General features: G+C 42.2%; 3 protein-coding genes across 3 annotated transcripts; 1 reads left to right on the forward strand and 2 right to left on the reverse strand.

Moving 5' to 3' along the window:
* Window positions 1–32,609: 32,609 nt before the first annotated feature.
* LOC147903233 (exocyst complex component SEC5C-like) lies at window positions 32,610–148,071 on the reverse strand. Its single transcript, XM_087373001.1, has 22 exons — window positions 147,907–148,071; window positions 147,399–147,800; window positions 141,356–141,501; window positions 140,987–141,117; window positions 132,267–132,461; window positions 132,051–132,178; window positions 124,827–124,985; window positions 124,483–124,587; window positions 124,276–124,350; window positions 124,020–124,157; window positions 123,312–123,500; window positions 112,546–112,719; window positions 112,028–112,154; window positions 89,817–90,027; window positions 89,556–89,671; window positions 89,121–89,349; window positions 68,169–68,274; window positions 67,980–68,057; window positions 67,827–67,883; window positions 67,315–67,464; window positions 33,323–33,535; window positions 32,610–33,180 (listed from the first exon to the last, which is right to left on the reverse strand). The coding sequence occupies exons 2-22, from the start codon at window positions 147,792–147,794 to the stop codon at window positions 32,725–32,727; spliced, it is 3,579 nt and encodes a 1,192-aa protein (XP_087229127.1). The 5' UTR covers window positions 147,795–147,800; window positions 147,907–148,071; the 3' UTR covers window positions 32,610–32,724.
* Window positions 148,072–161,878: 13,807 nt separating this feature from the next.
* On the forward strand, window positions 161,879–165,323 carry LOC147903234 (very-long-chain aldehyde decarbonylase CER3-like). The gene is made up of 11 exons (XM_087372413.1): window positions 161,879–161,966; window positions 162,106–162,314; window positions 162,412–162,644; window positions 162,732–162,951; window positions 163,065–163,186; window positions 163,407–163,663; window positions 163,776–163,883; window positions 163,973–164,179; window positions 164,272–164,382; window positions 164,495–164,668; window positions 164,797–165,323. The coding sequence occupies exons 1-11, from the start codon at window positions 161,907–161,909 to the stop codon at window positions 164,950–164,952; spliced, it is 1,857 nt and encodes a 618-aa protein (XP_087228539.1). The 5' UTR covers window positions 161,879–161,906; the 3' UTR covers window positions 164,953–165,323.
* A 50,069-nt stretch (window positions 165,324–215,392) lies between these two features.
* On the reverse strand, window positions 215,393–234,213 carry LOC147903235 (Sas10/Utp3/C1D family). Its single transcript, XM_087372737.1, has 5 exons — window positions 233,878–234,213; window positions 216,428–216,483; window positions 216,044–216,098; window positions 215,867–215,947; window positions 215,393–215,778 (listed from the first exon to the last, which is right to left on the reverse strand). The coding sequence occupies exons 1-5, from the start codon at window positions 234,080–234,082 to the stop codon at window positions 215,579–215,581; spliced, it is 597 nt and encodes a 198-aa protein (XP_087228863.1). The 5' UTR covers window positions 234,083–234,213; the 3' UTR covers window positions 215,393–215,578.
* Between the last annotated feature and the right edge of the window lie 54,145 nt (window positions 234,214–288,358).

Below are 288,358 nucleotides of genomic sequence, written 5' to 3' on the forward strand. Positions count from 1 at the left end.
CGGCTTTCTACGCTGGATCAAAGAAAGGTAAGGGTAAGCTCTTGTAACCCATCTTCTTCTAATGATAAAAAGAGAAAGAAGAAGATCAAGTACTTCTATTGCAACAAGGCAGGGCACAAGCAGAATGAGTGCCGAAAGAAGATTGTAGATGAGAAGAACGGAGTAAAGAAAGAGTCCAGCAATAGCACGCAGGCAACACCAGTAGAGCTATTCATAGCAATTGAGGAGATTTGCATGGAGGCAGCTCATGTACATGCGGATGAACCTTGGATCATTGACAGTGGTGCATCACGCCACATGACCAATCGGAAGGATTGGTATACCTCTCTACAGCCGGTAGGGAATGACATCCTGGTAGCAGTCGGCAATGATGCGAAATGTCCAGCAAAAGGAAAAGGTATGATTGCTCTCAAGTCAGATGGAGTTGTAAAACAGTTGTCCGATGTTCTTTATGTGCCAGATATCAAGAGGAACTTGTTGTCCGTTTCTATGATCACGGATCAGGACCTCAAAGTTCAATTCGATAAGAATGGTGCACAGATACTGGATCTTCGAGGAAAGGTCATTGGTAAAGGTACACTATGCAACAACATCTACAAACTCTCAGCTTTCAGTTCTCGAGCCGATGTGAAGAACACTAAGCTGTGGCATGAGAGGTTTGGTCATCTAAACCTTAGTTCTTTGAAGGAGATGCATAAAAGTGGAATGATTGTAGACCTACCAGAAATTTTAGATCTGCCCGATGTATGTGAAGCTTGCATGATGGGCAAGCAGCATCAGTAGCCCTTTCCTAAAGAGGCGAGTAGGGTAAAGGCTCCTCTAGAGCTCATTCAAATGAACCTCTATGGAAAGATGGAGACGGAAGCCTTGGGTGGTTCTTACTACTTCATGATGCTGATCCACGACTACAGTAGAAGGATATGGATATACTTCCTGAAGACTAAGGATGAGGCTTTTAGTAAGTTCAAGGAATGGCATGTAATGGTCGAGAAAGAAACGGGGAAGAAGGTGAAGAAATTGAGATCAGACAGAGGTGGAGAGTTCGCATCAACTAAATTCGAGAGTTACTGCAAAAGTCATGGGATCAAGAGGCAGAAACCCTCGCCACATACATCATAGCAAAATGGAGTAGCAGAATGCAAGATGCGTGTCATCTGTGCAATGGGCAGGAGTATGATGAAAGGGAAAGATTTGCCAAAGACTTTCTGGGTAAAGCATGTAACACGTATTTTCTTGGGCTACAGTGAAGAGGCTAAGGGTTACCATGTCTATAACCCTGTTACCAAGAAGGTAATAGTAAGTTGCGATGTGGTCTTCTCAGAATAGCTGCATCAATTGGAGGAGGATGCTTCCTTCCCAAACAACTAGGACCAGGATATCCATCCAGTACCACCAACAGCAGACCGAACTCCCCCAACGGTGCTTGGGAGGATTCAAGATAAAGAAGATGAAGAAGAGTCTACAGAACCACAACAGCAAAAGCCATTCCTGAAATGGGTAAAGCAGCTTTTGGATGGCAGAGAACCTCCAGCCATTGAGGAACCATCTGAACACCGTCAGTCCAAGAGATTAGAGGAGCAAAGAAGAGCGCAGGACCACTTGGTCAACTATGCTTTGATGACAGAAGTGATCTGTGCTTATGAACCCAAGTGTCTTGAAGAGGCACAGGGTGATGATAGGTGGATGGAGGCTATGCAGTCGGAGTATGGCTCCATAATGAGAACAACACTTGGGACCTTGTGGATCGTCCACCAAAATGCAAGGTAATCGGCATCAAGTGGGTGTACAAGACCAAGTACAAGTCCGACGACACGTTGGATAAGTATAAGGATCGTCGACTCATGGCAAAAGGATTTGCACAGGTACAAGGTTTTGATTATCAGGATACTTTTCCTCCCATAGCTCGACTAACCACAATTTGCAGTGTTTTGGTTTTAGCTGCCCAGGGAAGTTGGCCCGTGTTTCAGATGGATGTAAAATCTGCCTTTCTGAATGGGGATCTTAAGGAGGAGGTATACGTGGAACAACCACCAAGTTTTGTGATCCCCGGTTCAGAAGGTAAAGTCTGTAAACTAAAGAAGGCACTTTATGGGCTGAAACAGGCCCCACGAGCATGGTACCAGTAAATTGATGCCTACTTTCTACAAAACGGGTTTAGGAGGAGCCCATGTGATGCAAATTTGTATATCTTCAGAGAAGGAGGCAGGTGTATGATCATGGTCCTTTATGTGGATGACCTTGTCATAACAAGGAACCATGAAGAGAAGATCTCGCAGACAAAGCATTTGCTAGGAAGAGAGTTTGAAATGACACCTCGGACTAATGCATTTCTGTTTGGGGATTGAATTTTGGCAAGAGCCAAAACAGATCTTCATTTCACAGCTGAAGTATGCCAGAGAGATACTGAAGGCATTTGGCATGGCTGAGTGCAAGACAGTTGGTACCCCTATGGAGGTTGACGTGAAGCTCATAAACGAGGATTCATCACCATTAGTGGATGAAGAGAAGTACAGAAGGCTTGTAGGCAGTTTGATTTACTTGTACAACACAAGGCCGGACATCAGCTTTGGGACTAGTGTACTAAGCAAGTTTTCCAATAAGCCCCGGGAGAACCATTGGAGGGTAGGGATGCGAGTGCTGAAATACATCAAAGGCACACTTGGTTATGGCATCACCTATACCAAGGGCAACATCTTGACCAGATTTTGTGACTCAAATTAGGCAGGAGACATGGATAGTAGGAGATCAGTGACATGTTACTGTTTCTCACTTGGATCTAGAGTTGTGTCATGGGTCAGCAAGAAGCAACCCATAGTTGCTCTTTCTTCTACCAAGGCTAAGTACAAATCAACATGCTTTGCTTCTTGCAAGGCAATGTGGTTGAGAAGGATTCTGGGGGACATGGGTGCAGTGTAGAACAAGCCTACGCAGTTATCATGTGACAATCAGAGTTGCATGGTGATTGCAAAGAACCCTGTGTTCCAGACTCACACAAAACACATTGAGATTCAATATCACTCTGTATGCAATCTCATCATGGATGGAGAGGTTGACTTGGTGTACTGTCTGACTATAGAGAATGCTGCAGACATCTTCACAAAGGCTCTTGGAAGAGACTTGATGGAGAGGCATCTTCATCGACTTGGCATTGGACCGAAAAAGTAAGTTCACTTGTGGGTGGACACTGAGGGGGGGTGTTAGATATCAATGCTCCACTCTCATGTAACTATGCGGGAACCAGCTAACTCTACTAGTAAGCCCCCCATATGAGGAGAAGGCATTTGAGTAGCTCGGTTATCCGGTAGGTCCTAATTTGGACACCAGATGGGGGCCATGTGTGGCCTGATGGCTGGAGTTGGCACACTACCAACTAGGCTACATGCAAGTGCGGGAAGGCATGCTCACTCAGTCGTTGTAAGCTATAAGACCGCATGCTGGAAAAAACTTTTATAACATGAGATATAAGCCCATAGACTTATAGCTTAGCTAGATCGACTGACCTAGGCAAGTGACTACATAATATCCATTCATTCTTTGAATCTGTAAATGGTTCTAACTATGTAGGCTTCACTCGTCCTGCTAAGAACGAGATAGGTAAAGGCAGCAAGTCACGCGCCTTCTCTATTTGCATATGGATCTAGTGTTCCACCAACAACTAGGACCAGAGTACACATAGTTAATAGAATCTATGATTTCTTCCTAGATGCAAAGATGAAAGGAAGCCAGGCGAGAGAATAATGACTTGGCGTTCATCCACTATCATGAGCTAGACTGAAGCAAACCTCATTCATATCGTTAGCCATTTACTCCAATCCACAGTTTGTCTCGAGCCCCATCTCACCGACACTATGGAAGAAGATAGGAATTCGCTTTTCATGTTCCTCCCTCAAGGTGTGGTTGTAGTCTCGCATTGTGGAGAGGTGGTTGGAGGCAAGTAAGGAGAAGGTAGGAGAGGAGTGAAAGGGGTTGGAGGCACTGAGGAGGTGAGGCTCAAGCCTCAAATGGAGCAAGACACTTGAGAGTGTGATGGAGAGCATGAAGGAGAGAGCCGATGCTTAGCGTGTAATGGAGAGTGTGATGGTTAGCAAGTATAGCTCGAGATTATTATTGCTCACTCAATCATCATAAGCTATAAGGCCGCATGCTAGAAAATACTTTTATGACATGAGATATAAGCCCATAGACTTATAGCTTAGCTAGATCGACCGGCCTAGGCAAGTGACTACGTAATATCCATTCATTCTTTGAATCTATAAATGGTTCTAAATGTGTAGGCTTCGCTCCTCCTGCTAAGAATTAGATAGGTAATGGCAGCAAGTCGCACGCCTTCTCTATTTGCATATGGATCTAGTGTTCCACCAACAACTAGGACCAGAGTACACACAGTTAATAAAATTTGTGATTTTTTCCTAGATGCAAAGATGAAAGGAAGCCAGGCGAGAGAATAATGACCTGGTGTTCATCCATTATTGTGAGCTAGACTGAAGCAAGCCTCATTCATATCGTTATCCATTTACTCCACTCCACAATTTTTCTCAACCGACACTATGGAAGAAGATAGGAATTCGCTTTTCATGTTCCTCCCTCAAGGTGTGGTTGTAGTCTCACATTATGGAGAGGTGGTTGAAGGCAAGTAAGGAGAAGGTGATCCAAATGCTCTAAAAGGTAACATTTTGAGGAATCGTAGCATGAGTTCCCCATATGACATTACACCGGGTGATGGTTGTGGGAGTAGTGGGGCAAGAGGATTCTTCTCCAAATTCTTAACCACCACTAACAAGACCAACTCCCTCATATAGTGGAATGTGAGGGAAGCCTTGCAAAAAGTCAAGCTTAACTAGTCCCATCAACCTCATGGATTGTCTTATCTCAAACATGACAATGAATAAAGAATAATAACAATCAATAATAAGACTTGCCTTCATAAATAATAGGAAGGAGTTGAAGGCATCTTTTAATGGTCTATTAGGGAAGAACACTGGTAGGTTGTGTAGCATATACCAAATGCCATGATCAAACCATAGTAGTTGTGCCCTGCAATCAATCTTCTCTTCTAGACATCTGCATTTTATGTATGGTCTGCCCACATTAAATATATCATTCAGGTACTTGGGAGTCCTCCTTTTTGTTTCTGATATCTGGCTCTTACATCTCCCAAACACTCCCACGGGGGAAGGGCACCTGCCTGTAGCAAAGGCTGACAGGGCAAAAGTTGGAGAGGGGGTGGTTATGTGTAATGCTAATATTAAAGCCTTGTGCTTGCCTTTTTGCTTCTGCTTTGAGTGTTTTTTATGACTCAAGCAGATCTGCTAATGGCATCCACATATCTGGTGCAAATGGTGCCAATAAGTTCATATTATATAGTTCCCAAACTTTATTATCATATGCCAATAATTCAGCTTCCAACACTCATGGGGGAAAAAAGGATTAGTATACGTGTGTGTGGAACTCTTCTTTGGGGTAGCTATTGTTGACAAAAGTTGATCTGAAAAAATTGTTTCTTGGACATCTTCTGACAATTCTTCAAGGTCACAAAAACTATGATGTGTAGTACTAGATGTAGATCCTTCAGGCAGGGAAAGGCATTTCAAACCCAAATTCTCTGGGGACAAGGGCCCAGCTGGGGAGGAAGATTTGAATATATGAAAAGGTTCGTCATAGTATCAGGAGATTTCTTAGCAAATTCCACTAAGGAAACATTGTCCTCTTCCATTATTTGTTCTAAAGACATAGACACTTGATTGATAACCTCCAAGATTTTTTTTGTATTTCCTTTATCGAGACAAGAATTATGCACCAATCATTGATGAAAAGTTGCATAACCAGTAACTTATTAGATTCAGGGTGTTCCTTGATTTCCTACATGTCTAGGGCAATGATTCTGTCATGGACTCTTTTATTCAGCATAGTCATTATGGCTTGGCAACCAAGTGATGGAGCCGGCAGTGGATCCACATACCCGAGGGTCATCAGATCTTTGTGCCACAAAGAGGCCTATTAATCAATGCCAAGCACAACCATTAGTCATGAGATTTTTCTTATCTCACAATGGTTACACTAGTGTGTGTTCAACCTATAGCACTACTACCATTCAAATCCATCCCATCCACTTATATTTGGAAAAGTTTTCAGAATCCTTTTACTTTGAATCACTATATGCCCTCAACCATGCCTTTAATCAAAATTATATAATCCATTCAAATCTACCCTTCATATTTCCCATAGTCATCTCAATTTCTTTATGTGACTTCAAACCCGAAACTTGCATTACGACTTCAATATCCACCCCAACATTGAAGAGCCTAACTGTATTTCACAAAATAGCAACCTTAGCTTTATATATAATTCATAGTATTAGTGGAGTAAGCATCCATATATCCATTGGTAATGAAGTATAATATGTCCCAATATTATTGCCTTCCTTTCTTATATTCAAAAACCCTCTAGTATCTAGTTTTTTGGGGGCTAAACATTCAAACCAAAGGGAATACATGTTTTTCAAACATCTCCCTAAACTCATCTACAACTGGGGATTACTGACTTTTACCAAAATGGGTATGGATATGGTACATCCATACATCAAAGTGTCCTATGACTAAACATTCACTGCCAATTTCAGTTTTCATAAAAAGGACCCACTAAAACTATAGTAGGTATTGGATGTGGTCCTCCATTCCACCAGTAGTATCTAGTGTGCCAGTGTGGTAATCAAACTCATTTGTCTGCAAACCTAGTTGAGAAGCAAGTCAACTCACCTACATCCATCCACAAAAAGGACAAGCTAGAACTAGGGCCCTTTTATGTGGGACTACAAGCTTCGATGCTGCCACGCAGTTGCTATCCATGTCACCCAACTTGATTTGCATTCTTTCTCTTTTTGGCACTTCAATTCTCAACATATTTAGTGGATGTTAACACAAATAACTAATAAATGGCAGTAAAGATATTCCGTGAATGACCCAAAAAAATTTCCAGCAAGCAACAATATCAACTCTTAATGATCAAGATTATAACCAACATCGATTTCTGCAAAAACCTATTGTGACATTTGAGCTTCCAAGCATATTCAATAACTATTAGTAAACAGCTTCATTAAGTGGTATTGAATATTCCTAGTAATACAAAGTAGAAGTAATAGTGGTTCCTGTCTACTTTCTTGTTTCAGATCCACCAGTCCATATTCACTACTAGAACCATTCTTTGCCCAAGTCTACCTCATAATATTTAGTCACAGGGAGAGCTACTCTCTATTTTCTTTTCACTACCACACAGACGTGGTTGATGTATTCCTCTGTCCATCACTCTTATCTCTCTGAGTCTACATAAATCTTGGAGAATTCTATATATGGTAGTATACCCATAATCTCTACCAAGGTCCTGTATGGGGTGGCTATAGACGGAGGGCTTCATGATGGTAGGAAAGCATTAACAAATACTCTGCCATATTAGAATCTGGCCTAACTATCGAAGAAAAAGGACCTTACTATGGTATTAATGGAAACAATGGGTATTTTCCCCTCTCTCCAAGCCCGAGATACTAGTAGGGACATAGAGACGCAATGGGTGAGCTTCATGCATGGGCAACACTCTCATCCTCATCCTCTCTGTTCATTCCTATATACCAGACAACCGAACCATCCATAGTCAATGCGAAACGACAGGGATACGGGGGATCTGCCTTGACCAGCAGTGCATGGCTTGCATTAGAAGGACTATTCATTTTCAATCGGTTGTTCAAATAATGCTCTATGTTCTTCGTTTGTGCCTTGATTCAGATGGTCACTTATGCTCTAGGTCATCCTTGGGCTGGTGTCACCCTCGACCATCATAGAGTTCATTCTGGCATATCTCAGCAGTTTGTCTTCAAACAAGCCTAATGCCCATCCGTAGGTTATGATATATGAAGTCATCAATCGCCCGTTGCTCCTTCCAATCAGCAAACAATGGCCTTGATGTATCGATTAAAGGACTACATTGGGGACTCGATGATCATCTTTGAAGTATGGTCGGCTGCTCTGGAAGTATTCTTGTATTAGAGCAGCCATGGATGATCCCTTCTAAGATGACAATCCTAGAATACCAAAAAATAGTCTGATATGGAGAAGCATAGTGCTAGTGCTAACATTTAAGCTACTGCGTTCAAATCTCTCACGTTCTCTATAGTTCATTGAAACGAAAGACATCAGAATCGTTCTAATTGAGGGACATAAGCTTGTCTATAATGCATGGCTCTTCCATTCATATAAGGAGCTCACTACCTATATTATAGTATATCCCAGCTCCTTAATGCAAGTTGAGTAATGGATAACAGCCCTGAAGGGGAACACAGGCGAACCGTGGTGAATCTTGAATACTGTAAGCTCACACTAAGCATGCTCCGTGTGTGGAGTTTACCATCTATGATCACTATTATCTCTACTCTAGTGTTCTCCTAACTCTGAGGGTATATACGTCTGAGCAACAAAAAGCTCGCTACTCCTATATTTCCTATCCTTTTCGAGCCAGTGGTCGTGAAGAAGGCCTCCTTGCTCAGCCTCGAGCTTTTTATAATGTGCCTCCGTAATCAAGTGGGAAAACTATGTCTAAGCATATCTTCTCTAATCATGCACTCCCAGGTAAACACTTACTTGTGGGACATCCATGGTCTACTCTCTGTCTGGGGTGTCTTATTGCCTTCCACTTCAACGTGTGAGCCCAACGTCCTGGGTAAGGTCCCCAGGTCTTGTTCAGAGTTCATGCGGCGATGTTCCTTCCCGCCTCTTCTTCTCAATCAAGAACTTGGATAATGTGTTGTCATTTCTTGCGGTCACGAAACGATGCAACTCCTTTAGATACTTTGATTTTGGGTCTCAAGGAGGTTCGGACCCTTTTAGACAATCATGCAGGTAGTTTTCGTCCATTAAAGAGAGCCATTGTTCGGCCACCTTCTCCACTATCCCAGTGCTTTGGGTGCAATTTCCTTAGTGGTCATATCGATCCTCTTTATTAATTTGGTGCCATTCATTAGTACCCTTTTTGAGTCTAAGAGTAGAGTGGCCAATTAGAGTGCTGCCACCTCTCTGACTAGTATACATGCCTTATGTCCCGTGTATATCTCCTTGCATTGAAGAATATCCACTAGATATTATAGGAGCCCTGTAATAGGTCCTAACCAACTCCATAATATTCCCCCTTAATTTATTAATGTATTTTGCGGGCTTCATCATTTGTTATAGCATATCCCCCTCGAGGTTATCTCAAATCTCATGTAATATTACACCGAAATCGGATTTATAGGGGTACTTACTCCATATGAGACTTCCCGTATTATTCCAAAAATCCAATATTTCCATTTATCCAATCAAATATGGGGTATTATTTACCGCTTATTCTAGTGATTCATGGTATGTTCGAAATTGTATAACCCATTATATCATTGCTAATAAATGATCTAGTGATCCCTATGTTGTAAAAATCCATAACATAATATCCCATAGAAATTGAGGTTCTAGTTTCATTACCAATCTCATTTCTTGGCACCCTTGTCAATGGTGGAAATGTGTGTGTGTGTGTGTGTGTGTTTAGATTTAATAATCCCGTGAATAAATGAATCATACAATTAGTTCAATCATTTGAATAATTATATATATTTATGTATGAAAAAAAGTTTAAGACAAGGAACCGTCATGGCAGGAATAGCCGAGGCACAGAGATGCACATAGTGCGCTAGGAAGGAAGTGGAAACCATGCAGAGTGCATGAATGTGATGCAAGGTCACAACCAAAGCCTACAATTATGAAAGTGTAGGTAGAGCCAGAAAGTGAGTAAAGAAGCAGAGAATGAGGCTACGTAAAACACATGAAGTCAGTAGGGAAGATTTTGAAATACATCCTGCATGAGCTTATTAACACGAGGTGTAGAGAGAGAAAAGGAGACTTGAGATCTCCAAAGGACTTGTTGGACATGTTGTTGTCAGTAGCCGTAAAAGGTCGTAAAAGGGCTAGATCAACCAAGTCATTGGGTCAAATAGCTTGAGCGAAAGTGTAGATAACCATAGCCACCCAAACTTGCAACTCCCAATTGCTTTAATCTCAAAGAAAAGGGTCATCAAGGCGAGGAAGAAGAGGCAAAATAACAAGACTGGAGGCCCCAAGAGACTACAAGTGCCCGAAAGAAGTGATAGAGCAGAAAAGGTTTGTAAGTGTGTAAAAACACAAAGCAGCCAAGGTGAGACCAGAGAGAAATGAAACGATATGTTGAAGTGCCATATAGAGTTAGGGCCGAGCTCTTGAGCACCGGGAGATGGAGTACATCGTCTCATAGGTACTTGACCAAGGCAAGGAGTAGGAGCGGGATACAATGTGCGAGTTCCAAATTCTGAAACATCAATAAGGATCTTAGGCCAGCAAAGGCAGAACACGCTAGGTAGCGAAGCTTAGTGACAGAATACAAAAAGGTGGCTCAAGAAAATAAAAGGGAATAAGGCTCATAGATGGAAGTAGTGAGTGGAGGAATGCGCAGGGTGATGAACAGATATAAGGGAGCCAAGGGAGCGGTGTGTAACGGTCAGCTAATGAGTGGGTAGTGGCCATTGCTGTTTAGATAGGAAGGGTAGTTTGGCCCAATGACAAAAGGGGTAAGGTGGTCACCTACAACTTAGGTAGATAATTAATATGAGAGTGCGGTGGGGGTTTTGGGCCCTAGGTTTTAAGAGAGTCATAGGGGACTAGAATAAATGGAATTAAATAAGACAAGGGGGGTACAAAAGTTAAGACGAAAAATAAATTTAAACAAAATGAAGTTTTTAAAAAAAAGAAGATGGGGGAGTTTATGTGCTTGATTAAGAAGATTTTAGCGGAGAAAAAGTGTGTGTGTTTAACAAATATTCTAAATGATTTTTGAGGGGAAACACTAGGGCACTTTGTGTAGCCACCAAGAGTGTAAGCAAATAAGAGACCTCTATGTGTGTGTGTGTGTGTGTGTGTGTGTGTGTGTGTGTGTGTGTGTGTGTGTGTGTGTGTGTGTGTAGATTTAAGAATCCCATCAATAAATGAACCATACAATTCATTCAATCATTTGGATAACTATAAAAACATGCATATGAGAAATGGATTGAAATTCTTTAAGAAAACTAAATTGAAATAACTTATAAAAAAATTGTAATCCAAAAAATTGGTATGGAAAACAAGAGGAATGGTAATAGAATTTTTCTTCATACTGAGTTTGCAAACTTAAGCAAAGAATCAGTACAATAGTGTCAAATCCATCAGGTAGTCCAAGCTCCGAGGTCTTACCTGCCACCATCCAAACCAACCATTTGTTAGAATAATAAAGTTGAGCTTGGGTAGACATGTAATGCCTATATTCCTTGGCTTTAATGCTTTACCTAAGAACTTGACCTAACCTTTCAAATCCTATAAGAAAGATGAATCAACTAGATCAATTTAAGGCTAATACAAAATAGGTTAGAGTAATAAAATGTACATGAATTGCTTCAATGGGAAATTATAAATTAGAGAAAAAAATCCAAGGGGGGTAGTCCACACACTTAACAAAATGCAATGGGGGTAATCCACATCTTTAGTCAATAAGATTGGCACACATATTATCAAGATGAAAATAAGACAATAGTAAAAGGGATAAGGGCCAAGCAGGTTAGACAAAATTAAAAAATAATGAGGCCCTAAAAGGTGGGAGGGAATAAAGTGAATAAAGTACTAAAAAAGTAAAAATGACAACAAAAATGAATAAAATAAAAAGAGCAAATGAATGAATTCAATAAATACAGCACTTGTGGTTATGAGCAAAAAGGTTACAAGCAGACAACCACAAACTAGAAAAGAAGAAATGATTTAAGAGATAAGGGGTTACACACAAGAATTAGAACAAATGAAAGAAACAAGGCCTCTGCCTTGAAGATAAAACTAAAATAATTATTTAACTAAGAGAGGATTAATGAGAACATAATTAATAAATTTTTAATAACTAAAAGAATAAATTCCTTTGCATAAAGCAATTAATAACAAAACTTTAAATAAATTCATTACTTAAATGGAAAAAAAGGACCATTTACTAATTTTAACAATGGATAATTGAAACACTATTAAGAAAAACATGAAAGTAAGTTAAGTTAAAGCATCCATATATATATATATAGAGAGAGAGAGAGAGAATAGAAAAAAAATAATTAAAAGAGTGTAAAAAATGGAGAAAATTAAACGAACAAAGGAAAAAATAGAATAGCAAAAAAGAAAGCCACCTTGAAAAGGAAATAAGAATAAATAAAGGAATAAACAATAAAAGTAAATAAATATATATATACATAAGTAAACTTACACATACAAACAAACGTGTACCTACACATACAAATAAATAAATTTATATTAATATATACATAGATAAATAAGAAAAACAAATAAACAAAAGAAAAGAGCAAAAACATGACAAAAAGGAGCGGCTTGAGACAACAACAAAGCAAAGGCACAACCACGCACACAACAGAGACCATACGACAAGATGAAGGGTAGCTACCAACAACACAAACAGGAAAACTTGTGCAACGAATAAGGAAAGGGTGGCAGTGAGCGTAGAGGCAAGCAAACGAGAGCTTCAAAGAAGGGAACCAAAGCTACAAAAAAATATTAATTGTCAATCCAGACGATTACGAAAAAAATGAAACGTAGAAACTATGGCTCCACAACTTGAAACAATCTAAACTAAGTATATGATAGCTCAGAACAGAGCAAGCAAGACTATAAATGACCCAAAAACTGAGCTATGAAGGGTCAAGCCATGTGAGCTTGTAGTGAACTTGTAGTGTCGACCACCCACAATGGAGGAGATGAACTGAGAGGAAAATCACAAAAAGCCAGGAACAAGTTGAGCAATGCATTGCATAGGCCGAGGCAGGGAAGTAATAATAAATTAAAGGTGGTGTTCAATGGAGTACATAGACACAGTTGCATGGCGAACCATCAAGATCAAGGCAAGGATATCATGCCAAACACGACCTGCAAGAAAGAGTACCTAAGATATGACAAAGGTCAAAGGGAATCAATTGGTAGAGAGCACAAAAGATGAAGTCGAAAGCATGGGTGTTGAGGCCATGACAAGAGCTAGCAAGATGATGAGTTCGTGGACCAAGTGAGAGACAAAAGTTGAGCACATAAGCTTAGCTAAGAAGGTCTTTGCAAAGGGGAGTTTAGTGTAAGCTGAAGGCCAAAAGAGAATCAAAGGAGCAAGAAAGGGAGCTGAGAAGGACTAACCGCACTGAGGGTAGATGGAGCATTTCTTAGGGCAGCCCACTCTCGAGCTGTAGGCCCGTTTGGAGCCCCAGATTATCCCGGTGGCCTATTTTGAGACCAACCTCCAATCGGCCATTTTGGGACGACTGGGTCGGTCTTCCAATTGGGTCTAACCCAACTACAAGTGGTGGCTATATAAGAGCAAGCCCGTGAAGCCCATCATCTTCAATGGCTATAGCAACCCTGATTCCTTAGCATCCAGCCTCTGTCCTCTACTATTTCTAGCATGCCATCGAAGCTTCTCACATAGGAGTGCATGGCTGGGAGGCAGCGCCATCTATTGTATCAGTTTTACAGTAATTAAATTTTTGATTCTCCATACTATCTGCTTGTCTCTCTTGCATACGAGATCATGTTATCTGTTGAGCACAGACATTGTATTGTTTTCTTATAGGTATGGGACGATTAGTGGGCTCGGTATGTGGGGTGGTTAAAAAGAAAGTGTAAAGGGAAGATTTCACGAGGGTACATAAAAGAATAATTCATAGTTAGGGAAGTATTCATGTGTGTGTGTGTGTGTGTGTAAAGAAATAAGTGTATGTGTGTGTGAGATACATTTACTAATTAAATTTATTTATTTATTGTGTGTGTGTGTGTGTGTGTGTGTTTCCCACCGAACGCATTCCCGCATGTCTGACACACAATCCAAGTGAGGGCAAAAGCCTGCCCATCACAACGGATTGGGTTGGACTACTGCACTAGTCAAAGTTACATTCATTACAAAACATAGAAGGATATAATATTAATCGAATTCACATTTAACTCATATTTGGATGGAAATAAATGGGCCTTGGGAGTACCCTTTAAATAAGATAGAAGGATGTAATATTAATCAAATTCACATTTACCTCGCATTTGGATGGAAATAAATAGGCCTTGGGAGTACCCTTCAAATAAAATATTGAAATATTATGGGTTATTACAACACCCATTCCACATGGTAGTGGATCTAAATCCATAATTGAAGAATAAGTAGAAGTAGTAAACTCTCCAACCAGTCAGTGGGAGGTAGCCTAGTCCCCATATTCATGGAGAATCCTTCGACCAATCGGTCAAGGACTAGTTTAGAATCTAATAAGTAAACATCCTTCAACGAATTAGTCGAGGTCATCCATAAAAGTCACAAAAGAAATTTTATAATTTCCCACGTAATATTAAAACTTCGAGAATATACAAAGATTATCCATATTAATTGGAGACTTTTACTTACAAATCAAGGAGAGGAGTAAAAGTTTTCACCATCAATTGGTCTCGTTAGCATGCTAACTCCATAGTAGAAGGGTGAAAATAATATATATATTAAATCCCTACATAACTTACACCTACCAAGGGAAATATATTAATTTGATGTCGATCCAAACATCAAGGTCTAGCAACCAAGGAAGAGAGATAGCCTCTAGTCGTGGTGCTAAAATTAGGCTTGAAACAACCCCATCACATCAAATCAAGTATACCAAATAGTCGTAAGATTTTTGTTATCGTACAATGGATATACATGTGTGTGTTTGTCCTATCAATTACACTACTGGATCAAGTTTCAATGTACAAGTAAATCAAATGCAACCATATACCATTTCCCTTAACACCACTCAAATGAGAATCATTCATTCCTATACCATCCCTTCTAACATAGTGTTAAAGTCAACGTAGAAGTCCATTTACATGTTCACATTCATATCTGTAAACTGTAAAAGGTACAACAATACTCATGACTAGTCTCCAATTATCTGTAGTTGGGGGTAATTTGCCATAGAGTACTCCCCAAAGTTGCCAACTCCATGTCCTTATGTCTTAGATTTATCAATGCAAAACTGATGAGAGGTATGTCGACTCACCTAGCGCCATCACAATGAAATGAAAGTTAGCACAATTCATTCAAGTTGTGGAAGCCAGGCTTTAATGATGGCACACAGTTGTTATCCATGTCACTCTATCTAGATCAACATTTGTCAAATCTCTGCATTCTTACAAAACTATGGTTCACATCTAATTTAAAGAAGTACAAAAGTCTAATAAACTATAATAAGTAAAAGGGCACTCCCTTAATGGTGGAATTATCGACAAGGGATTCTCCCTTGGTAAAAAGTTATATTCCAAGTCACACCATCAATAGGATATAACAAAATGCTTGAAAGACTAGCGAAATTCCTTGGGCCGAAAGCTCTGTAGAATCATATTATAATTTAATATAACATGTTCTAATGTAACACATTGGAGGGGAGGATGTTTGTATTTGAAAATAAGCGAAGTACTTAGACACTATGGGCAACTCCCGTATCACACAAGCAATGTCAATGTGCCAAGCACTAGCTTGTGATGGTTCCACGCAGCCAGTCTCATGATGGACTCGTTGCAGAAGTAGAGGAACGCTAATTCAAGGAGTGTTGAGGTGTTTAAGACTAAATAGAGAATCCATAGATGGACTTTTTACTACTCGATCATTGTATGTGAATGCCCAGTCTACTCAAGAGCATGTCCCTTCTCTACATTGAAGAGATGAGGTTCCTGTTAGATATCAATGCTCCACTCTCAGGTAACTATGCGGGAACCAAGTAACTCTACTTGTAAGCCCCCCATATGAGGAGAAGGCATTTGAGTAGCTCGGTTATCCGGTAGGTCCTGGTTTGAACACTAGATGGGAGCCATGTGTGGCCTGATGGCTGGACGGAGTTGGCACACTGTCAACTAGGCTACATGCAAGTGCAGGAAGGCATACAATGATTGACCACATTGAGGGTGGACGGAGCATTTCTTCGGGCAGTCCACTCTTGGGTTGTAGGGCCTGCTTGGAGCCCTAGACGATCCCGGATGGCTCTAGGCTGAATGGGATCCATAGGTCAGTTGCTCTATTTTACGCCATGGTTCTATCATGTGGTCGGTGGCCTCCGACCCCCAGTCGACCATTTTGGGCGGACTGGGTCAGTCACCCAATTGGGTCCAACTAAGTACGAGTAGTGGCTATATAAGAGCAAGCCCATCAAGCCCATTTCATCACTAGCTATAGCAACCCTCATTCCTTAGCATTCAGCCTCCGTCCTCTACTATTTCTAGCTCGCCATCGAAGCTTCTTTCACAGGAGCGCACGGCTGGGAGGCAGCACCATCTATTGTATCAGTTCTACAGTAATCAAATTTTTTATTCTCCATACTATCTGTTTTTCTCTCTCACGTACAAGATCCTATTATCTATTGAGCACAGACGTTGTATTGTTTTCTTACATGGTATCAGAGCCTGGACTCTATCAAGAAGATTTGGTAGTGTGTTTCTATTTACGAGCAGATTGTGAGAGATGGCCCAGCCCGCAAGACTACGAATCCCACCGTTTGATGAAAGTGGAAAGTTGGATGGCTCTAACTATCCACTCTAGAAGTTCAAGATGAAGACCATCCTAAGTGCATACGAGCTTTGGGATACTGCTACTGGGTGGATGTGAGGCCGGTTGCAACATCGGATCTAGCCAATGTAAGACAACAGATACTACCAACTCCGAATGAGATTCTCGCATGGACAAGAAGAAATGCAGATGCGCTGTGTTCTATTGTCTGCAGTGTAAGTGATTCCGTCATGGCGTTAATTCAACATGTCACCACAGTAGAGAAGGCATGGAGGTCTTGAAAAATTAAGTACGAGACCACGAATCAGATGCGGATTCAGAATCTGGACACTCAACTCCCGAACGAGAAATTGCATGAGTCTGAGGTGGCAGAGAAGTTCATGACCAGGGTGAAGAATGTGTGCGATCAAATGACTACGATTGGCATCACCATCACCAGCGAGAATCTAGCATGAAGGTGCATATGGATTCTCCCACCAAAGTACGATGGTGTTGAATACGTAGAATAGAAATCTACCCCTTAACTTTGAGGATTTCAGCGTGATGCTTTTGGAGGAGGAGATGCGTCAAAAGATGAGGACTGGAGAAGATTCGGCTTTCTATGCTGGATCAAAGAAAGGTAAGGGTCAGGACTCTAGTAACCCATCTTCTTCTTATGATAAAAAGAGAAAGAAGAAGATCAAGTGCTTCTATTGCAACAAGGTAGGGCACAAGCAAAATGAGTGCGAGAAGAAGATTACAGATGAGAAGAACAGAGTAAAGAAAGAGTCTAGCAACTGTGCGCAGGCAGTACCAATAGAGCTATTTGTAGCAATTGAGGAGATTTGCACGGAGGCAGTTCATGTACTTGCAGATGAACCTTGGATTATTGACATTGGTGCATCACACCACATGACCAGTCGAAAGGATTGGTATACCTCTCTACAGCCGGTAGGGAATGACATTCTGGTAGCAGTCGACAATGATGCAAAATGTGTCCAGCAAAAGGAAAAGGTACGATTGCTCTCAAGTCAGATGGAGTTGTAAAACAGTTGTCTGATGTTCTTTATGTGCCAGATATCAAGAGGAACTTATTGTCCATTTTTGCGATCATGGATCAGGACCTCAAAATTCGATAAGAATGGTGCACAGATCTTGGATCTTCAAGGGAAGGTCATTGGTAAAGGTACACGACGCAACAACATCTATGAACTCTTAACTTTCAGTGCTCGAGCCGATGTGAAGAACACTAAGCTGTAGCATGAGAGGTTTGGTCATCTAAACCTTAGTTCTTTGAAGGAGATACATAAAAGTGGAATGATTGCAGACCTACCAAAAATTACAGATCTGCCCGATGTATGTGAAGCTTGCATGATGGGCAAGGAGCATCAGCAACCCTTTCCTAAAGAGGCTAGTAGGGCAAAGGCTCCTCTAGAGCTCATTCATACGGACCTCTGCCGAAAGATGGAGATGGAAGCTTTGGGTGGTTCCTACTACTTCATGATGCTGGTTGACAACTACAGTAGAAGGATATGGATATACTTCTTGAAGACTAAAGATGAGGCTTTTAGTAAGTTCAAGGAATGGCATGTAATGGTCGAGAAAGAAACAAGGAGGAAGGTGAAGAAATTGAGATCAGACACAGGTGGAGAGTTCACATCAACTGAATTCTAAAGTTACTGCAAAAGTCACGGGATCAAGAGGCAGAAACCCCCACCACATACATCACACCAAAATGGAGTAGCAGAATGCAAGATGCGCATCATCTGCGAAATGGGCAGGAGTATGATGAAAGGGAAAGATTTGCCATAGGCTTTCTCGGCTGAAGCATATAACACTGCAGTTTACATTCTGAATCGTAGCTACACGAAGGCTGTGAATGGGATGACTCCACTGCAAGCCTTTTCTAGTAAGAAACCTTCAACTGCACATTTCAGAGTTTTTGGATGTGACTGTTTTGTGCATGTCCCTGATGCTAACAGGACCAAATGGGAACCGAAGAGTCAAAAGTGTATTTTCTTGGGCTACAGTGAAGAGGCGAAGGGTTACCGTACCCTGTTACCAAGAAGGTAATAGTAACTCGCAATGTGGTCTTCTCAGAATAGCCGCATCAATTGGAGGAGGATGCTTCCTTCCCAAACAACCAGGACCAGGATATCCATCCAGTACCACCACCAACAGCAGACCAAACTCCCCCAATGGTGCTTGGGAGGATTCAAGATAAAGAAGATCAAGAAGACCCTATAGAACCACAACGGCAACGGTTAATCCCGAAGTGCGTAAAGTAGCTTTTGGACAACAGAGAACCTCTAGCCATTGAGGAGGAACCATCTGAACACCGCCAGTCCAAGAGATTAGAGGAGCAAAGAAGGGTGCAGGAACACTTGGTCAACTATGCTTTGATGACAAAAGTGATCCGTGCTTATGAACCCAAGTGTCTTGAAGAGGCACAGGGTGATGATAGGTGGATGGAGGCTATGCAATCAGAGTATGGCTCCATAATAAAGAACAACACTTGGGACCTTGTGGATCGACCACCAACACGCAAGATAATCGACACCAAGTGGGTGTACAAGACCCAGTACAAGTTCGACGGCACGTTGGATAAGTACAAGGCTTGGCTCATGGCAAAAGGATTCGCACAAGTACATGGTTTTGATTATTAGGATACTTTTGCTCCCATAGCTCAACTAACCACAATTCGCAGTGTTTTGGCTTTAGCAGCCTAGGGAAGTTGGCCCGTGTTTCAAATGGATGTAAAATCCACCTTTTTGAATGGAGATCTCAAGGAAGAGGTATACGTGGAACAACCACCAGGTTTTGTGATCCCCGGTTCAGAAGGTAAAGTCTGTAAACTGAAGAAGGCACTTTACGAGCTGAAACAGGCCCACAAGCATGGTACCAATGGATTGATGCCTACTTTTTGCAAAACGGGTTCAGGAGGAGCCCATCTGATGCAAATTTGTATATCTTCAGAGAAGGAGGCAAGTGTATGATCGTGGTCCTTTATGTGGACAACCTTGTCATAACAGGGAACCATGAAGAGAAGATCTCACAGAAAAAGCATTTGCTAGGAAGAGAGTTTGAAATGACAAACCTCGGACTGATGCATTTCTGTTTGGGGATTGAAGTTTGGCAAGAGCTGAAATAGATCTTCATTTCACATCTGAAGTATGGTGGAGAGATACTTAAGGCATTTGGCATGGCTGAGTGCAAGACAGTTGGTACCCCTATGGAGGTTGACGTGAAGATCTCAAACGAGGATTCATCACCACTGGTGGATGAAGCAAAGTATAGAAGGCTTGTGGGCAGTTTGATTTACTTGTGCAACACATGGCCGAACATCAGTTTTGTGACTAGTGTACTAAACGGGTTTTCCAATAAGCCCCGGGAGAACCATTGGAGGGCAGGGATGCAGGTGCTGAAATACATCAAAGGCACACTTGAGTATGGCATCACCTATACCAAGGGCAACATCTTGACCAGATTCTATGACTCGGATTGGGCAGGAGACATGGATAGCAGGAGATCAGTGACAGGTTACTGTTTCTCACTTAGATCTGGAGCTGTGTCATGGGTCAGCAAGAAGCAACCCACAGTTGCTCTTTCTTCTACCGAGGCTGACTACAAATCAGCATGCTTTGCTTCTTGTGAGGCAGTGTGGTTGAGGAGGATTTTAGGGGACATGGGTGCAGTGCAGAACAAGCCTACACAGTTATCATGTGACAATCAAAGCTGTATGGCAATTGCAAAGAACCCTGTGTTCCACACTCGTACAAAACACATTGAGATTCAATATCACTTTGTATGTGAGCTCATCATGGATGGAGAGGTTGACTTGGTGTATTGTCTAACTACAGAGAATGCTCCGGACATCTTCACGAAGGCTCTTGGAAGAGACTTGCTGGAGAGGCATCTTCATCGACTTGGCATTGGGCCGAAAATGTAAGTTCACTTGCGGGTGGACATTGGGGGGGGTGTTAGATATCAATGCTCCACTCTCAAATAGCTACACGGGAGCCAGCTAACTCTACTTGTAAGCCCCCCATATGAGGAGAAGGCATTTGAGTAGCTCGGTTATCCGGTAGGTCTTGGTTTGAACACCAGATGGGGGCCATGTGTGGCTTGATGGCTGGACGGAGTTGGCACATTGTCAACTAGGCTACATGCAAGTGCGTGAAGGCATCCCATGACTGACCGCATTGAGGGTAGATGGAACATTTCCCAGGGTAGCCCACTCTCGAGTTGCGGGCCTGTTTGGAGCCTTAAATGATCTCGGATGGGGCTCTGGGCTAAACGGAAACCGTAGGTTAGTTGCTCTATTTTATGCCATGGTTCTATCGTGTGGTCGGTGGCCGACCCCCAATCGACCGTTTTGGGCGGACTGGGTTGGTCACCCAATTGGGTCCAACCGACTACGACTAGTGTGGCTATATAAGAGCAAGCCCGTGAAGCCCATTAAGTTGGGATAGTAGTATGTGGAGACCACTACACCAGTGAATGTAAACTATAAGACCTGTAGTAGCAGTAAGCCTTATATGGCATCATGTTTGTGTAGCAAAAGAGGAGCTTGATGAAGCTTCGTAGCCAAGAAGTTAAGTACAACGTAAAGAGAATAGTGAAGAACGTCAAACACATTCTGTAGAGTGAACTACGTATGAGAAAACACATAGAGTCGTGTAATATACACTTGCAACCCACGCTTTTGCTTGGCATTTCCATTCGGTGGCAACTACCAAGAGTGTTTTGGTGCCAAATAAGAATGTTGAGGTGCTCAGGGTCTCCAGCTTGTGAGGCACACTATTTTGTAAGGGTGAAGGTCTGTCGTGAGGGAGCCTGGGGTCGACCTTCGAGGAGCTTAGAGGGCCTCCCCGCACAAGCTAGTGGCTCTAGGGGAGCCCTACTCAAAGGATTTATTTGTAGCCCCATGGAGCTAGAGAGTTGGCTCAGTGGGGCTCCTTGGCAGTCCATGCCAGCCAGAGAGCTTGAAATCTGAGATTCCAGCCTAGCATTGGACTGCTGGGAGGAAAGATCCTCTCCCATTGGTGGACAGGTGGCAACATGCAGCTCACCATGGCTTGCAAGAGAAGGAGACAGAGGTTGTGAGACAGGAACTTGGGTCATGGCATTCCATTTATTACTCAAAAGCACGTTTTATAACCATCTTTTGATGTTTCTAACATCCATTTCCACCACTTTCAATTAATAAATCCACTCCTTAGATGCCTTCCACCCCCTCCACCATCAACCCATTCCATGAAGGTGCAATTATTATGCCTCAGTAGTGTATGGTATATAATTATGTATGGCACATATATAATTTAAGGTTCCCAATCCAAAATGTCATGGCATTCCATACATTAGAAAGAAGCAATTACCATGACCATCTTTAGAAGTTTTCTATATTAATTTCCTCCTCTTATCCTCTAGTGAATCCACTCTCCTTGGATGTCTACTATTTCCCTAACTTGAAACTCATTCCATGTAGGGATGGTATGATGATGGCAGTTCACAAATCAAGTCTCCAAAAGACAAGGCCTTATTCAAAGTCATATAGGTCCTTGGGATGCACTCGTATTATAGGGAGGTCACTATATTGGCATGTCATGCCATCAAAAACCTAATACAAAGGATCAATACAATACTAATAGCCCCTATTTAGAAGTCCAATCTCTTCAAGTAGGGGACAAATGCCAATAATGTACCCCAAGTCCTTCATGTAAGGGGCTCTTACACATAAATAGTACAAAGTTTCCACAGGCGGATGAGTATGCATACCCAAAAATCACAAGGGAACCCAAGGGAGAGAGAGAGAGAGAGAGAGTACACACACACATGCTTGCATGTGTACATGTGTGTGTGTGTGTGTGTGTGTGTGTGTGTGTGTGCGTGTGTGTGTGTGTGTGTGTGTGTGAAGACTTGACAAACCCTATTTCATAGTAGTGAAATGAAAACAATTTCGGTAATGAACACAAAAGAGAACACTACTTTGAAACATTACAACAAAATTAAGAGGTGCACAATTTGCAAAATGTTTGTAGAATGCTAGAAATTACAAACAAGTTTTGCTTTGATAAGTCATAGCAAGCGTCACTTTTATTGAAGACGCGAGTCTGTTGTGAGAACCAACTTGAGCATAGTTGGGAAGACAGGTGTCATAAACACCCCTCCCTTGTTATCAGGGGGTCAAATAAAATTTACCACTTAACTATATACTGTAAAGCTATAATGATTGTAAGGAGTGGGTTTATTTATAAAAAATCAAGACAATTGGTGTTAAAATAGAGGGACATTTGTACAAAATTTTGGAAAGAAGAAAGAGGGAAAAAAGGTAGAGTTAATTTATGCAAATAAATTTAATGTGGAGGGAAATTTCCAAAGGGAAGGAACAATGATTAAGAATAATGGACTTAGAACTGTAATTATAAGGGCAGAGAGGGATTTAAGAGGAGAAAAAAAATAAAGCAAAACCGGTTATTACTCTAAGAAAGAAGAATGAATATAAGCATGTCAAAAGGATTGAAAGAAATAATTTTAAGAATTTAAAGAAGGAGATTTAAGAATTATTAAAGAAAGGACATTTAAAAAGAGAAATTTAAAGAAAGAATTTCAAAGAAAGAGGAAATAATTTTAAATAAATACAAACTTAAAAAACGAAAAAGAGGGGGGAGGGTGTGTTAAAAAAAATTTTAAAGATGGGAGAATTGGAAAATGTAAAGAAACGTGTGTTTGTGGGGGGGGCATAAGTAAAGGGAGTAGAAATATAAAAGAAGGGTTAAAAAAGAGAAAAGAGGGGTGGGGGGGTGTATTGTGGTTATGTGAGGAAATAATCAATATAAAGGCAAATCCAAACGTATCCTATAAATCAAATAATTTGGAAGGGTATCAACAGTGAAAGCATGGGCAACACAGTGATTTGCATGGTGAGGAGTGACAATTAAGGAGCTACAGCTACATAGTGGGCACGCAATGAGACTATCTAACTATAGGCAGAGGGCGAATAAGGCACTGCATTCGAGGAGACAATAAGACAACGTAGTCAAGGCATTGAGGCATGAAACATAATTAGAGGTAAGGAGTAATGAGCGCGGCAATCTAGCATGTGCTGCGATAGTCGAGGCAAAGAGCAACGAACTAGGAGGGGGTAAGAGCCAGAATTGGTGCCGAGGTAGTGGCCCAACATGGAACAGATAGCTAACGGTGGGCAAAGTTCCAACTGAGACAAAACGAGCTCGTTGAGGAGTTTGGAGAAGCATAGGCAATAGGTACAGTAGCCAGAAGGGCAGCAAGGGACTCTATACAGCAAGAGGGGAACGGCTTAGAGAAAAATGGCTTAGAGCAAGATCAAGTGGTGAGTAGAGGCATGGAAGGAGGCCTTTTAAAGGCTTTGTAATGAAAGTCAAGGGGAAGAGGAGCAGTCAGGGGGCGCCCGAGGGGGGGGGAGTTAGCAAGAGTTAGGTTTAGTTTAGGACAAGGGGTTTGGGGTAGTTGAGTATAATTAGGGGGAGGTGTAGTAAGGGAGAGTAGTCAAGTAGAGGGTACGTTTAGTTTTAAAAGTTTTATTAAAAAAATTAGGGGAAAGCAAGTGAAAATTAGGGGAGAAACTAGGGAAAATTAGGGGGAAGAGGGGGAGAAATAAGGGGAGAAGATAAGGGAAAAGGTTTGGGGGGTTGATTTGGAGAAATGTAGGAGAAAGTAAAAATAAAAACTAGAGCTTTAAGAAAAAATAGAGAAAAATTAAGGGGAATTAGGAAAAACTAGGGAGTGCTAGTGAGAAAGAAACTCTAAAGTCTAGTTGACTATTTCCATCTGACCATCCATTTCTGGATGATCCCCACTACTCATTCCCAACTCAGCCTTTAGTGTCTCAAACACTGCAATCCAAAAATGACTGGTAAATTTAACATCCCTGTCTGACACTATGGATTTTTTTTTCAAGAACAACACCATGGATTTGGGTAATCCAAGCAGATGAAAAATATGTTTAATAAAACAAATCCACCACTTGCAAGGCACTAACAGACTCTCTAGTTGAAATGAATTGAGCCATCTTGGTAAGACGATCAACTACCACAAGGATAGAATCATATCCCCCTTGTGTCGTAGGTAGACCTACAACAAAGTCCATGGAAATGCTCTCCCACCTACCTAGTGGTATTTGCAATGTAATTAACTCCAAGCTCGTAAAGCTGTTGAAACTAACAACTCGTCCATCTGACTATGCATATACAGTCAGAATGACAAATGGAAGTTCTATTGAATTATGGGACCAATAGGTTACCCAATTAGAGCTTTGGATTTGGAACTATGTGGACAAGCTAGATTTTGACATGACCAGGCTTGCTCATGGAAATCTAACCCTTGAAAAGGCATGGCATTCTAAGAAGAATATAGCCATTGATTTGAAAAAGCACATTTATCAATTCAAAATGAATGATGTGCTATATGTCTTAAGAGGTAAAAAGGATTTTCCTCAAGGATCATTAGTTTCTGGAAGAGTTTTTGTTTCTTTGTACAACATTGGTAGAGTCGATTGGCGGTCTAATGACTAGCATTGATGCTACCCAAGATAGGGAGTTAGCCAAGTTGGATGATCAAATCGCAGAGTTCTCTGATTGTCTTAGGAATGAGTTGCCTTATGGTTTATGATACAAAATCATGTAATCATAAAGACTGAAAGCAAATTTGTTAACTAGAGGTCATAGGTGAAGGCATGCAAGTATTTCCACCCATCCTTTCTTTGAGGTAGCAAGCCCACATCAACTAATCCACGTTGAAGTTTTTGCATGCTTAGTCCACAGAGCCCACAATTCCCTAGAGGGATCTATTTGCTACATGTCATCATTCTAGGGTGCCTCTTAAATGCATCATTATACCCCTCTCTTGGGATATCAGTTAATTCACTTGCCCCTAGGCACATTTACACACTTAATGCATTTAAGACCCATAGCCTTAGACCCATCTAGTCCGTGCCCTATCACCCTCATCAAGGACCTTGACACTGATTCCTTTGACCATTTACATGAAGCCCAATAAAATATAATAGAAACATTGATCCACTAAAGAAAAATGTCCACTAACCCTTCCGAGGTCACGTTTCCTCAACTTGAGCGTAACATTCCTTCCAAGGTCACGTTACCTCAACTTGAGCGTAACATTTTTTCCCTCTTCAAGCATCAGCATCCTTGATGATGAAGTATGGGAACGCTTTTCGAAAATTGTATACGGATTCCAAGTAGCTTCCAATAGAGGTAAACCATGCCATGCAGCCAACATCATGGATATCTTCCGATTGCGTACTTGCATTGTTCCTCGGTCTGGGATTCTTGTTGGTTTGTGCCTTGCATTATCCTCTATCTCCTGAAACAAAACAACACTTGAGCGTAACATTCCTTCCAAGGTCACGTTACCTCAACTTGAGCGTAACATTTTTTCCCTCTTCAAGCATCAGCGTCCTTGATGATGAAGTATGGGAACGCTCTCCGAAAATTGTATATGGATTCCAAGTAGCTTCCAATAGAGGTAAACCACACCATGCAGCCGACATCGCGGATATCTTCCGATTGCGTACTTGCATTGTTCCTCGGTCCACGATTCTTGTTGGTTTGTGCCTTGCATTATCCTCTATCTCTTGAAACAAAATAACACTTGATTCGTGAGTCACCTGCGTGGCAAAATTTCTTTAAATGAGAAACATGAAACACTGGGTCCACCTTACAACCCTGTGGTAATTCTAATTTATAGGCCACCTTGCCTATTCTTTTTAGAATTAACCACGGCCCACAATATCGGGGTGATAACTTAGCACATTCTCCTGCAATCAAAGACTTGAAGTGAGAAGGAACTCTGAGAAAAACTTTTTCTCCTTCCTTAAATTCCCTAATGGATCTGTTTTCATCTGCTTACGCCTTAGCTCTATCCATAGCTTGGCAGATGTTAGCTTTATCCATAGCCTGGCAGATGTTAGCTCTCGCAAGTGCTAGCTTCTCTTGCATCTGAACCACAAAGTTCGAGACACTAGGCACTTTCTGAGGTATTCGAACTATAGTTGGATTTGCTAGTCTATAGCCATAGTTCAGCTCGAACGGACTGATTCTTGTAGAGGAATGTTTTCTATCATTGTAGAAAAAATGCAAAATGGTAGTACTAAGTACTAAGTACAACAGAGCCATGTCACTGGTCGACTACATATCAATCTCATCATCGACATCCGGGTGGATGAGGCAATGGATGCATGAACGCAGGGATAGAGTGTTGTCCACCACTCATAAGTGTGGCCCTGTGACGTCTCCTGGTCACAACTCTGCACCTAACAAGGGCTACTGTAACCCCTGTCGAGATTGGGCTCCGACTCTAAAGAGAGAGGGGATATCCCCAAGTGTAATATGTTATAGGCAGAGTGGAGCTCCTTTGATTTATGGAAGTTGTCAAATTTAATATACCTTGGCAATGCAAGATTGTCCCATCAAGTTGTGTATGAACCATACTTTGTCTTGTCTATTCTTTGCTTCATTGGTGTTTGTGTATTTTTTGTGGAAAAAATAGTGAGGTATGTCAATAGTCTTGCAACACACACACACACACACACAATCCTTTCTTCCCTTTTGCGGTTATGCAGTTAAATTCCTTTACCTTCTTGAAAAACATGTTTTCTGGCCTCTTTCCTATCCTTTCTTCTATTTCCTCTCTCTACTTTAAACCTCCCGAATTTCCCTCTCTCCCAATCTTTCCCTAACTTCTAAACTAATTGTTTCTTAAATTTTTCCTAATTCTCTCTTAATTTATAGTAATATTCCCATTCTTTCCCAAACTTCCCTTAATCCCCAATCTCTTATTTCACCCTAATTAGTTCCTACTTCTCCCTATTCCTCCTAATTTTTTTCCTAATTATTCTAATTTCTCTCTGTCTTTTCCAATTTGTTTCAAAATTTCCCTAAAATTTTCTTCATTTTCCCTATTTTTCATTTTTCCTCCTTTCCTAATTCTCCCTGTTTTCTGTTAATTTCTCCTAATCACCTCCTATTTTTCACTAATTTACCTAATTTTTTCTAAATTATTCCTAAGTTAATCCTAATTTCATCTTAAATTTATCCTAACCTTGTCCTTAAAGTTTTTTTTAAAAGATTTCCTAAAATCTTCTCCTAATTTTTTGTTCTCTACTCCTCTACCCCCCCCCCCCCCCCTCTCTCTCTCCTTCTCTTTCAACCCCCTCGCTGTCTCCTTCTCCCACTTGCTCTCTCCAGTACAATATGGACGCTCTATTTTCTCCCCTCTTGTCACATGAGGTCAACCAGATCATCTGCGATGATCTCTTACAGCTACACACATTCTAGACCTGGCTGGGACCTGGCAAGCTTCCAATGAAGCTCAAGTTCTACAGGGATCATTGCTTTGCATATCACAGAGGAGGGGTTCATTGACCCACGAGGATACACGCAGATCCACTTACCCCACTCACTGAGGATCTCTATTGGGTAGTTTCGGGTCTCTTCACATAGCCTTTGTATTGAGAGTGGCAGATCAGAGGGCCTACCCAAGGAGAGGCACATATGCACATTGTGTGACATACATGAGGTTGAGATGGAGGAGCATTAATATGAGATCCGAGGGTGTTTCTACTTCCTCTTTAGAGATAGCTCTGGGGTTTTGTTCCAATTCCTCTTTTGATTTAGACCAGAGATGCTTGGCGTCTATCATTCATAAGGCAGTCAGGCATCGCGAGGGGCTACTTCAATCACGGAGATAGGAGCAGACTTCTTCCTTGGCAGATCCCTCTCAGAGCTCCATCATAAATTTCTTCCTGCCAGAAATAATATCCACAGGTCTCTTAGGGGACTTAACAATATTAAATTTCAAATCCTTTACCATTGGAGGGGATACGAAATAATGTTTTCCGTGGTGGATCATTCCTTTCACCCTAATGGCTTTAGGCTTTTCTTGAATCTGGTGCATCAAAAATTTACATACATAGACATGGAGATGTGCCTTTTGAAAGGTCTCAATTGTTGCAACCTTCACCTCCGCCTTAGGCCTTGTTGGTGCACTCAAACATTCTATGTCCTTGCTCCCCGTATTTGACCTCCATCCTTCTAGCCCACTCCAAGAACTTAGGATCCAAAATTCTCCAATCCAAAATTTATAAGGGATGTGGTAACCATAGTAAGTTGGTCACGCTCTTCCATATTAAGAAGAAGGTATTCATTAGGGGCCACTCCAGGTGATTGTAGAGATTGGGACTAGTAATTAAGAATAGATGTGAGTTATTTCAAGATAGGGGTCAGCTCCTAGAAAGGTGGGCCAATAGAGAGAATTAAGATGATGACATGGCACTTAAAGTAAGGCTCAAGGACTTCTACTTAAAAGACCAGCCTCTTCCCATGATGAAAACTACTCAAGGAGGTCAAGCATACATACTCAATGAATAATCATGATTGACAATGGATATGGACCTCAATAAGGCCTAATACTATTTTCTACCCTTGATTTTGTGTGCTATCACGGTTAAGAAAATGTGCGTCCGTGCGTGCTAGAGAGAGAGAGAGAGAGAGTGAGAGAGAGAGAGAGAGAAAGAGAGAGATTTTGTTAAAGGCTTCAAAAGACCAATGGGTCTATGAGACTATGAGAAACCTAATACAAATACATTGAAAGGTGGGGCTACTACATGAGCATCATCACCCATGCTAAAACTGACTACATAGTCATAATCAAAACGCCATCATCGTCATCATCATCCTCCTCAAATCCAAAAGATTAGATACATCAGATAAATGAGTGAAGGCCCCAAAAGGGGGAGTGGGAAATGAAGATGGCTTAGTGGTGAATGGGGCTGTGTTGGTATGCCGTTAGAGACAGAATGTTGGCGGGTATCTGTGGATGTGGTTTGTCGTGTCCTCTTGGCGATGGCTCCACGTTAAGCAAGGGCCACTGTAACCCATATCGATCATGCCCCGATCCTAAACATCGATTGGATGTCCCCAAGCATGATCTGTGCACACATAGAGAGAGAGAGAGAGAGAGAGAGAGAGAGAGAGAGAGAGAGAGAGCTGTGCACGCGCTCAAGCACAAGTGCAAGACTAAGAGTATGTCAATGTGTATGAATGTGTGAGTGTATTTGTGTGCGGATGAGATACAATAGGGGAGCGGAGAGCAATAGGATGGTAAAGATCACTAATGTGCAGAAGAGCTACTACCATGGCAAGGGAGAATCATGCAAATAAATTTTCCAAATCTTGATAATCCATTCAGTGAGGCCCCTTTTTGCATAAAGAGACTCTCGAATCCTAACATTGATTAAGCGTGACGAGACGTGTCTCAAAGAGAGTGACAATAACTAGACAAAGATTAGAGGGTGGAGACCCATAAGGTCATGCTACCTCTGCTCAAGGCCTAATCATTACCATAAAATCTATCATACAAGCATTGATGACCTCATATTCCACTAAGAAAAAAGAAGCGAAGAGAGTAAAGCATGAAAGGCATCATCAATCGAACAATCCATGCCTTTGAAGAACGCATCACACGAAGCTCTCTCTAGCAGATGAATGTCTCCTGCTCTATCCCCTCTTTTATCATTAGGCATCTCCAACACATTCAAGGCACCCCAATATCCAAGAATCCACCTCTGGAATCCACACGGTGCTTCCTTCCAAAACCAAATACACTCCCCTAATGTTGTGTGCGTATAAATTAAGAAAACCAATAGAAAAAACCCATCAGTTAACCGACTCACCTCTAGAAGGGATAATAACACCATGTTGCACAACTAGAGGGACTTGAGAGAGCATAAGTTGAAACTAAAATGCACATCCTTCCTTTACTACCAATCCTACCAAATTAAAAGCATGATAAAAAAGAAGTTTGACAAATCTCTTGCAAGCTTCCTCATCCAATTTATTTAAAAAAAGCCTCTGGATGTGATTATGGATCAATTCTCTATGACAATAATGAGGAACACACTATCTATACCCTAAATGTTCCAACTAACAAACCTCATTTGCAAGTTGCATGAGACTGGAACTACTTCCTTGACCTATTAGTAGAAGCACCTATCCTTGTACATAATCTCCTAGCATAAGCGATAGACAAAAATTCCAATATAAATTGAAGATCAACCTATTGAAGACATCCAATAACTAGAGAAGTAGCATCTAAAGGTGAATGATTGTGGGCTTGCCTAACAGCAAAGGTGGATGAAATAGACTCCACAAAATCACCACCATCAACCAAAGGAGAATGCATTACTTTGCACAAGATGAAAAAGGATGCCCACCAGTCATGGATATAGCCATAGTGGAAAAAGTATCAACCAAAGTGAAAAACTTTGCAAGGACTAACCTCTACATAAATGGTGAGAGACTGAGGCTCTTAGTGTACACGATCTAGAACTCAAATCCTTCCATCTGAAACTACTACTCATCTCTGACATGGAGGCAGAGGAGCTTATAGATTTGAAGAGCAAGACTTTTCTTATTTTCTTTTGGGACACTTGGACATGCCCCAAAGACTTCAAAAATTCTTTGTTTCGTCAAGCCAACTTTTCCCTGAATTTTTGTTTCGTCAAGCCAACTTTTCCCTATTCTCTCACAAAACCTTTTAACATTAGGACCAACTCATTGAAAAGTAGTTTTATCTTTAGAACAACGTGTCACAGTGCTTAACTATGCCCCCTAATCCTTGCTTGCCTTGTGGCATGGTGGACTTGCACGACGATCCTTGAGCCTCTCGTCGAATCCTTCATCACCACCCCAAAGGGTTTTGCTAGGATAGAGGTACCTCATATGGTTGATGGTCCAAGAGACTAGACATAGGCCTACTTCCCCTATCTAGTCCATCTATGTGCAAAAGATTGGGGTGCATGACCACACAAATGTGGGCTGACGTGCCACATGGCATCTTGACCAACTAGGTAACCACTCCCCAAGCGAATCATACAAGTTGCACCATTGCCAAGATGACTCACTGCAAGCTGCCACCCCCAATACCACCTTTAAACTAGCTATTGCACTCACACTTATGTCCCCTAGCGAGGACTTAGCTCTAATACCTAGAGTCGTGCAACCCATTAAAAGGGTCCCCTCTCACTTTGTGCCATATGGAATGATGAAGCCACTTGGAAGTGCTTGAGCAAACCAGCAAGACACTCGCTCGGTCCCTTACACCCGTAGAAGCATCCTTTCAGCTCATATATCAGGATCCTTATTGACAAAATTTGCATGTGGATAAACCCACTTGCTTAGGATGCCACACCCCAGTCTCGCATGCATCTCATATTCTAATCCCCATGTATATGGTTATCTACCCATATTTGTAGCATATACGTGGACCTCTTAGAGCCCCATATTTTGCAACCCAAGAGGGAGAGTCTTGTTAGCTCCAACATTATGCATAGCACAAAATTTTGTCTGAACAAATTCTATTCTTAATTATTGGTCTTTTCATGTGCATTCTTCACATGGTGTTTCCATATATGACACTATAACTTTGTTAGTCTCATGCAATTACAAAATGACCTGAGTACTAACCCCTGTTTCAAAAAGCAGAAAAATTAACAATTACACTACTAATGGCCTATTGTTACAATATCAGTTAGGAACATTGCATCGTTTTGGAAAATAAAAAGGCAAATCAAGGAAAGGAAACTATGTCTCACTCAAAAACAGAATTTTTACCGTCATATGCCAAATAAAAAGTTACTGCCTCAAAACTAGAACTGCAACCGCATTGCAGTCTCAACACAGAATGATTGTTCCAGGCAGACTTTTGCAAGACAAAAAGAACAAAGGACAACCCCACACAGTCCAACAAATCACAATGAATCTAGCATGAGGTAAGAAAGAGTTGTCAGAAGGAGATTTTGGATGCCAAGGACAGAAATGAAAACATCCGGCGATACCTGTGTGCCTAAAGCCAGCCATACAGTTTTGTTGTATGATGGGCCTTCTCAAGTCACGACAAATCTAAAAAGTACACCCATGTTTAAAATATATTAAACTTCCCTCCACAAACATAAGAAATCTAGTAGAAAATAATTAATGTGGACAACTTGCAACAACAGGCCAGGAGAAAGAGAACACGGTGGAGAGGGGGAACAAAACTTCAAAATGCCCCCTTTATAACAACGTGAACTTTTCATCTCAAATCATCATCTGTTGTTCCAAATACTGTTCTCCTGGATGGTCTTCTTGCCTCCCCTTGAGCCTTGATGTATCTCTCAGTGTTTGCTGCATTTCTCAACCGGATTTCACCACCACCGGTTTCACTTCCCACATCTGAGCTAGCATAACCAGACTGACTAAGAGGTGAGTGTGGAGGAAGGCCAAGTGATGGTTTTCCAGAATCTGAATCAGAGAGACTCGAACCTGAGAGCCTCCTTCTATGCCTTGACATATTAGCTGCTACAGTTACATTGGTCCTGTGATTCAGAGTAGAACCTGCCATGGACGTAGACCTTGCGGAAGCATATTGGGAACCAGCCTCTGACTCTGGTCGCTGCAGGTCCCGCCCATCTGTAAAGCACACTGTATTCAATCTGGTTCTCCTTAATTCAGATTGCAAGAAGTCTGCAGATATTTGTAGCTCCAGGACCTGCATGAACATAAAGTTTAAACCCTGTGGAACTTGGATGGCCTCTAATAATCCAATAAAAAGGACTTGGACAGACAGTGCAACTCCCCCGTACGACATCATGATGGCAAAGGTCATTGTTGAAAAGTAAATTGACGCATACATGTAGATCCTCGGCTGACATTGTAGGATTCTGTAGCCTTTCCTCCAATGCTGACCCATCTTCAATCCCTCTACTTGATCGTCTGTGACCCAAAGTTTCTGCTTCTTTAAGGGTTTCAAGTGCTTTCTCCTTCAGCTGATCCCGAAGCAAGCTTAAAGCATCGTGAGCAGCTGTTGTGAAATGTGACTGGAGAACAGCTTCAAAATAGTAAAGCTGCAAAAGCAGGTTAGATAAGGAGTTCCGTTTCAGTTTTCTTCTGGCACCAAGGAGGAAACCCCCACTAGGAAGTAGAATATTATGAGTAAATTGACAACTTTGTAGTATTTTCATCTTGTGCACCCCAGTGGGTAGATTCTGATGCAACAACCCCCATAATGCATATTAAAGTAAATCTGACCTAGCATATGCATGGCAGTCAAAACAAATGTGATGACTTTCAATAAGCCTTACTGTGCTTTACAAAACGTATAACATGACTGGATGATAACTGTAAACCTTTATAAAGTACATGTGTGATGACTTTTAGTGGCTGTAAACTGGAAGCCTCATCTCTGTATATACAAAAGATTACCGTGTTGTGTTCAAGAATTACCAGCTCCCAAAAAACCTTGTAGAACTCTATTGGAAATCCATCCTCTGCAAAAGTCGTTCTATCATCCATAACATCTCCAAGACACTCTCTTGCCAGATTAACAAAAGATAAGGCCCCAGGATGGCACGTGGAATACTAGAGCTCGAGTGGCATGGCAGACAATGATCATGCCATAGGCACGAGGAGGTTTCGATATCACTGATCTGGAGATGCAGAGTAGAGCCCACTTGAGCAAGCTAGTGGTACATGTCTCACCCAAAGTGTGGATCCCTAAAAGCTTCTCCTCTAGCGGGGGCTCCTTGGGAACACTCCTCGCACAGATAGACAGTGGCAACAGCCCTATACGTGGATTTGTTCAGAGGCTCCCCCCTTATGAGGAGCCTTAAGATCATGTCAAAGCTAGAATAAACATAAGAATTAAAAGACGTCAAAACAGAGTATGCAGGCAACTAAAACAACGTTGCATTTGGCAATTGCCAGCAGGCTATCCAAGCTAATTAGATAGATATCGATAAAGAAAGTAGAAGAGAGAGAATCAAAATTCGATGCAAACTCGACTGTTGTAATCATCAAATCCAAGATCTCTCAAAGCAACCGAGGCTGCTTCTTTGCAATCAGCATAATCTGCTTTTGCCTGCCTAATCAGTTGTTCTAAACCCTTGTCCCAAATAGCTAATCTGTATATCCTTTAAAAACCTCTCAATAGATGTTGTGACAAGTTACAATTTGATAATTGAATCCATGCTTATTTAAATTTACTTATTCCAAGTTTCTTTGTCGTCCATGCAAATTATTCTTTTGCTATGTATTAATAACGTACACATATAAACATGTTTTCATCTTTATTTTGTCTTACCATTAGAATTTAGAAAACATGTTGAATCTGCTTACAGTATTTAACTATATTTGATTACTTTATGATTAGACAATCCTTTGGAAACTGCATGATTTTGCCAAAATTGAAAGTGCTTGAGAATACAGCAGAATAGTAGGCACAATATTATTAATGGGGTTAGTAAGCAATTATAAAACCATAGGATTGATAAATTTACAGGCCTAGATATTCTTAACCATCATTGAGGTAAAACAAATTAAGGATTTGTAAATTGTTGATCTCGTTTTGTAATTGAGAGAAATAAGCATGATTGGTAACTTCCAAACTCGTAATTTCTAAGAACGAGCCCATTCATGCATCCAGACCTGTCTCTCTATATATATGCCCAAACTCATTCTCTAAAAACAAAACACATAGAGCAGTTTCAATCTCATGATAGTCACTCATAAGGTTGAAAACCATAAACTCTATCACGCATATAGTAGGGACTAGCTACTACAACATCCCCACTGATGTCATCAGCGCCCAACAGTGGGTGTAGAACGTAGTATAGCCATATGCTCTCACACATACAAATCCACACACCAGACATACTTGAGCATCTATTTATACAAAGGTATTCGTATTGAGTTTCTGTCGGCACTCCGCAGGTGAAGGGCAGACTCAGTCGTGACAAAGGCTAGCACTAAAGGAGAAGGCTAATCAAAAAGTAGTCCACATTCTCTTCATTCAAGCTAGAGCTGCTTGTGAAGACTATGATTTCATTTTAGTCTCTCCCAGATGAGCATCTAAGCAAATAAATACTTAGACAATCTAGCTGATATATATATATATGCCTATGCTTGAGAGACTGCTTCATTGCAAGATCTGATCAGTTTAAATGATAATCTACTATTATTATTATTAGTAGTAATACTTTAATGGGTTTGCTATAGAAAATTGAACTGAGTGTGATTTGGAGATGAAGAATGAGAAAAATAAAATAAAAAATGTATGATTTATTACAATCATCTGATGTCATTCTTACTAAGCAAGAGGGAGAAACATGACTAATGGCTAGAAATATAACGTTCAGTTTTGATAACGTCCTTACAATATAGCAGATATCCATTAAACATTGATTACTTCCTTATGATATAGCATATATAGATATTGTCGATTCACCTTCTAGAATATCTTTGAAGGTGGTATGCTACTAAATGGCTTGTATGTATCTTTTAGTCTAGGAAGAGAAAAATATATAGGATCATTAGTAGCTACCAAGGCATTATGTTAAAACTATGTTAAAAGATTTGTGAAATCACAATCCTAAAGTGCAGTTAGATAATAGAATGCATGTATTTTTCTGATTCCCATAGATTAATATATGATCTTATTGCTACTCACATCATTAGAAAAGGATGCAATAAATTCAATCATGTTATTGTTTCCTTTTATATCCATGGATGATGTCAACAATATGTCACCTATAAATAAATCGAAATATTGTGAAATCCCAATATTCTTACTAGTTTTTCCATAATCTTTCAATATGGATACCTCAGCATGCTTGCTATCATTTAAATGTGTTGATTGTGAAAAGTTGAAAATCTGTTGAAGTACTTTTGACCATCCTAATGATGATGCTCGGGGGATATTTGAGCAGCTTTTCACATCTTTTAGACTTATGAGCTCAAAAAGTTAAACATACAACTAAAGTCAAATGCAACCTCAGCAAGAGGGATGGTACAGAATTGTATTTCCACATTATTTTCTTCTTAGGATATTGATATTTATATATTCTTGCTTATATAAGACCTACAGTGAGAGACTATGGCCAAGTGGTCCATAAAGGATGCATTTTGTGAGATGAAGGAACACTTCATTAAATCTATGTTTTACAGGCTAGCTTATTCGGTATTATGCAATTAATATTCACGTGCTAGTATGACTCGTGTTACTATACAACTAGGTATATGGCCAAATCACTTACGTGGTATTTCAGTTAATACTACCGAGAGATGATGAAGATGTTCCTCCACCATCCCTAAACATTTTCCACTACAGTTCTGTTCCAAGTCCTTGTGCAGACTTCCCTCTCCCTTCCTCTCTAGGTGAACATTCTCCTACTACAACACTAAATATACTACGTCGCTGATCCATCCCCTTTCCCTTCTCTCTTCGTTTCATGCATTGCTTGTATAGTGCATTGCAATAGTTGTTGGCACCCGCTTCCAGGTTACCACAGATATTGAGCCAAGGCCTGGCGATGCAGGCTGCAAGGCAACCAGCTTTTTCCTATCAATAGTTGGATTTGCTCGTCTTCAAAGCATGTAATAGAAGATACTATTTTCTTGTAGAAAAATTAACAGTGGCATTGCCCAAGTATCCCATAGCACTATACTAGACCAAATTTCTGGACACTGAAAGATATGCTTCCACAAGACTTGGCAAAGGACACATAACACTCGCCATGCTTAAAACCTAGTGTACTTAAAACTTGGACAAATGTATAGAATAATTCCTTATATTGAACATCATATTAATCATTCTGTGCACTTTGCAGATTAACACTCTGCAGAGATGCGATTTCCTGAACAGTACGAATGTATAGAATAATTCCTTATGCTGAATATCATATTAATCATTCTTTGCACTTAGCAAATTGATGCCTTTCAGAGATGGAATTTCCTCAGCATACCCAACAAATGGTTCGAAAAATTTAGACACTTGAAGCAGGACTTATTCAATGCAAACACTCATGCTCTCCACGCTTATCACAAGCAACCTCTCTATTCCAACTTCCTCATTCAAATACTACGTGTGTTGTGTGCATTGCAAGGTTTGAAGGAGATTATTTGAAATTGAATGGTGTTAACAATTGCCCAAGTCCATTTGATTAAGAAAACCGATGTACTAGAAGAACACTAGAAACGTGTTGTTAGAGTTGAGGTCTTACTGAACAAATAACCCTACGCAGTGGCATGAATTCAAACTCACTCACCCTATACATGCACGCACATGCTCAATCCATACTGGAAAAAGAAGAAGAAAGACTCTTGTTGTTCACAGCTCAGGGAAGAGCAAGAAACACCCAGCAAGGTGCTAGGTAAAACAACATTCAGAGCTGACTGTTATGCTGACATCTACAGGAACCAAGTATGCCCATGCACTCCTCCTGCATTGCCTTGGATAGGATTCAGTGGGACTGATGGAGTTTTCCAAAACTCCCCCTATGTATAGGGGGAGGGGCTAGAAGCATCCAGCATGGTCCTGGGTAAAACAACAGTCAGAAGTGACTGTAATGCTGAGATCTGTAGGGACCAAGAATAAGCCTACACCTATCCTGGTCTACTGAACCCTTCTCCTCATATGGGGGGTCACAGATGGATTAGTGACCTTTTCTAACACCCCCTCTCAATGACTCAATTGGGGGCCAATACCCATGTGTCAATGAGATGGTCCAAGTCTCTGGGAGGAGCCTTTGTGAAGATGTTGGAGTTGTTATCTTCTGACAGGCAATAAAGCAGCTCCACGATCTCAACTCTGGATGAAATGGTACTGAACCGCGATATGCTTCATATAAGCATGAAATACTGGGTTCTTTGCAGTTGCTATGCAACTCCTATTGTCGCACATGATCACTATCACCTTTTCCTGCAGTCCTTGAGTATCTCTCTAAGCAAAATGGACTCACAGGCTGCCAGTCATGCCACTCTATATTTTACCCCCTTAGGAGAGAGTGCTACTGTTGGTTGCTTTTTGCAGAGCTATGATACGGCACCTGATGCAAGTATGAAGCAATAGCCTGACGTTGAGCCCCACGTATCATGATCCCGTAACTGCATGTACCTCTCAGATACCTCAAAAGCCTGAATCCTGCCTTCATGTGACCCTCCCTTGTCTTTAACGAGAATTGACAAAGTAACCCAACTGCAAAAGCTACATCTGGTTAGGTATTGGTCAAACACAGCAAGCTTCCAAGGGACCTTCAATACAATGCTGCATCAATCAACTGAGACATGTCCTCGTTGCTCAGCTTCTCCCAACCTCCATTGGGGTTGGTGCCTCCTTACATTCCTCCATCTAGACACCTGTCAATACTTCTCTTGGCAAATGAATGCTATCATTTTCCTACCAGACTTCTATTCCAAAAAATTAGTGAACAAGTCCTAAAAGTGTCATCTTGAAATCCTGCATCAAGAGTCCTTTGACTACCTGGATCTTTCTCTTGAGATCACTTGTGACAATTAAGTCATCAACATAAAGGATTATAATTATGGTCTTACCTCCTGTGAAGAGGCATAGGTTTGCATCAAATGCACTACAACATAAATCATAAGCCTATTTCAAAGAAGTAGCCATCTCCTCTGGTACCATACTTGGTTATTTCAGCCCGTAAAGTGCAGCCTAAGTGCCTTCTTCCCTTCTCCTCGATGTCAGAAGCCCTCTGGCAACTCAACATAAAAAACCTCCAGAAGCTCTCCATTTAGATAGGAAGACTTCATGTCTATCTAAATGATTGAACACTGATGGTCCGCAGCCAAAGCTATAGCCATGCATATGGTAGTAGGAGCAAATGTCTCCCTGTAATCAAGGCCCTTGGCCAATGCATAGCCTTGATGACTAGTCTCGCTTTGTACTTATCCAAAGTCCCATTAGAGTTGTACTTGGGAAGCTTCTTCTCCTTAGCAATACATAGCCCCATCTTTGTGATTACTCAATTATTTCTGTAATGAAGGGGAAAAAAGGGCTAATTTAGAGGCCCTTTAGAGGCCTTTTAGGTGGAAAATGTGGAAGGACTATGTAAGTCCCCATCCACCCCCTATTGTACACTTTTGATGTGACATGTAGTCCCCATCCACCCCCTATAGTACACTTTTGATATGACATCTAATCCTATCTACTTCCCCTCCTCCTTCCTACTACCTACTGCCTACGCTCACTCACTCTCTTGCCCCTACTCTCTCTCTCTCTCTCTCTCTCTCTCTCTCTCGTCCCCTTTGCTCCCTTCTTCCCCTCTCTCTCTCCCTTCTGCTATTCTATCCGCCTTCCTCTAAATCTGCCCCTACCCCCTTTTCCACATTGGTATCAGAGCTCTGACCCTGGCACCTTTGCTTTCTCACTTTTGGGCACCTTTCTTGCCCCCTCTATTCCCGTGCGACACTCAAAAGCAAGGCTCAGCTAGACTGCAGTACCTAGTGCACAACAAGCAGCAGCAGTCACAAGCATACCCGATTAACAGCGCAAACTAGACATTGATCAACGCACAGCAGCTCCAACGCCAACAGATTGTAGCTGCCCAAGGAAGTACCGCAACAAAGGATATCACAGGCAGTACGTACGATCCAGCTGATGGCACCTGAGCACTTCAATTATGTCGTCCATCTTGGACAGACGCTCCAACATGCGACTGCTCAACGAACAGGCAGCAATTAAAATCTCCTGACGAACCGTTACAAATGACGAACAGATACTAGGGGAAGCAGCGCCAATCCGGCCAACCACCGCATCACTGTGAAATTTCCCCGCCTACTTCCCGCCTATGACTATCGATGCACGCGCCTCGTCATCATCAAGCGTCTCCATTCCCGTTGTCGTCAGTCTTCACGCCACCGTCCGTGCGAAGCCGCTTGTGGTTAAGGCCCTCACGCTTGCCCGTGCTGAAGCCGCCCTCTTCGCCGCTAACGTTTAGTTCCTAAGGTTATTCTAACTCTAGGTTAGTTAGGTCTAGTTCAATTAAGTTAGGTTGGGTTAGGTTTAGGGTTGGTTAGGTTGGTTGGGTGAAGCTAGCTAGGGTTAGGTTAAGTACTAGGTTAGGTTATGTTAGATTAGTTAAGTTCACCCAACCAAGGTCTAGTAAATCTTACCTTGGGTCAAGTCAATTAATCAGGGTGCCCTAACAGTCCTAGAGGTCCTAGGATTAAAGGACTAACAGTCCTAGAGGTCTTAGGATTAAAGTACTGACTGTCCTAGGTGTCTTCGGGAACCCCCCCCCCCCCCCCCCCCCCCCCCCAAAAAAAAGGGCAAAAAAGAAGAATTTCCAGCCTCTTTTAAGGGGCCTTTCACAGCCCCGTTTGGAGCCATTTGGACTCCATTTTGAAGCCTCTTCATCGATTGTCGTCTCGAGCTTCGCCATCGGCCTTTTTTTTAGTGGTTCTACACACTGTATCAGGTACTCATTACAATAGTGTTTTGCTGTCTATTCATTTCCTTGCCTGCATTTGAGCTCATCTCCCGGATAGCTACCATGGCACCCAAGCATGCTCCTCTCAATACATTGCATGACAGTGATGAGGCTGCTCAAGATGAGCAATTGCCTTCCACAGTGGGTGCATCCACTGGTGATACAGAGATCCCTACAACTCACCCTCTCTCTCCTGCATCTCGAGAAGCGCAGGTAATGCAAACACAGTTTTTGGATACCCTTGCTTCTATGCTCCAAGGTGCTTTCTGCCAGATGGAACAAGAGTTCAGCCAGCAGCTTACCACGACCATGGCTATGCAGGATATGGCTCTTGCCCATAAGAAACACCAGCTCAAGAAGCACATTGGCCAGGCTATGCAGGACAAGGGCAAGCAGCCCACCCCAGCAAGGGGACCACTCAGACAGTCAGGATGTTTTTTCTACTCCACGTACAGGTTTTATGGCAAATGCCCACTGTGCCTATGAGCACAGTCTTCTGGCCCCTTGCATGTACCCCAACACGGGGATTATTTGGACTTGGATGATGCATTCTCTGTGCAACAGAGCACCTTCTTGCAGCATGTCAGGCCATCTTTTGGCTCACTCTTTTCTGCATCCTTGCAAGCCGAGCCATCTTTTTTGGGCTGACCTGTTGGCATTCATCTGGTTAGTGCTCCTTTCACCGCACCAGCAAGTCTTCTCCACACATGGGTTTTATGGTAGATGCCCGCCTTGCCTATGAGCATCAGTCTTGTGTTGAGAGGAAGAGAAAGAGGAGAGAGACCGACACAAGAGATGCTCCCAAGAAAGTGATTCTATTCATAGATCATAGGCATATATATAGTTGAGGACTAGGCTGAGTTAGGGCAAGCTATATATAGCTCTAACACGGCCACTCAAACTAGGCTCTCTAGCTACAGATGAAAGACCCTTGGGGAGTACGAGGGAAAAACCGGAGTCACTATATATATCTATGTGAAAATATATATACAAGGATGGCCATATGCCAATTTGAATGATACAGTGTAATGCAGGATGATACAGTGCAAATTGCATGTGGATAGTACAAGGGCATAAGACAAGCACTTGTTCATAGTACAGTGCAAAGTAAAGGCACTATGTTTGGTGCATGATACAGTGCAAAGTATGTGTGAAAAATAGAAAAATCTTCCTGGCCCGTTGCATGTACCCTAGCATGGGTGTCACGGGGACGTGAAACGTGATTTAAAGTTTATTGTAACTCAACCCGAGGTTAACTATGGTTAAGTATAGTAATGGTTTGGCCGAGAAGGACTGGCTAGAGGAAGTGCAGAATTCCTGAAGTCCCTAGGGGCAATTTCTAATTGCACCCACTAGGTCCTAGGGGCAAGGAAAAGGCATCTTAGAGGGGTTTTAAAGTTAGGCCCAAGGACAACCAATGTTGTCCTTGGTATGGTGGTTAGGACTTTAATGAAGGGCCAAGTGGCATGCATGCAAATGCATGCGCTTCCCCCAACCTACCATCTCTCTCCCTCGCCCTCCTAGAGCATCCTCAGTTTGCAGAAGCTCTTGGAGCAGTTTTGGTTCCTTGTTCTTGCTCTCCCTGCTGGTTTCTGCTGCTTTTACACCTGCATGTTGCTGCTTTTACACCTGCTCCAGCTCTTGCTCTCAACAAGGCTGTTGTACGGCCCTTTGGTGCGGTTTTCGAGGTAGCTAAGGCTGTTGTACGGATGTACAAACATTTCGTACAGCTGTATGGACACTTTTGGTGCGGGATTCGAGGAGGTCAAGTTCTCCAAGGAGCCCTTGGCGAGGAATTCAAGGCAAGCACGCTTCCGAGGAGGCTTTCCCCCACACAGATCCTGAAGCAGAGACTTCAGGGCAGATCTGGCAGCTTTTTGTCCTCTACAACTCTTAGCTTGCCCTCCTTCCGCCTTCTATCTGTTCTTTCTCTCTTCTCCCGGAGGCTGGAAGACACCATGATTATTGAGATATCGGATGATGAGGATTTAATGGATGCTTCTAAGACCTTGGATGCCACTCGTGAAGATTCAAAGAGTACTCAGGACGTAGAAGAAGCTCCAGATACAGGACCACTAGGACACTGAGATTCTTCCTCACCCCACCAAATTGGTCATATAAGCAGAAGAGGTGGTTGGCTGCAGTCCAATCCTATGATTTTGACATTGAGTACAGAAGAGGGAAGGAAAATGTGGTTACAGATGCCTTGTCCAAGATGTGGGCTTGCAATTTGTCTGCTATTTCTACCATATATCAGGAATGGATTCATGCCATTCAGGAAGAGTATATGCAGAATTCTAAGGCAGCTCACATATTTCAGATTTGCACAAGCCTTCTAGTCAGGGTCATCCGGAATTCAATTTGCATAATGGGCTGTTGTGGTGCCAGGACAGGATTTATTTAGTGCCAGACTCAAAATATAGACAGTCAGTTTTGCAAGAAATGCACTCCTCTCCCTTGGCTAGACATGCGAGTATCACTAAAACATATGAAAGAATCAAGCACAGCTTTACCTGGGAAGGCATGTGGAGAGATGTGGTTAAATACATGGCTGAATGCTTGCCTTGCCAACAGAATAAAGAGAACAGTAAATTACCCACAGATCTCTTGCAGCCATTACCCATTCCAGAGGGCAAATGGACGCACATAGCAATGGATTTCATCATAGGATTCCTTCTATATAGAGGGGATGGGGCAACATCTTTGTTATGGTGGATAGAATGAATGACAAAACCGGCCCATTTCATACCCACTAAGCCCCGGTATTCAGCATCACAAGTTACTTGGCAATTCATTGAGCATGTTTTTAAGCATCATGTTTTCCCTCAGGAAATTGTCAGTGACACAGATGCAAAATTTATGGGTCACTTTTGGCAAGAGATATTTACAGCAATGGGTACTTTACTCACACCTAGCACTGCTTACCATCCTGAGACTGGTGGACACTCGAAAAGGATGAACAAATGGGTGGAGGAATATTTGAGGCACTTTTGTCGTGATACTCAAAAGTTTTGGGATAAATGGTTGGCACTTTGCTGAATTTTGCTACAACATCTCTCCATTGGCATGAGCCCATTTGAGGCACTGTACAGATGCAAGGTCGGGATGCCTTCTTCAATTGCTGACATGGCTGTAAAAAATCAGCAAGCACAGAATGACTTGGAGAGGATGGATGCCCTTCTACAGTTGGCAAAAAAGAATATGCAGGATGCCCAAGCCAAGCAGAAGAAATATGCGGATGAACGCAGGAGATATTTGTCTTTCAAAGAGGGAGATTATCGTCTCCATAAGAACCGTTATGCCTCGCCGAAAGGTAATACCAACACAAAGCTTACTCATAGGTATTACGGTCCTTACAGGATCATCCGCAAGGTTGGAGAGGTAGCATATCAGTTGGAGCTACCCAGTACCTCCAAGATCTATGATGTTTTCCATGTGTCTTAGCTGAAACCACATGTGGGACAGCATGTCCATGTTCTTCCTGAGTTGCCACCTATGGATGAGTAGGGCCACATCCTCTTTGTTCCGGAGCGCATCATGGGTTTCAGAGACCATGTACTCCGAAACAAGGCCTACAGTATCTTATCAAGTGGCGGAGACTCCCTGAGGATGAAAATTCGTGGCAGCCAGAAAGCATTGTCCAGGACCACCCCTATCCTACCAAGCTGATTAGTAGTTAATGTTTGCTGCACTTTTTGGACCACCATGCTATGAAATTTTGAGGGAAATTTTCTATGGGAAGGGATGGCTGTAATGAAGGGGAAAAAAGGGCCAATTTAGAGGCCCTTTAGAGGCCTTTTAGGTGGAAAATGTGGAAGGACTATATGAGTCCCCATCCACCCCTATTATACACTTTTGATGTGACATCTAATCCTATCTACTTCCCCTCTTCCTTCCTGCTACCTGCTGCCTACGTGCGCTCTCTCTCTCTCTCTCTCTCTCTCTCTCTCTCTCTCTCTCTCTCCCCCCCTTCCCCTTCTGCTCCCTTCTTCCCCTCTCTCTCTCTCTTCTGCTATTCTATCCCCCTTCCTCTAAATCTGCCCCTACCCCCTTTTCTACAATTTCTCTCTACTACCTTCTTTTGCTCGGATTGTGTGCACTAGTCAAAATATCTCTTGATCCCTTTCTTTTTACAGTAGGCATCGAAAGCCTCTGAAGTTACTCCCCCCTTTGTCGGCTTGGAATGGTTTGACTTTCTTTCTCAACTTTAGCCTTCAAATTCTTGAATGCTTGCGATTTCTTTGCAATGCAATAGACCCATGTCATCCTACTGAGATCATCAATAAAAGTAAGATGATATCCAGCTCTGGAGAATAATGTGGTGGACATCTTTCTGCATATGTGGAATGAACCAACTCCAAGAAAACCTTGGCTCTCTGTGTAGCCTCCTTCGAGAATGCCTCCCGGTGTTCCTTGCCCTCCATGAAAACTAATCACACCTATACTCTATCCGCAATGTGTGGAAGTCCATCTGAAACCCGCCTCTAATCACTCAGAGGGCAGTGGAACTAAACCTTTAATCACTTCAACACTTATTTACAGCTCACAAAGCATATATCACAACCATTAACCATTGCATGATCGCCATTTGGCATTTACCTATTTGTTCACAAACAAAACCACTGAAAAAGGAATGGAGGCTAGAATATAGAATGCCCTTGCTCAACAAACATAGACAAGTGCACCCGATTGGCCCCAAACACCGTGGCGCCCCTTTCGGTATTTCTTTATATTTCACACTGAAATGATTACAAGTTGCATCTGGAAGACCTTCCCTGCAACTGAGCACGCAGCCCCAATTCATTGAGCCTTCGCAAGGCTTTCAAGCATAGAAAACATAACATAAGTGCACTTAACCCATAGGCTCAATCCAAAGGCATTCTCTTTTCCGAGTGCAATTCCATTGGCTGTAAGGTGCAATCACATTGCACCCCAGCTGCACTCTCTTTGAGTGGTTTCCAGATGGCATTCACAAAGCTTTCCAAAGCTCCAAAATAAAATCAGCAAAGTACCCAACCAAAGAATGACTCATTTAGCAGTGCCTGGGCACCTATGAACCAAGAAAGAGGCGGCACACGAGGCCAACCAATAGCTTATGGCAAAAAGAAATTGTAGTAGCAAAATCACAACTCGCCAAGCTCTGACAACTCGAACCAAGTCCTGCATCTCCATGATATTGCTTTAACAAGCTCACATGAAAGGCATTATGTATCTTCCAATGCAGAGGCAACTTCAACTTGTAAGCTACCTCGTTTATCTTTTCAGAAACCTGGAAAGGACCATAGTAACGCATGTTCAGCTTTGTGTACAACCTTTCCTTGCCTTTCTTGTTTTTCAACCTTGCCTTCTGAAAACGCAGCAAGACCCAATCACCTTCTATGAATACCAATTCCCTGCGGTGCTTATCTGCTGCTCTTTTCTGCTTGTCCTGACTTCTTTGTAAGGTATATTTGATCTTCTTGCAAGCCTCTTCAAGGCTTTCCACAATACGATCAGCTTCGAAGATTTTCTCTTTTGAATGCAAAATGGGAGGTATCTTCCTGGCACCTTCCACTATTTCAAAAGATGCTTTACCTGTGGATGTGTGCACCGTATTATTGCAAGCATATTCCAACAAAGGCAAATAATGCTCCCATTTGCTTTTGTGGTCTGAGACATAGCATTTAAACATATCCAGGATGGTAGAGTTTTCCTGCTCCGATTGTCCATCAGATTGAGGATGAAAAGATGACGAAAAATTCAGCATAGTGCCCATATTTTCAAACAGCCCTCTCCAAAAGAGGCTGGTCATCCTCGGATCTCTATCACTAATTATGGATTCAGGCATCCCATGATACTTGAAGACATGCTGCAGAAACAATTTGGCCATTTGATCTGCTATAATTTTCTAACCTGCAAATTATTATCCACAATCCATCATGTCCAATAGAAGTACGTGGAAGATCAAACACAAAATCCATAGCTATGCTTTGCCATGGTCTATCCGGAATTGGCAAAGGGTGTAATAACCCAGGTGCCTTCTGCCTGTCAAACTTTGCTTTCTGACAAACCATGCATGTTCTCACATATTCTTCCACATCTTTCCCCAAAGATGGCCAATAAAAGTATTGCTCCACTGATGTAATTGTTGCTGTAATTCCCCTATGTCCTGCATATGGAGGAGCACGACTTTCTGTCGCATCTAATCACTGACACAGAGTCGTCCATGCATCAAAATGAAACCCTCTTTCAACATATAGTGATCATGCCTTTGACCATCAAAAAGCTGATCATAAATAGTTGAAAAATCAGCATCATTAACATACTGATCTTTCATCACATCTAACACATTGTTGTAAGCAATGCTCACTGCTGAAACACTGGGTTTCTTGTAGACTGCTTCAGGTTGTGGTTTCCTGGAAAGTGCATCAGCCACGACATTTTTGTCACCCGGCACATGTACAATTTGAAAATGAAACATTGAGAGGAAGTTAGCCCATCTCATGTGCTTTTCAAATAATTTTCTCTGCGTGAGAAAATATCTAAGTGACTGATGATCTCTCTGTACATAAAAATCAGCTCCAAGAAAGTAATGTTTCCATGTGGTCAAAGCATGTATCATTGCTAACATTTCCTTCTAGTATGTCTACAAGTACAATTCAGCATCTTTGAGAACTCTACTCTCATATGCAACCACTCTGCCGTCCTGCATCAAAGTGCCTCCTATGCTGTTCCCACATGCATCACAAGTTACAGCAAAGGGTTTTGCAAGATCTGGCAAGATAATAACGGGTTCATACACAACTTTTGCTTCAGCTCTTCAAAAGCTGCATTTTGCTTTGGTCCCCACCGAAACGGTACAGCTTTCTTCTGTAAAGCATGCAAGGGAGAAGCAATTTCTACAAAATACTTTATAAACCTCCGATAGTATGAACACAACCCAAGGAAGCTTCTGACTTCATGCAGATTTTCCAGTATTGGCCAACTCCTTATGGCCTCAACGTGGGAGTTCTTGGGCTCAAAAGAAGCGTGCTTCAGAGAGGAATGCATTGAGAAGGTTTTCGAGAAGTTTCATCGCCGGAAAGTCCTCCACAACACTGAGAAAAACCAGTCAACCAGCGCATGGGACCACTCGAAATTCAACAGAAAGCTATAGCTTTGCAAAAGGAGAGACCCAGGAGGCTCTAGAAGAAAAAAGGTCCAGAAAAAGCCACTTTTGCAAATTCGACCAGCAAAAGAAGTACTCAGCTCTGCCTGTTCTACCAAACGCACGGACGGAAAGCATATCACTACGAAGGAGAGGCAGAGGGAAAGCCATCAAGCCAAACGAAAGTCGAGGAATCCAAACGGGTGAGAAGTTATGAAGAAAAACGGAATTCAGCTGAAGGAGGCCGAAAAACCAGTCCCATATCTCAACAAAGGGAGAAGATGAGAGAGAAAACCACACATGTGAAGTTTAGAAGGCCCAGGAAGGTCCAGGAATGGAAAAGGAGCATGTAGAAGGAACTAGAGACACCTGGAACTCTAGGGGGGCCACTGAAGGTACATGGCCCTCTAGGGGGCCCATTAAAAATGCCACGTCATCATTTTCCAACAACCACTCTTTTAATTCCTTGGAATGCCTTTGGGCCTAGGGATTAATTACGCTTATGTGCTAGGCACCATGCCACATTTAACTACACATTATTAAGCCCACGCTTGGACTTTTAAAACCAAAGTTGTCACAGTCTTGTAGTACATTAAAGTACTTAGAATTTCACGCCCCCGTGACATACTCCTCCCTTGAAACAGCAAACCATAGTTTGCTGCCCCAAAACACAGGAGCGAGCATGAAATATACCATGAAAGAGTAAACAAGAAAGCTGCAGCTACAGTATACAGAGACAATGAAAATATGGCTAGAAGAGGCATGCATCCATCCATATACACTGCTTAAAATCTATGTGATCCTCGACGATCAATAGTCAAGATGCATCAATATCATCAAGTCTCACAGCAAAAATACTGTTAGCTCAGTATCTCGAATGAAACATACAGTGTCATCAAGCGACCTCATGAAATCACGATGAGCCCGTCTCTACTAAGGGAGTGGAGGTGCTAACCCCCCTCTCGAACACCAGGTAATGCTCCAAACGCTCGCTCTGCTGAACTACTTGTAGGAGCCCGGACCGGCTCTAACTGGAAAGCATCAAGGTAAGGCTGCAATATCCCAGGTGAATCTACCAGTTCACCTTCCTCCATCCATTTTGCATCGAGTGATGGGTAATTTTGAAATTTTACCAAGTAGCGACGGATAACTTTACCCTTGAGATTTCTATCTTTGTGTGCTAGAATCTGCTCTGGGACCAAAAGTTCATCCTATTCTTCCACTTCAGGATGTACCTCATCAGGTAAATCCTCGGGAACATCTCCATGATATTGCTTTAACAAGCCCACATGAAAGGCATTATATATCTTCCAATGCAGAGGCAACTTCAACCTGTAAGCTACCTCGTTTATCTTTCAGAAACCAGAAAAGGACCATAGTAACACATGTTCAGCTTTGTGTACAACCTTTCCTTGCCTTTCTTATTTTTCAGCCTTGCCTTCTGAAAACGCAGCAAAACCCAATCACCTTCTGTGAATACCAATTCCCTGCGGTGCTTATCTGCTGCTCTTTTCTGCTTGTCCTGACTTCTTTGCAAGGCATATTTGATCCTCTTGTAAGCCTCTTCAAGGCTTTCCACAATACGATCAGCTTCGAAGATTTGCTCTTTTGTATGCAAAATGGGAGGTAGAGGGGAAGCCATCGGGCCAAACGTAAGTCGAGGAATCCAAAGGGGTGAGGAGTTAGGAAGAAAAACGGAATTCAGCTGAAGGAGGCTAAAAAACCAGTCCCAAATCTCAACAAAGGGAGAAGATGGGAGAGAAAACCACACATGTGAAGTTTAGAAGGCCCAGGAAGGTCCAGGAATGGCAAACGAGCATGTAGAAGGAACTAGAGCCACCTGGAACTCTAGGGAGGCCACTGAAGGTACATGGCCCTCTAGGGGGCCCATTAAAAATGCCACGTCATCATTTTCCAACAACCACTCTTTTAATTCCTTGGAATGCCTTTGGGCCTAGGGATTAATTACGCTTATGTGCTAGGTACCATGCCGCATTTAATTACACATTATTAAGCCCACGCTGGGACTTTTAAAACCAAAGTTGTCACAGTCTTGTAGTACATTAAAGTACTTAGAATTTCACGCCCCCGTGACACCATCCAATCCTCTGCATCTCAAAGAGAATCTTGTAGCTGATGTACCCAAATCTCATGCCACAACTTAGATGTGTCTATGTCCACAATGTCTTGATCTTGTACAGCCCGTGTTCCTCCGTTCCTCTTGCCACGATCTTTCCCGTATCGAAGTCTTCCTTCATCCTATCCTTGTGATCTGGCTAATAAAAAGTAGATTCTTGCATAGATCAAGAACATAGAGAACCTGAATCCATGGTGACTAAAGCTCCCAATCCCTTCTAGTGAGCACTTCCTTCTGTCTCCAACAGACACTGATGAATCCTTATGTGCGGGTTGTAATACCTTATTGGACATGTGTCTCGACGCGCCGCTATCGGCATATCAACCATCACTGTCCTCCATGAGTTGAGTAGTGCTCTATGACTAAAAATAGCTCCTCTTTTGCAACATCTAATTAATTTATCTCGACTCTTCTTTGGAGTTGTCGCCTTCCTTCCTCTTTTAGTCTACATTCTTTACCAATGTGGCTTGGCTTGTCGTAAAGTAGAAACTCTTAATTACTCTTTTTCTTGTCTTCCCTATCTTCTAACTTGTTTCCCTTCAAGTCGTTGTCATCCTTGGGCTTACCTTCTCTAGGCTTACCCCTGCCACCTTTCCCTCTTGAAAGGAAACCTTTTCACCACCGCATGTGTCATATTGCTTCTCTCAACCTTCTTCCTAGAGCAATAAAGGCCCAAGCTCCTCAAACATCATCAGAGTATACTGTTGTCCTATTGTCACTATCATGAGAAACCCCCTGAAGCTTCTGGGAAGACATCCAAGTACAAGCATGGCTAGCTAACTTGTGACCAATTGTAGCCAACTGGTCCCTCAAAAACTTACCTTTTCAGGTAGACAAGACCAGTGCAGGATTTGCAGGACCCTTGGGCACTTTGCTAGAGGCTGCCCAAGGAAGAGAAAAAGACCCAAGAGGTCTTCTGGTGCGGCTCCTTCACGTACTACCCCGACTGCACCTCCCAGCACCCTGTATCACGCAATCCAGGACCACCAAGAGCAACAGGGCGCCCTGCTTCGCGCACCCCAGGATCACTAGGGACAGCAGGGCGCCCAATGCCCGCAGCACATCCAGTACCACAATGGAGAGCTATCAGAGCGGCTCCCTTACCTCAGGAGGAGACCTTTGATCCTGTTCAGACAAACACCTTCCAGACTCCGGAGGTGGATGTTGCTGCACCCCAGACACTACAGCTCCACATCAGGAGGGGCCTTTAGATGCACCAGTCCCAGTCACCTTGGTTTCTGACCACGAGGGGGCTACAGGTACTTCTTTCCCGCAAATTGTTCCTGCCACAGTCAGGACAACAGAGAAAGTACAAGCGCAGATGAGGACTCTAGATTCCTCTTCAACCCATCCACAGGCCTCCTCAGCCCCCAGCTTCAGTTCTGCTGATAGAGGCCTCGCAAGTCCTTCTCCTCCATCTTCCACGAGTGCAGGTCTTCTTCGCACTCCTCAACTAGACTTGTTTATCAGGAACTCTTTTTCGGCACTGGCAGATTCGGCTACTTTCATGGATGATGAGGAGTTTGTGCCCTCCACCTTAGGGGTCCCGATCATTGGGACTCCTTTTGATAGGGCCTCCCCTTCAGCAGGTGTGGGGATTCTTTCACCTGTTGAGTTTCCTACCCTCAGCAGGAGTGTTTCGGCCAAGGGGAAGCTGGTCTCCTCTACTAGGTCGGGTAAGCCTTTCCATCCAGCATCCTCCTGTCGATGAGGATAGTCAGTTGGAACATACAGGGCCTAGGCAGAGTTCCACACCGTCGCTGTAGGCAGCTGATCCGGAATCAGCTTCATCCAGGTGTCACTAGAGGTGCTATTGATATCCTTTTTATCCAGGAATACAAGTTGGATGCCAGTGATTGCTCTAAGTCTGGCAAACTGCTTTCAAGACATACCTTCTGGTCGCCTGCTATGGGCACAAGGGGAGGTACTTGCATTTCGGTTTCTCCTTCTATTCTCCCCTTGGTTGCTGGTCATGGTATTATCTCCCCCTCTAGAGCTCAATGGATCATTATTTTGATTGGAGGGCATAAGATTGGTCTTCTCAATCTTTATGCTCCCAACAACACAGGGAAGCGGATCTCCTTTTGGACGGAGTTACTCCCTTAGGCCCCATTGCAGATTCTCGAAACATTGGTGGCGACTTCAACATGGTTGAGTTGCCTTCAGACAAAAAGGGAGGCAGACAGGGTGGAATTCATTCTTTGGAGAGGGCAGCCTGGGATGCCTTTCTCTTTCAGTACAGTGGCAGGGACACTTGTTGGATGATGCCTTTCATGTTATGCCACAGTTACTCCTATCAAACAGGAGAATACACATGCCCATCCATGCACGTATTGACAGATTTTATGTAGACGATTGGGCACTTGACAGAGGAGGATCTGTATGCATTTCCACTGGGGTTTCCACCTCAGATCATTTTCCAATGGTGTTGCAGATTCTTGAGCCTCATCGGAGAGAACGCTCTGCCAGTGTTAGGATTCCGGATGCTTTTTATGCAAAGGAGAGCCTCACAGAGAATATTTTACAGATTTGGGTTTCTCACATACAAGGTGGAGCTGTCCGCCCATCTTAGGTAGCTGCAGCCTTATCCGGAATTAGTGGACTACATGAGACGTGAGATTGGTATACACCAACAGTTAGCGTCCCTTCAGAGGGAAGAGCAGAAGAGGCCCACAGATGTTTCGATTCAGGAGCGCCTTGCTGCAGCAAGGGCTTATATACAAACATTGTTGGATCAGAGAGCAGAATATGCCTTTCATGCTCGAGAATCCTTTTGGATTCAGATGGGTGGCAGGGTCAACAAACACTTTTTCTCTACTCATGGGTCCAGACATAGTAGAGATAGTGTCTCGTAGCTTGTTGACTCAGACGGGGTGTTACACTCAGATCCTCATGTTGTCATGCATGTAGCTTCAGATTTTTTTGCATCCCTTCTTACTGCAGATCCGGGCACACCACGCGCAGAGCCGCCAGAGATTGGCCATTCTACTCTTGGACTTTGAGAAAGCTTACGACAGAGTAGACTGGGATTTTTTAGAGGATACTCTATCTCGCTTTGGTTTTTCAGATGCATGGATTAGAGGAGTATCCTCTCTCTACAAATCAGCCCATAGCCAGGTGCTCATTGGGGGGATAAGAGGGGACAGGTTTCAGATTTCCAGATCAGTCCGCCAGGGATGTCCTCTTGCCCCTTTTCTTTTTCTGTTTGTGGCGGAAGCTATGAGTATCTACATTAGATCTCAAGCTGATATTTATGGCTTGAGCTTCCTATCCGCCGGGAAGAAGAGCTCTTGGATAGTGAGTTGGCAGATGACACGGCTGTTTTTTTGGATGCCTCCCCTAGGACGCTCACTTCCTTCCAGACAGCCTTGGATTTATTTTGCACACCTGCAGGTGCACACATTAATTGGCATAAATCCAATGGTTTTTGGATTTGCGATGATGACACCCCGGATTGTGGTAATGATTTTGGCTTCACTTGGGTACAGAAGGGCGTCTCCGTCAGATATTTGGGCTGCCAGGTTGGGGTGGGTATCTCTCCTTCACAACAGTTTGCTCCGGTGTTGGAGAGCATCAAAAGAAAACTCCTTTTTTGGAGCTCAGCCAAACTTGACTTGGCTTCCAGGATGGTGGTGGTTAACCAAGTTCTTCTAGCCACAGCATGGTTTGTATGCTCTTGTTGGTGCCACTCTAGGGATTGTATCACTCAGCTTAAGAGGCCTGTACAAAACTTTTTATGGAGTGGTCTAGATGGCACATCTAATATTACAGCCAGGGTGGCTTGGGAGACCTTGATTCTTCCTTCAAGAGAACGGGGTTTGAATATCATCGACCCGGATCTACAGTGCAGAGCTTTACTGTGCAGAGCTTTACTCTGCAAGGTCATTGTGAGAGGACTTATGCCAAGGCAAGAGCCTTGGAAGGATTTCTTTATCAGATGCATACAGTCTCGCACGCCCACTTCAGGAGAGGATTGGACACACAGTACCAGATGGGATTTCACCACAGTCCACCTTAGATCTCCCTCTTCCCCTCTTATGGTTGCTTTCCTAAAAGCATGGGCCAGCTTCAGGAGTACTCTTCGCAGGATTCCCCCATCCACCCGTGAAGAGATTGAAAGGCAGCCTATCATGTGGAATGACAAGATTTTGGATGAGCATGGCAGACCACTTGGAGCTTCTCCTTACATGCAGTGGCCAAGATGGGAGAGGGGCCCTGCATCTACTGTGGGAGCATGGCAAGCCTTCAAGAAGCTTCCTGCAGACCGACAGGCCCAGATGGTTCTTAACCTCAGAGGGAGTGCAGGCAGAGTCCGACAGATTGATGCAGCCTTGCCCTTGGATTGGGTGGACACAGATGACATGCCTATTACTTGCTCCACCTGGATGGGGGCATTTTCCAGACTGGGAGTTCCTTTACTTCTTTTCATGACATACATGAGGATGCCTTAGTCTTTGATGTTTCTTCGGGGGGCAGGCTGTCCAGATCCACAGACGATATCTTGTTGGAGGTACCGTTTCAGCCAGTCAGGATAGTGGGCTTCATGGAGCATGGCTCTCTTTCACAGTGGTACTTGGATCCTGACCCGCTTCTCATCGCCCTGGGCTCATGGAGGCTGTGGCTCTATTAAGGTGTCCCAATTAAGTTTTTGCAGTGGGACCCTGGGAAATGGGAATGGATAGATGAAGGGCACCGAGAGAAGAACATCCCCTTCTTTCGTTACACGGTTAGTAATGCCAGGAAATTCCAGCTCAGCTGTAGGGGTTGGAGGCCTACCAGAGCTCATCATTGGGAGAACTTTCAGATTTCTGCTGACTTGCAGAAATTTTTTTTGCAGAGGCTCTGGAAATCCCACAGAAATAGAAAAATCACTCTCTTCTTTTGGCTTTCTACTCATGGTGGGATAGCAGTAAACCAATGGAGATCCAGGTTCGGAGCTGACCCTTCTTGCCCTCGTTGCCTTTTTGCTTTGGAGACAATACAGCACTGCCTTTGGGATTGCAGACAGGCGAGAATCATATGGAAGGGGATTGCAAGACTTTTCAGCACTTTTGTTCGCCTACCTTTCTATATGACCTGAGGATCAGTGGCTTGGCTTACTCTTTCAAGGCCCCAGGTCTTTTTTGAGAGACTTGACTCCTCTTCGGCTCTTCACGTCCGACGACACCTTGTGGAGTCCTGCTCTCTAGAGGATGTTCCGGCCACTCTCTTCAAGGCTGCTCATTCCTCGGTCAACTCTCCATGGGAGGTCTTAGCTAGCATTGCAGCATGTCACATTTGGAGAGCCAGATGCGCTAAGGCTTTGGAGGGTTCTCAGGTTCACCCTTCTCAGATCTTGGCCAGTACTTGGACAGATACGGTACACACTCTGATGGCCATTTGGGCAACCATGCAGGGATCATCTAACCATCTCTCTGTACGTGCATACCAACACCTCTGGTCTCCTCCTGCTGCAAGTGCAATAGAAGAGGATAGAGCTATCCATGGTAGCCTGCTACGCCCCGAGGTATAATCCCCATATTCCCTAACTTGGTACAAATATGTGATGACCTGAAATGCAGCATCTAGCTGTAAAGGGGGTGACCCAAACTCAGCCTGAATGATCTGGTGAGGAACGGATGACTCACCACAAATCATCCGTGATAACATGAGAACCTGTAACCGCTCCACACGGGCCCACTCTGTATCCAACAAGTCTGGCCCCCAACAAGGGCTGCCATACATCCCCGCTAGGCGAGCCAAGGAGTCAAAAAGCAACCCCTTGGTGCGTAGATCCTGAAAGTGCGAGCGGAAGCACTACCTCTCTAGTCTGGCCAATGAAGCATACCCTCTACTCAAGCGTGCCTGCATTGCGGGTCTCATAGTGAAGCTGGGTCTGGAGAAGATAACCCCAAGATAAGTGTATGATAAAACTATCTCAACAGATGACCCCGCAAATGTGAACTGCTCCTGACGCATGATGGCTCGAGATGTATTGAAGATCATGACCTTGGTTTTACCCAGGTTGACCTTCAAATCATGAGACTCACAAAAGGACTATAGTGCGTCTAGGTGTCTCTGAAGCCCCTCTACTGAGGAAGACAAGAGAGCCACATTATCTGCATAGAGCAAAATCTGGATCAGCGTGCCCGCAAGAGAGCAACCTACACCCCCATGTGTCTACATCACTGTCTGAAGCTCATCAATGTAGAGGCCAAAAAAGGTAGGCGACAAAGGACACCCTTGTTTGACCCCGATGGTGCTCATGATCTCGTCTGTCCACCCGGATCCTGCTCGAACTCTGCCAGAAACTCTCTCGTAAAGTGCCATGACAGCCCAAATGATATCCTGGTCATAACCTTAGTCCTGTAGGCACCGTATGAGATGGGCTCTTGGAACCGTGTCAAATGCCTTGCGGAAATCCACAAAGCAACAATAAACCCTCTGCTTCCGTGACCTTGTCTCCTCGATGATACATCTGAGCGTGAGAATGTCATCCATGGTTCCATGATCACGCCAAAATCCGGCCTGTCCTGCTGCTCTAAGTCCTCGACACTCTGCAAGTCTGCTAACCTCGGAGTCAAGTACTGATGCATAAATCTTGGGCATGACATGTCCAATCATAATGGTCCTGTAGTTCTCCGGGCTCATAAAATCCCCTGCCTTGTGGATGGGTGAGATAGTGTTAATGGTCCAAGTGTGTGGAAATCCCAAACAAACAGCTTCATTAAAAAGCTTTGCTAAGATCAGGGCTAGGAGGTTAATCCCATATGCAATGAACTCAGTGCATAGCCTCTCATGATCCTTCGCTCGGCAATTATGAAGTTTCATTACGGCATCCTTTACCCCTCCTCTAGTGAAGAGGGTGCAGGATGTGGGACGAGGCATGTGTGAGAGGTTAGGGACTGGCTGATTTGGGATGTCATAAAGTGTGTGTGCATAATCAAACCAGATCTGAGTGTCAGTGAGTGACGGAGGGGACCGTCCTTCTAGAAATCTCCGCCTGAAGTCCTTAGAGTTATTACTAAACAAAATGTTCAGTAGCTCCTCCTCGTTCCGACGAACGAAGTCTAGTTTCTTCCTCTGTACCACTCTACTGTATTCACGTAGCATATCTGGTGCGCTCGGAAGACTGTTTTTGGTTTCAAATCTGAGTTGACGGCGTAAAGCCTTACACTCACCATCGTACCAACTATTATAGGGTACGGTTCCAGGGGGGGTGGACGGGTGGAGTGGGTGGTGTGGGGGAAAGCGTGAATGGCAACCTCGTGTAGTGAGCGGGTGACAAGGACAACATGTTGGGGTAAAGGCACATTGCCAACCCTTCATTAAAAGATAGGACACCTATGACTGTCTTAGGACAGTCATAGGGTAAACCTAATCCTAATAAAACACAAGTGAGTTTGTGGTGTGGCTCATCATTTCTTCACACCCGCACTTGAGTGTCACTCTCTCTCACTCTCACTCTCTTGCTCTTCTTCCTCCTTCTCCCCCCCCTTCAACTGGTATCAGAGCCTACCTAGCCATTCCCCTCCACTCCCTAGTCTACCCATTCCCTGAACTCCTAGTCTACCCCTTCCGTACGGACGTACGGACAGCGCCGTACGACCGTACGTCGTCCGTACAGTCGTACGGACGGACTGCAGGGCGGCGCATTTTCGCCTGCAGGGCGGCAGATCAGTGCGCAGGCAGCGCAGCAGATCAGGGCGACAGCGCGGGCGTGGGCTAGAGCGTGGTCGCGGGCGGCGACGCAGGCCTCCTTGCACAGCAGCTGCTAGCTGCAGCTCGAGGCGCCGCATCTAGCAAGCAACCAGCAACTGCTACTAGCTGCTAAGCCTCTCGAGGCATTGCGCAGCTGGATCTCCTTTGACGTGCGTGTGTGCGCGTAGGGAGCCACGCAAAGACTCGACCTTTTTTTTTTTGGAAGCGTGCCTACTGCAGGGACAGAAAGTACAGCAGGTACTCTGCAGGTACAGAAAAGTACAGCAGGCACACAATTTTTTTTTGAAAGAGGAATAGTGCTGAAGCACTCTGTTTTGTGCGTGGTACATGCATGTACGCGCAGTACATGAAGCATTCCTGCTGCTTTCTTGAAGCATTTTAGCTGTATACTGTTCATTTGTTGAGGTACAGCAGGTACTCTCGTGTCACTCACGCTTGAGGTGACTTGTGCCACAGTGGTGGTGTTTGAGCAGTTACTTGTCTTTCAGGAAGGTCAGATGCTTGTTTTGCAGAAGCTTCTATACATTTACTGAGTGCAATTCTCAGTTTTGGGTGACCATTTCAAAGGGCTTTTGCCTGGATGTGTTTGCAGTGTATGCCTTGAGGCAGTGTGTAGCCAGGGAGCACACATTTGCTTTGTTTCCGCAGTGCATTTGGCGACATTTGTTGCAGGTCACATTCTTTGTACGCACTTTGAAAATCTCAGTTGAGCCACGCTTGGTCAGGGCGCATCGAGTTTACTCGGTCCCTAACTGCCCATCGTTGACAGTGCTCAAAAGATTTTCTTCTTGGTGTTTGTACTTTGTGATTTGTGTTGTTACTGAGTACACAGGGGCAGTCTATGCATTGCACATTGTCAGGTAAAAGTGTCAGAGAGATTTTCATATTGCATGCTACCTCAGTGTTGAGATGTTCTCCACTCGATTCAGGTGTCAGATCAAGGGGCTTTTGCCCAGACTTTGTTTGATAGCACTTGGGTTACCGACAGAGATCTTCAGATGCATTTTCTCCCCTTGGTATAAGGGTGATTGCTTGGGATTTATCCCATTTACTGTTGCAGGTTTTGTGACAGGCTGAAGGGTCATTTACTGTTTTTTGGGTGTTTGTCAAGTGGTTTCTGCAATTTAACTCAGTGCAATACCTCATCTGAGGTGGGAGAAGTGATCAGTACAGTCAGTACAGCAGTGTTTACAGCAGTGTTGGTGGTTTTGTCAGATGATTGTGCACTGTTAAGCACCTGTTGAGCAGCTGCAGCAGTCTGAAATTACTGTTTTTATGCCTCTTTGAGCTCAGTACAGTGTGTCAGAAGGTACAGTATTTGCAGGGTCATTTACTGTTTTGCTGCAGATTTTACTGACAGTAAAAACAGCACCATTGAGAGTGCTTCTAGCTCTTGAATAGAGCAGGTTTTTCTGAGAAATCAGAATTTTTATTCAGTCTTTTTACTTCCAGTGAGTCAGGTATTTTCCTCATCTGATATGGCATCAGGGGGAAGTGATTCTTCAATTCTGAACATAAAGAAACTGGAAGGAGCACACAACTATGCATTATGGGCAGAACAGTGCTTGAATGTACTTCTGTTAAGGAAGATTGCTAAGCCCATAAGGGTGAAGGGTGTCAAGCCATCTGACATGGCAGCTAATGACTGGGAAGAGCTTGATTTGTCTGCGAGGGCAGCTATCATGCTCACTATTTCAGACACTCTTGTGTTCAATGTACAGGCTGAAAAGACCTCTTATGGTCTATGGCAAAGACTAGAAGAATTGTATGCCCAAAAGAGCTCAGCCAGTAAGGTTTATTGGCTGAAGAAGCTGGTCGATCTTCGCATGAAGGAAGGTACAGCTATGACCTCACACTTGAGTGAGTTCAATGCCATTTTTACACAGCTGATTGCACAGGGGTTGAACCTTGATGAGGAGTTCAAGGCTACTTTCTTGCTGTGTACCCTCCCCGAGAGTTGGGACACTTTCAAGACCACCCTGTCAAACTCGAATGCCACTCTTATTTATGCTGATGTAGAGAGCTCTCTCCTTATGGAGGAGATGAGCAGGAAGAATAATGCGGGCAGCAAGTCTTCAAATGCTTTGCAGGTACAGGACAGAGGCAGGACTCAGCAGAAGGGGAGATCTGCTAGTAAGTCCAAATCCCGCAGTCAGTCCCGTGGCAAAAAGGACATTGAATGCTTTTATTGTGGCAAGAAGAGACATGTGAAGTCGAAGTGCTTCAAGTTCATACGGGATCAGAAAGCCAAGAAGGCTGAAACAAAGGATGCAGGAAATGCAAGCAAAGGCAAAGGCAAGACCAAGGCAGATGACTTGGATGCAGTGAATGTTGCAGCAGAGGACAGTGACAGTGACATACATGATGTTTTATGCTCTTCTGCTGTAATAGCACATGCTTTAGTTATTGATGGCCATGACATGCACACCTGGCTCTTGGATTCAGGTGCCTCTTTTCATGTTACTCCTCATAGGGAGTGGTTTACTTCCTACACAGGTACTCATGGAGTTGTTCATCTTGGGAACAACTATGCATGTCAGATTGCAGGGATTGGCAGTATACAGATAGTATTTCCTGATGGACAGTCATTTATGCTTGATGGTGTTCGCCATGTGCCGCAAATCAAGAAAAATCTGATTAGCACTGGCTTATTGGATGACAGTGGTTACCACACCACATTTGGGGATTCCAAATGGGTGATTACTGATGGCCAGACTGTAGTGGCTGAGGGTTTTAAGAGTGATACCTTGTACCCTCTTTATGTTTCCAGTGTGGGTAATCATGTTGTTGCCATAACCGAGCTGCCAAAGGTTTCATTGTGGCATAGCCGGTTGGGACACATGTCTGTTAAAGGAATGCAAGAACTGTCACGTTTGGGTTATCTGCCGCCTCTTTCTTTTTCAGATTTGCCTACTTGTGATCATTGTATATTTGGCAAGCACTCTGTCACTCCTCATAAGAGGAGAACTCCCCAGAATAGAGCACCACTTGATCTAGTGCACACTGATTTGTGTGAGATGCCACAGTTATCACTAGGGGGTGCAAAATATTTTATTACTTTCATTGATGATGCCACACGTAAGGTGTGGGTCTATTTCTTGAAGCATAAGGGAGATGCCTTAGATGCTTTCAAGAAGTTTGTAGCTCAGGTAGAGAATCGGACAGGTCGTAGGCTGAAATGCCTCAGATCCGATAATGGGGGTGAGTATGTGTCACATGCTTTTGTGCAGTTTTGCCAAGCTAAGGGCATCAAACAGGAACTCACAGCCCCTCATAATGCATCTCAAAATGGTGCAAGTGAGCGTATGAATCAAACTATTCAGGAGAAGGTTCGATGTATGTTGTCTTATGCTGCATTACCCCATGGCTTTTGGGCAGAAGCCATGCAAACAGCAGTTCACATTATTAACAGGTCGCCAAACAAGGCTTTGGAGTTGAAAGTGCCAGAGGAGGTGTGGTCTGGCAAGCCACCCTCATATAAGCACTTACGTGTATTTGGCTGCGAGTGCTTTGCTCATGTACGCAAAGAACTACGCACCAAACTGGATCCAAAGTCTATCAGATGCATCTTTATGGGTTATGGTGACGAAGGTGAAATGGGGTACAGGTTATGGGATCCCGTTAAACGGAAGATTATACACAGCAATGATGTCATCTTTAAAGAAGATAGTGTACACAAAGAACCCGTGCAACCTGTGGAATACAGGAGGGTTATTTATGATGATGTTGGACAGCAAAGAATGCCCATTTATATGCAGCAGCAGGCTGCTGCAGATAACCCTGTTCAAGAGGGTATACAGGCTGAAAATCAGCCAGATAATTTTGCCAATGATGTACCACTGGATATGCCAACAGATGGGGCTGTAGATCAGCCAAATATGGTGGTACAGCCACCCGTCATGCATGAAGAACAGGCTGGACAGCAGCCTAATCCGGAACATTTTGTTAGGAGGAGCACCCGTGCACAACGGCCTCCTGCCAGGTTTGTTCCAGGAGCCAATAATGTGGCTGATTTTATCATGCTGACAGATTGTGGTGAGCCTTCCAGCTTCAAGGAAGCTATGGGAAGAACAGAGAAAAAGAAGTGGGAGAAAGCCATGCAGTCAGAAATGGACTCTCTACTTCAGAATGATACATGGGACTTGGTGCAGTTACCTGCAGGCAGAAAGGTTTTGCCATGCAAGTGGGTTTACAAAGTCAAAGTGGATTCAAATGCTTTACCTCGGTATAAGGCCAGATTGGTTGCCAAGGGATTTAAGCAGGAAAAGGGCATTGACTTTGATGAGATCTTTTCCCCTGTAGTCAAGATGACTACTTTGAGAGCAGTGTTAGCTCTTGTTGCTCATGACGACATGGATTTATGTCAGATGGATGTGAAGACAGCCTTTCTTCACGGAGATCTTCATGATGAGATCTATATGAGTCAGCCAGAGGGATATGCTGTTAAAGGGAAAGAGCAGCTTGTGTGTAAGCTCAAGAGGAGCTTGTATGGACTCAAGCAGGCGCCAAGGGAATGGTACAAGAAGTTTGATGCCTTCATGCAGTCCCAAGGGCATCATCGGTGTGAGACCGATCATTGCTTGTACACCAAACGGGCAAAGGATGGCAGTTTGATGCTACTCATTCTATATGTGGATGACATGCTTATTGCCAGTAAATCTCAGCATGAGATTAGTGCTTTGAAGAAACACCTGCATAAGTCTTTTGACATGAAAGACTTGGGTGATGCAAATCATATTCTTGGCATGCGTATTACTCGTGACAGGTCCAAGGGACTTTTGTTTCTGTCACAGAAAGAGTATATTGACAAAGTACTGCAGAGGTTTAAAATGGAGGGGGGGAAGTCCATTAGTACCCCGTTGCCTCCACATTTAAAACTCAGCAGTAAGGACAGCCCCAGATCAGATGATGATAAGGCTGAAATGGCCAAGGTTCCGTATGCATCTGCAGTTGGATCTTTGATGTATGCCATGGTTGCCACTCGTCCGGATATTGCTTTTGCGGTGGGAGTCATCAGCAGGTATATGGCAAATCCAGGCAAGCGGCATTGGGAAGCAGTGAAAGGTGTCTTGAGGTATCTCAAGGGTACCAAAGACTTGTGCATATGCTATGGTAGGCAAGATGCATTGGTGCATGGTTTTACAGATTCAGACTATGCAGGGAATGCAGATAACCGGAAGTCTACTACCGGTTATATTTTCACATTTGCAAGAGGTGCTATATCATGGGTGTCTCGGTTGCAGAAATGCGTTGCACTGTCAACCACAGAAGCTGAATATGTTGCAGCCACTGAGGCCTGCAAGGAAGCAATATGGCTTACTCGGCTGGTGGGAGATTTGGGCATTACAGGAGATATGCCAATTTTGCATTGTGATAGTCAGAGTGCTATCATGTTGGCAAAGAATCCGGTCTTTCATCAGAAGACCAAGCACATAGAAGTGAAATATCATTTCATCAGGGAGGTACTGGAAGACAAGCGACTTGAGCTTGTGAAAGTGCATACTCATGATAATCCTGCAGATTTGCTCACTAAGAGCTTGTCTACAGAGCGGTTTGCACATTGCCGCCACATCATGGGATTAGGATGAGACCATTCTTACTTTATGGTCTTGTATACAGTAACTGTATATTGCTGTAATTTTTATTCTTTTCTCCCCTTTAGGCACATTGGCCTTTAGGTGGGAGGTTGTTGGGGTAAAGGCACATTGCCAACCCTTCATTAAAAGATAGGACACCTATGACTGTCTTAAGACAGTCATAGGGTAAACCTAATCCTAATAAAACACAAGTGAGTTTGTGGTATGGCTCATCATTTCTTCACACCCGCACTTGAGTGTCACTCTCTCTCACTCTCACTCTCTTGCTCTTCTTCCTCCTTCTCCCCCCCCTTCACAACACGATCCTCTAAAAGGAGAATGAAGTCAATATAAGCGAGAAGTATGTACAGACGGCCAAAGTAAGAAGGTAAGTGATCCCGATCAAAGCGTATATCGTGCTAGGTGGAGTAAGCATTGAGTGGGGTGGAAGGTGCTGTGCGAAGAGAGGTTGAGATGCTAAAGAAAAGGTATGTATGATCTGAGTTGACGGCGTAAAGCCTTGCACTCACCATCATACCAACTATTATAGGGTACGGTTCCAGGGGGGGTGGACGGGTGGAGTGGGTGGTGTGGGGGAAAGCGTGAATGGCAGCCTCGTGTAGTGAACGGGTGACAAGGACAACACGATCCTCTAAAAGGAGAATGAAGTCAATATAAGCGAGAAGTATGTACAGACGGCCAAAGTAAGAAGGTAAGTGATCCTGATCAAAGCATATATCGTGCTAGGTGGAGTAAGCATTGAGTGGGGTGGAAGGTGCTGTGCGAAGAGAGGTTGAGATGCTAAAGAAAAGGTATGTATGATCAGCCCCTGGGGGGGAGAGGTGCTACAGTGAAGTTAGTAATGTGAAATGTGAAGGGATCCCATGATGTAATCAACAACATTGGATCCCCCCCCATGTGGAAAGCACCTGAAACCACCTGAAGCGGGCCATCTGTCAAGACCATTATAGATAATGAGATCATGTATCCTGCCGAGGTCTAATAGGGCCTGCCCATAAGATGAGAATGGACCTCACCTGTCAGCTGAAACCCGTAGCATACCTGCCTCCTCAAGGTCAATATCTGGCAGTAGAATGGAATCATCTCTGAAGTCAAGAAGTGGTACTTGACGGGCCCTTGTCCTTGCATTGAAGTCCCCCACTAGAAGGACTTCTCCGCGGCTAGAGAAGTCAACGATGGACTGATAAAGGGCAGCAAATGGGGATGTCTCATCATCACCTCGGATATCTCTGGCAAAGTGGGAGGTCTCAAGGGGGAAGTAGCAAACTATGACAAACAGATCCCGGCTATCCATGTGTCGAATCTAGATCCAAAGAAATCTGGAATGTGTATCTCTTTGCTCTACTGAAATGGTCCCCCGAAGTGTGGATCTGAAAAGGACTGCAACTCCACCTGAACCTCGAACTCCTCCTGTACCCCTCGTCTCATCTCTGTCATGGCCTGTATAGGATTCCAAGGGCAAACAAGGCCAAGTTGAGACATCGACAGAACACGAGAAGTTGGCCCAATGCATTGTTTAATGAGTGCAAGAGAAGGAAGAGCAGACAGAAGCCAAGAAAAAAAGGCAGAAGGCGAATTGTAGAACAAAGTCTGACTGCAGTCCCTCTACTAACACCTCATACCCGTCCTCGAAATCTTCCATTCCGTGCCCACACACCAACATCAAACTTCTATCAACTGAAATGATGTTGCTTCCAATGATCTAAACACCAAAGGATAATCATTATCTATCATCATCGGTGAAGACTAAGTAAGATGCCATTGCCCCTATGTAAGCGTAAAATGTCATCTTTTAAATTACAAAAATTGGCATAGCTCCCATGGGTAGCACGATGGAAGAATTTGCCATTGGGGTTAGAACTTGTTTGCAGGAATTCCCCTTCAAAAAAAAAAAAAAAGCGCTTTGGGGCATGAAAGTGTTAATACCAAGAGGTTTGAATGCCCAGTTGGAGAAGTGTGGCTGCATTTGAGCACTTGAATTAAGGTCTTACTAGTAAATTTGTGTTGGAGGATGCATATGTGGGTGTGAATGCCGAGAATTGGAAGTGTTTGATGCCTTAAAAAGAAGGGTGGATTTTTGTTTTGCAAGCTATTGCAAGTGCAAGTTTGGGATGTGATTTAGGGCCGTTTGATGCCCTAATATATGCATTTTTTTAGTGTGGAAATTGCAATGAATGCAACGCTAATGCATGAGTTGATGCCCAAAACTGGCTTGTTGGATGCCCAAAATTGATCCCTTTGTATGCAAACAAAAATAGAGCAAGTTTATGCACTTGTGACAAAGGGCAAATTTCAGAGTTGGATGCTATATGCTTCAAATGAATTGAGTGGAAATTGCTGTGCAAAATTTTCAGAATAGTGCCAACACTTTGGGTGTTGTTGACTTGCATTTGGAAGCAATTATATGCATAAAGCTTAAGCAAATGTATGGTACAACCACCGAAGCAAAAAAAATTCAGCTTAAGCAAAGGTTCCATGGAATGTCGAAAGGTAATATAAGTATTACATATTTTGTTGCAGAAATTAGGCAAATCACGAGGGATTTGGCTTCTATTAATGGCAATGTGGAGGAGGATGGCTTGGTGTCCATCACTTGAATGGCTTGGAGCCTCAATATAAGTCTTTAGACACATCTATCGCTGTGAGAGGTTCTATGCCCCATTTTGAAGAGCTGGTTTCTTTATGCATGACGAAAGAATTGAAGGTTGGATTAAAAGGGTCAAGTAGTAGTGAAAGAGATAATCTATTCTACCATAGGGAAGGTAGAAGTGATGTTAGAGGGAGGAGTGGACCCTCAAAGGCCGTGGGAGAAATGAATATATGCCAAGAGGCCGTGGTTACATGCAAAGAGGAAGGGGCAGAGCCCCAAGTCGTGGTAGAGGTAGGGCAAGCTATGTGCAATAAGCTGGAAATTGCTATTTTTGTGAAAAATATAGTCATTATGAGAGAGATTGCTATGCCACACAAAATTCTGGCCGTAGACGTTGTGGTGGACGGCATCAATATAACAATTATGTTGGCCAAAGGGAGTTTGATTATGAGCATACACCTAGAGCTCGTTTATTTAGCATGGAGGCGTTATGGGGGCAGTATGTCAACCCCATCACAAAGTGATGGTGAGTTTGTGGCCACGGTTGATGATATGCATAAAATCACCCACATTGGAAAAATTCCATTGGTTGATAGAGATAGTGTTGAGAACACTTTGGGGGATGCATTATATGTTCCCACCATCACTAAGAATCTTCACATGAGATATAATCATTTGGATGCTTTGTGGAGGACTTTTACATGGTAGAGTTAGAAGAGTGGTTGCAAGAGGCCATAAGAGAGGAAGACTATTTACTTTTGATGCAAGAACACTTTCTTTACAGCAAGGTATGTTTGCACAAGGTGGCCGCAACAAGACCAAGAGGCTGAATTATGGCATAAAACACTTGGCCATATCAATTATAGAAGATTGAAGGAGATGCAAACAAAAGAGCTTGTAAAAGGGTTGCCTATTTTGGACATTTGGACTTCAACTGCGTACGTCCAACATGTCAGTTTGCCAAGCAAACAAGCTTGCCTACACCCTATCCTGGTCTCGTGAACCCTTGACCTCATATGGGGGGTTCACATATGGGTTAGTGACCTTTTCCAACACCTATAGAATGACTCCTCATACTAAATTTCATATCAATCGTTATGTGCACTTAAACTCCCTAGATATCAAAATGAGCTCATCAATGCAGTCATTCTTTATGCTGGTGCACATAGTTCAAAATCAAGGCACTTATAGCGATTCAAAAAAATCATCCTGTAAACATAATCAAATTGTTTTTGAAATCATAGTTACCTCAAGTGTGATCTGACTAAAACCATTAAGATCGAGAACCCTCAATGCTTTGACCTTGTTTTGGTTGAAAACATTTAATAAAGCATCTGTAAATCCCTCAACCAAGATGCTGATGGCCCTGTCCAAATAAGGCTTTGCTCCAGCATACAACTGAAAATTGGAATTCATATATCATCAGACAGAGGGTTAAAGAGGATACTGCTTATAGCAAGGATGATAAATCCTAGCTCTTTTGCAACATTCAGGCATACTTCCCATCTTGCACCAATAAAGGAACCTAAATGACATGTCTACAAGTTTTCCATGCGCATCTTGCAGGAGTATTCAAGCCTCAATAATAAGAAGGAAGGTTTAAAAACATAGGAAATCAGCCAAAGATACGTGAACTTCAGGATCAGGGCATCCAGACTCCAGAGCATTGTAAAACAAAATAACAAAACATTTATGATCAGCAGCATCTTCACAACAGCCCATATGAGACTGACATCCGTTTGAAAGGAAAATGCCCTCACCTCTGCATGCACAGCGATGAGGGGATGCAATAATTCGACAGCAGCATCCCGAATGCCCTGATCCAACATTGCTTAAAATACTTCAATTCCAAAACTCGTATTCCAGAACATCAAGGACAATGATGACTGAATTGAAAAAAAATCTGTGATGACCTTCACGGGTGGAGCAGCTCCCCATTGAATGCTATCTTCCAACAGGTAAGCAGCTGCAGCAGTTCCAATCAGTGTTGCCTGCAGAAGTAGCCAATTCCACAGAAGAGTGCATAATATCAAATTGAATGCTCAGTTCTAGTCTGGTCTGTGCTTGAGCTAAAGGTGGCATATGATGAGCAGTCATCTTACCTTGATACGAGTGTACTGGCCCAGAATGCTTTCTTCTGATGCAGAAAAAGCATCCACCACTTTATCTGCCATACTGGAGCCCCCATCTTCAACTGTCTTGCCTTTGCTGAACAGTACAACAAAAAAATATTTAATGATGCTAGGATTTGATTTAAAACTTGGTCTAGACCAACTCCTAGATTTTCAAGTATAGAAATCAGATCTATAAACCCATCAAGAATGAAACCCCACATGCCTTCTACCTCATCCCCCACCCCTTTTTTTTTTTAAGTATTAGCAGATGAAAGTGTTTGTCCTAAATGCTGCCCATAGTTTCCAGGAAAATGTATGCATGCAGGCAGTCCTAATCTCAATCAATCATTCAACAATATATACCATTCCATTCCCAGATGGGAGTTAAGGTATTATACCATGTACCATATAACTTAATACTCAAAACGTTAACTTGGTAATTATTCCATATGGTATTTTCCATTCATTATTGATCCGTATATGATTTTGATTATGCCAACAATACAATTACCTTGCTGAAGGCTCTCGACTTTCCAAGCTATGCTGGATCATCTAATATAAAGCCTACCACAAATTCAGCAAGAACTACAATATAGACGAAAAACCTTAGCATCTCTGCAAAGCTTCAAACCAATAGCTTTGTTGTACAAATTAAAAAAATTCTAGGAACTGATGATGTGTCTTAGACTCTTAGACACGTAATCACTTCCTAAAAGTCGGGAATGGGTGCATAAACACATATCCACTCTAACAATAACATTGCATATACATTTACAGAATGAACATTACCTTCCCTTCATCTGTTTTTACAAAGAGGAACATCAACATGTATTTTCCTATTATATCAACCCGAAACGTCTGAGGAATGTTATATTTGACGAAGCTTCATGGAGATTCCTTCATTGTCAAACAAACTTGACTTTTTCATGCATGGACACAGCAGTTAACATCAGTCCCCTTTCTGTTTTAAAGAGATCCTTAATCCAGCAACCATCACTACTTTTTCTGCTCACTATGGAAGATCATTCTCAAATTTTGCCTCTTGAAATGCACACTGCGGACAGGTTATTCAAGGATGCTGAATCAAGGAGACAGATTTTGTTATTGAACCTCAGGGGCAGATGCTGAGCCAAGGAGGATTTGGCATTTACTTCTTGCTTATGAAGCATGGTATGGGATGGCATTACACATGTCCTATTTGGTTGGTTCAGGAATTCAACGTCAGGCAGTGGCTTGCCTTTCTATATCGATTCATGTATAGTCTCTACAGAGTGTCACTAGAAATCTTTGACAAGGGGCCACTCCTTTGACCCATAGATTTTTCTTGATTTCGGCCCCCAGAGGACGGTAATACATTCTTTTTCATCTCTCAGGTAGCAAATGAGGACCTGAAAAGGAAAATTGAGGGCCTAGCATCAAGCCTAGAGGCCCTTCAGCTGAAGGACAGGATCTAAGGGCAGACCCAATCCTACTAGATCACAAAACCATGGAGTTGCTGAAGGATGAGAATTCAGCACTTAAAAGTTTGCTTGCAAGAAATCAGAACCAACCATGGACAAGCCTTGCAGGAATCAAAGAAAATGGAGGCCAAAATGCAGTTCTCTTCCACTCCAATCCGTAGGCGCACATCATGGTCACAGGTACAAATGAGCATGCCCGATATATGTGCATCTGACTCAAGAAACCCCCGATCAGGGATGCACATACGGAGGAGTACATGGATCAGGAGTAGTGGCAGTTCTCTTCCAGTCCCATCTATTAGCGCACATCGTGGTCACAGGTACAAATGAGCATGCCTGATATATGTGGATCCGACTCAAGAGTTCCCCGATCAAGGATGTATATTTTGTAGCATGCTACTTGCCTCCACAGAGATCAGATTATGCTAGGACTGCCTCAGGAAGAGGACAGACATCCCCTTTCCTAGTACTGTATCTGGACATTCAGAGATACAGACAGTTGGGGGGAAGGTCCTACTTGTCAGGGACTTCAATGCCAGGACCAAAGATACACAAGTAGAGATCCTAGACTTTCAGGGAGATGCCATAGCACTATGTATATTTAGGAAATTTTCGTCCCAAGGGGACACGATCGGCTTCTTATACTACGAGGTTTCAAGTTTAGTTACCAAGCTTTGACTGGCAGCAATGGACATGAAAGTTCAAGAAATGGAAAGAGCTAGTGATGTAAAAAAGGTACTGCAAAAATACAAGACATATCCTGTCAGAGTCGTGCTTACATGGTCCAGGTGAATAACTTAATAAACTTGGAATTTTAGAGCTTTCATAATTCCGCATAAAAATACCAGAACTTTAGATGCATTCATACCACATACATCCACATAGCAACACAAGATAAAAGAGATAGAGACAGTGCACCGGCACCCAACTAGGTGAGAATGAGGCCGCTCCCCCAACTGGGTAAACCCAATTGTATTTTTTTTAATTCAATGATGCTTAGCCTCACTACAATGGTAGTACAGATCTTCGGACAAAACCCTATCTGGGAAATCCAGAGTTCTAGACCAAGACTCAAATATAGAACTATCACAATCATCTTCCTTTCCAAACTGTGACTCAGATATACACATGATTGAGTATCATCCAAGAAAGTAACCACGGGCAGCCTCTGACCGGGTACCAAGTGGACAAAGCCACAGAAATGGTCTTGGTCTCCTCCTTATCGCCTAAACACAGGAAACTCATGTTCTACCCGTTAGGGTTAGTATAGAAACCTTAGACTCTGGAAATGTCAATCTTTCAACACAAGCAAAACCCTGAGTGTCTAAAAATAGAGATAAAATCAAGCACCTTCAAGATCAACCAAAAGCGAAAAAAGATTTTGAAACAAGGGAAAAAGAAATAGCTCAGCCATCAATCACATCTTATAGAATAAAGGTTGGCTGCTAGAGAGAGAAGGTGCTGCTAGAGAGAGAAGGCACCTAGAGAGAAAAACGTCTGGAGAGTTATCTAGAGAGAGAAAGTATCTAGAGAGAAGACGTTTAGAGAGAGAAAGAACCTAGAGAGGAGGCGTCTAGACAGAGAAAGCTGATTGGGAGGCTGATCGGGTGGCTTGGCAAAGAGGGCTGATGGAGCAAGGCTAGGAAGCAAAGGGAGGAACAAGCAAGGATGATCTAGAAGTAAGGCAAGGCCCTTAATTTATAAAAGAGCTAGGGGAGAAAAAGCAAACTCAAAAGCTAGGGGTAGGAATACAAAAAGCTCTTACAAGAATAGGGAAAGCTTGGAGAAAAAGCCAAAAGTAGAAATTTGACTTTTTAATTTATACCACTTTAGCCATACACAATAATTAATTCATCAAGGGACCAAGCACTCAATCAAACTTAAACCGCTTAAATGTAGCTCTAAACAACTCACAATTCTATCAAACTGGAACCATCTTTTACCTCTTGGAAAGCCCTAGAAACTAGTTATTCGGAGACTAGGTTTTGAGATCACTTCCAACTCACAAGACTGTAATCTAGATCTGTCCTCATTGACTAAGCATCATAGCCTAACATACCAAGGCTCACCCCCAAAGCCATTCAAGGTGTTAGGAGTAGAACAATCGGATATGGAGAACCCTTGTGGATGTGCGAAGTGGCATCTATCTCGTATGGCATGTTGGTAATTAAGTACCAGGTGGAGGGTCATCCGGTAAGATAGTTGTTCGACTCGTATGGACCATGTTGAAGATAAAGAGAGAGACCGTAGTGGGAGATGGTAGGACCATGGTGACTTTGTTATCGATGCAATATAAAACAAAATCTACCAATATTGTTTAAGGGTCTATGAGACTGAAGTAAGCCAGATACAATAAAGCTAAGGGGTGGGCCACTAAAGCGGATAACCACACATAAGGCTGAAGTCTGAGAAGAGATAGAGAAAATACACCACGTTGCCTCTGCATGAGAGTACACAAATAATTGTCTGTATGCGAACACCAAACAAGTAGTTAGAGGGAGATCCCTATCAGTGGGCCAGTTTTTGGTCATCTGATCATCAAAGTGATAGAACCTATGTATGCTATTTGAGGAACCAACTCCACTAATTGCCTGAGAATCGAAGATATTTATCGGCGAACAATTGCTCTAGTGAGGGCTGGCTCCATCGTGGAGGGAACTTAGTAATAAGTGCTTCTATTGCTGAACCTAATTAGCTTATCTACGCCCCTCTCTCCTCCTATGATCTCCACGAGGTAGCTCATCGTCTAGCAAGTGCCACCATCACTCTAGCAATCTGTCACCCCAAGTCAATAATAAAGAGGAGATATATGTGATCCTCATGTGTAAGTCAACTCAAGGGCATCTGCCGTGTCATGCTCTGTAGGTCTCAACTGTGTTGTGTCCTGTAATGCCTCTAGACCAAGTCACCGGGGTGAAAGAAGTCTGTGATCGTCTTCCAGCTAGGCGCTAACAGATTCTCTTGGTCTTGGCTCTACAATCAAAGGAGTCGGATCTCTATGTCGCTGGGCCTCGAGTACAAAAGTCGCCACACACATCGTGAATCAGGATAGACCAAGAATGCAAGACTGGTGCAAAATAGACAATAATGCTGTCCACAAATCTCATAGTATGTAGGGCATATAAATGCAAGTGCTCCTACATCATGTCCCATAGAGTGCATATGCCTAGATGAATCCAAGAACATTCCCAAACTCATCCTCTAAAAACACAACATAGTGCAGTTTCAATCTCACGATAGTCAATCATAAGATTTAAAACCATAAACTCCATCATGCATGGCAAGGACTAGCTACTGTGACATCCCCACTGACGTCATTAGCGCCCAATAGTGGGTGTAGACTTTAGTATAAAAATATGCTCTCACACATACAAATCCACACACCCACACATACTTGAGCATCTTTTTATACAAAGTCTTCGTACTAAGTTTCTGTCGGCACTCCGGAGATAAAGGGCAAACTCAGCCATGACGAAGGCTAGCACTAAAGGAGAAGGCTAATCAAAAAGTAGTCCAAAATCTCTTCATTCAAGCTACAACTACTTGTGAAGTCTAAACAATTTCATTTTAGTCTCTCCCAAACGAGCATCTAAATCTAGCTGATAGGGCAACGCACCATTTAAGATGGAAAGCATTATCACAATACCAGCAAGGACGAAAACTTCACAAGGTGAAATTTACATGTCCGCTAATACGGCAGAAGCATATACCTAGATGAATCCAGAAACATTACCAAACTCATCCTCTAAAAACACAACATAGTGCGGTTTCAATCTCACGATAGTCACTCATAAGATTGAAAACCATAAACTCCATCACGCATAGCAGGGACTAGCTACTATGACATCCCCACTGACGTCATCAGCGCCCAACAATGGGTGTAGACTATAGTATAAAATTAAGCTCTCACACATACAAATCCACACACCCACACATACTTGAGAATCCTTTTATACGAAGTCTTCATACTGAGTTTCTATCGGCACTCCGAAGGTGAAGGGCAAACTCAACCATGACGAAGGCTAGTACTAAAGGAGAAGGCTAATTAAAAAGTAGTCCAAAATCTCTTCATTGAAGCTACAACTGCTTGTGAAGTCTAAACGATTTCATTTTAGTCTCTCCCAAACGAGCATCTAAATTTAGTTGTATCTCACGTGGGGTACCCTCTGCTCGTCTTGTCTCAACACATAGCCTGTGAGAGGATACTCGAAATTGCCCAATCAAAATCCTCAAGGCATGTGAGAGATAGATCCCATAGAGTGCATATATGTATCTCACGTGGGGAACCCTCTGTTCGTCTTGTCTCAACACATAGCCGGTAAGAGGATTTTCGAAATTGCCCAATCAAAACCCTCAAGGTATGTGAGAGATGGATCCGAGTATGGCCATGGGAATGGATAAAACCCTCCTCCAAGATCTGCAAGCAGTTTTGCCAAAAGCTCGTCCGGTGCTAGCCAGGTCTTGTACGTGTGGAGCTATAGGAGGTCCTCTCTAATGACCTGGTTCACCTCATGAGAGGTGAGCCGAATGGATGAGGTCTCAACGGTAACTGAAATGGTGGAGTCGTAGGCATGTGAACCATTTGTGTGTCCAAGCGTACCACTCCTCTGCTCTTCCTCTACCTCTAATGCCATAGATGAGCTCAGGGCCAGCCAAGGTAGCCTGCACTGTATTGATGTAGTGATGCCGAAGTTCCTAACTTGTGAAGGTATGTGACGACTTAGAAGGATGCATCAGCCGTAGAGGGGTAGCTGCAAAATTTGCTAGTAGGATAGGGTGTGAGAGTGATGGCTTGCTACTAATCATCCATGCATAATGTAGAACATGTACTCTCTTGATACGAGACCGGTCCGCCTCAAATAGATCTGCCCTCTAGAAGGGACTACCACACATCTCAACTCGATGGACAAGAGAGTCAAATAGGAGAGACTTGGTACTGGGATTTTGAAAATGGGACTCAAAGCATCGATTCTTGAGTTTCGCAAGTGTGGCATATCCTCTTCTTAATTGCGCCTATATAGCTTCTCTCATCGTGAAGATCGGGCCTGAAAAGAGAACTCCCAAGTACGTATAAGATGCAACAATCTCAACTGCTGGTGCCCCATCTAAGGTTGGACTGCTCTTGATGGGCAGCTACCTGAGATGTGTTGAATATATCATAACCTTGGTTTTCCCAAGGTTGACCTTTCAGACCATGTGTCTCACAGAAAGTCTGAAGTGCCATTGGAGACCATCGGCTAAGGAGGCGAGTCAAACCACATCATGTGCATACACTAGAATCAAGATGAAAGATCCAACTGAGGGCGGGCCCACTACTCTACCTAGGTCATAATGAATAACTCAAGCTCATCAATGTATAGGCCAAACAAGGTTGATGATAAAGGAAAACCTTGTTTGACCCCAATCCCGCTCATGATAAATGATGTCCCGACCTTATCCTGACTCATGTAGTCAATCAATGAGAGCTCTCAAATTGAAAATGTGGTTTACCGTCATGTGGTCTGTTGAAAAGCCTACCCACCCAATAACCATGAATCCCCGCGCTCTGCACACTAATTGATCTAATTATAGATCTTGGACATGACATGCCCAATCATAATGGTCTTGCAGTTTTCCGAACTCATGCAACATTGCAATCCCCTACCTTACGGATCGGGATGATGGTGTTACAGGTCTAAGTGTGAGAAACCAATGCAAACCACTTTGTTAAATAGCTTTGCTAAGATCGGGTCTAGGGTACTAGGTTGGGGGGAGGAAAGTCATAGAGTGTGTGTGTCATATATATGCCACATGTTGGGTCAATAAAAAGATGGGAACCTCCAATCAAGAAACTTTTGCTAGAAATCCTTGAGGAGTTATGGATTGAGGTTTGTGAGAGGCCAAAAAGAGAGATATCTAAAGGTTTGCGACAGGCTAAAATTTTCGTATGAGACCAACAGAGAGTGTGCCCCTAAAGGTATAGCAAATTCCTATCATCTAGTGCTCAAATGGAGTAGCAAAACAGCATAGATACTAGAATTCCAAGGTGCATACATCCATTTTAGACTGAGTGCCTATTAAAACCTCTGATAGTACTTTTTCACACACACACACTGAAGGGCCTGAAGGGGGAAGAAGAGCAAGAGGGAGAGAGTGTGAGAGAGAGAGAGAAGACTCAAGTGTGCGGGTGTGAAGTGATGAGCCACACCACAAACTCATTAGTTTTATTAGGATTAGGTTTTACCCTATGACTGTCTTAAGACAGTCATAGATGTCTTATCTTTAATAAAGGGGTGGCAATGTGCCTTTACCCCAACAACCTCCCACCTAAAGGCCAATGTGCCTAAAGGGGAGAAAAGAATAAAAATTACAGCAATATACAGTTACTGTATACAAGACCATAAAATAAGAATGGTCTTATCCTAATCCCATGATGTGGCGGCAATGTGCAAACCGCTCTGTAGGCAAGCTCTTAGTGAGCGCAATATCCGGACGAGTGGCAACCATGGCATACATCAAAGATCCAACTGCAGATGCACACGGAACCTTGGCCATTTCAGCCTTATCATCATCTGATCTGGGGCTGTCCTTACTGCTGAGTTTTAAATGTGGAGGCAACGGGGTACTAATAGACTTCCCCCCCTCCATTTTAAAGCGCTGCAGTACTTTGTCAATGTACTCTTTCTGTGACAGAAACAAAAGTCCCTTGGACCTGTCACGAGTAATCCGCATGCCAAGAATATGATTTGCATCACCCAAGTCTTTCATGTCAAAAGACTTATGCAGTTGTTTCTTCAAAGCACTAATCTCATGCTGAGATTTACTGGCAATAAGCATGTCATCCACATATAGAATGAGTAGCATCAAACTGCCATCCTTTGCCCGTTTGGTGTACAAGCAATGATCGGTCTCACACCTATGATACCCTTGGGACTGCATGAAGGCATCAAACTTCTTGTACCATTCTCTTGGCGCTTGCTTGAGTCCATACAAGCTCCTCTTGAGCTTACACACAAGCTGCTCTTTCCCTTTAACAGCATATCCCTCTGGCTGACTCATATAGATCTCATCATGGAGATCTCCGTGAAGAAAGGCTGTCTTCACATCCATCTGACATAAATCCATGTCGTCATGAGCAACAAGAGCTAACACTGCTCTCAAAGTAGTCATCTTGACTACAGGGGAAAAGATCTCATCAAAGTCAATGCCCTTCTCCTGCTTAAATCCCTTGGCAACCAATCTGGCCTTATACCTCGGTAAAGCATTTGAATCCACTTTCACTTTATAAACCCACTTGCATGGCAAAACCTTTCTGCCTGCAGGTAGCTGCACCAAGTCCTATGTATCATTTTGAAGTAGGGAGTCCATTTCTGACTGCATGGCTTTCTCCCACTTCTTTTTCTCTGTTCTTCCCATAGCTTCCTTGAAGCTGGAAGGCTCACCACAATCTGTCAGCATGATAAAATCAGCCACATTATTGGCTCCTGGAACAAACCTGGCAGGAGACCATTGTACACGGGTGCTCCTCCTAACAAAATGTTCCGGATTAGGCTGCTGTCCAGCCTGTTCTTCATGCATGACGGGTGGCTGTACCACCATATCTGGATGTTCTACAGCCCCATCTGCTGGAATATCCAGTGGCGCATCATTGGCAAAATTATCTGGCTGATTTTCAGCCTGTATACCCTCTTGAACAGGGTTATCTGCAGCAGCCTGCTGCTGCAGATAAATGGGCATTCTTTGCTGTCCAACATCATCATAAATAACCCTCCTGTAATCCACAGGTTGCACGGGTTCCTTGTGTACACTATCCTCTTTAAAGATGACATCATTGCTGCGTATAATCTTCCGTTTAACGGGATCCCATAACATGTACCCCATTTCACCTTCGTCACCATAACCCATAAAGATGCATCTGATAGACTTTGGATCAAGTTTGGTGCGCAGTTCTTTGCGTACATGAGCAAAGCACTCGCAGCCAAATACACGTAAGTGCTTATATGAAGGTGGCTTGCCAGACCACACCTCCTCTGGCACTTTCAACTCCAAAGCCTTGTTTGGCGACCTGTTAATAATGTGAACTGCTGTTTGCACGGCTTCTGCCCAAAAGCCATGGGGTAATGCAGCATAAGACAACATACATCGAACCTTCTCCTGAATAGTTCGATTCATCCGCTCACTTACACCATTTTGAGATGCATTATGAGGGGCTGTGAGTTCCTGTTTGATGCCCTTAGCTTGGCAAAACTGCACAAAAGCATGTGACACATACTCACCCCCATTATCGGATCTGAGGCATTTCAGCCTACGACCTGTCCGATTCTCAACCTGAGCGACAAACTTCTTGAAAGCATCTAAGGCATCGCCCTTATGCTTCAAGAAATAGACCCACACTTTGTGTGTGGCATCATCAATGAAAGTAATAAAATATTTTGCACCCCCTAGTGATAACTGTGGCATCTCACACAAATCACTAGATCAAGCGGTGCTCTATTCTGGGGAGTTCTCCTCTTATGAGGAGTCACAGAATGCTTGCCAAATATGCAATGATCACAAGTAGGCAAATCTGAAAAAGAAAGAGACGGCAGATAACCCAAACGTGACAGTTCTTGCATTCCTTTAACAGACATGTGTCCCAACCGGCTATGTCACAATGAAACCTTTGGCAGCTCGGTTATGGCAACAACCTGATTACCCACACTGGAAACATACAGAGGGTACAAGGTATCACTCTTAAAACCCTCAACCACTACAGCCTGGCCATCAGTAATCACCCATTTGGAATCCCCAAATGTGGTGTGGTAACCACTGTCATCCAACAAGCCAGTGCTAATCAGATTTTTCTTGATTTGCGGCACATGGCGGACACCATCAAGCATGAATATGCGTCCATCAGGAAATACTATCTGTATACTGCCAATCCCTGCAATCTGACATGCATAGTTGTTCCCAAGATGAACAACTCCAGAAGTACCTGTGTAGGAAGTAAACCACTCCCTATGAGGAGTAACATGAAAAGAAGCACCTGAGTCCAAGAGCCAGGTGTGCATGTCATGGCCATCAATAACCAAAGCATGTGCTATTACAGCAGAAGAGCATAAAACATCATGTATGTCACTGTCACTGTCCTCTGCTGCAACATTCACTGCATCCAAGTCATCTGCCGTGGCCTTGCCTTTGCCTTTGCTTGCATTGCCTGCATCCTTTGTTTCAGCCTTCTTGACTTTCTGATCCCGTATGAACTTGAAGCACTTAGACTTCACATGTCCCTTCTTGCCACAATAAAAGCATTCAATATCCTTTTTGCCACGGGACTGACTGCGGGATTTGGACTTACTAGCAGATCTCCCCTTCTGCTGAGTCCTGCCTCTATCCTGTAGCTGCAAGGCATTTGAAGACTTGCTGCTCGCATTATTCTTCCTGCTCATCTCCTCCATAAGGAGAGAGCTCTCTACATCAGCATAAATAAGAGTGACATTCGAATTTGACAGGGTGGTCTTGAAAGTGTCCCAACTCTCAGGGAGGGTACACAGCAAGAAAGTAGCCTTGAACTCCTCATCAAGATTCAATCCCTGTGCAATCAGCTGTGTAAAGATGGCATTGAACTCACTCAAGTGTGAGGTCATAGCTGTACCTTCCTTCATGCGAAGATCAACCAGCTTCTTCAACCTTACTGGCTGAGCTCTTTTGGGCATACAATTCTTCTAGCCTTTGCCATAGACCATAAGAGGTCTTTTCAGCCTGAACATTGAACACAAGAGTGTCAGAAATAGTGAGCATGATGGCTGCCCTTGCGGACAAATCAAGCTCTTCCCAGTCATCAGCTACCATGTCAGATGGCTTGACACCCTTCACCCTTATGGGCTTAGAAATCTTCTTTAACAGAAGTACATTCAAGCACTGTTCTGCCCATAATGCATAATTGTGTGCTCCTTCCAGTTTCTTTATGTTCAGAATTGAAGATTCACTTCCCCCTGATGCCATATCAGATAGGGAAAGTACCTAACTCCCTGGAAGTTAAAAAAAAGACAGAATAAAAATTCTGATTTCTCAGAAAAAACTTGCTCTATCAAGAGCCAGGAGCACTCACAATAGTGCTGTTTTTTACTGTCAGGAAAATCTGCAGCAAAACAGTAAATGTCCCTGCAAATACTGTACCTTCTGACACACTGTACCGTGCTCAAATAGGCATAAACAGTAATTTCAGAATGCTGCAGCTGCTCCACAAGTGCTTTAACAGTGCATCATCAGCTGACAAAGCACAAACACTGCTGTAAACACTGCTGTACTGGCTGTGCTGATCACTTCTCCCACCTCAGATGAGGTATTGCACTGAGTTAATATGCATAAACCACTTGGCAAACACCCAAAAAAAAATGACACTTCAACCTGTCACAAAACCTGCAACAGAAAATGGGATAAATCCCAAGCAATCACCCTTCTGCCAAGGGGATAAAATGCATATGAAGATCTCTGTTGGTAACCCAAGTGCTATCAAACAAAATCTGGGCAAAAGCCCCTTGACTGACACCTGAACCAAGTGAAGAACACCTCAACACTGAGGTAGCATGCAATATGAAAATCTCTCTGACAAAATCATCCAACAGTGTAATGCATATACTGCCCTGTGTAGAAATGACATACACAGATCCCAACGTACAAACACTCAATGAGGAACCTTTTGAGCACTGTCAACGATGGACAGTTAGGGACCGAGTAAACTCGATGCGCCCTGGCCAAGCGTGGCTCAACTGAGGTTCTCTGAGTGTTGCACAAGAAATGTGACCTGCAAGAAAATGTCACCTCCACACTGCGGAAATCGAGGCAAATGTGTGCTCTCTGGCACCACACTACCTCAAGGCATACAAAGCATCAACTGCCAGGCAAAAGCCCTATGATCTGCTCACCCGGAAACTGAGATTCAAGCCCAGTAAAAGCATAAAAGTTCTCTGCAAAATCAAGGCATTTCCTTCACGAAAAACAGATAACTGTGCAATCAACCACACACTGTGGTTCTCTTCACCTCAAGCACGAGGTAAATGAAGGTACTTGCTGTACTTTCAAGAAAAACACAGTTTTGTGAACTGAAAGATGATCCTTAATCAAGAGCAGAGAGCTCTTTCTCCTTCTTTTTCTTCCCAAAAAAAAAATCTGCACCTGCTGTACTTCCTGTACCTGCGCAGTCCTGCTGTACTTTCTGTACCTGCGCAGGGTACGGAATCCCAGAAGAGGGAAAGAAAAAAAAAATTTCGGAAGTTCTTCCCTTGATGCAGCTCCCTGCAGGTACGGCGGCTTCGTCCGTACTGTACGAACGCCCGTACGGAGTCCGTACGACGGTACGGACGGCCGTACGGTCGTGTACCTTGCAATAGCCTGTGCGACGCCCGAGGGCTTAACAGCTAGCAGCTGCTATGCAGCTGCTGGCGTGACGCGGCGCCGCCCTACTGCAGCTAGCAGCTGCTATACAGCCCGCGCCCAGCTCTATGCCCGCGCCCGCGCCCGTGCCCTGCTCGATGCCCGCGCCGCTGCTCGATGCCCGCGCCCGCGCCCGCGCCGCTGCTCGATGACCTGCGACGCCCGTCCGTACGGATGTACGGACGACGTACGTCCGTACGGCGCTGTCACCTGCTGACCAGGTAGAGGTCGAGGGGGGTGGGTAGGCAAGGTTAGAGGAAGAAGTGGCTCTGATACCAGTTGAAGGGCCTGAAGGGGGAAGAAGAGCAAGGTGTGAGAGAGAGAGAGAAGACTCAAGTGTGCGGGTGTGAAGTGATGAGCCACACCACAAACTCATTAGTTTTATTAGGATTAGGTTTTACCCTGTGACTGTCTTAAGACAGTCATAGACGTCTTATCTTTAATAAAGGGGTGGCAATGTGCCTTTACCCCAACACACACACACAGAGAAAGTTTATTTAAGTCTTCGGAAGACTGATGGGTCTATGAGATCATGAGAAACCCGATACAAGCAAGCTAAAAGGGTGGAGCTACCAACGAGAATCAACACCCATGCAGAAAACAAAATATAAATGCTAAATAGTCATAATAGTCATCTCCATCGTCACTATCATCATAATCATCATCAGATAGTCTGTCATCTAAATACAAAGTGAAATATGATCCAATGTTACAATTGTGGTAGGCTCTATGTCCCCTCATCAAGAGTGGGGGAGTGAGCATAAAACTAGAAATAAAATGTTGTCGACTGCCTGTGGGCGTAGTCTTGCGCCATCTCCTGGTCACAACTCTACGTCCAACAAGGGTGACCGTGATCCCTATCGGTCGCGCCCCCACTCTGAACAAGGAGGGAATATCCCCAAGCACAATCTGTGTGTCAACCTCTGATTGAGTTGTCGTGTCACTGGAACTAGAACTCCATCGAATCTAGGGCCTGTGGAGTGGGAGCCTGTATGGTCCGGCTGAAAGAACTTCGTGATCATGCTCTGAGAAGAGTCTACCATAGCATGCTCCATGATTGAAGTAGATGCTCACGATGCCTGACTGCCTCATGGATGGACGCGACCAAGCATCTCTGATTTGGAAAGGAGACGAACAGGAATAACAACTCTGAATAGACAATCGAAGCGCCCCCAGATCTCATAGTAAACTAGCATCTGAAAATGAAATGCTCCTCATACTCAATCACATGTAGACTACATAATGTGCATATACGTCTCTCCCTGTGTAAACCCTCTGCTCGACCACTCTCAATATGAAAATGAAATGCCCCTCACACTCAATCACCTGTAGACTACATAATGTGCATATACGTCTCTCGCTGTGTAAACCCTCTGCTCGACCACTCTCAATACGGAGTCTATGTGAAGAGACCCGAAACTACCCAATAAATATCCTAAGCGAATGGGGTAAATGAATCAGCGTATATCCCGGTGGGTCAATAAACCCCTCATTTGAGATATGTAGGCAATGATCTCAGTAGAAGCTGAGCTTCACTGGGAGCTCACTCGGTTCCAACCAGGTCCAGAATATGTGTAGCTGCATGTTATCACGGATGATTCGCAGTAAGCCGCCAGCTCCTCACCAAATCATCCGGGCTGAGTTTGGTTCATCTCTGTTGCAGCTCGACACAACATTTTAGGTCATCACCTACCTATATCGGGTCAGGGCATATGGGGATCGCATCTTGGGACGCAACAAACTACTCCTGTGGCTAGCATCATCCTCTTCTATGGCTCTATCAAATGCAAGTAATCAAAGGTGCTGGTTTGCACACATAGTGAGGTGGTTTAAGCGATTCGGTCTCCACATGGACAAACTTCCGCACTTCCAGTACAACATTGATGCACCATTCTCGCCACTATAGTATCACGAGGTCAACTAGGTCAAACGTGAGGATCTTCTACCCAGTTCCAACAATGCCTAGCCATAAGATGTAATCGGGGCAGCCTATCAGCTAAAAGTCGCATCAAACCTACATCCTCTAGGTCAATGTCTGGTAGCATAATAGAATCGTCCCTGAAGTCGAGGAGTGGTGCTTGAAGCACCCCTGTCCTTGCGTTGAAGTCCCCAACCAGGAGGACTTCCCCGCAGCTCGAGAACTCAACGTTGTCCTGATATAGAGCTGTGTATGGTGATGTCTCAATCTCCTCCCAAATATCTCGGGCAAAGTGTGAGGTAAAGTACCATAGTGCTATGAACAAATCTTGGTTGTCCATGTGTCGAATCCGGATCCTGAGAAAACTAGAGTGTGAAACTCTCTTCTCTACTGAGATGGCCCCCAAAATAGAAGACCTGTAGATAATTGTTACTCCTCCGGACCCTCGTACTCCACCTGTGTCCCTCGTCTCATCTCTGTAAGCAGCGTCCCGAGTATAACCGCTGACGACGACTAGTAAGAGGACGCTCTGGACTCTGATGTGTCTCTGTATAGAAGATTATGTCACGACTTGCATATGATTCCGAGAAGTTCCTTGGTTCTTAGCATAAGATACCATTGCAGTTCCACATGATACAGGACAGGGTCTCAGATGTCTGAGTCCAATAGACTCCGCCCCCTATGTGGGGGCAAGGTCATGTGCCTAATGGGGACTTATAAGGAGTCGCCCATCTCATACTACCGCCCAATTCCCGTCCTTGCAGTGGGCCTAATACCGCTGCTGCATCAGAGAGTGTCTTCCTCTACTTATAGGAGGTAAGATCCTCGTCCATGGAGATCGATGGATGGTCTCGTAGAACTTATCTACATTATGGAGCTGCAAGTCAAGCATGTGCATCATGAAATCATATGATGAGGGGCTGCTCTCAATTCACGTCTCTCCCCACTCGCCAGGCCCTCTCGATAGCGTGCTCTACTACCCCTAGAGTAGTGTCCCCAAAAGTAGCCGCATCACTCATCGGTGTGCTCTCGACGCGTGGGATGCCACGAACTCTGATGTTGAAAGCCTTACTGGCTCTTTGTTGCTGCTCCATGAGGGATGCGTCAATTTTACGAGCAAAAACCTATGAGCAGGTTTATCCGAGCGTGTTTTTCAAGAGATTTAAAAAATTGCATTTCTTTAGGAAACATGGTTTTTACACTTTTATTTTCACTAGAACTAGATCCCTTTATCTTAAAAATATAAAGAATTATCACTCATTTAATTTTACATAACATAAATTTTCTTATTGATAGACATCCTTTGTACCCCTGTTATTACCTAAGAAAAGTGTTGAAAAATAATTCCTTTAAGAAACATCCCTAATAATCACTCTCAATGTAATAATATTTCACATACATAATTACTTATTAAACACATTTATTTCAATATGATAAGAGCTTTCTAGTGTTTTAAAGAAGTTTAAATTACTATAAATAAGTATTAATTTGGGCTTATATATCACTCTCATACAAAACATGTAATATTTAATACTACATATGCAAGATTTTCCAAAATATAACTCCATAGATGTGCTCAAATGGGGTTTCCCAATCAATTTGAGTGGCTGAATGACTATATTTGGACATTGGATGTGAAAGTTATGCCACTTTTAAAAGTGTTTTCCAAGGTAGTTGTCTACTCTATATGTGGGCTTCTTCAAAAGCCATCCCATTATGTTACCATTCCCAAAGATTCATGTAAAGATTTGTGTATAAAATAGGCATTGCTATAATACTTTGCATATTTCTAAGTGAAACTATGTTTTGTTCCGATCTATTTTTGCCATATTTTTACATGGTTGGAAGCTCTTTTTTTTCCTTCACTCGAACGCTCAGAAGATTTCGCTCGGAAAATGCTCATCCCCCTCCATGAGAGTGGCCGAAATAGTTGCCTTCGCGGGTTCCCGCCACATCCACCCACATGGATGTCTCCTCAATGACAGATTGCATGCTCGCAATCTTTGCCTCAACAACTGGTGTACTCTCTGGGACTGTACGGATGGTAGTGAACTCCTCCCGGAGCTGTGAAACGTCCTGTCTGAGCCCCTAAATGAGGCCAGCATGCTCCTGAATAGCACACGTCTGCTCCTGTACAACACGAGCCAACTACTAAGTGTAGCAGGCTTGCTCCTGTGCGAAGAGAGTCAACACCACCTCTCATGCTCGTATATTGTGTACCTCTATGAGTAGGGCCTCCATGTGTATGGTGGTTAGCTAGTCCATGCCCCATTTGAAACTAAAAAGGCTGGGATATACAAGTAGGAGGATGGGACAGGATGGTGGGCAGTGACTGGGCAAGTTGGGTAAGATATGATGATGGCTGAGGCATCAATGAGATGATCCCAGTAGGGTACAGAAGAGATAGCTGAGGCATGGATGAGATGATCCCAGTAGGATCTGGGAGAGATGGCTGGCTGAGAGGGAGGGGTGAAAACTTCAAAGAAGGTCGAGTAATGTGGACCTCTGTGTGTCGCCTCCAATGATGGTCACATAAGCAATAAGTTAGATAGAGAATCTTTAGCAAAAGAGGAAGGAAAGATCGATGACAAACCAACCGTCGTGGGTGTAGCTGTAACTGTTGATGTAACTGTAAATGTAGCAGTGGTAGCTGAGGTCGATTCCGTCAATGTAGATGTAGCTGATTGGGAAGTAGATATCGTCAATGTAGATGTAGATGTAGCTGTAACTGAGGCTGAAGTAGATCCTGTCGATGTGGAGCTCTTATGGACCGCCCTGCTATCCACTCCAAGACCGCTCCGATTGAAGCACTTATTGACATTCTCGAGTTTTAACAATGTACCTATTGAGGTTTGTCTTCTTTCTTGATTTTATATGTGTCTTTGTCATTGTCTTTTGCTCTCCGTTTTCCCCATTGCGACTATAGACCCCTTGTCGTTTGCTTCGCAGGTGATATGAGCCCCTATGTGGGCCAAGCCATATGAGGGAGCCCCCCCAAATGACAGCCTAGGGTGGCTGGATGGGTGCAGTAGGGCCTGCAAGAGGGCCTGCAAGGTGGGGAGGGTGGTGGATGGACGAGCTGGAGCGACAGGGTGCTGCAGCAAACAGGAAGCTGCAGCGGGAAGTTTGTGCAGGTGAAGAAGCAGCAGCAGCAAACGGGCAAAGGTGGGGCAGCAGCGGACGGGCTAGGCGGGCAGGTCGCAAGGCAGCGGTCGACGGGCTAGGCGGGCAGGGCAGACGGGCTAGCCGGGCAGGGCAGACGGGGTAGACGGCGCCACGAGAAGGGCAGAAGGTGCAACAAGCAGCGCGAGTAGGAAGGAGGGTGGGCATGAGCAGACATGAGGGTGAGGCGAGACGGGCAGGAGGGTGAGCCGAGGCAGAGCAGGAGGGTGAGGAGGCGGAGCACCAAGGTGAGAGAGATTGTCATGTGAAAAGGCTATCATGAGAGAGAGAGAGAGAGAGAGAGAGAGAGAGCGATGATATGTTATGATCTTATTAAAGTTCTCTGAAGACCCTATGGGACTGGTGACCACTATCAAAATGATAGTGGTTCGTTACATCCAAAAATCTGAGAAAACTTGCTATGCTATGCTGCAAGCATATATTTAGCTAATTGTTGTGCCTTGTTGACTTTGTTGTTGTGGTGTTCTAGGATGATGTTTATGTAGGCGCCTAGCGCTGTGCTGGCAGCTCAAGGAGGGTTTTTAGGCTGGTGGCATTGCTGCTGTGTTTCGCCTTAATACGCGCGTATGCTCGGCAATGGAGGAGCATATGTTCATCATTTTCGATCTCCCCTATGGGACAAATTTTACGAAGTCTTGCATTCCCGAGGGGTTCTATGTCTTGTCCACTTGCCCTTCTCCACCTCTAGTTCATGAGAGCTGGTCCTTACTTTACACATTAAATGCCGTTTGTACCATGATATGTCCTCCCCAAGATAGTCTTGCATTCCATACCTGTCCATTTATTGATTTCTCATTCATAGCAGTCCACGTCTTTTGCCATAGTTTCCAGCATTTACCAGTATTCCATCCATTTAGCTCCTCCTTTGTGCCACCCTGTGGTCCTTGTGGCCTTTCATTGCCTTGTGTAGGATCTTGCTTGCATCCATCTTTCCGTGCTTGTTGAGGTAGGCCATGTACCGGCATAATGCCGCCTCCTCAAGAGGTAACATCCATGTCTCTGCAAATAGGATGGGGTAGGAAGTTTGGGCTTTGACCCCACTCACCGATGAGATAACGTTTGTGGATGGTCTCTATCCTTTTCCAATATGCCCCGGATAGTCTCGGTGCCCAGGCTGGGCAACCATAGAGCATTGTTGTTTGTACAAGCATGGTGTACAACACTTCAGCCTTCCTCATGGAAAGTAGTCCGTTCTGACAGGGCAGGACACCATACAGCAGCAACCAAGTTTTAGTCCGTCTTCCATACCAGGACGACATCTCTAGCATCATCGACTTACCAGCGGAAGGCACCCATCAAAGTGTATAGCTTCCATATCCCACCCACATTGGGCCAAATGTAAAGTAAATATTCTTCCATCTTCGAAAAGCAAGGAAGGTGTGTGTGTATGTTGTGTGTTGGGGGGGGGGGCATATCCAACCCAATCTTGCACGTCGGCTCTTTTTCACATCGTCTTTTGATATCTCTCTCTCTCAATATTTGTCTTTCAACTACTCTTAACGCTTCCGCAACTAGACAAGAACATGCTTCCACTTAGACAATTGGTCAACATACCTCCAAACATATTTCGGACATTGGTGGCTAGAGTCTTATTGAGGAGATCTCACGAGTGGAAGAATTTTCTGAGGTCGTTGAGGCAAAGAGTTGCAAGGACGATCATTCAGAACATCCCCTTTCTTCTCCATTTGTCACCCTTTCTACCATGAACAACGTTAAGTGCCACTTCACTAGTGCTTCCCTAGTTTATGGTTGCACTTGAATTGGACAATCTTCTTCTCCAAGCCGACCAGAAGACACTTACCATCAAGTTCAGAATGCCGAAGCTGATATTCCAAAGACTCGATTCTAACACCAAAAAGGCACATTACAAGTTCAGATCATGCCGTACGGGACTGCCCATTGACCTTCAACGAAATGACACTGGGTTTTCAAAGCATTGACTGGGAAGTGTATATTTGTGTTTCTAGATGATAAGCAACACCTCCGCCAAACGATGAAGCTACTCAAGGCTAGCCACCTCTACTTAAGAACCAAAGAAGTTCATTACCAGGGGTATACTATCAATGCCTCAAGAATCTAGCTAGATCCAACCAAGGTCAAAGAGATCATAGAGTGGGGAATTCTGACGAATATGCAAGAATTGCATATGTTTATGGGCATATGTCTTGCATAGCACAAATTCATCAAGAATCTTTCAAAGATTGCATACCCTTGATGATCTTGCTCAAAGGCATCAAGAAAAGAAGCAGATCACAACGAATCTCACAGCTCTTTTTGCCTTCACTAAACTAAAGGAGGTAATGAATATGGAGCACCTTTAATCAAAAAGGCCATGCAAGAAACACAAACAAGCTAGAGGTCATGCATAAATCCATTGTAAGGATATTTTGAAGCATGATAGCCGCTTCTTAGATCCGTCTTGCTGCTCTTTTTCAGCTTGTCAAAGTTATCATCTATGTGTGGAGTCATCAAGTAATACAGTAATCCACATACGTATGTATAGATCCCTCCGTCATTAGTTGCACATGTGATTCAAAAGGTAAGCTTGTTGTGCTTGTCTCCGAATCACCTCACCATGAGCCAGGGAACTTCAATAAGGTGCTTTACAAGGCGGAGAGCATTTTAGAATGAGGTTGATTAAGTTCCTAAACACACCTTCGAGAGATGATCCATCAACCAATGAGAGTAGTCTTGTAGCAAGATCTTTCTTTCCTTGGTCATTCATTCATAAACCTGATCTCGGATAGAGGTCTCAATGCTATGAATAGGAACAAGATATAACGGCAGTAATTTTATTTTTGCCAAAAAACGTTTTTTGCAAAAAGTCAAATTTATTATAAATAACTAGCAAAATGCAATAGGAGAAGCTCCTGTGCAGATCAAACAACCGTGAATGCATATGCAGAATTGAAAGAACAGCCAATGGAAAGGATCACATAATCTTTCCTACTCCCGTGGATGGCTCTTCAGCAGAATGAGCCTTACCTATATTGTGACCAGATATGTTTGTACTTTTGCAACAAATCGGCAAGAAGTGAACTCTTGCAATACCCAACGTTGCTTAGGACCATCAGTAGTCTCTGGTGTGGGTTCACAACTTCAACACCTGCTTGAAGCCCCACAAAGTGATCTTCTATGGCAGCCTGTCCAAGCATTTCACTTTCTAAAAGCTGACAATCCTGTGCAAGGACATTGGCAAGTCTATCCAGATGATCTGATCATGACAAGAATCCTTAAATTACAACCCAAGGTTCTATTAAAATAAAGAGACTGATCAGCTTTAATAGAGAAAGAATGAAAAGTTTGCACTACTAGAAAGGCATAGCTGCTTGACTAAATCAAATTAATAATATCAAGTCCATTGACAAATGAAATTCAGCACTGACAAAGATGAAAGACTAGATCCAGGAGCACACGTACCCTGAAAAGACAAAAAACATTCAAAAAAAGTTGACTTGACTGTGTCCTGCATCTGGCGAACCTGTATAGTCGTGTCATGCGCCTCAAAGGCCTCCAATTTGAGCTTCTCGGTCAATCTACTCATTATGATGTAAGAGCAATTCATACCAATGTGATGTTGAAGAGATTAATACCATTGCGATGCAATAGCTCACATATTACAAAATATCAGATGTGTGAGGAAGCCTTTCTTTAAAACATGTATTTAATTTCACTACTCACTGTTTGATCTGATCCATAGCTGATATCAGCAAGTCTTGAAACCGGAGTGGAAGTGCCGAAATTGCAAAATGTGAGCCAGCACGATCAATAGTAGAAACTGGTACCCAGTCCTCTTCACTGCTGATTTTTAAGGTTGCACCACGCAGGAACGTACAAAGCCGTAGTATGAAGTGTCGTGTGACTTGTGTTTTTAACACATACAGCACTTGGACTGCAAAGGACACAATGCATCACAAAATATACACATACAAAACAACACAGCATGTACAATAGTGCTGCACACGCTGGTAGATTCTCTTCACAATTCTAAAAAACAACCGTTTGATTAGAGACAGGCCATTTACTGCAAGAAAACTAAACAAAGTAAGGTGCACCATCAAAAACAAGGCATAGTACTGCAGGTATACACTGGTATATTCTCTTCAGAAATCTTAAAAACAACCCTTTCCAGCAGGAGATTTACTGAAAGAAAAGAACACAAAGTAAGATGCATCAGAACAAGAATCGGACAAAAAGAAAGCTAGAAGCTTCAAATTAATTGCTGACATTCACTTCTAGCAATTAATAATGTTGATCTGGCATCTCCAAGAAAGACGTTGGAACTAATCACTGAAGAATTGAATAAAAACTCAGGAATCGTTGCACAATTGAGCACTTGAAAAGCACCACACACAGTATCTTGATTTGCAAAATGGCACCCACAAAGACAATGCAAATACAGATTTAAAAGACTAGCAAAAACGAAAGCTGCTAAATAATACACCATGACAAACCAGATGTGTGTGTTCCCCAATCGGTGACAGGTACAATCAAATGGATAGTAACAGAGACGTCTCTCGTGCTTCCATATATGAACCTACATCCATGTATTTATCAAGGGCGGCCAATACTTGATGTGGTTCTTTAAAAAGTAACCATATTAAACTTATTTCTCCTGCAAATACGGTAGGAACACATTGCAAATCTGTGCTAAGAATTGATCAAGGCCAAATCTCAGGCATGCAGGCCCACAATCACTCTGATACTCTACAGCAGCTCGTGTATGATGGAAAGCAAGTGGATGAATATGGTCATCTACAAACACTCCCAAAACGCTGGAGCTCCAATGTCTGTAGAGAGCTCTAATAGCCTAGGAGAATGACGATCTGCCAAGCAATATGGCATTAATATTAGAAGATCAATATGACTATTTGTACTCCATGAGATCGTATCATAATAGGGCAGTGTTACATCAATAATAACATTACCCCTGGGGAAGGGGATGCCTTGGGTCAGGAAGTTAAGACAATGGTCACTAATTTTTGTCTTCCAGCATGCAATCCTCTCATGCACTTGTGCTGAATGGGCTTATAATGAAGTGCGCCATATGTTAGATGCTGAACAAAATCCATCAATGACCCAATCTCGAGCCCATAGTCCTGAACTTTTGCAAGAAGAGCTTGAGCCTAGTGATGAGATCTATGGCATTCCCTATAGTGAATTCCCGAATCCTGAATTCAAAATTCAGTCTCTAGAGAATTCAATTAGTAATTTGGTTAGCCGAAAAAGCTTTCTTTTAAATGAAATGCAAACTTTACATCCTTAGGTCCTCAGAAATTGTACAATGATTCTATAGGTAAGAGGTTTTTGTTCCCTCCTGACCAGTATAGGAAGGCTATGAAAGATTGGCTATGTTTCGAATCTTCTGCAAAGATCATATAGCCAATTGCCCTAATCAGCCTCAGGGTGATAATACCCCTTTTGATCAGGGAAGACAACTAATGAAGCAAGTCCATACTGTACAAGTCTTGTCAATTTCTCAATATTATGAATATGAGCAAGTTGAAGTCTTCCATAAGTGATGTGTGGATTCTTGCTTCATTACTTCATCCATGTAGCAATCCGGTGTCATGATCTAGTAAGGATGTATGGACTCCTTAATGGGAAGAGGGTTGAGTATGGTAAATGATAGTGCCATATAAAGATACCCTTAATTTTTAATACGCATTTTCACAAGACTAACGCAGTGTTGAGTATGGAATGGCTCTATGGGTTGCCATACTACATACTTACAAAGGAGTTATTTAAATAACTCTATGACCTTCCAAAAAGATGAACAGTATCTTTGGACTGAGCATGATATCCCCCATGCTCTTTTCCTTAATAATATGCAATTGGATCAGTTGTCTCAGTACCTTAGAAACGGCAGATTCAGCACAGTGGTTCTCCTTGGACTGCACCAAGTCTTTTTATTAAAAAGAAAGATGGGCCTATGTGCTTATATGGAATGGCTCTATGGGTTGGGCCATACTACATACTTACAAAGGAGTTATTTAAATAACTCTATGACCTTCCAAAAAGATGAACAGTATCTTTGGACTGAGCATGATATCCCCCATGCTCTTTTCCTTAATAATATGCAATTGGAGCATTTTGTGAGCACAATGAACTCCAAGTATTCCTTTGTGATTTTGTTTTTCTTAATGAAAGTTCTTTGTATTCAGTTGAAAAGAAACATGAAAAGGTTGAATTTTTATTGCATTAGTTTGTTTATGTGTTTCTTAGGATCTTCCTAATGGTTTATCTCTAGAAAGAGTAATAAATCATAGGATAGAGATAGTGGAGCAAGAGCTTCTTCTATTTCAAAATACCCTACCGTTTAAGTAAAGAGTAGTAGTTGTCTCAGTACCTTAGAAACGGCAGATTCAGCACATTGGTTCTCCTTGGACTGCACCAAGTCTTTTTATTAAAAAGAAAGATGGGCATATGTGCTTATATGCATAGATTATCGTGCCTTGAATAAGGTCAATACTGAAAACAAAGTATTTTATGCATGCATTGATGAGCTCTTTGATCATATACAATGAGCGTAGTACTTTAACAAGATGACTATGTTATGGGTATCATCAAGGTGGATTCATCCTAATGACGAATCCAACACAAGGTTTACAACTCAAAAAGGTCAATATCAGTTTTTCGTAATGCCCTTTGGCTTAAATAATTTTTTTGCTATGTTCATAAATTGCATGCTAAGAAGACCAAGTGTGACTTCTTTTGTAAGGGACTCAATAACGTGAGTCATATTATGCATATTCAGAGGGGATTGCCCAACCAGAGGGGTCAATATCGATGTGGCCCGCCGGATACATAGATCACGTAGACTACGGCCCCCACTGCCGAGAGAGACGACCTGGTAGACACAGATACGAGATATCTTCGCAACTTGTAGGAGAGCCACCCTAGCACTGGGCTATGTATTTTGACCTAGAGTTTGAGTACTATTTTATGTTGTATTTGTTTTAGCTTGCTTAGTACGCAGCAAAGGAACTTAGCGAGCCCTTCGCTTCAGCCCACAATGGCTTGTATGGGTTACTTTTGTGATTGTAATTTGTCTCATAGGCTCGCAAGGCCTCCAGAAGATGGTAACACAACTCTCTCTCTCTCTCTCTCTCTCTCTCTCTCTCTCTCCCCCCCGCAAATTTTGGGCTTTACCCCACTGGAGATTTAGAAAAGGGGTAGGAGACAAATTAGAGAAAGGGAGATAGAAGAGAGAGAGAGAGAGAGAGAGAGAGAGAGAGAGAGAGATTGCAGCAAGTAGGAGGGAGGAAGGAGGAGAGTAGATAGGATTAGATGTCACATCAAAAGTACATTGCACATGAGGGGAGGGTACTTATATAGTACTCCTTATCCCCTTTGACCTCTCTAACTTTCTTTTTTTCCCAAAGGAAGGAACCTTCTATTAATGCTTGAAAGATTTCATACAAGACAACAGCCCTGAAGGCGCTGAGTATGAAAAAACCAGAAAAGGCTGAAAGAAAGAAAACTGGCCTATTCCAGAGAAGCCCAGCTCACTACCTAGGGGATCTCTGGAACTGGGGCTAACAACCAAGTGGGGGGACTATACAGCCAGCGAATCCCTCGCGGAGTGAAGATGTAGAAAACACCTGCAGGCCAAGCCTTGCAAAAACGAGCACGCCTCTCAATAGTCGCCCTGGAGCCTGGAGTCCCACGCTCCCAGGTGGACAGTAGAGTGTAAATGATATCCTGCCACATGGCAACCAAGGTAGCCGAGGGTGGAACCGGGTGCTCTCCCATCACAAGACTGCAGCGAGCCACCCAAATGTTCCAAGCCGTGATGCTAGCTACCACCTCCCAAACACTGTCCTCCCTAGGAGGAGGAGGAGCTAGGGTGTTAGGGGGGACTGCCTCGTGGAGTGCGATCCTCTGAATGCTTTGACCCTGTATCCGGTAGGCTGGGGAAGTCTCATCAATCTGAAACGCGTGTCCTCCCTCTATCGACCAAGCCACCATCCCCCAGGTGTAGTCTCTGTGAAGGCTCTGCATACGTGTCATGATCCTGAGGGCTCTCATCCAGATCCTCGATGCGCTACGACAGCTCCATAGGCAGTGCGGGATAGTCTCCAGGACACCATCTGAGCAACAATGGCACTGCCCCTCCACTCGCATCTGCTCCAACCACGGGCCGATGGGCAAGCCTCTGTGGGCTACCAACCAGAAGAAGTATGAAATCTTCCTCGACCGCAAGCTGGACCACAACCTCGTCCACAACCTGGAGCGAATATCTCGAGGCACTCTCTGGGTCACCTAGTGTCTCTCCCTCGAGGGAGTCCACCTCGATGAGTCCATCTGCAGTCTCCTGCCAATCCGTGTAGGAAAAGGACACCTCATCTATCGTCTCAGCTAGGCCACCCCTAGAGGGCCAGAACCACTCCCCCGAGTCCCACTGGACCTCCCTCAAGGGTCTACCCTCCCACAACTAGAGGTGCCATCTAGAGGCGTCCTCCTCTGAGATACTAGGAGAATCAATGTGCCACTCCTTCCCCAAACGTCCTACCACTCTGATCATCTGCTAGTGTATCCCATCAAGACTCCCATCCATCTCAAGGTCGCTCCCAGTGAGGGGCTAAAGTAGGCCTCCAGGTCCTACATGGAAGAAGCTGGGGTGCGCGCTGCCGCGCTGTGAGGTCATTCAACCTCTTGTAAGGATTTATTCAAGTTTAGGGTCATTGTGTTGTAGCTTCTCATTCATTGGTGTCAACATGTTACTCATGTGCTAAGAGATTTGTGCATCTTTAAGGCTCATCGCCTTGTTGTTATTGCGTTGTAGCTACTCAGTCTCACTAGTGTCAACATCATATTTGCTCAGAGGTCTTAAAAGGTCCCTCAGTGTGTCTTTGAGGCTCATTGCCTTGTAGTTGTACATTCATCATGCAATAAAGCTCATATTCAAAGTTCATTATTGTGTATCGATTAAATTTCAATTGAGATTTGTACTAAAAGATGAGGGAGAGGAGGGGTCACATCAGATGCTCAAAATACTACCATAGCCTTAAACCAAAATGGAGGAGCTAAGGTAAGCATTTTAATAGATATCTATAATTGGGATTGAACCCATTTATATATATGTATGTATGAATGTATGTGTATGTATGTATGTGTGTGTGCACATGCATGTATGTATGTATGTATGTATGTATGTATAACTGGGATTGAACATCTCATGTGAAGGGAGCTTGGCATGTTATGATGAGTTCTTGGCAGGTTGCCTCCTCAAACTCAAATTTTCTCACCTTCTTGGTTTTGTGGTGGATTCTCAAAGAGGGGGATTCAGTTTTGGACTCATATTTCAAACTTTAGATTCTAGTTAATCTTCAACAAATCTCTCAGATCTTGTCTTCATATTTACTGAATTTATTTCCAATTAGAAACTATGCATATTTCAAATCTGTCCCAACATTCATTCCTAATTCTCTTGGCATAGATCGGAGTGAGTGATTTCATACGCCTAGATTTTTGGTGGCTTTCAAATTCATATTTGCTCAAAGGTCTTAATAGGCCCCTTAGTGTGTCTTTGAGGCTCATTATACAACTTTGGCTCTCTCCACCGGTCTCTGCCACTGATCGTGAAAATGAACTGCTCCCAGATACTACGCTCTGCTATTGGCATCTCAGAGAACGAGGCGCCGCCCTGCTTGTTTTCCCCAAACTCCAGGTTGTTGAAGTCACCTCCAACAATCTAGGAGTCAACATCCGGAAGACACTCTGACAGCCTTGTCTTCTCCTCTGTCCAAAGGAGAAGAGAAGGCTGCCAGGAGTCCTACTAAACACTGGCTCTCTCCACGGGTCTCTGCCACTGATCATGAAAACAAACTGCTCCCAGGTACTACGCTATGCTACTGGCATCTCAGAGAACGAGGCGCCGCCCTGCTTGTCTTCCCCAAACCCCAGGTTGTTGAAGTCCCCTCCAACAATCCAAGAGTCAACATCCGGAAGACACTCTGACAGCCTTTTCCAAAAAGTCGGGCGGTGTTGTCTACACGCTGGGGCATACACGTTCAAGATTCCAATCTTGGACTCTCCCGTCCGAACTCCCATCCAAACTGCCCATCCTGGAATGAGCTCACCCTGATCGTAGACCTTTGAAGCCAAAGTCTGTGAGACTAAGATGCAAACCCCTCCGCTCTGTCTTACTGCGGGAGACCACTCCTCTGGACCTCTCCCTGGGAGAAGGTGATGGCATCGTCTGATGTCTGCTGCTGAAAACATGTGCTCCTGAATCATAAGGATGTCCATTGCCCGCCCTACCACTGCCCTCTGCAACTCCTGCCAGAGCATCAGGTACTGCAGCTGGCTACGAACACGGTCGTGGAGCGTTCCAACTCACTATGGTCCAGCTCATGAGGACAGGGGAGTCGGGAACAAGGCTCTCCTATGAGTGGGTGCCTGTCCTAGAAAGACTGTCTTGTGTGATTTTGTCGGGGGTTTGGAGGGCGAGTAGTCAGTGTCTGTGCGGCGTCGTACTAGGGTGGATACCGACTCAATACCGATATTCCGTGCCCACTTTATCATGAAGGAGGCTTCCACTCCGAAAAACTCCGCGCATGTCTAGAGGGGCCAGAAGTGTGCTTGCTCCACCTTTGCCTCCATCGGCAATCTAATAACTCCTATCGCCAAACCACACACCAGCTCCTCGCGCGTGAAGCTCAGCAGAAAGTTCACCTCCATGCCATGGGCGTACCAAAGATCTAGTCCCTGTGGTCCCATCCACTCGTCCATCACGAGCATAATCTGATTACTCAAAATAGCATCAAATACCTCTGGGGACCACTTCTCCAACCCTGTGGAGGCAAACAAAAATCTCCAAACGGGGTGTGTCTGAGATCCCACTGCACTGATCAAACCCCCCTGTCGGGATTGAAGGACCATGAGCGTGACCTCCAATGGTAGAGGGTATGAGTCTGGAATCTCCATATAGTTCCAACGTCCTAACCTCCAGAAGTCCCGCGGTAAGGGACGCCCAGGCTGGAGATTGGAAGCTGCTAGCTGGGAGGACGAGCCTCGTCCCTCAGGATCCCTCTCTGAGCGGACCTGGTGCTGCGATGAGGAAGCAAAAGGGGGTGTCGTCATTCCCTTGCTTGATGGCAGGGGTGTCGAAGCAAAAGAAGCTGCTACTGAAGCAGAGAGGAGGGCGACGGGGGAGGGAGAGATAGGGACGCGGGAGACAGGAGGACGGGGGACGGGTGGTGAGAGTGACCATAGAAGGGGGGACTGAGGGGGGGGACGGGGGTGGGAGGAACCCTGGAGGGGGAGGGGGAAGTGAAGAGGAGGAAGGGAGGCCCCTGCTGTTCCTCTTTCGAGGCCTCTCGGTCAACCCTGTCCCACTCCCTGCAGTTGGCCCTCTGTCTGCGGCGTTTGTGGGCATGCTTGCTTAGTTTCTTTTTCTTTTTAACCTGTGTCGAGTTCCCTTCCAAGGGGGTAATCCATGGGTTCTGAGACTCCTAATGCTCCTGCCTGAGAGGGCGCTGAACTCGGGCCTACTAACTCTGCCTACTCTGTGGAGGAAGGGGGGGAGACACACAAGGGAGGCCACGGGGGCAATCTCTGGTGAGGTGACCCATCTGTCTGCATCGATGACACTAGCTTGGTAACCCGGAGATCTCCACCCTCTGGCGAAGTGTGCCCCCTTCCAAGGTCTCGAGAAGGATCAACTCTGGGAGGGACTCCACGCTCTCCACCACCAGTCTGATCCTGGGGTCTCCATCATCTACTAGAACAGAGGCGGTCGTCTCTGGTGGGGACTCAAGCACTGTGCCAAATGCCCGACCAATGGAACGGAGGATGGCTCGATACTCCTTGGGGAGCCCTAGGAAGCGGAGTGTAACCGAAAACCGTGGAACATGGTGTGTTGTATCCATGTCCTCCACTGTGAACCAATGATACCAAGGGAAGAGGTAGACAAGGTGCGGGCCAAAGAGTATGGGGCTCTGCTCCACAAGTGTCGAGGCGGTGACAGGGAAGCTCAGCTGGATGAGGAAAACGCCTCATCCATAGATGGTGACCTCCTGGATCTGGTTGCCCTCTTATGTCAAGCTCGCCTGGATCCACTCTCGCACCTGTCTTCGTGTAGGCGAGAGGCCCATTATTCTGCCCACAAGCGCCTTGTCCTGGAGGGAATGAACTGCCTGCTGTACCTGTTGCTTGTCAGCTAGGGAAAGAAGAACTTTAATGGCTGTGGGAGTCGAGGGTGCTGCCATAGAGCCCCTCTGGCCAAACCAAAGGTCACCACCAACATTTTCTTTCACAGTAACAAGCACGAATGCTCCCGCTGCAGGGAGGCAAATGAAAAAAGGAAGAGAAAGAAGGACGGCAGGGAAAGTAGAGGGGAGGAGAGGAAGAAGGGAGCAAGGGGAGGAGGAGGAGGAAGGAATGAAAAAGAGGAAGGAGGGCAGGAGAGGCGGGAGAAGAGGAGAAGGAGGTGGGGGGGAGGTGGAATGGCGAGGGGGGGCACGCTGGCGGGAGGGCAAAAGAGCGGGAGGAGGTGCGAGGCGGCAAGGAGGGGGTTGGGAGGCAAGGAGGCGGAAGAGGGAGGGGTGGACAGGGCGGGGGGCGGAGGTGGAGCGGGGAAGGCAAGGCGGAGCGGAGAGGGAGGAGGGGCGAGGTGGAGCGTGGGCGAGGGCAAGGCAAGGAGGAAGGGCGGCAAGGAGGAGGGGGCAGCAGGCGGAACAAACAGGGGCAGCGGGCAGCCTACAGGCCGACCTCTCTAACTTGCAAACACCCCCAAGTACTAATAATCCTAACCTTCTCCTCAAAATTGCAAGTGATGGTGCTTGAACTCCAAAACTTTCTGCTGTAGAATAAATACAGGCCACCTGCTGGTCAAAAGGAAAAGTAGGAAATTTCTTTGCCCTAAATGTTGTGGCATCTCATGGGTCATGTAAGCGTTGATCCCACCTAGCATGCTCATATCAAGAACCTCCACAATCACATAGCCATTGCTTGTCTCCATGGAGACTACTTTGCACACCTCTTTATGCCTTGCTGTCCCCTTTTGCCTACATTGGGAGCATTCATTGCTATGCCATATATTCACTGCATCTCTGGCTATGTTGTCTTGCCCAAATGCAATAAATTGTTCATTACAGATGCTATATTCAGGCTCAAACAGTTCCAGAAGTTCTTGTGCTTCCTCAACATTCCAGGGATCTTCAGTCCTCGCATGTAAGGCCTTCAACCTTGAGCTGTACTGCTGTACTTTCCTTCTGACCATGACACCTATGAGGTCTTTAAAAGCTGCCCATGTATAAGGCCTCCAAGATGAAATCCTCATCTTCATCCAGGTGTGATGGTGCATGCCATCATAAAGAAAATTGCCCTCGTCATCCATCGGATATAATTTGAAATATCCCTCCAAGGCTGAGAGCCATTCTTCCTTCTTAGAAGGATTCTTGGTTTTTCCTGTGAATTTGTGGTCCATCAGACTATCTTTTAAGTGTCTACCACACACTTGTCCAACCAAGCTCCTGCCATAATATAAGAAAGACAAATTATCTCTGACCTCAGATCATAGGCCCATGTAAGCATGGTGCAGATTTGACAATGCAGCATCAAGGTCCCACTCACCCTGCAAACCCATGTGTACATTGGGCATATGGTGTCCTTCCACATAAATCTGCCCATGCTGCATTTGAGGTGGTCTAGACTCTATGTAAAGCCTCCTATCTAATTGAGATTGAGGCCAACTTCTCTCATAAGCATTGTGCTGAAACAGAGCTGAGAATTAAATGCTAGAGGAACAGGCGTTCCCAAAAGCATCACACAAGGATGGGATGTGCCAAATGGCAATAGTGAAGACCAGCATCTATCCCATGCACGTAATTCAAGGATATCACCCCTTGGAAGAGTCTCTGGCTGAAATCTCCCTTGGCCAAGATCCTAGTGGACTGCTCCCTTATAGGCTTCCCACAGATGGAAGGATCTGGCTGGTTGTGTAATAAATACTTTGCTTGTTGCCTAAAATGCATGTTGTGTGGGGTTGTAGTAAAAACCCCATGCATTAGTGTACCTTGGTGCTCTACTGACAAGGATGTAGCATTATCATGCCCTATGAGATCACGACCCTCGGAAAGAAGCTGATTGCCTTTGTCCTTCACAATCCTCAACTTCTGTTGTGGCAAGTTTGCCTTATCCCCAACTATAGACTTACCTTGGTCTCCTGCAATAGCACTTCCATGTGCACCTTTTCCATCAAGTTGCATATCTGCATTATCTTGCTGTGCACCAATGTACTCCTGGAGACAATAACTACTTAGACCTATGTGGTTGTGCAAGGAATGCTCACTATCATGCCCCTTTTCTATAGTGTCATAACAGCCATCTTCCTTCTGCCGTCGACTGTCATACTCCTGAATGTATTGTGATGCAGCTTCTGGATTAAACTATCATGCATATCTTCTTCTTGCTGCACAAGCTGCTCCTCGTCATTGTGTGTAAGTTCACTTTGGCATCCTTTCCTATCACTTGTGTGGTCTTCGATATTTTCTTCCTTTACGGAGACCATACAATGCTAGATACTCACCTCCGCCTCAAAAACTGTCCTAAAAGTTTGCATGCCTAAAAGTATCAAGTGTAAGCGCATCCAAGTCCTTACCTTGCTGGTCAAAATATCCATCTTGATTTCTATCACATATTCGCTCATCATTGCTTGGCTCATCATCTATCTTTTCATCCATTATGCTTCATTAGAGCGGTTATGTAGGCTTGTTCCATCACCCTGCATATAGGTGTGTCTTCCATTAGTATGCCGAACTCCAGGGCATCATCTGGAGCAATGTATTGCTTCTGCAAACTGATATAACAGCCCTTTTCTTGCTGTCCATTTCTGTTTCCATTGTGTGGGCTGCTGTTTGTATTTGAGCAGCTATCCCCACAAAAACCTCTTGTATTTACAGCCTGAAAACCACCAAATTTATGTCTTGCATACGGAAGCATCGTCAACCGCTTTAAAACACGATTTGGCTGTGTACTAAGGATGCATAGCATGGCTGGGCTGCGCTGACTGCATTCTCCTCATATGTAGGGTGTTGCATAGCCTTTGGCATCACTCCCCTCGGCATCATAGCTCCAACAACTGGCTGCTCTATGGCATCTGTCTCTCCACATTTAGTATAGAAAGACAACGCTATCAAATCTAACAGCTGAATGTGTAAGGTACAACAGTCATATATATCCCCACCTTGCAATGTGTTTCATGCTTGCCATGCACTAGCTTGTGATGCAAATTGTATTTCAGCTTGAAGACCACCTGAAATCTGATGCATGACTATCTTCTCAATAAGCCCAAAAGGAGAAAATACTTGATGCAACACATCCAATATAATGAGGTACAACGGATTGTCAATGGTAATCAAAAGGATTCCATTGGGCTGTGAAACTTCCTCACATTGAAGCTGCCTTGAGCTTTTTGCTCGCTGCTCAAAGCCCTGCATAAGCTGCCCAAAACTAGAGGCATTTGATTGTCCCATTGTGTGTAATAAAGCTTTGTTGCTGTACCACTCTGTCAAATGCATGCACATGTGCTGGATTGCTGTCAATTCCTGCCTATCTCAAAGCCTGAAATATGATGGAGAGGCGTGGAAGAAGGTGGCTGAAAACAGCCTTGTAGGGGCTGGTAAGGATGGGCTGTAAAGGCCTGAAACTCTGGTTCCAATTTGACAGGTATGGCTGCCCAAAATATCGATGGAGAGGCTCAAGATAATGGCCGAAGACGAGGCTGTAAAGGGGCTGTAAAGGGCCTCTTTTTTTGTTTTTTTGGAAGGGGGTTCCCTAAGTCACCTAGGACACTTAGGACACTAACCCAAGACCTCTAGGGCAGGGCAGTTAGGATGCTGAGTTAGGCTTACTTGACCAAACCTATTATCTAACCTAGCTAAGGTTAGATTAGCCCTAACTAATCCTAACCCAAGCTAACTAGCCTAACTAAACCTACTCACCTAACCTAACTCTATCGATATAACCCGCCCAAACTAGCTTAAGATTTAATAAAGCTTAATGTCGATGGAGCGGAGTCAAGGATAGTGAGACTCTTAGAAGATGCTGAGAGGATATGGACGACACCTGCTTGAGTAAGGGGCATTACCCGACCTAATCATATACAATAGTTTTCATAGACAACCGTTATCTAAAGGGTTCACTTGTTTCCCAATGGAGGTGGGACGACTACCGTGGGCTACTGATGGGCTCCCCAACCTTTGTATCACAAGTACATGACCTTACTATCCCCACCCCAACCCCCCAAACTCACATTTGACCACTCCTATATAGCATTCAGCATCTCGAGCACCATACCAACCACAGGGCAAGATACTCACGCCACCCTCCGCATCCAGATACACTTTGATCGTGCCCTTGATGTAGTCCATGTGAGCCACTTATTTCATGGGCTATGGACCTCCCTTGGAGATGATCGCCCATGCCTCAAACACCGTTGTATCAATGATTCAGGATGCCACGACTCACTCTGCAGTATGCCCCCCAGCTTGGGAAGATGCCCCAAAATCCATGGTTTGATGATGAGTGCCGAGAGAAGAGATATCACCTCATATGTGAGCGAGCGTTGGGACACCTGACAATGCCCAAGGCACATCGAATTTCACATCGCCTGGATGCCGTAAAATGCGAGGTGATCTGATCTCTCTGAGGAGGGGAGACTCCTCTCTGAGGGAAGCCACCGAGCTATGGACTGAGCACTTTGCACATATATCTAGATGAAATTGATGAATCCAGGAACATGCCCAAACTCATCCTCTAAAATTACAACACAATGTGCAGTTTCAATCACATGAAAGTCACTCATAAGGTTGAAAACCATAAACTCCATCACGCATGGCAAGGACTAGCTACAATGACATCCCCACTAATGTTATCAACGCCCAACAATGGGTGTAGACCATAGTATAAACATATGCTCTCACACGTACAAATCCACATACCCATACATACTTGAGACTTCGTACTGTATTTTCGTCGGCATGCTAGAGGTGAAGGGAAAGCTTATTTGTGACGAAGGCTAGCACTAAAAGTGGCCCACATTCTTTCAGTCAAGCTACAATTGCTTGTGAAGACTATATCATTTCATTTTAGTCTCTCCAAAATGAGCATCCAAGCAAAAAAAAAAAAAAGATTAGAACATCTAGCTGATAGAGCAACTAAAGATAGAAAGAATTTATCACAATATCAATAGGCCGCCACATGGAGAAAACTTCACAAGGTGAAATTTGTATGCCTGCTAATACGGCAGAAGCATATATCTAGATGAATCCAATAGCATGCCCAAACTCATCCCCTAGAATTACAACACATAGTGCAGCTTCAATCTCATGATAGTCACTCATAAGGTTGAAAACCATAAACTCCATCATGCATAGCAAGGACTAGCTTCTATGACATCCCCCTGTTTTGAGTACCACCACCATTGTGCCAATACAGAAAGGGGATCCCATAGACACTGGGTACCCTCATGATTGATCATACATTTGGCCAAGATCTACGCATCGGTACTAGAGAGAGGGATCAATTCATACACAAAGGCATAGGGCCAGCAGGCTTTTGGGACATGTTGTACCTCCCCTAATGCCCAAGGCAAGAGACCAAAAAGGATGACCTGAATTTGCACAATCTTTAACATCCACCTTGTGTTTCTGAATTAAGAGAATGTTAATAGGACCAAAAATGACACCTGGATGAAGCTGATTATAAATCAGCTGCCTTCGGCAGCGATGAGGTACACCACCATGACCCTGTAGATTCCAACTAACAATCCTCATCGATGAGAGGAACTAGACTAGAAAACCTTACCAGACCTCGTGGCAAAAACACCTCCCTCTTGGGACGAAGATCTCCTAGAGTAGTGGAGAGGAAGAAGTCCACAAGGGAAAGGACCCCCACACTTGTGAAAGTGGATGCTCTATTGATAGGAAGTGGAAGAACACAGCATTATCGCCAAAAATGGAGGACACTTGACCAATGGGGTCCTAGCCTGGTGGTTGAGGCGGGTGGGTGTGTGTGAGTATGCGTGAGTTCAACCCTTGGCTAGGCCTTGTCGGCATTGCAATACCCCCAAAAAAAATGGAGGACACGAGCTCGCATAGCAGGGACTAGCTACTATGACATCCCCACTGACGTCATCAGCGCCCAACAGTGGGTGTAGACCATAGTATAAAAGTATGCTCTCACACATACAAATCCACACACCCACACATACTTGAGCATCCATTTATACAAAGTCTTCATACTGAGTTTCTGTCGGCACTCCGGAGGTGAAGGGCAAACTCAGCCATGACGAAGGCTAGCACTAAAGAAGAAGGCTAATCAAAAAGCAGTCCAAATCTCTTCATTCAAGCTACAACTGATTGTGAAGTCTAAACGATTTCATTTGAGTCTCTCCCAAACAAGCATCTAAATCCAAATCTAGCTGATAGGGCAACGCACCATTTAAGATAGAAAGAATTATCGCAATACCAGCAGGCCACAACTCAATCAGCTATTGTTCTAACTATCCCTCCATAGATTTAGACAATCAATATGGCAACTTACTGAGAGGGATAGAGTTTGGTACTAGCTCGATGTGATGATCCTCGAGTCTGTGACGCAAAAGCTGTGGTGGTAGATCATCCTAGAGCATGATATCTTGATACTCCTAGATAAGATCGGCCATGGTGTGCCCAAAATGAGAGCTGGCTGCATTAAATTCAGCTCGCAGCGGACATACACCAGTGCATACACCGCGCCTTTGCGAACAGCTCGCGCTACTTGGATGTGAAAAATCAAAGGAATGCCAGGGATGCTTCTATCCCTGTAGATACTTGTCGGCTCAAATAGTCCTTCAACATTTGTGAAGGAATCATGCCGCCAATCAGGCAGAGAAGAGTACTCTTGGAACCACTGGATCCCCAGTATCATGTCGCATGAAGTCCTGCTAAAAAGATATCGCCTGAACCGTGAAATGAAATTTTTTGGCCTTGTGTATGATTTGAGTGCATAGCCCGTGTATGAACCCGTCCACCGCAAGCTCATGAGGCACTAAAATGCACCCCATCTTCTTGGCTAGCTGAGGGAGATAGCATCTTCTGAACTCCCCATATCAAATAAGACAACAAACCATTGCCCTTTAGCTCTGCCATAGGCTCTGATGAGGGTCTTCTTCTGCTCGTCAAGCATGCCCTCCTTATCTTCAAAGACCACCGATGGGATGGCATTTTTGTAGCTAGGGTAGGCAAGGCTGGGAGAGCCAAAGCAATGGTGACGGTAGAAGCCAACGCTTTTGCAGCCTTCTTGACCAACCACTTAGGGCAGTCTTTCTTTCCATGCCTTGCAATATGGAGGTAATGGAACCAACGATGCTCTACGTGGTACCGCTTCTGTTCGTCTGGCTATAAGTAACCTCTCGTGATGCTCGCTTGAGCTTTTTCATCCGAAGTTATTTTTGGCTTAGACTCCTAACCACCAGACGACTGCTGGTACTTTTCCTAAAAGCCTTTACCCGCTGGGGTTGAAAATTGTTCTTGCAGGGCTTTAGCCCGTGGTTGGACTTGCTTAGGCTTTCCCCCATTCAGCATCATTTCTTGATTTTGAACCAGGGTAAGCGTACGCTCGTAGGTAAGTGGGCCAAAGTCCTGGACAGGGAAATGAATATTGAAGTACAACCCCCTAATGAACTAATTCAACTTGTTGGTCTTAGACATGCCTAACTGCTAAGACAGTGTGATAACCTTACTGCTGTAGGTCGACACCAACAAATCAATCTTTCAGATTCAGCATCTAACATTTCCTGAGTACTAAGCGGTAGCGGACTTTCTTTCTCTTCTTAGTGGTCGAACTCTTGCTCTTCATCTCTCCTCTGTTGCTCCATGATGCTAGTTTGTGTATCCTTTCCAAATCTCAGCAAAACCAAGCACTCGCGGTAGTTAAGCTGAATTAAAGACCGAAGCTCTGATACCAATGTAACATGCAACAGTCAATGATCGTGTAATCACAACGAGACCTCCACCCTTATTGCGAGGCATATGCGTACGCACCACAAAGAGGAAAACAGAGAGTTTTAGGGTTAGAGAAATGTAGACGACACCAAATTGGGTTCTTGTACCCACTGAGGTCCCCCTTCCCCAAATAGGAGAGAAATCACTTTATATTTGGAGAATTGTCACAAGGGCTCACGTGAGTTTTGATACTCGCTTGTGGCCTCGACCCCGGGAATCAAGTGGCGAGGTCACGGGATGAGGGTGTGCAAGTTTACCCCTAGGGAATTGTGCCTTGGGTGTGCAAGTTCTAGGGCCAAGAGGGGCCCAAAGAACCTTAGAACTAAGGTTGGTCATTGGTGGGTTCTTAAAAAGGCCCCACTAGAGGGGGCCTAGGGGCAAATGAAGGCATGGACTGCCACGTGGCAAGCCCATGCAGGCCCTTTTTTTTTTTTTTCAAGAAAGAGACTTCTATTAAGTAAGAGAAAAAACCCGCAAGAGCAAGCTCAAAGCGGAATACATCATGATGCAGGCCCATTTTGGCAAGGAAGTCTTGGAAGGCCTTAGAGCAAGAAAGGGGCGACGGGATCTTCACGTGAAGAAAGGTGGACGCTGAAAACGAGAGCGGGCTGGAGTCAGGAGAAGGTACGGAAGCTTTCATGGAGCCGGGTGCAGCCGTGAGCACGGAAGAGCCTTGAAGGGGCTGGCAGACTTGCAGGGAGCAGTAAAGGCAGCTGCTGATGTACGGACTGTACGGACAGTCTGTACGGGATTATTGAAGGCGGTCGTACGGTACAGGTATGTATGAACTGTACGGAAGCAATGATGGTAGGCTGTACGGTCTCCTGCGAGTGTACGGGGTCATTAATGATGGCAGTACATATACGTACAGAACAGTAAGGACGACCAACGTGGGCTGTACGGTTCTAAAAGGCAGCTTTTGCACAAGAATTACGGGGGATTCGGGCTGCTTAACGGCCATAGATTTCTAAGTGCTGGCTTCGTGGTTGTATGGGCTGTACAACAGCCACTCTTTTGCCCTTTGAATATGGGCTGTGGGTGAGTGCCTGAATGGAAGCACATTTCAGCTTGACAGGGCATGCTCTGGGTTCATGTGGGTGTGCAAATAGCTCATGAATGAGCTTGGTTGAGCTGTTGGTTGGTGGTTTCATTGCATTTATCCTTTTTAGAGAATGTCTGTAAGCATTGGGCTGGTTTTTGAAGAGACTTGCTTGGCAGGGAGATCACAATGTATGCTTGCAGATATTGTTTGTGCTTTTGAGCACCAGGGACAGCTCAGTTATGCTTTCACCCATTGTTTGGGTATCCCAGGGGATCAGTGAACACTTGTGAATGACTCGGGAGCGTGTGGCCTTGCTTGGGCTGTAGATAATGGCTCCCATGTTAAATGCAGGTGTTTGCACTGAGTATGGATTCCTATGGTCACATGGGTGTGATAGCAGAGCCCCACAGGGCTAATGTGTTGTGATATTGATGCCTACTGAGTGAGGGAAGAGCATTGAATGTGAGTGAGTTGGTACTCACAGTGTAATCTCCTTGTCGCACTCTTCAATTAATAAAGAAATACCGAAAGGGGCGCCAAGGCTTTGGGGTCAGTTTGGGTCTTTGTACTTGAGCAGGAGCGCTCTAGCTCCCCCTTTCTCTCTGTGAGTGTTTGCTGAGTATTAATTGTGACGGCTTTTGTTTGGTTAGTGTTCTACCACCCTCTTGTTAGCCTTGAGGCTGGTTTCAAGAACTGTGAAATATAAACGACACTTCTTCAGAGAGCACCGAATGTAACTCCAACCCTTCAAACACTGAGAGCTGAACCACGAATTCCTGGAAACAGACCAGCCTGAGAGCTGACCCACAACAGACCAGCCATGACCAAGGCCCAATGCTGCCCCCACACCGTCAATGTAGACCACTGTACAAGGCTATCAAAGAGGCTTGTCTCCACGGGCATGCAGCAAAGCTATGTGAATGAGACGTGTGAAGAGAGGACGGAAACTGCTTGAGAAAACTGTGTGAAAGCTGAGCACGTGGAGCTAAGAGAGAGCTGAGAAAAGAGCTAAGAAAGAGCTGAAATTTGGAAAAGTAAAGCACCCCAAACCTCTACTCAGTGCCTGGCTACCGTGCTGCGTGGACACCCTCTCAATCACACTGGGGACTCCTGGAATTGCTGCTGTCCTGTAGTGACTTTTGGACGGGCTGCTCTGGGCTGGAGAGGAAGGCTGATTGCTGAAGGAATAGGATGAGGAGTTAGGGCTGCAAGCCCCCCTTTAAATAGGGGGCTGGAAGGGCCTGGTTTGGCCAGCCTAAATCAGCCCACCAGCTAGTTGGCTGGTTGGCTGGCTGGTTGTCTTTGAAAGCCGCTACCTAGGGAGGGGCAAAGGGAAGCCTATAGAAGGCGCTTCCCCAAACCCTTTTCCCTTGCTTTGGAGCTACCTTTGGGGCTCCTACCTTGCCTGCTCCTGCCCTCTTCACTTAGGCCAGCCCTTGGGGGTCCTTCTGGGCTCCTACCCTAGGCTGAGATCTAGACTAACTAAACCCTAATATAGAAACACTAACCTATTGAGTTCTCCAATGGGTACAAATAAACAAGGACTGATCTACCGCTTGAGAGACTACCTAGATTAGGGATCTACTAGCACTTGTCCATGTAGCCAGGTGGGGGTGCATGTGACACATGGCCTGATATGCACGCATATCCAGATGGTTTGCCAGTCAAAGTATTCAGTCGTCTCCCCCCTTTCCAGTACAGCTTGGATGCCCCTGATCCCGTGGTGCCGTATGATAAGATCAGCTGTATCATACAGTACGATCTACTCCAGCTATATGTTCAAGACTTGGAAGGGGGACCAGGAGTTTCCCATCAAGATACACTTCTACCACGACCACTTCTTGAGAGTATCCTCCAATTAGAGTTATAATAGACCCCAACATCAGGAGGACAGACGAGTCTCACACTCCCTGAAAATTGCCATCAGACACATGCGGGTCTTGTCCCATCAGGTGAGGATCGAGGAACGAAGAGCCACAGGCACACCTAGAGAGCAATAAATCTGCAAGTTATGCATGCTAGCCGAGGTGGAGACAGAGAAGCATTTCCTATGTCTCTGCCCAGCTTACTATGAGATCCGAGGACGGTACAATTATCTCTTTCAAGAGGGTCACAATTTTGGGCCTCCCTCCCAACTGATTCACTTTCATGACCAGGTGTGCATTGGTCTCTATCTGATGGAGATGCAACAACACTGAGAGACTCTATTGCATCAAATCAAACAGCAAGAGGTGACTATGCACGAGAGACAAGGCTGGACCGAGCCCAGCAACATGTCACACATTTCTACGCATTCGAGATTGCCCCGGGACATAGTGGTATAGACGAGGAGATAGCCAAACAAGTGGGCAGCAAGGATTAGTGGGAATAGATGACGAGGAGTGGTGGATCTAGAGATACAGGGACCTCTCTCTCTCTCTCTCTCTCTCTCTCTCTCTCTCTCTCTCTCTCGTGGACAATAATACACTTTCTTTCTCTCTCTCTCTCTCACACACACACAAAACAAGATCCAGTTCTACCACGACCACTTCCTGAGAATATCAGACGAGGGATTCATCATCAAACCCCAGTATCTCGAGGACAGAGGAGTCTCACATGCACTGAGGATTGCTATTGGATAGATGCGGGTTTTGTCCCATCAGTTGAGGATCGAGGCAGGGACAGCTGCAGGTATACCCCAAGAGCAAAGGATATGGATGCTATGTACGTTGGGGGTGGTTGAGACAGAGGAGAATTTTCTTTGTGCTTGCCCAGCCTACTATGAGATCCGGGGACGCTACCACTATCTCTACCTGGAGGGGAGTGGCTTCGGTCCACTATCACAACTAATCCATTTCCATGACCAGGTCTGCATTGGGCTCTATTTGATGGAGATGCGCCAGCACAGGGAGACACTATGCGACAGATTAGAAAACAGCAAGAGGCGGCTAGACCACAGGACATAGAGGCTGACCGGGCACAACGACACGTCACAGACTCTTATACATTTTCAGTCAGCTCCAAGGCACAGCGGAATAGAGGAGGAGGAGCTAGCTGAAATGAGGGCAGCCTGGATCAGCAGAGAGAGCCGACACTGTGCCGCCGAGAGAGGAACGCAAAGACCACGCGCAAGACAGAGAGTGCCCAGAGCACATCCTATTGAGGTCTGACCTATCACAAGCTTTCCTCAGGGGGGACCGACAGAGACGAAGTTCAATAACTGTATCAATAACTGTAATAACCCCCTTATAAGGGAAGCATCAAAGAAATTCAATTTGAAGTTCTCAATCTAATAACTACTACTATTTCATTAACTGCTTCACTACTAGGATAGAGCATGGCGGGCCATGATTGTTGCTAGTAGATAGAGCATGCATCATCATGAACATAATGAATATGATCTCATTCATAGAGCTAAATTGGTACCTTTGGAGCAGAAAATGCATGAGCTGAGAGGAGAGCCTTTGCAAGCTTGTCTCATGGACTGCAGACATGAAAGGGACAGGCCCCATTGCAAAGCACAATCTAGTGGGACACACTATGGAGGATAGCTTGAATTAATAATGTTAAAATTTCAATGGTAAGCAACAGATTCAAGCTACGTTGTGCATGTATAATCTTCATTGCATGTTGCAAGCTTTGTCTTTGACAGGGCATGTGGACAATAAGGTGCTGAGAGTCAAACCTCAAAGCACATCTCGGTTGATAACAAATATTAGTTTCATGTGCCTACCCAAGATTCAACATGAAAAAAATTGAAGCTACAAAATCATAAGTCAAAGCCACCAGTCTTTACAGCCGTACCCATGCATTCACAAACACACCCTTGTCATGATTCACCCTTGTCACATGCCTTTCATCACTCATATTAGCATCTGCTACAGCCTTGGGAAAGATTATCACAATGATATACACTTCCATAATTGAGAGGACTTCTTTTTTTTCCCCCTAATATCACTGGAGCCTTTCAGCTTTGTTGTCTGTCATTTGCCTGTGCGGCGATTCTCTTTTTTAGCTATGGCCTCCTCTGTCATCCACATGTCGGTAACTACATAGTTCCTCGGAACCTCCACATCTTGTGCTACAATTGGTATGAATTTCCAAAAATAGGATGTATCCCAACATCAAGCACATCTTGTGCTTTGAAAGCATGGAAAATCTATGTGCACTCAACTCACCTCTCTTTCAGTGTCATGTGCACTCAACTAGAGTGATCGCCAAATGTTGACCGTTAATTTCTCTCCCTCCCTAAGATTCACTTTCCAGCCATACCCAGGCATTCACGAACACACCCTTGTCACATGCCTTCCATCACTCACATACCGCTACAGCCACCTAAGATTCACTTCAAAACCAAGCAACTCTAGAGTCGTTTGGTTATTCTTCTATTTGCTTGTACTCAACTGACCCCTAATTCTAAAATTCATTTACCATAATTGGCCCTTGCCTAAAGTCCTTTAAGCCTCCCCACATCCAGATGGCCTATACTTAATGACAAGCTCAGTTCGCTACAGATGTGGTGCCTTACTACCATCAGTAGCCTAGCATCCTATGACCTCCATTCAATGCATTTGCACAGCAAATTGATGCCTACTCCAAGTCTCATCGGCTTCCTACTTTGACCTATGGTCTACAACCCACGCTTCACACTGAAGTTCATTTTTATTTTATCCACAAGTATTGTAGCAAATATGTGCTATGTGAGACATTGTGCCCTCTTCTAGATGAGATACACAGATGAAGCTCACTCACAACATGGGTTCTTCCCACCTACCCATGGCATCAATAAAGCATGGCAGCGTATCTGTTTAAAAACGTGACTGTTCTGTTGCACAGTAAGCTGCTCAGGAGCAAGCAAAAAGATTCAAAGAATATACCTGCACTAGAAGGGGCAGCATCTTGACTTTCAAGGGACAGGCATGCCTTAGCAACCTCTTGCACTGCCTTTTGCATGTAAGGTCTCAACAGATTCGACTCTGCCAAGGCTAGGAATGAGTTCAGGACCTGATTTGTAGCATACACAGTGCATCAGTTGCATATTTTCTGAACATATGAGCAGTCCAGGAAGACAATACATTGACATCCTTAAAACACCATCTCCAACTTTGCCACAGTATTCACACTATCAAGCACAGCAAACACATGGACCTATTAATGGCATACAAAAGAGAATAACAAAAAAACTCTACAACCTTCACCAATTTGGACTTTGAATAATCACCTCAACAAGAAAAATGGTGGAAAGTAACATTTTCCAAAGAGCTTATAAGCATCATCGATCAACTACTACTTTTACAACGAGCTCCCTCGGACAGTATCCCATGCAGAACACACCAAGGCTAGAACACATCCTTTCCACATCATAAGACAAGAAAATTTTCTAAGAGGAACTCACCTTTGTTTCATACAGAGTCAGTATGTCGATAACCATTGTAACAACTTCATCCAACGAGTGCCTAGTACAGTTTATCTCTGTTTTTTTGTTTACAGCAACATGCTGTCCTGATACAGTACGCTTATATTTGCTTTCAGCTTCAAGCTTTCCATTCGATGAGCCTCCTTGGGACATCTGTGGCAAAAAGTGCAACAATTGCCTTAGGAATCTCTCTCTCTCTCTCTCTCTCTCTCTCTCTCGTGAAACCTTACAATTATCTAGGACAAGATTTCTAGGACAATTACAAATGCATTCAATTTCAAGATTATTCACAAACCAGGGAAAACCCATGCTGGGGTGGATTTCATGTCTCATTGCATTTCAGGTCATGACGTATCTGTACCGAGTCAGGGTCAGGGAGTATGGGGATTACACCTCCGGGCGTAGCAGGATACCATGGCTAGCAATGTCCTCTTCTATGGCACTTGCAGCAAGGGGAGACCAGATGTGCTAATGCACGCACAGAGAGAGAATTTGCGGGACTAGGGCTCCACATGGACAGACTACCTCCATTCTAGTACAGCATGGATGCTCCGTTCTCTCCCCTCTTATCACACGAGGTCAGCTAGGTTATCCTTGAGGATCTACTACAGCTACACACATTCCGGACTTGGTTGGGCCCGAGTGATCTTCCAGAGGTGCTGGTATGCACGCACACAGAGAGAATTTGCGGGACTAGGGCTCCACATGGACAGACTACCTCCATTCTAGTACAGCATGGATGCTCCGTTCTCTCCCCTCCTATCACACGAGGTCAACCAGGCTATCCGTGAGGATCTACTATAGCTAAACACATTCCGGACTTGGTTGGGCCCGAGTGATCTTCCAATGAAGCTAGGCTTCTACAGCGATCACTTCTTACATATCACAGCGGAGGGTTGTTAGAATTATAGATATAATTCAGCAGTGACCAATGTAATATAATAAGCTAGTTAGGGGAACTTTTCCCTCTTTAAGAGGTTTTTCCCCCTAATCGCAGTTAGTTCACTAACTATGGTTAGTGACTACTAAGGTTTTGTCACTAGGACAAAACCTTATCTCTCACTCTTTCAGTTGTACTCTCACACTCTTCTATTACAACTAAGCTTTCAAGCTTTCAGCTCTCAGCTCACTCTCTCTTGCTCTCTCTCTCTCTCTCCCCAAAACTCACATTTGGTATCAGAGCCTCGTTGAGCTCCTGCTCCCAGCCCAAACTCCTCCTGCCCGGATAGTTCGTGCTCCTCCTCCTGTTGCATTCCGTCTGTACGCTGCATTCCCATTGGAGCACGCCATCCGTACAATCGTCGTCCGTACAGATCGTCCGTACAAAACCTTGGAGGAAAAAAGTAAGGTGTCTCCACTAAGCTTCTTGATGCATAGTTATTTGCTCTTAGATTTGTGGATATTGAGCATGATGAATTGATGCGATAACTATCTCAGGGAACTTTTATCTATGTGTAGAAAAGAGGATACTTGGAGGCTTAAAAGCTTTGTTCTGCTTACAGTTAAAATGAGGGAATTCAAATATCAGAAGCTTTGTTCTGCTTACAGTTAAAATGAGGGAATTCAAATATCAGGAATTGGAGTAAGTTTTTTTTCCAAACTCCAGTGCAGCCAGTGGTCTTGTATGGATGTCAAGTACAGGGCACAAACCTAGCAAAAGAACTGTGGAAAAGAATAGAGAGAAAGAAGAGCTAGGGATAAGTGTGCAAACTCCCTATCCCATGATTAAGGCAGAAACCGGAACGCTACCTCTTGAGTCTAGAGTCCCCTTTTGGATCTAACCTACACACACTCCAAAACAGCAATCAACAAACAAAAGAATAAACAATAGGCGACTCACCCCCAGCCACCCCGAGCGCGTGGGCTAATGATCAGACTCCCCATGGCCGCGCCTATAGCTCTGGCATCCCATACCACCAAAACCCGTTCCAAGGAACCTTTGGCACAACATCTCCTGATCTGTCATCTAAAAGGAGTGAGTCTAGGCTCATGATCCAGACCAGACCATCCAATGGTGTGTGCACACTAAATGCACTCACAATACCTTGGCCACTCTTACATATAAGAGCATCCTGCTTTATGGAAAGTGTCCTGGCTAAAATTAGCCAATTGGCCCTTTGCTAGTGTTTAACACCTCAAGCACCACGTTAGCTTGCTTCCCTTAATCTCAGGGCCCCCTAACCCTACTGAATTAAGTCTACTTATCCGAGGATTAGCATCTAGGTACATAACATTCTTCCTTCTTGTGAACGTTTACTCTTAAACGAAATTAAGAAAGTTCTTCTACACTAGCAATTGACTCCCAAGTCGAGTCTTCCTCAGTGCTCAAGATAGAGCATGATTTTATGCTGATAGACAGCGTTTGCCTACAGAGTTTTCTAAGGAAATGGCCGTATATTTGCAAATACCCAATGATTCAAAGACGTTACAGACGGGGTTGGTAGAAAAGCTATCAGGTATTGTCGACCCTTCTTAATCTTGAAAAAGATTTATGAGGTTGCATATAAACTAAAATTGCTTGCACATCTAAAAGTTCACCCGGTCTTTTATGTCAATGGACTGAAAGATGTATTGGGGGCTGGAGACAATCTTGTTGCGCCCGACGAACTTGTGGAAGTTGAAGAGTAGACCTGTGTTCCACATGAACCTGAAAGCGTCATCGATTCCTGGGAAAGAAAACTTAGAGATAAGATAATTCCGGAAAGAAAACTTAGAAATAAGATAATTCCAGAATTCAAATTTAAGTGATGACAAATTCTTCAATGCTGATATCCGTACATAAGCATAAACAAATTGTAGCCAATAGCCAGATGCTTAGCACAATTGTAGGCAAATTCCACGATTACGATATACTTCTCCAATCAGATGGCCTCTTGGAAACGTATGCCTTGTTATAGAAATATTTATATTTCCTGATACAGTGGCCAATGTGTTAGGGGTTGGAGGCACTTTTTCCCTTTATAAGGTTTTTCTCCCTCACCTCAATTAGAGGTTGAGTCTGTGGGTAAATTAGTCACCACTCATGTTTTGACCCTAGTGAGGATCCATCTTAGGGTTTTGTCTCTCTGACTACCCTAGCTTTCTAGTTCACTGTTGTTGCTGCAATTTCATTTTAGCTTCCTTCAGCTCCAACATTTGGTGTCAGAGCCGATTTCCCTTGCCTCCTAACACCTTCCCCACACCCGTGCGAGAACCTTCAATTTTGAAGCGAAAACTTTCAGCCTCCATTTCCAGCTGCATTCGGGAGCTATCTAGGGCAAGGCAACCTGACCAGAAGGCATTCCAGGCTCTACGACTTTGTTACAGTAGATTTCAGCTGATTTTGAAGTAGTTCTGGTGCATCTCAACCTGTTTCCAGCCTGAGAATGCTGTGCGCCTGTTTCTGAAGTCATCTGGAGCTGTTTTGGAGCTGTGCAGCTGCTTCTGGAGCTGTTTTTCTGTCTCAGCATCCATTTTCTCTGCTGGTCGACCTGTTTTTCTGTTGTTTGTACCTGTTTTTGCTGTCCAGAGCAGGCGCCTTTCCAGGTGGCTTGACCTCTAGCGCTGTCACAGCCTTCCGGAGCAGGTTTTGACTGCATTTTGGGGAATCTTGAATCTGTTTTTTTGTCTTGGAACAGGTTGAACTGTTGTTTTGCAGATTTTTGACCTCAGCAAGTCTGACTCTTTCTGGAGGAGTTTTGCTTGCTGTCTTGACAGTTTTGGATCTGAAGCATCAGTTCCAAGGCTGGTTGAACCTGTTTTTCACACACAGCACGTGTTTGGGGTCATTTTTGGGACTTTTCTGCTGTTTTTGGGCTTTTTCACACGCAGCATAGGTTCGTGTTCTTTTTCGGGACTGTTTGGCTGTTTTGGGGCTTCTAAAAGTGGACACCTGGACAAATGGTAGAACCATACATCCAAAAAACACTCCCACCCTACTTCATCGCTCATTGGGTCGGCTCCACTCTTCACCCATCACGCATTTATTTTCTTGAATGGGCTCTGCAATTTGCTATTTAGTTCAAAGCAGAGGTGATTTTCAGAGGCCTTATGCCTTGTTGTGCCAAGCATTGCAAAAATCAAGGCTGCATTGCAGAAGGCATTGAAATGACTGACTTGGGGCTGCTTCATTATTATTTGGTCACTCAATTTGTGCAGGATGACAAAGGCATTGGCTTGTTGCAATCCAAATACCTTGGGAAGCCGCTTGAACAGTTTAGATTTCAGAATTTGCAAGCCCATCTCAACTCCTATGGAGCCAGGGCTTAAGTTGTCCATGCATGATGCTAGTGAACCATTTGATGCCACTATGTATAGGCAGGCCATAGGATGCCTTACTCGTGTAATACACGGCCATAAATTCAGTATGCAGTATCCCAGTTGGATAGGGGCAGATTTATGCACAGCCCTAAGACTTCACATTGGCAGCCTATGAAGAGTGTGTTCAGGTGCCTACAAGGTACTTGGTCTCTTGATTTGCTATTTCCCAAAGGGGTAACTTGCATTTACATACTTACAGCGATTCGGAATGAGCCGGTGACTTTCACATGAGGCAGTCAACCAATGATAAGTTTTCTTTCTCGGACACTATGCATTTCTTGATTGAGCAAGATACAACCGATGGTTGCTACCTCATCCTATGAGGCTGAGCAGAGGGAAGCTTTCACAACTACAGTGGAGTGTGTTTGGTTGAGGTGTTTGTGGGCTGATTTACATGTGTCATTGGAGGAATCTGCCATTGCAGTGACACAAGATTCTATGTTTCACGCACGTACGAAACACATAGAGATACATCATCACCATGTCATGGAGCGGCTGCATGCAAGCGAGATTAGCTTGGTCTTCTGCCCTAAACAACAAAATGTGGCGGATCTTTTCACCAAAGCATTACCTTATCCAAAGTTTGAGGCTTTCTACAAAGCTTTGAACTTATATCCATATGGAGATTGTCACACTATAAGGGGGTGTTGGAAATATTATGTCCCACATCAGGCGCAAATGTGACAAGGGGCTAGTGGCAAATGTGATAGCAGACCACACATGCTGACATCTTCCAAACGCTCCATCACAGGTTTTATGCTACCACAACAGCCTCGCACATCAAATACCCCCCCCCCTTAGAGTTGATGCCCCCACCAACTTCAATCCTGTCCATGAGCTCGGAGAGTTTTCTCCCTATGTATCGATTTCGTTATGATCGTGATTATGGGTTTTCTTTTGTATTCGTCATGGGTGTTGATGCTCACTTAGTGGCTCCACCCCTCAGGTCACTGTATCAATTTCTTTTAGTCTCATAGACCCTTTGATTTTCCGAAAACTTTTAATAATTTTTTTTCTTTCTTTTGCCCTCTCTCTCTCTCTCTCTGGTTGGTACCATTTGATGTTGATTGGCGGCAGGACACCTTCACGATTGTGGAAGGTTTACTTGAGCCTGCCGTGATACGTGGTGCTGTTTACGTACAATTTCGTACCTCGTCCGTACCTGCCCGTACTCGTCCGTACTTGCCAGTACTCTACCGTACCTGCACGTATCGTACCTGCTACTTTCGTACCTGTCGCACCTGCAATCTCTTCTGTACTGTACCGTACAGCTTCTCGCCATACGCCTGTACTTTGCCGTACTGTTTTGCAAATCCGTACGTCCGTACGGCAGATCTCCTCGTCCGTACAGCAAATCTACTCGTCCGTACCGCACGTGTATTTCCGTACGACCGTACAGTCCACGACTATACAGTCCAGTTGCAAAAATCTGTACCTGCAGATCCGTACAGGGTTTCCTTCATCTGCAAGTGATCTTTGGCAGGCACATTTTGTAGACAGCCATTGTTTGGCTCAGTTTTTGGGAGTACATTTGGGACATCTTGTTTGTTGCAGACATACAATCAATTTGCAGAATCTGCTTCAAAAATTTGGGGCTTTTTTGGTTCTGCTTGCAATCTTGCAGACAAAATTTGGGACTTTGCAGATAATTTCAAGCTTGAAATTTGGGGCTTTCAATTCTGCAGTACAATTTCTTGAAGAAATTTGGGGATTTTGTAATTACACTGCAATTTTGCAGTGAAACTTGGGGCTTTTGCAAACAGAGTGCAATTCTTGCAACATTTGGGGCTTTTGATCAATTTGCCCCTTTCTGGTTGCAATTTCGGGCCTATTTTGGGGCTTTTGTGTTGGGAGAGCAATTTTGGAGATTTCAGTTCATACTGCCTTTCTTGAAGTGTTTTGCAGCACTTTTGGCAGATTCTGGAGAGTTTTTTGATGCTTGGACAGATTTCTGACAGTGCAAGTGCAAAAATCTGAGTTGCATTTACAGCCAGTACTTGGCTGTGTTTTTTTAAAGTTGTGCATTTCATTCCCAGTAAGGGAATTCAGTCTTGTATCTGCTAAAATCTCTTTCTCAGATATGGCCCAGCAAAATCAGCATGATTTCCAGTTCGGTGGTCTCTCACAGGAAGACAAGTTGGATGCTACCAACTACTCCCTCTGGAGTTTTATGGTACGCAATATTCTGATTTCTCGCAATTTATGGGATTATGTGAATGGGGGTGAGATGCGACCAGCAGGTATGGCACCTAATACCCCTCCTCAGCAAGGAGGTGGAAGAGGTCGTGCACAGGGTGCAGCTGCAGAACAAGTTGTTGGTGTAGCTATAGCCACTACTCCAGAGCAGAAGAGATGGGATTCACGGGATGCTTTAGCTTTGTCATGCATCTCTCTTTCAGTGAAAAGATTTATCATTCCGCATATCCGGTCGTGTAAGACCTCGAAGGCAGCGTGGGATATCTTAGAAAGCATGTATGCAGCCTGGAATGATGCAAGGGTATCTTTCTTGAAAAGAGAGTTAAGTAATACACATATGGAAGAGGGTGACTCCATGTCAGTCCACCTCACAAAGCTACAGGATCTCAGAGAACAATTATTGAACATAGATGAGATTATTCCTGATTCAGAGATGATTACTACCACTCTGAATTCTCTTCCCGAGTCTTATCTCAGCTTTCATACCTCGCTGAACTTATCATTGAGGGGAGGTGCAAATCCTCTCACTTTTCATGAGTTCATAGGACTTCTGCTTCAGGAAGAGCAGACCAGGAAAAACTTCAAGTGCAGGTAAACAAGCTATGCTCTCAAAGTTCAAGTCAAAAACAAAGGGACAGGCAAAGACATCAGTAAATCAGCCTTCCAGTGGGTCAGGACAGCCTTCACAAAAGGCTAAAAATGATGCAAGTAAGCCCAAGAAGAAGGGTTTTTGTCATTACTGCAAAAAGCCAGGTCATCACATTGCAGAATGCAAGAAAAGACTTGGGTATGGCTGTTTCAGATTCAGCTCCTCATGCATCTAACAGTGGGGATGCTGCAGCCAACTTTGTTGGCTGCACAATAGTCCTACTGAGAGCACCCTCTACATCAAGATGGATGGGGGGGAAACTTTAGTCATCCTTCTTTATGTCGATGACTTACTGCTCACAGGGTCCAATGAAGATAATATTGCAGATTTCAAAGCTGATTTGCAGACCACTTTTGACATGTCAGATTTGGGGCTGCTTCACTTTTATTTGGGGATCCAGTTCTCTCAAGAGAGATGTGGCACTGTTATGTCGCAGTCCAAGTATGTGCAGAAACTCTTGGACAGATTTAACATGCATGATTGTAAGCCCATAGCCACTCCCATGGAGCCAGGGCTGAAACTCTCAATGCATGATGTAGGAGAATCAGTTGATGCCACATCTTACTGTCAAGCTGTTGGATGCCTCATATATCTCTGCAACACTAGACCTGATATTCAGTTTGCAGTATCTCAGGTGAGCAGGTATATGCACAGCCCAAAAACTATGCATTGGCAGGCAGTTAAGCGCATCTTCCGTTATTTGCAGGGCACGAAGTCTTTTGGCTTGTTATTTCCCAAGGGGGGTGACTTGCAGATGCATGCCTACAGTGATTCAGATTGGGCTGGTGATTATGACACTAGGCAGTCCACTAGTGGCAATTGTTTCTTTTTGGGTAAATCTTGCATTTCCTGGCTGAGCAAGAAACAATCTACAGTGGCTACCTCATCATGTGAAGCTGAGTACAGGGCAGCTTTCACAGCAACAGTTGAATGTGTCTGGCTGCGACGTCTATTTGCTGATCTTCATCTGTCATTGGAGGGTCCTTCTCCAATTCTCACTAATAGTCAGAGTGCCATTGCAGTGGCAAAGAATCCAGTGTTTCATGCTCGCACGAAGCACATTGAGGTTCACTATCACTACGTCAGAGAGAAGTTGCATGCAGGAGAGATCAGTATGATCTTTGTGTCCACACATGACAACATTGCAGATATTTTCACCAAAGCACTACCACGTGAAAAGTTTGAGGCATTTCGCAGTGCCCCGAACTTATATCCGTTTGGTGATTGATCAGCCTTGTACATGACATTGGCACTGCAGGGGGGTGTTAGGTATAGATATAATTCAGCAATGACCAATGTAATATAATAAGCTAGTTAGGGACACTTTTCCCTCTTTAAGAGCTTTTTCCTCCTAACCGCAATTAGTTCACTAACTATGGTTAGTGACTACTAAGGTTTTGTCACTAGGACAAAACCTTATCTCTCACTCTTTCAGTTGTACTCTCACACTCTTCTATTACAACTAAGCTTTCAAGCTTTCAGCTCTCAGCTCACTCTCTCTTGCTCTCTCTCTCTCCCCAAAACTCACAAGGGTTTCATTGATCCACCAGGATACACGCAGACTCACCTACCCCTCTCGCTAAGGATCTCTCTTGGGCAGTTCCTAGTCTCTTCACACAGACTTCGTATCGAGAGCAACAGAGCAGAGCGGTTACCCACGGAGAGGCGGATATGCACACTGTGTGACATGCAGGAGATTGAGACAAAGGAGCATTTCATCTTCAAGTGTCTTGTTTACCATGAGATCCGAGGGCATTTCTACTACCTCTTCAGAGATAGTTATGGGATTTTGGCCCGTTTCCTCTCCTACCCAGACCAATGGTGTTTGGCTGGATTCATTCATGAGGTGCTTAGACACCGCGAGAGGATACTCCGAGCACGGAGACAGGAACAGACTTCTTCCTCGACTGATACCTCTCAAAGCTCTATCACGGAGTTCTTTCAGCCAGATCACATAGACCCCCACGAGATGAGACCTCGACATGACCGTGACCCGGAGCCTATGACCCGACAGCTCAGACAAAGGGTTGACACACAAATCATACTTGGGGTTGATACACAAATCATACTTGGGGACATCCCCTCCTTGTTTAGGGTCGGAGCCCCGACCGATGGGGTTCACAGTGGCCCTGGTTAGACGCAGAGCTACGACCATCAAACATACCAGGACTGCACCCTTGAGGGGCCGACAGCGCTCTATTGCTGACCTCATGCCTCCACTTCCACTGCCTCATCCATCCTAATGTCCTGCTGCTGATGATGATGATGATTATGATGATGTCGACGATGATGCTGAGATTGATATATATAGTCAACTATCCACATGACTATGTTGTACTTAGGAATTAGTACTGCCATTTTGCATTCTGCATTGGTGTGGATGCTCGTTTAGTAGCTCCACTACCACAGCTCATTGTATCAGGTTTTTCACAGTCTCATAGACCCATCGGTCTTCCGAAGACTTTAATAAACTCTCTCTCTCTCTCTCTCTCTCTCTCTCTCTCTCTCTCCGCCAACACCAACACTTGTTTCTACAGTCAAAGAGATGATCAATACTCAGGTTAGCTCAGCCAAGGAAGAGATGGCTATTGTGGCCAGCAATAAAATAAATAGAGCAGATCTCTATGCCGAAGTTAAAGAGCACGAAGCAGTAGTAAATAACAAGAAAATATTACGCATTGGGGGGCTGCCCAAGGATTGCTTTGGCTGCTCTAGTGAGGATGTAGATTTCACAGAAAATGAGAAGATAATATGCCTCAAGAAGAATATACCACAAATTGAATGGGATGAAACCCACATTAGCTACATCGCTCGAAAGGGAACACAAGTGCAGGTTTACTTCAATGAAAGGACAGAGAGAGTCAATATCCTCCAACAAATAAGTTGAAGGGTACAAAGATATGGATATCCGAGGGGCTCACCTTGACTCAACTCAAACAAAGGAATAGTGAACTCACGTCAAGGATGCACGAAAAGCTGGAAAATGGGCAGTCTACCGAGACGGAATTTTGATAGCATTAATTCAAGATTTCAAATCTAAATCTAAATACCCTCAGTCTTAAACTGATGTAATGAAGGCCATTTTGATATAGGACTACAACTTAGATGTGTGCTAAAATAAGCTCGAGCTGAGTTGCCATGTGCACTCCTCGACCCTCTCTGGTTTATCCAGATGATGTAAGGGTTTTGTTTTGTACTTGGTACTTTGTCCCATAATCCCGTGAGGCTTTCTGCAGACATTAATCTCTCTCTCTCTCTCTCTCTCATTGTATTGCGTAGCACTTAGATGATATTCGACGATGCCTCTTCTTTGTGGCACGTTGATTTTGTGCTATCTTGTATGCAGAGTTCTTGATGTCCCATGGGCCCATTTTGGCCTTTAGTGGACAATAATACACTTTCTTTCTTTCTTTCTTTCTCTGTGCAAATGGGTGGGCGTGGGCATGTGCGAGTGGCCATGAGTGTGGATGCGCATGTGTGCGTGTTACACATATGCATACATGGCAACTTTGCGTTGTTCTACATGCGTTAATAATCACTGTTCCTAGTATTGTTAACTTTTTGACAAAAGCTGCTAGCAGTATATAGGGAGTTAATTTACTTTTGCAAACTTGCCATTGAAAATGGCCAACGCCAAACGCCAAAAGGTGGGCACATGTTGAACCACAACCATGGTGAGCCGACGAATCAGCCTGCTTAACAGAACATCCGACTGTTCAGCCATAGACTCTCTAGTGCTCCCATCTGATTCTTCTTGTTCACCTAGCAGCAACGAGTAGTCCACCTCTGACTGCACCATACAAGAAATAAATGGATTGGCATTAATAGAAGGTTCCTTTCTTTTGCAAAAAAAATAAATAAATGGATTAGCTATCCTTTCATATGCAACAGTTGTCCCAAAAGTTTAATTCTTTGCCGCCGTTAGATACACAAACTGTTTTTAAATTAACAATGCATTCAAAGTGAAGTAAATAGCAGCGAGTAATAAGAGTTTTGAACAAAATTGGTTTGATATGATCTTTCAATGGCAAAATTTCTGAGTCAAATTCCAGTTTGCTGGCATCCAATTAGCACAATGCCTTTCCACTGACAAAGCTGGAGTAACGATGCCATTTTTACGAGTTTTACTTCTGTACGAGCATCATTTGTCAATGTATTAGGCTCAAGCTTCATATATTTAAAGTATTCACAGTATGTGCTTCACTTTCTGGTATGGATAAGTTCCTAATTCAATTCAACTGAGCTTCATTGCACAACCAAACGAACCTTGAAAAGGTAAGGCATGGGAATCGTTAAAGGGCTCACATACAGCCTTGTTTGATTCTCGTTGAAGCTGCTTCCACCGAGCATCAGATTGAACTTTCGCCCTTAAATGCCTGTGCAATTCATCCATTCGTGCATCATGTTCCACTGAACAACCCTCCAAAAGGGTTTGAATTCGAGAATACTACAGAAGCCATCACCCAACTCTGTAAGGAACCAATCCACGCTTTGGCTGACACACACGTCATGAGAATATGCTAACATAACAAAACTTGTCATAAAGAGGACTGTTTAGGAATTACCTGGACACTAAGATAATGCCAAACTGGGTCAGAATCTGGCTCCAGCTCCCATAGTAACCGGATAGTGCTCTCCAGCTGTTCAGCACAGAAAAGAACACTGACTTACAAACACCACCATGTAACAACCCATACACTAGAACATGGATGCTTATAGTTTTTCCCTGCATCCACATACAAGTTCAATTTACTCTGAGAATTATATATTACATGAGAAAACTCCATTTGGGGATCTTCCATAGACTTATACATCTTGTCTTTGAACTCCGAGATTACTTTATCCACCTCTTCAAGCACCCTTTTCAATATTTTCACCTGTGCATCCACCCTACAGGTCAGTTAAGTTTACAAACACCAACATGTTTGCAATATATATATCCATTTCTATTGAAAGAAAACACTTTTGTCTCACCTTTTCCATTCATTTCCTAGAGGGTTATCTGCCTTGTCAACTGCGAATTGGGTCTTCTATCCACCATATGAAATCTTTAAAAACATGTAGGACAGAATTACGAAAGCACAATGCATGCCTCGTATGGAAAAGTGGAGCTTACATGAGTAGGGAGCACTAGGGACTTTGCTTTCTTGTATTCTCGAACAGCCAAGTCATACTCTCCTTTGCTGATGTTAGCACGAATAGTGCTTGGAAGGTTGAAAAGTGTTCTGAACCTCTGAAGCATTCCCTGGACTGATCGTATACGTTCTGCCTGCACCTGCATGTATAACAAAATGTAGTCTTCATGCCACTCTGGGCTTGCTTGATAGGCTTTGGAAAGATCTTCGTCATACTAATGAACCACAGAGCTTAAACCCAGTCCCAGAAATCAATTGAAATAAACAAGTAGTCCCCTTCTAACAGTCAAAATGCATAAAACTAAAGCTTAGGAATCTAAAAACAGCATCAGACATCATGAGATGATTCAAGACTCCACTAAACATTCCTTGCAGGGTTTGTCAGATGTAATATCAATAGTACACTTAAGGTCTCTTTGAAATCTACACCAATCTCGAATGCTCCCGGGACATAGGTTGACATTTTTATACATCCTTAAATTCTTTCTTGAGATACTTTCAGCTCCTTAGTTTAGAAGAGACAAAACACATTTGCTTCAGAAACCTTGGCTGCGTCTGATGGTGTTACATCAGTGTATAGCACTCTTGGAACGTAGGCCTGCCATGCTGAGATATAAGCATCCGCCTCCCACCCCCTTCTCCCATCTCAGTTCGCACAGGCTTGTCAAGTGCATAGCTTCATTTTCTGGCATAGCATTTCGTGGAAATGATCACCTCTCCCCTAGGGGAAGGCTGGAATGTTTTGCACCCCGATGCATTACAGAACACTAGCATCACTTTTTCTCCCAAAAACTTTACCCCTTGTTTCTTACAAGCAGATGCAAGGTTGTACCAATCATTAGAGGCGTATCAGATGTAACTCAAAATCCCCTAACCTATTTCTGCCTAGACTCACAAGATTCACTAGAAGATGCATATGACCTCTGAGCCTACTGAAGAGGCAATTAGCCCTGAGGGAACCCCTCAATTGCCTTTAGTAAGTAGGATTTTAGGATTCTAAAGTCTCAAGAGTTGAATGGAGAGATTTTCAAATTGAATTTGAAAGAAAGCTGCAAATTTTGGAGTCCCACAAAACTCTCAAGGATAAATTCCTCCAGCGAAAGAATTTGGATCTTTGTACAAAACATCTTTAAAGTTTGGAACGTCTGGGACAAAGAAGTCATCTATAAATCTCCTAATCTGACTAAGGTTATGAAGAACGATTGAACAAGTCTCACAAGAGATCAATCATTGCATAAACTCAAATTATAAGTAAAAGGTAAAAGTTTGCTAAGAAAACAGCACGATTATTGCCCATCTGAGTACCAATGCTTTGTTGGAATAAAGAGTCTCCTAGAGTTTTGAACAAATTCAAGAAGAACTTAACCAGCAAAGGACGCTTTCAGCATCTACAACTTTCGTGCACCTTTTCTTTCTCAAATGAAGGTCTTGCTTTTCATCCAACAAAAATCAAAATGCAAGGCTGATTTTTCAACTCTTAAAACTTTGCATCTATGTTTTTCATATCCATAATTGAAAACTTGTGTGAAACAAGCTTTCCTATTCATGACTCCAAATCTTCCAAATCTATCTTGGTATAGAGTGTAGTAAAATCAAATGTTTCAAGCAAGATTGAAGTACACTTCTCTTCTACACTCCAAGAGGAGTTTAAAAACTTTATAAAAAGTATAAATCCCAGTGAATAATTCAAAATCCAACTTAAGTCTACTAGAACATCTGTCGGAATTTTAGGAGCTGCAGCTTGCCCCCTGTGCAAGCAGAAAAGCGCACGCAACTCTCTCCGATACACAAGAGTAAACTGAACCCACAGACTGTAAACAAAACAGGAAATAGAGCAGCAAAGAAGCTTCCAATTTAATGGCGGAACTGCTTTATGGTAAAGCTACAAACATCCAGAAGGGTGCTGGTCAAAATACAGTCAAGAAGGACTGCGCAAACTGAGGTACAGTTAAAGAGGCAGTGCTCCAGAAAACTTCTGCTCCTGCGTGCCTTTGAAGGGTTGGCACGCAGAATAGAAAGGCTGTGACCCCTCTTATATAGGGCAAAAAACCCTAGAGAAGTGACTGACTGGGTCTGCCCCAGCCAGCCGACCCGGTCAGGTCTGTTGACACGACCTGGTCTGCCCCTTTTGACCCAACTGTCAAGTCGGTGTTTGATTGCCAGGTCATGTACAGTCCCAAAAACCTGCGCACAGAGCAGTCCAAACAGACGCATTTCACGAGCATTGTTTGCTGCCCATTTCTCTGTTAACAGTGGTTGCTGTGACAACCCTAATCCATTATCTGCTGTACAGTTGCAGACCAGCCTCCCTAACCTGCTTAAGATGCACTACCCTGATGTCCTGCTCATATGGGGGCTCACAAGTGAGTAAGTGATCTTTCTTAAGAACCCCTCTCACTGACTCAATGTGGGCCAATACCCAATCGCCAAATGAGATGCTCCATCTGCTCATGAGAAAGAGCTTTGGTGAATACATCAGCAGCATTTTCTTTTGTCGGGCAGTAAGTCAGCTCGATCAAGTCATCCATGATCAGCTCTCTGATGAAGAGGTAGTGAACCTTTTGTGCTGCTTCACCTAGCATGGCACATGGGGTTCTTCACGATCGCAATGCAGCTCTGGTTGTCGCAGAAGATCTCCACCGCTTTGTCCATAGAACCTCCATGTCTTTGAGGATCCACCTGAGCCATAAATACTCGCATAATGACATAAAGGCTGCTCTTTACTCTACCTCCATAGATTAAAGAGCGACTATGGGCCGCTTCTTACTTAGCCAGGAAATGTCTCTTGACACAAGTAGAAAGCAGTAGAGCCAGTCATGGAACGCCAAGTGTCCCCATCTCTGGCCCAATCCAAATCACATCGTACCGAGTGCACCCCATCTTGACACATGTCTCTTCTTTGCTCTTTGCACTCTAGGCAATACTTTCTTGAGAAATGAAAGTCTTCTCATCCTGCTGCCACATCTCTATCCCCAAAAAGTAGTGCAACAAGTCAAGGTCACTCATTTCAAAACCTTCATGCATGAGAGTCTTTACCTCCTTTATCTTGTTGCTGTGATCCCCATCAGGATAAGATGAACGTAGAGAATCACAATCATTCTCTTGCCCCCCTCTGAATGAATGTATAGGTTTGCATCCGACAGGGTTCGAGAAAGGCCAATATGTGTGAAGTAATTATTGATGCATTGATGCGATGCTCGAGGAGCCTGTTTCAGCTCGTAGAGCGCCTACTTGAGTTTGCACACCATGGTTCTCTTAATCTGAAAGTGATGTGGCTGCTCCACATAGAGTTCCTCCTCCAAGTCTCCGTTGAGGAAGGTAGACTTTACATCCACCTGTGGTGGGCAGCTACTGCTATCAGTGTCCAAATGCTCACCATCCGGGGCCGTTGGTGCAAAGGTCTTGTTGTAATCAAGAGCTTCAACCAGTGAGTACACCTTGGTCACCAACCTCGTCTTGTACTTGTCGAGTGTACCATCTAACTTGTACTTGGCTTTACAGATCCACTCGTTTCATCACCTTCTGTTTGGTCGGCCTTGGTAAAACTGTAACATAGCGTGAACGTAAATTCAAAATTCTTATATTTGTGCCTAAACATCATGATCACATGTGTATTTCTTCTCAATGGCAGCCATCCCAGCCCCCATTGCTCTCTACCGCTCAAGGAAGTCCTTTGCCTCCTCTAGGTCTTTGACTCATGAATCAACTTGAAAGGAGCCATCAAAGCGTAGGTTATTATGAGAGCTTTGTGGTTCCTCTGAGAGCTTCTCTCACCATCCAAACTCGCTTTAGGATATCAGTAACACCTAAGTCTTCCATGGTCTTCATGTACTACCAAAATAGTCTCTTCTCTTTGGCCGGAGTCTTCTTCTTTGCTTACTCTGCGCTTCTAGTTTTGAATCTGAACGTGCCAGACTTGCTTCTACTTTGTTTGCTTTGGTATGAGGCACCACCGAGAGTAGCACACGTGCAGAGCCAGTCTCATTGTCAAGATGGGGCTCAGTCTCTTGGAAGACTCCGTCCCTGCTGACCACTGCCTTCTTTGCTTCTTTGTCGTATAGTCGATAAGCCTTGGACTCGTCACTATAACGAAAGAACATGCATTTCTTGCTCCTCGCATCCAGTTTGCTTCTAGTGTCTTTGTGGACATGCAACCATGCTTCAGTATCAAAAACTCTTACGTGCTTGACGATAGGTTTAAGCCTCTACAGGTGTCTTCGCCACAACTGCTTTAGTCATCGTCCTCTTAAGGATGTGGACAAGCGCATTCACTACCTCTGCCCAAAAGGACCTTGGGACATTCTTGCCTCTCAGCATGCTCACGCACATTTGAACTATGGCTTGATTCTTCTGCTCAAGCACCCCATCTTGTTGGGATGTGCAAGCTGTCGTTAACTTACGTTTGATGCTAATCTTCTCAAGTAAGATGTGAACTCATCTGATGTAAATTATCCCCCTCAGTCTGTTAATGAAAGTTGAGTTTCTTTCCAATTTCTTTTTCTACCTTTGCCTTCCATTCCTTTAATTTTCAAAGGCTTGCCACTTCTTAGAAAGACATAAATCCAAGTCATTCTACTAAAATCATCTATGAAGGTAGTACTCTGACCTTGAAAGTGATCTTGTAGGCATGGCCCTACAAATATTTGAGTGAACCACCTCCAATGGCTCTGCGGCGCGATTCGAGGCCTCCGTCAAGAATGGTGATCAGTATGCCTACCTTCCATGCAAGCTCTACAAAGCTCTTGCTTGCTTGACAGTTGCGAAAGTCCATCCACATGCATGCCTTGCGCATCTCTTCTAGAGCAGTGTAGCGGTTGTGTCCGAACCTCTCGTGTCATAGCTAAGATATCCCAACATCCCCTTGTACAATCATAGGACTGATTTTGTAGAGTCCTTCTAACTCAACTCCTCAAACGATCAGTTTGTCCCTTATCTTGGATGTGATGATGACTTTTTCCTCATCAAAGATGACTCTCATCTTTTTCTTTGCAAGCTAGCTGACAGAAAGTATATCCTTACAAAGGTCTAGGACATATAAGACATTTATCAATACCTTGTCTTCATCCGTGGTCATCGTGAATGGGATGCTACCAATGCCTTTGATGGGCAGCTCCTCCTGTCCCCCACAGTAACAAATGAACCAGTATTAACTCCAGCAAGGTTCTTGAACCACTGCTTCGTCTTGGTCATATTCTTTCAGGCCCCACTATAGGCATAACAATTGTCTCCTCCGTTGGTCACTACAAGTGATGAGCAATTCTCAGTGATTTTGATCATGAAGAGTTACTCTAGATGACATTGGCAGATTCCGACTTGTTTTCTTCCTTCGACTCATCAGCTTCCTACATTCACATATACCTTGACACCAACCTTTGCAACATAGCCATAGAGAAAGAAGTTTCAAAGTTTGTTATCCAATTAGAATAATCTTTAGGGGTCCAAAGTCTCTTATCACATTGAGTTTTGAATCTGGTTGCTTCAAAACTAAAAGAAGCTCCCTGGTTGACCTTAGTGGTAGCTCTCGATATCCTTGAATAAATTTGGTGATTCTCAAATAATTTCATCTTCACCTACAAAATGTTATATTTGCAATCTCAACTAGGAGAAGTTTACTCTGAAGCAAAGTCATATGCTAGTTGTTCTATACCTCAAAAGGATTTGATTTTGAAACATCAAAAGTTATACGATTTGATTAATAACATCAAAACTTTTATAAGTTTTTGGGGTTTCTTGGCAACCCAAGTCTTCCTTTCTTTTTGTAGCTTGGAAGTTTCATAAAAACCCTAAGAAACCTAGATTCGTTGGCTTGTAAGAGTTCTCTAAGTAATGTCTCAAAGTGGTTGAGTTATTGCTTCAAGTCCATATTACCAACTGTCCATGAACTTTGGAGAAGCCTATTGAGAGAGGCTGATGTTGTTAGATAGATAATAGAGAAAGTTCAATGACCCACCTGTGAGCCTCCATATGAGGAGGGCATCAAGGCAGTGCATCTATAGGCAGGTTATGTAGGCTGGTCTGCAACTGTACAGCAAACAAGTCCTTGACTGTATTTTGCCCTACACCCTGCTGGATGTTTGTAGCTTCACCCAGCCACTTTCGTGGTGACCTAAACTGAGTATATTTAGGAAGCTCCTTTTCTGCTCTACTTTTTACAGTTTGTGGATTTGGTTTACTCTTGTGCATTGGAGAGAATTGCATACATTTTTCCATATGAGGAGGGCATCAAGGCAGTGCATCTATAGGCAGGTTATGTAGGCTGGTCTGCAACTGTACAGCAAACAAGTCCTTGACTGTATTTTGCCCTACACCCTGCTGGATGTTTGTAGCTTCACCCTGAAGCAGTTCAGCCACTTTCGTGGTGACCTAAACTGAGTATATTTAGGAAGCTCCTTTTCTGCTCTACTTTTTACAGTTTGTGGATTTGGTTTACTCTTGTGCATTGGAGAGAATTGCATACATTTTTCCAGTATGGACCATCCTCAAACACATCTACGAGATCAAACCGCTACGAGGATTGTCGACCTCAAGACATGGCTCTACAACAACATGCACATGGATGAGGACTCAGTTCAGGAGAACATCACCAAGATGAAGGTGGTAAGAGATCAACTCTTTGCAATTGGTCAAACAGACTGATTCGACCCAGATTGCTATGCTCTTGCTTGGCATGCTCCTAAGAAGCTACAAGGATTCCATAACAACTGTGATTGCAGGGCAATGGTTGGTACCGGTCACTTTTGAAGGATTAGTGCCCCTCTCTTGAAAGAAGAAGCTCGCGAGATGAAGTTCGAGGGATCTAGCTACAAAGCCTTTCTCATGAAGGGGAGAGTGAAGGTCGAACCCTTCAAGGGTAAGCCATAGTCTGATGGAGACTCCAAAAAAGAAAAGTCAGATGATTCCAAGAAGTGCTTCTACTGTGAGAAGCTGGGGCACTTTTGCCAAAGATTTCGGATAGAGGAATCTTGTCTTTCAGAGAGGGGGTGGATTTGCACCCATTTCTGTCCTTTCTACCACTTTTCTAAGGGAGCTTTTCTTGAAAGGCACAAAATTTTGACTTTCTTCTTCCAAGGACGCATATCTATTAAAACGCCCTCATCTCTGTGCTATCTACACCGCCACATGACATACTGAAAACTTGTTTATGAACAACAGCATAACCTACCATGTATGTTTAAAGATATTTGGACTGCAAATTTACCATGTACCTGTCGTTCAAAGAGTGGCCCAAAAGCTCGATTTGCAACTTTATCAACTTCATATATAGAACTACTCAAGTGAACAGTTCCAGCACCTTCAGTATCTGCTTCAATTTGTTGCAATTTTGAGTGTATATCTGCACAAAGGAGAACAATCAGCATCTTATTTCCAGCAACATCACAAAGGCAAACTCAAAATTAAAAGTAGGAAAACAACGTACGCACCATCAATGGTATTTTTGCAAGAAACAAAGCAATCAAAATTTTCTTTGACAAGTTGTTTCAATTGTTGCTTTCGACTTTGCAGATCCATCTTCAATGATTGCTCGCCAGCCTCAAGTTCCCCATGACTAGTGTTCTGGTGGATACGACTTAAGAAAAGCTTAGGGTCGAATTTCTCAGAGTGATACATGATTTTCTCTGAAGAAGAAATTATTGTTCATCAGAAGAGAATATGCCCCAAATTATTATCTTTTCCAAAAGAAAATGCATAAATTACAAGAAGACAATACAATTAAATATGAGGAACCAAGACATGAACACATTAACTCAAAGAAGGTCTAGAACATAAGATGTTTGATGTCTCCTTCATAGAGAGGATGCTTGCGATGTGTGGAGTAGGTATCTACTAAACTATGTCAAGCTATGCACCTCTCATGACCTCTAAGCTTGGGGGTGAACTTTCTAGATCATCAAATCATAGATGTCAGGTTCATCCAAAGAGTCAAAAGAGACATGGCCAACTTTCAAACATTGCTCAAAATACATCAAGGAAAAGTGTAAGTTGAGCAATATGTTGGGAATTTGACACAATATTTAGGAGCAACATTATCACCTTCCAAACCTTGCCATGTGAGGAATGAGAGAGAGTGAGAGTAAACTTCAGCAAACTTACATTGAGTCAATGATATGTACCTGTAAGATCCAATCATACATTTCAGATTTTTGTTGTTCTAAAGTTTAGTTGTTGGGGCTTTTGCACCCCTGTAAAATATTTTGATATAGTTGAACAGCGGATCACCACTTGGACAAAAATTCAAACAATTTGTATGTCCACTAAGGTGATAGAAAAATATACCTTTGTAAGACTAGAATATATCCAATCGTGAACAGTTGATCACCGCTTGAACAAAAATTCAAAGAATATGCTTGTCCGCTAAGGTGAGTACACCTTTGTAAGACTAGAATATATCCAATCGTACAAATTAAGGTTTTTGTTCTAAAGTCTAGTTGTTGAGGCTTCTGCACCCACGTAAGATATTTCATTATAATTGAACAATTGATCACCACTTGGACAAAATTTCAAAGAATTTGCATGTCCGCTAAGGTGATAGAAAAATATTCCTTTGTAAGACTAGAATATATCCAATCATACAAATTCAGTTTTTCGTTGTTCTAAAACGAAGACGAGAAAGAGGAAACATCATATAGAAGCTCCTCACTGTTGGGGCTTCTGCACCTGTGTAAGATATAGTTGAATAGCTGATCACTACTGGACGAAAATTCAAAGAATTTGCATAGAAAAATACACCTTTGTAAGACTAGAATATATCCAATCGTACAAATTCAGATTTTTGTTGTTCTAAAGTTTACTTGTTGGGGCTTTCGCACTCATGTAATATAGTTCGATATAGATGAACAACTCATCACCACTTGGATAATAATTCAAAGAAATTGCATGACTAGAATATATCCAATTGTACAAATTCAAATTTTTGTCATTCCAAAGTTTAGCTGTTGAGGCTTCTACACCCGTGTAAGATCTTTCGATATCATTGAACAACTGATCACCACTTGGACATCCAATCGTACAAATTCAGATTTTTTATTTTCTAAAGTTTAGCTGTTGGGGCTTCTACAACCGTGTAAGTGTTAGAAATTACCCAACAGAGGGTACGCACAACGGAAGACTGATAGTAATGCCCAGGAGCTCACACACTGTAGTGTGGGATGTGGAATCACAAACTTCTTAACTTATGTGCATAAAATAGATGTATAGACTCATCAATAGACAATGAACCAGCCAGATAGAGAAACCACCAAAATAATATATTTCCGTCCAAAACTATGGACACAATACAAAAGAGAGATCCAGAGTCCCACCAATGGTGTGGTCCTCTGATCTTACCACAAGGTACTTCTCCTATCTGCTGGCTATCTCTAGACTCGAGCCCGCGTGCTCCTTGACGAGCGTCTGTAGACTTTCTGTCCAGTGTGTCCTTCTCCACCTTACTGCCTGTGAATCAGCCTAGGTGGGCAGCCCCTACCAAGCTTTGTCTGCAGCACACAGGTCCCTGTTCCACTGCTCCAACCTACTTGTGAATGGCTGCTCCAGAAGGTATGATGATCTCAGCACCTTGCTGCCCTAGAAGACATCCAAGGTCCAGCCCCTTCCTGGCTAAGTCTGCAGCACTTGTTGCCCCCTCTCACCTCCTGTAGATAGGCCCATAGAGTAGGATTCCTGCTGCTCCTTTCTGCCCTGGAACTGCTGGCTGCTGAATGATGAAATGAGGCAAGTGCCTCTCCTTTTATAGGGCTCAAGGCCCCCTTGAACCAACCGACCAGCCAGCCCTAATTGGGCCGACTGGCTGGTCTGTAGCAGCCCTAACCAACCGACCAGTTGGTTGGCTGGTTGGCTGCCTATCCAGCCCTATTTAGGGCCATTTGCTGGTCCTTTGTTCCATGCAGGGCCCAGCCCCTTAGGACTGCTTACCCCGCCACCTGCCAGCCCTGCTTGCAGGCCATAGACCTGCCCAATACCTGCTGCAAAAGTGCGACTCCATGCTGCTACTGTTCCGCCTCTGTTCAGCCCTTGTCTGGACCCTGGCGCACCTTGCACACCTTCCGTACACTGCCCTGCAGCAGCCCGTACTGCTCCGTATAGTGGCTGCCCCCTTTCTCTGGGCATACCTTGCCCTAGGTCTCCCTCCCCCATGCTCTCCTCATTTGGGGGCTCACAGATGGGGAGGTGACCTTTCCAACACCCCCTCTCACCGACACATCTCGGCCCAATGCCAACACATCGATGACGATGCTCCAGTAACTCCCTGGTTAGTCCTCTGGAACATTTCGGTGTCAAAATATTTTCCTGGCTTTTCATCCAGTGGGTCCCGCTCCACCAGGTCTGGTTCCGCTTCCGTACACCACCCTGGTACACAGGTCCATCTTTGGTAGCACCTCCTGGCACCACCTCCTTCAGTCACGTTCCCGCCTTTAAACTTGAGCAATCCAGCCTCTACGATCTTCCAACTGTCCCCCTCATAATGAGTGAACAACCTAGAGTCTTCCAGGCACCATGCTCTAAGGGTTTGTTTCAACCTGTCCTTCCTTTGGCAAGGTCTGCAACAAAAGTACATCTCCAGATAACCTGGACCGCGAACTTTAAACGCACCTGACTAAAACTGAGTCACCCTCCTTCTCGCAAGGGCACAATCCTCCAGTCGTGGAAGTCGATTCCCAAGAGCTTCTGAATCAAGGTCGTCCTTCAGCAAGGTCCCTGCCTTCAGGCTCCCGCATCTGTGAGCCTCCTACTTGGGCTCTGATACCATGTTAGAAATTACCCAACAGAGGGTACGCACAGCGGAAGACTGATAGTAATGCCCGGTATGTGCAATCACAAACTTCTTAACTTATGTGCATAAAATAGATGTGCAGACTCATCAATAGACAATGAACTAGCCAGATAGAGAAACCACCAAAATAATATATTTCCGTCCAAAACTATGGACACAATACAAAAGAGAGAGATCCAGAGTCCCACCAATGGTGTGGTCCTCTGATCTTACCACAAGGTACTTCTCCTATCTGCTGGCTATCTCTAGACTCGAGCCCGCGTTCTCCTTGTCAAGCGTCTATAGACTTTCTGTCCGGTGTGTTCTTCTCCACCTTACTGCCTGTGAATCAGCCTAGGTGGGCAGCCCCTGCCAAGCTTTGTCTGCAGCACACAGGTCCCTGTTCCACTGCTCCAACCTACTTGTGAATGGCTGCTCCAGAAGGTATGATGATCTCGATTCTCAACACCTTGCTGCCCTAGAAGACAGCCAAGGTCCAGCCCCTTCCTGGCTAAGTCTGCAGCACTTGTTGCACTCTCTCACCTCCTGTAAATAGGTCCATAGAGTAGGCTTCCTGCTGCTCCTTTCTGCCCTGGAACTGCTGGCTGCTGGATGATGAAATGAGGCAAGTGCCTCTCCTTTTATAGGGCTCAAGGCCCCCTTGAACCAACCGACCAGCCAGCCCTAATTGGGCCAACTGGCTGGTCTGTAGCAGCCCTAACCAACCGACCAGTTGGTTGGCTGGTTGGCTGCCTATCCAGCCCTATTTAGGGCCATTTGCTGGTCCTTTGTTCCATGCAGGGCCCAGCCCCTTAGGACTGCTTACCCCGCCACCTGCCAGCCCTGCTTGCAGGCCATAGACCTGCCCAATACCTGCTGCAACAGTGCGACTCCATGCTGCTACTGTTCCGCCTCTGTTCAGCCCTTGTCTGGACCCTGGCGCACCTTGCACACCTTCCGTACACTGCCCTGCAGCAGCCCGTACTGCTCCGTACAGTGGCTGTCCCCTTTCTCTGGGCATACCTTGCCCTAGGTCTCCCTCCCCCATGCTCTCCTCATTTGGGGGCTTACAGATGGGGAGGTGACCTTTCCAACAGTAAGATATTTCAATATAGTTGAATAGCCGATCACCACTTGGACGAAAATTCAAAGAATTTGCATGTCCGCTATGGTGATAGAAAAATATATACCTAGATGAATCCATGAAAATTCCCAAACTCATCCTCTAAAAACACAACATAGTGCAGTTTCAATCTCATGATAGTCACTCATAAGATTGAAAACCATAAACTCCATCACGCATAGCAGGGACTAGCTACTATAACATCCCCACTGACGTCATCAGCGCCCAACAGTGAGTGTAGACCATAGTATGAAAATATGATTTCACACATACAGATCCACACACCCACACATACGTGAGCATCCATTTATACAAAGTCTTCCTACTGAGTTTCTGTCGGCACTCCAGAGGTGAAGGGCAGACTCAGCCATGACGATGGCTAGCACTAAAGGAGAAGGCTAATCAAAAAGTAGTCCAAAATCTCTTCATTCAAGCTACAACCGCTTGTGAAGTCTAAACGATTTCATTTTAGTCTCTCCCAAATGAGCATCTAAAATATGCCTTTGTAAGACTAGAATGTACCCAATTGTACAAATTCAAATTTTTTGGTAATATAGTTGAACAATTGATCAGCACTTGGACCAAAATTCAAAGAATTTGCATGCCCGCTAAGGTGATAGGAAAATATACCTTTGTAACACTAGAATATATCCAATCGTACAAACTCAGATTTTTGTTGTTCCAAAGATTATGACCAATGAGCCAAAACCCTAAACCTAGCCCCCAATTCAATCATAGGACAACACATGGTAACCATCCAATGGTGCACAAAATTTCTACTCCACCATATGCTAGAGGATCTAGATACCTTACCCTAAGTAATGTCAAACTTTAGATCTGACCCCTAGACAATGAGCTACAGAACCCTGAACATGGTTACAACTTACACAAGTCTTGGTCGTAGTTAACAAAGTAAACTAATGTTTGCAACACAGCTACAACAATGAGGGTTTAACCCTTCATTCACCTCATAAACCAAAATGGGTTGTAATGACAAAAGTACAAAAACAAAATTTTAAAAGAAGCACTGATTGATCCATAAATGGCATCAAAAATACCAAAAACCAAGGTTAACTTCTAGAATTCTTCCTTGATGCTTAGTTTTTGATATCCTACAGTCCACACATATCCCTACACCATTAATACTTCTTCCCTCCCCAAGGCTTTGTGAAGATATCGGCTACTTGCTCATTTATGGTGGGAAAAATGAGATCCACCTCCATCACAATTGTTTTTTCCTCCCTTAAATGGAAGCACTGTGGCATTCATGTGGGATTTTTAACTAGGCATGTACAGGTTCCATTGACACAAAACACCGATGTACTATACCTCTGTAGCACCCCCATTTCTCTAAACCTCTACCTTGTGGCTTGAAAACCTTGCTCCAATATACAACCAAGGAATTGTCTATCGGCTTTTGCTGCTCCACGTTGTCGTGCTTAATCCAAGGGAAAACATGTAGCTTCTAGTAGAGATCCTCTCGTCTACTGATCATGGCCAATCTAAATCCATGCAACTCCACGTCTTCACATCTGCTCTTTACCATACCCGAATTCACAGTATCCTAAGAAACATCAAACGTTCTTGGCTCTAATACGTCTCTCTTGACCTTGCTAGCTCACCTTAGGGATTGCACAAGAGATGCCAGGCCTAGTAGTTATTGAATGAGCTTATATACCTTTGTAAGACTAGAATAAGTCCAATCATACAAATTTAGATTTTTTGTTGTTCTAAAGATCAAAAATCTACACAAAAAATAAAAGAGAAAATAAAAGAGAATATGAAAGAGAAGAAAAAAGAGGTAAACAAAAACTTTTAAGAAAAACAAAAGGAAGACATACTTAGCAAGCAAAGCAACACTTATGTCGTCATCAGTGCCCAAGCATAAGCAGCTATACTGGGTTTCTAAAGACCTGCAGAGTCTCTTGGGCAAACCCAGTGCTTACTAAAATACGTCAAATAAACAGAAGAGAAAGAAAACAAGAAATAAAGAAGAAAGGAAGCAGGTGACTAAGCAAAAATAAACAAGCAAGTCAAGAAACAAAATCTTCCAAAAAACTGGAAGATCGCTCTCTCTCTCTCTCTCTCTCTCTCTCTCTCTCTCTCACCCTCACCCTCACCCTCACTCTCACTCTCACTCTCACTCTCACTCTCACTCTCACTCTCACTCTCACTCTCACTCTTATTTAAAACGTAAAAGCCTAAATGGTCCTTCACACTTATGTATTGTTTCCTACAAAGAGTCAAAAATACATTTCTAACCTGAATGAGCTTCCCCACAACCTACTTGTAAAGTGTTGCATCCAATAACCTGAATTGTCATAAGTTGTTAGTTTATCCCCCCTCCCCTGCAGCTCATACCCATCAACTTTGGTCCCTCCGAGGTTCAGCCTGCTCACCCTCGTCCAGCTAATCTTCCCACTCTCATGTAGTCTCCATCCTAGTTCCCCCCAACAGCCACTGGCCGGCCCCTTACCAGCACTTCACCCAAACCCCCAGCTAGGGGCCCCTCTGCCTCAGCTCCACTCGGACCCCAATCCTAATGACATCCTCTTCTTTGTGCAACAATGGCCCCAAGCTTGCCCAATCTACCAGTCCTGGTACAGCTCAAGCGGTTGGGACCGTGGAATGATTTGGAGATTCTCAAGGCTTATCCTTTCACCCTAGACATGTATCCTTTCACCCTGGAAGAGTAGCACTATTGGGCCGATAAGAAGCACATCCCATCCCTTTTGTGCTTTCAACTTCGCAACCTCTGGAACAAAACAGTGGACCCTAACAATATTTGATCAGGAGATAAAGATCAATTGATGAATATACTAGAGCAATGGTTTGGTAAGCAGTGATGGGCTCTTTGAGCACGTATAAGCATAGAGGCGCTTTTCAACTCTCTTTCACACAAGTTAAGCTCAGGTCCGAGACTCCAGAGAAGCCAGGGAGAGGAGTTCACTAGACTAGATCTCTCAAAAGTTAGGCATGACTTCTTTGACCTTGATGGCTTGGGCCTACAATGTGGGATCAGAGCCAAATTTTCCACTCACCACCATGGCAATGACTTGGACTACTCTCCACCAAGCCTGCCACAAAGTCCAGCCATTCTGAGATTGTCACACACACATTGGGATCTTAGAAGGCCTTGTTCATCACAGCCCCTGGTTAACCCTATGAGTTGGGATGATAGTCAGTTGGAATGTGCATAGTCTCCATGATCTGAAAGAAACAAGCACAGCAAATTGATATTACACCATCTAATGCTTCAAGAGCACATGTTCTCATTGGCAAGCATTCACAGAATTGTGTGTCGAGAGGCCTGGAGATTTGGTTCTCAGTAGTGGGATTGAGTGGAGGTGTTTGCATCTCGAATATTCAGCCCCCTGCATTGCATATTCAAAATCCACAAGCTATGTGCACAATCTGAACCCTAGAAACAAAAATTATGATTGTTCTTAATACTTGTGATTTTCATCAAATCTCCAGCTCAAACACATGATAAGCTACATGAGACCAAAATATTTTTACTGAGAGCTGAATTATGCAACTTGGCATAATTGCTATGAAACACTGTTTTAAAATTTAAAATTGTAAGGAAGTTTAAGAATGTTGAACTTTTTTCAAAAACTCACTCACACGATAAGCTGCATGGGAAACGAATATATTTTACAGAGCTAAATTATCCAACTTGGCATAATTGCTATGAAACACTCTTTTAAATTTAAAAATTGTAAAGAATTTCAGAATGTGGAACTTTTTTCCTTGGCTTCAAAAAGAAAAAATAATCAAAAGATAATATTAATTTCCAAAAGAAGAAATATGCTTGGCAGTGGCAATCAAAAAGAGTGATCACCAATCGGTGGAATGTGTTCAATACAGTCATTTACTGTATGAGGTTGTATTTGATCGTTTCTTAACTCAATTCCATAATCCAATTCACTAGAGCACAGAACATTAAAAATTTGTCTCATGATGCAGCTCGAGCTTAGAAGAGATTCTTACAAACTACTTTTAGTTTGGAATAACATTTACTTCAGAATCAAAACCTTCATATCCATCCATTCTGATAATTCACCCCCCATTATGCACAGCAAAGTTGCTACATCATTTTGAATTCCAATTCAATCCTATTAAATCACAGGAGAAACATCAATGATAATTATTATCCATAGGTATTACTTTAGTGCAGAAGCGACCACAACATTGCATCGTGACAACTGGTATTTAAAGACATGTCTTTTGTTATGGAGAGGATGACGAAGCTATCCAAATATAATTACCTCTGTAGGTAGGATCGCGTGCTTGACCTGAATCAGCACCATCATCCTTTGTTGAGGTGGAGATCTGAAGAGATGATTGTGAAGAGACAGAGTTGTCTGTCACCAGAGTTAAACTTCTGATGTCTATAGCACTGTTATAGAACTACAAGCCGTCAGACCATGGAATGGTATAAAGCAACGCCTACAACTTCAAGCTCAGAGATGGAAATAAAGCAAAAAAACACAAAGTTATTCAAATCGCAGCTATGCCTCATTTTCATTTTCTTTGACGGTATTAACAAACCTGATAAGGCAAAGGAAGGCACTACACACAGTTGTTATCAAGCTATATAGTTGGACTACAACCTTATATGAGATTGACATACTTACCCCAGTCCCAAGGGATCGATGAAGTCATCACCTCGAGGAAAAGTGTCTGCAACGACACTTGTCTTGCGTTTGTACGTAGGAGCCCTTTTCAAATTTGGAGCAGCTACAGACCTTGCTTCTCGCATCTCTCTCACCATCCTCACCAGCTGTAACATGTAAAAGATTTCTTGAGTTTCATTTGAGCCAACCCCAAAAACACGCATAAGTGCAAGTTCTTTAACACTCATGCAAGTTGTGGATCTTTTGCAAGCTCAATCAGGAACCGGTTTGAGCATATATTGAGACTACAAGTCTCTATTCTGAAATTCAAAGAATGTTTCTAGCCCCTTATAGAAACCCTAATTTTAAACGATTTTGACATTAAATCTTCTAGAAACCCTGATTCAAAGAATGTTTCTAGCCCCTGATTTTAAACAATTTTGACATTAAATCTTCCGAAAGGAGGGAATGGCTGATACATATTTTCCAAAGTATCCCGAGCTTGCTTGGAAGTCCTAGAAGAATGGATGCGAGGTATAATGAACCTCTTAACAGACAAGGCAATAAGAGAGATAGCCTGGGCATCCCTGACAACCCATCTCCTCTAATCCTGAATAGATGTACCTGGCCTTACTGGAGCTTGCCGCCTATCACGTGCATTACCTCCTTGCTGAGGCATAGCAGAAACAATAACTGCATTTGCTCGGCAGGCCTCATCAACTGTGGCATAGCCCCTTAGACTCTTTGCAACTAACAGATTCTTCATCATGAAACTCCACACAGAATAATCGGTGCCATCCGATTTATCCTCCTGGGCTGACCCCAAAAACCTCTCCCCGGATTCTCGTTCTAATTCTGAGCCATCTTCAAAGATGAGCCTCAGGCTGAAACAAAAATCCACACGTGACACTGAAGCAGAATATCACAAAGTTGCACGTGCTTGCAAAATACCCCAAACACTGCAACAGACGGCAAACACATGCGAATGCCCAAATGCCACTGGATCTGGCTACAAAATGTGCAATGTCCTGCAAATGTCTGCCAATCTCACTGAATCTGCTTGCAAAAACCCAACCCAAGCTGCCAAATCTACAAAACCTTGATTTGAGGTAAAAGCCCCAAATTTCTCACTAAGATCCGAGTGGAAAAGTAACTGAACCTGTCAAATCCTGCAGACCACATATTTGAGGCAAGAGCCCCAAATAAAACCAGTGGCACATGGTGATGAAAAGAAGAGAGATTTTCTTCCAAATATTGCTGAGATCAGGTATGCAGATCTAGGTGGAACGAATCGTATTCATGTCTAACATTGAGAGATAGTCTGATGAGCCAGAGGGACAAAAAGCCTTTGTGAAGATCGAGGAAAGCATTATTTGCTTAGACTGTTGCTCTTAGAACAAGGCTGACATCACTTGCATGAAGGAGGTGTCTTTGAAGGGACTTCTAGGATCAGAACCAGAAGAGATAAAGAACACTAAAGATGGCAGTATAGAGTTACACGTGAATGTTGTGGGTGCCTCCGGGTGGTGCCTGGCTTGTTTTCAAAGCAACCAACCATAGGGGTGGCTCAATGGTATGTATATTCTATATGCATAAATTTAGACTCCAGGAGTTTGTTTTGGGTGAAGTGTTTGCCTTGTGTTTCTCAGACATTGAGAAAATGGAGGGTAAAAGCCTTCCCAGTCGACAGAGGGGGAAAGTCTTGTGGAGCTGGACTTGGAGGAATAGGAGGTGCAGATTTAAAGACCAAAGGTCAAGGACGTCTCCAACTTGTTCCTGAGAGCTTCTCTATGGAAGCTGTCGGAAATTTTGCTTTGACTAGTGGTTGTTGGCCCATAGTGGGTCAGGAGTCACCTCCCCACCGGTGAGCCCCAAATGAGGAGGAAGTGGGGGGAGGTGAACCAGCAGCAAGACTGGGACAAAAGAGAGGCCATGTGGGCAGATCCAAAGGCTGCCACATGGGCAGATCTGAGTGTACATGGAACCTGCCATGTAGGCAGTGTACAGGCTGCTGTAACAGGCCCTGCAGAAGGCAGTGGACCTGTACGGCTCTGCTGTATGGATGCAAGACAGGGAAGTACTGGGCCATTTGGCATTCAGAGGCCAATGACTGGTCTGCAGCATAGGCACATGGCTGGAGCAGCTGCAGCATGTGCAGCACCATGCGGAGCAGCAGGAGCCACAGATTGGGAACTTGTAGGCCTGTAACAGGTTGGCAGGAAGCTCTGCCAGGTGGCAGTCTGTAGCAAGGCTTAGGCCTATAGAAGCAGGGGCGCCTGCCACATGGCTATACAGAACAGTAGACTACTGTCTGCAGTAAGGTCAAAAGGACAGGGTGGTTGGGCCAGCAAGGATCTGCCACATGACGGACTGGTCAGCTGTTACAGACTGGGTCGGCCCAGTCTGTAGACTAGTCGAATAAACCCTTGGCAAGACCAGCATGGCAAAAAAGGGCGCCATTGGAGGCCCTTCGATATCATTCTGTGCCTTGAGTTTGTTCTACATCCAGAGAAGCAGAAGATCAGAGATCAGGTCAGCTTGTGTGTCATATTTGAGGCTGCATCCAGAGCAGCAGAGAGGCCCTCCTGCTTTGTAGAGCAGCAAGGAGATCAGAAAGTGCAGCATCCAAGCAGCCCAATGAAGATCCCTTGGAGCACACACGCTGACAGAATTGTTAAAGGTGCCAGGAGGAGGTAGAAGACAGCTCTGCAGGTGCCAGGGATCCACATCTATGCACAGCTAGATGGCAGTACACTGAGCACACTTTTTTACCCGTCATTGGAGCAATCTATATCACATGTCTTGCTGATTTTTTCTACTGTGCATTCTTCAAGATCCTCTCCTCTGTCGCAGGACTGATGCCTGCTGCCGGGGTACAAGGGGCAGCTGTGTTAGCCCCGAAGCTTCAAGGCAGCCCCACGGGCTGCTCAGCCTCGCCATAAGGGGCCCTGAAGCAGCTGTGCGCTGCTTGTGAAGCAGCCTTGAGCTGCTAGGCATCAAGGCTGACCTTGGTGGCCAGCCCCCTCAATACCTCAAGGCCCGCTTACCACCTCCTAAGCCCTCGCAATCTGCACCGAACCTGTACCTGAAAGAAGATTAGCAGATCACCCAAGAAAGGACCAAGAAAGGCTGCCACTATGGGGACAAAGGAGAGCTCACCCGACCAGAAAACAAGAGGAGAGAAGGACCGGAAGTATAGCCTCATCTGGACGAAGGCGGAGAAAATAGAAGAACCAAGCGCCAAGGCTTGCATATCAATACTCAAGGAAATATGTAAGATGCAAGACACAGAAATTGAAGGCCTATGCAAGACGCTGAGAGAGACTAGAGAAGATGAGCTCTCAAACCTCCGAGCGCAAATGCAAGATGAAATGAAGAAATAGCAAGAGGAGATGCAAAACAAATGGACGTGTGAGAAAGGTAAAATGATGCAGGACAGTGTCTGTATCTATCTCTACATACACTCTGTGCACAACAGAAAGCAACATGATTTCATTTTTGCTTTATATGATTAATGGGCTATGTTTCTATATACAGGGATGTTCGCTACAGAAAGCAGCCTCCGTCTCTGTTTTCTAACACTTAGGACCCCCTTTGACCCATTACCTGGAGACCCAGAAAGAGCCTAGCTCTTCATGCCATTGCAAAGCTTCAGACGCATCACAAAGCTCCTGACAGGAAGGAGCATCCACCCCTACTCATGTGGTGGCTGCAGGGATCCCTCTCCCTATTTCTTCTCTTTCCCTCCGTAACTCAATTTTGCCCTTTCTCCTCATCCACCAGCTTGTTCGCAAATTAATAAGACAAGAAAAGGATTCAAAACCCAATTCTTCTACTGCTGCATAGAACTATTTCAAATCACCAATCAAATAATCCTTTCCATGGATTTTCCTAGCATCTTCACATGTTCTTGAAAATGAACAAAAGCTGCTGTATGAATATAGTCGATAGCACAGGTTGGTAAAACTCATCTTTCCAATCTCAGGTCTCTATCTAGGGCAGAATTTAGAATGCGCAATTCGTGGCATCCCATCACAAAAAGACGAACACCAGAAAGTCCTTACTAGAAGTAAGCCTTGGCATCACAGATCACCAAGAAATGTCACCGTAATACATTCGTACACTCGACAATTCACCACCTTTAGATGATCAAATAAGTATTCAATTCCCTGAATACTCTCTGCTGGTATTGTCGAATTCTAACTTTGTAATGATGTCTCCTCTTTGATCATTTCAGTCGTACACAAGCCTATACTTCGTAAGACTCCAAGCTAGTGGTACTGAAGATCTAATCCTCTCAGCTCTGACTATGACTTTACGTCTATAAGTTAGTTACAAATTAAAAGTATGCTCTGCATGATTAATTATTCAAAGCTACCACTCACAACTAAATCAATCAGCTCGTCCAATAAGATATCTTGAGTCTTGACAAGTTTCAATCTCTAAAGCTGAAGAAAGTAAGTCCTTTCCTCATGCTTGTAAGATAAATTTTAATTAGTTGTTGGTCAAGCAAGTATCTCTTGTCACATCATGACAAAATTCCTTTTTTTCTTGAAACAGTATGAGAGGACAGCCGCATGTGTGTGACCATATGCTTCACATGATGTAAGAACTGGGCAAGGCTAAACAGCCCACAGGCATTGAATCCCGCGATCCTACAACCGAGAAAAATTAATGATGCTGTTTCCTGAGGACGAGAACCAAGCAGTGTCAGAAGCATTTGTTTCATATTTGAGACCGCCACACAGAAGACTTCTCTTACATACTCAGATGACAAAACTCCGATGCCAGCATCCTAGATGTGTTCCCGGAACATATTCATGCTATCCTATGTGTTAGCGAGAGACGACTTTGGTTCAAAGTAGTGCCCAGGCGAGGGTAAAAATCCCTCACACAGTTCCTCGCACAGTTGGCTACTGGCATGGGGAAGGGTACAGAGGCATCAGTCTAAAGGGTCCCTAGAGATCAATGCCCAATATGAGAAGGATGTTTAAGGACACTCGTAGGGCCTACTACAGCAGCAGGATCATGGCAGCATGCGCCCGCAAGACAACTGCTGCCTAATTGCATGGCTGCTCAGTGCTGGTTCGAGTGCTGCTAGCTGCTTTTGGCCGATGGAACGAGGGCTACAAGGCCCTGCTGACCTTGCACGTAGTCAGCTGAATAGCAGGGGATGACCCCTGCAGACCTGACACTAGCTGGCTGGGCCCACCTGCCATGTGGCTGTTGCTATTTTGACTGTACCTGCTGTCCACACAGACCTCCTGCGGCTATCTGAAATGCCTCGTGGCAGGTAACAAATGGCTCCAAATAACACTGCTCTTTGGCTGCAAGAGTGCCCTGAATTCAGAAGCAGCTCCAAGTCAGTAAATGCGGGCTCAGGATGGACAAGAAATCATGAAATTGGGGCGCAGGTGGAACCCAACCTGAACCTAAAAGGGCCACAAGAAATTGGCTCCTTTCACAAAGGGGGACCCGGCTTGAGTGTGCAAGTGCACCCTTCATAAGTCAGCCTGGGCTGCGATAGATATCACGCAACAAATATATAGGCTACTGAGTCTTCAAAACACATGAAATAAAGCAGACACGAAAAAGCCAACCCAGGGATTAAAGGTAAAGCGACTGACGAGTCTTCTCCAGAACGGGCAAACAATTAATGAGGTGAGGTAATGCAAAGACGAACAAATTATTATGAGGACTTTTAAAAGAGCTACTTATCCTCTTGTTTGGGGAAGCAGCGCATTTTAAGACTGGTTCCCTAGTTTTGGAGCATTGGCAGTTCCGACATACAATTGCACACTTTTGTAATGATCCTCGAATATAGCGTGATCGGAGTAAATCGCGAAGCGCGTGATACGGACAACATTTCCTCCTAGAGTCAGGGGATGGTTGCGTTAATCTTCGTGCCCAGATTATTCGGTAAAACTGGGACTGGATTTCATTCAATGCCATTCCAAAGCTGAGGTTTTAGTGAAAGGAGAATAAGGATGCCGCCCGAAAGCCATTTTTTTCAAAAACAATTTGTAATTATAATCCAAATGAAAGCTTTCGAACTAAACTTCACCTCAGTTTCATCAACTCTCTTCCAGCTATCAGGCTCATCGTCTTCTTCATCCCACTCCAGGTCGTCCACAATCGGTGCTTTCTTAGTGTCATTAATACTAGGACCGGACGGTCTCCTTCTCGAATGAGAGTCTTCATCCTCTGAGGACAAACTGAGAAGTTCTACATCCGATTCTTCGTCATCCTCCACAGGTTGGGGTCTAGGAGGAGGCCGTCTAGGAGGCGCGGCTGGAGGTTGGCGTGATGGGGGGCCTGCTGCAGCTGGAGAGATGACGGGAGGTGGATAATTCGGAGGCCTTCTGTACTCCAAATCGCGTTGCGCCTGCTCTTCGAGCGCTTGCTGCAGGAGCTCCTCCTCGTCCTGATCATCGAATTCATCCACGCTTGACATTGACATGAGCACCTGCGAAGTATAAGCCGAGCTAATGATCAGCTTATGAGCAAGCCCATCGAGCTCCTCTCTCTCTCTTTCTCTCTCTCTCTCTCTCCAAAGGAGCTCGCGCTCTTACAATAGATCGGGAGATCGTGGATGCTAGAATAGCTTCAATTCACGCAGATCTATCGATCGTGATATGGTTTGGAATCATGGATGCTGCGACCAAGCCCTACAAGGAGTGGCAGAATTGGTCGAAGACAAACAAACTTTGGGCGTGGCAATCCACAGTGTGCACAGGAGAGAGCGCAGAACATGGGTATATCCGTCATCATTAACCACGGTCAAAGCAAGGAGTAAACGTGAGTCACCATCGTCATGGACACATGATGCTTAGAGGCGGTGCCAGTTCGGCCAGACAAGCTTCTAGGTGCTCGCACCCATTTGCGTGGGAACAGCTTGTCAAGAGTTACCCAATTGAGGGAGTCACCTTGTTCTAGCAAGTCACTCTTGAGACCCAAGGACATTAAAAAAATGCTATCATTACAACAAATCCGGATGCCCTCCTAGTGTGAGATCCTAAGGCCTTGGCCAAGACGCTACCCTTCCATGCATCCATATGTCCGAGATATCAACAGAGGCTTGGAAGGTGCTCGAGGAGATGTTCGAGGTGAACAATAAAGCCTAGATTCTCAACCTCGAAACGAATCTCTACTGAAGATGGACGTCGGAGATTCAATGCAAGACAACATCACGAATATTGAAAGTAGGCAAAGATCAACCTCCGGCCAACAAAAATTGTCCTGCATTGTCAGTGCTAGGCATGCTTCCCTGAGCTACAAAAGGTTCGTGACAATTATGATTGCAGAATAGAGGTTAACAGTATTGATTTTGAAGAAGTGCTACTATGACATACATGCACAACAAGGGCAAGTCGCAAAGTGAGTCCAAGCTAAAGCTAAGCAAGTACAGGGTTTGTTGAATTTGGCAAACTTCATGTGTGTGCACTCGCATCTCGTATTGGCTGATCCAACTAGCCCTCCTCATCAAAAAGTGGGAAGAATTTTCCACTAACAAGAATGACCCTATCTATTACTTGTGCACTCCCTTATATACAAAACCCTTTGGCAGGGTGTGGTGGGTACCACATGCCTACATTTGGCTCCACTAATTCTAAAAATTCTACAAGTTTGTGCTTGAGGATGTATTTGCATCAAACTTTTTTGCATTGGGTTTGTAATTTTCTGTTACAATTGTCTTGGCATTTGGAATTTGCATTGGATTAACAAAAGTTGAAAATTTTGAACGATTTGTTGTAAAAATTCATTGGTGATTCAATTAAACCATTAATCTAAGGTGCACATGGAGCGCCACTGTCTAGCCATAGATATAAAATCCCAATGGTATGCGCAAGGCAGTATTCTCTATACTACAATCCAATGCTCCATCCAACGACATGCGAAGCACCTTTTCTCCATTGCATGATTAGATTCAAAATCTGAGGGCACACAAATGGTTAGCCATTAGATCTATATGAGATCGGATGGATCCGATGCAAGCAATAATGCTTATGTAGGTTGTTGCTAGCCGCATCTAGTGCTTCAAGGGCATGTTGGACCCATCAATACAACATGTTTTGAGCGAAGGACTAAGGAAAGAATGCGGAATTATAGTTCATAGTGGCCATTGGATCAAATATAACCCAACCACATAATATAACACCATTGTGTCTCTTATGGGTTTTAACTCCCTTTTACGTTTTTTCTTAGAGTATGACTTTTCGAGGAGGAAGATACATTTATAATGTAAAGGACCCTTTTTGAACCACTAAGTAGGGAAGGACTATCATTTTGTATGTGCAAGGAAGCTTTTAAACAAAGCAACTCAACACAAACCAATAAAAAGAGAGCACAAGTGTACATAAGCAGCACTGGCTTTTTGGTAACAAGAAAGCCGCGATAATTCCTTTAGTAGTTACTTTATACCATAGCATATAATTTACTTTTGTGCAATTGAGTGTCATGTTGCCATATTGTTGCTGCCCCCCGCCCCCTTGATCATGTGTTCTATTTGTATACTGAGGTGAGATATCAAAACAGTCTTTACTTAATCCAACTTGCAATTAAAGAGTTGATGGGCTTTGATGTTGTGTGCCTCTGTATTGATATTGTGGGAATGGCATGTTGTTTCTCAATACACCAAAAGTATATATTGCAGTTATTATTCACCTTGGTGGGTGAATCGATTCAATGCATGTAACAAGATGAAATTTATTGGATTAAGAAACTTGCATCGCCTATGTACTTGATATGTATGCCCATCTCTTAAATTTTATTTCTCTTTAGCTTTGGGGTCTAGAAAAATCTCCCCTAGCTTCTTGCTATAGCAAGATAAGTGCCCTATAGCCTCTTAGGAAACTTGCATTAAGTGTATGGTCTGGCACAAGATTATTGCTACTTTAAAATGGAACTTGGATCCTACTATTTGATGAAACTTCAGTAAACAGAAAAAGAGAATTAGAAACAATATGAACACAACACACGACATATGGTCAGCGCCCTTGTCCTCGGTCAAATCTACCCACTCTATATTTTGTTGGCACCACTTAACACAAGAGTTTCCCTTGTCAAGTATGCCATTGCATTATGAAGGTCGTTTTCTTCTATTTTCTATGATCTTACTCAGTTGTATACTTTCGATATATCTATTGGTGAAGAGCTCACAGATCTGCTTAGGCCATCAATTTTTAGCCCCACCATCCTAAAATGCCTCCATCTAAGTGGACATCTAAGTGGACACTGCAAGTCTTCTGTCAAAAAGGTTACATGAAGCATGACTATAAACTTTGGGAGAAGAAGCTAGGGATGTTGTAGAATACACGCGGATAAAGATGACAAAGGCCCAATTGTAGGATTGGTTTTGATTGAAGTTGCATTAGATGTGGTAACTGGATCCCAAAAGAACTAAGTGGAAAACTAGAGCCAAAGGAGGCAAAGATGTTGTCGAAAGGATAATAAGAGTGAAGCTCAACAATTGACAAAGGCAAAGCAGAGCTATAATAAAAAGATGTGAAGAAGGCATTGGAAAAGTTTAAAGAGTTAAAGGTAACGATTTTCATCAGTCAATTATTGGAAATCTATCCGCTATGTAAAATTTTATAGAATCAGTTGAAACATGAGGACCCTGTGGTAGAGACACTAGGGAAAAATACAGCGTGGGACAAATAAGTACCAATGATAGATGTCAATATTAGACACTAGACCACCAAGGGTTTGTTGATTGATGGAGGCTTTGGAATGAACATAAATTTAGAAGCAATTTAGTAAAAGCTCAAATTAAAGGACCTCAAACCAGATATTCCAAGGTACAAATTTTTTACCAAAAACTCCATTGGGACAACCTCATATTTAAAGGCCATGTGAAAATGGAGCAAGGTTGGAGGTGACTTTGTAACTTGTTCTACGAGCCCATAATCCAGCATGCAATTTTCTATCCAAAACAGTGTGATTAGAATTAATTGTCTTTGTGAGTATCCAAATCAGTGCGAGTAGAATTAATTGTCTTTGTGAGTACCACTTTCAAAGCCTTATTCGTAGACTCATCTTGTCCATTACACTTGGGGTAGTAAGTAGTACTGACTTGATGAATAATCGTGAATTATTTTCTGTAAATCTCAAAGACTGCATTCATAAAATGAGTCCCTTGACCACTTACAAACTCAATTGGACAACCATATCTACAAATAATGTTCTCAAGAGAAACCTAGCTGTGGTGTGAGCTGAGTCATCTATGATAGCTTTTGCCTTAGCCAACTTAATAGCATAATCTATTGCACCAATCATATATTTGTTTTGATACTTAGTGGTTTTGAAAGGACCAATAAAATCTAAGGCCCATCTTTAAAAATCTTCCCAAGGCTCACTCAGTTGTTGCAAAGGCATATGTTCCAATGGCAACATCCTTCTTGTGTGCTGAGACAAGCATCACAATGTACTATAAAGGCATGGGCATACTGAAACAATGTACTCCACCACAATCCTACTTGCAAAACTTTGTAAGCTAATCTAGCAACACACTTATGAGCCTCAGTGAGCACCATAGATCACTCATGGGGTAAAACCAATCGAGGTAATATACCATCAACACATTGACAATATAACTGTCCACCACTCAAATTCTTGTTCTAGGATTTAACAACAATATGCCTGCACTTATCTTGTGATATCTGCTCAAGAAAAGTACCCTGAGAAAAATATTGCAGTAAGGCAACATACTCAATTTCACTGAAAACAACAACAAATAGATGCATCCAAAATATCGGTAGCAACTCTAGACTCAAAGGCCTACTATGGAAGACAAGATAAACAATCTGCTCCTGCATGTGATACCAGGCTTCTGTATAATTCTAAAATTAAACTCCTATAATAGATTCATCCATCTGACCAATCTGCCTTGAATAATAGTTTTATTGATAAGCTATAACAAAGCATGATGATCCACATAAAAATGAAAACTGATTGCCCAACAAATAATGTCAAAATTTTTGAACATTGTAAACCATTCTCAAGCCTTCTCTTTCAGTGGGTGCTATAATTTCACTCAGTCTCGGTCATCAATTTGTTGGCATAATAAATAAGATAATTCATCTTACCATCCAACTAAGCTAGAAGGATCCCAATAGCATGACGAGAAGCATTCACATGTACATGAAATATGGCATCCCACCTTGGTTGTCTAAGAATGGATGTTTTAGAAGCTTTATGCTTCATCTCATGGAAAAATTTGGACAAGTCAAGAGTCCACTAAAACTTCACATCCTTCTTAGTGACTTCATATAATGGAGTAGCTATTTTAGCAAAGTCCCGAATAAAACGCCTATAGAAACTGATGAGGCCAACAAAAGATTGAAGTTGATCATGGCCGAGTAGTATGCCAACTCGAACACAAAAAACACTTTTGGCGGGATTTAAAGAAATATTCACTTGTCTGCATCTATCAAATGCCTTGCTCAAATAAGGAAAATGAGTAGTGATAGCCGAGTAAACACAGAAAAAATACAAATAAATGGCATTAAACTTGGTAAGATAATCCCTAAAAGTTTCCACCATAGATCTTTGAAAAGTAGATGGTGGATTCTTGAGTCCAAAAGGCATACCTAGTGGCATACACACCTCATTCTATAACAAAAGTAGTTTTGGTCTAATCTTCTAGTGCAAGAAATTCACCACTATAACCATCCATGAATGAGTACATCTCATGTCTTGCAACTTGATTCAAAATACCATCTGGGAATGAAATAGGAAAAGACTCTAGTACAGTCTAAGTATTCAACTTTCTATAATCCATACAAACTCAAAGTTTTACATTTTTCTTAGGTACTACCCCAATAGGAAAGATCCAATAGATTTTGTGAGTTGAATAGATGAAACCTGCTTGGATGAGTTTATCCACCTCGGCTTTGACTTGCTTTGCATAATTCAGGTTCAATCTATACCATTGTTGTATAATGGCCTTGGCATCAAGGAGTCTAAAGGAATTTTGTGCTGCTAAATTTTTGCAGGGACTCCTTTTAGATCTGTATAGCTCCATGCAAAAACATATTTATACTGCATGAATAGATTCTTAATGTCAATGAGATACTCATCAACTACATAAGCACTAATGACCACAATGACTATTTTAGGATCCTATTCTGATCCTAGATTTAGTTCCTGAGTTGGCTCTTAAAGAAACTGCTTAGAACCTAACTAAGGGTGAGTTGAGGGTCAGCAATATCTATTTCCCTAACTACAATTCTCAATTAAATTAGTTTTTTGCTTGAGCGCAACAGCTATCTCGAAGATATCAATCTCTCCAGCTAGTAAGATCTATAGCTCCATAAGTCTAGTTTCAACATCTTGCAAAAACTGGCCCTTTGCTTTCAATTCCTAAGGCCTACAACCCTTAGGCACTCAATTGGAATCTGAAGTTCCTTCTCCCTAGTTTTACTTGTCATCAACTTAATTCCCATCATGCAACACCTTGGCACTTTTCAACCAAGGTCTTCTGAGTAATAGAGGATATGCATTTTCTTCCATGGGAATAACCAATAGACTCACTATATAATGATTACCACCAATAGTCAACAACATCATAAAGCATACCTAGAGGCTCCACAGGTCATTTAGTAGCCATTCAAACCTAGAGTGGAGATGGTTTAATATTCTTCAACTTCAACTTATTTACCACAGCTGTAGAGATAATATTCACTCCAAAGTCATCATCTACAATTACACCTAAGAATTTTTGCTTCTTAATCTTCATTGTAATCATAGAGAATTGGTTCGCTACCATTAGGGTATTAATAATACGAATAGTAGTAGCTAATGAATCCACGGTGTTCTTAATAGCAGGTTGTTCAATTGGAAGCTGTTCCAATAGAAAATCCTTGCAAAATAAGGTGTAATCTTGAACAATTCTACAATAGTGAGACTTACCTTCATCTATTGGAAAATTTCCAATGCTTTAGTCATTTCAAGACTCGGTTCTTCAAACTTTGGGATTTCTTGAGATTAGCTTGTTGAGCATTCCCATGACACGTGAGACCGCCGAGACCCTAACTTTTTTGCGCCACTGTTGCCAAGGAGAAAAAGTATGCTTTTGCATTTGCACTTGTTTTCCTTCATTATCTACCCATTGCACAAGTCTTCAAGCTTAACTTGGAGCTTGTCAGTGGAGGAAGGAAGAGTTGTGGACGGAAAAGTAGGAAAGCTATCATTTCTTGTTGGAAAGTCATTTTGGAGCATTTGAATCTTTTGTTTGCAAGTTGAAGTTTTGAAGATCTCTTTGGAACTCAAAGAACTTTGGATCCTGTAGCACTAAGAACTCCAGAGAGTCACAATAGAATTAGTGATAAAGTGACATTTCTTTTGAAGCAAATGATGTGAATACCTCTCTAGTTTGCTAGTTATAAATGAGCTTGAGGTACAATCAATATCATGGTTGAAGACAAGACATTGATTGTTGTTAATAGAATCCAAGGCCTTATAGGTGTTCTATTACGCTATGCCTAAGCACTTTCCATTATAAGTGAACTAAGTTGCTATGCACCCCTTTAGTGAGTTGTCACCACCAATACTTAGTTGGCCAACTTCTCCACCAATCTCTCACATTCACGAGGTTCAACTAGGTATACATGGATTTTATTCTACAAACAACTTATATTATACTGAAGATTCTCTTCTCATCTCTATCTCCTAATCTTATTCACAACTAGCTCTATCTCCTAACCCTATTCACAACTAGCATTAGCTAAGAAATTAGAATGCATTCATAACTCATAATCTAATAAACTCATAGGTTTATTAACTAAGCATCCACGAAATAATATTCTCACTAATTTTCTCATTGGTTTCTGGAGATTTTGCTTCTATTTTTCAAAATCTTTTAGATTTTGAACCTTAGAAGTCAATACTTCATGCTAGTTTAGATGACTCTAAGATTTATACATCTGCTTTATGAAAAGCTTTGATGCACTTTTTTAAGGATGTCCTTTGATGTTATAAGTCCAATTCTAAAGGTGAATTATTTTGATTTAGATTTTGATTTAACTTTGGGCTGGCATGAGAGAGGTTGTAACATCATTAGTAATTTTCTTTTGACTATTAGATTTGGTATGCATTGATCTCTTTTTCTAGGTCTTGGACTTTCTTTGACATATCCTTCCTTATTTGCCCATTTTTCTCAAGATTGTACTCATGGTGTAGAGCATATCCTCTAGGTCTCAAACTACTACTTCTCTATGTCATATGCCTTATGAATGGCCATATGCATGTACCAAAGACATTCTCCGTTGCAAATCTTACTGGATTTGCAAACATGTTATTGGTCATATATGGTATCAAAATCTTGTATTTCAAGTGATGAAATTGTGCTAAATCATGGATCCATATCCTTCATTTTTTGTAAATATCTAGTGTCAAGCTAGTATACCCAGGTTCCATGGTCTCAAAACTAGTGTCTACTTTGGAGTTCTTAAAATCGTCTGCAGTTTATTGCTAGAGGGCAAATCAAATCAAAATTTGGGTTTTTTGATGAGTGAGGATTTTTGGTTGCTATAGTTCCCAAAATTGGAGTTACGAGATTTTGATGTGCACAAAGTTGAGAGTCAATACTTGAAGCATAGTCATTAAGGGTAATGAGGCAAGTGAATCCCCTTGAACCAAGATGGGGAGCTCTTCTTCAACACATGGATAGTTTTAGTGGTATGAAGTTGAGTTTTTGTTTGTTTAAATGAACACCACTCCTCATGGAGGATGAATGTCACCCATTTCATTTAGATAACTTTTTATCTTGCAATTTAAAGGACATTTTTCTAAGGAATCCTTCAAAAATTCCCTCTATTAGTAGTGGTCACAAGCTATAGTAACAAGCAATCAAATAGGTAGATGCTATCCAACTTCATCTTATGACTCAAATCTTAGAATTACCAATTAGGATTTAGCATATGTAAGTGGAGTTATTCCATTGGTTTACTCTCACTTTTTGAAAGTTCGAGGCCCTAGCCACCAAATATTTCAATATATTAACCTTCAACATAGTGCCATTCGACTTAGCCACTTCACTAGCAATGCCATCCTTGCCAAACCAAAGTGCACATAGGCATGATTGTCAATAGTGCAAGGGAGTATCAGTAGACTCAAAGAACTTAATTTATTTAATATCTCAGGTCCACTCAAGTCTACACTCTTAAAATTTCTTCCTTGTTGTCAACAAAGAACTAGTAACTTTTATATTGAGAGTTTTTGCCAACTTACATGAACTTTTGAGTGTCTTTGAGAGAGTCATGTCAAATTGCTTTAGCAAAAGCAATGGAAGTTTGGGAATAGCATGTCTGCTCAACTCATGAATGCAATTTTTTAAGTACTACATTGAGAATGGCCATTGATGAGGGAGTAGATGAAGAGATAGGTTGGAAAATATTGGCTAAGAGGAGTAGAGGATTAAGGGAGTAGATGAAGAGATAGGTTGGCAAATCCTAGCTGAGATGAGTAGAGACTTGAGTTGCTAAAGTTAGATATAGGTTTTGCTATGGTTCAGGGAAAGTAGTGGAGAAACCAAGCTATGTGGAAAAGGACTTAGGGATAAGTGTTGGTTAGGGGAAATCGTAGGGCATGGCTGAAGGAATTTCAAGGCAAGGAGATGCGGAAGTGGATCTTGTAGGCAAGGAAGGCCAAGGCATGAGCTTGAAACAAGGGTGTGGAATTTTTCTCAAATGGCAAGGAAGGGAGCAAAAGTCAACAGCCAATGAAATGGAATATGGGTTTTGTGAGGAAACTTGTACCTTATGGCTTTGTATAATGGAGGGTCCCTCACCTCAAGTCATGTATGGCCTATGTGCATGATGATCATGTAGATGTTGGAAACTTATGCAAGTTTACTATTGCTCAAACTGCAAGCTATACTAAAATTTGGTCATTCATTAGCAAATATACTTGTTGTCAATCAAGGATGCCCCATACAATCATCTTATTCTAATTGTGGTTGACAAATTATCAATTTTGGTGCTTTCTACTTAAGCTCACACAAGATTATGTGAACTTCTTCCCTTTTAATTATTGGAAGGCACACTTTATATGTTGGACTATTGGTGGCATCCTTGAAATCCTTTAGCTTCAAAATCTTAATCTAAGTCTTCAAGCAAAACGTGCATACGGTTGTCAATGTAAGCCTTAAATTTTCATTTTGTGGGCATTCTAACTACTAAATACACTAAAATTAGCTTGTGACTACGGCTAAGTGGGGGTTCCATGTGAATGCTAGTGTAATTAATGAGCTCATATTTGGTCCAAGTGAACAATATTATTAGATTTTTCTTAATAACTCATCCACACAAGAGACTATATAGAATTTGAAGCCATACCTATGGGTTAATATACTACCATCATTGAAGCTACAACTCTAGTAGGTGTCCTATTTGTCACCCCTGTTAACCTAAAGAAATACTCTTAAGAGCTTTGATACCACATGGATTTAGTAGTATTAAAGGTGCTCTTTTTTGTATTACATGGTTTCAATAGTAAAACTACCTCTTCTTAAGCTTCTATAGCATGATTTCAGTAGCAAAAGTACCTCTTTTTAATCTTTTGTACCACATGATTTGTACAACATCTCTAAAGTACCTCTTCTTGTTCATTTATTTTTTGGATCAGATTGAAACATTATCTTATAAACATCTTAATTCTCCTAAACCACCACCAATTTCTAAAGTACAACTTAGCATGTTGAAGTTGAACCTCTTCCTAAGTTCTCACCTTCCTTTTGAGCTCAAGGATCTCAAGTTATGACTTTAATCAATATGATCTCTCTAACTTCCAGAAGGTGTAGACTATTTGGTTTCCAATATCTTATAGCATTGAGCATGCTTGTTGTGGTCGCTTTCTTTTTAATCTCCTTTTTAAAATCCTAACAATAGCTAGGTCCAACATGTAAGAAATTGTCATGTTCAAAGAGAAGTATCCTCCCAAACAATGTGGCATGTGTTTAAATTTGCAAAAAGAAGGATCAACTTTGAACAATGTTCTTTAAACCTCTTGCCCATACTAAAGAAAATCTTGAAATAAATAGACTTGTGGTCAAAGATTAAATAGAAGTTTAAGGGTTTAGAAGAAGTATCATATTAAAGGTCAAAGAGGTAAAAGTTATAAGAATGATCATAAGGGAATCTTCATAGAGAAATCTTCAAAAGCCATCCCATTATGTTATTCACCATCCCTAAAGATTCATGTAAATATTTGTGTATGAAATAGGCATTCCTATAATACTTTGCATATTTCTAAGTAAAACTATGTTTTCTTCCAATCCATTTTTGCCATACTTTTACATAGTTGGAAGCGTTTTTTTTTCCTTCGTTCGGACACTCGAAAAAGAAGAAGATACATTAGGTCACTAGTTCGGTAGTACATAGTTGGAAGCAATTTCTTGTGCATTCCTATAATACTTTGCATATTTCTAAGTAAAACTATGTTTTCTTCCAATCCATTTTTGCCATACTTTTACATAGTTGGAAGCGTTTTTTTTTCCTTCGTTCGGACACTCGAAAAAGAAGAAGATACATTAGGTCACTAGTTCGGTAGTACATAGTTGGAAGCATTTTTTTTCCCTTCATTCATAACCCAACTACTCTAGGAGAAGAAGATACATTAGGTCACTAGTTCGGTAGTACTGTAGCACAAGAAATTGTCCTTTTAAGGGTCTAGGAAGATATTCATAGTCCTTTACAAATATGAAAACTGCCAACCTCTTTTCTAATACATGCCTATGCAACCAAAGGTATATGAAAAAAAATATAAAATGGAGTAAAGAGCAAGCCACATAATGGTGAGAACATCCCACAATGGACATATATGGAGCATTTTGAGTGTGGCAAAGATGAGGATTTACCACACCCCCCCATTCCCCCACTTTTATTTTGTATGTAAAATGGAAAATAAAGCGTGGGAGTTGTGCTAGAAAATTTTGATGAACCTTTGATAGCATAGAAAATTGGGAATACATGCTACACGTGCAAATATAACAATTGTGCTTAGTAATGAAATCACTAAATAAGACATGATTATGTACCATTTTGTAAGCTAGTCATAAAGAATATGCTTCTAATGTTTACTAATGATGATATAGCAATCCAATTTAGTAGACTTAAGCTAGCATAGGTGTTTTATTGGGAAAAATGCTAAACGAGTCTCCATTCAAAGAGCTTATAAAGTTCTAGTTTTTTTTAACCCAAAAATACCAAGTATATTAGCTAGGAGCTAAGCTTCGAAAAGAGGGGAACAGTTGAGCTTCAGGGATTAAGTTCTAGTTTGAATTTGCAAACCTATTTGCATAAGAAAACACGTACAAAATTGAATTACATAGTATTGGAACAACCAATGTACCAATACTTTGGATGATCATATGTTATATTAGGGTTACTCATCCCTCATTATAGGGACCATTTTGTTAAGGTTTTAATACGTGACTATGCCAATAGTGAGTCTTAGGTCTCTATTCTTCATATTTGGATGCACTTTGACCGATCCAAATGGCAATATCGTGATTCAAACTAGTGTTAAATTTATGATTGGCCCTCCTAAAACTCTAGTTCATCCCTTCACATCATATAAAAGGTACATAATAAATCTTATATGATATGTAGCCTAGTGTTTAAGTGGAAAATCCCCCAATGCCTAAATTTACCCTTACTGGCAGTATCTTAAAAAAATAATATATCTGCTATAACTAAATGTATACCTTTGAAATTAGCTCTATTAGTTGCCAGCGTGTGTCTTAAAATATCATTTAGATGGCAACTTAGCCTTTTAGGTAAACTCAAAGTCGGTTTCGTATTTGCTATTCCATAAAAGATGTAAGTTTTTTTCAACACATTAGGTTGACATGACAATAATTAGAACTATCTTTTCCTCTACCGAGTTGTCAATTAAGGGGACATGAAATTGTCCTATTCCCAAACTAATGATATTGCATCTCAACTATTAGTCAGTGAAAGATACAACACCCAAACTTCTACGTCATCTACAAAGTATCAATGTGTCACATCCATTCAAGCTTGTAGCTTGGGACATCATTAGCCCTTTTTCTGAGACATTGTCAAGAAAACAAACTCATAACTGCTCCCATAGAATATTTGACAAGATGATGAGATGCAAAGGAAGTCCCAAATGTCTCGACAAGCATAGTAGGCCAATTTTCTACTCATAGAAGTCATACCTTGATATTAAGAAAGTGTCCATCCTTGAGATGTGACTTCCATGTTTTGATAACAAGTTCAAGTCCAGTTCATGAACAATTGAGGTTTATTGTTTTAGACCTTGAAAATAAAAAGAGAAAATTGACCTTGAAAATAAAAAGAGAAGGTTTTCATACATTGCTATATTGTTTTTTGATCTTTAAAGGAAAAAGTACTAATTCTTTCATTGTGACACTAGGTACGTGAAAGTATTTGAATTGTATATAAAATGCAATTTCTATTATATATATCTTACGATTGAGTTATGAGTGTGGGTTTAAAAGTTTAATGGTTTTGCTAACACTCTTCACCAATTAGAGGCTATTGGCAATATTATATTGTGCTGAGTTATTTTAGTGAAAAAGAATTGCTTTGTAAGGGGAGATTAGAGCCTAGCTTTGCCAAATACTAATTCCTCACAGGGTTTGAGGTCCTACTTTGATTTTTAAAGGGGGGACATACTAATCAATCAAGGTGAGAGACTAATGCTATTTGATTTTTGGTTTTTCAAGGGGGGGCATACTAATCAATAGGAATTTTCATTTTTTCAATGTTATGGGGACGTATTGGGTTGTTGTGGTGGGTAAACATTCACCTTCTCTTTCTCCTTTTACATCTTATCATTTAAACATTTGCATAGAAGAGAGTATCCATATTGAATGTGTTTGATATCACTATGAGACCTTCCGACTCATGTATTTTGGTGGCTCTTTATAAAATATGCCTTTTTGTATATTATCGTGTACATTGGAATACAAATCTCTTCTTTGGTAGATCAAAGCATGTTGGCCATAGAACATAGTTTTCTACTACTAAATGGTAAGTGTGCTTTTTTAACTTTAAGGTTTGGGAATATCTTACTTGGTGGTGAGTTTAAGAATTGTGAGATGTTGGATATAGAAGGATATTCAAGTCGCCCATATATTAATTTCCCATTCACCTACACATATTTATGTGGCGAGTGCCAACTGCCAAGATTGGTGGTGAGGGGAGCGATTTTCAACCAACACGCAGACGGACGGGGAAGGACATTTGAGGCAAGGGGGTGAAAATGCGAATGAGGAATTGAGTAGGGGTGAGGAGGGGGAGGGGGAGGGGGGGGGGGGGCGCAATAACGCAGCGACGCTATTAAGCTCTTGCAGGTGGCCAACTTTGAGGCAGTTCGGATGGACGGCTCTAAGCCTTTATGACTCAAACACACCGTTAAAGCCCATACAGACCACACTGCGTCCTTCCAATCCCTTTACGTTCTTCCGGCTTCCCACGCCTCTCTGCTGTGTATGCCTACACCACTGACTACTTGCTTGCCTACAAAATAACTCCTCTCGCTCTCGCTCTCGCACTCGCACTCGCTCTCGCGCCTCCCTACCATGGCCTCCCCTCGTCTCCTCCTCCGCTCCTGGCCATGGCGCTCGCTCGGCGATTGCAAGGTTTGCCCCCCTCCACCCTTGTCGTGGATTTTGCGGTTTTGTGATAATATGGTGTTGGCTTACAATATTTCTCCACCCAGGCTCCCCACCGAGCTTGCTTGCTAAGTCAGTGTTTTCCCCGTTTTCTGAGCTGCTGCAGTACCTCCTCTACCTGCCCCTCGCCTTTGATGCCTTGGCCTCTCCCCGCGTCTTCCATAGTTTCGCGTTCCACATCCTGCTCATCACGGCCTTGCGAGCGCTGGTGTATCAGTTATGGCAAACCTACTCCAGATTCTTGCCTTTGGTAGCCAGAACGCAGATCCGCCCCGACGGCCTCAGCTTCGCTCAAGTCGACAGAGAACGCCACTGGTACGAACTTGGGATGTTAGTAACTAGTAGCAAGTTGCATTCTCCAGGGGACTGCTGACCTTCGAAGCCTTGTGACTTGGTACTGCTGTTGTTGCAGTGATGATCATCTCCTCCTCCAAGCGCTGCTCCTCTTCCTGGCTCACAATTTCCTTCCTATCTTCCAACATCTGCCCCTTTGGAATGGCTCCGGACTCCTTATCACAGTCCTCCTTCACATGGGTCCAGCCGAATGCTTGTACTATTGGATCCACCGCGCTTTTCATTCCAAGTACCTCTTCGACAAGTACCATAAGCTACACCACACGTCTGAGACGCCGGAGCCGTCTACAGGTAACGTTTGTCAACGCTCCTCTCCTCCGTTCTCTCTGTAGCGGTAGAGCTGAAACAACAAATCGTTCGCTTTGGTGTAATCAACAGCGGGTATCAGTACTTTCTTGGAGCAGCTGCTTCTGGCAATGGTTATGGCGGTGCCCATCTTAGGGGCGAGCCTGCTGGGCGTCAGTTCCATCGTTTCGTTGTATGCCTACCTCACGGTGTTCGAGTTCTTGCGAGCGATGGGGCATTGCAATGTGGAGATGGTGCCGTCATGTGCGTTCCGCATTTTTCCTCCCCTGAGATACCTGGTCTATACGCCCTCGTGAGTTTCTCTCTTCCACTGCGTGCCATCTCAGTTTTTAACTTGGCCGCACCGTCGCGCCTTCACAAGTTATTATGTGCTCACTGATACGCTTGTCTTCTTTGGTCCTGCAGGTATCATACTTTGCATCATGAGCATCGCGACTCTAATTTCTGCTTGTTCATGCCCTTGTACGACTACCTTGGGCGGACATTGGACGTGCGCACGGTGGCCTTTCATGCTGAGATTCGTCAATGTGAGTTCCTAGTTGCCACCTTTCAGTCTTCTTTCCTTTTGTGAGATGCGGTCAGTGATGATCAGGCCGATTGTCTCTTTTCTCTGGAATCTGTAGCATGCGTCATCATTGACTCGTCGGTCATACGGAATATAAGTCCGTCCGTCCCAGTTCTTTCAATCTTTTAGCATGCAATTAATCGCTGCCTTTTGGTGTTTCCCTTTTCGTCTGTGGAGTGTAGGCAGGAAAGAACGCGTCCCCGACTATGTATTTTTGCTGCACGCTGTCGACTTCAGCTCGTGCTTGCATGTGCATTTTCTCTTTCGATCCTTCGCGTCTCGTGGTTACAGAATGCAGTTGATCTTACTCCCTGTCGTACCCTTCGTGCTTCCCGTCGCTCTGGGGATGTGGATTTGGGGTAGCACCTTCAAGGCCTGGAATTACTATTTGAGGGATCGGCTCCACCAGATTTGGCTAATACCTCGATATGGATTCATGGTAGTCTTTTTTCGTGAAGCCACATTCTTCTTATACAGATAGATTCTTCTTAGGGTCATGCAAAACGATGCTAATGTGGCCTACTCCATCTTGTCTCGGTCGGTGTGTGCAGTACTTTTTGCCATTCACCCACCGTGGCATTAACAGACTCATCGAGCAGGCTGTACTGGACGCTGACAGAATTGGTGTCAAGGTTATCGGTCTTGCAGCTTTGAACAAGGTACCAAATGGGTCTTGGAGTAAATAGTTGTCCTTCCGTCCGAGTTGCTTGACCTATTGTTTTAATCCTTGTTACCCATGTGTGCTCAGAACGAGGCTCTAAACGGAGGAGGAACGCTCTTCGTGATGAAGCATCCCAATTTAAGGGTAAGAGTGTGCCATGGTAATACTCTTACAGCAGCAGTGATCCTCAATGAGATCCCCAAAGACGTGACGGAGGTTTTCTTGACTGGGGCAACGTCCAAGCTTGGCCGAGCTATCGCTATTTATTTGTGCAGGAGAGGCGTGAGAGTCCTGGTATGGACGCTGCTACTATTTGGCTATTACTTTTCAAATTTCAATCAACTCGTTGCGTCGTAAGTAGCTTGTGCATGGCTATATCCTCGCAGATGCTGACAACATCAAGGAAACGTTTTGAGACTATCGCCGCTGAGGTCCCTTCCGAATTGCAGAAGAATCTTGTGCAAGTCACAAAACATCAGGCTGGAAAGAACTGCAAGGTGAGCGCGTGGATCGTATTCTTCTGGTTGTGCAGTGCATGCTCTGTTGCCCTCGCTCTACCGCCTTCCATTCATTTTCACTTGACAAGACCGTCCCAACCTCTGTCGTCAGACGTGGATACTGGGCAAGTGGCTCAATTACTCAGCGCAAATGCTGGCACCGGCGGGAACGCATTTCCATCAGTTCGTAGTCCCTCCAGTGATCTCGTTTCGCAGGGACTGCACGTACGGGAAGCTGGCGGCAATGCGGTTACCGGACGATGTGACAGGACTGGCATGTTGCGAGGTAAGCTGCGCGGTTGGGGGAAGGGACGCACATTGTTGTTGTGAGATTTGGGGAAGTGCGGGAATCGCGCGGGTTTTGAGCAGCAATCGAAGGAGCTAGCTAAATATGGTGGTTGTGTGACCGCGCAGTATACGCTGGACAGGAACGTAGTGCACGCCTGTCATGCAGGCGGGATGGTGCATTCGCTGGAAGGCTGGACGCACCATGAAGTCGGGGCGCTGGACGTGGATCGTATCGACGTCGTTTGGAATGCCGCTCTCAATCATGGTCTCACCCCTCTCTGAAATTGCTTGCTGTATATCGTCCTCCTCCCCTCCTCCCATACATAATTATATGCTATACCTCCAGAACACGAAAACCTTTCTCATACACATCTTTTCATGGCTCTCTTCTTGTAATCGTGTATCTCACCTTTCCTCCTGCCTTCATGATTTTTTTAAAAGCCAAACATCGCACAAATGGTTGCCCCACGTCAAATTTATGCGAACAAGAACCAAGTTGTTCTGATTGACGGATACTACTAACTTCCAGGTTTGAACAATTTAACCTTGAGATCATCTATTTTATCATGATCTTTTTTGCGTAGGTGGAGCTGCTCACTATATTTGGTAGACTCCCATTCAGAAATGGTAATATGATAAAATAAGGCGGAGAAGGTTTGTAATCGAAAGATCAGTTTTAAAAATATATCTTGAAAAGTCATATGATTTCGAAACAAGTCTATACTTCCAAGTCATGAGTTCTTTTATTCTCTTCAATGCTAAATCTTTTTCCCTTTATGATTAGCAACATTTGTCAAATAACTCCATTCGAGTCGGTGCTTCAAGGCTAAGCTAGGATGAATCTAAGCTAGGATGATTCATGAGCTGTGTTTACCTTAGAGATCGTGCACTTTATACCTTAGAGATCGTGCACTTTACACCAAGAGTGGCAGGGGAGGGCGAATTTATAATGTTGTGAATAAGCAAACGGTTTGTGAATGTTCGTATTAGAAGCGGCTTTTCCGTCAGCAAGTTGGGGAGTTGGCGGTAGCGAGCCGAGAAGTTCTGTCAGCAAGTTTAGGAGCTGACGGTAGCGAGTGAGAAGTTCTGTCAGCAAGATCCAGCAAGTTATGGACGGAAGCGAGCTTTTTCTTTGTTGAATGGTTGTCCAGCTGCATCGACAGGCCGTGCCGAGCCACACCGCTCCAAGAGAATATATCCAAAGAATTGAGCTCGCACTCATTTGAATTTGCAATCAATTCTGGGCAGACAATCTCAAGCATTGACGTATAAATGCATAGCATTTGATTTGTTGGATGTTGTCACGTCCACGTTGGATGTTACTGTCACGTACGCGTCGGATGTTATTGTCACGTGCCGTTACGTATAATGATGGCTGCACAGCTGGTGCATCCCGACCATGTTCAAAGTTTTGAGACCAAGAGTGGAGAATGAGGGTCATCACTAACTCCCACCTATATTGCTCACCTGGGATCACTACAGATTTTTATTTGAGGCCTAAATAGGTTCCCACCAGTCAGCCCTGAAATTTGAAGGCCTGCTCTAACCTTCATAATGAAGGACAAAATCTGTCATTGGCCTTCAAAAGTAAGAAAATAGGGGTAAATATGCAAAAATTTGCAACCTTGTTCAATTGTTGGCCTTCATTTGCAACCTCAATTTTTCCAGTGGCCTTCCCTAGAATGCCTAAAGAGCTTTGAAGGTCATTGAAGGCTTCAAATTTCAGGGCTGGCACAGTACAAAATTATAGCGAGTAAAAGCCTATAATTATAGTCCAAATTGTAGCGAGTACAAGCCTATAATTATAACCCTGTAATTATAACCGCTCCATTTATTCTTGATTGTGTCATTGACATAAATGGGCACCTGCAAATTGAGACGCATCGGAAAGGTTACACATAATTGGAGGTAAAATTAATCTACACCTTGGAATGTTCCAAGGGCATTAAGTGTTCTTCATGAAGATTCAATTGTATTGGTTGGATCATTAACAAAATTGAGGTACTCAATAGAGTTAGAGATAAATCTCTCACCTCAAATATTATACAGAAGAGGATAAATCTTAAAAAAGCGGGAGAAGTGCAAGAATCCGATTTGGATAAATCTGTGATATCACTACTAACTTATTCCGATAGATTTCTTGACTATGCTGTTGTATCCTCGTAGATACCTTTCACTGAGTCACATGATAACTAATACTCCTTTTGTAATTCATCTCTTACATTGTTAACTCTCGCACATGTGTCCTTGAGCCAACCAAGAGCCACTACTTGAATGCATTATTTAAAGCTTTTCATTTAGATTTGGCTTTCTTGGTTGAGTCATTGACATAAAATACTTGTGAATTGAGTCTCATTGGAAAGTGGTGGATAGTGGTTATACGAACCTTCAGAGTGGAATGTTCCAATGCATTAGACCCTTGGAAAACCCTCACAAATAATGTCTACGAAATGCACGTCAATGTGCTTAGCCATCGTGATTGGATACATCATACTATTATGCTCTTTACATTTGGATTGATCATAATATAAATTGATTGTGGGTGCACTCATGGGTTATAGTGTAATTATTGTGCCAATTGAGTGCCAAATGGTTTGAATATGCTCTTTCTTGAATTGCTCTTCTCCTCTTGCATGTTGCCCTTGTTGTATGTAGCTCCATGGAAAATGTAAGACTAGTATCAAAGGGCCTTTACACTTAGGGGGAGAGCACTCAACAAGAAGGTGAAGGTGTCTCCATGGAAAATGTAAGACAAGAGTACCAAAGGGCCTTTACACTTAGGGGGAGAGAACTCAACAAGAAGGTGAAGGTGTCTACTAGTAGTGGGCCTTGCAGACTTGTCTCTCCATGCATCATTGTATGGTGATGTGGCATAGGACCTCCACATAGTTGAACCAATTGTGGAACCCCATCTCCTTTGGACTATTGAAACCTTTTCAAAAAACATGCTTATACATCACCCTAAAACTTGGTGAAGAAGCAACAACCATTTAAATCCTCATTTGGAGCCATTGATTAGCTTGGTTCTGAGAGGAGACTCTATTTGATTACAACCATTAAGAGTTGCTGCTCAAGGTTCACAATGCCTAGATTGCTCATAAGCTTCTTTTTGGCTCACTCAAACTTTCTCGTGTGGCTTGTATAGGATGCCACCAATTATGGGACACGTACAATCTGATTCCTCTTCATGAAGAATAAGTTTTCTTGGTTGAATAATTGACAAAAATTGAGACTCTTGGCACTTTACTTAGAGATAAGTCTCACATCTCAAGTATTATGCAAAAGAGGACAAACCATAATAAGCGGGAAGGTACAAGACAATTGGTTCTATCCCTTGATGATGCTTTATTAGACCATTCTTTCCACCCATCAAACCTAGAGATGGCTTTTCTTCATCTCTTTCATTGTTCATTCTTGTGTGTGTGTTCATGAGCCAACTAAGAGGCACTAGTTGAATGCATCATTATTTTAAGCTCTCCATTTAGATTTGGCTTTTTTGGTTGATTCATTGACATAAATGGACAAACTTGTGAATTGAGTCTCATTAGAAAGAGGATAGATAATAGGTGGTTTAATGAACCTACAAGAGTGGAATATTCCTTTGCATTAAGTTTACTTCTCCATGCAGATTACGTTTTTTTGGTTGGATCATTAACAAAATTGAGATAGGCACTGTACTTAGAAATAAATCTCTCATTTGAAGTATTATGCAAAAGAGGATACATCTTAATAAGCGAGAGTGCAAGATGATTGGTTCTAGCCCTTGATGAGGCCTCATTGGACCATTCTTTCCACCGATCAAACCTAGAGATGGATTTTCTCTCTCTTACATTGTTCAATCTAGTATGTATTTAGATTTGATTTTCTTGGTTGAGTCGTTGACATAAATGGACACACTTGTGAATTGACTCTCATTGGAAAGTGGACAGATAATTGGTGGTAAAATGAACCTACATATTGGAATATTCCCATGCATTAGACCCTTAAAAAACCCTCACAATTAATGTGTGCACAAGTAGAAAGAGATAGTGGCAAACATTTGAAGAAATTCATGCCTGTTGTTGAAGGTAAGGTTTCCTCACTCGTGGCTATCTTAGAAAAGGCGTGTGGTGTTAACCCAACTTGGTGTTGTGCTCGGTGACGATACCCTCTCTTGCAATCCTAAGGATGGCGTGCTCCGGTGTTAAAGGAGATGAAAACATTCACACTCGGAGTTCGGGGCTAGGTGTCACAGGAGAATCGTATGATGACAAGAGAATGCTGAGTTACACACACTTAAAAGAATATTGAGTGCAATTCATTAGCAAAGACAAGTACATGGGCATACATCATCAACTTGTATTGAATCCACTTAAACTGTCTGAGTACAATCAAGTCGCTTCAGCTTGCAATGAACACTCCCTATCTAGCAAGCTCAGGTTAGAGGAAGAGAATTTGGTACATTGCTCTCTGGTTCTCTACGTTGCTTGTCACAATCGTATCAACTATCTAACAAAACCTCCTTCTAAGTTTAGACACGAAAAGATCGGCTGATGAAAGTCCGTCATGGCTAGTGGAGTTTAAGCACTCATCTACAGAGAGTTTGGATTTTGAGCGGATGGTCATTTCCTCAGTGGAACATCAAAATGAACGAGAAGACCAACTCAGAGAACGAGCAGAGGAACGAGCAGAGGGTCTTCGGCATCACTTGGCTATCATTCTAGAGAAATTACATCAAGAGAGATATAAAGGCAGAAGATTAGCTACAGTTGATGGTCAAAGAGGCAATCGACAGGAAGAGCGGGCGTGCTTCTGATGGAGAGAGACGCCACCGAAGACCCGAGGTAAACATGGGATATTTCCCCAATTGGTATGCAATGTCTGAAGCATTCCTGTTGTGAAGGTTTAGGTAAGAAATCAATGAAGAAGATATCCGAACGAAGCTAAGAAGCGAGACAAGAAGGGAGTCCGTCCAAGACTTTGTTATTAGGATGCAAGCTCTCATAAATCAATTGAGCACAGTTCCAAACGACAAGTTGATTGAGCCTGGTTAATTAGAGGTTGCACTCAGGTAGACTTGCACAAGCTAGAGATAGTCAATCCGACTAGAACCTATGAAGTTCAAGTCATATAAGCCATCACCTTTCGGAGTACGTATGGAAAAAAATCAGTTGACACCAAAGGTATGTTACATAATGTTGTCATTTCTAAAGGCGGCATCTATTATACAGATAGTTTTATTATGATTGCCATGGAGTAGTATACCTATCCAATATTGTTGGGATAACCCTAGTTGTAAACTACAAAAGTACTCCATGATGGGGGTTAAGAAGAGATGATCATTTAAAACAAATAGTCAAGATGTGTGCATTCCTACAAATCCTTGCAAGGTTCCAAATAGTTGTCGCCAAATAATTTGGAGGTCATAGATCAACAGTTCCTTAGGATGTTGAGTCACCATTAGTGGAACTACAGATCCTACCTACGATATTTTCCAAGTGGTTGTAGATATTAAACAAAAATTGAAAGCCGAGCATATTGCAAAACAAAACGTTCTCTTCCCGGGTAACTTCACTGGAGACATTAAAGGGAAGTGGGAGATAGGTGAGATGCCAAAGACCATCACTAGACTCGGTACTGAACATAGTTACCAGAGCCAATGCAAGAGCTAAATCTCGAAACAGAACACAACCCTGCTATGGTAGTAGTGAGTGCCAATCTTTCTTCTAAGAAACTCATAGTTAATCGAGATTATTTGTCAAATATAAGGATGTGTTTGCCTGGAGTTATACAGACTTGTGAGGAGTTCCTCCAAAGTTGTGTCATCACAAGATACCTTTCGTGCCAAATGCAAAGCCAATTCGACAACAAAGGTACAGAATGAATCCCAACTATGCCAAACAGGTGAAAGCTAAGCTACATCAACTTTCTAGGTTTATCTATGCCATTGATTGCAGTGATTGGCTATTCCCTATTGTAGAGGTGCCTAAGAAAAATGGCAAACTCTGAGTCTATGTCGACTATGGGAAGTTAAACGCACAGAAAATTCCTGGTCTATTTTCGATACCCTTGACTGATGGAATCTTGGATCAAGTTGAAAGACATGAGATGCACTCATTTATGGATGGTTACAATGGTTATGATCAAATCACTGTGGCTCCAAAAGATCAGTCTAAGACTACCTTTATCACAGAATGGGGTACCTTTTGCATTGAGAAATACCCCATCAACCTTTCAGAAGTCACCGAGTTCATTTCCATTTACTTATGACTTTTGTGTTTATTCCTCAGACAAAGATCATCTATGTTACCTAGATAAGGTCTTTCTAAGATGTAGATAGGCAGGTATTGCATTGAACCCAGCTAAGAGTGTGTTTTGTGTCCAAGTCGGGATACTACTCAAGTCATGGCATATGAACCGAGCAAGGTAAGATCAAAGATATACATCTTATGCCTGAGCCTTAGAATCTAACTCAATTGCATTCTTTTGTGGGCTTTTTCAGCTTCTATTGATGGTTTATTAAAGACTTTGCCAAGATTGTAGCTCCTTTGTATGAGTTGACAAAGAAAGATGCCATAGATATCACCGAGCCTTCTGATGACGCAATGGCCAAAGCATGGACCATGGTATAGCTTACCAACCCCAGGTGGCCTCTGGTTGACATTAGCTCATTGTATCTGTAGCCGCCCAAAGAGCAACGGAATTCTGAAGCTGAGCATCCTAGTTCTCCTCCCTGAGCCTCTACAACAGATGAAGCTAGCCCTTCATGTCCACCAGTTCGTCCGCATTCCCCACTACGATGAAGGCAATGTCATCGATGACCGCATGGCTTCAAATCCTGGAGCCTCCACGTTCGAGCATCCCTACGAGTTTGTGAGGACATGGCTAAGGGTAGTCGAGGCGAAATAGTAGCCCTCCGATTAGGCTAACACGGAGCCACAGGTCTAAGTGTGGTCACCGAGTGCCAACCTCGCAGACAGTGGAGAGCATCGTTTTGTAGCAAAGGTGCAGAAGATTGCCGCATCACCACCAATAAGCAGATGCAGCTTGATGTACAACTTGATGCACCACTTGATGCACAACTTGATGCACTCTCTCTTCTCATGCTCATCTTTGCTGTTGGACAATAATGAGTTCCTTTGGCTCAGAAACTCTTTGTACCGGTCGTGTATCTTCTTCTTCTTTCTGAGCATGTGTCAACCATCGACTAAGGAAAAAAGTGTCCGAGTAGCAATCTAGATACTTTGTGTATCCCACACACCGGTCTTCAAGCACACCACCTAACTACGCCACTCGTCTAGAATCACTTGGAAAATTTTCCTATAGTAGCCCAAGTTCCTAGCAACTGTTTCACTTTGTCACTAGCTAACATGAACCTTACTGACCTTGACACTAAGCTTACTAACTCGGTTCTCTAAATCTCCTGAACTGATAGCTCGTCAACTCACAATTTAAATGCCCCTTCCCTAGTAGGATCACCAAAATGTTGATGGTTCGGTTCCCTCACCCATGGCTATCTTAGAAAAGGTGTGCGGTGTTAACCCAACCCGGTGCTGTGCTCAGTGAAGATTCCCTCTCCTTGAAATCCTAAGGATGGTGTGCTTGGGTGTTAGAAGAGATGACAACATTCACACTCAAAGTTGAGGTTAGCTTCGAGGAGAATCGTATGATGATGGGAGAGTGTTGAGTTACACACTTAAAAGAATATTGAGTGCAATTCATCAGTAAAGACAAGTACATGGGCAAATAACATCAACTTGTATTGAATCCACTCAAGCTGTCCGAGTACAACCAAACCACCTTGGCTTACTGAACGCTCCCTATCCTAGCAAGCTCAAGTCAAAGGAAGAGAACTCAGGACACTGCTCTCTTTTTCGCTTCTCTCCCTATTACAATCATATCAACCACCGAACAAAACTGCCTTCTAAGTGTAGACGCAGTCGGTGCATCAAGCTGCATCTGTTGATTGGTGGTGATGCTGCAATCTTTTGTACCTTTGCGCTCTAGAAAACAGTGCTTAGTCAGGACTCCATTGCTTATGAGGTTAGCACTCGATGACTGCACTTGGACCTATGGTTCCATGTTAGCCTAACCAGAGGGCTAACAATGTCAAAGTACTTAGCCACCTTGATTGGGTATGTCATGCTATCATGCTCTTTGAATTGGGATACGACTTGATTGAAGGTGTACTCATGGATTATAGCCTAATTATTGTGCCATTTGAGTGCCAAATGGTTTGAATATGCTCTTCTCCTCTTGCATGTTGGCCTTGTCATGGAAAATGTAAGACTAAGAGTCCCAAAGGGCCTTTACACTTATGGGGAGAGCACTCAACAAGAAGGTGAAGGTGGGCCATTAGTAGTGGGCCTTACATGACTTGCCTCTCCATGCATCATTGTATGATTATGTGTGTGATTTTGTGGCATAGGACCTCCACATGGTTGAACCAATTGTGGAACCCCATCTCCTTTGGACCATCAAAAACCTTTTAAAAAAACATGCTTATATGTCACTCTAAAACTTGGTGAAGAAGCAACAGCCATTTAAAGTCTCATTTGGAGCCATTGCTGGGCTTGGCTTTGATAGGAGATTCTATCTGAATCCATATGACAAGGGAGCATCCCAATATTTATCCTAGTCAAGCCAAACCAAGTCATGAGCTTGTCACGAGCATGCTAGAATTTGTAGGATGGGTTTTCATTATCCATGCATCCTTTCATTAAGTCAAGTAGACATGGAGTCCCATGAGGAGGACTGAGCCATCCATCTATTGTATTCATTACCAAGGACAATCTAGAACTTAATAGGCACCAAACAGTAGGGTCTATTTCAACCGTTCACGATTGGCACAAATTGCAACTTTCCTCTGTGAATCCCATGTAGAGAGATCCTTATGCAAGCTTGCACTACATTAATAGCCTCTACTAGGAATCCCTCCCAAAGCCTTGAAACTAAAATTGATGGCTTCTAAAACAAAACTCTCAGTGAGCTCCTCCCAAGAATGGCCCATCATACTCCTTATTGCTAGTGGCTCCTTGATCTTTGACACTTGCAACTATAACATATCTCTCTCTAGTATACTATAATTGGGGCTTCATGAAGGCGTACATGCTTACTGCCTATGTCATCCACTACAGTTTCCTTGAAGTCCATAATGCCAAACATTACAACGTTCATGTGAACGGTGCCAAATGTCTTTGTAATGAAGCTTTTCCCTTTCTTTACTTGGAAAGTCTAGTGATCCTCCATGCTCTTAGCTTAGGGTTCTAGAACTAACAATGTGCCTAGAGCAATCTATGAAAATAATCAAAACATTGTAGAGAGAAAATACATACCATGGGATCACGTCCACACCTCTATGAAATTCCATGAAAGATCATGGCTACCTTTGCAATGAAGCCTCCCCTTTTGTCTATTCAAAATTCAGAGTACCAAACATTGGATCTTAACATTAAAAACTCACATATGGAAATGTCAAATTTAGAGCTCTTCTATGGCATGGAAGTCATCACTTGTTAAGGAATAAGTTAGAGCTCTTCTACAGGATGGAAGTCATCAATTGTTAAGGAATAATAAACACATATATAATGCACCACAAGTAGACAAAGATGCCTAGCTTTAACGACAAAGAGACTTTTTCACTATATGCCTCAATAATATTGTTTTTTCCAAGATATTATTTGTCCAAAGCATTCAAGGTGTGAATAAATCTAAATTCCATTTATAAGGGGAAAAGACTAGTGCACTGCCTTAATTCCACAAGTCAAAATGAGAGATAGAGATTGATTTCCACAGGTCACTATCTAAGGCAATCATGCTCCAATGACATTTTCCATTTACCAAACCTTCTTAGTTTGATTCTCTACAAATTTTTGCCTTATAGAATGGGTTCAATCTTGGGGATACTACAAATATATTAAACTGGTTCAATTTCAAATCGATAGGCTAACAGCTAGATATCTATATCAGCCAACCCCCATATTCCTAAGATGCAAAAATCTGATTTCACTAAAGAGATTTTTCTTCTATCCTTGTCACCTTCCCAAAAAAATTTGTTGCATAAATGGGGTTAGTTGTTTAACATCTTTTCCAAAGGGTAGCAAGATAGGTAGATAATAAAAAGTGAATAAAAGACATGGCTAGGCACCATCTCCTTGCTTGTTAGATTCAATTGGTGACCCAATACATCCATCAATTTTCGATCAAAACTCGTTCATAAACCATTCCCATCTTGATTTTATGACATCCTTCACAATTCTCTAAGGATATTCTAGCTTGTCTTCTCTTGCCACACTTGTCCATAAAAGCTTGATGAATAATAAGCTAGATGAAGATACCTAATTTTGAGGAAGCTCCTCTTGTTGAGATAATATTCTTTGTGTGACTGAATGATGGTAAGATTGGATATGACTGTGTGATAATATTCTTTGTGTGATTGGATGAATATAAGATTGGATAAGATTGTGGAGACATGGTTGCCTGTGTGGCAAGCATGGCCACTTCATCAAAAGGGAGTGTACCATCAAGAAAGAAAAAGGAGTCTTCACATCTTCTTCTTTACCCCCCGATACACAATTAATTAAAATAAATTAGCCCACAGCTTAAATTTTATCACTTTACAATATGGCCCATGGCCTTTGATAGCCATTAGATACTTCGATCAATCCAAATCACCTTCACCATCTCTATTCCTCATTTTCCTACTCATTATCTGTACTCAAGCTGCCAATTATGTTAGTTATTACAATCAATTGATGAATCATCACACCAACTAATCCCAACACAATTGTACGCTTGATATACAGACATCAAAATACACACCTTGCGACCAATTGCAATAGCACTAGTGACATTAGTATTAACATGGAATCACCCACAATACTAACCATCTAGCCTGGTAGTAGAACATAGGTAGTTATGTGTCCCCAACTAAACCCCACAAAGCATCCACTAGGACCCCCGCCTCGTCCGGTGCGCTCCTATTAAAATAAAATAATTTCCATAGCAAGAAATATCGGATATACAATTCCGTAACAATCAAAACTATAGTGCAATACTTCTCTCTCACTCTGTATTGTGATGGAGGGTGCTAAGATAATATTCTCACTATGATTGGATGATTGTAACTTTCAATAGGATTGTGGAGACATGGTTTCCTATTTGTAGGTGCAACTTTGTGTATATTGTGTGGAACATAAGGAACCTTATCTTTTGTAAGTATGATAGCTAATACAAGCATTATGTTTTGGCTTACCTCTTCTCTCATGTCTCCTTCATCCCTTCTTATCCCACGTTTTATGCAAGCTCCTCCCTCCCTCCCTCCCTCTCTCTCTCTCTCTCTCTCTCTCTCTCTCTCTCTCTCTCTGTCTCTCTCTCTCTTTGTGCCCACTCTTTTTCATGGACATAGGAGAAAGAGATATTGCTTATAGTTATTGGAGCTTTTTATATGCATTGAGTTATATTTTTGGCCATTGTGTGGCCTCATTTGTATGAGTGGAGGAGTGAGTGGATTTGTGGTGGTCAGAGATTCCCCCTTGCTTCTTACACACTAGGATAAGATTGTAATCATTTATACTGATTCTATTCTAAGCTTGTAATCATTTATACTGATTCTATTGGAAGCTCGTAATCATGTATATGAATTCTATTGAAGCTTGTAATCATTATAGTGATTCTATTGAAAGCTTGTACTAAGTTTCACTCACTAGTGCTCATTTGCACTCAAAGTCATACTTGTTTGTACTTGAAGTCCTGCTCATTTGCCATCAAATTCTTGCATGCATAAATATCAATGCCACTTGCATGAATAGATTCCATTTTCTTTTAATATCAAGAGAACTTTGTCTTGTACTTAGGGTCAATGCAACAACGATGAAATAGTCTACAGGTTGATGACATACACTTCGCTTGATCAAATTAGTAAGTTGCTAAGATTGATAGATAGGCTACATTGAATAGGATTTGCATCTCTAAAACTCTCAACCTATATTTATGAAAGGGTTTCTCCAAAGATACCTCATTGAAGCAAGCCATCCAAGGTAGTTTTGCCAATAAAACCTCTTTGAAGTAGGTCTCCCAAGGGAGTTTCGCTGGCGAAACTACCTTAGATAGCATGTTAAAAGTGACATAACTTTCACATCCAATGTCCAAATATGTTTTGTGGAGGGAAATCTTTTATGTTTTTTTCAAATATTAGTATTTATATGATGGCATGTAGCTCACCTACCTTTATCATACTTTTAAAATCTATTTCTCTTTCTTCATGGTGTACTGAAACCTCAACCACATCTATTGAATTACATCTGCCATGAGAGCACATTGTGAAATCGAATCCTCAAGGGTCGCAACTTTTTTTGTGAAATAAAAGGAACCTCAAAACTGTACCTATGTATGTATGAAAATAAAAAAAATTGGATTGCTTGAGACAAGTGCTCAAATGATCACTTTAATTATTAGTACAGGTATAACACATGAGCATGAGCATTGCATTTATCGTTACTTGTCCCTCATGAGCATACATATATAGGTATAATACATGAGCATTGCATTTATGGTTATTTGTCCATTGACAATGATTCAAGGTGCTTTTCATCTGCTGGCCAATTGCTTCTCTCACAGCATCAAACATTCTTTCTTCTTGCAATGAGCCATTTGTAGCTAGTAACAAAGATGATCTATATAGAGTGGGCAGTAGGTCAAACTCTACTGTTGAAGTTCGCAAAAGGCTACTCGATATTGTTTGTTTTGCCATATTTGGTATATGAACACAACTATCTCTCTCTCTCTCTCAATCTTTACGTGTCTATACACTCATGCACATACATGTATACACTCAAACACATGCACATATTTTAATATATATGTGTAATAAAATTTCTATCTATGTACATATACAAAATGTATTATGTATGTGTTGATTCTTTGGGGATATATGAGTGACTATGTTTCTATCTATGTGTGCATGTAGTCTTACTGCACATGTGTGTACATATCCATGCTTACATATGTACACATGCATGTCAGTGATTGTGCATGTACACATACGTGGGTGCGTGTTTATATGTTTATCTTTAGATGGCTCAGTCATAACCAATAATCCATAAAATACATCCATACAATTATGCCCACGTATGTCCATTTATTTGCATTAACATCTACAATTCATAATTTAGATATTGAATTAATTTAACTTGCACTATTACAAATATTCTTCAACTGAAGTTGAGCAAACAACCACATATTATCCTTTTAGATAAAAGTTGAATACAAAACTTTTGTGTAATAAACACATAGTGTTAGCTTGCTAAACAAATTAAGGATGACCCAACCATGCTAACAACATAGAAGAACATTACGCTTCTTTACAAAGAATAGAACAAAATCCCCAAGATCATCTTAACTTTCATGGGTTGCAACTTGCTCCATCTCGCGACACATTCGTGTCATTAGAGCTGCCAATCTATTTAAACCAATTTTGAACTTTGACACCTCAATGGACATAATAGTTGAAATTGTTCTTTCAACTCATCAACTTGTAGTTTGCACACTTTATTACATAAAAATTAGCCTTCTCCTGAGTTGATTTCTCTTGATAATTCCCTCAATTATACGGTATTCATGGCAGCTAATACTTTGCCTTTTCAACATCATTCTACATCTAGCAATGCCACTATGTATCCTACGTGTTGAATCCCATAATTTGCTTCTATGAAAAATTGTTGAAGTTTGCAAAAGGCTACTCAATTTTGTTTGTTTTTCCATCTTCCATTTATGAACACAACTTTCTCTCTCTCTCTCTCTCTCTCAATCTTTACGTCTTTATACACTCATACACATACAAATATACACTCAAACACATCCACACATGTGAATATATATATATAATAAAATTCCTATCTATGTACATATACCAAATGTATTATGTATCTATTGATTCTTTGAGGATATATGATCCATCAATACATCCATACATTTATGCCCACTTACGTCCATGTATTTGCATTGACATCTACAATTCATAATTCAGATAGTGAATTAATTTAACTTGAACTCCTACAAATATACTTCAAATGAAGTTGAGCAAGCCAAAAGATATTATCCTTATAAATAAAAGTTGAATACAAAACTTTTCAGTGTAATAAACACATAAGTGTTATCTTACTAAACAAGTTAAGGATGACCCAATGATGTAAACAGCATAGAAGCACATTCGGCTCCTTGACATTGTTCGATCACCATCCGAATTGATTTCTCTTGATAATTCCCTCTAGTATGTGGCTTTCATGGTAGCTAATACTTTGTTTGCTCAACATCGTTTTAGATCTAGCAATACTGCTACATGTCCTATGTGTTGAATCCAATAATTTTATTCTATAAAAACTTGTTGAAGTTCGCAAAAGGCTACTCAATATTGCTTGTTTTGTCATCTTCTCTGCTTATGAACACAACTCTCTCTCTCTCTCTCTCTCTCTCTCTCAATTAATCAATCAATCTTTACATGTCTATACACTCATGCACATAAATTTATACACTCAAACACATGCATACATGTGAATATAAATGTGCAATAAAATCCCTATCTAATTACATATACAAAATGTATTATGTATGTGTTGATTCTTTGAGGATATATGAGTCACAATGTTTCTATCTATGTGTGCATGCACTCTTACTGAACATGTGTGTCAATTTGTGTACGTTTCCAAGCTTACATATGTACACATGCATGTTAGTGATTGTGCATGTACATATACTTGCATGTGTGTTTATATGTGTGTCTTTTGATATCTCAATGATACATAACCATAATGCATCAAATACATCCATACAATTATGCTCACATATGTCCATGTATTTGATTGACATCTACAATTCATAATTCAGATATTGAATTAATTTAAGTTGTACTTCTACAAATATACTTTAAATGAAGTTGAGCAATCCAAAAAATATCATCCTTATAGATAAAAGTTGAATACAAAACATTACTGAGGGTCCGCATTTTGCTAAATTTGTGTGACTTGCATTGCTCCTTATCTAGATCAAATCTCGCTTCTACTACCAGAGAGCACGTATACTCAACTATCGAGTAGATTTTATCTACCACGTTGGTCAGGCCTAAACTTTGAGTTGTGAATCTGAATAGTACATGCCAGTCTATATGAAGCTCTTGCTAGTCGGGTGTGTTTAGGAGCTGGATATGATACAGTCACCATGCAACTTTGCTCCACTTTGCTTTGGCTCCTTCTACGTGTAGAGCAATGTTCTCTCAGACAAATAGTCCCTAGGTTATCTCCTTTGCCATTTTGCAAGGGCAAGCTAGATACGGTCACTGGATATGTTCATTGAGATTAGTTTTTATAGTAGCCCACAGTGTCAGCTCTTCAATCCAGTCGCTCTTTAGCCCAAGGAACCTTCATAGATTATCTGAGTTGTTGCAAACATATACAGAACTCTCGGTAGGACCTTCACATTCTGAGAGCCTTGAGAGACTCTCTTGATGGTATAGCTGAGTCTCAGGAATAGCTCACAACCTCCTTGTGCGCTCATGCTAACCATTCACTTACATTCAAGACTAGAATTATATTCCTTATAGAATCATGACTTTTGTAAGATATATTATGCAATCTGCTGACACTTGCAATAGTTTAGATCCCCTTAACATGTGTTTATGACAATGAGAAAAACTTTTTACGTATTGTATGATCACGATTCCTTTGTGGAATGCTTGATGAATAAGGACTCATTGTTTTAAAAAACTTTAGAGCCTTCTAACAAAGCATAAAGCATTGCTAAACTCACAAGCTACATTAGCCCTTAGTAGAATCCTGCTATGGCTCACCTTATAGCCCAAGAAACATATGCACTCCATAGATTTGCTTGATCTCTCAGAAAACTTTACTGCCCACACATCACCTACAATTAGGATAGCCTCAGCTACACATAAGAAAACACTCGATACAATAGGATGCCCTATTGTGCAGGGTGTAATATCTTACATTTAATAGGTAAATCTTCTCGGAACAATGAGATAGCTAACAAGACTTACCAAGAGGAGGTGCCTTGGACTTAAGGGATTATGGCTTCCTAGCAGATTCTCTTTTTCTAAACTGATAAGTATATGCAAGTGGGGCAAGTTTATTATGTTAAGAGGGAAATTTCTCTCTTACTAAAATTTAATGTATGCGTGATGTGATGTGCTCTTTCTTTTTAATGTATTTATTAGTTCTTTGTATAATGTAAGTTGAAATTGGTTTGGCATGCTTTATATAGCGTATTATGCTTTCAAACATGAAAGAAGGGCTTGGTTCAGGAAGTGGTGACTGGTTCCTGCACTCACAAGGCAGAGGGCTAAGAGGCACCACGATCTAGGACCAAGTTTCTTAGATCTAGTTGACAACATAAAGAAATATATGCTTATTTATTTTTTTAAAGTTTCTATTGTGAATATGCATATGCATCATTGTCTGTGCTATGCTCTTTCTTTTTTAATGTATTTATTGGTGCTTTGTATAGAATAAGTTGAAATTGGTTTGGCATGCTTTATGTAATGTAGTATTATGATTTTGAATATGAAAGAAGGGCTTGGTTCAGGAAGTGGTGTCTTGTTCCTGTGCTCACAAGCCATGGGGCTAAGGGGCACCACGGCCTAGGACTCAAGTTTCTTAGATCTAGCTGACAACTGGAATAAATATATGCTTACTTATTTTTTTAAAGTTTATGTTGTGAATATGCATATGCATTATTGTTTGGTATGCATGGTGATGTGATCCTTCTTTTTTTAATAAGTTGATACCAATTTCATGTATGTTGGGCTTTGATAAAGTTGTTCCATTTCTTAGATTTAAAACTATTTTTAAGTGCTCTTTTGTTTTGATCCTACATATGGTTTAGGGATGGAAGGATCTAAGCATAAGGCTATTGATTTTAAGTTATCTAAAGCACAACGGAAGTATGTCAATCAGATCCTTCGAGATGAGCTTCTTGCAGAGATAAATAACATGAGTACAAAGGAGATGGAGATGACCATAGAAAGCACTTCTAGATTGCATACTCTAAAGAGCAAAGTTGTTTTGAATACAAGGCATCAAGTAGAACTGGATCCTAATAGGAATCACCTTGTAGGGACCACAAAATAGGACATTGATGTTATGCTATGGGTAGAGAGCAACATTGGGAATGTCGGTTTCATAAAGCATGTGCAAGGAACCCAACATTTGCAAATCATGTTAATGAGGCAAAGATGCATTTATGGAATTCCTTGGGATAAAAATAAGACAAAGGTTATAAGGTCGGATGTGAAAACCATAGTAGCTGGAAGTTGGGAGAAAAAGTCAGCAATTGCTTTCGGAAGGGCAGAGGAAGTAGCAAAAGGAGAAGAAAGTGCAAGGATTTTGAATGGAAAAATGCGAGAAGTGCAAGGTAGTGATTCTCAAAAGCTACAGATCAGGGCAAGTCATAAAAGCAATGTATCCTTCATGATGTACATAATAAAAAATTAGATCCAAGTTGGTGAAAAGATAGGTTTTGACACATATGGATTTTTTTACAAAGTACGACTCACAAGTTCTCCAGGATTATTACAGCATATATGCTATGCTGGAAAGCAATATAAGGGTGACATAGGGGATCATACATGAGAGGCAAGGAAGGAGGAACAAATGCAAATTCGGCATCTTGTGCTTGTTCATGCTATTGTAGCAACTCCAGAAGAGCCCTTGTGGACTATCACACCATATTTTAATGGTGGTATCTTGATGCACTTCATGAGAACTTTACCATATGAGCAAGGCAGGTTTAGGTGCTAGGTGGACATAGTCCTAAAAATAGGCAAAGAAATGAAGGCAAGGGCACAAGGAACATTGGAAGATGTATGCACAAGGGAGCAAATAGAGCAAATTAACTACTTTAGTTCAAATGTGCACCACATTATGCATGCACTCATTGCTAGATTAGCAAGGTTACATAAGGGTCAATGGATTCATACAGACTTACATCCTGGTAACATTTTGTCAGATTTCACAACAAATGGTGCATGTAGAGCTAGCATAATTTATTGGGGGATGTCACTAGTTTCTTCAAAGACTAGAAAAGCTTTTAAGGATATGAAGAAGACATCTCTAGAGACTGACCAGCAATTTACACAAAGGAAGCATAAGAAAGAGCAAGAGCATGCATGAAAGAAGTGGCTTGCACCTCTAAGCTTCAATATTTTTCTAGGAGAGGTGTGTATGGCTCCTCAGTTAGACATATATGCATTAGGATGGATAATTACAGAGATTATACAGTTTTGGAAAGATGCAGTTGGGTATTTTGAACTCTCTCGCCACATGCCTAATAGTGCACTATTAAAGTGTATTAAAAAACATGCCTTTGAAAATATGATGACTGAGAATTCTAGAGAGAGAATAGCACTTATGGATACCTATAGTATCCTATCAACATTTGGATGTAATGCAAGTCTAGGAATGCAACCCCTTGATGAGATGAATGTTGCTTTAAAGCTAGCAACATAGAAAATATGCTCTTTTACAAAAATATCTTGTTGTTGTATTCATGTGGTGGACTTGTATTCGTTTTGCATTCATATAGTAGATTTGTATCAAAATCAATTAAACTATTTCTTCTCTTGGAAGATGTGTTATACTTGATTTGCAACGCACTTGAAATGCTCATAATTTTATAAAGATAAGAATTATTATGCTATTTTTTTAGCATGTGTTTAGAGAAAAGAAATTATGTTCTATTTTATGCTCAACTAATAAAGACATAATTTTTGAAACAGGTACTTATCATGGGAAGAAAGAAGAAAGTTCAAGCTTTGGAGAAAGATACATAAATGATATCCTTCTTATTACCTTCTACATCATTGGGCACTAATATAAACATGTTTGCAACATCAAGCAAACTAAACAATTTACTCTTAAGTTCATCATCCATGAATCATGAAGCAATTCATGGGACTCCTGAACATGCTATGGGCACAATGCATCATGCTAGAAATCAATGTTCTAGCTCACTGCTTAACAATGATAGTTTTAATAGGGATTTGATTTTTCAAGTCTTGAAAGCACGGAAGACAGGCTCACAAAACTATAATCAAGGGAATGCAATTGGAATCAAAAATTCATCAGTTGGCACATCATTGACAAATAATGAGGTTGTGGATTTAACTGGATTGGAAAGTGGAAAAATGTCAGTAACAGTATCATCAATGTTAACACCAACTGAGAAAGCCATTGAGAATGCATCACAAAATTGCAACTCTTCAAGTAAGCAGAAGAGAAAGAGAACTTGGGATATTCATAGGAATTTTCAAGAAGATTGGGTAGCCAAATATCCTTTGTTAGACGTAGAACAAGTGGACACTGGGGATGCACCAAAGTAGGCCATTTGTAAAATATGCACATGGGCAACAAAAAAGGTGGCATGGTTACAATTGAAGATTGATACAATTGAGAAGCATTCTGGTAAGGTTTACAAGACTGTAGAAGGTACAAGTAATGAAAAGAAAGTGATCAAAGAATGGGACAAGGAAAATAACTACCACTTTAAAAAAAGAGATCGAGTACAATAAGTTCTTGCTTGCACAAGAGTCTAGCATAAATAAAAGTGAAGGATCATGGAAAAAGCATTGGGAATGTATCGATGATCAGGTTGATAGAGAAAAGATAGTGCAATTCTCAACTATCATGCAAATATTGAAGCAAGGCCACTCACTGATAGACTTCTCGGGTTACCAATCATATCTTCAATTTTTGGATGTTCCTAATTTGGCAAGCTTGCATTGGTCAAGGAGTAGCATAATAGATATGGCTAACCACATGAACCAAGTCATAATTGATTATTTAAAGGAGACTTTAAAACTTGCAGACTTTTTTGTGTGTCATTGGATGAGTACACAGTTGTGGATACTACATCATGGTTGGGAATGCATTTGTATGTGGTAGAAAACAATAAGAGAAAACCATATTTTATACATGTACACAAACTTGATTCAGAATCCAATGCTAATAACTTAGTGCAAGTTTTGATCCAAGCTCTAAAAGAGTATGGAGGCATGATAGAGTCTCATATGATCAAGAAACTTGTTTGTTTTGCATGTGATGGTGCTTCAATCTTGTAAGGTTGTCGGAATGGTGTCTTTGTACAAATAGAAACAAAATATGCTCCTTATTGTGTTGGGATACATTGTATGGCTCATTGCACAAATCTAGCTTACAAAGTTGTATCCACATTTCCATCAGTACAATGAATCAAGACTTTGGTTAAAAAAAGCTACTCTTACTTTTGCAAGAGTCCAAAAAGATACAATCAATTTAGATTTATTGTAGAAGGAGTGGGTACAAAAGGGAGAAATATATTGACAAATGTGGATACTAGATGGATATCTTTGGTTCAGCCAGTGAAAAGATTATGGGATGAATACAAGACTTTGGTATATTTAATGCATATGGAGGCAGAAGAAGAGGTTGAAAAGGCAGATATTTTGTATCATAAACTGACCAACATAGATTCGATATTGGGATTATGTGGAATTATTCCATTTTTAGACAAAATGAATATGTTGAGTAAAATGTCTCAATCAAAGGATATTTATATCAATGAATATGTCAAGGCAATAAAGCTCACTAATTTGAGTATAACAACAACATATGATAAGAAGTCAAGCTCCAGTTTTCAAGACGAGAAATTGTTTAAAGATTGGAAAAGTTTAATAGACCTAGATGGGATTCTTCTCTTTTGACATGTGACCAGGAAGGATATGTTTGCCTTCGTGCAAACAATCAGGTTTTCAGGATGACGCGAGAAAACAAACGACATAAAAGACTACAATACATTAAAAAAAGAGGCTTTTTTAAAGAAAGTGCAAACAGTGAAAAAATGCCCTTGGTGAAGTTGCAAGTGCAGTGCTAGATGTGCTCCTCTCTGAAGGCAGGTGATAGAAAATTCCCTATCAAAGTTCAAAGAGAGGAGATGGACATACACAAAGCAAGGCTATAGAGATCAATCAGGCTACATAGAGAGTTGCATTCAAGTACTTGTACTTATGCATGATCTATAAGTCTTTTCTTTAAGAAAGAACTACATATTGTCCATTTGGTAAGTAATAAACTTCTATCACATTGAAGGTACTTGAAGCACCTTGTGAAGGAGAAAAAGTTGATGGAGATGCCTTATTAATGTAAAGGTTGGCCTGAGATAGGGAAACCCATCACTTGCATGTACCCTAGTTTGATGCAAGGATTGTCCCAGTGGGAGCTTAGTAACTATCCATGGTGGATTGATTTCTAGATGGGAAAATACTTAGGCGTGAGAGAGATATGTTTGATGAGCGCTTAACAAGCACGTTCCAAAGCCGAACCATCAAACCTTGCATTTGAACATTTTCCATTAAATTACTTTGCTGGTACATGACTTCTCCAAAAAGGGAAGAGTGTGAATAAAGCCTTCCAAAATCCAACAAACCATTGTACTTTATATTGTCCATGTCAATGTCCCATCCAAAGTGTTTTTTGAGAGCATCCAAATAATTCTTTAGACCTATTTTGATACTTTCATAAGATCCATTGACCCAAAAATGTGGAAATATGATGGTAAATGCTTCCATAAGGTCATTTCATGGAAACCTACTTCTGATCTTATCTCATTTCACTGAGGGCACATAAATCCTTAGGTACCATGATAGACAGTGTCTCTATCTTCTCAAGGAAGATCTCCCTGGCAAGCCACCTAAATATGATGTACAAACCAATAGTCACCATCTTTCAAAGCTGCGATCGAATGAAGGAAGCAGGCAACTAGTTCTTTCAAAGCTTCGATTTGCAATAGGAAACCGAGCTTGCAAAAGATCTTGACAAAGAAGTCGATGATGGAAGGAAGATGGTTAGGAACTCTTTGTGTGTGTGTCTTTGCAGCGATGTGGTCACCATAGCCTGTAGTAGCTGATGGCCATTGACATTGTCTTGAACCCTTCACTTTGAATGCCTTGAATATAGGACTCTTGCCAGCTACAACATTTGCATCTAAGGAAAACGTGCTCCTTGCAATTTTCATGCCATTGATGCTTATGCTCATGGGCTTATTAGCTTTTCCCTTCTCGACTGATTGTCATTGCTCTAATTATGTATATTCATCTCCGTTTTCTTTCACTCATCTCATCTCGGCTTCTTTCACTCCGTCGTGCTCTTGATTGCTCTCATCACTCACCCACCCCCCCTTCCTTGCATTGCTAGTGCTTCAGCTTTCCAAACTTCTCCTCCTTAGATCCCCATGCATTGCCTTAGATATGCCTCTCTTTGCCCAGAGAACTTTAGGTGGTTGCTAAGAATGCAATGGGCATCTAGCACAGGAAATATACATCTCAAATGCAGCAAATAAATTATCAATAGTGTCAATGTGCCTGATGCCTCCTTGTCTATTGCAACTACTAATAAAAATGATCTGAAAGCAATGTTAAGCACACCTCTATCTGGCCCAAATCCTCTTGGCAATGGGGTAGTAGCTGCGTTAGCTCGAAATCAACTCATCATGGATTTGGCTCCAAAGCACCCGCATCAACTCACATGTTACCGATTTCGTTCAAACTAAAATCCGTAAGATGACTGATAAGCAAGCACCAAAGTAATCCTTACAGCCACAAAGGGAGCCAAAACATGTAGATGAGCAGTTTGGAAGAGCATAACAATTCATTACTACACAAAGAGGCCTTGCGATTACAGTTGGTGTCCAAAGATATGGGCCTCTTGCATTGAAAGGCCCGTGTAGGTGACTGTCAAGATTTAGCCCTTCGCAAACATTGATCATCCTCTTCTCCAGTTGGTTCTCACTATCCAATGTTAAGTTTTAATAATATCCATTCCATCTATGGCGGTAATAAAGAGCATTTTCAATTTGCAACAAACATTTAAAATTTGACCTTCCTTCCTTGTAGTGCTTTTACTCATCCAGTGTTTCTTTTCAGCATACCTTCCTTCCTTGGAGTGCTTTAACCCATCCAATGTTTCTTTTCAACATGAATTCATAGATTAGCTTAGCCCTCTAGTACAACATGAAACTCAGTATCAACGTCAAACTTACCTTAACCGGTGAGGATCAAACTTAGTATAAGTAGATTAGCTCTCTAATCAAAATCAAACTTGGTATAAATAGTGCAAATGTGAGGATCACTCCTTTCCTTCTTGAATGCTAGACTTGTTTATGGCCTATAAGGCTGGAAAAACTAACCTCCACCCTTCCAATTGCTAACAACATGCAAGTCCCTACTAGTACATATAGTACATATGTGTGTGTGTGTGTGTGTGTGCACGCTTTAAGGACAAGTTGAAAAGGTTAGTTTATGATTCCTCCGGAGAATCAGAAAGCAACACAGCTGAGATTTTTGGCCCAAATCTAGCATCACGATGGAGGAGATGAAGTGGTAGAGCAGCTGCATTCCAAAACAGCTTCATCCACATCACAATGATAGAAGATTTTCACAGATACTTCTACTTACACCTTGGCTGAAATGATCACATTAAATGTAATGGTAGAGGAGACGATATACTAGTGGAGCACGGGAAAACAATTGCCATCGTCACTATCCAAACTGCCTACTATAGTGTCTAAACCAATGTCTCCCTCTAAATGAGCCTCGACAATCTCAACCTCACCTCCAAAGCATTTTTTGTCAACATGTCAGTCTCATGAGCTATTCATGTTAATATATATACATGGACTTATAAATGGTCTTTAATATGGTCTAATACATGCACATGGACTTATATATGCTCGTTTTATAGATGGGCTTAAATATGGTAAAATATATGGTACAATGCATATGATCTAATATACATGGTAAATATTTATGGACTCTTATTCATATGGACTTATACGGACTTTCATAAAGTCTAATGCATATTTTTACATGACTTAGAGATGCTCTAACATATATATGGATTTATATATACATGGACTTATGTTTTCATGTATGTATACATGTATTATATGTGGTTTGGTATATATTCCTGTTAATATCCATGGACTTATATATTGAATCATACAAATTGATCTAAGATATATGATCAAATATTTATGGACTCTTATTTATATGGACTTATAGATGCTCTTACAAATATATTGATGGAATTATATGTACATAATGTGGACTTATGTATTCATGTATGTAGATCCATAGATTTATATATGATCTAGTCTATATTCGTATATATATATGCACTAAGAAATATGGTCAAATATTTATGGATTGTTATTTGTATGGACTTATAGATGCTCTTACAAATATTTACATGGACTTATATGTGGAGATATGTATATATATATATATTATTACATATATAGATATATGGATTTATATATACATGAACAGATATGGTCTAAAGTATATTCATATATATACATGGCCCGAAGTATGCTATCATGTTTATATATTTCCACTGAGATGAATAGACCAATGATAGAGCCTATGATTGTAAGAAGGATTTTGCAGGGTGGTTCAAGTAAAACACAAAGAAATAAGCTCATAGATTTAACAGATGATGTACTTGAGGAGGCTAGCAAGACTCTCTTGAGATGAATAGACTAACGATAGAGCCTGGGGAGCATGATGTGGATAGTCATCATCCTGAATATATAACAGTGACAACAAACAGAATAGTAGTAAGGAAAATACTCAGAAAATAAAACATGTTGGTATGCATGGAGGTATTGAACATAAGATTTGCAAAGAGACAGATGTGCATGATGTAATTGGGCAATTGAAAGAAAAAATTCCAATAGTGTAGTCACATGCTTTGGATAGTTGGCCGATTTGCATAAACGATGTGAAGCAATGATTAATGAGTTAGGCAAGAGGTCAACAGAAGCAGTACCAATTCCATGCTTTAAGGGTAGAAGACAACATCCCAATGGCATCATAGAACATATAGTTTGGTTCTGCAATAAAGCAATTACCCATACATGGATTGTTGATCGCTCTATTCAAGGAGTGCCAAGAACTGCTCCTAGAGTGTGAAAGATTTCTAAGGGTGCCTTTGTGACAATGCAAGAAGAGAGAGTTGAATTGATAAAAGCTAGATTTGTTCTTAAGGATGGTATAGGTAACTAGTTCCATCATTGGGCAACCTTCAATCCTACATAGAAACAACACACAAAGTCATGCTGGGGTAGGGATTCATGATGGGAAGGTGGAGAGGTGGAGCTCAAAATTGAGTAAGGAGTGCAAAGATAGGATTGAGAAAGTAATGGCGACAAATGCAAAGATTATGAAAGAGGATAGGATTACCCCACGTGAGGTTCATGATTTCCATTTACAAACTCTTGGATCAATTTCAAGAGGCTTAAGTTATTCAATCACAATTGCAGATTCCCACACTACACATGCCCTGACTTTATTGAACATGAAGTAAATAGGACAGCTTATATTCTATGAAAACATATATATTATGTCTTCATTATCGAGAATGAGTGCTACAGTCCATCAATTTATACATTAGGCTGCTCTCACAAAGGAGGAGTTGTTCTCAAGTTGTTTCAATGTTTAGGATCTAAGAGAAACCTCTAAAAGATAATTAGATAGGTTTGAGGTATTGCCTTGAGTTGTTGATGTATTGTCTAAAACCATGGCTAATAGATAAGTGTTTTTGGACAGAGCTTGAGAGGTTCTACTATCCAAACAGTAGAAGTGAGCGTTTTCATGTGCAAACACTAAAGAATTATTTTGGTATTTGACTGCTCAAATGGCTAGGGTTGTAGGCTGTCATCTACTTTTGTATATGAATTAGTAGCATGTTTCATGAAAAGTTTTTTGTGGGTTGGCAATTTGGCCTCTTCATTGACTTATAGTAATTAAATTATTTAGAATAGTTTAATACTTTGTGTTCTCTATTTCAAATTGTAATTGACTAGCTTGGGTTTTCTGTGGCTCACTTTTACTACTTGGCTCACTTCCCATGGCTGGCTTTTTGGTAATCCTTACTTAGCTATAATCCCTTCCAAGGTTTAATCTACTTATTTTAAATAAGCACATCCCTTATTTGTTCTTTCCAAAGAGAAAATTTTGTCCCATCAAACTTCTTAATGATGAAAAATTCATTTTCAGACATGGAAGAGGATGCCATGATGCAAATAAAGCAAAATTCCAAATGCTAGTGCATGTAAGAAAGAAATCACACCAAACACCAGGTGCACTCAAATATCTATGCCACAATGGAAGGTAGTATCACCAAAAAATGCAAAGCCCAAAGCATCAAAATGCAACAGACTTATGTACATATACTAAGCATCCATATGAGAAAATTTGGCCCAAAAGAAAATGCCAACTGCAATGGCAATCCAAATGCCAATAAGTGCCAAATGCCTCAAGCATATACACTATCCATGGGCATAAGCATCATCAATGTCTCATCCAAGAAAGAATAACACAATAAGTGCATCAACTACAATGTATCAAAGCTATCCCTCAGCATAAAATAGCATCCATGTGCAAAGCGTCCATCAAAATAGCATCCCACAATGCAATTTAGGCCTATAGACACATCCAATACAATGCATCCAAATGGTTAATAAAGCATCCACTATAACCCAATGCAAACCACTAATGAGCACACATGGCTCAAGCTGTGGAACTAGAGTGATTTGCATAAGGTATGTCCTAAAAATCACAGCCCCATGACAATGACCACTACTAAAAATAGGATCTAATATGCCTCAAAACATGAGTGTCACTACATAATTGAACTTTTAGCAAGGCAATCTACAAATCTCTCTCTTCTACTCAAACTCCGAAATCCCAACCGATGAATGGGAAATAGGGAGTCAACTCGTGCAATTGACCTGTAATAAAAAAATCAAAGGTTTGAACCTTTGAATGGATTTTTGATAGAGAAACAGATGATTCAATGTCTCAGAGAGATGAAACTTCTCTAAATCTCCACAAAATCATGCAAGAGCTAACAGGTAGGGGTTTTGGGCCTTTGAAATGCAATAAAACAAATGGTTTTGAGAACCATGGTCCCAATCATTGGGTCTAACACACAGATTGAAAAACATTTTTGTAAACCGATCTGTTTGTAAACTCCACTGGAGCGTGAATAATGAGCAACAAAAAAGTTTTAGGACCTCTTAAATCCACAGAAATTGATAGATCTGTGAATGGTTGCTTCAAACTTGAGTTCCAACATAGTGGCATAAAAATGTTGAAGCAGAGACACTGTGGGGGTTAAAGGTCACTGTGCCTTAACCCCGGTTATGTACAATACTCAAATACATATATAAATGAATGAAAAAGAAGATTAGGGTGGTTCTGCACCCACCAAAACTTGTGTGGCTCTCTGTCTCTCTCTCTCCTTCTTCCATTCTTACTTTCGTTGAGAGCACTCTCAACTGGTATTAGAGCCCGAGTGATCTAGCTGAGTGTGCGTGAATGCTTGAAGCTCAGTAGCTCTGTGGGAAAAAGGAGAAGATTTGTGGGAAGCTTTGTGGGTGACTTTACTTGCATCCGAGTGTGTAGAGACCTTGGAGGAACCTTTGGAAAAGTCACTTTGGCTTTGCGAAGTGGTTTTGAGAGCCTGTTAAGAGCTTTCAAAGAAAAAGTCATTTTTTGAGCTTTTCCCTGTTCCGTTCGACGACAGAGACTCCATATTGACTTGTAGAGGCAACTATTGCTTGCTTTTGGTGTCCACTTCACTTCAGGAGCTTAGAAACACCTTCATTCTTAAATCTGGGGTCATTTCATTGGATTTTTGACTCACTGTGTCAGTTCCTGCGTTTTTTGCCTGGGTGTTGGAACTCAAGTTTGGAGCAACCATTTGTAGATCTGTCATTCCGGTGGACTCAGGAGGTCCTAAAACTTCTATGTTGCTCATTATTCGCACTCCGGTGGAGTTTACAGATAGCTCTGTTTCCAAAAACGTTTTTCAGTCCGTATGTTGGACCCAGTGATTGAGACCACGGTTTCCAAAACCGTCTGTCCCATTGCGTTCCGGATGCCCAAAAACCCCTACCTGTCAGTTCTTGCGCGATTCGGTGAAGGATTTTCAGAGTTATAAATCTCTGTGTATTCGATTTCGTCTCTCTATTATGCATTTTTCATTCTAAGGTTTTGAAACCTTAGATTTATGCCACATGGCAGTGGATAAGTATTGACTCCCGTTTCTCACTCATCGGTTGGGATTTTGGAGTTCTGGCAGAAGAGAGATATTTGCAGATTTTCTTGTTGAGTCCGATTATGCAATGGCGCCCATGTTTTGAGGCATCTCAGGTTCTATTTTCAGTAGCGCTCATTACCGTGGGACTATGATTTCTTGAGCATACCTTATGCAGATCACTCCGGTTGCAGTTTGATCAGTGTTGTGCGCTCATTCGTGGTATGCATTGGGTTGCAGTGGATGATTTATAGGCCATTTGGATGCATTGCGGTCCTTGTTGGATGTGCTGATAGGCCCAAATTGCCTTGTGGGATGCTATTTTTATGGACGCTTTGCACATGGATGCTATTTTATGCTGAGGGACAGCTTTGACACATTGCTGGTGATGCACTGATAGTGCTATGCTCTCTTGGATGAGATATTATTGATGCATATGCCAGTGGACGGTGTTTATGCTTGAGTCATTTGGCACTTATTGGCATTTTCTTTTGGGCCAGATTTGCTCATATGGATGCATAGTATATGCACATGAGTCAGATGCATCTTTTGATGCTTTGAGCTTTGAGTTTTGGTGATATTTCACTCTATTGTGGCATACACATTTGGGTGCACCTGGTATTTGTTGTGATTCTCTCTTGCAGGCACTAGCATTTGGGATTTTGTTTCATTTGCATCATGGCATCCTCTTCCACATCTGAAAAGGAGTTTTTCAGCATTAAAAAGTTTGATGGGACAAACTTTTCTTTGTGGAAAGAACAAATAAGGGATGTGCTTATTCAAAAGAAGCAGATTAAACCCTTGGCAGGGATTGAAGCTAAGCTTGTAAATATGTCTGAGGATGATTGGAAGAGTTGGATGCATTAGCAAAGTCTACTATTAGAGTTCATCTTGCAGAGTCAGTTTATTTCACAGTAGTAAATGAGCAGACTACAGAAGATTTGTGGAAGAAACTGTGTGCCACTTATGAGAAGGAAACTGCCTCTAATAAAGTTTACCTCATGAAGAGGTTGTTTGAGCTGCAGATGAAGGAAGGGGTCTCCATTGCTTCTCACTTGAATGAATTCAATATTATTTTCAGCTAGCTTCAGGCTCAGAAAACGAATTTTGATGCGGAGACTAAGGCAATATTTCTCTTATGTTCATTGCCATCCTCATGGGATACCTTCCGTACAGCTGTCAGTAACTCTGCACCTGGTGGAGTACTGAAATTTGATGATGTTGTGGGTAGCTTGTTGGCCGAGGAGATTAGATGGAAGTCTATGGATGGCAACAAGCAGGATGCAGCCTTAAATGTGCAAAGGGGCAGATCACAGTCCAGGGGGAAGTCCCAAGAAAGAGGGAAGTCTCGTAGCAAATCCAGGGCACGAAACATTGAGTGTTACCATTGTGGCAAGAAGGGCCATATGAAAAAGGATTGCTACAAGCTGAAAAGAGAGCAAAAGAATAAGAAAAAGAATGCAAATTGGGGTGCAAATCAAAAGGAAGAAAGTCCAAGGGAAGACAAAGCAAAAGTGAAGATCGAGGAGATCAATGCAGTCACACATGATAGTGACAATGATGTTCTCTTCATGTCTACTTTATCTACAGAGTTGCTTACCACTTCAGATGATGCATATTCCCAGGATTGATTTTTGGATTCTGGTGCTTCATTCCATGTTACTCCCCATAGGGAATGGTTCTCCACTTATGATAGTGGAAAGACAGGTTGTGTGCATCTTGGAAATGACTATGCATGTGACATAGTGGGAGCAGGTGACATAAAGTTTTCTTTTGCAAATGGGTCTGCATTTGTTTTGAAACATGTGAGACATGTGCCTAAGCTGACCAAGAGTCTTATTTCAGTGGGTCAGCTAGATGATGCTGGTTTTCACACTACTTTTGGCTTTCAAAGTTGGAAAATTCAAAAGGGCTCTATGCTTTTGGCCAGGGGTGCCAAGTGTGGGACTTTGTATCCCTTACATGTATCAGGGGTATTTGATCATGTTGTTGCAATAACCGAGCAGCCAAGCACTTCTTTGTGGCATTGCAGGTTGGGGCACATGAGCCAGAATGGAATGAAACTCTTATGCCGTTTGGGTTATGTACCGCATTTGAGTTTCTCTGATTTTGAATTTTGTGAGCACTGTCTCTATGGGAAGCAGACTAAATCAGCCCATAAAAGAAAAGGAAAGAAAGAGTTTGAAATGCTTGATTTGGTGCATTCAGACATATGTGGTCCCATGCCTACACGGTCATTAGGCGGGGCTGAATACTATGTGACATTCATTGATGATGCAACTAGGAAAGTGTGGGCTTATGCTATAGCTCGGAAGAGTGATGTGTTCCAGGTATTTCAGAAATGGCTGGCCTTGGTTGAGAATCAGTCAGGTAGAACGCTTAAATGCCTATGGACTGACAATGGTGGAGAGTATCTCTCTCATGACTTTCAGCATTTCTGTGATACACGTGGGATTAAGAGGGAGCTCACATCCCCTCGTACTCCAGAGCAAAATCCAGTTGTAGAAAAGATGAACCGTATCATTCAAGAAAGGTTGCAATGCATGCTTTCCAATGCAAGTCTTTCTGGTGGTTTTTGGGCTGAGGCAATGAAGACTGCAGTGCATGTGATCAATAGATCACCTAGTAAGAGTTTGGATGGTGGTATTCCTGAAGAGGCATGGAGCGACAAGAAGCCCTCTTACTCTCATTTGCGTATATTTGGGTGTGAGGCATATGCACATGTGCCAAAAGAGCTTCGAAAGAAGCTAGATCCTAAGTCTAGGAAATGCATCTTTCTGGGTTATGGTGAAAGTGGAGAGATGGGCTATCGTCTCTGGGATCCAGAAGCAAAGAAGATCATACGCAGCCATGATGTGGTCTTCAATGAGAAAAAGATGCATAAGGCACCCATGAGGGATGTGGAAATGAGGAGAATCACTTTCCAGGATGTGAATCCACTTGCATATGTTGATAGACAGCAAGCTGTCCATGCACCAAATGTGCAAGAAATGGTGCCACCAAGTACTCCCATAGGTATACAATCAAGGGTAGATGATGGATCATCTATTGGTGGAAATGATGAGCCAAATGTGGCTGATATGCAAATGGGATAGCAAGCTGAAATGCCCTTGAGAAGATCATCTAGAGTGTCTAGACCGCCTAATAGGTTTGTTCCAGGGGTAGACTATGTGATGCTTACTGATTGCGGGGAGCCTTCTTGCTACAAAGAGGCTATGATGCGTGAGGATCAACGCAAGTGGGAGTATGCTATGCAATCAGAGATGAGTTCACTTATGAAGAATAAGACTTGGGACTTGGTTTCTTTGCCACATGGAAAGAAAGCATTGCCATGTAAATGGGTCTACAAAATGAAGGTCACAGGTGATGATGTGCCTAGGTACAAGGCCCGATTGGTTGCTAAAGGGTTCAAGCAAGAGAAGGGTGTGGACTTTGATGAGATATTCTCTCCGGTTGTGAAGATGACCACACTTAGATGCATGCGTGGACTAGTGGCATTAGAGGATATGGAGCTTATGCAGATGGATGTCAAGACAGATTTCTTGCATGGGGATTTGCATGAGGAAATTTACATGGTGCAGCCAGAAGGCTTTGAAGAAAAGGGCAAAGAGCATTTAGTTTGCAAGCTAAAGAAGAGTCTCTATGGTCTTAAGCAAGCACCTAGAGAATGGTATCAGAAGTTTGATGCTTTCATTCGGTCCTAGGGTTTTAGAAGGAGTGAAATTGATCACTGCCTCTACACTAAAAGGGCTAAGGATAATAGCCGGATAATCTTGGCACTATATGTGGATGATATGCTATTGGCTAGCAAGAATACTTATGAGCTAGATGCATTAAAGGCCAAGTTGCATGAGGCCTTTGATATGAAGGATTTGGGAATTGCAGGTCATATTCTTGGTATGCGCATCACGCGTGATCGGAGTAGGAAACTCCTTTGGCTTTCACAAAAAGAGTATGTTACAAAAGTATTGCAGCATTTCAATATGGAGGGGGGGAAGGCAGTGAGTACTCCATTGCCTCCATATGTGAAACTGAGTCATACAGATAGTCCCAAATCAGATGAGGAGAGGGCCATGATGGCCAAGGTTCCTTATGCATCAGCAGTTGGGGGTCTTATGTATGCTATGATAGCTACTAGACCAGACATTGCATTTGCAGTGGGAGTTGTTAGCCGATATATGGCTAATCCAGGAAAGAGGCATTGGGAGGCAGTTAAGTGCATCATGAGGTACATGAAGGGTACCAAGGAGATGTGCATTTGCTTTGGTAAAGGAGACATGCGTGTACTTGGGTACACAGATTCAGACTATGTAGGGCATGTGGATAGTAGGAGATACACTTTTGGTTATGTGTTCACCTTTGCAGGTGGTGCAGTGTCGTGGATGTCTTGTGCACAGAAGTGCATGGCTTTGTCTACCACAGAGGCTGAGTATGTTGCAGCCACAGAGGGTTGCAAGGAGGCTATATGGCTTGATCGGCTAGTGGGAGATTTGGGGATTCATACAGGTGTACTGACATTGCATAGTGATTCCATGAGTGCTATTCAGCTAGCACAGAATCCGGTCTTTCATGCAAAGACCAAACACATTGAGGTCAGGTACCATTTCATCAGGGAGGTACTTGAGGACAAGTGCATAGAGCTTGTCAAGGTTAATACAGATGATAACCCTACAGATATGCTGACGAAGAGTCTACCTAGTCAGCGGTTTGAGTATTGTCATGTATTGATGGGCATTGGATAGTATGCTCACTGGTTGTTCTCCCTTAAAGGCACATTGTCCTTTAAGTGGGAGGTTGTGGGGGTTAAAGGTCACTGTGCCTTAACCCCGGTTATGTACAATACTCAAATACATATATAAATGAATGAAAAAGAAGATTAGGGTGGTTCTGCACCCACAAAACTTTTGTGGCTCTCTGTCTCTCTCTCTCCTTCTTCCATTCTTGCTTCCATTGAGAGCACTCTCAGACAGTGAGTCAAAATCAATGAAATGATCCCAAATTCAAGAATGAAGGGGTTTCTAAACTCTTGAAGTGCAATGGACACCAAAAGTAGGAAATGGTTGCCTCTACATGTCATTTTGGATTTTAGTCATCGTAAAGGAATAGGGGAATCATTTTTAAAAATATTTTTGCTCCAAAACCCACCTTCAGGCTTGTAAAAAACCACTCAAAGACTTCTTTAAACCACTTGTAGGCTTCTACAAGGTTCCAATACCAACTAGGTAGCTCAAATAAGCTCCCACGGGCTTGCAGACTCCAGGAAACAGCTATGTCTAAGGATGATTGGAATGAGTTGGATGCATTAGCAAAGTCTACTATTAGACTTCACCATGCAGAGTTAGTTTATTTCACACTAGTAAATGAGTAGACTACAGAAGATTTGTGGAAGAAGTTATGTGCCACTTATGAGAAGGAAACTACCTCTAATAAAGTTTACCTTATGAAGAGGTTGTTTGAGCTAAAAATGAAGGAAGGGGTCTCTATTGCTTCTCACTTAAATGAATTCAATTTTATTTTCAACCAACTTCAAGATCAGAAGCTGAATTTTGATGCAGAGACTAAGGCAATATTCCTCTTGTGTTCATTGCCATCCTCATGGGATACCTTCCATATAAGTGTCATTAACTCTGCACTTGGTGGAGTACTAAAATTTGATGTTGTGGGTAGCTTGTTGGACGAGGAGATTAGACAAAAATACATGGATGGCAACAAGCAGGATGCAGCCTTAAATGTGCAAAGGGACATATCACAATTCAAGGGGAAGTCCCAAGAAAGAGGGAAGTCTTGTAGTAAATCCAAGGCACAAAACATTGAGTGTTACCATTGTGGCAAGAAGTGCCACATGTAAAAGGATTGCTACAAGATCTAAAGAGAGCAAAAGGATAAAAAGAATGCAAGTTGGGGTGCAAATAAGAAGGAAGAGAGTCCAAGGGAGGACAAAGGAAAAGTGAAGATCGAGGAGATTAATGTAGCCATTCATTGATGATAGTGACAATGACATTCTCTTCATATCTAGTCTACCTGCAAACTTGCTTTTACCACTTCACATGATGCATATTCCTAGGATTGGATTTTGGATTCTGGTGCTTCATTCCATGTTACTCCCCATAGGAAATGGTTCTCCACTTATGACAATGGAAAGACAGGTTTTGTACATCTTGGAAATAACTATGCATGTGATAGTGGGAGTAGGTGACATGAAGTTTTCTTTTGCAAATGGGTTCGCTTTTGTTTTGAAAAAAGTGAGACATGTGCCTAAGCTGACCAAGAATCTCATTTCAGTGGGTCAGCTAGATGATGCTCATTTTCAGACCACCTTTGGCTTTCGGAGTTGGAAAATTCACAAGGGCTCTATGGCTTTGGCAAGAGGTGCCAAGTGTGGGACATTGTATCCCTTACATGTATCAGGGGTGTCTGATCATATTGTTGTAATAACAAAGCAGCCAAGTACTTCTTTGTTCCATTACAAGTTGGGCCATATGAGCCAAATCAGAATGAAACTCATATGCCATTTGGGTTATGTATTGCATTTGTGTTTTTCTAATTTTGAATTTTGTGAGGACTATCTCTATGGGAAGTAGACTAAATCATCCTATAAAAGAAGGGGAAAGAAAGAGCTTGAAAGTGTTGATTTGGTGCATTCAGATGTATGTGGTCCCACGCCTACACGGTCATTAGGTGGGTCTGAATACTATGTGACCTTCATTGATGATTCAACTAGGAAAGTGTGGGCTTATGCTATAGCTTGGAAGAGTGATGTGTTCCAGGTATTTCAAAAATGGTTGGCTTTGGTTTAAAATTGGTCAAGTAGAATGCTTAAATGCCTATGGAGTCACAATGGTGGAGAGTATCTCTCTAATGACTTTTAGCTAGGAAAGTAGAGGTTGCATGTAGAATATTTTCATGTGTGCATATGATAGCATCCAAAACTGGATTTTTTGTGTGAAAAGAATCATAGTATTATGTGTGTGCGTGATCATAGTGACTACATAGAGGAAGCATGTACAATGAGTAGAATACAACTTATGATCATGTACATAAATGTGCATTTTCCCCTCTTAAGTTGTGGGTCATCCTTTGCCTTTGGTAATAAAACCCAGAAGATAAGCTGAAGGGAAGAGGAAGGAAATCCAAAAAATAAGATGCCCACTTAGTGATCACTTCATGATCACTTCTTAACAATGAAGATCATTTTTTGGCTAAAACTAGCAAAGCCATTGTTTCTGAGTGACCAAAGGCTAAAAATATGGGGCCAAAGGTGCAAGTACGATACTTTGCTCTAGTGAAGAAAAGACCCAAAAAATTCACAAGGCATGGAAGGCTATCAAACCTGTGTGCTCAACTATCATGAGATGAAGGTGATCTAATGTGTGCATGGCTAAACATCCATCAGCATATGATGTAGCATCTATCAAAGGATCAAGGTGGAGCTAATAAAATAAAGGCCTGGAAGCCTAAAATATCACTAAAAATGCATATGATATCCTTGAGGCATATGAGGTGCTGAATGCTGATGTTGGAATAGATCTGTAATCCTGGATCCAACCACTAATCTGCATCAAGTATGGACTATATACAACAACCATAAGTGCATGCTAAAAACACTACGGTTCCCCAGGTTGTGCTATGGCTGAACCTGATGATGTCCATTGCACTAGGGGAGGACTACACCGATGCATAATTGTCCTCATGCTGAGGAATGATATACTGATCAAAATAGGTGGTGGTCACTAGATCCAAGAGTGGTGTAATGTGGCATGACTGAGCCGATGTTGGAATTTCCTAGAGACTGATCTATTGATCTATTCTACTAATGGAAAATATGTCCAAAGATGTAATCTACTTCATATTAGATGTGAAAGCATCAATGATGGATGATGGAATGAAGTCACGTGAGGAGCTGAATGCACTGTGGCATGTATCTCTACATGTTGTAGAAGATGTGAGTGCCTTACCTGTTGTTGACTACATGTTAGCACCTGCACTACCTACTATCAACACTTACGATTGAAAACTACATGATCATAACTAAACTCTTGATGTGTATTTGCATCTGGTAGGACAATAAATGGAGTTGGATCCATGCATGAATGTGATTGTTGTACATCATTGGAATCAAATTGTGCTGATGTAGATGGGATTGCCTCATGCTGAGGGCTTACCATCAAATGTACGTCATGCCGAGGGCTTACCGAGAAATGTGCATGATCAAAAAGTGTGGGTTTCCCTAAAAAACTAACCTCCTTCTCCATGGGAGTAGCACTTCTTCTCATTATTTCCCATAGGAAAATATATGTTTAAAATCTCTCCCTCTCTCTCTCTCTCTCTCTCTCTCTCTCTCTCTCTCTCTCTCTCTCTGTGCGAAAATATAATATTTTTCTCCATCACATAGTCATATGTGTTGTCTCTCTCCCTTGAGTGTCTTCCTCACAGTGCATACACACATGGAAACTCAAACATAGGAGATCCCCCTCCCTTCTCTTTCTCATGTACACCTTACACACATACATGCACACATCCTCAATATAGACTTCCTTTCATACACAAATGGATTCTCTCTTGTGTATCTCACTTCACACACATAGACACACATGCACACATGCATACATACATATATTTAGATACCAATTAAGCTTTGACATTGGCTTTAGTTGAGGGAAAACATTTATTGTGGCTATGCATGATCTAAATCTCTCTCTCTCTCTCTCTCTCTCTCTCTCTCTCTCTCTCTCTCTCTCTTTCTCTCTCTCTCTCTCTGTGTGTGCTTAGCCATTGGTCAATTAATGTGCTAGCAAGCAATAAATTTAATGTATATATTAAAAAACCATAAAACCTTTTATAAGAGGATTTTTTGTATTTTGGACCTGATCTCTTAAATCATTTAGTAAGAAAAAAAGTAATTTTGTGAGCATGGCAAACTCATAGGTGTGTTTAATTGAAGTTTTGTTGCTTTTCATGAATTATAGTGGAGTGATGGCCAGGGCCTGGGAGGCCCACAAAAATTTATTCAATTTTAAAATACAAAAAATTAAACCTCCCTCCACCCCTCCAAATTCAAATTTCCATAGTCATTTTTGCCTCACCTAAATCTCTCTCTCTCTCTCTCTCTCTCTCTCTCTCTCTCTCTCTCTCACACACACACACACACACACACACACACAAATTTTGCTTTAAAAGTTCTCTCACTTTCACAAGCACACACACTTCCATTTTCCACACATTCACTATAATGTTACCACCAAAACAAACCCTTTTGACCCTGATTGTAACCTCTACAACCCCTAGTTCAACATTTCTTCATTATCCCCTTCTAACCCTATCTTAGCCCTTCTTTATGTTAAATTTAATGAGTAGCCTCCTATAATTTGTTTCTCTTAAATAGGTAGATGCATCTATTAAATTGAGTTATGGACATTACCCCCCTTTCCCCCCCTACCTCTCTTGTCTTTGAAAACCCCTCCAATTATTCTTTGCCCTAACTAATCCTTAGTCAAAGATATCCCCCTCCTTATTATTTTCATTTTAAGTAGTATTTAATCCCTAAATTAGTAAGCCCCCCCTTAATCCTCTCTAATAATTTCCACCTACTGATGTATTATAACAACCTAACCTAACTATTAAAAATTAACCCCCTCTTTATTTTATGGTTTAGGTAATAGTTACTCATATATGACTTCTTTATGTGATTGTATGGGATAATTTAAGTACAATCTTCATTGCACCTTTTACTTTTGTTATGCATTTCATAATTGTTTTCCTTAATTCCCCCCCACCCCCCCCAAAGTCTTTTCCTCTTGCGTGCTTACCCTGCTAGCCTCTAAGTGGTGATCCTGCTATTGATTAATTTTCTTCCCTCCCACTGCCTTCTTATAGGTCTTTCTTGTTTTTTGCCCTTGGTAGCTCTATATTTATGAACAATGCCAAGTGGGATCCTATAGAATGAGGCTGGCTATTCATATAGGAAGCGTGATAACGTAGTGGGTCTGATTTAGCATTAGCACAATGACTAGAATTATTAAAGAAGTGATTGATTAGCATTAGCAATGGAATAGCCATACTTGTGACTCTGGCCACGTGCTTGTGAGTGAGTGACTCAATGAGGTGATTATAGGTGGCAGACTCCTAGACCCTAATCACCTAGTTGGAACAAACTGAACCTAAGTTGAGTAGAGGATTTTTCAATGAATGGTTAGGGATCTCTTCCAACTAAGGATGAAGTGGACTTGATCACAATCTATTTTCACCTACGATATCAACTCCCTATTCTCATCAAGACCGAGTGCATGGACAATGGACTAAATACTTTAAGACCTGAAGTACCTGACATCTCTCTAGGATGCGTACTTGCTTAGAGCACCTGTAAAAAGTGTGGAGAGCTACGTACTTGAAGCATGCATAAATGATGTTGCGAGTTTATTGGTATCAAATTGCTTTGGCTAAGCACCTTCCTCAACTGACAGTAGGACTGCTTGAAGCTCATCATAAATTTGAGGAATCCCTTGAGTCCCTATGGTTCTTGCGAGGAGGTAGTGCTTTCCTCCAATGTTTATGGCACATAAACGATGGCATGTTCTTGTGGGTATGTCCCCTTTTTACGAAAAGGTTCTTATGGATCTACCTTTTTCATTGCTAATACCAAGGTAGAGGTCGGAGGCTAAGGTTGATGGGAGGAACTTTGGAATCTAGTGAGCCTCATGTTTCCCTTTTACTGCAGTAGGTTCTTGTGTTACTATCCCATGTTTAGGGACATGTTCTTCTATAAGTACTGGAACTACTCGTGTAGCTGATTCTTGTAGTTTAATCACACAAGGATATAAGGGAGGTTCTTGTAGACATATCTTAGCCATAGTTTTCTGTGACGTTCTAGTAGTAGGTTCTTGTGTGTCAACCATATTTTTGGAGGTAAGTTCTTATGGTACTACTATGTCTTTTGCCATAGATGATGCTGAGGGCTTCTTGGCATTAATAGGAGACCTATGAGTCTTAGGCACCCATATGAGGTTGTGGCCAAATCCTTGAGCCTCTAGCAATTTCTTGGAGATCCACTAGAATGGTACTTTCATCACCCTTTTGTTGGCTTGCATCTTTAAGAAGTGGCTTTCCGCAGTCATGCAGCTTGAACCTTTGTAGAGCTAGGACAGAGTGGGGAGGCAAAGCTGCATACTTACTTTGGCCTTGTGTAGTCTTTGACGTAGAAGGAGCTGCAGTAGATCCATTGCCCTTTGTAGCTATAGCTGCTGTAGTTACTTTTGGGATGGTGACTATATAAGGAAGCTTCTATTGGGGCTGATGGACTCTTGGGCCTTTTGTTGGCCTTTTGTACTATAGGGAATACTAGACTAGAGGTCCCAATATCGTTTGTGATGACTAAGGTGCGAACATTGTCAATCAATTTGGAAGTTATCTACCCAACACCATGTCCTTCCAAGGATAACATGTTCATCCATAGCACCTGTTGTTGGCATAACATAGAATCTACTAGCCATGGAATGGTTATTTAATGATAAAGGAATTTTGATACAACCTATAGCGGGCAAGATTTTTCCATCTTCTACACCATGATAGGCATAGGTTCAAGCATTACCTAGAATGTTAGGAGTCGGGTACACATCTCATATGAAATCAAGAAATGGCTAGCACCAGGGTCAATGAAGGCTTCGGCTGAGCATATGGTTTCCCTACACAATTTAAAATCCACTTACACCCTTGCTGGGCAATTATAAGATCTTCCATGGGGTTAAAACTCTCCACGGATGCTTTGCAAACAGTTATGAGCCCTAAATTTTTTGCTTTGGTTGATGTATTCTCACTTCTACTATTGCTTGCCACTTTATTCGAGCGACTTCTTTTTTAAGTTCTTTTTCTCGGTGGATGGCTTGTAATGTTTGAAGCATTAATGGGCTGTAGTAGTACTTAAGCTTGCTACCATTACTGTAACCATCCATTTCGATACCCTCAAGGGTCGCAATTCTGCATGCCCCTTGGGGTGTGACTTATACAACTTGATACGGACCCATTCCTTGATATTTTAGCTTATGCTTGGTGTTTCTTACGCTATATAACAGTGCAAGGTCACCTTCCTTTAGGTCCTTGTTTCAAAGGTTGTGGTAGGACCACTTCTTGTGGCATAGCTTCTCTGTTTTTATACCATAGGCTGCCCTTAATCTCATTTCATCCAGCTTTCAAGCTCGATGAACCTTCCAAGGATTGCCTCATCTGATATCCAATCCCTAACTGTGACTCTGACGCTTGGAACAATAAACTCCATCAACATGACTGCCTCTTCCCCAAATGCTAGGCTAAAGGGTGTGTAGTTTGTAGTGACCTTATACGCCATTCGATATGCCCATAGTGCTACGATAAGTTTGTGCTCCCAATCATTACAACTAGCCTCAAAAGTGCATGTCATTGTGCAGCATAAGATCTTGTTTGAGCTTTCGGCTTTACCATTTGCTCAGGGATAATAGGGTGTGGATTTTTTTATGTACAATGAGGAACTCACTCATCAATATACAAATCGTGTCAAAAGTTCCTATATGAGAATGTGATATCTGCTTTGGCCGTCCACTAGAAATCATAAGTGATAGAGGGCACACTTTGTAGCGGTTGTTCTCGCATCCACCTTCCATGTGGCTTTGGCCTTTGCCCACTTGGTGAAATAATATGTGGCCACTATAATGCAACGGGCCTAGTCCCTTTTGTGGCTGGAGTAATTAGACCTAAGTCTATTCCCCACTTTTCCAAGGGTTGGTTCGAGAGACTTCCGGTTAGAGACAGATAATCTTGGCTGTGAGGTATGGAGACTTGTCGGTAGGGATCACAATGCTTGACAAATTTGGTTGCATTTGCGAAGAGCATTGGCCACCACAAACCTTACGGTAAGCTCTCCCATGAAGTGACCGCCTACAATACCTGAATGAGCTTCATCCAGAACTTCCATGAATTCATCTTCTCGAACACAATGGCACATAACTTTCCCCATCCGGTAATGTTGTCTGGCTATTAATGGATATGGGGCTGCATCCTTGCTCAGTTTCCTGGCTCTATCTTTGTTGAGTGCCTTGTCCTAAGGGAATCCATTAGCTAAGAAGTGTCCGATCAATTGTGCCCATTCCAAAATTAGATCAACCAAAAATAATGTGGCATGAGTAAGGAAACCAATACAAGTATGACGGTCTAGCTAAGGTTAAGGAGGTGGACCTTGCTAATGAAGGCAAAACCAAGTTTATATAGCTGATGATCTAACCCCGAGCAAGAATAGGCCTTGGTTTCTCTTCTGCATGAATTTCAAGATACTTTGCCTGGAAATATGCGAACATGAAGAGTGTGCCACCAAAAGTTGTACAATATACCATCACTATGATGGAAGATATCAGATTGGTATGGCAACGACCCTATTCGATGAACCCAAAGTATGCAATGATCGTTCAAGAAGAGATGCAGAATCAAATTGACATAGGGTTCATTTACGAGATTGAGCGTACAGACTAGGTATCCACCATTGTCATAGTGTTGAAAAAGAATGGCAAGGCTAGAGTATGCATTAATCTCAAGAAAGTGAATGCCATGACTTGCAAGGACGATTACCTACCGCCCTTTACAGAGCACGTCATAGAAAGAATCACAGGAAAAGAGGTTTATAGCTTCTTGGATGGGTTCTTGAGATACAACCGGGTGTCTTTAGCACCAGGATCAACATAAAACTACATTCGCCACGAAATGGGGAGTCTATGCATCAAAGGTAATGCTCTTCGGACTCACTAATGCTCCACAACATTCCAAAGGTTAATGATCATGACCTTCAAAGAAGACTTGAGAGATTTTCTAAAGGTTTTTCTAGATGACTTATGCATTCATTTCAAATGGGATGATCATCTCAAGTATCTGAGACTCGTATTCGAGAGATGTCGCCTCTACTAAATCTCCCTGAACCCCTTGAAGTGCTAATTTTGGCTGAAAACAAGGTTATACTTGGTCACATAGTATCTAAAAATGAATTTTCCATGGACTATAATAAGATTTAATTATCTTGGAACTACCCCCACCCACTAATGCAAAGGGTGTACAATGGTTCACCAGGCACATGGCCTATTATCATAAGTTTATCTACAATTATGCCGAGATTGCCCACCCTTTGTACAAACTGTTGATCGTATTTCATTGGTCAAAAAAATGCCAACTATCTAATGAGATCCTTAAGCTAGTCAACCCTGATTCTATGAGCACCCAATTGGGACTTCATCTTTCATGTTCATATTGATGCTTCGAAATTCGCGATAGGGTGTGTGTTGGCACAATGTGGGTGACTGGGCTCTTGATAGAGGGGGGACAGTTTGCATTGCACTCGGTTTTTCCACTTCAGACCATTTTTCAGTAATTTTGTCCATTTCAGAGCCTCATCTGAGAGGATGGTCTCACGGTATCAGGATCCCAGACGCCTTATACATGGATGAGACTCTCACAGAGGCAGTGTTGGAGATCTAGGTTTCTCATATGCAAGGGGCGTGGCCCGGTCCTTCACATGTGGCCACAGCACTTGCCAGTATCAGCGACTTCTATCACTCTGTTGCTAGTGCTCGGCGAGGTGAGGTACTCAGGCGAGAGATCGGTATCCACTGGCAGTTAGCAGCCCTTCAGAGGGAGGAGCAGAAACGACCATCAGATGCTTGGATACAGGAGCACCTTGCTGTGGCAAGGGCTCACTTGCAAACCTTGCTTGATCAGAGAGCAGAGTATGCCTTCCATGCACGGGAGTCCTTTTGGGTATAGATGGGAGGGAGAGTCAATAAACACTTTTTCTCTACACTTGGCCCCAGACATAGTAGAGAGAGTGTCAGGCTGCTTATTGACTCTGACGGCGTTTTGCAGTCCCATCCGGAAATCGTCATATGCATTTAGCGACAGATTTTTATACCTCCCTTATTTCCACAGATTCGAACTCACAGGCCAGAGAGGTGGCTAGAGATGAAGTTTGGCAGAGTTTACCAGTGTTGGTCACCCCAGAGATGTTATGCTCACTTGATGCACGCTTTACCAACACAGAATTCAAGACTGCTCTCTCTGCCCTTCATAAGGGCAAATGCCCTGGTTCTGATGGTCTTACTCCTTTTTTTATAGCCGTTTGAGATTTGATAGGTGATCATATTACTTCAGCCTTGCAGGGCATTTGGGACTCGGGTGAGATGACTCACTAACCGAGGGGCTCATTCACCTTATCCCTAAAGGTGGCAACATGAATTTTGTATCCCATTGGAGACCCATCACTCTTTTGGGCACTCTTTACAAAATCCTTGCCAAGGCGATTAGCATCCGACTTCAGCCCCTTCTTCCAGACCTCATCCATGATACTCAAACAGGCTTTGTGCATGGCAGGAGCATTTTTTATAATATCTTTTCCTTTTGGGAAGCCACAAAGTGGGCTATGCAAAGTGGGCAGAGGCTAGCAGTTTTACTCTTGGACTTTGAGAAAGCCTATGATAGAGTAGATTGGGGTTTTCTTGAGGGCACTCTTCTACGGTTTGGATTTTCAGATGCTTGGATCATAGGGGTGGCCTCCCTTTACAGATCAGCCCACAGCCAGGTTTTGATTGCAGGGGTAAGGTGTGACAGGTTTCAGATTTCCAGTTCAGTTCGTCAGGGATGCCCTTTAGCCCCCTTCCTCTTTCTTTTTGTGGCAGAAGCTATGAGTATCTTCCTTAGATCTCAAGCTAAGCTTTTTGGGCTCTGAGACTGCCCTTGAGACAGGAGCAGGAGCTTTTTGACTGTGAGTTGGCTGATGACACTGCTATTTTTATTTAGGCCTCCTTGCAGTCACTTGATTCTTTCCGGACAGCCTTGGATATTTTTTGCTCAGCTGCAGGGGCACACATTAATTGGCATAAATCCTTTGGCTTTTGGATCAGTGATGAGGACACTCTAGGTTGGGGAGTTGACATTGGTTTTTCCTGGATTCAAAGGGGTGTTCCTATCAGGTATTTGGGATGTCAGGTAGGATTGGACATCTCTCCAGCACAACAATTTGCCCTAGTACTAGAAAGTATAAGGAAAAAGCTCCTATTCTGGAGCTCTACCAAACTCGACCTTGCATCTAGAGTTGTGGTAGTGAACCAGGTTCTCTTGGCCACCTCCTGGTCTGTGTGTTCTTGCTGGTGCCGGTCTAGGGATTGCATCACTCAACTCATCAAACTAGTCAGGAATTTTTTATGGAGTGGACTTGATGGCACAGCAGATGTTGCAGCAAGGGTGGACTGGGAGACTGTTATTCTCCCTACATGTGAAGGGGGCCTTAATGTCATTGACCCGGACTTGCAGTGCAGGGCATTGCTTTGTAAGGTGGTGGTGAGGGGACTCATGCCTGGGCAGGAACCTTGGAAGAATTTCTTTTTTGGATGCATTCAGGCTTGCACACCAACCTTGGGAGATGATTGGGTGGATAGCCCTCTCTGGATTTTCACATCATTCCCTCTCAGATCTCTTACCTCTCCTCTCATGACTGCCATCCTGAAAGCTTGGGGGAGCTTCAGGAACACTCTTCGAAGGATTCCACCTTCTACCGTCGAAGAGATTGATAGGCAGCCAATCATTTGGAATGATACCATTCTTGATGAGCATGCCAGACCATTGGGCACTTCCCATTACATGCAGTGGTCTAAATGGGAGAGAGGTTCCGCCTACACAGTAGGCACTTGGAAATCTTTTATCAGGCTACCTGAGGATCAGAGACTGCAGTCCGTGAGTCATCTTAGAGGGGTAGCACGTAGGATTCAGTAGATAGATGTAGCCATCCTGGTGGAATGGATAGTTGAGCTGCCTAATACTTCCACCACTTGGATGGGGGCTTTTTGGAGGACATCAATTCCTTTACAGGTGATCGCTCTCCGAGGTCTCGGGGAAGACGCACTGGTCTTTGATGTTGGGGATTTAGGTTTACTTTCTACATCCCCAAGGATGGCATTCTTCTTGAGGTTGCCTTTCAGCCTATGCCTTTCAGCCTGTCAGGATTGCTGGTTTTGTGGACCATGGAGCGGGCTTGCAGTGGTACTTAGACCCCGACCCTCTGCTCTTGGCCTTGGGACCCTGGAGGTTGTGGTTATATGGAGGTGCACCTATCAGGTGCTTGTAGTGGGACCCAAGAGAGTGGGAATGGATAGATCATGGGCACCAAGAGAGGGGGATTCCCTTCTTTCATTTCACGGTTGGTAATGCCAGGAGGTTTCAGCTGAATAGTAGGGGTTGGATTCCCTCTAGAGCCCCCCATTGGGAAAGCTTCTTCATCACTGTAGATTTGCGTAGAAATTTCTAGAAGCTCTGGAAGTCCCTCAGAAATAGAAAGATCACTCTTTTCTTTTGGCTTTCTATTCATGGAGGGATTGCAGTGAACCTGTGGAGATCACGATTTGGGGCTGATCCCACTTGTCCTCGATGTCATTGTGCAGAGGAGTCAGTGCGACATTGCCTTTGGGACTGCAGTCAGGCGAGGACTGTTTGGAAAGGGGCCGCTCGGATACTCAGCATCTTTCACACTTCCCCTTTCTTCATGACTTGGGGCTCGGTCGCATGGTTATCTCTTACCGGGCCCCATGTGTTTTATGAGGGTGAGCCTTCTTCTTGGGCACTCTCGGTCTACCAGCAGGTGATAGAGCCCTGCTCTCTGCAGGATGTACCACTTACTCCCTTCAAAGCTTCTCATGTTTCAGTGGACACCTCTTGGGAGATTTTGGCTAGCATTTCCTCTTGGCACATTTGGAGAGCCAGATGTACTGAGGCCTTGTATGGCACCCAAATAGGTGTTCACGGGTATATGGACTGACACGGTTCACACTTTGATAGCCATATGGGCTAGCATGCAGGGCCCTTCACGGGTAGCCTCTTCTAGAAGGACTATATTTCTTCGAGTTTGAAGGGGTTCCCCCTTTTTCTCGGAGGTTTCTACCGGATTGAGATGGCATTGTCAGCCTCAATCCTTTCTTTTTGGCTCGAGCTTTTCGTGCATTGCATGATGTATCCCGTATGGAGCTTGCTCTAGCGGTTTTTCTTTAATACTTAATAGAAGTCTCTTTTTGCCCCAAAAAAAAAAATTCCGTATGCGGAATTCACTAAACCTGAAACTCGAACGCAAAATATAGAAACACAGTTAGGGGTTATCAGTTAAACATTAAAAACCCTAGCTGAAGCTATAACTAAGATAGCCGATTCTCAATCAGTATCTATTACTAAGAAATCACCACTTCCTCCTAATCAAGTTGAGAGGGCTACCTCTCGACTTAGAGAAACATCGAATATTCTTAAGGACTTAAACCGCCAATTTTCAATGGGGAAGAAAAGGAGCATAATAAAGATTTGATTAATACGTTCTTGCAAAAGTGGCAAGACTTCCACCAACTCAGGAATACACCTCTTGAAAATCAAGTCGTGGAAGCAAGTCTTTCCCTTGGAAATAAAGCCTATAAATGGTGGATGAGCGTCAAGGAGAGTGATAGAATTCCTAGATATTGGACTGAGCTTGAACAAGCCTTCCTAAAAGAGTTTTTACCGGAAAATGAATTAGAAAGAGTGTGGGAGGCTTGGGACAATTGCACTATGGGTAAAAACACTCTAGTCCAATACATAGCGAATTATAGGGAGGCACTCCTTAAGCTGAAAGGAATTGATGAATTCCAAAAGATAAGGGGTTTTGTGAGAGGTCTCAAAGACACTTATAAGGTTGAGGTGAAAAGAAATTCTCCTAAAACCTTTGAGGAAGCCATTAAGTATGCCTAAATATACGACGATATGACGAATAAGCCCAAGTTAATACTTATTTATAGTAATTTAAACTTCTTTAGAAACATATCCATAAATAGCTTGTTATTTATGCTATTAAAATACTAGAAAGCTCTTGTCATATTGATATAAATGTGTTTAATAAGTAATTATATATGTATAACATTATTACACTGAGAGTGATTATGAGGGATGTTTCTTTAAGGAATTATTTTTCAACACTTTTTTAAGATAATGACAAGCGTACAAAGGATGTCTATGAAGAAGAAAGTTCAAGTTATGTAAAATTGAATAAGTGACAATATGTATGTTTTTATGATAAAGGGATGTAGTTCTAGTGAAAATTAAAGTGTAAAAACCATGTTTCCTTAAGAAATACAATCTTTTAAATCTCTTGAAAAACATGCTTGGATAAACCTGCTCATAGGTTTTTGCTCGTAAAATTGACGCATCCCCTCATGTGAGGCTAAGCACACAATAGCCTGCATAATAATAGTTGAGTCTGCATGGGTCAAGATTGACTCGGAGTGATGGAATGATGTAACCCCATGGGAGAGAAGTATGAAGAGTGAGAGCATTATCTCTTTGGCATATCTCTTTAGGGAGCATATCTCAAATGGATGTTTGATTTTCACATTTTTCCAAGATCTTTAAGGTCATTCTAGCAAAAATGTTATTAGGATTATGAGGGCATTATTCCTCTTGATGTCAACAATGTGAGGAAGTTCCATTATGACTAGGAAGCGACGAGAGTACAATTGCATACGCTGGCACTTCGCAAAGCACAGGTTGCTGGCATTGGCATCAATCGGCAAAACATAGCGAATCTATCTACTGAGCCATGCCTATATAGAACAGCTTTTTCCTATGATAATATCCATCCTTCCCATTCATGAATGTAGGCCCATAAGCCAACTTGGAGGAAGCATGCAAGCTCCTCAAACTGCTAGTTGGATGAAAGCATTCAAGCTATTTCTCATGGGAGGAGATGAACTGCTAGAGACAAACATTAGGGTCTAGTTAGAGGTGATGTAGCTAGATGCTATTACTGAGGTATTTTATGCAATGATACAAATTATGAAAAACTAAGGTTTTTAAACAAAGGTTGACATTGTGGATTGATATTGGCTACTCTCTAAAGGGGTGTTTCTCCTCATTGTTTTGTTTATAATCATGGCAATTGTTGGTCTATTCAACATAATAACTTTACCTTAGAGGGGACTCCCCCCCTAATGCCTTTGCTTATAACCATTTTGATTTACCACGTGGCATGTTCGCACCATGTGTCTTGATTAACCTCATGATAGTCATGCTCTTATGAATCTATTGGATACTAGACTCACGCATTTATTATAGAGATCCTCATGGCTCCTTTTCTCCTAATGGAATCTTATTTCAAAGGGAAAAAAACACGCCCTCTTAGTGCACTCTATAAGATAAGATGGAGTTTGTAGGAACAAAAAATGAATCCAATAAAAGAGCAATGTTGGCCAAGTCATGAGCGTGATTGTAAAAATGTGAGCAACTCCTTTGACTCTTGCCCCTCTTAAGTTGTTGTCGAGGAATCAACTCCATTAAGTTGGACAAAAGATAAAAGAATATGCACAATCAGCCTTTCCCTTTTTTTATAAAAAAAAGTATGGGCAACTAGCATATCTATGCTCTTGAGTTGTAGATAAAGTAATCCATCTATTAAAATAGTGATAGGGTTGTTGGCGAAGTTATCTAGATAAAAAGTTGCATTTCCTATTGATGAAGATTTACTGCAAATATCTTATGTTGTCTAGAATCTGTCCCCCTACTGTTCTATTGCTATGATAGCAGAGATGTTGAAGAAAGTCTGATATGGATTGTATCAAGAAAGCACTCCCTCTCTTTTTAAAAGAAGCGTTCCTTGGTGATAAGACGTCAACAAAAGTAATTAACCGCATCATCATTGCTTATGAGTGGTTCAACTCTTGTTCAAGGGTTGAATGCCATGATTTGTTCGACTTTCGTTCAAGGGCTAAATGCCATGATTTGTTCAGCTCTTGTTCAAGGGTTGAATGCCACAATTTCTTAAAATCTATGATACGATTGAGTGTGTACTTAATTGTTCACTTGCATGAGAGAGATTGTCGTTATTGAATTTAAAATGTGTGGGCATGAGCTATATGTGTCCTATTTGGCTTAGCTAGACACGTGAAAGGATCAAGCATAAAATCATTGGTGGTGTTATGACCTTTTCACTTATGTAAATTGCTATCATTGTGAAACTTTCTAGCTTGTTGCATTTTTTTGTATCTATTATGCTTTGCACTAGTGACATACCAAGATATCAAGAGAGAATTTTCATATTGAGATTGCAAGCATCTTGATCTACTAAATAAATTTGCAATAATAGCTACTGAGAAACTTTTGTTTACTATTGCTCTCAAGACTTTGATTGTCCTCGTGTGTAAGACATCTTTGATTATGATGGTCTGCATTGCATGTGACAAAAATTGAAGTACTTGTTTGTTTGTTTGTACCATAACTAGAACTAGTTAAAGACTGCTCACTTGTAATCCAATTGTGCACCATACCCACAATGTTCATACAATTGTTCTCATATTTACTCATAAATGGCATATGAGCCTTGTGGCTTTTGCAATACCTTCATTAACATAGATATCAATTAAACTAGCATTGAGTTCATTACCAAACCCTTCCTTACTATAGAGCATATATTTTTATAAACTATCAAAAAAGCATTTGAGCTATCAAATTATGTGATTGCTGTAAAGATACCTTGCTTGACTTCAAAGTCTACATGAATTCACATAAAATATAAGAGCATTCCTGAAGGCATCACAATCATCATCATATTGTTCACAACCCCTATGTTAGATCTCATCTTTGTAATTGACTAAGTTTGTTGTTGGTAACATATGTTATGGAGTTGACACATTGTTCTTTATACTTCTAGACAATGCATATTCTAGAACATGCACATATTATGTGCTTTACATAAAGCATGAATTTGAGTCCGTGGATTAGATTGATGTAGAACTATTTCATAAGTAGTTTTAGTTGGTTTTAAAAACAACACTGTGCATAGATCTTTTTGGCAAGATAATAATATTCCAAGGCTACATTGCAAACTCTGCAACTTGGAGAATGTAAAACTCATAGACATGTTTATAATAAGAGTTACCACTTTGTATTCACGATGACTTGTAAATCTCTTTCCATCAACAGTGTTTGTACTTCTAGGAACATTACTTTTCATAAATATCGTATATACTGAGAGGTAAGGCAGCAACTCTCTTTTTTTTTTTGTAGCCTCTCACTTACGAGAACAAGCACCGTTTGTTTAATACTATTTTGAAAATTTGGAACCAAAATGTCATTCTCTGATATTTTTATTTTATCCATGTACTTAGACTTTCCTTAAACTGAAATTTAAACTTCTATATAAAATCCCATGAACTTTTTCACTTTTTAAAGGAGTGACTTAAAATCCACAAAACATATGATTAAAGTCAATATTGTCAGAGATCAGCTTTAACAGCTGTAGGTCAGAAAATCAACTTGCATTGTGAGTACTAAATATGCTTCCCAAGAGCTTCAGAGATTTGGTCTGGACACAAAACATTGCAGAATGATCCAAGCCACTCAATTTTGAGGAGCTTGGCCCAAATGCTTCTGCTCCAACAAGCCTGGACATATAGCAAAAGATTGCATATGGAAGAAGAATAATAAGCAAAAGGGAAAGTAGAGTTCTGAGGTCACAAACATGTATGTCTGCTGAAGTCCTAGCCTTTGGTATCATGATAGAACGTGCAGCGGGAAATTGAACCATCCACAAGATATGTATCTTGGCTGATAAAGGGTTCATACTTCTTTGATCATGAAAGGAGAACATGAACATAGACAACCATTGTTTTCTGGAAAAACAATAGACAACCATTGGGATGCAGTTGGTGATCAATCTACGAGATACCAGTGCATGTAGCCAACTATCGTGGGATAAAATGCATCCACCGGCATCAGTAGAGTAATACTTATTCAATCCCGTGGTCTTTTCTCTCTGCTTCAAGAAGCTCTTTCTTTGCTTGCTCCAAGAACGCTTCAGCAGCTTCTGTAAACCGCTGTGTCCTGACTGGCCTGTTTGCCAAATTTCTTGATTTTCTGACTCCATGCTTCGATTCATGAGAGTGCCTGGAAACCATCTTGCTGATATCTTGAATTCCCTTCTTTTGTTCTGTATCAGAGTAAACTATTACAATCTATATAGCCATATCCTTGAGCTACTCAATTTAAAAGGCAACTATGCTGATGGGCATCAATACCTTCTGTGAGATCAGGAATAGCATGCTCAATAAACCTATTGGCAGCTTGAATGTCTAAAACAGACATTGGACACTTGAGAGCTGTTACAGAAAAAGTATTAATTAGTTTGATGAAAACCAGTCAGAAAATTAAACTGCTTGTGGAAACTCTTTTCTAGAAAACAGTAGAATATATACCTTCATGTTTGTCCATAAACTGCCCAATTTTGTCTTCATACAACCCCACCCTGTCCTGTAGGCAAGGACATGAGCATAGGCACAAAAATTAAGAAAGAACACACATGCATATGGAAGCCGACCAAACTCACATCAGCTCTTTTTTTTTCAATTGTTCTCATTACTTCATATTGATTAGTGCAAATCTGATGCCTCAAAATTGTTCTCTTTATTTCAATTTATTCTCATAGTTTTTCAATTGTTCAAATCTGATGTCTCCAAATTTCACACTGAGAACAAGTGACTCCCAATTTTCATTCAATCGAGGAAGCTGTAACCATGAACAGATACTAATCTTCAAGAGAAAAACTAATTAATTTAGCATCCGAGATAAGAAGAGAGTACCACTTCAGAACTTGCTGTGTGAACATCTGGAGATATTCCTCTACACCTTAAGTGCACTGCAACGGGGAGAGAGGCATTAAGATTCAGAACCGTAACTATGTAATTAGATACTGGAATAAATTGCACAAAATGGCAGTGAGAATAACTTCTGACTAAATAAGAAAGCAGTCTAAAGTTGATCACCATCCTATCCCTCACGGAATCAGTCAAAACATTACATAAATTGTATGTACACATCAGTATGTTTGTGCGTGTGTGTGTGTTGTGTGTGTGTGTTGTGTGGGTTGCTGTTTTTATTTTCCCCGCGGTGAGGTGGGGGGGGGGGGGGGGGGGGGGCGCGCTTGCATGTGTGCCTGTATTTGTGCAGGCACGTTGTGCAAACAAAAAATACCAAGAAGATTTGTTCATGGAGGAATCTTTCAATTCTCTGTGCAAGAGAGGATTGCATGATTGAAATACGCATATAAAATTCAAGACTATTGGAACCTGAAAACTATCTGAATTTTAAACACAGTTTCTGTCCAAATTTTGTAAGGAAGCTAGAAGATGACAAAATATGATCCATCAATGCCCAAGACACAGGGCTTCAAGATACTCGACTATGGATAGAGGTTGCAACTATAGCAAGCCAAATCGTATTCCAACAAATCAAATTTCCTTTGACGTATAATACATAATCTCTCAGATCCCTCCTGACGGTTCAGTTTCTCAAAGTCAACCACACTTTCCTTCTAGAACCTTATTCCAACCCATTCACAATTAAATATCTAGGTTTATGCACTAGCTGGTTCCATATGTAAAGCTTCACCTACAATACTTGTACAGTCCTCTCCTCAGCAACGGATTTCATATTTCGATATCCAAGTTTATGCATAGTCCCTTCCTGAGATCAAGCTTCATTTCAACACTTGTAGAATTGTTTGCTCAGTTTTATAGTGCTTCTCCAGCTTTGTGTGTTAGGTCATATTGGAATCTGCCAACAGTACATACTTTTTTTTTTGTGAGAAGAAATATTTTATTGCTGTGAAATAATTACATTCGTAGTTACTTCCAAAGTGGAGTAACTACTACTCAACTGAAAATCTCAGTATAAGCTAGATATACATCATGATCAATCAAACGAGTCTAAAAGCAATCATAGAACGATAGCCGCAGAGATCGTTTGAAAAAAACAAAAGATGGAAAAGTAGGATCACCAAAGACTATGATTTCTGTCTATCCATAGAGTCCACAGTGCCCAAGAGCGCACCCAAACAAAAAATAAATCAAAACCCTGTCTAGCTGGATGAAAACCAAATAACCAAAAGAACCTGCCAAAAGTAACAGTAGGAAATCTCGCTCGAAGCCTCTGTCGGATGAGAGCGAGGAAATCACAAGTGTGTGGATAGTGTCAAAAGATGTGAAGCACAGATTCGGCAAAATGTAGACATCTGAGGCAAAAAGCCGGAGCAATATGTCTATGTGCAAGTAACTGCCCAGATGGAAAAATGCCAAGTAGGACTCGCCAAAGGAAAAGCTGTTGCCGAAGAGGGACTTTATAATGCCAAAGGAGACGCAGCCACTTTATCCACCGCTTTAGTGGGCGATCCATATGCCAAACAGAATTTGCTCTGTCAGAAATCTAAGACGGAAGTAATAACACTTTATATAGAGAAGGCGCTGTGATATGTGAGAGCTTCAAAGGACGGGCTAAAGAGGAAGAAGAATGTAGAGTCCAATCCTCAAGCCTATTCTGAAGTTCCAACGGAGGTACCGGCAAGAATGGTTGAAGCATTTTTTAAATTTGATGCCATAAAGGACGATAATGAGTTCCCTAACCATATTTGCTCGCAGCCATAGAAAAAGATAAAAGAGTGCCATCATCCTGAAGTACATCCGCCACAGAGGAAATGCCTTTAAAAGATAGAAAGTAAGAACGCTTGGGTTCTTGTATAGCCAAAGGAGGGTGAAATACTTTGGACCAATAAATATTCTTAGCCCTCAAGGAATTTCCTGACAAAGAATCCCTGTCATTCCATTCTAGGTGGGATAAAATATGCTTCCAATCAAGAAGCAAACGAGCGACAAAAGGACAACCTCTAATCTTGCCTTGAATAGAGCCAAATAGGAAATCCCACTGTGTAGGCTGCCAATGCCCAAAAGCAGAAGTATCAATATGCAACAAAAGAGAGCGAATCATGAAAGCCCAAGGCTGATCCCCTTGCATGAACTGCAACATCATTTTCACCTTGTGAGCAAGTATATGCATTTGAATATTGAGTATGTTCAGACCCCCGTGCATCTTTGGAGAGCAGAGACGATGCATAGAGAGTAATCTGAGACTTTTCTTGCCATTTTTTGAACACCAGAAAATCTCCATGATAGCAGACATAAAGGAAACCAGATCTGCCTTAGTGAACATAATGAGAGGCAGATAGAATTGTATGTATGCTATCAAAATGGATTGCGTTATTCGCAAATGAACATGTAATGGCCAAGTTGCAAGCTTCCAATATTCAAGTTTTGCCCTTAACTTTGTAAGCACCCAATCAGTTTGTTGAGAACGAGTAAGCCCCCAACCTAGAGGATAGCCAAGATGTCGAATCAGTCGAGAAGTTGGAACAATTTCCCCAAGCTACAAAAGACTATGCCAGTCTTTAGCATGCAATGGCAATAATTTTGATTTCTGAAAATTGACACGAAGACCAGCAGCCAAACCATATGTAGAAAGAGCCTGCAATGGAGAGATCGCGCCGAGTATTTTTCGGGGTAAAGAAAGAATCATCAGCATATGCTTGGGCGATCATGCTACGGCTGCCAGGAATTTTCAATCCATGCAACATGCCAGTGTCCAAAAGGTGGTCCATATATTGAAGCATTGGATGAGTGGCTATGGCAAAAAGTAAAGCACTGAGGGGACATTCTTGCCGAACAGAACTACCAAGGATCCAGGTTATAGAAATATCCCTTGAAAGTATGCAGGCAGCTTTACTATCTTGATATAACCAATTGATAACTTGCTGCATTTTTTGGCCAAATCCCAAGGCCTGCATAGTTGATAAAATAAAATCCCACTTAACAGTATCAAAAGCTTTGGCAATATCAACTTGCAATAGCAAAACACCCTGCTGCATATATTTAGCATATTCGATTCCAACATAAGCATTAGCAATATTATCTATGATATGCCTACGAGGAACAAAACCATATTGCGCAGGATGCGACCCATCATGTAAATAACCTTTCAACCGATCAACAATCATTCCGTGATGCAGTCCATGAACCATCAAGCAGAAGCACCCTGCAAATGTTTGTTTTTAATCTCTTTTGATGCAAGCTTTTAAAAAATTGTTTGGAAGAGCAACCTTTATCTGTAAAGGCTCTTTGTCTTGCTCTAGTCTCCCATTTAGCCAGTTTCCTGTGATTATTGATTTGAAGACAATGTTTAGCTTGGCATAGTGTTGTTTGCTCATGCAATGAGCAATGGACGAAGATGACTGAGTTCATTGAGGTCTTGATAAGTTAATTTGGCCTGAGCAACAGTTTCCCTCAGAGTCTTCATGTAAGACTTGCCATAACCTCTAATTACATCTTGCATTTTATAAACAAAAGAATCCCATGCATTATCAATATCAAAGTGTCTCTGAGAAGACACAGAGTGAGATGCTTCAGTAACCATGGCCTTGAAAGCAACATGTTGCAAATAGCTATTGTTCACAATCAGAGGTCGCCTTTGAGGTAGTCTATCATCTGGCATATCATAAAAAGATAACCTCAACCATAAAGGTGCATGATCTGAATGCACAAAGGCATAGTCAATTCACATTTTGCATATAAAATCATCATTTTGTTGCGAGCTACACTATACCAACGATCCAGACGTGCTTGATAAGAGGAAAGGGCATTATGTTGGAAAGTGTATCTTGGTGACAAAGGTTGCAATTCCTTCCAAAGATTTACCAAATCAAGGTGCATCAGTAATTGAGACCATGCATGCCTTTCAGGGGTTAACATATGAGTATGTTCTGATGTATTGTCACCCTGTTGCGGAGCATTATTGAAATCCCCACAGATAAAGGCATGATCCATGGACATTGCTGCATGGCATCCCAAATTGCAGATCTATTCCGAGAAGATTGAGGTGCATAGACAGAAGCAAATTCAAACACCTCGCCTTGAATGATGCATTGAAGAATAATCCATCTGCCTTGATTGTCATTTGAAGCAATAGCTCGCTGAAGCTCATGCTTGATCAGAAAGACTACTCTTGAGAAAGAGTGCTCCCCAGCATAGAAGATATCATAGCCACAGTAATGACTTGTCTTTCCTGCATAGACATGTTGATTGTGTTCTTGGAGTGCCACTACATCAGGCTGAAATCTATTGATATACAGCCACACAATTTTCCATTTCCTACTGTCACACATCCGCTGAACATTAAGTGCAAAGCATTTGATATGAGCAGTCATATTTACAGATATTTATAGAAGAATAACAGCTATGTACAGCAGCAACTTTCAGGATATCAACATTGCATTTCTACCTCAGGGTCACGGCCTCTTCCCTGAGAAGAAGCATCTGCCTGAGGAGTAGACAGCAAAGTAGCAACCTCTTCTTTAGGGAAGAGGGTTCTGCTAGCTGTTACTGCAGCCCAAGTGATCCCAATTCCTGAATTGACCTCTGGAGAGTTTCCACTAGAAGATGCACCATTCCAAGTGCGAGGGGATGGAGGTCGTCGAACAGAAATAACTTTTCTTGAACTTTGCCATCCATCAATTGGAGGTTTCGGTCCTTTTGCTGAGGGTTGAATAGCAAGAAGCGAAGGGGAAGAAGCAGTCCCATTTGAAACCACTGGAGCTTTGCCTTTATCCTGATTCACAAAAAGCTGTCTATTACCTTTATTTTTATTCCCAATAGAGGCAAGAGCATCCTTAGTAGGCATTTGAATAGGTAAAGTGGCAGGAGGCATTTTATGCTGGCTCATTGGACACTGCGAAGCCATGTGACCAAATTTTTTACAGTCAAAGCAAGGCCCTGCAAATAAGCCCTATTTCAATTTATAAAAAGCACTTCCCATGTCAACATTGTTCACTGTGACTGAATAAGACTCTGGTGTGGGATTATCGATATCCCAGAGAATGCAAAATCGATTTGAATTGCCATTAGGCCGTGGTGGGCAAACCACTTTGCCTAAAGTTGCTGCAATTTTAGGCAAGAGTAAAGCCATGCATTGCGGGAAATCTACAACTTCAACCCGGTGTCGGATCAAAGCCTGAAAATCCCTTGTGGGAGACCATGGCAAAACGTGCACCATTTGCTACCCAAAAAAGAGGGGCGAATGTTCCAAAAGCAATTGCCTGTGAATCTCATCTACCATAATGACCTCAAAAAAGCCCCTGGCTGCATAGTGTACCTTCCGAACAAATAAGCCAGCCAGTGTGCGGGTCAACCAGTTGCCTACCTCTGCAACGAGTGGCATCGACCTTGGAAAAATAAAATAACTGCATTTTGTAGGCCATCCTTTGGTGGTTCTAGTGATGCCCTATAGGCCATGGTATGTGCCTTGTAGGCATAAGTGTAGGCACTTATTGTGTTAGTGCCTTCTATGCCACATAGGACACATAGTCCTATGTGACACCTAGGACACTTAGTCCTAGGCCTAGATACAAGTACTTTGTACTTGTGTTTAGTAACCTTATCCATCTATCTAAGTTTACGTGACTATCATCTTCGACTCGTCCTGTACTGCATACACTCTCTCTCTCTCTCTCTCTCAAACGCTACTACAGTGGTATAAGAGCGCTCCTGGACCTGTTCTCTTGCCTCCCGATCTGCATCACGCACAGATTTCAGAGTTTGCGCTCCATCCGTACAATCCGTACGACTGTACGGACTTTCGTACAGATTTCTTTCTGCCCGTCGCACCTGTTCCGTACAATTGTACCTTCAGTGCCCGTCGCCCGTTCCGTACAACCGTACCTCTAGTGTACCTGCATCGTACAACCATACAGCTTTGGCTCTGCTCCGTACGCAGCGTCATCACTTGTACCTACGCCGTACAACCGTACGGTTCTTCCCTGTACCTTGCGTCGTCACTTGTACCGTACGTTGAATATCGTCACGTGCATCCGTACACCATACCTGCAATCATACTTTCAGTGGTGCTGCGTGTCTTGTACTTCCTACACGGTATATCTGTACAGGTCGTACATTGGATGCTGTACGCCGTACATTGTCTGCCGTACAATCGTACATTGGGTGTTGTACAGCTGTACATTGGCTGTCGTACAACCGTACATTGGGTGCCACCTTCTTACGTGTGAGATCTACAGAGATTGCAGAACATTGAGTCATTCTTGCAGGATATTGAGTCAGATTTGCAGGACATTTGGTCAGATTATCATCCATTGGGTCACATTTGCAAAATTTCAGCAAAATTTGGGGCTTTTCTACATTTGCCCTCTTTTTGGCCTATTTGCCCTCAATAAATTTGGGGCTTTTGCCAAATCTGCTGTTTTTGCAGTGAACATTGCCTGTCACAGTCACATTTGGGTCTTGCCCTTTGATTTGGGTCAGAAATTTGCAGATATTTGCTGTCATTTTTGGGACAGCCAGCTTATTGCAGTGATAGCCTTGAGGCTTTTGGGTTCTCAGGTCTTTTACAAGTTATCACAGTTGCTATGGCTGGGAACAATCAAGATTTATTTGGAGTTCTTCGTGAAGATGATAAGTTGGATGGCACCAATTATCCGATGTGGTCTTATCTCATGAAACATATTCTTGTTGCAAAGCATTTGTGGAATATTGTTTCTGGGGCTGATCTGAGGCCAGCCAATCCTTCAGTGGTTGTTTCTACTGCTGCAGCTTCTGCAGGTGGTACTTCTTCTGATGCCTTTTCCTCTAGCACTTCTGCTGTTGCTCTTCCAACTCAAGAACAGTCTAGATGGGATGCAAGAGATGCAAATGCACATTCATGCATTGCTTTATCATGCAAGAGAATCATTATTCCACACATCCGTTCTTGCAGGACAGCAAAGGATGCTTGGGATAAATTGGCTTCTCTATATCAGATTCGCAATGAAGCTCGTGTTGCATATTTGAGAAGGCAATTACAGGAAGTGAATATGAATGAAGGTGAGTCAATGGATGCATATTTGACAAAGGCCAAGGACCTCATGGAACAGCTTGCCAACATTGATGAAGTGGTGCCAAATTCACAGCTTGTCAGTACTACATTGAATGGACTACCAGATACATATCAAGGGTTTGCTACAACCCTTCGATTAGTGGCCATGGGTAATCCAGACCACTATTCTTTTGATCAGCTTGTTACTTTGCTTTTGCAGGAAGAGCAAAGTAGAGCTAACAGACAAGCAATTATTCCTAATCATGCATTTGCTTCACAGCAAACAGGAAGAGGCAAGGCTCCCAAGCCTATGGGCAAGCCAAAATCTGCACACAGCAGCTGCAATTCCTCTACGCATAGCAGCTGCAATTCCTCTCATGCATCTAAAAATACAGCAGATAAGGGAAAGAAGAAAAGATGCAACTATTGTCGCAAGCCTGGACATGACATTTCAGAATGCAGGAAGCGCATTGCTTCGGAGAAAAAGAAAGCAGGATTGACTGCTAATGCCACATGCCATTGAATCCCATGAGCCAGCAGATGCTTCACATGCACATGCTCTTCAGGATGATTGGGCATGGGCTGTCCATTGCTCATTTGATCCCTCCAAAGCTGATGCACTTTTTACTTCTAATGATGCTCAGTCCTGGTACTTTGATAGTGGTGCTTCCAAGCATGTCACATCTTGCAGACAGTTGTTTCATTCTTTAGCTGATGCACCTCGAGGGGGGACTGTTACATGTGCCAATAATGCTTCATATGCTGTAAAAGGAGTTGGAGATGTGCAGCTCACATCCATTTCCAGCCATCCTGTCACTCTGACAAATGTTCTTTTTGTGCCTGGAATTGAAGTCAACTTGATTTCAATTTCAGCAATTGCTACTTCAGGTTTCAGAGTAATTTTTGATGGCTACAGATGCCTAGTATATGATCTTCGTGATGACAATGCCATAGTTCTCACTGGCACCTTGCGAAAAGGGCTTTATCACCTTGATCATCATGCAGCTGCACTTTACACCGAAGCATTGGCTATTTCAGATTCACAGCTTGCTGAAACTCATCTGTGGCATGAGAGAATGGGCCATCTCAATTATAGAGCTCTTGCAAAGCTGCATTCACACCAGATGGCTAATGATGTACCTCAGACTCACACAGTTTCTAAACATGTGTGTGAGGGTTGTCTTTTGGGTAAGATGCATCGATTTCCTTTTCAAAAGAATTGTCCAAAACTCTCACAAAGGAAATTGCAGCTAGTACACAGTGATGTCTGTGGCCCAATGAGGACAAATGCCATTGGAGGATACAAGTATTTCATGACTCTCATTGATGATTTCACAAGGTATTGCTGGGTATATCCTTTAAAGGCCAAATCTGAAGTTTTCTTATGCTTTCAGAGATGGCTGAATATGGTTGAGAATGAATCAGGCTGCAAGCTTGTCACCCTCAACACAGATAGGGGGGGTGAGTATATGTCAAAGGAGTTTGATGCATTTCTTTCCTCACGGGGCATTATTCACTCATGCACTACTCCTTACACTCCTCAGCAGAATCCTGTTTCTGAAAGGAAAAACAGGTCCACAATGGAGATGGCCAGATGCATGCTCAAGGCCAAGCCTTTGCCCAATAAATTTTGGCTTGATGCAGTAATGTGTGCCAACTATGTGCGAATAGATCACCTACGCGGGCATTACAGACTATGACACCTTATGAAGCATGGAAAGGCAGGAAGCCTTCACTTTCACACATGAAAGTTTTTGGGTCTGTTGCGTATGTTCATGTACCATCTCAGCTGAGACATAAGCTTGATGACAAGGCAATCAAATGCATATTCATTGGTTACAGCCAGGAGAGCAGAGGATATCGGTTATATCAACCAAATACTGGGAAGATTATTGTCAGTAGAGATGTGATCTTTGCCGAACATTCAGCTTCTCCTCTTGTGGACTGCAAAGCAAAGCCAGATATTGACATGTTTGATGCCTTTGAATCTTGGTTACCTCTACCATCATCAGAAGAGGATTTTGAGCAGCAATATGCGCCTCCTGCAGGCCCTCCACAAAGCAATAATCAGCCTCAACCTCATGCTGATTTGCAGGCTTCTCTTCCGGCACAAAATGATCCCATTACTCATGATGCAGTCATTGAAGAAAGAGCTGTTAATAGACAGCAAAGGCAAGTTCCCAGATGGCTTCTTGATACATTGAGGGACAGCAAACAAGATCAGCCTTTTGCTGCCCGGACAAGATCAGGAAATAGACAGCATGGTCACTTTCTTGAGTTTGCACTCCTTGCTACAGCTTGCAATGAAGAGCCTTTGTGCCATAAAGATGCTTTTGACAGCAAAGAGTGGATGGATGCAATGAAAGCTGAGTTACAATCTATTGCCAAAAATGACACTTGGGAATTAGTAGATCTTCCACCTGGCAAGCATGCCATTGGAACGCGTTGGGTCTAAAAATTAAAAAGAAAATCTGATGGCAGCATAGATCGATACAAAGCCCGTCTTGTTGCAAAAGGGTATGCCCAACAACAAGGCATTGACTTTGAGGAGACATTTGCTCCCACATCCAGGATTACTCCCATTCGATGTGTCATTGCCATTGCAGCCCATCATCATTGGCAAGTGCACCAACTTGACATCAAGACTGCCTTTCTTCATGGGGATCTGCAGGAAGAAGTCTATGTCACTCAACCTCCTGGTTTTGAGGTTGTTAATTCTGAAAATAAGGTATGCCGGCTTAGAAAAGCCCTTTATGGTTTGAAGCAGGCACCCAGGGCATGGTATGCCAAAATTCATGCACACTTACTATCCCTTAGTTTTCAGAATAGTCCCACAGAACCCACTCTTTATTTCCGTGGGAGTGGATCTGATTTTTTAGTGCTGATTTTATATGTGGATGATATGCTTATCACGGGCCCCGATACTCAGCAAATTGCAGCTTTCAAGGCTGATTTGCAGCAGATTTTTGACATGTCAGACATGGGACAGCTCCATTATTATTTGGGCATTCAGTTTGCTCATGTTGAGGGGGGTATCATGATGTCTCAGTCCAAGTATATTGGACAGCTCCTTGATCGTTTTCAGTTTGAGGATTGCAAGCCAATCTCTACTCCAGTGGACCCTGGCTTCAAATTCTCAGCTCATGATGGGAGCCCACCATGTGATATCACTCCTTATCACCAGGCTGTTGGATGCCTTATTTATTTATGTCACACCAGACCTGACTTGCAGTATGCAGTATCTCAGCTCAGCAGATTCATGCACATGCCCAGTTCACAGCATTGGCAGGCAGTGAAAAGAGTCTTCAGATATCTCAAAGGCACTCAGGATTTAGCCCTCTTCTATGGTGATCAGGGTTCACTTACCATGCATGCTTACACGGATAGTGACTGGGCAGGATGTTCCGACACCAGAGTGTCACATACTGGCAATTGTTTTTTGCTTGGCAATTCATGTATTTCTTGGCTCAGCAAGAAGCAACCGACAGTTGCCACGTCTAGTTGTGAGGCTGAGTACAGGGCAGCCTTCACCGCTACAGTAGAGTGTGTTTGGCTTCGACAGTTACTTACAGATCTTGGTATTTGCCAGACATCCTCCACTATTGTCTACACTGACAGCCAGAGTGCTTTGGCCATTGCGCGTAACCCAGTGTTTCATGCGCGTACCAAGCATATTGAAGTTCACTATCATTATGTTCGGGAGCGGTTGTCAGCAGGCGACATAGAGTTGTCCTATCTTCCCACAGAGGACAACATCGCAGATATGTTTACGAAGGCACTTCCTCGTCCCAAGTTCGAAGTCTTCCGACAGGCTTTACACTTGGTTCCCTTTGTTACATGATCTGACATTCCTTGTACATTCATAGGTGGCTATATCCTTTTGGATGAACATGTGCCACCATGACCAGAAACTACCAGGTATTCTGAGACGTTTCCAGAATACTTCAGCCCATCCCATGGAGGGGGGTTTGTAGGCCATCCTTTGGTGGTTCTAGTGATGCCCTATAGGCCATGGTATGTGCCTTGTAGGCATAAGTGTAGGCACTTATTGTGTTAGTGCCTTCTATGCCACATAGGACACATAGTCCTATGTGACACCTAGGACACTTAGTCCTAGGCCTAGATACAAGTACTTTGTACTTGTGTTTAGTAACCTTATCCATCTATCTAAGTTTACGTGACTATCATCTTCGACTCGTCTTGTACTGCATACACTCTCTCTCTCTCTCTCTCTCTCAAACGCTACTACACATTTTTGGCATATTCTCTAACTGGATCCGCAATTTCATCCACTTCAACCATCAGACCAACCGATGGAACAGAATCTTTTCACTCTTTCCTTGTGTCTGCAAATTCTTCATGCATGACATCATAAACCAGTTGTGCTTCAACAGAATCATGCATTGAGTCATGCTGACCCTCAGCCTGCTTTTGTTTTTTGCATTGAACTGATCGATCCTTTTGAAAAGTTTTTTCATAAGAGTATTCAGCCATGTCTTCGGAAGAGGATGGAACCCAAAAAAGAGGTAACTAAAAGTGATAGTAGAGAAAAAACAGTCCCAAAAAAGCAACCCACAGAGAAGAAGAGAGTATTGTATTTGCAAAGAGAAGAAGGGGAAAGAGAGATGTAGGAATTTAGAGAAAAGAAATGACAAGTTCTGTAGAAGGAGAAGAGAAAAAAACAGTAGAAGTTCCTAGATGAACTAGATTTCAGAAAAAGAAGAGAGATTCTGGCAATGGAAAGAGTACACAGGACCCAGAAACCCAAGAGAAGAGAAAGGGGAACAAAGAGCCCTCAGAACCAGCGTAAAGATGCAGTCCATGAGCAAATCCCTGCAGAAAAGCGACCCAGGAGCAGGAAATCAAGTGGCAATGCTGCTCATCTTCTATTTCCCCTGTTGGACAAATTTTGCATAATCTTTCCTCTCTTGGAATTCTGGGCTGTATCCATCTACCTCTCCACTTCTAGCTCATGTGAGCTGGTCCTTAGTTTGCAGATTAAATGCCTTTTAAATATTGAAATGTAATATATTTTTGCATTGCATAGCTGCGCATCAGGTTGATTTCCCGTTTGTAAAGCTGCATTTTTATTCCTGGGTCGTGCCATATCTTCTAGAGTGTTTTCTGCATTAGCAATCTCTAATTTCATCTGAATTTTTTGGTATTTCAGCAGCCTTTGTTCCCCATAGCTGGATCCATTCCTCCCAAGTTATGTACCAGCCCGAGGTCTTAGTGGCGGCCTCCATTGCATTGTGTCGGGTTCGATGTGCATCCAACTTCTTAATGTGAAATTCCAAGCTTTTCAAGAATGCAAATGTGTGCAATGCATGCAGAATTTGAATAACGATTGGCCCCCCAATGGGGAAGAGCGCCCTTGTGAGAGTACTTGTTTCTCTTTTAACCTACATGCAAGGTGGGAGAGAGAAGGTGGATGAATGCAATGTGGTAGAGAGAATGCTACGAATGATCACAATGAAAAGGAGTACCCCTTCATCAATGTCCCTTGAGATCACTCAAGTTCCATCTTCCCATTTAGACCTACCCTTAGCCTATGACTCATTTTGGGCTTAAGGAGGCTGCTAAATACTTCTTCCTTCTATCTTCCTTACTCTTTCTAGAAAGAGTTTCCAAAACCTGGTTGTAAAATTTGCATTACTCTCATTGCCTAAACCTTTCTCAATGAAAGGTTAGGTTCTCTTCATGCCTCGGTGGCATGAAAGTGGCTTTCAGCTGCTCCACAAACTTAGCCCATTCACACGAATAGGCTCTTTTCCTATTTGTGACAAAGACCACCACATTACAGCATCCTTTTGCAGATGGAATGTGGCAAGAGCAAGCTTCTCTTGCTCAGTCTTGTCTTGATGGGCAAAGTATAGCTCAAAATGGTGAATCCAATTGAGGACTTTGTCAGCCTCCCTTGCCCCATCATGTTTGGGAACTCGATTCTCTCTGCGGTTGGAATTTGGATCTCTTAGAAGGGGTACTCAACTCTTCATCCCCAAAGTTTAGAGCCCTCTTAGTCCCTAATTCTCGTCATAATGGACTATTCAATCATATTGCTAAGATGAAAAATCAGCTTATCAATAGGAGTCTCCTCTCTTCCTCTTGTACTTGGATTATAATCCACGTGTGCGGGATTTCGAGTTGAAGGCATAAACTCATCACCTTTTTCTTAGAGGTCTCATTTCTTCTTTCATTACAAAAGGAAAACTCCCCATCAAGAGGTTCTTGCAGGAGAGACTGCTGCAAATCTAATTGTGGGTTATCATACTCAAGATGTGTGTAACTCTCACCTAATCCACCCTCTTCAAGGTGTTCATTCTCTCTCTCCTTCGGGTAATGGAGGAAAAGGAATAAGTTCATTGTTATATCTCCCATCTCCTTCCATTCTTTCCTTTTACAAAGAGAAGAAATAACTTGCTGTAATTTTCAAAATAGGGGTTTATTTTACAGCAAAAATTGAAGTGTTATAGAGTCGGTGGTACTTATCTTCACTTGTGTCGAAAACCGCTTCAAATGACCTCTTCTTCCTTCTTTTCTGGGCTCTTCTTCTTGTATTTCTGCTGTAAACTGGTAACACTCTGTTTGGGCTACTCTAGATACCAGGGGATACTTGGTGGGTGGATCACCCCCTTAAAATGTTGTTCCAATCCGACTTCCCGTTAGGGAGCACGGGGGGTCTCTTTAGAGTGGGTGATAAGAGGCATCCTTGCTTGACCCCTGTATCGCTGCTTATGAAGACCTTTTCCTTGGAACTGGAACCATCTACAAGTGGCAATGCCAACTCAGCTAGCTTCTCGTCAAGTCTATATGTAGCTTTTCTACGTTCCAGAGGTTTTTTACGTGCAACTGTGTAAAATGCTTTCCTGAAGTCTACAAAGCAGCTCTTGTCCTGCTCTCTGCGCCTTGCTGCTCTTATGGTGACCGGATGGTCCACCATCGAGTGCCTTGGACGAAACCCTGCCTATGATGGTGCTCCGACCCCTTGTGCCTCCGCCCATCTACTAATTTTTTGCTCAATAATGGTTCTATACAGCTTGACCATCAGGCTGTTCACCATGATGGTCTCATAAATTTTTGCCATTTTACTGTCCCCTCCCTTGTGGATTGGCATTGGCACAATCCTGCTCTTGGGGGAAATCCTCCTCTAGGGCCTTGTCCATGATCAAGGTAAGCATCCACTTTGTCTTCCCCCCACCCTATTTTGTCGTTTTCAGCCACCAAACCGTGCGTATCTAGGGCCTTCCCGTTTGCTGACTTTTCCAGCCCACTCTCCACGTCCTCTTCCATTATGGTATTGTGTGTTGCTCTGATAGAGAAATCATGGCTGACCTTTTCCTCTCCTTCCCTCTCATAGAGTTCTTTAACAAATTGTATCATGTCTCCCCACGATGCCTGCTTCTCCTGTTGCTTGCCGCCATGTAACATCCGAAAAAACTTTCTGGAGTTCTATTTAAGGTCTTCCAAACTTTCAAGTAGCTTGCTCTTGAGAAAGTCTCCTTTCTTGTTTCTCACCATCTACTTGTAGACTTTAGCTTTACCTTCCTTCTCCCGTGTTGGTTGCCTTCATAGTTGCACGAAACGTACGTTTCGTGACAGGAAACGGAAACGGCGAAACGGAAACGCCGTTTCGTCAAGAAACGGCATTTCGTTTTTGCCGTTTTTTCAGAAACCCTAAAAACGGGTTTTCTCTCTTTTCTTTCGGATTTCGCCGCGGCCTGCTCCGTTTTTCGCCGCCTCCTTCCAGAATCCAGCCTCCTTCCAGCATCCTTCAAGCTCTCTCCATCCCGATTCCCATCCTTTGCTCTTGGACCTGCCCTCACCTCCATCCGTCTCTGAGCTCTCTCCATCCTCTTCATCCTTTGCTCCATCTTCTCCATCCTTGGCAGCCTGCTCTCCTGACTCCATCCCTCCATCCTTCTTCTCTCCATCCTCTCTTTAATCTTACCTTCTACCTCTCCATCCTCCTCCTCTCCATTCTCCTTCACTTCTACCTCTCCATCCTCTCCATCCTCTTTTACCTCTATCTCTCCATCCTCCTCCTACAATCTACCTCCCATCCTTTCTCACGAGTCACTTGTGACCTCTCCATCCTCCTTCTCACCTCTCCATCCTCCTCAATGCCGAGAGATGCTTATTGGGTCCATGTCTCCCTCCTGGATAGTTATAAAGGAGGCGGTGGCTCCAAGAAGTGGAGATGCAACTATTGCGGCGTAAGCAAGACGGGGTCTGTCACACGGGTGAAAGAACATCTAGCAGGTGTTCCCTGCAAGGATGTAGGACCTTGTGAGTTCGTGCCTACTGCAGTGAAAGGTGGCCTAGCAGAATGGAAGCATGAATCATGATCGTCTATGGAGTCTGGACATTGAATACTTTCAAGTTTCAAGTTTCAAGTTTCAAGTTTCAACTTGTGTGCTAAGTTTAAACTTTAAGTGCTTCAAACTTCTAAATTTCAGATTCTTGTAATGCCAAACTTGTTAGTCATGACTCATGATACATGTTGATTTCAGATTATTGAAGCATCATTCAAGAATTTAGAATCATAGAGGCATGAACCATGAATGATGCATTGATGCTTGAAGGCTGAAGCCTGAAGCTTCAGCCTTCAAGTATAGATAATTGTAATTTGTATTATGTATGATTTGCACTCTATTGATAATTATATTATGTATAAAAAATAAATTTTTATACATAAATTGTATCATATTGCCGTTTCTTCCGTTTCCGTTTCGGCGGAGCCCGGAAACTCCGTTTCTTCCGTTTCTTCCGTTTCCGTTTCTTCCGTTTCCGTTTCGGCTGGTAACTATGGTTGCCTTCCATGATTTGCTAGTTGTTTTGCATTCCTGGTCATACCAGTGGTTGCAGGGCATGCCTTTGCTCCTTCTTGGCACTTTGTGAAGCATGCATGGGCTGTTTTTTGTTGACGTGTGTAAGGCATCTGACATTGTGCTATTTCTGTCTCCAATTTCTGTTCACAAATGTGGGCCTTTTCATATTCCATCCTCAGCTTGAATTGCAGTAATTTCCAATCTTGATATATCCCAACATATCCTGCATCTGGACTTATTATCACATAATCGATCACGCTTGATCCTTGTGGGCTATTGCAAGTATAACCCCCCATGTCTTTGAAGAGTGATGTGCCACTACATATTTGCAGCCTAAAACAACCACAAAAAGTGAGTAACTGTCTCCCCATTTGGGTGACCTCTCCTGTGTCTCTTGATGTCCTTTTCCACTCTTTCCTTCCCCATTGTCTTCATCCAACTCTTCCATCCAATACGGGGTCTCTCCCCTCTGTTGTGATTATGCATTGCCTTGACCCATCCTTGCATTGAAGTCACATGCTAAAATAATCCCCTCCCAAATGCCTGCCAATCTAATGTTTCTATTGCTTGCCGCTATTTCTACCCACATATGCAGGTTCTGTGGGTTCTCCTTGACGACCTTGGCTGACTTCTCCCATCTCTTGCTGACGTAACATGCAATCCCCCCAAATCCTCTTCCTCTTATATATTTTTTGGTGTTCCATATTGATGTCTTTAGAAATCCCTGCAGTTCTTGAGCTCCATTACCTTCATGTTCCTGTGTCTCTAGGACTATAAATATATCAGTTTCTAATATTTCCACTTCCAGTGTGATGGCCTTGTCTAAAGTCCATCCTCCCATATTCCATGAGAGAGAGAACAGAAAGAGAAAGTGGGAGGAACGGAGCAAAGGAGGGGGGAGGGGGAGAGAGAGCGAGAGAGAGAGAGAAAGAGAGATTTTAATGTGTGTATATAAGCACTTTCAATAAAAACTTATGTTTGAAAAAGCATTAAAAGCAAAATCGTCTAGTTTTGGAGGAGCTCAAACGAGAAAAGCATAAGCAAAGCAAGTGATTTTGTGCTCTCTTCATCCACTCTCAAACCTCCACAAACTATTTGGTGATTGAAGATTTTTTCAAGAGTAGGGAGGCACAGCTCCACGCAATGAGATCCCCACAAGAAATCGTATGCATTCTCCAAGTTCCAAAAACCTATCTGCTTCTACGCTCTCTAGAACTGAAAATGGGAAAAATGGGGAAGACAGAGTGTGGTACAGGGTCCGCTCTGTACAGAGGCATTTGCTATCCTTGCTAAAACTGAAAAATGAGAAGGGGGAGGGGGCAAGGCCCGCGGCAAAGTAAACGGTTAAAGCAGCATAGACACTGATTATTGCTTGGTCAATGGTGTCGCAACTAGGAGCAATTCAAGTCACGATTTTTACTTTTTCGCAGAAAAAGAAAACCATGCTTCACACCCTAAATTCGACTGTCTCCTTGCCAAGCGCAATCCACCACCTTAGAAAGAATCGAGCAACTTACAGCAGAAGAGTGCGTTGACGGTTTTCGACACGGAGAGAAAAGTCGAGGCTCGCTGCAGTGATGAGAGGAGTCCAATAGTGTCAGGTCTAAGGAGACGGAAAAGCTTGTGCAGATGCTGCTCCAGCCTTGCGAGCTCACATTCCAGATCGACCAGAGACTCTAGGGTTCCCTGAGGAATCAACCCGTCGGCCTCGCAATTCGTCATTTAAGCCGTCCTATGTTGCCACGACTTAGGTGTCGATGACTAACACGACGTCCGATCCAATTACCATGCGCTTAAGGTGGTGATCCCGCATAAAGAAAGAGAAGCACACATAAGGCGTTTATAAGGCGTTTAAAGTGGACTTTATTGCCCAAGGAATAACTAGATCCCGGCAAGTAGCTGTATTGAGCTAGAATATATATAAATGAATTTAGTAGAAATTTTTTAATAATATTTTTCATTTTGTCTTAATTTTTACAGTGAATTTATAACTTAGCTTTATGTAAATTTGCAATTTGAGAAGTATTAATTATGATATCAAGAAGAGCACTATAATAGTAGAAATATTTGAAATACACTACAATATTAATATAAGACTAACAATACATGAAAATTTATCTGGTATACTTTTTTTTTTTGGGGAAGTTTTTATAGATGGAGTTATATGTCACTAAAAACATGATGTTTTTAAAAGCATGAATTAATAATAGTTCATACATGAATAACCAATTGCATGGTTAAAATGAATCAATGGCTGAAATGTTGGATGCTTCTCAATGGGAAATATCGATTCTACAAAATGTTTACAAGAGTACTTACAATGCTCTAGGTGAAATTTGAAGGTTTGACAGAGCTTGCAGGACTCTGGATCGCCATCCAAATGGAGAATTCAGTGTATGAAACTCAATTTTATGAGCTGGAAAGTGCTTCTTCATTGGCTCCCTATAAGAAGCAGGTTGGCCAAGTGGAAGGACATTACTAATGCGTGCCCCCTATGTAGATTTGGAAAATGCGTGCCCCCTTTATATATCTGGAAAAGAGGACACCTCTTTTTGAACAGCTTTATGGCAGGTTAGTTTGCAGAAAGATGACGTTTGTGAAGAGCTACTACACTGCCAAATGTTGCATGAGAGCTCTTTGTGATCAAGGTCTAGAGGCAGAATTTGAAGTGGTAATCTTCCCACAATTTGGAAAACTTAACATGCGCCAAGCTTTCCAAATTGTTTAGAATATCTGAAATTGTAGCACCACCGTCTGCTCAGCAACAGGGCTAGGCCCCTTCCCTGCCCTCTTAGTATCTTGTACTAGGGTTTCTCTCAGCTTTATTACTGACTTTTTTCCAGATCTCGGGTGTTGAAGTGTCTCACCCTCAATCACACTTTTCTATTTGTGTGTGCCTTTTTTGCTCTCAGTTTGCCATGCACAGATCCATGAGGGCAAGTGACCACAACACAAAGGGGTTGTTTGGAGGTCATCGAGGGACTGGCAAAGAGTGCTCTTTCAAGCTGGCGTGGGGATATTGAAGTAGCCGACTACTGTTTGCAGGTCATCAAGAGACTAGTGATGATTGCTTCTTGTAGGCGTTCAAAGCATGGACAGTTCACAGGTATTTCAGGCTAACGTGGGGACATTGAAGCAGTTGATTGCTTGGTTGGGGCCCTATTTATAGGCCCCTCTCCTGCACTCTTTCAGTATCTTGTACTAAGGGTTTAAGCAGCATTATTGCAGAGTGATTTCTAGATCTAGGGTGTCGAAGTGTCTCTCCCTCCATCATATTTCCTGTTTGTTAGTTTGTTGGTTTTGCTCTCCATTCGGTATTTATAAATCCGTTGCATTGAACCTGGGACTGCAGAAGCAAGCGAACACCAAAAGAGAATCCTGGAACAATAATCAACCTGATACTACCTCCGGTGCAAGGTCTACTTCCTTGCATGGGCACCTGTATCATAGAGCTAGATAGCCCCCTCTAAAGCCCGCTCTCAAGTCCAAACTGGTACACTGTCGCCAAATCAATGAGCTTCTGTGCTACAATGACAACGGGCTGAGAACAGCTCACAAGGATCAATCAATTGTGTCTGGGTTCCCGCACAAGCAATCTACTGACCCATCCGGATCTCTAACAGCGTCAGACAATCGCTGCAACAGACCACTAGGAGACCACCTTTGGATCTACTAGGTCATGACGTTTAAACAAAATATCAACTAGTAACAAACAACCACCTAGTCAGCGGGAACAACTCCTCTAGCGGGAACAACTCCTCATGGCTCCAAGTCTTGTCTGATAGACTGCCTCGATAAATGACTCCCTGCTCAGTGCACTTGATCGGCAGGTCCATCTGCCACAGGCAAGCAAGCAATCCTCCATCTAGATCCGGAGAGCCTGCGGGCAGCGCTTGCCTTGATCTACTAAAAGGCTGGAGTGTACGTGGTCACAGCAGTCACACTATTGGCCACCTGGTTACAGGACCCCTCTGTAAGATATCAATGCTCCACTCTCATGTAACTACGCAGAAACAAGCTAACTCTACTTGTAAGCCCCCCATATGAGGAGAAGGCATTTGAGTAGCTTGGTTATTTGGTAGGTCCTGGTTTGGACACCAGATGGGGGCCATGTGTGGCCTGATGGCTGGATGGAGTTGGCACACTTCCAACTAGGATACATGCAAGTGCGGGAAGGCATCCCATGACTAACCGCACTAAGGGTAGACATAGCATTTCTCGGGGCAACCCACTCTCGGGTTGTGGGGCCCGTTTGGAGTCTCAGATGATCTCGAATGGCTGTGGGCCGAACGACAACCGTAGGTTAGTTGCTCTATTTTATGCCACGGTTCTATCGTGTGGTCGGTGTCCTATTTCGGGACAGACCCCCAGTCGACCGTTTTGGGCGGAGTGGGTCGGTCACCCAATTGGGTCCAACCGACTACGACTAGTGGCTATATAAGAGCAAGCCCGTGAAGCCCATTTCATCACCGGCTACAACAACCCTGATTCCTTAGCATCCAGCCTCTGTCTTCTAGTATTTCCAACTTGCCATCGAAGCTTCTTTCACAGGAGCGCATGGTTGGGAGGTAGCGCCATCTATTGTATCAAATCTATAGTAATCGAATTTTTGATTCTCCATACTATTTGGTTTTCTCTCTTGCATACGAGATCCTGTTATCTGTTGAGCACAAACGTATTATTTTCTTACATGGTATCAGAGCCTGGACTCTAGCAAGAAGATTTGGTAGTGTGTTTCTATTTGCGAGCAGATTGTGAGAGATGGCCTAGCCCGCAAGACTGTGAATCCCATCGTTCGGCGAAAGCGGAAAGTTAGACGGCTCTAACTATCCACTCTGGAAGTTCAAGATGAAGACCATCCTAAGCGCATATGAGCTTTGGGATACTACTACTGGGGTGGACGTGAGGCCGATTGTTGTGAGATCGGATCCAGCCAATGCAGGACAACAGATAGTACCAACTACAGATGAGATTCTCGCGTGGACAAGAAGAAATGCAGATGCGCTATGTTCTATTGTCTGTAGTGTAAGTGATTCCGTCATGGTGTTAATTCTACATGTCACCATAGCGGAGGAGGCATGGACGGTCTTGAAAAATCAGTACAAGACCACGAATCAGATGCGAATTCAAAATGTGGAGACTCAACTCGCGAACGAGAAATTGTATGAGTCTGAAGTGGCAGAGAAGTTTATCACCAGGGTGAAGAATCTACACGATCAGAAGACTACGATTGGCATCACCATCACCAGCAAGAATCTAGCACAGAGGTGCATACGGATTCTTCCACCAAAGTATGATGGTCTTGTTACGGTGCTGAATAGGCAAAACAGAAATCCGCCCCTCAACTTTGAGGATTTCAGTGCGATGCTTTTGGAGGAGAAGATGCGTCAAAAGACGAGGACTAGAGAAGATTCGGCTTTCTGGACCGCATCAGAGAAAAGTAAGGGTAAGGACTCTGGTAACCCCATCTTCTTCTAATGATAAAAAGAGAAAGAAGAAGATCAAGTGTTTCTATTGCAACAAGGCAAGGCACAAGAAGAATGAGTGCCGGAAGAAGATTGCAGATGAGAAGAATGGAGTAAAGAAAGATTCTAGCAACAGCGCGCAGGCAGTACCAGTAGAGTTGTTCGTAGCAATTGAGGAGATTTGCACGGAGGTAGTTCATGTACCTGCGAATGAACCTTGGATCATTGACAGTGGTGCATTGCGCCACATGACTAGTCGGAAGGATTGGTATACCTCTCTACAGCCGGTAGGGAATGACATCCTGGTAGCAGTCGGCAATGATGCAAAAGGTCCAGCAAAAGGAAAAGGTACGATTGCTCTCAAGTCAGATGGAGTTGTAAAACAGTTGTCTAATGTTCTTTATGTGCCAGATATCAAGAGGAACTTGTTGTCCGTTTTTGCGATCACAGATCGGGACCTCAAAGTTCAATTCGATACGAATGGTGCACAGATTCTGGATCTTCAAGGGAAGGTCGTTAGTAAAGGTACACGGTGCAACAAATCTACGAACTCTTAGCTTTCAGTGCTCGAGCCGATGTGAAGGACACTAAGCTATGGCATGAGAGGTTTGGTCATCTAAACCTTAGTTCTTTGAAGGAGATGCATAAAAGTGAAATGATTGCAGACCTACCAGAAATTTAAGATCTGCCCGATGTATGTGAAGCTTGCATGATGGGCAAGCGCAGCATCGGCAGCCCTTTCCTAAAGAGGCCAACAGAGCAAAGGCTCCTCTAGAGCTCGTTCACACGGACCTCTGCGGAAAGATGGAGATGGAAGCTTTGGGTGGTTCCTACTACTTCATGACGCTGATCGACAACTACAGTAGAAGGATATGGATATACTTCCTGAAGACTAAAGACGAGCCTTTTAGTAAGTTCAAGGAATGGCATGTAATGGTCGAGAAAGAATTGGGGAGGAAGGTGAAGAAATTGAGATCAGATACAGGTGGAGAGTTCACATCAACTGAATTCAAAAGTCACTACAAAAGTTACGGGATCAAGAGGCAGAAACCCCCGCCACATACATCACAGCAAAATGGAGTAGCAGAACACAAGATGTGCGTCATCTGTGAAATGGGCAGGAGTATGATGAAAGGGAAAGATTTGTCAAAGACTTTCTGGGCTGAAGCATGTAACACTGCAGTTTACATTTTGAATCGTAGCTACACAAAGGCTGTGAACGGGATGACTCCACTGCAGGCCTTTTCTAGTAAGAAACCTTCAGCTGCACATTTCAGAGTTTTTGGATGTGACTGTTTTGTGCATGTCCCTGATGCTAATAGGACCAAATGGGAACCGAAGAGCCGGAAGTATATTTTCTTAGGCTACAGTGAAGAGGCAAAGGGTTACCATCTCTATAACCCTGTTACCAAGAAGGTAATAGTAAGTCGCGATGTGGTCTTCTCATAATAGCTGCACCAATTGGAGGAGGATGCTTCCTTCCCAGACAACCAAGACCAGGATATCCATCCAGTACCACCACCAACAGCAGACCGAACTCCCCCAACGGCGCTTGGGAGGATTCAAGATAAAGAAGATGAAGAAGACCCTGCAGAACCACAATGGCAACGGCCATTCCCGAAGTGGGGTAAAGCAGCATTTGGATGGTAGAGAACCTCAAGCCATTGAGGAGGAACCATCCGAACACCACCGATCCAAGAGATTAGAGGAGCAAAAAAGGGCGCAGGAACACTTGATCAACTATGTTTTGATGACAGAGGTGATCCGTGCTGATGAACCCGTGTCTTGAAGAGGCACAGGGTGATGATAGGTGGATGGAGCTATGCAGTCGGAGTATGGCTCCATAATGAAGAACAACACTTGGGACCTTGTGGATCATCCACCAAAACGCAAGGTAATCAGCACCAAGTGGGTGTACAAGACCAAGTACAAGTCCGACGGCACATTGGATAAGTACAAGGCTCGGCTCGTGGCAAAAGAATTTGCACAGGTACATGGTTTTGATTATCAAGATACTTTTGCTCCCACAGCTCGACTAACCACAATTCGCAGTGTTTTGGCTTTAGCTACGCAGGGAAGTTGACCCATGTTTCAGATGGAAGTAAAATCCACCTTTCTGAATGGAGATCTCAAGGAGGAGGTATACATGGAACAACCACTAGGTTTTGTGATCCCCGGTTCAGAAGATAAAGTTTGTAAACTGAAGAAGGCACTTTATGGGCTAAAACAAGCCCCACGAGCGTGGTACCAGCGAATTGATGCCTACTTTCTACAAAACGGGTTCAGGAGGAGCCCATCTGATGCAAATTTGTATATCTTCAGAGAAGGAGGCAGGTGTACGATCGTGGTCCTTTATGTGGACGACCTTGTCATAACAGGGAACCATGAAGAGAAGATCTCGCAGACAAAGCGTTTGCTACAAAGAGAATTTGGAATGACAGACCTCGGACTGATGCATTTCTGTTTGGGGATTGAAGTTTGGCAAGAGCCGAAACAGATCTTCATATCACAGCTGAAGTATGCTGGAGAGATATTGAAGGCATTTGGCATGGCTCAGTGCAAGACAGTTGGTACCCCTATGGAGGTTGACGTGACGCTCTCAAACGAGGATTCATCACCGCTCGTGGACGAAGCGAAGTACAGAAGACTTGTGGGCAGTTTGATTTACTTGTGCAACACGCAGTCGGACATCAGCTTTGCGATTGGTATACTAAGCAGGTTTTCCAATAAGCCCCGGGAGAACCATTGGAGGGCAGGGATGCAGGTGTTGAAATACATCAAAGGCACACTTGATTATGGCATCACGTATACCAAGGGCAACATCTTGACTGGATTATGTGACTCGGATTGGGCAGGAGACATGGACAATAGGAGATCAGTGACAAGTTACTGTTTCTCACTTGGATCTGGAGTTGTGTCATGGGTAAGCAAGAAGCAACCCACAGTTGCTCTTTCTTCTACCGAGGCTGAGTACAAATCAGCATGCTTTGCTTCTTGCGAGGCAGTATGGTTGAGGAGGATTTTAGGGGACATGGGTGTAGTGCAGAATAAGCCTACGCAGTTATCATGTGACAATCAGAGTTGCATGGCGATTGCAAAGAATTCTATGTTCCATGCTCGCACAAAACACATTGAGATTCAATATCACTTTATACACGAGCTCATCATGGATGGAGAGGTCGACTTGGTGTACTGTTTGACTACAGAGAATGCTGCAGACATCTTCACGAAGGCTCTTGTAGATATCAATGCTCCACTCTCATGTAACTACACGGGAACCAGCTAACTCTACTTGTAAGCCCCCCATATGAGGAGAAGGCATTTGAGTAGCTCGGTTATCCGGTAGGTCCTGGTTTGGACACCAGATGGGGGCCATGTGTGGCCTGATGGCTGGATGGAGTTGGCACACTACCAACTAGGCTACATGCAAGTGCAAGAAGGCATCCCATGACTAACCACACTGAGGGTAGACAGAGCATTTCCCGAGGTAGCCCACTCTCCGGTTGCGGGGCCCGTTTGGAGTCCCAGATGATCCCGGATGGCTATGGGCCGAATGGCAACCATAGGTTAGTTGCTCTATTTTATGCCACGGTTCTATCGTGTGGTCAGTGGCCTATTTCGGGACCGACCCACAGTTGACCATTTTGGGCGAATTGGGTTGGTCACCCAATTGGGTCCAACCGACTACGACTAGTGGCTATATAAGAGCAAGCCTGTGAAGCCCATTTCATCACTGGATACAGCAACCCTGATTCCTTAGCATCCAGCCTTCGTCTTCTACTGTTTCCAGCTTGCCATCGAAGCCTCTTTCATACTCCTTTCATAGGAGCGCACGGTTGGGAGGCAGTGCCATCTATTGTATCAAATCTATAGTAATCAAATTTTTCCATAGTATTTGATTTTCTCTCTTGCGTACGAGATCTTGTTATCTGTTGAGCTTAAACGTATTATTTTCTTACACCCTCTGCGTTCCTTTGAGGACATTGATGCCAATAATGACCTTCTTGGCAACATCGGTTACATGTACGGGATGCCTTGAGAGCTTCTCGTTCTATAGCTGTCAACTGCTTTCTACCTTTTTATTAGATGTCAAAGCCTCAAGCTGACTATCGTAGGTATGATCATCGAAGCGCTCCTCTTGGTCAAGCACCATGGGGACTAATTCCTCCTAGGTTAACTCATTCAGCCTACCATTGGTGATAAGGGATGAATAGGCCCCATACTGAGAGGATAACTAGGCTAGAAGAGTAATGGCCATGTCCTTTGATGAAATCTGCTTCCGCGCCTGGAGGATCTCCTACTAAAGTTCCTGTAACTTGTTGATGTGGTCCTGCATTGATGAAGACTTCTTGGGATCCAACAACCTCATATGGACCTCCAGTGAAACCCTCTATGGGAGAGGTTCGGTTATACATGGATGCCAAATGCTCCCATATACTTTTGGCCACCGTCATATGCTTCATTTGATTAATCACTTAAGGAGTATAGTTAAGAAATATAAATAATTTTATCCTAGCATTAACATCGTCCCACAACTAGGACAGAGTCTCAGCCTCCTTCCGAGCCAGGACACCAAGGTCCTCTACCAGGGATCCATCATCACCCACCAAACGTCGTATGCAACATTGGAATTCTAGTCGTGCTCTCTGCCATCCTAGACAAAGTCGCTATGTGGGAGTGAAGAGGACGATGAACCAAAAGAGAAGGCTGGATGGGGATGGAAGGAATCGAGGGTTGAAGGTTGAAGACAAGGATGAAGGGGCTGAGAGCCTAATGTACCTTCACACCTCGATTTTTATCCCTCGGGGACACCTCCTCTCTCTGGTCTGAAAACACCCTTCAAAGTCACCCTTTGCTGGTCACCCAAACAATCCACTCCTTGCACATGTTGCTTCTCAAAGACAACTCCAAATAGCACCCTAATCCTCCTCTCTGTGTGTTGGCTTGACACTCCCTCTGCACCTCGGGTCTCAAGCCAACTATGGCTCTGAGACCATGTGCAGAAATGAACGGAAGAGAGAGAGAGAGATGTGAAAATGAATGGAAGAGAGAGAGAGAGACAGAGAGAGAGAGAGAGAGAGAGAGAGCACGCCTCACACACACACCACACTGAGAAGGAGAGAAAGGAGAGAAAGGCACAGGAGAATTGCAAGTGATCTCTGGAGAGAGCCCCGCTACACCTGGGGGGAAATCTCAAAAACAATGGGATGCTCGAGAGCTCAAAACACACAGTTCAACAACCAAGTGGAAGGGAGTACAGAGTGGATGAATTGCTCCCCTACCTTGCTCCTCAGGTGCAAGACTGGGCTCTGGCTCTGCTCCTCTGCCAGGCCCTGGAATGGACTGATCTGCTGCTCCACAAGATGAATGAAACACCAAGGAGGGAAATAGCCTCAGGAATGGACTGATCTGCTGCTCCACAAGATGAATGAAACACCAAGGAGGGAAATAGCCTCAGGCTCTCCCTAGTCGGTCAGCAAGAAGGGGAGCCGATTAGTTGCTCTCCCTGGCCCCTTCCCTACCCCTTCCCTTCCCTCTTTCAGTATCTTGTGCTAGGGTTTTTCTCAACTTTATTAATGAGTTTTTTCCAGATCTCGGGTGTCAAAGTGTTGGTCTGAATGCTTTGACCCCTCCATATGGACTAACTTAGTAGTATGGGAAATAGGCTACTGATCCAGGTAAGCTCGCTAAGCCACCTAGTTGTCTATCTTCTTTGGGCTTTGCAAGCCCTACCTGACCATGTCACACATTGCCACAGGCCTTGGCTCTCTTGCCATAACTTTGACATCTTCTAGGTCCAAGTTGAGGGCCCAATCCTTGTCCTTTTCCATTGCCTACCAACCCAGGCTCCATCTGCCCTTGTTCTAGCACTTGTGCAACCTTGAATCTGCTGCTCTATTTCCATATAGCCATTCATACCAAACACAACCAACAAAGGTAAAACTGATGCGACCAGGTCCAGAACAATCAATCAATGACAAAATCAGCTTCCACAAGAAATTTTAATGCATTTAATGAGGGTGGCCAGTTCATAACAGGAGCAACAACTCATATCAATAAAAAAACTAAACTACTGAATCAGTGATCGTTACTTTAAATGTAACTAACCAAAAGGGTTGTACAGGTCATGGATCGCAAAACCAGCAAAAATATATGGAAACCAGCTCCAAAATCATCCTAGAATGAGACGACCAGCTCCCAAAATAAGGTGCCGTGCTGTATGAAAGTTCAAGAAGCAGAGTGCCAAAAAACAAAGCAGCTAATAAAAAGGAGCTAGATAGCATAATTTATAAGACCTCTGACCAAATGAGACAGCCAAGGTCTTTTGCATAGTGAACAAATTGACAGGTGAACCTGCAAGATGCTCTTATAAGGTACAAAAGTTAAAACAGAGCGGCAAGGCTATCAGGATAGTGACAAGACACAAGAACTTGAGCTACTTGAGTATTCCTCACAGTAAGTCCACCTGAGATGTGACTAGGGAAATATTATTTGAATGACCTACTTGTGGGGAGAGAAGCCCATCCTGTGGTAATGCTGCAACTAGGACCTATTGATATTGCAACATGAGACGAGGATTTCCTATCTATAGTTATCGCTGTGAAGAAAGAAGACCACAATTGAGACTCTACATAGAATCTTTTGGTTATGTTATAACTTGAGCCTCCTAGGATTGAAGCAAGAGATATGATCCATTCAATCTTTGACTCTTGTTGTGTAGTCACTAGCTTTGATCCTATAGAAGACCATGTCTTCGTAACAAGCGTATGTCTCTGCCATCTCTATCTCTGTCTTCGTCTTCATTTCCACCTTTTGACTCAATTCTCTCCCTGAAGAGTGATTGTAACAACCTCTAGGGCAAATGGCTAAGTAACCACTACTATGGGCTGCGAACACCGAAGACTGTAGAGATACAAACACCGAAGACTGTGGAGATGCAAGAGGCTCTCGAGGGGAAGTTACGACATAAGAAAATTGGAGACAACTACTTTTGATGAAATGAAATGAAGCAGGTGATTGTTAGAATATGAATCACATGTCTGAATCAGTAGTGTACTGTGAGTGTAACACAATCCTCCAAAAAGAAACATTTAGTCTCTCCATACAAGTAGATGATATACCAATTCTCAGACTTGCGCTCTCTCAACAAAAATCAGTTAGTTTTGAGCTTTACACCCCCAATTTCCATCTCGCCTCAGTAAATTCCATCATTAAACAGAGAAAAGATCCCCCTGATCCATGCTCTGCCAAACAATGACTACTTGCTTATCTACAGAGATACCTCCAATCTTCATTCTGACTCTTGAAAGCAAGTGCAACTAATGTAGTATTTAAATCAAGAGCCTAGAAGCTTCTAAGATTTTCAATGTACCTCGAGTTGATCCAATCGTTTGATAGCCTCAGTTTTATGCACAACATAGCTGGAAGCAAGCTTTCAAACAATCGCATCATCTAGTCAGCAGTTGAAGCCACATAGTACTGTATCTGGATGCTTTACCCTCATCAAGAAAGGATCGATTCAAAAATAGACACCAGTAGCATGGACCACACAGTTACAATCGTTGGTGTCTGATTCTGCCAACCCATTAGCCCCTTCAAGACCCTTTACCCTCATAAGGAAAGGATCGATTCGAACCCAAAGCAAAAAAAAGACTAGTAGCTATTGTTGATTGCATCTAAGAAGTAGTGGAGGATGGGATTGATTAGAGGGAGAGGGTGAGGGATGGAAAGGAATATTGATTGCATCGGAGAAGCAGTGGAAGATGGGATCAAATAGAATGCCTTGATATTGGTACTTCTGACTTCTTTTCTCCTTTTTTTGATCAAAGGGAGAAAGCGAGAGTCGGACTTTGAGGAACAGCTAGCCTCTGGTTCAAATTACAAAACTTCTAGGTGTAGTCTTCTACCAACGTATCCTTTTTTTTCAACTGTTGGAGCTTTTTGCGAATTTCTTTTATGTGTCTTCTCTTGCCAAAACCCTGCAGGAAAAACTTGCTTTAAAGCCTCATAATCTAAAAAAAGTCCCACGCCATACTGGATGAACCAACTCATCACCTTACCCACCAAAGTGGCTACCAACTGTTCCTTCTTCATGGCATCATCAAGCTGTCCTTCGAAACCACTTGCTACCCATTGGGTCTCAAATTGCCCAATGTAAGCATTAGGGTCTTGTTTTGTTTTGCCACTGAATTTAGTAGAGCAGACTCTGGGTTCTGCATGTTGACTAAGGGATGTTCTAAACAACCGGTGGTATTACCCTTGGACGGGGTTGGTGTGGAAGTGGATCATACAACCACTTTCAAGCTCCTACATACAATCGAAATGTTTCATGATAACCATAAGTTGCACAAATGAAAGCTTTCAAAGGAGACCATGAATTTAGAAGGCTCTGTGATTATCTGCATCATGGTATTTAGAAGTGCCACTTGAACTAGTGGAAGATTCTTCCCCTGACGTTGTGTACCTAGGAACCCAATCTTCATCCTCCAAACTACCACTGATTTTGTTCCCACCTTGTTGGCATTCAGATGCTTCTATGACCTCTTCATGACCTTGTGTTTGCTTCTTTGAAACCTCTTCAGAGGCACTTGTTTGACCTCTAGCCCAAGCCCTGGTGAAGTATGGATGGCCAATTCGTTGAGGAGACATCTTAGGTTCTTCTACTTCAAACATCCGCTACCAATTCCTCCATGAACATGCTATAAGAATTCACTGCTCCCATAATTTTCCGTCTTTTGCCATGGATTGGATGCAACTCAATCCTGATTGTCACCTTTGACAATTTCACGTATCATATGTTGAAAATTACAAGTCCTCTGTTGAAAATTTTCAATGGTTAACTGAATTCTGCCACGTGTACTCTTTACATCTGCTAGATGGACTTGAGCACTTGAACATCACCTCGCAAGACTTGGATTTGCTATGATGTAAACATTGGACTCTCTCCTTCTTTGATGTAGGTGGTGCCTCCCTATGCTTTACAGCATGTGCATTGTCCCCGCAATGCTTTCACAGAGAAGCCATGCACACTCTTCATGCATCTCTCACAATCGAAGTGCCCAATTGATTTGCAGAGTATCACCAATGTAATAGGTAGAGACATACTCTGAAAAACTACCTATTAAAATAAATAGAGTACCATTGAAAGCATAGTAAGAACTTCCAACAACTGACATTTCAATTCCGAATTCAAAAGAAGTAAATATCAGAATGTGTAATACTGATCGATATCCATTCCATTAGTATTGAAAACTCGGTACATAAGATAGGAAACATAGTTGTAACTAGACAAAATAATGATCTGCAAATAGAGAATGTTTCCTCGTTCGGAACTTCTAAACAACAACTACTAACAAAGAACTATTATCCCATCTATATGATAGTTTCAACTACTAGCATACACGCTTTAGAAGCGGTTGCTTTCTAACTACCCCTACTAAAGGTTTTGCATATGATTTCTATAACTTATCAAATTAGATATAGTCCACGAGTACCCAAGTAGCATTTGTCAACATAGTGTTCACAGTCCAGGTGCATGGAAACAAGCAACATCATTAACGAGCTTTGCTAAGATTAGGGCTAGTAGATTAATCCCATATGCAATGAATTTAGTGCAAAGGCCCTCATGATCTTTCGCTCAACCATTTTGAAGTTTCATCACGGTGTCCTTCACACACCCCCTAGTGAAGAGTGAGCAAGATATGGGACGGGGTATGTGTGAGAGCTCAAGAGCTAATTGATTTGGGATATTATAAAGTGTGTGTGCATAATTATGCCAGATACATGTGTCAGTGAGTGGTGAAGGGGACCGCCCCTCTAAAAATCTCCACCAAAAGTCCTTAGAGTTGTTACTAAAGAGAATATTCAATAGTTCTTTCTCATTTTGGTGGACAAAATCCATCTTCTTCCTACGTACCAATCGACAATACTCATGTAGCGTCTCTGGTTCATTTGGGAGGTGGTTTTTGGTTTTGAATCTAAGTTGTCAGCATAAAACCTTGCACTCATCATTGTACCAAAGCTATTACAATGGATGATCCCAGGTGGTGGTGGATGAGTGGACCGAGTAGTGGCACCCTTTAAAGTTAATTCAAGACACATGCAAGATGTAGCTGCCATAAATTCCATATACTTGAGGGCAAAACACATGTGTACATATGTAAGCATGGACACACACACAAATTGACACACATGTGCAGTAAGAGTGGATGCACAAATAGATAGAAACATAATCACTCATATATCCTCAAATAATCAACACATACATAATACATTTGTTATATATACATAGATAGGAATTTTATTGCGCATACATATTCACATGTGTGCATGTGTTTGAGTGTATACATGTATGTGCGTGAGTGTATAGACATGTAAAGAGAGAGAGAGAGAGAGAGAGAGAGAGAGAGAGAGAGAGAGAGAGAGAGAGAGAGAGAGAGAGAGAGAGAGAGAGAGAGAGAGTTGTTTTCATAAACAAAAGAGAGGACAAGGGGGCATCCTTCAAAGATCTAGTTGCAAGGATTGCTCACATTGAGAATAATGTGAATGACACAAATTAGCACCTACAACATCTTCTAGGGGGGTGGAGAAGGCTCATTCGTATGTGATAAAGGGTGCAAGCTACAAGTTGCTGAGTTGAAAGGACAAGTTCAGCTATTCTCACCACTGAGGTATCAATGCTGAAAATTGGTTTAAATAGAGTGACATCTTTCATAACATGAATGAATCGCGGGATGGAGCAAGTTGCAACCCATGAAAGTTAAGATGATCTTGGGGCTTTTGTTCTATTTTTGAAAAGAAGCCCAATGTTACACAAACAGGGAAACAAGGAGACAAGGTGCTCACAAAGTATATTTCGAAGGATATCTTAAACAGAGAGTTTCATGAAGGAGAGAGCTTGGGTAGAATATTGGAGAGGGCCGGCTGGCTATGTTCACTGAGAGCTTAGGGCAGAATGTATATGCCAACCCTATTGAAACAAGGGAGAATTTTGTTCATCGTAGCAGTGTTTTCATGATTTTGTGATGCAAAGCAAATGGTCATTATCTCATTGTGAACAGTGATGGTCAGGATATTACCTGAATATTACTGAGTGTAGTCATCACTGTAGATTAAAGTGGAGCGTCCCACTTTCGTTTGTCCCATTTCTCCCAACTCCTTAGCAGGTGAGGGCTAAGGGGCAAGGAAGATGAGCGCTAGTTAGGGGATAGAGCTTTTTGTAGTTCTGAGCTTAGGAGCCCTTGTAATGAGTATAGATTCAATCGTGAGGAACACTGAGCCCTCATTCTATAGACATGGATCCTACTGTCTACTCCAAAGCCTTGTGTCCTCTCACCTGAGTGGACTCGATTCTTGCATAAGTGTTCTTTTGGAAGCTGCCTCCTCTGTAACAGTATGCCCATGAGATCTCTTTACAAAGATTTATAGCTGGTGAATTGTGTGAGTATAGCGCTCCATCTCCAAATATTGCTTTGTTATCTTGTGTTGCCTTAGGGGGAAGAGAACTACTACTCTCCATTGTCCTACCTTCCTCACCACTTGTGACTCCTGCCCATTGCAAAGTGCACCAAGGTAGAGTCCATTAGTACGATATTGACCTCCATGAATGCTCTAGCATAGTCCCTCTAAAGTACATTCAAGTACATTCAACTGAAGTGGATACCAAAGGTATTAGTACTATGGGAGAAGTTTAACCTCCCGCTCAAGAGGAGCATTTCAACAAAATAAAAAACAAAGTTAGTGAGCACTATTGAGATGAGGGAGTGTAAGGCATCCTCGAGAAGTGTGAGACGAAGATAGTCTAGAATTCAGTCCAATCCTTCTCTAACTATTAATGAAGTAAGGACCAAATGGTCTGATTTTTCCTTATGTCCCTTATTGGTCCACTATGTGAAGTTGGTCCTAATGAAGTGTACTAGTGGGTGTACCATGGTAAGGTAGGAGATCCTCTTAGATCTCCTAGAGTACATTACATATATCCTAGTATTAATTAGGGACATAATGGTCCAATATGGGTAGACATCCTCCATTTCTGGGGGCCTTATCACATCATATAATATTAGAGCCCATTCACAATATGGTGGTCTCTATGGTAGTTCTCTATGGTGGTCCCGACGAAATGTTTGTAGCAAGGGGGAAGGAGATCTACCCCCCAATGTAATCACTAGGCCATATTTATTTATAAGGGGATGGGACAAATGGGATAAGTAAAATGTGAATCCTCTTCCTTCGAGATGAAAATGAAACAAATCAAGTGAACAATTCCCAATGCTTACCAATACTCTCCTCCATGCTCTTTTCACATCCATGTAGAGCCTTTCTGCCAATATGTGGGATAGATATAAACTCTATTGTATCAAAATGGTTACCAAAATGAGATACACCCCTAGAGATCGAAGGTCCCCGATGTGTTGTGTGTGTGCACATGTGCACGTGCATGTGTATGTGTGTGTTTCAGACTTGACATGACCCCTTTCCATAGTGAAATGAAAACAATGTAGCAAAAAAGAGAGAGCAATTGTCATTAATGAAAAATATTGAACACTAATGTATTCAATAAAAAGTCAAAAAATTATAGAATGCACAATTGTTCAAAAGGTTGCACTTTGATAAGTTGTGGCAAGCATCACTTTTATTGAAGGGGGGAGTCTGCATACTTGCCACCATCCAACAAGAAAAATGATAAGAACCATATTTTAACTTAGTCGGAAAGACAAGTGTCATAGACACCCATCCCTTGTTATCGAGATCACAATAAAACTTAACACTGTACCATAGACTAATCAAGTTTAGTGAGAGCTAATGACTATAAAGTTAATTAAAGTAACCATTAGGAGGATAATGGGAAATAAAACAAGAAAGAAACAAATGTGAGCAATTAAATACACCAAGATTAAAGGGAAAGATAATAAGCACATAGGTGTAAAAATGGACATGAAGGGAAATATATTAAAAATGGGGCATGAAGAGAAGTCTTTCATCAGAACTCAAATGCACTTCTATGAAGTAATCAAATGAATAACCAAATAGATTTACCTAGAAGTCAAAATTAACAAAAAGAAGTATTGATGTAATAAGACGAAAGGGAGGCAAGTATGAGATTACATAAAGCATAACCACATGTACGTACTCTACCTAGAAAGCTTTTGAAAGAAATTAACTAGGAAAAAATAAAGGAAAGTTTTTAAAGAGTACCTCTAAAGGGTTATTTTGGAATAATAAAATGACTAAAAGCTTTATTATATATATATAAGCATAAAGCAATGGAACAACTATATATCTATTGGCTCTTTCCCATGGCTTTCATAGAAAGAGTAGGGTTTTCTCAGTATGCAAGGTTTCGAGGCTTTTTGTCACCTACAGATATATCGGGGTTGTCGTTTGTGGTATACGTGTAGCTTAGGACCTCAAGTCGTATTCCAGTGAGAGATGTAGGCTTCAGTGTGGTAAGCAAACATAGTGCATGCATGTGTAAAAGGAATGTGTATCATCATGGTTGAGGTAATGAAGGCTTTTGCCTTCATTAGGGGTTGCAGGGTTTAGGAGGAGTTTAAGGGTTAGAAGGAGGTTCCAAGGTTTAGAAGGAGGTTTCAAGGGTTAGAAGGAGATTCCAAGGTTTAGAGAGAGGTTTCAAAGTTTAGAAGAGGTTCCAAGGTTAGAGGGAGGTCCAAGGTTTAGAAGGAGATTCCAAAGTTTAGAAGGAGGTTCCAAAGTTTAGAAGAGGTTCCAAGGTCCAGGGTAGAGTACATGGTGGAGAACTCGTCTCCCTCATAGATCACGGAGGTTAAGGGTTGAGGAACTAAGGGTTTAGGGGGAGCATAGGAGTGGGAGAGGAAGAAGGTATAAGAGCATGGGGGAAAGAAGAGAGAGGAGGGAGGAGGAGGAGGAGGGGGAGGAGGGAGAAGGACGAGGAGGAGGAGGAGGAGGAGGGAGGAGGAGAAAGGAGGAGGACGGAGGAGGAGAAGGGAGGAGGCGGAGGAGGAGGGAGGAGGAGAAGGGAGGAGGAGGAAGGAGGAGGAGGAGGGAGGAGGAGGAGGAGAGGGAGAGGATGGGTTACAAGGTTGGAGGAGAGGGGAGGAGGAGTTGCAAGGTTAGGACATGCTTTTGGATGTGGACTGCAAGGAAGCATGGACACTTGAGGCAATTGCTTGACTCACATGTAGGAGTTGCATGTAGAACTCACATGCAGGTGTTGCATGTAGGAGTTGCATGTAGGAATTGCATGTAGAACTCGTATGTAGAACTTGCATGTAGAACATGCAAGTTGGATTTCTAAGAGGGATTATTTCTAGCCTTATCTAAGTACAAGTGGAGCTTTGCCGCTACTCTACACACACTCTTTTCTACCTAAGTCCATGTTGGTACAAAGACAACATACTCCCGGATCCATTTTATTACCCGTCCTTAGGTTATGGCTTATTTTGATTTCGGAGTTGGGATGCCATGTGCATAACCCAGTGGTTGTTGAGCTTGTGGCATGCGAGTTGTTCTTGCTATAATGCTTTTGCACCATACAATTTATGGTATATAGTCAGGAAGCTTAGCTCCTCTTGAGGAGGGGTAGATGGTTGTGAATTTCAGAGGGGATCTCGTTGCTGAGGCTGGTATTTCTTACTATCTTGCATACATGTTGGATGTGATTACACCTGTATCATTGAGCTTGTAGATAAGTTTGTATGCAAGTCTGATATTTTTGCATTTAGGAGATGGCTGTGATGTTTGGCAAGTGTCTCATTGTTGCTGAGGCTGCATACTCTTTTGTCAATTCATCTTGAGTTTTGGCATAGCTTCTTGTCCTGAATGCTCTCCAAGTCTTTCTCAATGTAACAAGATTATTGAGGACAAATGGACGGTGGGTGGATGGCTAGGTTATCGCTGCAAGATGGCCTCGAAGTAACTTACCATGTGAGGATGGGAGTAGGGTGGTGGTTGATGGAGAGGACGAATGGATGGTGGGTGGATGGCTAGGTTATCGCCATGAGATGGGCTCGAAGTAACTCACCATGTGAGGATGGGAGTAGGGTGGTGGTCGATGGAGAGGGAGGAGTGTCTTGCGTAGGGCTTGGAATGGGGAAGAAGATGGAGGCAAGATGTGAAAGAAAAAGTATGAGAGGGATAGATGCTCTTTTATAGGGAAGGAGGGGGGGCCTGTGGACTTAGTCAAACACATGTGCACCTTTGAATTTGTTCACTTTTGACTAGGGAGGTGGCTTTAATTTTTCTTTTGGGCTATGGCATTTAGAACCTTTAATCATTGATTACCCATAACTTTTGGTGGTTGTGTCAGAATGTGCTTCCGTAAAAAGGAGAAATGTTCAAAATTTCAAGCTCTACACTCTAACAACCATCTCATGGTCTGATTTATTCCTTAAGGTGTTGTTTTTTTAGAAACCATGCATTTTCCTAAACCGGTAGTGAAGAGTTTTAGCTAGGAACTATTTTTTTATTTTTTATTTGAGTTGGAAAATTTTAGCTCTCCTAGCTCTTGAGTGATATGTTCGTGAAAGTTCAAAGTAGTTTGTTTTTTACACATACCTATGTATGTTTACTCGTTACTTGAGACGCTAGTCTCCGTAGCAGTGGCGCCAAATGTTGGCTCTTTCCCATGGCTTTCGTAGGAAGAGCAGGGTTTCCTCAGTCTGCAGGGTTCTGAGGCTTTTTGTCACCTATAGATATATCAGGGTTGTCATTTGTAGTATATATGTGTAGCTCCGGTGAGAGACGTAGGCTTAAGTGTGGTAAGCAAACATAGTGCATGCATGTGTAAAAGGAACATGTATCATCATCGTTGAGGTAATGAAGGCTTTCACCTCCATTGGGGGTTGCAGTGTTTAGGAGGAGTTTAAGGGTTAGAAGGAGGTTCCAAGGTTTAGAAGGAGGTTTCAAAGGTTAGAAGGAGATTCCAAGGTTTAGAGAGAGGTTCCAGAGTTTAGAAGATGTTCCAGGGTTAGAAGGAGGTCCAAGGTTTAGAAGGAGGTTCCAAAGTTTAGAAGGAGGTTCCAGAGTTTAGAAGAGGTTCCAAGGTCCAAGATAGAGTACATGGTGGAGAACTCATCTCCCTCGTAGATCACAGAGGTTAAATGTTAAGGAACTAAGGGTTTAGGAGGAGCATAGGAGTGGGAGAGGACGAAGATGTAAGAGCATGGGGGAAAGAAGAGAGAGGAGGGAAGAACTCTACACACACATTCTGTTCTACCTAAGTCCATGTTGGCACAGAGACAACAATATCATATATAATTGTATATATAGTCAATCCTTCTATATATCAAGAAGAACAATGCTTTTATAGATAGGGGGAAAGGGTCTACAATACTTTTTATAAATATGTATGACTAGAAAACAAAAAATAGAAAGACAGGTAGGGGAGATGGGGAAGAGTAGGTGAGAACCAAGTCCTAAGAAACTTTAAAACCTAAACTAACCTAACTAGACTAACTAACTAACACTAAACTAACTAAGCTAACTCACACTAGCTAGCTAACACTAACCTAACCTTTAAACCAAATAAAAAACCTAAAATTAACTAACTAACAAACCTTGGCCGACTTAACATAAACAATGTTAACTCTAACTAATAATTAAAAGGCAAAACTAGCTAAAAACTATAGAAGTAAAGAAGGCCACGTCCAAAACAAAAATAATAAGATAGAGAAGACCATAAGAAATGAAAGAGGATTGAAGGTACTAAAAAGAAACGAGCCAATCGCAAAGAAGCTACCAGCCGTCGGCTAAGTATGATGATTAAAGGTAGTCTTAGACACGGCATTGCGCAGAGGTCAAAAGTAGAGGAATATCTATGACCTTTCACAGTAAGATATAACTAAAATAACCTTATTAATAAGCAAAGCGGCATGCACAACATGACAAAGAGAGGCAAAGAGAAAAAACGATGGAAAGCTCGAGCCGCGGTGGCAAGTCAATAGCCAGACGACTAGCCAAGGTGACATGCAAGCAAGAAGTGAATAAGAGACTCTTGCCATCAAAATCGACCTCATGGAATACGATGCCAATCCATGACAACGCACAAAGAAAGAGTTGTCAGTCACCTTAAGTGAGAGCTATTGCTGGCTTGTGATAAAAAAGGAAGAGGGCATGGCACTTAGACTCTTAGAGTATGGGTGGGAGAAGAAAACACGAGTGAGGGGGGAAGGATAACCTGAGCAGTAAATAAGAGCGGCACAAGAGGAGCAATGATCACGTAGTCGAACCACAGAGGGCATTGTTGATTAGTAGTGGGGAGGAAGATCCGTTAGTCTATAGAACTATGAGAGAGGCTGTAGGTAATGCACAGGGCAGCGCATAGGAGCAGAGCACAGTAAAAGAGCAAGCAGGGTAATAGCTAGCTAGGCTAGGTAGTCTCGTTAGGCTAGGCTAGGTAGAGTTTACAAGCAGGAAGTTAGCCTCTTTTATATAGTTAGGTGAAAAAGGGAGAGTCAGGGAGGAGGTAGTCGGGGAAGGGTAGTCAGGGGGGAAAGGGGGGTTTAGTTAGAAGTGTGTAGTAAAATAGGAAAAAATGGATTAAAGATAGGAAAATTAGAGAGAGAAGAGGGGGTTTGCAAAAAGTTTTTTTAGGGAGGGCACGGTTAGAATAAATGAAGAAAAAAGAAAATAAGAAAGTGAGGAAATAGAACAATTGAAATACAGTAAAAAAATTAGAAAAAATGTATGGGAAAAATCTAAGGGAAATTTAAGCAATATAAATAGGAAACATCTCAATTAAAACTTTTGTTTTTCATGAATAAGAAGAATTTTATTAAAAAGTGAAATAAATGTAAACAAGCATCTCAAAAAGCTCAAATTATATGGATTCCTGAGTGCAAACTCAGGGTCTAATACCTATGACTAAGATACTAACTTGATTGATCCTTAGGTTTTAATTAAAACCTTTGAACAAAGGCATATTGAAAAGGTTTTAATTAAAGACTTTTAACAAAGGCATTAGACAAAATTAGAATATACAAGGCGCCAACAAAGATCTAACTGGTTGATGATAGCGAGTAGGCTCTCGTCGAGAGAGCAAAGGAATGGTGAGCGTAGGATTTAAGACAGGCGAGAGCGAAAGTCGAGACCACATGGTTGAGCAAGGCCTTAAGGAGCCCTGTGATAGGGCGTGATAGTGGGCAGAGTCAAAAAATTTCCGCAAAAGGTTAGATGGGCTGCTTGGGTAATCGGTGGTAGGGGCAGATAGCCGCGAATGCGTAGGCTGGCAGCAGGATACTATGGAGCACGAGGCAAGAGCAATGAAGAGGTAGCGTATTGTGGGAGTGAGACACAAGTAATACTAGTCCTTATAAAGGAGAGGAGGTGGGGTCAATCGGAGAGGAGGTGGGGTCAGTCGAGAACAGGAGCGTCAAGGTAGGTAGGGGGTTTTTTCGATAGTTTTGGGTAGGCGAGCCATGTAGGACAAGGAGGGGGATTAGTTACGAGTCTAAGAAGTGCGCAAATGCGTGGGTAGTATTAATAAGGTAGAACTAATGTAGAAGAGTTAGGGACTTTAGAGAAATAGAGGATAAGAAGGTAACTAGGAAAATTAGGGGAGAGTTAGGTAAATTAGAAAAAAAGGGAAATTTTAGATAAATAGAGAAATAAGGGGAGAAATTAGGAAAAGAGGATGATTAGGGGCATGTAGCAAAAATAGGGAATAATAGGGGGGGGGATTAGGGAAAATTTAGGGGAACATAGGGAGATAGAAAGATAGGAAAGAATAGAAAATTAGCCAAATTAGGACAATAGAAGAAATAGGGAAATTAGAAAAATAGGCAAAATAGGGAAATTAAAAAATTGGATATTAGGGAGATTAGGGAAATAGGAAAATAGGGAAAATACGAAAATATGAAAAATAGGAAAATAGGGCAATTAGAAAAGATAGAAAAATAAAGAAAAATTAATAGGGAGTTAGGAAAATTAGGGGTAGATAGGGAAATTAGGGAGTGTAAATGAGAGAGAAAGGACTAAGAGTGTAAATGTAAGGGGGGAGAGGAATTTAGAATAGAAGAAGGAAAAAGAAGGGAGGTGGCTGGGGGGGGGGGTTGGTTGGGTTGAGGAAAAAAAAGTAAAGTAACTGTAAAGGCAAAAATGAAAAGGAAATGTGTGTGTGTGTGTGTACCCACCTTTTCCCCAGTAGAGTACGTCACATAAGGTGAGACAATAGGTCATCACCAAGTGTGATGACCTATTGTCTACCCGAAGAGGGAAAGAAGTGTATGTAAATCAAGTTTAAGATGTGGAAAGGAGTTTGAGGCAATGTAGTTGTGAATAATTTTACTAATTCTATGGGATGGATCAAAAGCAAAGGAGAAGATAATCATAAGCAGTGACATAGGCAAACAAGGCTGCCCCCCTCTCACCAACGCTCTTCGGCTTGTTCATAGTGAATAAAAAGATTGGATGAGAGTGCTACACTGATGAATTCAACGAGTTTACCACCTGGACCGAAAGGCCCGGGTAATCTTTTGAAATTTCATCGTGATGGGGATAGATCATTGCAATTATTGATCTTCAACGAGGAATTCCTAGTAAGCGCGAGTCATCAGCTCACGTTGACTACGTCCCTGCCCTTTGTACACACCGCCCGTCGCTCCTACCGACGTGCGGCCCAGAACATCTAAGGGCATCACAAACCTATTATTGCCTCAAACTTCCATGGCCTAGACGGCCATAGTCCCTCTAAGAAGTTGGCCACGAAGAGGATCCTTCGTGTAACTAGTTAGTAGGCTGAGGTCTCGTTCGTTAATGAAATTAACCAGACAAATCACAGATCTAACCCTTTCCCTTATAGCACTCTATAAGGTTAGTGCTATGCACATATGATCACATGATGGTGCTATGCACACATGATCACATGATGTTAAGCGTGAACTCTCAACACCTTCCCTCAAGATCAACATCATGAAGTAGGCCTTCTCTCAAGATGATGATTCTGGGGAATCAAAGAAGGGCTGAGCATTACACTCCATCACACCCAAATGTTAGTACGTAAAGATAAATGAAAAAAGGCATCAAATTCATCAAAACATGAGTAAAGGATTGGGAAAATGAAGGTTAGGCAGACTTTGTAAGATGAGGAGAAAGGTCGGTTGCTATGGCAAGGGAAACGGTGGGGAAATTGAGGAGTTTTTTCTTCCAAAAAAATGTAGAAGAAAAAACTCCAAGAAATGGAGGGGAAAGAGAGATGTAAATGTTTAAAAAGGTGCAGAAGAGTCCTATGAGATTTTGGTTGGTGTTGATGAAGGAGGAGGTTAAGCTACATTTGAGGGAGATGATGTGCAGTGGGTAGATGGTATGGGGGTCATCCTCATTGAGAGGTCTAGAGGGGTCAAGGAAATTAGTGATGAGGGGATTATTGATGAAGAGGATGTCATCAACATACCTAAAGGTAAGGAGAAAGAGAGAGAGAAAGTGGGAAAGGCCAAGACGTGCTAACTTCTTTATGAACTTGAACTCAAAGGAAGTGAGATACAGGTGGCACCAAAGAGGTGAACAAGAGAAGCCCATGGGGATGCCTTTAGATTGGGTCCAGCAAAGAGAACCAGCCTGGATAACACATGACTCAAGAAGAAGTTTGTAGCTTAGAAATATATCAAAGCTAAAAAGGGTTTTTACATTATCCCTTTTTGTGAGGTGGAAACTACCAAATTTGAGATAGAAGCCTTTGTAGCCTACTTTAGAAGCAAGTTCGCAAAAGTAGGTGAGGGATTCCATAAGGCTAAAAGGGCCAAAGTGGGGAATGGCTTCGTAGCAATTTGCTATGTCAGCAGAATATAAGGAGTAAATCTCAAGGGGTAAATTGACGGGGAACTGTAAGTTAAAATCAATGCCCCAAAGCATGTTTGTGGACACATTGAGAAAGTTTTTATAAGTGGAATGTCATTTTTCTCCCTCTAAGGAGATGACATTTTTAAACTCTTTGAGCCTTGAGGCTAGGAGATCATCAAGTCAGGAGAAAATGCAGTTATGGGCATTGGTAAGCCAAGAAAGCTATGTTTGTCTGCCTTATAGGTACACATGAGATAGGGTAAAGAGTTGAAAGTAAAAGGAAGATTGAGGGAATCAAGGGTAGGAGCAAGGGAAGAAAGAGTAGTGGAAGGGGGGTTGGATGAGGGTAGGAATTCAGGGAAGTTTAATCTTTCAAGGGTCAGGGAGTGTACCAAAAATTTGCAAAGAATGATGGGAGTTTGGGAGGGCTTAGCTAGACCAATGATGAAACATGGCCAAGAATTAACTTCGTTGAGAAAAGTTTTATCTTCAAGAGGAGACTTTTGGATTTTGAGGGGAAAGAAGGCACAAAAATCTTTCCAAAAAAGATGGAAGAGGCTTTTTAAAAGAGGAGTAGGGTACAAGTTTACGGAGAAACAGACATCGTGGAAGGTTTGCATGAGTGCTTGGAGAGTGAGATGTGGATCTAAGGGTGTGATAGGAATGTGATTGAGGCCATAACGAATGTGGGAGCGGAGAAAGGGATGGTGAAAGAAGCTAGGATCAAAGGTACAAATATGAAGTTTGTTATCAAAGGATTTGAGAAAGGGTTTAAACCTTTTGAGAGAAGTGCAAAGACAAGATGAGGTGAAGTTTTCTACTAAGAAAGTGAGTTTAGGCTTGTAGAGAAGGGATCTAAGGGGAGGCATATATTTCCAACTAAAAGCAAAAGTATCAAGTTTGAACAGTGTCTAAAAGGGAATTGAAATGTAAAAGTAGAGTATTTCTATAAAGGGATTTGGGAGGGATTTTAGTTAGAATTTTGTTAGCATACAGAACATGAAAATATTTCAGATTCTTTTGAACAGGAGACAACTATAAATGCAATAAACCATTGTTGAGAAGAGTAGTAGTGCGTACCACCTCGGGTGAACCAGAAAGGGAAATCTGCAAAATCAAAGAGCCGAAGTAGATCAGTGCTTATCCCAATCGATGGAGTACTGCAGATCATCATCATCAAGTGCTTTAAATTTGGGAACTTAAGTAGTGGAGGAGGTCCGTAGGGAGTTTTTAACCAAGGAAGCTTATGAAAGATTAATCTCAAGAGCAAGAGGGGATGTCTTCTAAAGTTTGGGTGTATACTTGGGAGGGGAACTGTGTCTGCATTTGAGAGAGAGGTTGGTTTTAGAAGATGAGGGAAGGGAGAGAATGCTCAGAGCAAGAGAAGGTCCGAGAAGGTTTTGGAAGGAGGAGGGGAAGGTAAAGTCGATGGAGGGTGCAAGGGACTTGGCAGTTTCAATAAGTATGACTCGAAAATGATAAAAGTTGATAAGGGAAAAAATGACTTCTTTTGGTAACTGAGAAGTCCAATTGAGAAAGGCAAAGAACTTAGCTTGAAGGGAGTCGAGAGAAAAGAAGATGTCTAAGTAAGCATGTACCATAAAACATGGTCAAGCCTGAAAATGGAGGATTTACATGAGACATTGGTCTTCTTGATAAGGTTGGTACATTTAATGTAAGGATGAAACACATTCCAACAGTTTTTGACATAGTAATTGCCATCTTTGTTTGAGAAGCTAGAGTCCTGTTGGTTGGAGCCTTTGGAGCAGAAAAAGATCTCCTTAGTGAGACCACATTTAGAGTGATCAATGGTTTTAAGAAATAAGGGGATGTTGAGGAAGTAATTAGAATTCAAATCCTGACGACCATGGTAGCCATCATTTTTGCATTGTTCGACCTCTTTGGAAGAGAGGTTACAAAGGAAGGCAAGAGACTAGGGGCAAGGAAGCTAAGATTGTCAAGGCAACATATTTTGTGGTCAAGCAAAGGGGCCTTCATTTCAATGTGTCTAGAGGGGAGTAGTGGAACACCTGAGGAAAAATTCTTTAGTTCCTTTCCTTCGAGGGGTTGAGGAGGCTGGGAGTGAGACTGGGAGAGGGTCTCAAAAGAAGCTTTGTCCTTAGGGGAGAGGAGGTCAAGGTTGATGAAGGAATGAAAGGTGCTATTAGGAGGAGCAAGGCCAGTGGGGATGTGGAGTGAGAAAGCACCATTGAGGATGAGTATGTAGTTGGCGAGGCCGGGGATAATGGAGTGATACTCATTAAGAGCAGTAGTATCATCAAGATCAATTGCGGAAAGCTTATTAGCGACTCTTTGAAGTCTTGCTAGAGTGCCATCAGTTTTAGAGTGGTCTTGCGAGAAATGAAAGAAAGGCAATCCGAGCAGAAGAAGCCTGCCAGAAGGTAGCAGATAGTGCTGAAAGGCTTCACAGAGAGCACATGCAAAAAAGGCCCATCAAAGTGGGTGAGGCGATCATTGATATGACACGGGATCCACAGCTAGTACAAAGCCCAAGACAGCAGTCTCTCTAGCCCCGTTTTGCCCCGATAAATATCAGCAAGTTTTGCACCTTCAGTACTTATGCTTCCACCCCGGGGTACCACAAATTATTGCTTAAGGACAATCAATCTAGGCAAAAGTAGCTAGCAGTCATGGAATCGCTAACGGTATTGACAATAGCTGCACAAAACATATTACAAAGGAGACATGAATTTTCAATTCATCAGAACCTTGCAGCTATCCAAGCCAATGCTAAGCTCCATCACACAGAGGCGGCATTACAAAAATAGAAAGCAGATTGTCAGGTATAAGACATAAAAATCAGTCAAAGCTACAACAAATGCAAGAAGTCTTGGCCCACAGAACGCTCTCGCAACAACGATACCCTCCAAACGGATTGTGAGGCACTACAAAGGTAGGCCACTATCGATTAAGAATAGGATGCCCATGTCCAAGAGGAGAAGCAGGCCTTAGAAGTTCGGGTGCAGCAATAGTCCCAACTTATCGAAAGGCTGCATGCAACAATCCAGCAATGCCAGCAGCAGATTGTCACTCTACAAACGAATCTGCATGCACCACGAGCATCCACTCTGCCACTATCGGAACCAGGTAACTTCCATGAATGACTGCTCGAGGCATCATCCCGTGCCTTCATGCTCTACTTCACTTCACGCATGGTTTATGTCACCTTCCACTACTTTTTGCACATTATTTCCACCACCGTCCTCCCATACAACATCTGTTTTGAGAATGCACTAAGATTTTCCACCGCACCACCGCACGCCATGGCCTATTTCCATAAAGATATTATCTTAGATGACGATATGGATATCCTAACTCTCTTCTACCACCCCATTGTATACAGTTTTATGGTGTGGACAAGGGTGTTGTAGGATTCCTTGGTCTTCGCAATGGATACTCTTCGGCTTGAACTAATCAAGCCAACCGCCTTAGACCACCGCTCTTGCAATTCTGGTATACTATGTCAAAGTTTAGAATGGATGAAAGGATTTGGTTGGGGTGATCCCAAATACATTTTTCACTGCCTCTTTTGGGCTAGTAGCAAACGGTATCCTCCTATGGGTTTTGTATAATAATATCCTCGAAGCCCTCCAAAATATGATTCAAACCAACATAAGCCACTTTGATGATTCTCATCTGGCATACCCCATCAATGTACAACCAAAGGATTTGGATGATGCCTAGAATCTCTTTAGTTCCGCACCCCCACCATCACAACATGACAACGCATCTAGCATAGAACCGAGATTCAAAATCACAGGCACAGGTCCCACTCATAGTCCTCCACTTCACAAAGTAGCACTATAGATATGTAGAATAGCCAATTGAGTAGGAGGTAGCCGAAGACATAGCTACCACTCCATGGTACAAGATACTAAATCCCGTGCTCTTTTTTTATATAAAGGGGCCATATGAAGAAGAAAGTTAAGAAGAGGTGGACAAGCACCACCATCAGGAAGAAAACCATCAGTTACAACAGACAACTCCCAATCATGACACGTGGTATGATGCAATCACTTCTTTCCACACAGTCGAGGACATTGCTGATGTTTAGAGCAATCTTCAGAGCTTTCACCTTAGTCGCAAAGATATCATAGAGCTCACGGAATTGATCCAATGTGGCTTTTGAAAATGGCAACAAGAGAATAAGCGATAGACAAGGGGTGGCTACAACAGGCCCAATTATACTCAAGTCCCCCTCACAGATATGGATGCAAGCCTCCAGCTATAGTGGAGGATTACCTTTTTGAAGCATGTAGCATTTTGGAGCACATACTTCTACATAGGTTTGGAACAACGTATTGACCCCACCTATATGCCTTTACACCATAGATGGAGTTGGCCAAATTTTTTGCAGAAGCGGGCCACATATCCGAACATTGCCTACAACTTCCCAAAGTCCAATTTTCTAGAAGTTGGCTCATCCTTTGCCCTGGCAGCTTAGATGGAACAATTTAATAATACCTTTGCCTCAGTCCCCGATCCTATAGTCGTCGTCGCCATGATGCACTTCTTTCGATTGCTGATCATTTTGCTCAGGGACATACCTACACTGGACCCGCTAGTAGAAGAATATCACCAATTCTTCAGACAGAGAAAAATTTCAACTTGAATGAGGGACCCTTATTCCCTCAAGTCATGTGACTCTACGTATGTGTCTGCAATCTTCATGGTCACCATATTCAGAACTTTGAAGATATGTTCGAGATACTTTTTTGGAAGTCGCTCCATGCATTCTACCACTTCTCCCATAGGATGTTCGATCAGTAGCAAATAATGAGCAATGCCCTAAATTCCGACATCATGTATTAGACACAATCTAGGGATGGATTATGAATAGGGAGGGGGACATGGATATCACCCAAACAGTTAACATTTCATATGTTGTAATAGCAAGCAGAGATGTAGGAGATGGCATGAGGTTTAGCATATGCCATTTGCCTTGGAGCTGCCCAAGTGGTTGCAATATGAGAATGAGAGAGGTACATGAGAGTACAACTCCCAACGTAAGCGAAACAGAAGACATTGAGAGAGAGGGAGAGCCAAAAGAGAATCACACAAGTTTTGATGGGTGCAAAACACCCTAATCTTCTATGTCATTCATATATGTGTGTGTGTGGTTGAGTATTGTACATAATTGAGGTTAAAACATAGTGCCCTTCAACCACCACAACCTCTTATTTAAAGGCTTTAAGGGAGAACAGCCACACTATGCATACTATCCCATGCCCATCAATATACGGCAATACTCAAACTTCGTTAGCATATCTGCAAGGTTATCATTTGTATGAACCTTGACAAGCTCTATGCGCTTGTCCTCAAGTACCTCCCTGATGAAATGGTACCAACCTGATCTCAATCTGTTTAGTCTTTGCATGAAAAACTAGATTTCATGCTAGCTGAATAGCACTCATGGAATCACTATGCAATGTCGATACACTTGTATGAATCCCCAAATCTCCCACTAGCCAATCAAGCCATATAGCCTCCTTGCAACCCTCTGTGGCTGCAACATACTCGGTCTTTATGGTAGACAAAGCAATGCACTTATGCCTGCAAGACATCCACAACACTCAAAGGTGAACACATAACCAAAAGTGGATCTCCTGCTATCCACAGTCTGAATTTGTGTACCCAAGTACACACATCTCTCCTTTACCAAAGCAAATGCACATTTCCTTTGTACCCTTCATGTACCTCATGATACACTTAACTACTTCCCAATGCCTCTTTCCTAGATTAGCCATATATCACGGCTAACAACTCCCACTGCAAATGCAATGTCTGATCTAGTAGCTATCATAGCATACATAAGACTCGCAACCCCTAATCCATAAGGAACCTTGGCCATCATGGCCCTCTCCTCATCTAATTTGGGACCATCTACCTGACTAAGTTTCACATATGGAGGCAATAGAGTGCTTACAACCTTCCCCCCTCCATATTTAGATGCTCCAATACTTTTGTAACATACTCCTTCTGTGAAAGCCAAAGGAGTTTCCTACTTGAGTCATGCGTGATGCGCATACCAAGAATATGACCTGTAGGTCCCAAATCCTTCATGTTAAAGGCCTCGTGCAACTTGACCTTCAATCCATCCAACTGATAAGTGTTCTTTCGAGCAAAGAGCATATCATCCACATAAAGTGCCAGGAGTATCAGGCTATTATCCTTAGCCCTTTTAGTGTAGAGGCAGTGATCAATCTCACTTCTTCTAAAACCCAGGGACTGAATGAAAGCATCAAGCTTCTGATACCATTCTCTAGGCACTTGGTTAAGGCCATAGAGAATTTTTTTCAGCTTGCAAACCAAATGTTGTTTTCCCTTTTCTTCAAAGCCTTCTGGCTGTACCATGTAAATTTCCTCATCTAGATCCCCATGCAAGAAATTTGTCTTGACATCCATCTGCATAAGCTCCATATCCTCTGCTACTACCACAAGTCCAAGTACACATCTTAGTATGGTCATCTTTACAACCGGAGAGAAGATCTCATCAAAGTCCACACCCTTCTCTTTCTTGAATCCTTTAGCAACCAAATGGCCTTGTACTTAGGCACATCATCACCTGTGACCTTCATCTTGTAGACCCATTTACATGGCAATGCTTTCTTTCCATGTGGCAAAGAAACCAACTCCCAAGTCTTATTCTTCATGAGTGAACTCATCTCTGATTGCATAGCATACTCCCACTTGTGCTAATCCTCACGCATCATAGCCTCTCTATAGAGCAAGAAGGCTCCTCGCAATCAGTAAGCATCACATAGTTTGCCCCTAGAACAAATCTTTCAAGTGGTCTAGATATTCTAGTTGATCTTATCAAGGGCATTTCAGCTTGCATATCAGCCACATTTGGCTCGTCGTTTCCACCAATAGATGATCCATCATATGCCCTTGATGGTGTACCTATGGGAGTACCTAGTGGCACCATTTCTTGCACATTCAGTGCATGGACAGCTTGCTATCTATCAACATATGGAGGTTGTGGATTCAGATCCTGGAAAGTTGTTCTCCTCATTTCCACATCCCTCATGGGTGTCTTATGCATCTTCTTCTCATTGAAGACCACATCATGGCTTCATATGATCTTCTTTGCTTTTGGATTTCAGAGATGATAGCCCATCTCTCCACTTTCACCATAACCTAGAAAGATGTCCTAGACTTAGAATCTAGCCTCTTTCAAAGCTCTTTTGGCACATGTGCATAAGCCTCACACCCAAATATATGCAAATAAGAGTAAGAGGGATTCTTGCCACTCCATGCCTCTTTAGGGATACCACCATCCAAACTCTTACTAAGTGATCATTAGGGAAAAAGGGAACTCATTTTGAGGCCCTGTAAGAAATTCACTATTTTTTGATTTATTTCTCTCCTAGAAGACCTCAAAAATAGTAAAATATAGAAACATGGCTTAGAACTATTAGTAAGGACTACAGAACTATCAATTCAAAAAGGAATAAGATAATCTTTTGTCTGACTAACATGATTTTGCATTAAATATCTCCTTAGATTTTTTTTTGTTTACCAAAGATTCTGCATCTCTTTTACCGATGTGTGCAAGCCTTTCATAAAGAATCCATCACTGAACTTGGTGATTGCAAGTTTTCAAAATATTCACATGGATACCGCCACACTTCCACGATTCATGTTACAAAACGACTATGAGATTGACAAACAAACTTCGCAACCTCAGAAGCACAAAAAATGGCCGATACTAGCGAGTCACTATCTTAGAAGAAGCGATTACACCATCTTCACATCGACTTAGAAAAACAATATGCTCCAGCACAAAAAAGACAAAAGGATACGGTGCTGAATGCTCAATAGCGGGAAAATATGAGAAGAGAAGGGCTTCAACATATTGACTTATGGTGCGATGGAAGCATATATCCAAAATGTCAAGTAAAAAACTCTACACCTCCATTTGTCAATCCCACCACATTACTGAGGTTTGCTGGCGATGGACAAAATGGACTTCTTGGTTATATTTCAGCGCAGTCTACATTTGCGGAAATGGGATGCGTCAATTTTACGAGCAAAAACCTATGAGCAGGTTTATCCGAGCGTGTTTTTCAAGAGATTTTTAAAAATGTTTTTCTTTAGGAAACATGGTTTTTACACTTTTATTTTCACTAGAACTAGATCCCTTTATCATAAAAATATACAGTCTAGTCACTCATTCATTTTTACACAACATAATTTTCTTATTTAGAGACATTCCTTTGTAATCCTGTTATTACCTTAAAAAAGTGTTGATTCCTTTAAGAAACATTCCTCATAATCACTCTCAATGTAATAATACTATGCATATATAATTACTTATTAACACATTTATATCATATGGCAATATCTTTTTAGTGTTTTTATAGCATATTTATGGACATGTTTCTAAAGAAGTTTAAATTACTATAAATAAGTATTAACTTGGGCTTATATATCACTCTCATAAAATACATGTAATATTTAATACTATATATGGAAGATTTTCCAAAATATAACTTCATAGATGTGCTCAAATGGGGTGTTCCGATCAATTTGAGTGGTTGAATGACTATATTTGGACATTGGATATGAAAGTTATGTCACTTTTAAAAGTGCTGTCCAAGGTAGTTTCGCCAGCGAAACTACCTTGGGAGACTTGCTTCAAAGGGGTTTCGCTGGCGAAACTACCTGGATGGCTTGCTTCAATGAGTTTTCTTTGAAGAAACTCTTTCATGAAGATAGGTTGAGAGAGGGTTTTCAATGTCACCCCCTATTAAGTAAAAGTTGTAAGAAGGATCATAAGGGAATTTTCATAGAGAAGTCTACTCTACATGTGGGTTTCTTCAAAAGCCATCCCATTATGCTCTCACCATTCCTACAGATTCACCTAAAGATTTTTGTATAAAATAGGCATTGCTATAATACTTTGCATATTTCTAAGTGAAACTATGTTTTCTTCTGATTGATTTTTGCCATATTTATGCATAGTTGGAAGCTTTTTTTTTCCTTCGCTCGGACGCTCGGAAGATTTCGCTCAGAAAATGCTCGTCCCCGCGAAAATGTATAAAATGATGTACCTACAAGAAAAGGGGGCCAAGATGTAGGAGATAGCCATTCATGCAAAATTGGAGCAGCAGTTGCAGAATGAAATTGAGGAACATTCAAAGAGTAAAAAAGAGTTGACAAGAGCAAGAAAGAAGAGAACCATGCTTGGAGATAGACTACGTAGTAGGAAGATTAAAAACATTGCAAATTTGAAGGCTGGGACTAGTGGATGCAAGCGACGAATTCAGGAAGCAAGGTTAGATTGAAATTTATCATTTTGTGTACTCAAAAAGGCTCTCAAATGACTATATCTATTTCGTCCCTTACCGCAAAACAAGAATGGAGGTGCTGAATGATATAGGCATATTGTGTTGTTACTACAGGAAATTATTGGAGCCTACAAAAGAAAATATGGACCCGAACCTTCTTCCTGTTAAACAAATGAAAGGATTGCTTTCTTGTGGTGTAGCAAAAGGTTTGATTGAGGAAAAAAAATACAAAACAGTCAAACGCAATGTTGTAGAGGACTTTGTATCCAATAATCCAGTTGATGGCACTATAATCCAAGAGGCTCTTGATGTTAGTGGAGTTAGTAGGAAGGGATATAGTTCGATTTTCCATGCGATATCCTCAACTTTGAAAGATCAAAGGATTAAATGAGTTTTACTGCCAAAACCAGCAACCGTGTGGAGGATAAGAGGTCATTTGAATGAAAGTATAGATGAATTTATTGGGCAATATATCCATATTGAAGAAATATTTCATGGTGGTAAAGGAACCATTGTGTATGATCCTTGGAACAATATATTTGTAGCTCTACAACAACTTCAAAGAAGAATGGTCGAGTTTTATGGAATAACATTTGAGGAGTGCAAAGGCATTTTGAAATTTGTTATCAAACTGGACGAGGGTGAGGTTGTAAAGGAAAAGAAAATGGAAAGAGTTACTATTACATTGATGAATGGAGCAATTGATACATCATTGACTGAAGCGAGTTCGAAGTATTTTAGTGTGCAGTCAGAGAAACACATAAGGTGGTTAGGTTCATTCCAGGTATGATCATTTTTTGTTTTGTACTTGATTTTGGTCATTGTTTTCAAATCTGTTATAGTAAGACTTTTGTTTTCTATAATCTGGTAGGTGAAGATAGAAGACCATGAAACACTAGATTGGGTGTTTCACCACACGAAAATACCAAGAATAATCAAAAGACAAGTGCAAGGCGAGAATCTCCATGTTGCAGCAAAAGGTGATTTTCAAGTAGAGTGGCACATGGCCAGGGATCTTAAAACACTTCAGTGCATGTATAACGTTAGTAAAGAAGGCAACTCAAAGTCTCCTTGTCTTTACTGCAAAGAATCAGCTCAAGTAATGGATTCAAAATGGTGGAAGAGAGCACCTAATAGAGATAAAGTTGACCCTGACTTCAAGGCCATTCTGGACATTCCACTATGTAATGTTCACATCTACACATTGCATGGTCTATGTCGAATTATTGAGAAATTGGTATTTTTATATATTGGATTTGCTTGGAAACTCCGTCCCGAAAAAAATAGAAAGGATGCTCTTCAAGCACTGGAAAAAGTGTTATCCGATATAGGTCTACATGGAGGAGATGTTCAAATCACAAAGGATTTTAAAAAGTCTACCAATGGCAAGGAGGTACCAATCAAGCCCTCTATTGGTGGTGTTAAGGCAAGAAGATTCTTGTCTCGACCCAAACACAGTAAGCAAGTAAGGCAAGGTAGAACAGTTTCAAAGATTAATTATGGATTGTGGAAGCAAGTCCATAATGCTGTGAAAGATCATGAGGCAGATGGGGAAGCACAAAATAGGAAGGCAGAGGTGTGGAGGTCTCTTGATCAACTCTTCATGTTCTGTGACAAAGTAACATGGACAAAGAGTGATTACAAGAACTTTGAGGAGGGAATTAAACATTTTGGGAAGTCAATGAAAGACGCGTGGATAGCCTGCAATATAACTCACTACATGGTAAGGTTCTATCTTCTTCTTTTACTTAAGTGTGATCCTCTTTTTTTTATTACTTACTATGCATTCTTATGTCTTACAACATATCATCTACAACCACCTTCCCTATTTTGTCAAAAAGTATGGATCCCAAGTAGTTTAGTCTACCCAAGGCATGGAGAAGTCTCACTACATGGCACGTAATGCATTTTTCAGACACACATAACACTATGGAGGGAGTCAGAAGGCAAATAGTATGAAGGAAGTCTTCCAATGGTTTTATCGAGGCATACTACAGAGGTTGCATGCTAAAAGAAAAGTTGCTAGCTCCAAAATCAAGCTTGCTTTTCTTCTAGCCCAAAAGCAAAGACGAAGACAAACTCTAGACAATTCAATGGCAGCAGAGAGACATAGACAATGGAGGGAATCGAAGATATTTAGAAACCATAAATGGACAAGTAAACATGAATAGGACTCATTTGTAACTTATTGGTGTTATGTCCACATGTTTTCAAACTCAATCAATAGAATTTTTTTTTGTGGAAGAAGTGACTCTTGGTGTTATGCATCAAAAGTATTTCTTTTGTGAAACATATGATCTAAACATAATACAATTTGTTCACAATTTCAATATATTGTTTGTTTAATATTTAACGACACCACTCTATCTAAATGTACAAATCATTTCATCTTCAAGTTATTGTTCATTTATATAAGATCATACCAGATGTCAAAGACTTTGTACAAATTAGTTCAACTTTAATATAATGTTTGTGCTATATTTGATGACTAAATCCTATTTCTCCCAGGGCCTACCGATCGGAACTCTCTTTTTGATCTTGATTGGAGTCTTTTTCTTCTTTATTGGCTTGATGTCGACTGTCTGTTTATCAATGCTTGCCTCTGTTGCTTGTCTGGGAGGGGTATCCTTTTCTTCAGCTGTCTCCATCGGTTCTTCTTCTTGGATTGTGTGGCCTGATGCAATCATGGGTGGCTCTCGAAACCTTATGAGCTTGTGTTTTCCATAGCCCTCCAGACATTTGGGCTCCTTAACACCACATGCTAATGCATAAGAAGTGTAAGACAAAAAGTGAGCGGCCCTAGAGGCCTGCATATTCACATAATCTCCAAATATATCTATGGCAGACAACCTCTCTATCAAAATGATCTTTTCCTTTTGCCATGAAAGATCATGTCCACCTAAAACCCTGGACAAATGTTTTAAGAAGTAAACAATGGCTTCTCCATTGTAGCTCAACTGCCTATGGTAAATCAAGATCTTAGCACTACCTAGATCATGAATATAATGAGCTAGGCCTGACATTTTGCGAAACCCAACCGACCTGCTTCCACTTGGTGTCATCCTCAATTTGTAGCTGCCACATATCAAAAGATTGGAGTGAGACAATACACAACCTACAAAACAAAGTTAAGTAGAAGACAAAGTATTTGATTTGAAGTACCTTCTCATTTTCATCAGCAACAAGCAGTTCATCTTTCCAAAGATTTATTCCTCTCCCCTCTTGTCTAGCCTCTTCTTTAGGCTTTTTTGTGTATAGTGCTGAGAGATTCATAGCTTCTTGTGTGAGCTGGAAGGCAGCTTCATCTGGCTCTTGGAACTTTTCAGCCTCTTTGAAACAAAAAGTAAGGGCCTCTGCAGGATCAAAAATTGTTTCCAAAGCTAGTAATGAATGGTCATCCTCTATGCCAACCTCCTTGTCAAGCCTTGAAGCCTGGGCAATAAGGGAAATGGCATAGTCCTCCCTCAAATTGAACATACACTCTATATCATGGAGGAAAACATAATCTTTTCCACCAATCAAGACACCTGGAAGCATGGGCACTGCATAGTTGCTGCTCTGAACATCAAAATCTTCAACTGGCTTTGCTCCCCTAAGAGTTTTTGTCCTCATTTGAACAAGGTCAAGAGCAGCCACTTGCAGCCCCTCATCCTGAAGGTTGATATCTTCTTCTTGCTCTGCCATTTCTGTTACCAAAGAAACATCCTCTTTTTCCTCTACTTCAGATGTGTCTTCTTCTTCAGTCTCCTGCCCTTGTTCATCCAAAGACTCCTGAATGAAGACAATGTACATAAGGAATGCCATGGTTTCCTCAAGCACTCTGCACTTTCTGGTGTGCAAGTTACAGTTGAATTTATATTGATCAGGCAGGCTATCAAATCTTCTGTTCACATGGTACCTCAACCTGTCAATGGAGACAATATGATTTATATGCACAAAAACCTTTTCTCCTTCCACAATTCCTCCTGCCTCTGTCAATTCTTTGAAGGTATCCCAATAGTCTGAAAGAAAATCTTTGTGATGCTCCAGTACAGAGCTCATTGTGAACTCCATGTTGAAAATACTGTGGTATATGTGGAAGTTACTTTGAGCCTTGCATTTGTGAAGAAACTCAAATAGGAGCAAATCTGGAGACTTGTCCTCTTCTGGTTCCTTTTGTTTTGTGATGGAAGAATCAGCATTCTGCTCCAGTCTCTTCCTTTTGCCTGTTCAAAAACTTATATACTTTGAATTCTATATGCTGACATATGTAATCAGTGAATGCATAGGATATCACCAAATAATTCCTTCATGAGCTCTCATGACTCACCTGGTGATTGCTGTGGTCTAATAATAATAGCAGAAAAGTCAAGCTTCCTCTTGAAAGGTGGGGCCTAGGAGTCAACTGTTCCAAAGCAAAAACATTTCTCATCATCAAGGAAGAATTCCACAAGGCCAAAGATAGCAAAACAATGAGGTAGAAGTGAGAACCAAATCAGACATAGGAATTTGTAGCAAAACGCGATGGGGGACCATTTGGAAAATATAAAGCACTCTCCTCGCATTTTGTTGCAAATTCTCCAGTTCTGTTCATATGCATGTCAAATCAAACACTAGGTTCATCTCATTGATTCCTGGACAGTATGATTTGATATGTAAGAGAAAGGCCGGGGAGCTGAGTGAAGCTTTTCATGAGGAATGCGTCAACAATAGGAATTTGCAGCAAAATGCGATATGGGCTACTTAAAGATGTATAAACCACTCTCCTCGCATTTTGTTGCAAATTTCTAGGTTCTATTCATATCCATCTCCAATCAAATTCCTAGTTGATTTACCACATTCTTGGACAGTATCAATTGAATATGTAACAAGAAGGGTGGAGCTGAGTGAAGACATTTGGACATCAAAAATTCAATGGATGGAAGAAATATATGTCAAAAAACATTGAAAACAATCTAGAATTCTGACCTTTTTTTTCCTTTTCCATGCTGTTGGAGTTGCACTGGTGAATCTCTTGCTCTTTCACTAGCTTGAACTCTGCACTCTAGGTAACCTAGAGATCTGACAGTGGTAGTACTCTTTAGGTAGGTTGCAGTCTGGATGGAGTGCGTTGGGTAGGAAAGGATCAGAGAGAGAAGGAAATGGAAGATGCGAGGGTCCTGGCAAGGATGAAAGATTGGGAGGCAGGGGAGGGAAGAGTAGTTGTGGAATTGATTATAAAATCATGAATGGCACAAGTTCCAAAGCATAAAGTGTACCTTTCACATGTGCCAAATTTCAAACTCCAAGAGATCTGGGTCCCATCCACACGTGTGAAAAACGACTACATTCCACACGTGTGGGATTTAGTAGCTGCCTTATTTGTATTTTGCACTTATTTGTGGTATCCTATCTCAGCCCTCTTGCCCTCCAGTCTCTGCTCTCTTGCCTCCCTACCTCCATACTCTACAACATCAACATCCTGACTAGCAGCACAGGTTTATCCCCAGCACAGGGTACTCATCAGCAGCACAGCACATCCACAGATAGATTTTAGGTCAGTAATAATGGGTTCTTCCCTCAGTCTCTGCAATCTTCTTGCCTACCATAGAAACAATCCATCCTGCATGGAAATGCATAGACTCAATCCATATTTTATTTAGTCGTCAAGACAGAGAAATCACTGTAGGAATGCAGATCTTCAAGTGTGATATTTGCATGTGAGGGTAAAACTATACTTATGGGTCCTTCCTTCAGTCTGTGCACACTTCTTGCCTTCCATAGACTCAATCCATCCTGCATGGACATGCAAACACTTTCAAATGACTGAAGGCATATTCCAACATGCTACCTCATGAATTTGCAGGAAAACGTGAGGAGAAGGCTTTAGGAATTTCAAACAGCCGAAATCATATTTTGTTGCAAATATTGAAATGTTGCTTCATCCACCCCTGTCATTCTGGTTTTGTGACTTCCATAGCTATCCATGGCTGTACTCTTCTTGCATAAACTCCATTCATACTGTATTTAGTTGTAAAGATAGAGAAATCATTGTAGGAATGCACTAGCATGTCGTTTCAAGAATTTGTAGGAAAACGCGATTTGGACCTGTTAGGAATTTCAAACTCCTCGTATCGCATTTTATTGCAAATTTTTCTATGTTGCTTCATCCACCCCTGTGATTGCCTTTTTTTTGTCAAAACATGTTCTCCATGGCTGTAATCTCTTTCCATTGCTTTGTATGCAGTTTGTCAGAGTGATGGCAAGAACCAAGTCAACTGCAAGGAAAGCTGGCAAAGGGCCAGGGCTTGCAGCAACAGCAACTGGGGCACGTACCAAGAAATTTAGTGTGCCTCCAAAGGAAAGATCTGCACATGGCAGGAAGGGTAAGCCAATGAGCCTGCTCAAGCAAAAGGCCAAGAGATTGAATCATGGTGCAGGTGTGCTAAGGGAGATCAGGAAGCAACAAAAAGCTATAGGCTTTACAATCCCCAAGGCACCTTTTCAAAGATTGGTGAGAGAAATATGTGATAGTTGGCACCTTAAGTTCAGGTGGAACAGGACTGCCATTCTTTCCTTACAGGAAATGGCAGAGGATTACTTGGAAAAATATTTTGAAGATGCAATGCTGGTAGCAGCCCATGCTCACAGGGTGACTTTGATGGCCAAAGACTTTAAGACTTTGTCCAGAGTGAGATGGAGGTATGACAAGCTTGTTCATTTTGTGGAATGGCAGGACATAAAGATGAGAGACATATTGTTAATTCCACCTACAAGGAAGTTGAAGGTAGATAAGGTTAAGGTTGTTGAAGTAACCCACTCAAAGAACACCAGAGGCAAGACTCCTTATGAGGAGTCACTGAAGCAGCAAATAAAAGAAACAAAATCTATTATAGATGTGGAGACTGGAAAGAGGGAGCTGCAGATACATAGAAGGTTGCAGGAGCTGTGGGCCCTAATATAGTTGTCCATATTGAGGATGAATTTTCAGTGAATGATTTTGACTTGATAAAACCATGCTTAGTAGCATTGGCTCATAAGAATGAGTATTGCTCAGATACTGTCATTCTTGCAATGCTCTAGTAAGTGTCTATTATTTTACATTTTTTGCAAAACAATCCTCCTTGTACCTCCTTTATACCCTACCCTAATTATTTTTTGGTCCTATGCAGCATGATGAGAAGCTGGCTTCACCCCTTTGTATAGCATACAGTCCATATTATTGATCCTGCCATTTCTTCTAAGTTAAGAGATGCAAAGGAAACTCCCATCAGTATTTCCAGCTAGTTCAGACACTGCAATTTTGAAGTAATTGATGTTTTGCTACTTCCATACCATAACAGGTATGTCGGTGACTACTTCTTTTAAGATTCTTCTTTAAGATTGAGAACTCTTGTAGCCTTTGATTTCCTAATGCTTTTTTCCTTATGCAGTGACCACTGGAGTTTTGTTTCTATTGACATCCAATAGAAGCAATGCTTTATATTCAACTCTCTTAAAAACACACACAGAGAGCTGAAATTGTAAGTGCTGTGTGTGATTTTTGAGCCTAAAACTTCATTATTTTGATATCATACTAACTAAATTATATATATTGTAGGTTTTTTAGAAGGCTTTTAGATGCATTGGATCACTGTCCTCCTAATGTCTCTCTTTTGGATTCAATAGAGCCAATAAATCTAGAGGTAAAAAGTCATTCCCTCTACTGATGTCTATTTCATGCTATGTCTTTGAACTTATTGAATAATTTTGTTTTGTTCAGATGTTAACAGTTTCTAACATATCTTTCCAACTGTACAGACACCACAACAAGATGATTCAAGTAGCTATGGATGGAGAGTGCTGATCAGTGCCAAATATCTACTTTCAAGCTATTTTGAGAAAGAACAGCCAGACCTTATAAGAAAAAATAATTTTCATTTAGCTTGAAGATAATTCATAATGATACAAAGTGTTCTAAATTATCATATGCCATTGCAGATGAAAGAAGATAGCTTCAGCTCAAACTATGTATATAATTTTAGAGCTCATACAATTTGGAGGTTTTTGAGCTATGCCTCCCCCAAACTTATTGTACTAGCTATTGTCGAGTTGGGTGAGAGCTCTAAAGTACAAGAAGGTGTCATACACCTTGATGCCATAGATGAAGCTAATGTGGTGCCACAGGAACAAGCACCTAGTGCTGAGGAGGAGAAGCCATAGGAGCAAGGACCTGCTGCTGATGTTGTTGAGGAGAAGATGGAGCAGCAGCAAGCAGATGCTCCTGGGGCAGTGGAGGAGACAATGGAGCAGCACCAACATACTGTACAGGATAGGATGGAGCAACAGAAAAAAGATTCTCCAAAAAATGATGATAGGGAGATCTTGGACCATGTAGAGCAGCCTCTAGATCTCCTCTAGATCAAGCTGTACATAAATAGAAAATGGATGTCAGAAATATGTTCTACATGTACAACTAAACACTTCTGTACAAAATTTTACTTGATTGTACAAAACCTTTGTTTATGGAGTCTGTGTTATCTCAATTTTCAAATTTTCAATGTCTGCATTTTATTGAGCTCTCTCTTCTTTTGAGCAACTGCAAAAAAGCAATATGAATCAGAGCGGTAAAGTAAACTAATAGCAATGCTTAATGAGACTAGGATAAATTAGATGGTGTACCTTTTTGTTGTTGTAGATAAATAAAAAGTCATTTGAAATAGAACCTTCTGTCTCAAACAGAATGTCATTGCGCAATTGAGCTAGGGAGCAACATTCTCTTAATGAGATATTGACTAGCACATCACCATACTCAACAACATCAATATCAAGAAGTTTATTTTTTGCACCAAAAGAATCTTCATCTTGATCCATTAGGACTAGTTTTGTGCCTAGCATTCAACTGCACTTATAATAAAAAGAGAAAATAAAATTTTGTGATGCAACCATGTACTTCAGTTGCATAGAAGGTTGGACAACCTCACAAAACACTGAACTACATGTCTTCTTATCCCAACCTTTATCCAAAAATTGTGGCATGCATGCCGAACTTGTTGCTTTAACTGTGAACATTGTTTTTGAAACCTTCACTGGAAAGGTATTAAACAAGTCCACAAAAACTGTGAGAGGCATGCATAAAGAAAATTTTATTATCCTTGTGGCAATATTGGGCCTCAGAGCTTTCTGTACTTCTTTGAAAAGCTTGGCCCTATATGCCTCTGTAACACTAGAATGTGGGTGAGGCCAATCCACTAAATTCCATGTCGGAAGGTCTTGTTTTATTAACACACCATGTGTGTTAGCATTGTCTAGCAATTGATAAAAATGATCAGTAAAAAATATACCCGATTGAGCTAGCTCTATTGCACATCGACCTTGGTATTGTTGTTCTCCTATCGATCCATGCAGAACATCTATAAATCCCAGAATACAATCGATGTTTTGCCATGTCTCATACGATGAAGGATATAAATCTGTCAATAAGCAAAGAGAGAAAGCTTCATCTTAAAAATCCATACACCTCGTAAAGAAAAAAACCACAATAGAAAAATATACAATTAGGCCTGTATTGCGGAAGATCTTTTGGATAGTCTCGCAAGACAAGTTCTTTATGCATGTACACAGGCTGAATCAAAACTTCTTTCACCGATATCTTCCCTCTGGTGATTTTAAAATCTCGTACTCTTCCCTTCCATGATGCCAAGAAAATGTTTTTTGTCTGGGGTCTTTTTCTTTTGCTAGGTTGCATGAGCACCCATGCTCCTTTCGAAACACTAAACCTTTCCCAAGTTCCTTCCGTTTTGACTGTACTTGAATTCTCTACCGAAGAAATAGAAGAAGCAGGTTGACGGGGTAAAGATATGTGGTATAATTCTACCTTCATAGCATTATCATCCACAGAGCGTCTTCCACAAGAACGGCCATGGTTTTTATTCACCATGGAGATTTTTTGAATCTATAACAATAGCAAAGTAATGTAAATAAGATAACAAATTGAAGTTTCAAGAAAGAGAAAGTGGGCAGACAGACAGTTGACAAGAAACATCTTACTCTACGCCAAACAGGATCAAGGGAGCAGTTTTGGAAAAGAAAAGGCTGCTGCACAATGAGGCAGTGGTGTAGAATGGTAGACCTTTCGAAGGAAAGGCGGCACAACATTTCAAAGTTCAAAGGAAGGTGGAAGCGGGAAGGCCTTTGTCAAATAAAATGTCAGTTTAGATTCTATCTTCTTGTCCAAAGATCTTGTGAGAATAAAAAACCAATCTCCACATTAATGTAGCACGCTTGTACCTACATAAAGTATTGTTTCTTTTTTCTATTTTCTCTTATTTTCATGAATTTCCAATGTTACGTTGGCCCTCTATTGATTGGTTGAGAGCTTATTTTTCCAAACTATAAAAGGCCCCAAAATGAGCTCCCTTTTTTCCTAATGCTATTGATGCACTGCAAGCTTCATTACCTCAGCCCGAAAACCACTAGATAGACTTGCATTGGAAAGCATACATTGAAACCTTTCTTGAATGGTGTGGTTCATTTATTCTACAGCTAGAGTTTGCTCTGGAGTATGAGGGGCCCTCTTGATCCCATGTGTATCACAAAATGTTAAAAGTCATGAGAGAAATAATCTCCACAATTGTCAGTCCATAGGGATTTAAGCATTCTACCTGATTGGTTTTCAACCAAATCCAACCATTCCTGAAATACCTAGGACACATCACTCTTCTAAGCTATAGCATAAGCCCACACTTTCCTAGTTGCATCATCAATGAATGTCACATAGTATTCAGCCCCACCTAATGACCGTGTAGGCATGGGACCACATAAATTTGGATGCTTTGTGGAAGAATTTTACAATAGCTAAGTTTGAAAAGTGGTTGCAAGAAGCCATAAGAGAGAAACACTATTTACTTTTGATGCAAGAACACCTTCTTTATAGCAAGGTATGCTTGCACAACATGGACACAAACAAGATCAAGAGGCTAAACTATGGCAAAAGAGGCTTGGCCATATTAATTATAGAAGGTTGAAGGAGATGCAAACAAAAGAGCTTGTGAGAGGATTGCCTATTTTTGGTCATTTGGATTTCAGCCATGTACGTGCAACATGTCAATTTGCTAAGAAAATAAGGTTGCCATTTTAAAAGAGGGGAGAGTAAGTAAATATCCTTTGAAAATAGTGCACTCCAATATTTGGGGTCCTACGGATAATGTAGTCCTAAGAAGGGCAAGGTATTATCTTTATAGATGATTTCAGCCACATGATATGGGTGATTTCAGCCGCATGATAAGGGTATACTTTTGAAAGCAAAGAATGATGCTTTTAAAGTGTTTCGCCAATACAAAAGAATGGTTAAGAAGGAACTTGGGTGTCAAATAAAATTCCTTCTCATGGATAATGGTAGAGAGTGTATGTCTTATGAGTCTGATGAGTTCTTGTATAGTCAAGACATAAAGAGATGGGTTATACGTAGATACACCCCACAACAAATGCTACTATAGAAAATAAAAAATAGAGTGATTGGAGACATGTTTAGAGCCACATTGGATGAATGAATATGTCCTTGACATATTGGCCAAAGTGGTACACATGGCGGTGTATATAATGAATAGAACTCCTACAGATGCCATACATGGGATGGCACCCTTTGAGAAGCTTTATGGGTATAAGCCAACCTTGGCATATTTGAAGGTGTTTGTTGTGTTTGTTATGTGCATGTTCCCAATGAGGTAAGAAAGAAAATGGAGCCAAGGGTAGTAAAATGTGTGTTTTTGGGATACCCTAGTTTGTTGTGTTTGTTATGTGCATGTTCCCAATGAGGTAAGAAAGAAATTGGAGCCAAGGGCTATAAAATGTGTGTTTTTGGGACACCCCACTAAGAAGAAAGGGCATAAATGCTATGATCCCACTACAAGAAAAGTATATGAGAGTCAAGATGTCAAAATTAATGAGCATGAATCTTGGTATCAGCCCAAATAAAATATGGTTGACAATGAATACATACCTTGAGAAAACAAAATTATAGCAATCCGCACCTTCAATTAAGGACAGGCCCATCTTAGCAAGAAGGAAGTGTTGATAGTGTGAACCCTTGGAGTGGTAGACTAAGGGGAGTATGCATGTGGACAAAGGGAAGCAAAAAGTTGAGGTGGATGAGAGCATTGAGAATGCAAGCAGTGGATGAAGGGAGTGATTCATAGCTTGTCAAAGTAAAAGATACCAAGCATGCCACAAAGTATGTGCCACGACATGCAAGAAAGCAAGTGGAAAATGCACAACCCTTGAGGAGATTAGAAAGAGGGATATGTCCCTTGAGGAGATCAAAAAGAGGGGAGATGTTCTGTGGATAGTAGGTTGACATAGAATGTCATATGGGGATGCACTATGCATATATGGTTAGTAAAGTGCAATAGGTTGAGCCATCATGTTTTGAAGAAGCTGTCAAATTTTCAAATTGGAGAGATGCTATGGATGAGGAGATGGATGCCTTGGGTAAAATATATACATGGACTCTTTTCACGCTTCCTAAAGGCAAAAAGTCCATTGGCTATAAATGGGTCTATAAAGTTAAATGCAAATTGGATAGGAGTGCTAAAAGATACAAGGCAAGGTTAGTAGCAAAGTGTTATTCCCAAACATATGGTTGGGTTTATGATGTAACTGCAGCCCGATAGCAACGATGACTACCATAAGGATGGTTATTGCATTGGATAGCATGTTTGGCTAGAATTTATGACAAATGGATGGTAAAAATGCTTTTCTAAATGGTTTATTGCTAGAGGAAGTATATGTGCTACAGTCAAAGGGGTATGTACACCCTAAGTTTCTAGTACATGTGTGCAAGACATGTGTGCAAGCTGAGAAAAGCTTTATATGGGCTAAAGCAAGCACCTAGGGCATGTTGTGATACGATAAGAAAAACCTTGCTGAGATTAAATTTTGAACAATCCAAAGCTTATTACTCCTTGTACATGCAACAAGAGGGGTTAAAAATGGTGATCATGATCATATATGTTGATGACTTGATCATTGCGGGCAGCTATAATGTAGGAATTGCATCCATGAAGAAGCAATTGGCAAGGGAATTTGACATGAAAGATTTAGGATAGCTTAGGTACTTTCTTAGCATTGACATCATTGATACTCCACATGGTATTTGGGTGATTAAAAGGCAATATGCCTTGGATATGCTGGAAAAATATGGTATGACAGTATGCAAACTGGCTAAAACTCCACTTGAGCAAAATGCTAAGATGCTTGATGATGGCCACTACCTACACGATGTCACTATGTTTAAGAAGATGGTTGGAAGATACAGTGAGGAGGATGCTTAGATAATTGAAAGCCACAATCAATGCTGGCTTATTCTATGCCAAGGAAGGAGGAATATGCTTGCATGGATAGATTGGGCTAGTAATATTGATGATAGAAGAGCTACTAGTGGGTATGCATTCTCTCTTGGAAGTGGTGTGATTAGTTGAAGCAACAAAAAGTAGCCCACAGTTGCATTGTCTAGTATGACAGCTAAGTATAGAGGGTCTACCATAGCAACATGTGAAGAAACTTGGCTGAGATTACTTCTTCATGAGTTGGTGTATGCATTGATGTTCTAGTAGTGATATACTATGACAACATAAGTACTATAATGCTAGCCAAAAATCCCATTTACCATGCAAGAACTAAACACATTTTACTACATTAGAGAGAAGCTGAGAAGTGGAGAGATTGACATGAGGACTAAACACATAGGGGTCCACTTTCACTATATTAGAGAGAAGCTAAGAAGTGGAGAGATTGACATGAGATATCAAGACAAATGCCCAAGTTACAGATATATTTTCCAAGTCAGGCTAGAAACAAGGTCATGACCTCCAGCTCGATGATATCGCCACAGTTGTCTATGTATCTTGCTGAGCATCAGCCTTCTCAGATGCAGATAATAAAGAAATTAGCGTACCCATGGTGAAAGCACTAAGTTGATGGAGGGTGTAAAGGAGATAGGAAACATGATAGAGATATGAAGACATAACATAGTAGTATGTGAGAGCAAAGGGATCTCAAGACGGGAATCGAGGAGACTAGCTTTGTGAAATGAGACTCACTTTCTATTGCCACCCTTTGTTAGTATGCATGGCACAATGATCTGTCTTGACCTTTGAGGCACCATAATCAATGGTGCATGTGGTGCTTTGGAGCTTGTGGACTGCTTGGCGTCTCCATAATCCCCTTTAAATAGAGCATCATTAAGGCCCATCTTTTGTTGTGGAATGAGCCCAAATGGCCAAGTACCAATGCTTATAGGGGACCAACTACTAGTCACTGTAACCAAGCAAACCTCTGCCATTAAATACCTAAAAAAGATTTGTTCTTGTAAGCACTTCAGTTGCACTATCCCATTATCAAACACTTTAATTAGCTAGATGTGTCAATTTGACGAGCTAAAACCTATGAGCAGGTTTATCCAAAAAAAATTGTATATCTTTAGGAAACATGGTTTTTACACTTCTATTTTCACTAGATTTAGATCCCTTTATCATAGAAATATACAAAATAGTCACTCATTCAATTTTACATAACATAAATTTTCTTATTCATAGACATCCTTTGTACCCCTGTTATTACCTAAAAAAGGTGTTGAAAATTAATTCCTTTAAGAAACATCCCTCATAATCACTCTCAATGTATTAAATACATTTATATCAATATAACAACTTCTTTCTAGTATTTCAATAGCATAAATAATAAGATATTTATGGATATGTTTCTAAAGAAGTTACTATAAATAAGTATTAACTTGGGCTTGTATATCACTCTCATAAAATACATATAATATTAATACTATATATGCAAGATTTTCCAAAACATAACCCCGTAGATGTGCTCAAATGGGGTTTTTCAATCAATTTGAGTGGTTGAATGACTATATTTGGACATTGGATGTGAAAGTTATGCCACTTTTAAAAGTGTTGTCCATGGTGATTTTGTTGGTGAAACTACCTTGGAAGACCTACGGGGTTTTGTTGGCAAAACTACTTTGATGGCTTGCTTCAATGAGGTTTCTTTGGAGAAAAACTTTCATGAAGCTAGGTTGAGAGAGGTTTTCAAAGTCACCCCCTATTAAGTAAAAGTTGTAAGAAGGATCGTAAGGGAATTTTCATAGAGAAGTCAACTCTACATGTGGGTTTCTTCAAAATCCATCCCATTATGTTACTCACCATTCCCAATGATTCATGTAAAGATTTGTGTATAACATAGGCATTGCTATAATACTTTGCATATTTCTAAGTGAAACCATGTTTGGTTTCGATCTATTTTTGCCATATTTTACACACTTGGGAAGTTTTTTTCCCCTTAGGCTTGCATGGACAAAGCTTGGCATTGTACAAAAGAACAAGAATTCCTTTCTTCAAGTGCTTGGGAATGATGTGCCTATCATTCCATGCCTTCCTTCTTCATTATACACCCTATTTTAGGACCATGCTACTCCACCCCTAGCTCCATGTGCCATTTGTGGTGGCATAAAAAAGTACCAAGAAAAAAAAATCAATGTCAAGGAAGCATAGAATCCTTGACTATTTCCTTTTCAATAGTGGTAGAAACCTAGCATAAAATAACAATTTGTAGTAGGGTCATTAGAGTGGATAGATCCCTTTATCACAGCTTTACCTTCATTTCTCAAGGTTACAATGTCTCCTTTTTGCATCACAATAATTTCTAAAATGAAGACAACCCATAGTTTCAAAAGGAATACCATCAATAGCCCTTAGACACACTAAAGAGGTGCTAGTCTATGCTCCCATCTTGCTAACTCTTGGTAAATCTATATTGAAAAAAACAAGTATTCTATGTGCACATAGATGCAAGTAGTAAAATGTTTTGGGGCACTGCTCACTCAAGTAGAAAATGACAGCCCATTTGAACTTCCACTACTTTGCATGCAAATACTTCAAGTCCACCAAGAGAAATTGTTACACCACTAAATTGGATATTAAGGTCTATACATGGTATTGTGTAGAACACAAGGAGCCTTATCCTTTGCAAGGCAACACATAACACTTGTATTATCTATCAGCCTTTGCAAGGTAGACAACTAATACAAGTGTTATGTGTTGGCTTACCTCTTCTCTTATGTGTCCTCCCTCACTTCTTTGTCCCACATTCTGTCCACCTAAATGCACTAACTACCAAACCATGTGGATACCTGCACGTACCACGCTGTATCGACACCCTGTATCAACACCGCTCTTTGCTAGTTGCCTGGAAGACTCTATGCTAGCCTTGGTAATCTCCACTAGGGTAAGGGCCATGGATAAAGGCCCAGACTGTTGGGAGAAAAGTCACTCTCTGAAAGATGGCATCAACCTGGAGAGGGGTCATGGCAAACTCTGCTTGGATAATTTGATGGGGGACTAAGGGCTTGTTATGAATCATCCTAGATCCCTTAATCACTTGTAGCCTCTCAAATCTCTTCCACTTTGTTGTTGCAAACATATCACTCCCCCAAAAAGTGCTGCATACATGGTAGTTAGTCTCACTAGCTTGTCAAAAATCCAACCCTTTTGTCGGAGGGTCCTGGAAATGTGCCTAAAAGCACTACCTCTCTAGTCAAGCTAGAGCACCTCATCCTCATGTGAGTCGTGTTGTACCTGCATGGATCATCGTGAAGCCTGGACTAGTAACACTACCCCCAAATATGTGTAAGACTACACTATCTCCACTGGCTCGTCTCGATATGTGAAACTATGGCAGCGGGACATCGCTCGAGAGGCATTGAAAATCATAACCTTGGTTTTCCCAAGGTTAACTGTCGAGTCTCTCTCTCCGCAAAACATCTCCAGTGCCTCTAGATGTTTTTGTAGTCCCTATGCTAAGGATGATATGAGGATTATGTCATCTGTGTACAATAGTATATGCACCATTAGGTCAGCCAAAATGAACCCTCTCCACCTAGGCAGTCTACAAAGGAAGTGATCTCATCGATATAGAGCCTGAAGAGAGTCGATGAGAGGTGGTAACCTCGTTTCACTCTAATAGTGCTCTCAAGCCAATCTGATAGACCTCCTAGGGCATGTACCCTCCCTCTCTGATGGACTCAGATAGACTCATGAACCCCCAAATCATGATCTCTGGGAGACTCTTGTAGCCTCCTGATCAAGGGAAAACGTGGGATAGTATCAAATGCCTAATGAAATTCTATGAAGCAAGTCCAAACTTTCTGATACCTTGACTTTCCTCAATGATAGCCCTTAGGGTGAAAATGTGGTCCATGGTGGAGTACTGTCTCCGAAAACCTACCTGCCCAAGAGCCTGTGGCCCATGACCCTATATGTGACTGTTGATCTTCCTCTCTAGTACCGACCCATATATCGTAGCCAAAGTGTGGCCAATTATAAGAGTGTGGTAGTTCCTAGTGTCCATGGGATCGCCTGCCTTGTGTATTGGTACTATGGTTGTGGTGCTCCAAGTAGGCAGGAAGCCATGGCATATGGCATGGTTGAACAACTATGCTAGGACTGGGGTCAAGACCTCCTATCCATGTGCAAAGTGCTCAGTGCATAAATGCAAAGGCATCGCCCAGAAATGTGGGCCACCATAGGTCGACCTCGAGTGTCTTCCAAACATGGAGTATCTTCCAAATAGTATTGTTGGCACACTGCCCTCCAGCCAACAATCCTTGGTGTACTCATAGAACTACAAATTGTTCATGCAGTGATACACATAAGCGGAGCACCTTATTGAGGCCGAGATTATAAAGATGCGTAGTGATAATTCAAAATTTTCAACTTCAAGAGTGCGACTTGCTTTCGTATGTCATCATCTGGGGATTCTAGTTTCAACAAACTAAAACATGTCTTTGTACCACGTTGGTATGAATGCTAGAATGTCTTCTTATGGTTGCTCCACATCTGGCACCACGGGCGGTGCTCCATTTAGCACCCCTGTGGGCACATCTTTTGTTTCCATGGCTATAACCACAAATAGGTTCACATTCACGGAGTCCAAACTTTTTAATCCACACTTTTGAGCTTTATCTATCCACATGCATGGTCACACTTTTCAATCCACACCTTTGGCTTCATGTTAAGCAAGTCATTGAGGGGTGCATATATGTGTGCCAGGTGCCGAACTTGGCCCATAAACCTCACCAGTTCTTGCTACCGGTGGAGGGGCATTTAGTCTTGCAGGTCTACTTGATATTTTTCTTGGGAATGATGACAATTGGGGAGATCCATCAACAGGGTATATGAAGCATCTTGTCAATTTATTCCTTTACCTTTTGAGCATAATCTAGGTTCATTTGATATCGCTATTTTTGGACTGGCTTTGCATCATTCTTGAGCAAAATTTGGTGCCTCAAGGACTAATTGCATATAGATGACCTTCATGTTAGTGTTCTCTAGCAAAAAAAGCTTAAAAAGGAACTGAGGAGGCTCTAGAGGTCTAACCAAAATTTGACAGTAGCTGGAAGCTGACCCATACAATCTGTAGGTTGTAGTTTGAGACAGGGTTCATGTCAAACACATCATAAATAATCTTTTGACATTGGTATCAGCTTCCATGACATTGGTATCAGCTTCCATGCTACCATCAAATAGTATGCCAAAATCAACTTGTTCGTTTGCACCATTAATTGACTATGTCTTTTCTTGTAGTAAGTGGTAGTTGTCAAGGATCGCTACTACATCTACTTTGAAGAGGCTGACAATGGGGAGATTACTCTGAAGGACCTCATCTTCTTCATCTTCATCTAATCCATCAATCACACTGATGCCTTTTGTAACTTGTGGTGGCCGGAGGTGCATGTAAGTGGATCTCTTCACCTTTGTTGACATCTTGACCTTTCTTTTCTCCTTCTAGATAGTGATCTGGTCAGAGTTCCAATCTTGTTTGACACACACCTTTTGAAGCAGTGGCTTGCCCAATGACATGGGGTAAGCGCCACTAATACATTTCATTTGTAGCACTACAATGGGAATTTGTAATTGTTACCCCATGAACTAGGCCCATTGGTTGTACGCATTATTGATCCGCCGTTCTTACCACAAAATAGAGCTAGTTCCCAACCGGATAATTCAAGCCTCCACCATATGTCATCGAACATAATGTTCACTCTTGAGCCACCCTCAAAATCGCTTGGCCCATTAGTGTGGCTCTAATCACTACTATATTATCTTCCATTCGTAGCACTACAATGGTAATTTGTAATTGTTACCCCATAAAGAAGGCCTATTGGTTGTATACATCATTTCTACACCATTATTACCACAAAATGGAGCTGGTTTCCAATCATAGAATTCGAGCCTCCAACACATATCATCAAACATAATGTTCACTCTTGAGCGACTGTCAGGAGCAGCACGCTTGAAATTTCTTGGCTCAATAGTGTGGTTCTAATCACTGCTATATTTTCATCTTACACTAGACCTTCTAGTCCCTCTGGTTGTAAGGCTGGGCAATATAAACTCCTAGACTGCACCAATTGGGCCTGCATTGCACACCATTGGATTGCATCTATCAAAGTGGCCTCCTTTGGGATTGGTGTTGTCAACTCCATTGGATCCAAGAGCTACTTGCACAGGTTCTACTAGAAGGTTTGCATAAGATTCAATAGCTGCTAAACTGACAGACTGATCTTGGTGTCCTTTAAAGCTTGCCATAATTTAAAATTAGCAATGAAAGCTTAATCGCGATCCCTACCAGGGTCGACCACCACATTGATGGGCATGCTCAACTGGCCCTAGGGGACTGCCTTCATCTCTGTGAGTGGGGATTTTTCTATATTTTGTTTATGTGTGTAGTTGGAAAGTGTGCCAATTGGAGGTTGTATTTCTTTGACCTACTCCACTGTAAATATCCAATAATATAACTTGATGTATGAGGAAGAAAACCAAAGTCTAAATGAAGCATGCTACCATATGAATTACTAACACCAAAAGTAGTTACTTTATCCTCAGATGAATACTAATAAAAACAATTACAATAACTAAATCCACAACAGTGACAAATTTTTTATATCGCATTCAAGTTAACTTACCAAGAAGAACAACAAATATATGCATTCATCACGAGAGGAGCTGATATCGAGAAAACAACTCTCTTAAAGGTACTCGTTGAATGCTTAACAAGAAAATTCAATTCAAATAAATATGCTGACCCATTGAAACTAAAAGTACCAAAACTAGCATACACTTGTAAAGTTGCATACAATATAGATGGAATGACACTATATTCAATTTTACATATTCCCATTAACCAAATAGAAAAGACACAAATACCAGATGAACGACGAGATGCACTTACCAAAGCGTACTCCAAACTACACGCAATAGTCGTAGATGAAATATTTTTAATTGGAGCACTGATCGTTACAATACTAGACAAGAGTTTATGGGCAATTAAACATGTTCGACACCTGCCATTTGGTGGAGTGCATGTTTTCTTCTCTGGTGACTTATATTAAATCCCCCTTGTTCGTGACAAATGGATATTTGCACGATAAGATATATTGCCTACAAACATCTGGACACAAA

The sequence above is a fragment of the Dipteris shenzhenensis genome, chromosome 3, assembly GCF_047967505.1.
Source record: "Dipteris shenzhenensis isolate YYH24624 ecotype China chromosome 3, Dip_SZ_1.0, whole genome shotgun sequence".
Lineage (NCBI taxonomy): Eukaryota > Viridiplantae > Streptophyta > Polypodiopsida > Gleicheniales > Dipteridaceae > Dipteris > Dipteris shenzhenensis.

Bases quoted from the DNA above. Each gene is read 5' to 3' on its own strand.
- LOC147903233 (XM_087373001.1), bottom strand. From the start codon at position 147,794: ATGTCAATGTCAAGCGTGGATGAATTCGATGATCAGGACGAGGAGGAG. The intron at 141,502-147,398 runs GTGAAGTTTAGT...TACATGTTACAG, and splicing joins AGAGAGTTGATGAAACTGAG to CTGGTGAGGATGGTGAGAGA. The intron at 89,350-89,555 runs GTACGTGTGCTC...TGTCATGATCAG, and splicing joins ATGTTTTTTGTCTTTTCAGG to ATCATCTGGATAGACTTGCC.
- LOC147903234 (XM_087372413.1), top strand. From the start codon at position 161,907: ATGGCCTCCCCTCGTCTCCTCCTCCGCTCCTGGCCATGGCGCTCGCTC. The intron at 161,967-162,105 runs GTTTGCCCCCCT...GAGCTGCTGCAG, and splicing joins GCTCGCTCGGCGATTGCAAG to TACCTCCTCTACCTGCCCCT. The intron at 163,187-163,406 runs GTGAGTTCCTAG...TGTGGAGTGTAG, and splicing joins TCATGCTGAGATTCGTCAAT to GCAGGAAAGAACGCGTCCCC.
- LOC147903235 (XM_087372737.1), bottom strand. From the start codon at position 234,082: ATGACGAATTGCGAGGCCGACGGGTTGATTCCTCAGGGAACCCTAGAG. The intron at 215,948-216,043 runs GTATATATTCTA...TTTCTGTAACAG, and splicing joins GTTTATGGACAAACATGAAG to CTCTCAAGTGTCCAATGTCT. The intron at 215,779-215,866 runs GTATTGATGCCC...ACTCTGATACAG, and splicing joins TATTCCTGATCTCACAGAAG to AACAAAAGAAGGGAATTCAA.